The sequence below is a fragment of the Carcharhinus amblyrhynchos genome, chromosome 7 (assembly GCF_965287045.1).
Source record: "Carcharhinus amblyrhynchos chromosome 7, sCarAmb.v2.hapA, whole genome shotgun sequence".
Taxonomy (NCBI): Eukaryota; Metazoa; Chordata; class Chondrichthyes; order Carcharhiniformes; family Carcharhinidae; genus Carcharhinus; species Carcharhinus amblyrhynchos.
In genome coordinates this window covers 20,275,154-20,563,511 of record NC_137330.1, presented here as the reverse complement: position 1 = coordinate 20,563,511, position 288,358 = coordinate 20,275,154, and the positions used below count along the sequence as shown (strand labels likewise).

Genomic DNA, 288,358 nt, shown 5'->3' with positions numbered 1-288,358 from the left:
GGCCTGGTAGGTATGGATATGATAGGTGCAACTTGTGGGGCCGAAGAGCCTGCTTGTGCCGTAGTGTTCTATGTTCTATGACCACCATGTCACTTTCAAAAGTGTGTTAACCAGGGTTCAGGGTAAGCACATTCATCTTAGAGTGAGGGGCAAGGCTGGCAAAAGTAGGAAACCCTGGATGACTCAGGATATTGAGGCCCTGATCAAGAAGAAGAAGGAAGCACATGGCATGCATAGGCAGCAGGGATCAAGTGAATCTCTTGAAGAGTATAAGGGGTGTAGGAGTAGAGTTCAGAGAGAAATCAGGAGGGCAAAAAGGGGACAAGATTGTTTTGGCAGATAAGGCAAAGGAGAACCCAAAGAGCTTCCACAAACACACAAAGGCCAAAAGAGTAAGGACATGGAAGGATTAGAGAGACTGCAGAGGAGATTTACCAGGAGGTAAATGCTTCCACATCCTTCTTACAGTGAGGTGACCAGAACTGAACACTATATTCCAAATGTAGTCTCACCAATGTCCGGTATAGTTGCAGCATATCCCATGGCTCTTAAACTCAAACCCCCTGTTAATAAACGCTAACATATTATAAGCCTTCTTCATGGCTCTATCCACTTGAATGGCAACCTTCAGAGATCTGTGGATATGAACCCCAAGATCTCTCTGTTCCTCCACATTCTTCAGAACCCTGCCATTGACCCTGTGATCCACATTCAAGTTTGTCCTACCAAAATGAATCACCTTGCACTTTTCAGAGTTAAACTCCATCTTCTACTTTTCAGCCCAGTTCCGCATCCTATCAATGTCTCTTTGCAGCCTGCAAGAGCCCTCCACCTCATCCACTACTCTGCCACTTTTGGTGTCATCAGCAAATTTACTAACCCACCCTTTAGCCCCCTCTTCCAAGTCATTAATAAAATCCTGAATGGTTTGGAGGGTAGATCTTATGAGGAAAGGTTGCGGGAGCTGGAGCTTTTCTCTCTAGAGCAGAGGAGGATGAGGGGCAACTTAATAGAGGTTTATAAGATGATGAGGGAGATAGATAGAGTGGACGTGCAGAGACTATTTCCTCGGTGGATGTAGTTGTTACTAGGTGACATAACTATAAACGTTCATGGTGGGAGGTATAGGAGGAATGTCCAAGGTAGATTCTTCACTCAGAGAGTGGTGGGGGTGCCTACTGTGACAGTGGAGTCAGGCACTTTAGGAACTTTCAAGCGGTTTTGGATAGGCACATGGAGCACAACAGAATGATAGGGAGTGGGATAGCTTGATCTTGGGTTTGGACATAGCTCGGCACAACATTGAGGGCCGAAGGGCTGTACTGTGCTGTACTGTTCTATGGTCTATGCTCCCTGACACTTAGGGTCAATTTATCATGGCCAATCCACCTAACCCATTCATCTTTAGACTGTGGGTGAAAACCAGAGCACCCGGAGGAAATACACGAAGACACGGGGAGAATGTGCAAACTCCACACAGACAGTCACCCAAGGCTGGAATTGAACCCAGGTCCCTTGTGCTGTAAGGCAGCAATGCTAACCATTGTGCCACTGTATTGCCTGAATGCATTTAGAGGTCATAGGTCATAGAGGTTTACAGCGTGGAAACAGGCCCTTCAGCTCAACTTGTCCATGCCGACCCTTTTTTTATATAACCCCTAAGCTAATCCCAATTGCCCACATTTGGCCCATATCCCTCTATACCCATCGTACTACTACTTCTGGCAGCTTGTTCCAGACACTCACCACTCTCTGTGTGAAAAAATTGCCCCTCTGAACATTTTTGTATTTCTCCCTTCTCATCTTAAACCTTTGCCCTCTAGTTTTAGACTCCCCTACCTTTGGGAAAAATATTGACTATCTAGCTGATCTGTGCCCCATTTAGATGAGGAAAGATGGGACAAGGTTTGAGTGGAGCATTAACACAGATTGGTTGAGCTGAATGGTCTGTTTCTGTGCTATAAATTTCACTCCATCCCCAGCTCAGTCTCCATACTTTTGCTCATGGAATTATAAAAGCACAAAGCTCGGCAGAGCCCATTCAGCCCATTATGTCTGTACGAGCTCTCTGAAGGATTTAATCCAACTCGCCTAATTTTTTTCCACCTACCTTCACATTTCCCCTGTTTCAATTCCGATTTATTTTTGAAAGGTATTGTTGAATCTGCTTCCACTGTTGTTGCTGGAAGAAAACTGTGGTTGAAATGGAATGGATTCAAGATGTCTTTGTGTGTGAATCATGACCCTTTAACTCTAGTGAAGGTTGTAAATGTTACAAAAATGATAAATAACAAAGATGTAATTATCAGATTTACACAGAAGACATATACATATCAGAGCACTGACCACTGAAACTACCTTACAGGTAATGCAATCCAGACCATCACAATTTAATGCTTAAAAACAAATCTCTTAATTTCTTCCATTGAGCTTTTTTGTTAGTTAGTTCCAATTTGTGTCTTCTAATTACTAATCCATCTGCCAGTGGATACAATTTTTCCTTAGCTGCTTTATCAAAATCCCTCTTTACTGCCCATTAAACTTCTCCTTAATCTGCTCTGTTCCAAGAAGAACACCCCTCTAATTAGCTTTTCTAATGGTTGAAGTCCTTTATTCCTGCTATCTTCTTGGTAAATCTCCTCAGCACCCTCACCAAAACCTTGACAGCCTTCCTAAAGTGGAGTGCCCAGAATGTGACCCAGCACTCCAGCTGGAGCCTATCCAGAGAATTACAAATGATTTATTACAAGTTCTTATGAGACTTTTGGCAACGTCTTACTGAGTATTTGTCGTTACTCCCGCCATTAAGGGTATTTTAGGCTTAACATCAGTTTAAGTATTCCAAAACAGGTTTAATGCACAGGGGTTCAAAAATATTAAGGAGGGCAATTTTTGGATGCTCCTAACACCCTCACCTATGATGTAAGAAAGTTTATCAGTCAAGGTAGAGCAGACCAATCCACTGATTAATGTTGGCAGGGCCAGGAGGTAGCATCACTTATCCCTCGGCCAACACCAGAATAGATGAAATGGACATTTATTTCACTTCTCTTTGCAGGATCCTGCTGTGCCTAAGCTAGTCGCTCTTTTACCTAGATTACAATGGTGACTATACATTTCAACAGTAAAACTCCTCATGCTGTCCTGAGCTTGAGAAAGATGCTGCATAAAAGCAGTCTCTCTTGTTTAGCAGTCCCTCGCTCTGATAACAGTTTGCTGACTCCTGCTGCAAGGAGTTATTGGTGAACAGGATTGGCTATAATCCCCTTCCTTGTTCTGTGGCCAACTCCATTCCTTACAAGTTGAAACATCTGCCAGTGCTCAACTGTTAAATTTTGCAAGTTAAAATGACCCACTATAAAGTGGAAGTGCATCCCAGTAAGGAATCAATGCCTTTAGAAGAAGCAAGGAAGAAAACTGTTGAGCAGAAAACAAAAACATTTACCAATTTCAAAAAAAGGCAGGGTCTAACAGGTCCAATTAATGCAAGTACGCACATTTCCTGCATTTTAAAAGGCATATAACACCATCAATGGAAATCATATTCAGGCCAGATTACTGGAAAAGTGACATGCATTTGAAGCTTTTTCTCTTGCACTTATCAGAACAGATTTGCAAGAATACCAAATCTCAAAGGAAACAATAGTGCCTAGTCTACCCTGGATTGTCCTGGAAAGGTAAGGTATCTCAAACATTTGAGCAACATGTGAAACTAGACACTTCACATTGCTACAATTCAACAATAACATAAGTGGTATTCGCCAAGAAGAGAAGGCTGCCATCAAACCACAAGACATCATGCCTACCACGCAAGTGAGTAATGTAGTAAATGAATTTTAGTCCTAATGTGTTGCCAAGTATGTAAGTCTTATGTCCCAATGACTGGTGATCTTATCAAATAGCATATCCCTTCAGCTGTTCGCTACAGGCAAAGCATTTACTGCACCCACCCAGCCCATGCTTGCAAATCGCAGAACATAATCCCCAACATTAAATATGATTCCACAACTGGACAACACGGACTAAACAATTCTGAGTGGGCTAAGAATTATGCTAACAACAATCTAAGGTTATCAGTTGGGTTTGGAGCGTGGCTCACATGCATTCTAAAAGCTACATAGCTTCAAACACAGGAAACCTGCCCTTTGGTGACAGAAAGAACATGTCCACACATTGCACCTTTTTCAACTAAATGAAAGATTAGGAACAGTTCATTCCCCATGGCAATGCCTTGGCAAATCAGAGTCACCCACCTAGTCTGAATTTGAACAAAAGCCTTGCAGTTACCTGTTCCCTGCTACATTCTCTGTAGCAATACCTCTACCAATCAGGGTCCACGTGCCAACCAATCACCACCCTCTTCTCAAACAGTATAAACTGTTCTCTTTGAAATTTGGGCCAGAATTTTCTGGCCATTCATGGCCTGCCACCATTACAGGCGAGGGCGTAGAATTTGATGCTCAAATTTCCCTTCATTGAAACGGGACAAGGAAGTCCTGCTGATGTGAATAGCTGGAAAACTCCCCCTTTGGTATTCTTGCAAGCCCATCCTGATGAATGCAAGATGAAATGCCTCAACAGCATATCTCTCTTTTCAGTAATTCTCAAGTTCTATACCACCAAACAACTAAATTCTGGGGCACTCTGCAGCATTTAAATCGTTACTGAAATGTTCCTCCCACAGTTGCAGCAATGATTATGCTCTCTGAGGGGAAAGTATAATGAGGGCTACATTGAGGCAACAGGATTAGGCCACTCAGCTCCTTAAACCTGTTCCATCATTTAATTAGATCATGACTGATCTGTAACTTAACTCCATTTATTCACATTTGTCCCATATCCCTTATCCAACATAAATCTATCTCAGTTGTAAGTTTTTTCAGTTAACCTAGCCTCAAAGACTTTGAGGGGATTTGAACATATAAAAGAAGAAAAGAAGAAGGTTGTACCGGCCTTAAATGCGTTGCTAGCTTTATATAACAAGTAGCAGATACATTAATTTAATCTCATTTTTAACTCCCTCCATACAAAAATTGGTGACTTGCAGCATGGCTTGTCAACTTGATGTGTAGTAATACCCCTCATAGGTCAATTGTTGGTTTGATACAAAAAGAAATTGTTTGTTTCACAAACTTTTAGAAAAGGCCATTCTGCAGCTGCTTGAAACAGTTTTGTAGCTGGATAAGTACATCATTGAGCTTTCCAAAACCTTTCTTGGTTCAATGCTGGGACACAGTGCCACAAGATCTGCTCAGACACTAACACCACAGGATGTGGCAAGGACTTTAAGTTTTAAAACAGATTGACTCATTCAGCTATAATTGTTCCTGTTCCTTAAAAGGGTATATATTTAGCAATTGCAACAAATAGCAGTAATTTGGCCTGAGGATATCATGGCATTTAATGTCACAGCCAGTCACAAATTCTTAAAATGTTCACACCTGTTAAATGAACGGCTTTGGCTAAATGGAGAACGTGCAATTTGCTATGGCAGAATTTACTGTGGCTGGCATATAGCCTGTTACCTGCTACAAAATCTGGTACCACCCCTGCAAACCCAATCTCTAGTAACCCTGCTGGAACCAAGTTCCTTATTGGTTGTAGTAATCCTGCTCCTGCATCTCTTAGCTCCCCAGGGGTCATTTTATTGTTGGACATCACACCTCAGAGAACTGGCAGTCAGTGGACAGCAGCTCTTCAGTACCAGCAGCACCATTGGAAGTGGTGGCCACTGCTGGTATTGCAGTGGCACCTACCTGGGGAATCGCTGATGGAGCCTCCAGTGTTCAGTATATAAGGCAGGGCAGGGTTCCCAGGAAGGGGCTGCCAATTCTGCATATTGGCATGGAGCATACGAGGGACCGTGGGGTCATTGGATGGTCATAGGTTGGCATGGAGTGGATGAGGGACCAGAGGGGTCAGTGGGGTCTTGGATTGGCAAGGATATGACACAGATAGTGTCGGGGTGGGTGAGGTGGTGTGAAGGGTGAAGGCTAGAGAGATGTCTCCCACTGGTGACATAGATTTCTGATAGACAAGGGAATTAAGGGTTATGGGGAGCAGGTGGGAAAGTGGAACTGATCCACTTCAGATCAGCCATGATCTTATTGAATGGCGGGGCAGGCTTGAGGGGCTAGATGGCCTACTCCTGCTCTTATTTCTTATATTTACGTTCTTATGTGATGCAACAGGATTCCTGACATCGGGAATACAATTAAATATATTTAAATCTAATTATCAGGCCCTATTCCTAATAATCAGGGAACAGCGACAAGATTGAAATGCCAATGTAATGCCTAAGCCATCATAACTCCAGGACATTCTTGCATTCTTGTGCCCAAAATAAGACATTAGTGCCCATAGATGGGAGAATGAGGACCCCACAGATCCAAATGAATGGTGCCAAAATATTGTTAATGCTGCTCAGGCTTTGGCATTGATACTAAGACTGAAAAGACCAGGTGAGACCAGGCTTTAGATGTCCAAGGATCCTTCTCATGGTCTATGGCAACTATAGCCTACAAGAATGTTTTCTTAAAGCTGACGTTCATGCCATGACCTCCACCATTGTTCAGGTGTCAGGGTTATCTCCGATCTTGCTGCAGTATCAATGATGGAAGGTTCATTTTTTAATGTAGAGTAGGTCTCCAAATACTAGTGGTGATGGTCCTGCTGTTTCCAATTTAGAGTCATAAACACAACGTGGGCAGGAACAGATCACAGCAATACTTGCCCTGACCATACTAATTTAACACCCCCACCCTCTGCATGGGTTAAAAATCACCCTAGTCTCTCTCTCTGTTCACTCCTCCATTTGTAAGTTCACCATCCAAAAATTTTAAACAGGAGGTTGAATGTTAGTCAAGAGGTGGTTAACTTAAACAGCACTAATTTCTTCTCCCACCCCATTGGTAAACTGAAAGATGTGTTTGATTTGATTTGATTTTAATAAGCAGTGGCATATTTGTCAACACCTGAGTTTTGATGCAATCCCAAGTTCTATTAATAAATTCTATTAATATAGAATGAACCCAAAGGGTTAGTTTACTTGCACGCACTCAAAATGCAAAAAATAATTTGCAATGTCATTCTCATACTCAGATAATAAAGACAGAGATAGATAAAAGAAAGATTTACAGTACAGAGATCGCAGAGAAAAGAAATATTGTTTCACATGGGCTCCAGAGTCCAAAATCAAAATCGAATGAGGGATTCCTTCATGGAGGCTGATGAGCTGAAAACTAATGCTAAATAATTCACATTTCTGGTAGTATTAACTTCACATTATGAGATAGGCATGCAAAAATGAATCAGTCTTATAGGCAATGGTACAGGCTTCCAACAGAAACAGGGTAGATAGGGTCAAGTATCCAACCTGAGTCAGAGCCCCTTCAATGTAGTCTACTACTCAGATGCTAAACAGCTGTCTGATTTGGACATTTCAGCCAAGGCATATTCATGGGCCAGAGGGCCATGTCACATAACTCCTATCTCTCCACTATCATTGACAAAGGATTTGTATTCATTATCTGGATTCCAGTGACTGCTAAATCTCTGTGCCATTAGGAACTGAAAGGAAGGCTGTGTGGCCTTTGTCTTAGCAGATGATCCACATCCTCTCCTGCATGGGTTATTAAATGTAGAGGATCTTCACATAGCTTTCTTTGATGTTGGACTGTACAGCCCACAAGGGACAGTTAGTGGATCCTCAGAAATAACGGTGTGTGTTTTCCTAAAACTGCCAAGTTGCTTCATTTCTTCCAGGATTGCAGATAGACAAAGTTTCAGCCATTTCTAAAGGTCTTTGTTCAGTTGTTTAAAAGATTGAAATAGCAATGGTCATATCTATATATACTTCATAAAAAAGTTTGCAGTTTTAATCCCTTGCACTGGGTGTATCCTGAAGTGTAGTTGATCTATTATTATTGTAGTTGTGCAGCCTCTGAATTGTCTAATTATTGTTTTTCCAGCATTATTCCTCTTACATCACTTAACAAAGAGTTGAACTCACATCTCATTGAGGAGTCAATAATATGGTTGTAAGAGAAGTAGAAGGCAAAACAACAGGCATGGCAGCATTGTGGAGAGAGAAACAGAGTTAACCTTTTGTGTCCAATATGACCCAATATGAGTCATACTGGGCTAGAAATATTAACTCTGTTTCTCTCTCCACAGATGCTTCCAGATCTGCTGACTAGTTTTAACACTTTGTTTTTATTTCAGATTTCCAGCATTTACAGTATTTTATTTCTTTTGGGGATAGAAAGCGATTCTATCCCACTTTAACTGAAATCAACAAATAATTGAACAAAGTTTCAAAATTGCTCCTCATTAGCGGAAACAGAGTCAAAAATTGATTTGACGAAAATGAGAACGTTGATATTTTGGTCACATTAAAGGAAGGAATGTAATACTATTTTATATATAATGCCATCATTTCTGAACTGTCTACACCCAACTGAAATGATTAATGTATTATCATCAAAAGACTTTCCTTTCCTGTAGATTCTTAATATAAGTGACATTGCAGAGGTCACACTTTTTGAAGCTGCAAGCAAGTTTGTTGTACAGCCTAATCATCCCACAGAGAAACTTGAAATCTAGTAGCTCATTGAAGAATTATCATGCCACACAGCAAGGTGTTCCTTGCTTGCACCTGCTTTTGCTGCAAAGTAAGGTCAGTCTTTTATGTTTGCGCGGAAGGAGAAAATGATATAATAACACTCTAGTCCTTCTTGGGCATATTTTCTCCTGTGCTAATTTTGATAAAATCTCAGGCTAGTGTAAACCAGGAAGCAGGATCGGTGGAAATCAGTAACAGATTTTTCATGCTACTCAGAGTCTTGTGTCCATTCCAAAATGTGTTCAACAATTTATCAAAAGAAAACTTGCCTGTTAAAACCTATAAAGGACTTGTTCAAGGCTAATGAAGAGCAAATGAGAGCAGGAACATACAGGGGAAAAAGATTTGTGAGAGTTGCTCACTCCTCAGATCTCATGTCTAGGTGGCTACAAACTGAATCAATATCCACAGAATAATTTTGAAGCTTTGGGCAATGGACACAAGATACATGTTGCTTTAGTTATAATGGTGATAATCATATTCTAACTCAATGCACATGTTTACAATTGATTATAATCAATGATGCTTTACATTTATTTGGCCTTCAAGAAAATAAAACATCCCAGGGCACTTCACAAGAGTGTTAAACAAAATTTGACACTGAGCAACTTAGAAACACCAGGTGTCAAAAAACTTTGTGAATGAGGTAAATTTAGAAGACGGTCTTAAAGAAAAAGAGAGGCACTTAAGAAGAAATTCCACAGTTTATGGCACTACAGCTGAAGTCTGCAAATGGAGCAGTAAAATCAGTGATGTGAAAAGACCCCAGAATTAGTGGAGTTCAAAAATCTTGAGGGTTGTGAGGTTGGAGTAAGTTGGAGGTAGGGAGCAGTGAGGCCATGGAGGCATTTGAAAATAAGGATGAGTTAACTTAATCGTGGCCTCCTGAGTGTTTTATTTGCTCATTTGTGGAACTGGGGCACCCAAAGTCACTTTTCTGGTTCACACGTAAAGGATAGAGGAAATTGAAATGAAATTGTGTTCTGAATGTACCAAATCATAGAGTGATACAGATCATTTGACTCATCATGTCATTGTCAGGTCTTTGCTAAAGCTATCTAATTAGACTTATCCACCTGCTCTTTCTTGGTGGTTTATTGTTACCCTTCCAGCATATTTCTGGTTCCATTTTGAAAACAACTGACAGGAAGAAAGTTAATTTAAACAGCCCCGATTTATCTTCTTACCCATCCATTCATAAATAGAAAGGTGTTTTGATATTCCAATCCCTTAGTTGGAACTGTTCGTGATTCACTTTTGATTAATAACCCCACAGTAAACTCAAGACAGGCTGAACTCAGTAAGTTAGCACAGACTCAAATCACAGGAGGGGGTACCGCTACATAGCCCCCTGTGTGTTCATAACATAAACATAGATGGAGAAAGAAAGTTATGATGTGGAGATGCCGGTGTTGGACTGGGGTAAGCACAGTAAGAAGTCTCACAACACCAGATTAAAGCCCAAGAGGCTTGTTTGGCAGCACTAGCTTTCGGAGCCTCAAGCTCCTTCATCAGGTGAGTGAGGGCTTGTGTTTACAAACAGAGCATATAAAGACACAAACTCAACTTACAAGATAATGGTTGGAATGCGAGTCTTTACAGGTAATCAAGTCTTAAAGGTACAGACAATGTGAGACACACAGTCCAGTTTTAAAGCTTTAGAAAATTGTTATGAGAATTTTTTAATAAAAATATAGGGCGGAATTTTATGGCTTAACCCAACCCAAGACTTGAAAATCCCACCCGAGATCAATGAAGCTTCCAATTGTCCACCCCTCTGATTCCCATGGTAGGCGGGGTGTGGTGGTAGAATTCCGGCAATAGTGTGAAATCTTAGCTCACTACCGTTACTATTTAATCTGCTTATACTCCCCTTTCATGCAGTGATCCCAAATCATAACTTTAATAATAAAAACATCATGTATCTTTTGGCTATTTTGATAATTTTCTTTAACTCTGTGTTCTCTGGTCACTCATTCTTCAACCCTTCAAGATTTTGAATGCCTCTAATGATTTTCCTCTTCAGCTTTCTATGCTCCAAGAGGTACAATCCCAACTTCTCCAGTCTCTCCATATAGAACCATAGTATTGAACCATAAAATCCCTACAGTACAGAAAGAGACTATTCAGCCCATAGAGTCTGAACTGACTCTCTGAAAGGGCATCCCCTCCAAACCTGTCCATCCATCCTATCCCCGTGACCTGGAATCTGCCATGGCTAATCCATCTAATCTACACATTTTTTGGACACTGAGGGTCGATTTAGATAGCCAATCCACCTAATCTGCACATTTTTGGACTGTGGAATTAAATAGGAACACCCTGAGGAAACCCATGCAGACACAGAGAGAACATGCAAACTCCGCACAGACAGTTATCCAAGAATTGAACCCAGGTAACTGGCAGTGACCACTGTGCCACAACACGCCTGAAATTTTAATGCATCTGAAGTTTCTCATAACCAATACCATTCTAAGTCACTTTTGCACCCTATCCAATGGTTGTTCATCCTTCTTAAAACTAGTTCCCAGAACCAAACAATACTCCAGCTGAGGCCTAACCAGTATTTTGTAAAGGTTTAGTGTAACTTCTGTGCCTTTGTACTTTATTCCTCTCTTAACAAAGCCAAAGACCCCATATGCTTTTTAAACTGTCTTCCAATCCTTTTCATACAACCCTGTCTCTGTTCTAGCACCCAGGATGCATCCATGATAAAACTGTACCATTTCATTTATATTGCCTCTCTCTTCACTTTTCCTATCAAAACATGTTACATTTCACCATATTAAATTTAATTTGACCCTTCTCTGGCATATCTGGACTTCATTCCTGCTGTCACTTTTCATCATTGAAAATCTCCCACCGTTTAGATTTTGTTTAGCCCATTGAGAGTCCAACCTTGAATAGTTGAAGTTACGATGCAACCAGATCAATCTCCATACATGTTTTACACATGCAAACATTCAGCAACCGGAGTTTCCAATGCAAGTTCAAATATACATAACTAAACTTCAATAGGACTGGTATCAAGTCAGGAATATAATTAGTAGTCTGCATTATAAGAACATAAGTGGTAGCTGGAGTAGACCATTGCTCCCTCAAGTAATAATGTCATGGCTAGTCTACACCTTCCCATACCTACAGCTACACCTTCCCACAATATCCCCAGGTTCCTTGCCTTCTTTAGTATCCACAAATCTATTGATCTCAAACTTGAATATACCGAACAATGACTGCACTTTGGAGTAGGGAATTTCACAAGTTTGCAAACATTTGAAGTGAAGAAATTTCTTCTTATCTCAGCCCTAAATATCTCCAGCCTTTTACTGAGAGTCCATTCTTATTCTAGACAACTCATCCAGGAGAAACCTCCTCTCAGCATCTACCTTCTCAGCTTCTTAAAAAATTTTGTTTCGGTGAGATCACTCTCATTCATCTAAACTTCAGGGTACTTAGGCGTGGTTAATTCAGTCTCTCCTCATAGGACAATGATCCCAGGAGCCATCAAGTGAACATTTATATTTCCTAATGAACTGAAATCTGTAAACTAGTTCTAAATAAAGTTACTTGAATTAAAACCACAAATGCAATCTACTCCTCTCTGTAGTAAATTCTTGTTTTTTTTGTATTATTTATCTCCCAGGCAATTTGATCAGTTCCTGGAAGTGATTTGCTTTATCAGAAATCATCTCCTAAGAAGCATAGTTCTTGCTGGGACCATCACCCTAAGCTAAAATATAGGGCTGAATTTTAAGGGGAGAAGGCACATTGCTCACAGCCCCGGAAGTAATGTCAGCCAGCAGCCAATCCATAAGAAACCCGATCCCACAGCAATAACATAATGCCAGTGGACCTAAGCAGGTGAGAGTAGGAATCCCACCCCTCACTTGAGGAAATCCGAGCCTTCAGAACTACCGGTCTATAAGATTGGTTGGCAGCTCTAGAAATTCCAGCAGTACCTGAGCACAGTAGTGGGTGCTGCCAGGACTCTGAGGAGGAGCACGAAGAAGAGAGACGGCTGCTCGAATGTAAGAAGAATGGACAATAAATCCCAGCCTTGCCAGTGATCCTCGCATCCAAACTGAGTTTTAAGAAATTAGCTATATTTTATGAAGCTGTGTGCCAACAAAAAGCCATTCAAAACCCTCTTACTTAACATGCAAACTTCGCATGATTACTAAACATTTGATAATGCATTTCTCTGAGCAGCACACCTTTCCAGTCCAGGGTCTCCATTATAAAAGGATAGACAGATAACCGAGCACAAAATACAGAGGCAAGGATGATAAAATAAGGTGGATGTCACTGAGAGGCTGATTTTTATGATCTAGAAATTTCACAGGGGTTTGCTCCTGCCAGCAACACTGGAATTATGCCAGCCACAGAACTCGATTACTTATCCTGAAGTTGGTAGGGTCAGGGGTAAGGCTTCAGTGGATTTTCAGTGTATGCTTAAGGGGCATCTGTGGCCACTCCACCCCCAAAACTGAACAGCCTGGAAATCCTGACAGTAGTTGCCTGCACATGGCAACAGGATGCCTATATAATGGGAAGTTTGGATGTCATTGTGATTTTTCCGCATCCCCTGCCCCCATTTCCTTGGCTTTTGATCTTCAGTGGTCTAGGTTCTGAACATTGCCTGGATCAGCCCCATTTCCGCCAAATTCAGGCAAGTTTCCTTGATGAGACAGATTGTACATGTACAAATCATGTGACAGATTTCAACTAATCCCAAGAGTAAATACTCCTGACTTTGGAAGTCCTTTGCCTGTTTGTGTGTTTATTTTCTATCTTCTCACACTTTCCTTTGGAGCGTAGTGTGGAGCATTGAAAGGAATTGCAAGCTGATGAACAACATGATAAGCCATGTTGTGAATGTTTTTTCCTGGATCACCAAGTCTTGAAGTGGACTTGAACCCTGAACCAGCTAGCTCCAAGTCAGGAATGCTACTTCCTGAACCAGAAGACGTATGACCTTCTGGTGGAGGCTCTGCTCCCAGAAAACCATTCCACTAAGTAGCACACAATTGCAATCTGGCATATCTGGACTTCAGCTGAAATTGTTGACAGGGCCAGTATAATTAAAATTGATTGGTTGCTCTCTCATCATTTTGAAACTGACAAAACAAGTCGGGTCTCCAAATGAAGAAATCTGCTAATTTCTCAACCGGTACTCCCCAGGGGTTGACATTAGAACTCATGTTTTATGTACTAATCACCTAGTCTTGTGTATACGGGACATAATTTTGAAGTTTGCAGTTGACACAAACCTTATTACTGTTAGCTATAGTGCAGTGAGAAAGATATTTCAAAACAGTATGATCATATCAGTTTTATAAATGGAGGTTAATTTAAAATTGTAAACAAAATCCTGTGTATAATATTCTTTGTACAATATAATTTTTCTCTTTCCTTCGGGTAAAAACATTATTAGTAGACTAATGTATTGCATTGTGATATGTAATTGCCTGCTTTAAGAATTATCAGTGTGCTTAAAATAAATAAGTAAATGTCTCTTAAAATAATGAATAAATTAACTCCATATAAAAGGGTTAATGTCTGCACCATTCTGAAAACTACTGAGGAATCAAAGCAGAAAGAGGCCAGTAGACAGGAATGACTTTAATGCTCACTAAACAAGATAGTGCAAGTAATGTGAGTAGCCGACAAGAAGAGAGAAAGAAATGGGAGAAAACAAGAAAGCAAAAAATAAATCACAGGAGAGATCACAAAAACCCTACAGTACCGAAAGAGGCCATTCGGCCCATCGAGTCTGCACCGAACGCAATCCCACCCAGGCCCTACCCCCATATCCCTACATATTTACCCACTAATCCCTCTAACCCATGCATCTCAGGACCCTAAGAGGCAATTATAGCATGGCCAATCAACCTAACCCGCACATCTCTGGACTGTGGGAGGAAACCGGAACATCCAGAGGAAACCCACGCAGACATCAGGAGAATGTGCAAACTCCACACAGACAGTGACCCAAGCCAGGAATCGAACCCAAGGTCCCTGGAGCTGTGAAGCAGCAGTGCTAATCATGCTGCCTGCATTAACTGAGGTAGCATGGTGTTTCTCCAGGAACTTCACAAACCATTGCTTTTCGAAAAATGGAATGATTATTACAGTAACCAGATTCAATACGAAAGCCATAGATTGAAACATTGTTAACTCTGCTTCCTTCTCCACAGGTGCTACCAAATCTGCCAAGTATTTCTAGCAATTTCTGCTTCTGTTTAAGATTTCCGGTTTGGTTTTTGAGTCAGTCAATTATTTAATGATTCATAAAAGTGAATGTCACTTCTATGAACTAGCAATTAGTTTCTTGGAATGGGAGGGGGAGTGGGGAGATTAGTAGATAATTTCTTCATGAAAGTGTTTCAAAATAAAAGGAGCAAAGAAATAGGAAGCTGATAAATGTTTGGGAAGTAAGAATGTTGGTTTTAGTTATATCTTTATTGATCTTGTTGGGAATGCACTTACTTCCATTGGCTCAGTCATAACTAATAAGATGCTTCTTTTCTTTAATGTGGTTATGAACTGACATGAAGGCAACGTGGGATGTATTAAAAACACCGTGCAAGTGATTATTAATGATATAACAGGGAATCTAATTCTATACGATTGGAATGTGTTCATAATATCAAACAGAACACAGGACTGTGGAGTGTTAGAACTGATCATGCAGAGCATTAGGCCACAGGAATGCAAACCATCTACTGAGCCAAAAGCAGAAACTAGCAGGTGGCCCTGCCCCAGTCATCTGATGTCAATAAATACCCTTCTCAGTTTTAGCCATCAGCACATCTGGCAAGACTGATTGCTATTTTCAATTAAATGAAACATAGGCACTCGATGGTTTTCTATTCAATGAAACCACACGGTTTAAAAAATAAAATGGAATATTATGTGCAAATATCCTACAATCTGTTGCAGCACAGCAACAGACGGTCCTCCAATTTTAATGAAAAAGGTTTATTTTTCTGTTCTGCAAACATGCTTGCCACATAAATTATAGTTTTTTTTGGAGTTGAGCACCACATGTGCTTCCCATTGAACTAATGATAGTATTAAAAGATGGCAGAAGGAAAACGGTTTAACTTTACAATCCATTAAAATGCACAAATATACACATGGGCACCAGCACAGGGAGTCAAACTCAGTCGAGCAGTTCCTAATGAATATCACTTAAACCTTAAAGTGAGGTTAACTCTTATTGTAGCAGCTGTTTATACTGTGCACCATACACTATTCTGATCTTGAAAGTTTTAAACAAAGAAAAGGATTTGCTAATGTGCACCACTTGAGGTTGTATAGCTGACAAGTTTGAGTACCATCAGGTAAATGTGAAAAACAGCTGAAAGAAGGGATCATCCACAGAACAGTGTAATACCAGGAAAGTACTGTCACATCATTCATAGATTTATTTAAGCCAATGATTTATGAAGTAGTTATGCAGTTAATATATTTTATAGATTTGATTTGCAATCCAGATACATGGCCTAAAATTTCATTCCAAAACCATCCGCACAGGCTCCTGCCCACTGGATCTCAGGCAGCCATTAACTTCATCCTGGGGCCACCTCCACCTACTGCTTCAGTACTCAATATTCCCCCGCTGCCCAACTTCTCTTTACTCTCCAGTAATCACTCCTCCAAACTTCACTGCATCTTTCTATCCTCATCAACACACACACTTACCATTATTGCAACCATTCCTTCCCCACACTTCACAGCTTACACACTCCATATCAACTATTCTTCCATGAAGGGCACATTCTCCACACACCTCACAGGTATGTCATTCACACAAGACACAAGGCTGCCAGCAGAGAAAGCCAACCTGTTCTCCAACTCATGAGAAAAGATATACTGCCATCAAGAACTGGCAGTAAATGTAAAGTTGCCACAGTTCCAGGTGACCATAGGCTACTTTCTCCTTTGATGGGGAGAGCTGGCTTGTGATGATTTAACCTGAGGATCGCCATACCTCAGGCAAGAGACAAGTTTGAGAAGGCAAGCCTTCATGTATAACCTCAGCTAGTTCAGGAATTACACCCAATCTGTTGGCATCGCTCTGCATCACTATTGATGCTGTAATAAAAGCAGAACATTGCAAAAAGGAACATAGGGTTTAGGAGCAAGAATAGGCCATTAAGACCATCTTATCTGCTCCACCACTCTGTGAGACCATAGCTGATCTGACTGTGGCTTCAACTCCGCTCTGCCATTTGTCCTTCCCATAACCCATGACTTCCTTCTCTAACAACAATCTGTCTAATTGCCTCAAATATATTCAATGACCTACTCACCATTGCTTTCTCAGAAAGAGAATTCCACAGATTAATGACTCTCAGAAAACAAATTCTCCTCGTCTCTGTTTTAAACAGTAGACCTCTTATTCTTAAACTGTGACTTCTGGTTCTAGTCTCACCCACAAGTGGAAATGTCCTCTCTGTATTCACTGTACCAAATCCGTTCAAGATCTTAAATGTTTCAATAAGATTACTTCTCATTCTTCTAAACTCCAATAAGTGTAGGCCCAACTTGTTCAATAGAGATCTGAAATGAAATGCTGGATGAACTCAGCAGGTCAGGCAGCATCAGTGGAGAATGAAGCAGAGTTGTGAGTTCAATATTACTCTACGTTAGCATTGAAGAGAAGAAAAATGTGATTGGTTTTATGCTGTTGGAAAAGCGGAGAGTGTTGGGCAGAGCAAAAGGAACAGTCAGGGATGGTAAGGCAGTGGCAGAGAAGATTTCAGGGAATGGAAGTCAAATGGAGTGGTAATGATTGTAATAAAGAAACAAAGCATAGGTTGACACGATTGTGTGAGAAGGAATAAGATGGCTCCCTTTGTTTCCAACCTCCTCAGTTAGTTGCAACAAAGATTTGTTTAAAATCGTTTCCCCATGAAATGGCTTTTCCCAACCTAAATGTATTTACTTTTTATAAGAAGACAACTTAACCAGGTTTTCTTGAGTCAAACAAAAATGTTTATTAGTCACTAAAATCCAAGGAAAAATAATACAGTTGCACCCACACACGCAAACACAGAGGTCAAAAATGAAAAGTTAAGAGATCAGATAAAAGTTTGAAGAAAATATACAAATCAGTTCCTGGTTTTTCCAAGAAGTGTAGATGCTGATACATTGTGGGATTTAAGTTGGGTGATTTTGGTAGAGCTAACTTTGGCAGATTCACAGTCTGTAGGCTTGTCAGAGGGAGAGATGAATTGGGTGTCTCTGCAGGGGCTGTCCTGTTTCGTTCTGTTTGTGCCTTCTAGACAATTTCCTTCTAGCAAGAGGTAGAGAGGTAGGGAGATGGCCCATTGTTCTTGCTTCTTTGTTCATCTGTTTCTGGAAAGATATCAAAATGGAGGACAAAGTTCATAGTCTGAAGTTGAGTTCCAAAGGTTATAAAGTGCCCAATCAAGAAGAAAATTAGGCACTGTTTCTCCAGCTTCACTGAGCTTCACTGTAACATTGTAGCAAGCCAAGGATGAAAATGTGAGCATGAGAGCAAAATGGTAAATTGGAATTGACAAGCAACAGGAAAGTCAGGGTCATGCTTGCAGGCTGAGCAGAGATGTTCCACAGAGTGGTCACCCAGACTGCGTTTGTTCTCCCAATTGTAGAGAAGACTGCATTGTGAGCAGTGAATACAGTACACTAAATTGAAAAATATTAAAGTAAATCACTGCTTCACTTGGAAGGAGTTTGGGCCCTTGGACAGTGAGAAGGGAGAAGGTAAAGAGTTACAACTTCTATAATTTCATGGGAAGGTTCCATGGGAAGAGGATGGGGTGATAGCAGAGTGGACCTTATGGATGATATGATTGCAGTAGTCTCTTCTGAATGCTGACAAGGGAGGGACAGGGAAAGTGAGCTTGGTAGCGTTAGAATAGAGCTAACGTTTCAAGTCTGGATGACTCTTCTTCAGAGCTTCTGACTCTAAGGGTCATCCAGATTTAAAATGTTAATTGTATTTTCTTTCCACAGGTGATGTCAGACCTGCTGAGATTTTCCGGCATTTTCTGTTTTTGCTTCAGATTTCAACATCCACAGTAATTTGCTTTTATCTTAGTCATTTACAGTTATTTATCTTTACACTACTAAATACAGATGGAACGTAGTATGTTTATAAATTTGCTTATCATCCTGGATTAATCTATAGTATTTACAGTAAAATGAGGATTCATTAGGATGGAATGAAGTTAGGAGGATGACGGCATTAAAGATAATGGTGTTAAGAATTGCCAGACCCTATATTCAGGGAAGACGAGGAAGGATGCTTAATATGAAGCACTCTTGGTTGTGGTATTCTTAGAATTCAGGTTGTACTGCTCACTGATGGGGAACTCAGGTGTTATTGTAAAATATGTAAAGCTCTCTGACTTGGTTCTATTTTGTTTTTTGGTGCTTCGCCACTAGCTCCAACCCCCATCCACCCCAACAAATCACACTCAGAAATTCACCCACGCCTGAGAAATGTTAACAAATCAGTTAAATAACACATATTGGGATCCAGGGTTTTAGACATAGAAGCATGGAGTACAAAGTGCAGGCAGTTAAGTTAAACCAACCACCGGGATTCTCTGGCCTCCTAATAACATCTTTCTTGGCAGCAGGAGATAGCGCGCCATTGGCCAATGACGAGATCTCCTAGTCCTGCCACTGGCAATGGGATTTCTGATTGGTTCCACCCCACACCTCATCACCAGGAAATGCACAATGCACAATGGTGGGGGGCCACCCCACACCACACCACCAGGAAATGCACAATGCACAATGGTGGGGGGGGCGGGAGGAGTGTGGCATTGGTGGGACCAAGAGATCCCACTGGTGTAAAGAGCCAGAAGATCGTGCCCTATGTGAGACATTAGTTCAGTACCAACATTGCGCCCAATTCCAGATATCACATTTTAGGAAGGATCTCAAGACTTCGGAGAGGGTCCGATCCACTGAATAACTCCAGGAATCAGAGATCACAATTACTTGAAAGGACTGCATCAGGTTCTTCTCCTGACAGCAGGGCAGGTTATGAGAAGATAGAGGTGTTTAAAATGGTGAACAGTGTACGTGGAGTAAATAAAGAGATGTTGCTTCCAATGCTGGGAGGATCCTGAATGAGAGGCCTCGGGTTAAGGTAATCAACAAAAAAACAGATGCAACATAAACAACAACTCTTTCATGCAACAAGTGGTTTTGCACTGCACTGCCTGATTGGGCGATGTGTCTGGATCCAAAAAGGGAAGACCTGAGGGAGTGCTAAATGGATAACTTTTCATAGAACCACTGATTTCAAGAAGTTGAAACCAATCTCCTTTCAAAAGGATAATTTAGAAATAAGATCAATTTATGGCAATACCGACCCCCAACCTACCAACATGAAAGCTGTATTTTCAAAATTGGAAAGGGCTTGTGTAGAGAATGAAAATGCTTATAAACCAACATCAAGATGCAGGTCAATTAAGACATACCTGGGCAGAGCTAAACATACACCGGTCAAACATTGCTACCTATACATTTGCCTTGAACACAAAAACACACCAAAGAGCAGAGCATATAAACACGTGTCCCTTGCTTGAGCTTAAACAAAAACACAAGTAAAAGCAGCTGGAACATTCCACACTGTCTGACTGGCAACAGCAAAGCTCTCTAACAAAACAACAAATCATATCTTTCCACTCAAGGACAAAAAGAATAAAAATTAATTGATATGTGCACAATGGCAAATCATCCCTAGGCTGGAATTGGGAGTACCGAGTTGGGGGAGGTGAGTCCTGAATCCAGGACTCCTGACCCCATTCCAAGACTGTCTTATTTTTGGGAGTGTCATTGAAGGATGGTGCCTGTCAGGAGCCCAAATCGTAGCACTTCCAACCTGGGGGGGGGGGTTCCATTGCGGATATAGGCATGTCCTGCAATTTGCAATTTGGCTAGGTTTTTAAAGAGTTGGGGTTCACTGCCCCTCCAAGGAGTCATGAACATCAATGTGCATAACGGGACCTTTTAAAAGATAAAAGGTCCTATTCATGCCCCTTATGACAAGCTTTACCGTTCTGTCATCCCAATAGCCCCTCATGGCATGAGGCATTGTAGGGGATAGTGAAAAAACAGAATTGGACATAGGGAACATGAGAGTCCATGGGTGTTGGCATGGAAGAATCATGGAGATTGTTTGAAGTGTGAGCAGTAAGAATGCAGGGTCTTTATGTTTTTATTTTAACCGAGACAAAGTCCCATGGCACCAAGGTAGGTTTTTTAACAGCCCACTTCCACATCTGGAAACCTCTGTTCTGTAACCAACCTCTGTTATATGTTGACTGGCTGACTCCAGCCTGTTCTCACCCTCAGCAAATCCTATCATTGTAGGCAGGTGGGTAGGCTGAGCCTGGAATTTTCCCAATTCCTGCTACCGGTCTCGAAGAGGAATTTTCCAGATCTTTATTTTTAAACACTGTTGAGATGTTCAAAATTGAAATAGAAAAGGCACATATTTACTCAACATATACTTAGACAGCATTTCATTAATATTGCCAAAATTCATCATCAATGATCAGCTAAAAAGATTAGCCCTCCTCTCGATGGCATTCAAGAGACTTGGAAGAAACAGTTTTAAACCTGATTCCAAACTTAGAGTCATAGAGGTTTACAGCATGGAAACAGGCCCTACAGGCCAACTTGTCCATGCTGCCTTTTTTTTAAAACCCCCCTAAGCTAATCCCAATTGACCACATTTGGCCCATATCCCTCTATGCCCATCTTATCCATGTAACTTTTTAAAAGACAAAATTGTACCCCCCTCTACTACCACCTCTGGCAGCTTATTCCAGACACTCACCATTCTCTGTGAAAAAATTGCCCCTCTGGACGCTTTTGTATCTCTCCCCTCTCACCTTAAACCTATGCCCTCTTGTTTTAGACTCCCCTATCTTTGGGAAAAGATATTGACTATCTAACTGATCTGTGATCCTCATTATTTTGTAGACCTCTATAAGATCACCTCTCAGCCCCCTACATTCAAGAGAAAAAAGCCCCAATCTATCAAGCCTCTCCTTATAACTCAAACTTTCAAGTCCCAGTAGCATCCTAGTAAATCTTTACTGCACTCTTTCTAGTTTAATAATATCTTTTCTATAACAGGGTGACCAGAATTGCACATAGTATTCCAAATCTGGCCTTACCAATGTCTTGTACAAATTCAACAAGACGTCCCAACTCTGTATTCAATGTTCTGACCGATGAAACCAAGCATGCGGAATGCCTTCTTCACTATTCTGTCCACCTGTGAATCCACTTTCAAAGAGTTATGTACATGTACCCCTAGATCTCTTTACTCTGTAACTCTCCCCAACGTCCTATCATTAACTGAGTAAGTCTTGCCCTGGTTCAATCTACCTAAATGCAACACCTCGCATTTATCTAAATTAAACTCCATCTGCCATTTTTGAATCCACTGGCCCAACTGATCAACATCCTGTTACAATTGGAAATAACTTTCATCACTGTCCACTATGCTACGAATCTTGGTGTCATCTGCAAATTTACTAATCATGCCTCCCATATTCTCATACAAACCATTAATATAACTGACAAACAACAGTGGATCCCTGAGGCACACCGCTAGTCACAGGCCTCCAGTTTGAAAAACAACCCTCTACAACCACCCTCTGGCTACTGCCAAGAAGCCAATTTTGTATCCATTTAGATACCTCACCCTGGATCCTGTGAGATTTAACCTAATGCAACAACCTACCATGCAGTATCTTGTCATATTCCAACATTCTCACCAGTTCTCAGAGTCATGCTTCTTTCTCCATGTCCAAGCTACTTCAGAGCAAAACTGTCTTTTCAAAGCGTGCAAAATAAGAGGATTATAAAAAAATACATTTTTGTCTCGCAAAACTCCTAATAGTTGTTACCTAATCACGGTATGCAAAAGTATGAACTTCATAGAGACTAAAAAATCCCCTTGCCAAGTTAACTGATCTCAGTTGGGGTGCTCCAATCAGTTTCTACACTCCTGGGTTAATGAGCAAAAGAATTAATCAGCACTCCTACTCATGTTTCCATTAACCCATCTGGAATGTGTCAATGCAAGGACATCAGGAGACAACATGATCAAGTTAGGCTGCGATCTCTTTTTATCATTAGGGCTACTGGTCTTCTCTCTTCAGGTTTGTGTGTAAAGAATGGTTTCTAGCTTGGATTATGTACCAAAGAATGCATAAAAGCTAAAGATCAAAATCCAAGTTCAACTGAACAGTTGGGATCAAGGGAGGTATGGAGTGAAGAAAATTTTAAAAAGAAATGTGTAGTCGTTTTAACTAGTTTGAGAATCTAACTGACTGGGTGGCACAGGGACCTGGGTTCAATTCCTGGCTTGGGTCACTGGCTATGGAGTTTGCACGTTCTTTCTGTGTCTACATGGGTTTCTTCTGGGTGCTCTGGTTTCCTCCCACACTCCAAAAAGTGCAGGTTAGGTATTTTGGAAATGCTAAATTGCCCCTTAGTGTCAGAAGGACTAAGGTAAATTTATAGGGATAGGGCCTGGGTGAGGTTGTGGTCAATGCAGACTCAATGGGCTGAATGGCCTCCTTCTGTACTATAGGGATTCTATGATTCATTAAACACTGAATTTACTTTAACTGCCAAATGAAGACAGCTATGGATGTTGGTATAATTGTGTAAGCTCCATGTGAACAAACACATCCAAAGCACTTTGTGCTATTCCTTTCCCCAATGCTCTTCAGACATTTCAATGGTAGCAATCATTTTGCAACTTTACACCAGAACGAACAGAATTTGATTTGCATACTTAGGATCCATGCAATGCAAACACCAAATGTCCTAAGAGAAAAGCAATAACATATTCTCACTGTAAGTGATTTCAATGCCATATTGTGCCTCTACCATATCACTCATTAATTATCTGGTAGGTTTTTAAAATGTTGTTTGGCTGATTGTCAGCTGGGTTTATTTTAACCAGAACATTAATCACAGGGAGCGAATGTTAAAAAATATCTTTAACAGGAACAAAGTAGTTCCAAAGTGAAGCAGAAATGAGCTCCAACAGGCAATTAAACTGGATACACAAATGAAAATAGAGAGATAACTAGAGTAACATTATTTAATATTTAATAAATGACTTTATTTTCCAATTGACTTGCGTATGCCCAGTTGGGAAAATAAATTTTCTGTTTGACAAATGTTGCTGCCGTATATAAGAGGGCGAAGGGCCTGTTTGTGCTGTAGTGTTCTAAGAGGGCATTTTGTTTATGGCCAAAGTGAAGCTCAATCTAACCATTCATTGATATTTTGGTGGGACTAATTATGTACCCATTAGAAATGAAGAGCTGAAATTTTTTTTGACAGGTTGTCACAATTTTACCAAGAATTGCTCTTTTTCAGCAGTTAAATCGCTTATTATTCTGGTAGCACAACACATTGAACATTTTTACCATAGTCACCATAATGCAGAAGGATGCCATTCAGCCCATTGAGCCTGCGCCGACCACAGTAATTAGCACTGCTTTGAGGCAGCAGTGCCAACCACTGTGCCACCATCCCACCACTACATTAAAGCAGGGTAAGCAACAGTATTGCTCTCAAAGACCAAGCTAAGTCCATAGTGTAGAAGGAGGCCATTCGGCCTATTGAGCCTGCACCAGCAACAGTGGTTAACACTGCTTTGAGGCAGCAGTGCTAACCACTGTGCCACCATCCTGCCACTAAAGCAGGGTAAGCAACACTATTGCTCTCAAAGACCAAGTTAAGTCTATTAAAAGTACAATAGTGACTCGATTAACAGTTTTAGTAAATGGAACTCTAGTAGTCTTGTGTATGTTTTCATCTGTCTGTGCACTTAATTGCCAATACAAATGACAGTATGTTCAAATCCAGATAATTCCATTCCAATTGCGAGCTTCAAATTGCTCCTCAGCCTTTTGGCTAAGATCAAGCCCAAGATCAGGCAAAATGCCTTTTCGTCAGCTTGGGATATTGAATGTCTCTCTTGTGGGTACCATGAATTGGATTCAATCTGAATTGGTTTTTGCAGCAAGCAAGGAGATGCTTTTGAACTTGACCTGTCCACTTTGCACAAACTGAGTAATTTCAAAAAAGATACTAATGCTTAAAGTTCAAACATTGTGATTAATTTACATCAATACGACAGTGTGAAACTCAAATCAAGAAGTCTGTTGTTTGTGCCCTTCAGTTGCCACTTAGCATCTTAGAATCCCTACAGTGCAGAAGGAGGCCATTTAGCCCATCAAGTTTGCACTGTCAACAATCCCATCCAGGCACTAACTCCATAACCCCACGTATTTACCCTGTGGACAGAGTACTCTGCGTTGTCCAATACTTCCCTGGAGTGGAGAAGCTACGACATCTTCTCCGGAGCCTTCAACATGTCATCGCTGAAGACAAGCATCTCGCCAAGGCCATCCCCGCACCCCATTTCTTGCCTTCAGACAGCCGAACAACCTCAAACAGATCACTGTCCACAGCAAACTACCCAGCCTTCAGGAGAACAGTGACCATGATACCACACAACCCTGCCACAGCAACCTCTGCAAGACATGCCAGATCATCGACACAGATACCATCATTTCACGTGCGAACACCATCCATCAGGTACACGGTATACACTCTTGCAACTCGGTCAACGTTGTCTATCTGACACGCTGCAAGAAAGGACGTCCCAAGGCATGGTACACCGATGAATGAACACCATTCAACAATCATCAGACAAGACTGTTTTCTTCCAGTCGGGGAACACTTCAGCCGTCACAGGCATTCCGCCTCTGATCTTCAGGTAAGCATTCTCCAAGGTGGCCTTCACGACACACGACAATACAGAATCGCTGAGCAAAAACTGATAGCCACATGACGAAGGCCTCAATCGGGATCTTGGGTTCATGTCACACTATCTGTAACTGCCATGACTTGCCTGGGCTTGCAAAATCTCACTAACTGTCCTGGCTGGAGACAATAAACCTGTAAGCCACATATCAACGTTACACAAATTTCATATCCTACCGGATATTCAAGCATGATTGGTACATCACTCATATAGATATCACCATCCTCACTGACATACGTCACTTTCTAGTGCAGAACAATGCGATATATAACTAGAGGCAGTGGGAGTAAAGCAAAGGAGGATGGGTGTTTCTACCATTAGCATTAGAACATGCTCATTTACCCATCCTCCTTTGCTTCGCTCCTACTGCCTCTAGTTATATATCGCATTGTTCTGCATTAGAAAGTGACGTATGTCAGTGAGGATGGTGATATCTGTATGACTGATGCACCGATCATGCTTGAATATCTGGCAGGATATGAAATTTGTGAATGTTGGTGTGTGGCTTACAACAGGGCAAAGTGTGAGGGTGAGGTGAAACTAGGAATGTGAGGTATGAGACTTGATTGACAGAGATTGCTGGTAGGTGGTAAGTGATGGGGATGTGATGATTGGAGCGGTGTCTTAGATTACTGGTTCAGTTGGGAGGGACATGGCATTTGACATTAACTGAACTTTACTGCTTATAGGAGGTCATTGAATTTCTTGTACAGAGATCCTCAGGGCTTGAATTCTGGCATTGTATTCTCAGCTAACTAATCCCACTGCTTTCCAACCTGCAAATGCACAACATCTCTCCTACATTTGAACTTTTACCAAAGCCTGAATGTAGCCCCTAGAGAGAGGCTGTACTCTTCCAGGTGGTTCCTTTCGTCAAGGGTTCCCAGTCAGATTTCCTTCCAGTTCAATGGCCAAAACCTGCTCTAATACTATATTACAAGTCCTCTTTAAAAGAGTCAGATTGGCTTTAGGCAATGCAGGTTAGCTTTAGCAGATGCTAACTATTCATGATATTGGCCCCTTGCTCAGGCACCCAGCCAATCGAGAGAACAGCGAGTGCTGGCTGGATGCTGAAATCATTTAAAACAGCATGTGGCATAAAGTTGGCATGCTGCCCAACATGCAGTCAATGGGTGCAGCTTAATCGCTCATCACAATCCCTGCACCTGTTTTTGAGAACTATTGAATTGAAGCCCTCACCTCCTCTATGTTTTTGAAGTGCAAGATTAAATAAAAACATGTGCTTTGATTTCAGTCTCTTTAAACACAAACGTTACAATACTGATTGCATTTGTATAAAACTCATCTGTTTCTTTTCAATCTGTGAATGTTCATTAAGATAGTGGCACAGGAATTTCTTATCAAGGTATTAAATAATTATACATTAACATTCTAATGATTCCATGTTTCATGAGTTAGATTCATCCATCTCCATTGAGAGTGAATACAAAAGCTTTCTTCCTAAAGTTATGGGGCTCAATGTAACAATTACATATATTGTAATTACATGCACAGCATTCGATGGTGGGGGTGAGGAGGGTCGATCAGTCTAACCGGGGGCCTTGGATGACCATGGGGCCCCACAGTAGCGGGAGTGGGGTTGTGGGTGCCAGGTTTGGTCCATGGAGGCCAGCTACAGCGGCAGAGGCTGTGTGGCTGTGTGCTCACAGAGCAGAGACCTGCACAAGTGCAATGGCATCCTCTGCTGCTATCAGCCAGTTTTTGGTGAAACTCTCCTGCTTTTATGCTTGGTGTAGACTTAGAATTTTTTTGTCAGATTGCCCCTATGGGGCAATCTTACACATCTCCCACTCTCCTACCCCTCCCTGTGGTGTATTTCTGAATCTTCCAGACCCACTGACGTGCATGTGCCTGGATTACCCGTGTTGCTGCTCAGGTACCTGCAGAGAGGGGAGGGGTGGGGACGAGTGGTCACCTTTGACAGGACTGGAAGATCTCGCTAGCAGGAAGGACTGGAAAATCCCATCCATAACCTCGACATTTTATAAAGGACTCTAGTCCATGTCACAATCTACTTCAAAAATAGGGGTCTAATGACATTGAGCTGACATGCTTGACGGAGAGGTAAAACCAGAAACATGCCTCCACTCCTGATTTAATTCCTGGCGCTACCACTCAGTTACCACTCTCTCAATGGAGAAAGTTGTCCGTTCAGAGTTCTGGGTTAATGTAATGCTCATTGTCTGCATGGACTCCTCCAGTACAAATATCATGACATGCAGGCACTCAGGGATCTCTGCCAGATCTTTACATGCATACTGCTGAACATCCAGCATCTACCACTGCACACACAATTCCAGAGGCTCATCATCTACTTGAGGCTCAATACATCATCCTGGTCTCCAAATGAGCAGTGGGATTTGTAAAAAATACTCTCACCCCAGGCCCCAGCCTTCCCTACACTTACCACCTTGTGGCAACAGTATATCTTTTCGATCATTGACAGCAATTATTAGAACGCGCAGCACTCAGAGAAGTGGAGGTGGCCATGAGGGGGCCTGCTTGGCTTCAACATTTCCATTCTGTTTGACTTCCTGCTCCCAAAGTCATTGCTATCCTCCAGACACGATTTCCTCCTCAATTTCAGACTTCAGTTTTCAAGTCACTTTTAAATTCCAGAAAATTCCTTCTTGGTGTTCTTCCTCACATAAATGCCTTTATGACTCTTCTGCCCATCATGCCTATACTGCCCCTTCCTCCAAATTCAATAGCGCTGACTTCCTCTCTCAGTATGGGTTTTGTACATGCTGTGTGTTAATTGTCCAGCTAGTGTGTGATTACTTTCTGTTGTCGATAGCGAGCTGGAAACAATTTCACATTTACTTCCAGTCCTGCCAATTACGCTCATCTGACAAGCCAAAAATTCAAACCAAGGTCTTTTTTGGAACTCACATTGTGTTATTACTTGTGGATGAATATAATCAATTGAACTGCTTTTTTACATCTATGAATATAATCCTTTTCTGGACTGGCCTGATTCCCATACCATGCACCTAGAAGAACTGTTCCTCCTTCAGTGAATATGAATGAGGTCTCTAAATGGTCAAATAGTTCATTGTCAAACAATTAAGAATCAAACGTAAAACATTTCCTGTCCAGCTAGCATGTTACCAATATAAACTGGTAAAAGGTACCTCATTTCAATTTCAGCCATTGTTTCCCCATTGCACATTTCTAGTTCCTCAGCAAGTTGCCTTTGCTCCTGCCTGCAACAGAAACACGAGATTCAATTGTGACGTTAATCTCACACCTACATATTCTCTGGTATGTTGCTTTTCTAAGGCACAAACTGACAGAGGTTCGCTAGTTAGGAGCGCAAGTCAAGAGCTGGTTCGCACATTTTAATTGATGGAAAATCATTGGCCTGTGATTTTCAGACTCCTGTTTTCAGCAGACATGGCTGAAAATCAACCCTTGAGTAATTCTACATCTGAGTTATAGCAGAAAGTTTCCTCTGGTACAAAGTTGACAGGTGCTGTCCATCAACACAAACTGTAGAATTGACCTGCCAAGTTCATGGCTTGAGCCAAATTGTGTAATAATATTGCACTAGTAAACGTACCAGGTGAGGAGTGTAGTATATAACCATCATTCCTCTGGCTTGAGATTGCTGCCTGCTGAGTTAATAGGCATATTAAAACTATTTTTAACATGTGAATACCCTGGCTGTGTAAAGATTCTAATAGTGTGATAATTTGCTTTATTATACCCTTAGGCTTCATTATTAAATTCAATTGGCTAAAATTAAAAACACACATTTTGCCCATCAGCCTAAGAGGAATATAATTATATTCTTTACCTGTGAGGTTATACATGGATATCTGAAAAGAGATAAAGTATTCTGTAATAGGACATCATACTTACTGTCAGTCTCTGAGAGAGCAACATCTTTCTTAGTGCACAGTCAGGGCATTAAATTAAAACATTGCTGACTATCCAATCTCTTGGTCAATGGTTCACATCAAGAAGGAATTCATTGGGTTCATGACCCTACGATAAGAATGGTTGTCTTCTTGGCCTTCCAGCTAAGATCAAGCCTGAGTTGGGTTGCAACGCTTTATCTTATCAGCTTGGATCTTGTTTGTCACTCTTGCAGCAGCCATGAATTGGATCCAATTTGAATTTGGCTTTTGGAGCTAGTAAGAAGATGGATTCAGGCTTGTCTGGTCCACTCTGTGCATTAACTTTGTAACTTTAAGACTTGAGTAAAATGTTTTAAAATCAAAATAAAATGGTCATCTTGCTGATCCTAATGATTATTTTAGTATACCTACAGCATACCTTCCATATCCATACTGTTTTGTTTAACCCTTTGGGGAGTAGTGGGGGAAGTGGTGGAAGGATTTCTGAGCTGATCATCGGTCCTTTGAACCACATTGAATGCTTCCATGGCCAACAGGTTCTGGAGTTGGACTCATAGAATCATACAGGACAGAAGAGACCCCTTGGCCCATCAAGTCCGCACCGACACATTAGAAACACCTGAACCCCTACCTAATCCCATCTGCCAGCACTTGCCTCCTAGCCCTGAATGTTATGATGTGCCAAGTGCTTATCTAGGTACTTTTTAAAGGATATGAAGCAACCTGCCTCCATCATCCTCCCAGGCAGCACATTCCAGATCATCACAGATGTGGAAGGTATGCTGTAGGTTTACTAAAATAAACATTAGGATCAGCAAGGTGGCCATTTTATTTTGATTTTAAAACTTTTTACTCAAGTTTTAAAGTTATAAAGCTAATACACAGAGTGGACCAGACAAGCCTGAATCCATCTTCTTGCTTGCTCCAAAAGCCAAATTCAAACTGAATCCAATTCATGGATAAAAAAGTTTTTCTCACATCCCCCCTAAACCCCATGCCCCTTACCTTGAATTTATGTCACCTTGTAACTGACCCTTCAACTAATGGGAAGAGCTGCTCCTTTTCCACTTTATCCCTATCTCATAACATTGTATGCCTCGATCAGGTCGCCTCCAGTCTTCTGACTCAAACCCAGACATTCTGGTCCAGCAGTAGGGATCCTACCATTACATCACAAGGCCTCCTCTGCTGATCCTGTGACATGAAGCAACATAGCATTAATCTCCCCTGGCACTTTGTCCCTTGTTCCTCCTCAATTTTTGAATGAGAGAGTTTGGGCATTAAGCATAAGACCCATTGTAGACATCCCTACCTTTTGGCCTAAATCAAATGACTTAATAGAACAGCCTGAGAGTAACAGCCTGCTCCACCATTGAGGTATTCTCAGACATATGTCACTAACATCTCTTCCAGGCATAATGAATATCATAGAATCCCTACAGTGCATCAAGCCTACACCAAATATAATTCTACCCTATCCCCATAACCCACTGTATTCCCCTGACACTGGGGGGCAATATAGTATGGCCAATCAACCTAACCCACACATGGTTGGACTGTGGGAGGAAACCAGAGTACCCAGAGGAAACCCATGCAGACACGGGAGGACTGTGCAAATTCCACACCATCACCCAAAGGCCAGAATTGAACCCAGATTCCCAGTGATGTGAGACAGCAGTGCTAACTGCGCCACCTCCCTCTATATGACAGTTTACACATGCAACACTTGGACTATCACTGAGGAAATTGACTAGGTCAATACTTAGCTTGAGCTAGTTCTCAATATCATAGCATCTTAGAAAAGTATAGCACGGAAGGAGACTCTTTGACTCATCGTACACTATACTGGTCCCAAGAACAGCAGTGTTTCATCCCTGTGTTTTGTCTGTAACTCTGCAAGTTCCTCATCCTCAAACACCTGTCCAATTCCTTTTTGCCTTTTTTCCTGCCAGCAACTTTTCAGGTTGAGTGTTCTCTATTCCAATTACTCAGTGAGTGTGAAGTCTCATCTTCTCTCTGTGGCAAACGATGTTCCGTTTAGATGACAGTGGTGTCATGCATGTTGGTAAGACTATCACCGAAAACACAAACCATCCACAGGGAACAATACTGATAGAGGTTAAGAGAGAAAAATACTTTTTCTTTGCACAGATCACTGGAAATTCATTGACAATGTAGAGAATATTTAATTAAACTAACATGGCTTGCATTAATGTAACAAAGTATAAATCAAAAGACACCACACTGTTACTTCAAGAATCATAGGATGCTACAGTGCAGATAGAGGCCCTTCGGCCCATCGAGTCTGCACCGACCACAATCCCACCCAGGCCCTAACCCCCATATCCCTACATATTTTACCCACTAATCCCTCTAACCTACGCATCTCAGGGCATTGTACAGGTGACAAGTCAGATTATATCAGTGTTCAGTTTTGGTTCTCCCACATGGTAGGTTACATAGTGCTTTGGAAATGTTCCGGTCGAGAGCTACCAAGCTTCTCAGCTTGAAGGCCTCAGCTAATCAAGCTTCACTTACTTTCGATCAGCATAGATTTCGACATGGATAGACATTTACAGAAGGGCTAGATAAAATCTTTGCTGATAGTTTATGCAGTTTAACAGACTGGGGAGGGCCAGAGGCTAGTAGCTTATCCTCAAAGTTGGAATACACCAGCAGTTAGGTCGTTCTTTTTCTTCAGAGAGCAACTGGTCTGCAAATTACGTTGACAGCTAGTGTGGAATCATATGGAAATTTACAGCATAGAATGAAGCCATACAGCTTGTATCAGTGTTGTTTCTTAGAAAGTGCAATCGCTGCTTTTGCTCATAACGCTGTAAATGCATCATAGATAGTATCCTTTCTCATTGTATTTCAGCTTTATATGGCTCCCGCTCAGATCAAGACTGCAAGAAACTACAAAACGTCATGAATGAAACCCTGTCCATCATGCAAACCAGCCTCCCATCCATTTGTTCCATCTCGGAAAAGCACCAGCATAATCAAAGACTCCACACACACCAGACATACTCTCTTCCACCTTCTTCCATCAGGAAAAAAATGCAAAAGTCTGAGCTCACATACCAATCAAATCAAGAACAACTTCTTCCCTGCTGCCACCAGACCTTTGAATAGATCTACCATATAGATCCTATAGTGATATAGGATCAGAAAGCATCAAATCTCTGTGGGTAGAGTTGAGGAATCGCAAACGCAAAAAGACCCTGTAGGCTGGCTCCATGGCTTAGCAGTTACAGCACTGGTCTTGTTCTTACGATGAGAATTATGTAAAGGCTCCCTAGCAGTAGTCAGGTTGTGGGGCAGGAAATAAATCAGGAGATAAAAAAGGTATATAAAAAAGGCAATATTACAATAATCATGGGGGACTTCAATATGCTGGGAAAATCAGGTAGGTAGTGGATCCCAAGAAAAGGAATTTGTGGAATGTCTGAGAGCTGTTTTTTTGGAGCAGCTTGTAACAGAACCTACTAGGGAACAGGCAATTCTGGACTTAGTGATGTGCAATAAGGCAAACTTGATTAGGGAACTTAAGGTGAAGGAACCCTTCAGGAGCAGTGAGTGCAATATTACCCTGCAGTTTGAGAAGGAGAAGCTGGAATTATATGTAACAGTATTACAATTAAATAAAGGTAACTACAAAGATGAGGGAGGAGTTGGCCAGAGTTGATTGGAAAGGGAGCCTAGCAGGGAAGAACAGTGGAACAACAATGGCAGGAGTTTTGGGGGTTATATGGGGGGCACAATGAGAAATTCATCCCAGGGAAGAGGAAACATGCAAAAGGAAGGATGAGGCATCCATGGCTGATGAGGGAAGTCAAGGGCAACATAAAAGCAAGAGAAAAAGCACACAATGTGGTGAGGATTAGTGGGAAGCCAGAGGATTGGGACGCCTTTAAAAGCAAGCAGAGGACAAATAAAAAAAGCAATAAAGGGGACAAGATGAAATATGAGTGTAAGCTAGCTAGTAATATAAAAGAAGATAGGAAAAACTTTTTTCAATATACAAGAGGTAAGAGAGAGGCAAAAATAGACATTGGGCTACTGGAAAATGAAGCTGGAGAAGTAATAATAGGAAACAAAGAAATGGCAGAGGAACTGAATAGTTACTTTACATCAGCGTTCATGGTGGAAGAGACAAGTGCAATGCCAGAGCTCCAGAGATGAGGAGGAATTTCTTCAGCTGGAGACTGGTGAATCTGTGGAACTCTTTGCCACAGAAGGCTGTGGAGGCCAGGTCACTGAGTGTCTTTAAGACAGAGACAGATAGGTTCTTGATTAATAAGGGGATGAGAGGTTGTGGGGAAAAGGCAGGAGAATGGGATAAGAAAAATATTAGCCATGATTGAATGGTGGTGCAGACTTGATGGACCGAGCAGCCTAATTCTGCTCCTATGTCTTATGGACTTATGTTAAGCTGATCTTTATCGACACCTTAGCTATGACTGTAACATGATGTTATGCACTCTCTCCTTTCCTTCTCTATGAATGAACAAAGAAAAAAGAACAACACAGCAAGGGAAACAGGCCCTTCGGCCCACGAGCCCGCGCCACCATTTTAACATTGTGAGTTCCCTCTTCCACCCGTGACTTTTGTCTACGCTTATGGCATTCCACATTGGAATCCAGGTTGAGGGGAGACTAATTTAGGGACAATTTGTTACACCAGTCAGCCTAAGAGCACATCTTTGGGGTGCAGGAGGAAACTGGAGCACCCAGAGAAAACCCACGCAAGCACGGGGAGAATGCACAAACTCCCACAGACACTGGCCCAAATTCATGTGTCTGCACAGCAAACAACGATAGTCACTGAGCTGTCGTGTTGCCCATCAGCTGGTCCAGTTTAAGCATACACTAACGACGTGAAGCACTAGGCTACCCTCGAAACATCCAAGAGCAGCCCTCGCACAACCCACCGCGTGTATGCCCCTTGTTGGACAACAAGGCGGACCAAAGCACCTGTGGATTAGTACCTGTGGCATGGTATGCTTTTTCTGTATAGCATGCAGGAAACAATATTTTTCACTGTTTACTAATATATGTAATGATAACAAAGCAAATTAGAAATTCCTCATTTTCAAATATCTGCCCAACTCCCTTTTACAATTGCTTACGCAATCACCTTCTGAAACAGTTTGGGGAAGTATACTGTCCAGGGTGATAAAACACAGGGGCAGCACGGTGGCACGCTGCATCACAGCGCCAGGGACCTGGGTTCAATTCCAGCCTTGGGTGACTATCAGGCATGTTCTCCCTGTGTCTGCATGGGTTTCCTCTGGGTGCTCCGGTTTCCTCCCACAGTCCGAAAGATGTGCAGGATACCTGGATTGGCTATGTTCAATTGACCCTAGTGTCAGGAGGATTTGCAGGGCAAATATGTGAGGTTACAGGAATAGAGTCTGGGTGGGATTGTGGTCAGTGCAGGCTCGATGGTCCAAATGGCCTCTTTCTGCACTGTCGGGATTCTTTTCTATGAAACAGACCAAGGCCTATTCAGAGGTTAATAAACAGCCTAAAACAATAAACCAGCAGCTAGCCTGAAAGACCCGCATGATGCCTTTCTAAAGCAATGTGAGTAATCCTGTTGGAGCAGACCAAAATGACAAAAAGCTCCCACAAGAAGCTTTGCAACTTTTTATATAATTCTGACATGCTTATCTACTGCAAAAGGAGTTGTCTGTGCAATATGCAATATGGACATTTCTGGCACATAATGAGTACGCTTGTTGCTCACAAAGTCTGATGAGCACCAGAAAAATGAGCACTGGTCAGTCAAATGTCTGTTTACCATAGCATACAATACTACGGATCAACTGCTGGAAAATGGGATGAAAATAGATAGGCGCTTGATGATCAGTACAGACACAATGGATCAAAGGGCCTCTCTCTGTGCTGTAAAATTCTAACTCTAAAATCTGAAAGCCCAAATCCAATTTCCTAAGTGCTCAAACTCTGGGGATTAAGCTGAAAACATGATTGACACATCAATATTTATCTGGATTACCAATATTATGGCAAGGTTGAATGGCATCAGTTTTTCATTTATGAATTAGAAGAATGAAAAATCATGACCTTGAGTCATGGTGCACATTCCTATCTGAGCAAGTAATGGTTCACAATCTGCTGAGTTACTTGAAGGTGTCTGACTTGTCCAGTATCAGTCACTTTGTCAGTTCCAAGTATTCCTGAAAGGGTCATGATGGTCTATTCCATCATATCTTCCTGTGTGTTAGGGTCATTAAAGCACAGAGACAGGAAATGGAACTGGAATAAAATTGCATATCGTGTAGACCATTGTACAACAGGTACACAATAAAGCCATAGTTGTAAGGCTATAGTTCAGGAACAAGATAAGATTGCAAATGGGTACAATAATACATACAAGTTGGATTTATCTAGCATCTGAACCAAGGCACAGAAATGTAATCAAACTAAATTTGAAACCAAGCCAAAGGAGATATTAAGACAGATGTCTGAAAGTCTGGTCAAAGAGATAGGTTTCCAAGGAAGGGAGGAAGGTAACAAGGTATCCCCATTTATAGACATACAAATACCTATCACATATTTAGCAATGTCATTGCTATTAAACCTTAACAATGTAATTAATAAGACATTGACAACCACCCCACCCTGCCTAGCCTCCATTAATACAGTGGTACCCCATTTCATTGGTGTTCAAATATTCTTCTCCACTGGGGCATACAGACTCGTATGCTTTTGTCAGTCATGTTAGGCATGCTAAAAAGTTGAAGAGCCATATAAGTTTATTGCTTCTGAGATGATCTTTTCTGTAAAAAGAGGAGCCAGTGTCCAGGTGGAGACATTATTTGCAGCTGGCTGACTTAAACAAATAGATCGGCCCCTGAAAACCTCCAATACAGTACAGATAGGATGGCATGGTGATTTTCGTTGATACAGAAGTGGTTTTGGGGCCAGGTTCCAGCACAAGAACTAAGTTAATGAAATCCCCACTGATCCTCATTTCTCCTTTAAGGTCTGGGAATGTTTATTGGGATTTATAAACTTGCTCATCTGGATGTCTCAAAATTCTCATCCTCTGGTTCTGTCACAGAGCCAAAAAAAAAACTTCCCAACCATTCATTTTCAGACAGCACACCATGCACACAGGCACAATTCCTTTAATGCTTACTATATCAAACAGAAGTATTCTTAGCAATAGCAAAGTTTGCCCATCTCAACATTGGTATGCTGGGTCTTGTAGCACTCAAAACATCCTGGCCTGAATTTTCAATCCTACTTGCACCACTTCTCCAAGATTTCTCCCTGGAGTTACAGCAGGAGATCAGGAGAACCCAGTGGGCAACTTACACAATTAGAAAACAAAGTTGGTTCATCTGTAATCATGATATCAAAAACATAATGGGGGTGATCTTGAGCTCACACTCACCATCCATGCGAATACCGGTGATCAGGAAGTCGTAGATCTTGATGGGAGATTGCGATTTTGGATCTTCCCTGCCGCTCACCAGTGACATCATCAGGCCTGAGTGGGATTGTAGTCAGTGCAGGCTCGATGGCCCAAATGGCCTCTTTCTGCTCTGTAGGGATTCTATTCTATGAAACAGACCAAGGCCTATCCAGAGGTTAATAAACAGGCTAAAGCAATAAACCAGCAGCTAGCCTTGCTAAAGCAATGTGAGTAATCCTGTTGGAGCAGACCAAAATGACAAGAAGCTTCCACAAGAAGCTTTGCAACTTTTTATATAATTCTGACATGCTTATCTACTGCAAAAGGAGTTGTCTGTACCAATATGTAATATGGACATTTCTGGCACATAATGAGCTCACAAAGTCTGAAGAGCACCGGAAAAATGAGCACTGGTCAGTCAAATGTTTGTTTACCATAGCATACAATACTAGTGCTGGAAAATGGGATGAGAATTGAACCTGCTTTTCAAGCATTTCAATAAATTTTAATATCATTAACCTGCCCCATCACCATATAGTGACATTTCCCCAAAGTGACTCATGTCGGTGCACTTTATAACAGGTTCACCAAGAGATGAATCTGTTGTGGGGCTCCCCAGGGCCATAAAGATAAACGTAGCCCCTGAGGGAAGAGGAACGTGGCCAGGCAGTGGTGATAAAGCCCCCAGCATGGCCCTTTTGCACAGGTTGGTAGTGCCAAGTTGGCATCGGATCCATGCCATCCTGACAGTACCAACCTGTGCCAAGGAGTGAGCTCCAGTGGGAGCCTGATTGGGAGGTGGGGGATTAGTTTGTATGTGGTGGTGGCTGGGAACAGCAGATGTCAGCACAATGGCTGTTGTGGGGGTGTGTAGAGATGGAGGAGGTGGATGCAGGCTCCGGCTTTCGGGAGAGTGGGGAGAAGGGGTGCAGGGCAGTGCTGACAACAATCAGAGGTGGGAAGGGGACCTCTACAGCCTCCGTGGTGGGTTCACAGGAAGTCAACTCCAAAGGAGTGGAGTGTTACAAGCTCATATTTCCATGCATGTGCTTCCTGTTGAGAGAGTTGTGGGGCTCCCCAGGGCCATAAAGATCAACATAGCCCCTGAGGGAAGAAGGACATGGCCAGGCGGTGGCCTGATAAAGCTCTTTTCTTCAGTGTTCACTAAGGAGGGGGGGGGCCATGTTTTTGAGGATGAGAGTGTGATACAGGCTGATAGGGCGGAGGAGGTAGATGTTCTGAGGGAAGATGTATTAGCGATTTTGAAAATCCTGAGGGCGGATAAGTCCCCTGGGCCAGATGGGATACATCCTAGGATACTTGGGAGGCAAGGGATGAGATTGTGGAGCCTTTAGCTTTGATCTCTGGGTCCTCACTGTCCACAGGGATAGTGCCAGAGGACTGGAGAGTGCCAAATGTTGTTCCTATTTTCAAGAAAGGAAATAGAAATGACCCTGGTAATTATAGGCCAGTTAGTCTTACTTCGGTGGTCGTTAAGTTAATGGAAAGAGTCCTGAGAGATAGGATTTATGACCATTTGGAAAGATTCAGTTTAATCCGGGATAGTCAGCACGGTTTCGTGAGGGGTAAGTCCTGCCTCACAAATTTGATTGAATTCTTTGAGGAGGTAACTAAGTGTGTAGACGAATATAGAACAGTTGATGTTGAATACATGGATTTTAGTAAGGCGTTTGATAAGGTTCCCCATGGTAGGCTTATGAAGAAGATAAGGAGGTGTGGGATAGAAGGAAATTTAGCCAAATGGATAAGTAACTGGCTGTATCATAGAAAACAGAGGGTGGTGGTGGAGGGAAAATTTTCAGACTAGAGACCACTGACATGGCTCAGTGCTGGGTCCTCTGCTTTTTATGATTTTTATCAATGACTTGGAAGAAGGGGCTTAAGGGTGGGTTAGTAAATTTGCTGATGACACCAAAATTGGTAGAGTAGTGGATGAGGTGGAGGGCTCTTGCAGGCTGCAAAGTGACATTGATAGGATGCAGAGCTAGGCCAAAAAGTGGCAGATGGAGTTTAACCTTGTTAAGTGTGAGGTGATTCATTTTGGCAGGACAAACTTGAATGCAGATTACAGGGTCAACGGCAGGGTTCTAAGGAATGTGGAGGAACAGAGAGATCTTGGGGTTCATATCCACAGATCTCTGAAGATTGCCACTCAAGGGGATAGAGCCGTGAAGAAGGCTTACAGTGTGTTAGCATTTATTAACAGGGGTTTGAGTTTAAGAGCCATGGGGTTATGCTGCAACTGTACCAGACATTGGTGAGACCACATTTGGAATATTGTGTTCAGTTCTGGGTAGGTCTTATGAGGAAAGGTTGAGGGAGCTGGGGCTTTTCTCTTTGGAGCGGAGGAGGATGAGAGGTGGCTTGATAGAGGTTTATAAGATGATGAGAGGGATTGACAGAGTGGACATACAGAGACTGTTTCCTCGGGTGGATGTAGCTGTTACTAGGGGACATAACTATGAAGTTCATGATGGGAGATATAGGAGGGATGCCCGATGTAGGTTCTTTACTCAGAGCAGTTGGGGTGTGGAATAGACTGCCTGCTGTGATAATGGAGTTGGACACTTTAGGAACTTTCAAGCGGTTATTGGATAGGCACATGGAGCACTCCAGAATTATAGGGAGGGATAGCTTGATCTTGGGATTGGACATAGCTCGGCACAACATTGAGGGCTGAAGGGCCTGTGCTGTGCTGTAATGTTCTATGCTTCTATGTTTCTCGAGTTTGGGAATATTACATCCATGAAATTTCCTATCCAGTAAATTGCTCCTAATGCCAGTAATCAGAAGTTCTGGTGTACATGATAATGTATAGCAGTCAAATCTTACAGGAAAATCAAAAGCATAATATCTCTAAACCGTTACCATGTTGTGAAGTTGAGTTTGTAAAGATATCAAGAATGTTTATAAAGATGTAAAAGAATTGTAAAAACTGTTTGTAAAAGAAAGTGTATGGTCCTTTTAAAAACTGTTTCTTGTGTTCATTGCTGGAATGTTTACAATACAGGTATACAGAGTACACAAATGGCATTATTTGTTTCAGAGACCAAAAACATCAGGGTTGCCTTGGTAACCGGCTCTGCAGGTTTTTGCATTTTTGTTAGCCCATGAATTTAAAGAAGACACTCAGCTAACAGCCTTTGAGTTTAAAGAAAATACTTAGATAAAAGGAACTTACCAGATTTGAATTGCGCTGTTGTTGTCAACCTCAGGCCAATCCAAGTACAGAAATGTTGATAAGTCAACTGCCTTGAGTTCAGTTCCACCAGGGTTGAGCCAGGAGTTCAACCAGAAGCAGGGCCAGACTACATGAAGCAGGTAAAGGCAATTAAGAGCAGTTAGATCAACTAGAGTTGTCCATTCTTAACTCTGCCAGCTTCAGATAGGTCTTAAAATAATTCATGCTCTAACCAACGAAAGCTTCAAAATCCAATAGCACTTGCAGAAAGCGGACAACTATAGAATCATAGAAACCCTACAGTGCAGGATGAGGCCATTCGGCCCATTGAGTTTGCACTGACCACAATCCCACCCAGGCCCTTACCCACATATCCCTCCATATTTACCCACTAATTCCTCTAACCTACACACCTCAGGACACTAAGGGGCAATTTTAGCATGGCCAATCAGCCTAACCCATACATCTTTGGACTATGGGAGGAAACCGGAGCACCTGGAAGAAACCCACACAGACACGAGGAGAATGTGCAAACTCCACACAGACCGTGACCCGAGCCGGGAATCGAACCCAGGTCCCTGGAGCTGTGAAGCAGCACTGCTAACCACTGTGCTACCATGCTGCCCAACCACTGTCCTACTGTGTCACTTTATAGAAGAACTCCAAAAAGCTTCCCAATTGCATCAAGTCTGGTTGTATCATTTCTTTGACAGTGATTAGAATTCCATTATTTCTGTTTTGGGTAATGAATGTTCCTTGTATTATCCAAACAACATTTCAGTTCAGTACTTTAGTTAATTTGTTACTTGTTTAGTTAAAGTTCCTGATTATTTAAATAAACTACCTTGTTAATTCTTCACTTAAAGCAAATGTCAGGCTTTATGTTAACAAATCTCTAAACATTAATTAAGAACAGATAACACCTTCCCAAATAATTAAGAAGATTATGACACAAGGTAAAAGGGGATTAACCTCTGTGCCGTAAGAACTGCAGCGTATATCATGTAGTGATGATAAAAGATATGCTCTGTGTTGCAAATTGGCAGAACCAGCTGGCCTATACACATCACTTCATTATTTGCCTTACACACCCAGCATCTTACCCTTAGCCTCCCTGGAATTTCACACTAATTCAACACTAAACACACTACAGAAAGTTAGGGCTGGAACTTAACAGCTTAAGCACCATTTTATCAATATGCTTATTGTTAAATCTCTCCAGCATTTGCAACTTTATGATTTAAACTGCGCAGCCCCAGTCCTTCAAGGTGCTAAATAGTTCTTGGAGATTCTGAGCTTAATTTTTTATATTTTTTTCTTACTTTTCTTGCTGTGATTTTTATGATCACAATCCATTATTCTTTCTTTCCCTTTTTTTCTCTTTTTTTGCGTCTGATTTCACTCATCCGCACTAATTCTCCCTCTTTCTCAGTTCTTCCATTTTCAATCATCCAATCTTACAACTTTGTTCAGACCCACACACCCACTGAGGTCTCGGAAGTTGTTTAACCTCATTGCCAGTTCACACTTCCAGCCAGTCACAGTGAATAGGCGTTTTGAGCTGAAAGAAGCAATTATGCCCAACTAACAGGAATATGCCGCAGGATTCCCCCACTCCAGCAGGACGCAGCCCATTGGATTTAGCAATGGAGCCAGATTTTGGAAGGGCTGTGTAGATGCAGATCGACAGCCTGACAATTTCCCATCACAGGTTGGCCATTAGCTGGCACACTGTGACCTTAGAGTCATTTTCAAAGAAGTTATTTGGGCTGAGGTCTACTCAATATTATGCAGCACTAATTATGATTTAACCTCCAACTGGAATATTTCAGTCACCAGTTGGGTCCCCGCTCTGGCCAATAAATGAAAAAAGCCTTCCAGCACCAGAGTTGGTGGCATGTGGATTTGGGATGGAGGGGTTTGTTGGGGCAAAGCATTTCATCTAATGTTTCGAGCACTCCGCCACCTCCACTCCCTTGGCCATGATAACAGGATGGCCTCTGCTGCAGCCACAATGACAATCTGGCAGCCGTAGGCTCTTTTTACATTTCAGCTTTTACAAAGTCTTCAGAGGGTCTCACCATCTTGAAGCACCCTCACCATCTTGAGGCACCCTCTCTTTCTCCAATCTACATCACCAATGCCGACCTCAGACAGTGGGGGCTGCTGAAGCTGGAGAGCCTCCTCCTGGCCCCCCAACCTTGAACTCACCATCCTTAATTGGACAGTGAGCTCTCTGACCAAAAGAACTATCCACCATCCTGCCATTAATTGATCAGCTCATCAAAAACAATTCAGGCAGCAAGTTCTAATGGCACACGAGGTTAGGACTTTCTCCTACTAGGTCTAAAGTGTAGAAGTCACATTTTGGACACTGTACCAGTGAAAATCAGATTGACATGAGGCTGCTGTACTTCAATATGTGTAGCTACCTTTGTGAACTACAGATGTGCACATTATAATCCATTCCCCCTACCCCAACCCCTCACATAAAAGGTTAAGACAGCTGGAGTACTGTGTGCAATTCTGGCCTGACAAAGGGGCAAACCCCGAAAGCTAGTGGGTTTACTATCAAATAAACTTGTTGGACTTTATCCTGGTGTTGTGAGACTTCTTACTGTGTTTACCCCAGTCCAACACCAGCATTTCCACATCATGCAATTCTGGCCGCCATATTAACACCTTGGTTGCACTGGAGGGGATGCAGAGGAGATTCACCAGGATGCTACCTGGAATGAACATTTAAGTCAGGAAGAGAGGCTGGACAGGCTTGGATTGTATTTGTTGAACCAGAAAAGACTGAGAGATGATCTGATCAAGGTATATACATTATGAGGGACAAGGACAGAGTGGATAAGGAGCAGCTGTTCCTCTTAGTTGAAGGGTCAGTAACAAGGGGACATAGTTTCAAGTTGGGGGACAGGAAGTTTAGGGGGGATGTGAGGAAAAACTTATTAACCCAGAGGATGGTGAGACTCTGGAATGTGCTGCCTGGGAGGGTGGTAGAAGCGAGTTACCTCATGTCCTTTAAGAAGTATCTGGATGAGCACTTGGCACATCATAACATTCAAGGCCAAGTGCTTGTAAATGGGATTAGGTGGGAGGCCAGTGTTTCACACGTCAGTGCAGGCTCAATGGGCTGAACAGCCTTTTCTGCATTGTATGATTCTATTGTCCAGATCTGAGCTTCTGGAGCCATTTTTGTATTTATATGGAGCGGGCTCTTCGCATTTACAATTCAGGTCCAAATGTTTGAGATCAGGAAATGAACAGTAACTTTAAGCAATCCTGTTTTTCTTCTCTGGAGCGTAGGAGGCTGCGGGGTGATCTTATAGAGGTCGATAAAATAAGGGACACAGATCAGCCAGATAGTCAATATCTTTTCCCAAAGGTAAGGGAGTCTAAAACTAGAGTGCTTTGGTTTAAGGTGAGAGGGGAGAGATACAAAAGTGTCCAGAGGGGCAATTTTTTCACACAGACGGTGGTGAATATACGGAACAAGCTGCCAGAGGTGGTAGTAGAGGGTTAAAATTTTGTCTTTTAAAAAGCATTTAGATAGTTGCATGGGTCAGATGTGTGGGTCAAATGCAGGCAATTGGGATTAGCTTAGCGGTTTAAAAAAAAGCAGCATAGACAAGTTGGACTGAAGGGCCTGTTTCCATGCTGTAAACCTCTATGACTCTATGATGAGCTGAATATTTTATAATTTAGGAATAAAGAATTTTGATTTTATTGACGTGCCATAATCAAGGAAACAAGTGTCAATTCTCTTTAGGGAGTAGAATTCATTTGTTGAAACCTATAAGAAAATCACCATGTGGTCTTTTTGTTCTTAAAGAAAGAGATGTTGACAACAATACAAAAACATGTACCACAATATTAGTGCAGGATAAAATCTCTTGTCAATTACTTTCCACTCAGACTATGGCAAGTCAGACTCTCCCAGTTGGTTTTTTAACAGAACCCCTGAGGCAGAATTAATTTATATGATAAATTTGTTCGTTGAAATGCAACAGAGATTCCCATCTCGCCAAAATGTATCAGCAGCTTTTCCACACACATTAGCATCCGCTTACTAAAGGAAATATCTCGTACCAAGATAAATATTGAGTTTTACCACAGATATTATTTGCATGTTGGATAAAAATAAACTTGTGTTTATGACCATTTAAACCACAGGATTGTACTACATCCTTGAGTATAGCTGTCTCTTGTGTGTGTGTCAAAATAATTTGTTATCTGCACCTTCCTCCCTGTCATATTGAATTATACGAGGTGGCCATTTCGTCCTTCACGCATATGCTGTCTCTCTGAAAGAGCAATCTATGTAGTTCCATTCCCCTGCCCTTGGCCTAGACATTTTTACATTTTTCTTCTTTGATATGTTTATCCATTTCAGTTTTAGAGGCAATTATGGAATGTGCTTTCACCAACTAATAGGACTTTTCATGTTCTAATAATCACTTGTACAAAAATATTAACCTTTCCCTTCCTTCTTTTTGTGATGAACTTAAACATTGACCTCCAGTCGTTATGTCACCGACCAGAGGAACTATTCACACTATGTGCATAGTGAGACATCCCTGGTTGTATTTGCTGCGGAGACAAACACAAGAACATAAGGGAGAGTGCGAGTGGTTTGTGAATGGTTCATAGTTTTCCACATTTATTCTAATATGTTCTGATGAAGTGTCATTGACCTGAAACATTAACTCAGTGTCTCTGGCTTCAGATGCTGCCAGATCTGTTAAGTATTTCCAGCATTTCCTGTTTTTATTTCAGATTTCCAGGATTTGTTTTTTACATTCATTGTTAGGTTCGTGAAGGTATTGCTATAAGTCCTGTAAATGAATCCAGGAAAGGTTCATGCAATGTGACAACTGCAGCCTCTGCAACTCCTTGTGATGAATTTTCCTGAACCTCCTCTCCGCTACTGCCATTTGCACTTTGTATCTGGTCTTTATCAGTTTATTGTTGGCTCTCAGGCTGCATTCTTTTTTCAGTGGCAATGTTGTGAAGCATGTAACTAATAATAATAATCTAGGAGACAATTACAAACTGCAGACATTGCCATAGGCAGAAATTTTGCTTCAAAATGTTGGTGGTGTTCTTTCTGAAGCCCCTTACGGAAATATGTGCATTATCCTCTCTCGCTGGTGTGCTAGGATGACAAAAGGGAGTTAGTGGCAATGATTGTAAAGGAGGCAAAATATTTACCTCAGAATGAATGCACCATGATAGCTGTTGGATATCTGAAACACTTGTATTATGCAATGGTGACTTAGCAGCATCGTAGCAGTATCTTCATTAGCTTAACAATGAACATGAAAAACAAATTCAAAATACTACAAATGCTAGAAATCAGAAATAAAAACAGAAAATGCCGGAAATACTCAACAGGTCTGACATCATCTGTAGCCAGGAGACTTAGGTAGTCCAGAAAAATCTCATTACATGATTCCAAGAGCCCTAGTCTGTGTATCTCTAATCTTCATCAGAAACATTCTGATGAGAAATTAAACTGAAAAGTTCAATGTGACCTGTGGTGCATATACGCTCATTCCAAACCAGGACTATGTTGCATATTGAATGGATGCCCTGTAGTCAGATCAGCCTTAGGCCCATCGTCTATGCAAATCAGGAGATTTGTTTTAAAGTCTTTTCCATGTTGCACTCTGTCAGGCCGTAGCAGCCAATGTCCATGCAGGAATCAGTTTTCATGAGTGGATAACTGTCGTTAACTGAGAAATGGAGGCTGCCACCAAAAGACTGGGTGAATAGCGTTTTGGTTTGTTAAATGTAGAATCACAAACGGCAGGAGTACTTCACATAATGCAATTAAAGCCACGCATCGAAGTTCGCTTCCTCAGACGCACTCGAAGCCCCACCCTGCCGATTCCCTACACTGCCAGCTTTCTCTCCCCTGTCCCCATGTAGGCAATTCCACCAGCCAGGTTCTGTCTTCTAGATGGTCAACAGATTAGCCCTTGGGCTGAAACTCACATCTCCAGCATGCTTGTCACAGCCTAATGAAGCCAGTAGACCAATTTTGTGTGACCTTTTTGCCCTGCAGCTACCGCAAAGGGCACCACTCCCATATCCTGAGGAGATTGAAAAATCCTGGCCAGAGCCTCTGCTGTGTTCACAATTACTTCGCTCAACAAATTAGGATGCGTCCCACCCAGCTGACTTTTCTGCTTTGAGCACTGCCAATCTTTTAAGCAACAATATCAGACATCTGCCAATTTTTATTTCTACTTATTTCTTGATCAATTGAAGTGAAACATCTGTCACTTGTTTAATGGGCTGTGAATTAATGACAGACATATTTTTAAAGTGCTGCCTTGCCATGCTGAAGTGATCACAGTGCAAAGATAATTTTTACTACTACAGGGAGGGCTCTTCGAACCACGCACTGAGGCTGAAAGTTGTCCTGCAGCTTTCTCTTGCTAGCTCTTTGGTAAAATACAGACTTTGAATGTTTCTCAGTTGGGTCTGAAAATATTCCATGTGTTTCAAAAATCATTGGTGTACTGTTAATAATAGATTACCTTTGTGAAATCTAAACATACTTCTTAACAGTCATTGTATCCCTTCAAATAAATGAGTGAAGGGAAGTTTAAAATTAAAATATGAGGGCAGGTTGCATAAAGTAGGCTAGTAGTCCCTTGAGTATAGAAGATTAAGGACTGATCTAACTGAGGGTGATTAAAGGATTAAAGAGGAATACACAGAAAATATTGCCTCTGGCGTGAAGTCCAGAACCTTAAAGCTAAAGTTAAGCAGTTCACAGGTAATGTCAGCAAGAACGTACTCATACAGAGGGTAGTAGAAATCTGATACCCTCTCCCCCACAAAAGTGGTGAATCCAAGGGACAACTGAAAGTTTCAAAACCGAAATTGATCGATTTTTCTTAAAACAATGGGATTAAGGATTTTGGCACCATGACAGATAAATAGAGCTAAGATACAAATTAGTCATGATCTAACTGAATGGCAAAGCAGGCTTGAGGAACAGCATCGCCATCTCCCAGTCCTATGTTTCCATGTTGAAGAGAATCTCTTAGGTCAGTCTGCAAGCTTTTCAAAGAGAGTTTCTCAAATCTTCTGGCTGCCCCTGATCAGCAGAGGTTCAGGAAAAATGGCCATGGGAAGAAACAACACCAGAAATAGGGCTCCTACTTTCATCCCATTTATACTTGTGTGCCTATCTCATGCAGGCAGGAAAACTGATCCTAACAGGCTCTGCCTGATCTCCATCTTATGTTGCACCCTCACAATGCAGTTGGGGAGAAGGTGGAGGAGTCTTGCTTCTAGCGGGAAGTCCTGAACCTTAGCTTTAGAGCTATGCTGTTCAGGGCTAACTTCAAAAAGAACTTCTTCATACAAAACTCAGTAGAAATCTGAAACGCTCTTCCCCACAAAACTGGTGAGGTTAGTGGTCAACTGCATTGCATCGACTTCTTGGTCATGAAACGATAGCCAAATGTTTTGATTTTCTGAGGCTATTTGCTCATGTAAGCAAACCTCAACTATAACTGGTGCCATATTGGCTTGACTGATATCAGTGGACCAACGTAAATTGGCATTAGACCCCTTGTACGTACTAATGAGAAACCTATCACCTGTTTCAGAACCCCAGTTGGAAATTTGTCAGCACTTAGCCTGCTCTGCTGAATTTTCTTTTAGTCTTTATTGCAGTCTATACGCCACACCATAGATTGTTTTACTGCATTCTCATCCCCGTCTCCCAGGACTCTCCTGAAGCCCACTGTTGCCATGCTAGTTAACCTGAACTCAAACTCCAGAAACGAGAGGCAGACAAACAAAAAGGTTAACTGACCAAGGCTCACTGGATGAGCTTTGGGCCTCCATCCTGAAATGTTTCTCCCCCACATGCAAATGGTATCGGCTGAGTATGTCCAGGTGAGCAACAGGAATATTTGCCCAATTATTATTTCATCCTTCTTCAGGCAATGCCCGACTTGCTTCAAAATTTCGGGTTTCATTTGGGCATTCCAGCTTCTTCTTTCTACCAGCAACAAATCAAGTCCTGTGGTGAAATGTTCCTCAGAAAGGGGAACAGCTAATGTTTGTGAGTTTGTTCAAATAATAGAGCGCAGCATTTCTCTGTGCTGTGTGCTTTACCCACCACTATGATGTATATATAAAAAAAGTAGCAACAGTCATAAAAGTGAACATTGAGGGAAGTCAATACAAAGAGCACACTGTAAAATGTGGCAATGAGAAACACATTTTATGCTCTATCTGGTAAATACACTGAAACCCAATTTACTGCTTCATTTCTCAAACCAGAAACATTACGCTAATTCAACAGGATGCTGTGGTCAAGAGTATCAAAAGCTTTACTTACATCAAGGAAAAGGGCCTCAGTTGGAAGATAGGTATTCATAGCTTTAGAAAAACTGGTGTGGTGCGATATAGAAAGGATCTCAAACTCCAGTGCCATGGATTAGGAAAACATCTGAAATTAAAACCATGAAAATAAAACTCAAGCTGTATGTTTGCACTGCTAGATGGCTTTTGGAGATTAGCAGGTAATGATTGAGCACTTGAACTTTGCAATTTAGTTCACAGCAGTGATAAGCTTTTCATTCCAAGTCAAATTCCAGAATCACAACTAAACCTCTTCCCTCCTATTCTTGCCAAAAAATAACTCTTTAAATTATTTCAAAGCCACATTGCCTCCAGAAAAAATACTTTGAGCTATGTTATAAAAGAACAGTTCTATATGCTTCTAATATCATGAGAAATACGTAAAAATCTAGCCTGTGACCAGAGTTCAATCCAGACAAATATGAATTGCTTTTCTCTGTATCAAGTTCCAATTGACCATGACTACATATCGCAAAATAGTGCTGATTTTAGATTAGTTTAGCACTTTATTGGCCATCTCATTCAGAGGAGCTGTACAATGGTTACTGTGGGAAATAGCAGAACAAGAAAACCTGGAAAATAAATTTTAAACTTACCTTCTGGGCCTCTTCCTGCTCCTGGCAGCTTTTGTCAAACTGGGAAACCAATACTGTCCCTTTGCTTGCTCAGATGTCTGGCTGATATTGCAGATAGGGTATTGATGACATCATTAAATCCCATCTCCATACACAAAACAGCAGCGGCTTACTACTCAGGCCAGGTTAATTCATGGAAAAATTGGAAAGGAAGCAGGGTCAGTGTGGCTGAGTGAAATCGTTTAATTCATCTGTCTCCTCTCTGGATGCCAGTTGGGGACAGTTAAAATTTGGACCAATTACTCACAAGTGTAGTTAGTGTTGTTGTGTAGGTGAGTGTAGCTGCTGCTTTATGCACAACAAGATTACACAAACAACAGTGAGATGAATAACCAATAATTAACTGGTATCTGTTCTCAGAATGTCCTTTTGTCTGAGGACACTAGACGTGGTATTTTGTTGGTGTGTTTCAAAAATATTTTCTTGTCCCCTAATTCAATTAAAGTTATTGAATTTGCATTTTTACTGTATTGAAAGCATTTCAGGTCTCCTGCTGGGTTTTAGGCCACAATACAAGCATCTCAAAATGACTGCAAGTATGCAGTTTCACACACATACATTTTGTCCAATTTTGCAGGCTTTGTGGGTGGGCTGCTGCCTGTGAACCTACCCAATCAATGGAGTTATGTGAAGCCTTGGAAATTATAGACAAATTAAAATCTCAAAGTTTGGCCTGCCTTGCACACTAGATCATTTGATCCAGAGCAAAATCAGCTTAGTTCTGCAGAAAGTTGGAGACTTTTTCATCCCAAGCACCGACAGCTAAATGACCATAGATTAGTTCATCCTTCAAAGTCCCATATCCTCAAGACCTCCATCAATTAGAGATGATTCTATCAATTCCTCACATCCATAAATGTTAACTCACTTCCATTTACAAAGTGATATGTGGAACAATCAAAAAAAATCCATGTTCCTTATTCACTCTCACCTATCCTTGCAGCCTCAATCTATCTATCTACCTAAAATGGACTCCCTCTATTACTAAGTTTCACTTCAAGCTAAAATAGGTGTCAAAAGCTATGAGTATGGTCTCAGAGTCCACAATCAACTTCTTTACATCCTGCCTTAAGAGAACATTATGCTGGTAGGTCCAGTGGCAGACAAAGAAGAACTGAATTGATACTTCTGCTGTTTAGAATGAAAGCCTGCTGCTGCTTGGTACCAGAGAAAATGGCATTTCTGTAACCCCTACTGTTGGCCTCTTTGCGGATTCGAGGCAGACAAATGAGTGAGACAAGGGCAGGGATTACTGTTACAGTCATTGTTGCCTCTTTCTAATATACCTCCTGCTTCCATTGATTTATGACAAGCTGCTATCAACATTTTCTTCTATGTTTGCTTCAATAACACCAATCTATTTTTACATCAATGTCTCCATCACTGTCACCTTATTCTAAGATGATCCTTCTATCTTGGACTCTAAGTATGGAACTTGGTTAGTAGGCACATGACAATTATACTCTCGTATCTGACTGACACTTGTTTTTTATTATTATTATTACTAAACAAGGTAGAGTTGGCCTTTGCTCCTAGGCACGGTGTTCAATCCTTTCTTTCTCTCAGAGAGAGTCTAACACATGACTTACAGACGTCAGTGTACATTATCATCAAAATCATGCATCAGCATATCCCATCTATTTAATCCTTTTTCCTATGGTATCGAAAAAAAAGGCTTTTATGATAAAGTTACTGACAAGAAAATTCACCCCAAATTTTATAGGAATATCTGTATGTTCATTGTACTGCTCTATACTTCATTATGAACGGTTATTTGCACTATTCCTGTCATTCTATTCAATGCAGTGCTCATGGATTAACATTATAAAAAGAACAGTGGTACAGATGTAGCAAATCAAATGAAACACAAATTACAAAATAACTTAAAGTCATAAAAATCATGGAATCCCTATAGTGCAGAAAGAGGTCATTTAGCCTATCGAGCCTGCACTGACCACAATCTCACCCAGGCCCTATTCCCGTAAACCCACATACCCTGCAAGTCTCCTTGACGCTCGGGTCAATTTAGTATGACCAATCAATCTAACCCACACATCTTTTGAATAAGGTTTTGAAAGTTTGAGTGGAGCAATTTGAATGGGAATGTTACATTATGACAGACCATAAGAGCGTAACACACGAACTTATGAAATGGAAAATGAAGGAAACATTTTATCTTTTCTTCATTCTTGAGATATAGGTGTCACTGACATGGCCAACATTTGTTGTCCATTCCTAATTGCCCTTGAGGGGGTGGTACTGAGCAGCCTTCTCGAGCTGCTGCAATCCATGTGGTGTAGGTATATCCATACTGCTGTTAAGGAGCGAAATCCAGGATTTTGACTTAGCCACAGTGAAGGAATGGTGATTCTTTTCCAAGTCAGGACGGCAAATATCTTGGGGGAGTGATAGATTTGCAGGTGGTGGTGGTGGTGTTTCCATGAGATCTGCTGCCCCAGTTCTTCAAAATCAAGGTTATCTAATCTATCTGACTGGGTGACCACACTTCAATATTTTCCTCAGTCCATGGGTCAATGAGCCAATTTCAGAAAAATAAAGGTCAGTACAACATTACACATCATTTAAAAAAAAATATGAAAAGATACAACTTGTTGGGCAAAAAACTCATAAATAAAGATGAGAATTAGAGTGCAATCAGATGAGATATCACATGAGACTCACTACCAGTCTCATGTGTTCACTCCATCACCCTCGCACATGATGAGAGTGGATGAGAGTGCATGATGGTATGTGTGTGTGTGTGTGTAGGTGTGTGTGTGTGTAAGTGAGAGTGAATAAGAACTCTGGTACTGGCAGCGAGCTGGACTGATGGACACACTCTCCACCTGACATCCTCTTCCCCCCTCCCTCACACCTTCTCCCTTTCCTCCCCACACAGTCTATCCTCCCTTACACCCTCTCCTATCTCAGAATCTGTCTCTCTGCCCTCTCCCTCCCTCCTAAACTGAATGTTAATTTTCTATTAATTATTTCCAACGCCTCCTCGCTCCCTCTGACTGTTCAGGCTCTCACCCTTTAAAAATTGTTCAGTTTTTCTATTTTTTCATCTCATAGGGGTTTACAGCATGGAAACAGGCCCTTCAAGCCAACTTGTCCATGCTGCAAGTGGAAAACTCTAAAGTGGAAACTTCCACATTCCTGAACAAAGAAAAACAAAGAACAAAGAACAGTACAGCACAGGAAACAGACCCTTCGGCCCTCCAAGCCTGTGCCACTCATTGGTCCAACTAGACCATTCGTTTGTATCCCTCCATTCTCAGTCTGCTCATGACCATTCATTTAACTTGTCCATATTCCTCTGGAGCCTCATTGAGTCTTCCCACAGTTTAATTTTCTAACTAACTCTGTATCATTAACAAAAGTGCATATGTCTGAGTAATTGATATAGATTGTAAGAAGCTGATGCCCAAATACTAACCTTTCCAATGTCTCACTGCCTGTCAACCTGAAAATAGCCAGATCATTCCTCCTCTCTGTTTTCTATCCATTGACTAATTTTTCGTCCATGTTAACTTAGTGACCCAAATTATCTGAGTCAAATTTTGTGAAATAATCTCTTATGCAACATTTTGTCAAATGCAAAATCCAAATATACCACATCTTATAGCTCTCCCTCGTCTACACCGCAATCACTATCACAAAAAACTCTAATGCATCTGTCAAAGCTTATTTTTCTTTCATAAATCCATGTTGACTCAAATCTCAACAAATTTTCTCACATGACCATTTTCATTCAAAAGCCATGAATAGCATATTTTTCTTTTTTTTTCGCAAGCTTCCACCGACACAGTGGGCTGCCTGTGTGAGCATGTGTGCAGCTGCCAAGTATTTTGTAGCAAAGGTACAGCCTGGGTCAAAATTTTGGGTGCAATGTGAAGCAGGAAGCAACTGACAAGTTTATACACTGTCTATTTTCTGACATCCACTCACTGGGGAAAGCACTTTTGCTGGTCAGAATTTCCACCCATTTAACTCACAAGAACAAATGGGATGAGACAAAATCAGCTCAACTGTATGACTGGAATCAGAGGTGAGAGTTACAAAGATTGCATCAAAGTTACAGCACGGTGACAGATCTTTCAGTCCAATTGTTTATGATTAGCATTTAAAATCCAAACAAGACGTTTCTATCCATCTTCATTTAGCACTCCTGCTCCCATTTCTTTCTTAGAAACATATCCTTCTACCCCATTTTCATTCTTTAGCCTTCCTCTTAAACACATCAATGCTATCTAGCCATAGATAAAAATGTTTGTCACGAATTCCATATTGGGTTTTTGAGTGAGTCTTACACTTATGGCTTCTACTTTTGGCTTTCCTCACTAGTGAATCATTGGCCAAAAATCTCCTGTCTCTCCCACCACAGGAATCGTAGCAGATGAGACAGAAAATTCGTGGGCCATTTAAAGGTCCATGGACCTCAGATAGGAATATCTGGTCTTGGGGCATGCACGGGAGGAAAATCCTGTCTATCTTCTCCAAATCTACCCTGTCAAATCATGTCCTAATTCACCTAGTCACCCCATCAACTTTCTGTTTTCTCTTTTGAAGAGAATTATCATAGCCTTATCCCTGACTCACAGCTTACTTTTCCAGGCATACAAATTTACTGCATTTACCCTTCAATAAGCAACTAATACCATCATTTCATTATAATCGAAAAATCGTAGAAATATAGAACCTCCAAACTTGCATAATTCCCAATATATAAGTGGAAATCTTTGCAACCAAATTAAATTTTATCCTGGTGATAAAGTGGAAATATGGCAATGCTGGCCATCTGAAATCAGAACTGAACAGAAAAGGTACAGCAAGTCAAGCAACATCTGAAGGGTGTGGTGACCTTTACCAATATGGTGGAAGACAGCCAGCTCAGTTCCTGCATATCAAAGCAAGGAAGGGTCATTGAAAGAAAGAATAAATAAAAATAGAAGAGAATATTGTTCACTGAAATAAAGAAAAGCTTCTGTGAGTTAAATTGGGTCACACAGTGCCCAATCTTCAGGTAGTGTACTACCAAAAGTGGCAGACAGAAAGCAGCCCCTGGTCTCCTTGTAAACTGAAGTTTTGAGCCTTCGGATGGCTTACTGGATAGCCCCTTTTGTCACCATAGGGGTGTCCCCTACGGAATTGTTGATGGGCAAGTGCCTTCAGATATGCTGGATCTCTTGGCAGGAAGGATGGAGGACCTGTTCAGGTAATATCAGGAACAAGGAACCAAATTAAAGAACAGGCTCAAAATCGCTAGATTATTACCCAAGCCATGTGTGAATTGGCAAAGGGAGAAGAAGATTAAGGTGGTAAACACGTGCTAAAGGAGAGGTATTGGAAAGAGGGGTTCCATTTCGCGAGGCACTGGCATCAGTATTGGAACAGGAGAGAATTGTACCAATGGGACGAGCTCCACCTGAACCTATCTGGGACCAGAACCCTAACGGAAAGGCCGAATGGGGAAATCACAAGGTCTTTACATTAGTTAATTGGGTGGGGTGGTGGGGTGGGGGGACAGGGCTCACTAGAAGTTAGTAAAGTTTCCAAAAATACTCATAGAGAGCATGGAAATTGGTAGAAATAAAACTTCAGGCACAGCAGTTGAAGGGACAATGATGGGAAGTGGGGCGGTCAACGCAGCACTGAGGGTGCTGTACCTAAATGCACACGGTATATGGAAAAAAGTAAATGAGCTGGAAGCACACACTGTAGTTGGAGGGTGTAATTTTGTGGGCATCACAGTGACGTAACTACAAGAAGATCAGAGGCGGGATCCGGATATCCAAAGACATGTGTCTTATCGAAAGGACAGACAGATGGGTAGAGTGGGTTGGGTTACCTTGTTAGTAAGAAACAAAATTAAATCATTAGCAAGAAGTGATGTAGAGTTGGAAGGCAGAGAAACTATGTGGTAGAGTTGAGGAATCCCAAAGGGAAAATTATCCTGATGAGAGTTATGTACAGGCACCCTAGCAGTAATCAGGATGTCGGACAGAAAATAAATTAGGAGATAGAAAAGGCATGTAAAAAAGGCAATATTACAGTAATCATGGGGGATTTCAGACTGGATCCCAAGATAAAGATTTTGTGGAATGTCTAAGAGATGGCTTTTTGGAGCAGCTTGTGCTAGACCCAAAATCCCCCTTCTAGCACACTCCGTAATCTGTGCAATCTCTGTGGCATTGGCCAATGTAACATCTATTTCAACCAGCAACTTTTTCTGAATGGTCAAATTGTTCGCCCCATAGATTAATCGTTCTCTGAGCATATTTTGATGCATAGTTCCAAAACTGCACTGTTCAACCAGCTGTCTCAATCTGGCCACAATCTGGCTGTCCCAGATTCCTGCTAGTTGAATTAAATTTATACTGCTGCAAGTTTACAGACAGTTTGGGGTGGAGGTTCATAGAAAATGATCTGCAAGCAGGGACAGAATGTAACATAGCAGAATTTGCAGATGATACAAAAATAGGTGAGAAAGCAGGCAGTGAAGAGGATATAAAGATTTTACAGATGGATATGATCAAGAAGGCAAATGGTATGCTGGCCTTTATAGCGAGGGGGATAGAATATAAAAGTAGGGAGGTCTTGCTGCAACTGCACAGGGTACTGGTGAGGCCGCAGCTGGAGTACTGTGTGCAGTTTTGGTCACCCCACTTGCGCAAGTATATTTTGGCCTTGGAGGGAGTGCAGAGGAGGTTCACTAGGCTGATACCAGAGATGAGGGGGTTAGACTATGAAAAGGGACTAAGTAGACTGGGTCTGTACTCATTGGAGTTTAGAAGGATGAGGGGGGATCTTATAGAGACATATAAGATAATGAAAGGGATGGATAGGGTAGTGGTAGAGAGATTCTTCCCGCTTAGAAAGGATAGGAGGTCTAGAGGGCACAGCCTCAAGATAAGGGAGGGGGTGCAGTTTAGATCAGAGTTGAGCAGGAACTTCTTCACTCAAAGAGTGGTGAATCTCTGGAATTCTCTGCCCGTTGAAGTGGTGGAGGCTACCTCGCTAAATATATTTAAGTCACAGGTAGATAGGTTTTTGACAGACAAGGGAATTAAGGGTTATGGGGAGAGAGCAGGAAAGTGGAACTGATCCACTTCAGATCAGCCATGATCTTATTGAATGGCGGGGCAGGCTCGAAGGGCTAGATGGCCTACTCCTGCTCCTATTTCTTATGTTCTTGTGTTCTTATATAAATAGGCTAGGAGAATAGGCCAGAATCTGGCACTTGGAATTTAAGTGTGAGGTTATCCGTTTTGGCAGAAAAAAATAGAAAGGCAGATTATTACATAAATGGAAAGCAGATTTAACATGTGTCCAGGCAGAGGGATCTGAGTGTCTATTTTCATGAATCGTAGAATGTCAGTATGCAGGTGCAACATATAGGAAAAATGCAAATGAGATGTTGGCATATATTGCAAAGGGACTGGAGTATAAAAATAGAGAAATGTTACTGCAATTGTATAGGGAGTTGGTGAGACCATATCTGGAGTATTGTGTCTTTGTATTTGGACTCCTTAGTTGAGGAAGGATGTAGTGGTATTGGAGGCAGTTCAGAGGACGTTCACCAGATTGATTCTAGGGATGAAAGTGTTGACGTATGAGGGGAGATTAAACAGATTGGACTCATGCTCACTAGAGTTTAGAACAATGATCGAGCTATATAAAATTTTAAAAGCGTGTGATAAATTAAATGTAGACCAAATGTTTCCTCTTATGGGGCAATCTAGAACAAGAGGTCACAGGTATAGATTGAGAGGTGATAGATTTAAAACAGATGAAGAGAAACTAGTTCTTGCTGAGGCTGGTGAATTTGTGGAACTTGCTGCCCATAGCACGTTGGAGTCTGAATTGTTGAATAGTTTCAAAATAGGAAATAGATATATTTCTAATATAAAAATTGATAAAGGGATATGGGGAACAAGTGGAAAGGTGGAATTGAGACCAGGGAGCGATCAGCCATGATCTGTTTGAATGGCAGAGTAGGCTCAAAAGGCTGAATTTGCCTAATTCTGCTCCTAATTCCTGTAGCGTCGCAGAGTCATAGAGGTTTGTAGCATGGAAACAGGCCCTTCTGCCCAATTTGTCCATGCTGTCCCTTTTTTAACCACTGAGCTAGTCCCAATGGCCTGTGTTTAGCCCATATACCTCTATACCTCAGGATAGAGTTTTTTTTATCAAGATGGAGAGTGAAGTAGTTGATTCAGAGATTAGGGTGCTGAATCTTAATAAAAGAAACTGTGAGAATGTAAGGCGTGAGTTGGCCTTGATAGATTGGGGAGAGTTACTTAAAGATCTAACAGGTGGATAGATAATGGCAAACATTCAAGGAACACATGGGGGAACTGCAAATATTGTTTATTCCTGTCTGGCACAAAAGCAAAATGGGTAAGAGGGCTAATCCATGGCTTACAAAGGAAATTAGAGTCTACAGATTGACCAAGAAAACAATATATATCTAAGGATTTGATCAGTTTAGAATTCTTCAAAGAAGGACCAAAGGATTGATTAAGAAGGGGAAAATACAATACAAAAGTAAGCTTGCAGGGAACATAGAGACTGACACCAAGAGTTTCTTTAGATACGTGAACAGAAAGAGGTTGGTGAAGGTAAATGTAGGTCCCCTACAGACAGCAGCAGGGGAATGTATAATAGGGGAGGTTGGTGAAGACAAATGTAGGTCACCTACAGACAAAACAAGGGAAAGTATAATAGGTGATAAAGAAATGGCCGAGCAACTGAATACATATTTTTGTTCTGTCTTCACAAATGAGGACACAAATCAAATGCCAGAAATGTTGAAGAATGCAAGATTTAGTGAGCTGGAAGAACTGAGGGAGACCAATATTAGTACAGAAATTATGCTGGGAAAATTGATGGCATTGAAGGCAGATAACTCCCCAGGGCTTGATAATCTACATTCCAGAATACTGAAGGAAGTGGCTCTAGAAATAGTCATCTTCCAGGATTCTATAGACTCAACAGTCCTTGCAGATTGGAGGGTCGATAATGTCATTCTAATATTCAAAAAAGGAGGTAGAGAGAAAGCAGGGAATTATAGGCCAGCAAGCTTAACATCGGCAATGGGGAAAATTCTCAAATCCATTATTAAGGATTTCATAGCAGATCTTTTAGAAAGCAGTGGCAGGATCAGACAGAGGCAGCATGGATTTATAAAGGGGAAATCATACTTGATGAATCTGTTGGAATTCTTTGAAGATGTAACTAGTAAAGTTGACAAGGAGGAACCAGAAGATGTGGCTTATTTGAACTTTCAAGAAGCGTTTGACAAAGTCCCGCATGAAAGATTATCGTGCAAGATTAAAGTGCATGGAATCAGAGAAAGTGTACTGAGATAAATAGAAAACTGCTTGACAGAGAGAAGACAAATAGTAGGAATTAATGGGTGATTTTCAAGTTAGCAGGCAATAGCTAGTGGGGTATCACAGGAATCGGTGCTGGGACCCCAACTATTCACAATATATATTAATGATTTGGATGAGGGATCAAAATGTAACATCTCAAAGTTTGCAGACTTTGAGTCACCCAAGTTGGGTGGGAGGGTGAACTGTGATGAGGATGATCCTTCAGAATGATGTGGACAGGTTGAGTGAGTTGGCCAATCAATGACAGATGCAGTGTAATTTGGATAAATGTGAGGTTTATTCACTTTGGAATCAAAAACCTGAATGGCTGTAAACTGGGAAAGGGGAGTGTGCAGTGGGACCTGGGTGTCCTTGTGCACCAGCCACTAAAGGTAAGCATGCAGGTGCAACAGGCCATAAAGAAAGCAAATGGCATGTTTGTCTTCATTGCAAGAGGTTTCAATTACAGGAGCAGAGATGTGTTGTTGCAATTATGTAGGGCATTGGTGAGGTCACACCTAGAGTATTGTGTGCAGTTTTCTGAGGAAGGATGTTCTTGCTCTCAAGGGAGTGCAGTGAAGGTTTACCAGGCTGATTTACCAGGGATGGCAGGACTGATGTACAAGGAGGGGTTGACTAGGTTAGGATTGTTTTTGCTGGACTTCAGACGAATGAGGGGGGATCTCATAGAGACTTATAAAATTCTACCCGGACTAGGGAGGATATTCCCGAAGATGGGAGAGTCCAGAACCAGGGGTCACAGTTTGAGGATTCAGAGTAGACCATTTAGGACAGAGGTGAGGAGACATTTCTTCACCCAAAGAGTAGGATGCATTACCACAGGAAGTAGTTGATGCCAAAACATTGAATGTATTCAAGAGGCAGTTGGATATAGCACTTTGAGTGAATGGGATCAAAGGTTATGGGGGAAAAAGCAGGATTAGGCTCTTGAGTTCAACGATCAGCTCTGATAGTAATGAAAGGTGGAGCAGACTTGAAGGGCCAAATGGCATCCTTCTGCTCCTATCTTCTTTGTTTCCGTGTTTCCATACCCATCTCACCCATGTAACTGTCTAAATGCTTTTAAAAGATAGCATTGTACTGGCCTCATCTACTACCTCTGGCAGCTCATTCCAGAGACTCGCCACCCTCTGTATGAAAAAAATTGACCCTCTGGACGCTTTTGTATCTCTCGCCTCTCACCTTAAACCTATGCCCTATACTTTTGGATTGCCCTACCTTTGGGAAAAGATACTGACCACCTAACTTATCTGTGCCCCTCATTATCTTATAGATTTCTATGAGATCACCCCTAAGTCTCCTATGCTCCAGGGTAAAAAGTCCCAGTCTATCCAATTTATAACTCAAACTATCAAGTCTCAATAGAATCTTGGTAAATCTTTTCTGTGTTCCTGTATGCTCCTTTACTAATGTCACCAGCTGCTCAAAAGATCTAATAAGACGGCCTCTGGAAAAGTTAAACTTCAAATCAAGTTGTAAATTTGGGCTAACAACAGTATAATCCATTGTTTCTCCTCTCCTTCTATTCCATTGGCTTTAAAGAATAACTAAAGACACTAGATATATTGACCCCACAGTTCCTTAATAGGATCAAATGCTTCAGGTTCCCCAAAGAGTTACACGTTTAACTCACATTTTCTTGTTATGGTCTAGATCTAGTAGATGCCTCATCTTGAATTGCAGCTGGCCACAAATGTCTTCCAATTTACTAATTCACCTCATTGCCAATGACGTGTTGTGGGGTAAGACTCAAAATCTATTCAGTTGACTAACAAAGGCTTGTTAACAACAACTATACACATTACAGAACAAGGGGAAAGGTCTTAAAATCCAAAATTGTGACTAACTGGGGCAAGTCCCGCTGAGTCCTCTACTCAACTCCCTATTAGGCCAGAAGGTCACATGACCCTTTCAGGGACTCACCCCTTAAAGGGCTACAACACCGCAAGCCCCAAAAGGATTTGGTTATCAAAAAAGTAAAATCCAACCAAAGGCTGGTTGAACCCATTGATTCCTTTATTAATGATTCATATTAATACCTGCAGATTACATAGCCTTAAAATATTAATTGATTAGAGACCTCATCATAATTGGCATGCTTTCAGATTTGTTGCAATTCAAAACATGTTTGAGAAGGCCCAATAGAGGGTGAGGCAGGCTCAGTTACGACACCAGAATTGGAATGTAATTTGGGCATTACGGCTCCAGAAGGTTTGGTCCCAGGTTGAACCCACCAAAAAGTTTACTAAAATAACATCTATAGATGCAATTTTAATCTCATTTTCAAAAAGTTCAATCAGATTTATCAAGCATGATCGATCCAATTCTTTTGTAGTGCTGGATCATCAGAGAAGCCAAGCCATACCCTGTTTTTACAACACTAGCTGCCGTGTAAGCAGAGAGTTGAATGTCCCAAAGCCACTTTTAGAAGCTATGGGGAGAAGGTTAAGTGTGAAAGGCGGGTGAGGGGCGTAAAGTTAGTTCAGGTCGGGTTCTGGTGGATCTAAAGGATTGTGGGGAAGCGGGTGCAGTTGAGAGGGCAAATGGCAGGGGGGAGTCAGAAGGGAGTTGGGTAGTTTGGTGAGGGGAAGGTGCGACGGTTTCATTGAGTGGTTTGGGTTGGGAGGCATTAGTCAGGGGTGGGTTGTAGAGGATGTGAGGGTTTTGAGTGGGTCGTCAGTTTAGGGGTAGTAGTTGAGAGTTAGGGAAATCCCTAATATTTATGTATATTTAGACAGAAATTAAAACAGGTTTAATTCCTTCTAACCTTTCTTGGGTAACTGATCTATGTGAGTTGGAACCATCCAATGTCCCTGACTCTAATTCAGAGTTTTAAAAGGTTCCAGAAACTGGGGAACTGCCCATTGGAAGTTGAAACTTCTGACTTCAGAGTTTGCACATTCTCCTCGTGTCTGCGTGGGTTTCCTCCCACAGTCCAAAGATGTGTGGGTTAGGTTGATTGGTCATGTTAAAAATTGCCCTTTGAGTCAGGAGATGTGTAGGTTAGAGGAATTAGTGGGTTAATATGTAGGGATATCGGGTTGGGCCTGGGTGGGCTTGTGGTCGGTGTGGACTCGATGAGCCGAATGGCCTCTTTCTGTACTGTAGGGTTTCTATGATTTCTATGAATTCCATCAAGTTATTGAAGATATGGTTAAGGGGCTATAGCTGGCTTTGGATGCTTCTCCTATTTTTCAATGTGATTGGTTTCAAAAACCTTTTCGTATTCTCAGTTCATTAGACTCAATAATATGATCACATTTGTGTTTCCCATTATCCACATGATTGAGTAGATTTTAGCTTGTAGACTTCGGGTCATTTTCTTTAAATTTGGGAGAATTTGATGACCCATAGATTATCAGGCAGACTTTGAACACAAACAACTATCAAGATCCTACATTATCAGTATCCTATCTCATTCTTTAAAGTTGTCATTCTTGTAGATACTGGGCAACAGTCTTATTCTGTGCCTCTCAACTGGAATAGCTTTCAGGCGCTTAATAAAGGTAGAAACGTCCACTTCCTGTTTATTGGGTTAAGATGTTTTTATCCTGTGTCAAACATTAAAGTAAGGCCAGCTTTATTTACCCATATCACTACAATTTATCTTATCAATTATTCTTGCATTATTCATCCTGAAGTCATCCTTTGACTTCAGTGAAAAAAATTACTAAAAAGACCAAACTGTTTGCCAGCAAGCAAGAAGGGCGAATGTGTGGCAAAGGTACTGAGCTCAAAGGTTTTTACAGTTGCATTTGGCCTGTCTGAATTGGGAATTTTTGATGCCAACAATAACAAAAGCAGCTCACTTGATCCTTGCATCAGTAAGCATTACACTTATCCAAGCAATTTACTGCTTGAAGGGAATGTATGAGTTAAATCTTTCATCTACATCAATCTTTGCAGTAATGTGAGAGTGATTTGTACTTGATTTGGTATTGGGTAATGAACCTAGACAGGTGTCAGATCTCTCAGTGGGAGAGCATTTTGGGGATGGCGATCATAACTCTATCTGCTTTATGCTAGCATTGGAGAGAGATAGGACCAGGCGAGCGAGGAAAGTGTTTATCTGGAGTAATGGGAATTATGAAGCCATCAGGCAGGAAATTAGAGGTATATATTGGAAGGAGGCTTTCTCAGGGAAACGTACCGAAGTAATGTGGCAGATTTTCAAAGAATGTTTGTCTGGAGTTCTGCACGACAACGTCCGATGAGACAGTGAAGTTTTGGTAGGGTACAGGAACTGAGGTGCGCGAAAGTTGTAATGAATCTAGTCAAAAAGAAAAGAAAAGCATATAAAAGGTTCAGGGAGCTCGGTAATGTTAGGGATCTAGAGGAGTATATCACTTGTAGGAAGGAACTTAAGAAGGAAATTAGGAGAGCCAAAAGGGGTAATGAGAAGGCCTTGGCAGGTAAGATTAAGGAAAACCCTAAGGTGTTCTACAAGTATGGAAAGAGCAAAAGGATGAGATGTGAAGGAATAGGACCTATAAAATGTGATGGTGGGAAAGCTTGTATAGAACCGGCAGAAATAGCATAGGTGCTCAATGATTACTTTACTTTGGTAATCATGGTAGAAAAGGATCTTGGTGGTTATAGTGCAGGTGTGCGGTGGACTGAAAAGCTTGAGTGTGTGGACATTAAGGGGATGTGTTGGAGTTTTTGAATAGCATCAAGATAGATAAGTCGCCAGAACCAGATGGGATGTATCCCAGGTTACCGTGGGAGGCGAGGGAAGAGATTGCAGAGCCTCTGGAGATGATCTTTGCATCATCGATGGAGATGGGAGAGGTTCCGGAGGATTGGAGGATTGCGGATGTGGTTCCTATATTCAAGAAAGGGAATAGGGATAGCCCAGGAAATTATCGACCGGTGAGTCTAACCTCAGTGGTTGGTAAGTTGATGGAGAAGATCCTGAGATAAGATTTATGAATATTTAGAGAAGTATAGTATGATCAAAAGCAGTTAGCATGGTTTTGTCAAAGGCAGATCATGCATTACGAGACTGGTTGAGTTTTTTGAAGATGTGACTTAACACATTGATGAAGGAAAAGCGGTGGATGTGGTTTATATGGACTTCAGCAAGGCATTCGATAAGGTCCCCCATGCAAGGCTTATTGAGAAAGTGAGGGGGCATGGGATCCAAGGGGACATAGTTTTGTGGATCCAGAACTGGCTTGCCCACAGAAGGCAGAGAGTGGTTGTAGATAGGTCTTTTTCTACACGAAGGTCAGTCACCAGTGGAGTGCCCCAGGGATCTGTTCTGGGACCCTTGCTGTTTATGATTTTTACAAATGACCTGGCTGAGGAAGTGGAGGGATGTGTTGGTAAGTTTGCCGATGACACGAAGGTCGAAGGTGTTGGGGATAGTTTGGAGGGATGTCAGAAGTTGCAGCGTGACATAGATAGGATGCAAGACTGGGCGGAGAAGTGGCAGATGGACTTCAACCCGGATAAGTGTGTGGTGGTTCATTTTGGCAGGTCAAATGGAATGAAGGAGTATAATATCAAGGGTAAGATTTTTAGCAGTATGGGAGATCTGAAGGATCTTGGGGTCTGGGTTCATAGGATTCTCAAATCAGCTTCGCAGGTAGGGGATGTGGTTAAGAAGGCGTCTGGTGTAATGGCCTTCATCAATCGAGGAATTGAGTTTAGGAGTTGGGAGATAATGCTGCAGCTGTATGAGACCCTGGTCAGACCCCGCTTGGAGTACTGTGCTCAGTTCTTGTCGCCTCATTACAGGAAGGATGTGGAAGCCATTGAAAGGGTGCAGAGAAGATTTATAAGGATGTTGCCTGGATTGGGAGGCATGCCTTATGAGGATAGGTTGAGCGAACTCAGTCTTTTCTCCTTGGATAGATGAAGGACGAGAGGTGACCTGATAGAGGTGTATAAGATGTTCAGAGGTATTGATTGGGCAGATTCTCAGAGGCTTTTCCCCAGGGCTGAAATGGCTGCCACAAGAGGACACAAGTTTAGGGTGATGGGGAGTAGGTACAGAGGAGATATCAGGGGTAAGTTTTTCACTCAGAGGGTGGTGGGTGAGTGGAATCGGCTGCCGTCGGTGGTGGAGGAGGCAGATTTGATAAGGTCGTTTAAGAGAGTGGATGAGTACGTGGGACTTAGTAGGATTGAGGGTTATAGGTAAGCCTAGTAGGTAGGGCCTGTTTGTGCTGTAGTTTTTCTATGTTCTATCTTCTATGTTCTCTGGGTGGCTCTGCATAATCTAACACTGTAATGGTGACACACTCGTATTATCCATCCCAGTCAATAAAAGCATGAATTATAAAGCACCCAAGCAGAGAACAACAAAAATTCAGATTTATACATTGTGTGTTGGGAAAATCATGGTCAGAATTTTAAGTTGCTGGGGCACAAATGTGCCCGACTCAGAAGCGTGTAAAACCATGCAAGAAGACATGGGGTGCGTGCCCCAATATCAGCACCACTCATACAATATTTCATTCAATGAGTGCATGCAAGAGTTTTAAGCATGACCACTTACATTCAAGCAGGCAATTTAGCCCATGAAGGGGCCAGTTGGAAGCAATTTTACGTGGCCTGCCTGCTTTTACAGTTGGCAAGCGAGCCGACTGGCCAGGCAGCATTTATCATTTCAGCGGCAACCTCAGTCCAGGATGGGATGAATGGTCAGGCTGAAATAAAATTTAAGAAGTTATCTGGGGTTTGGATGTGCTGCCTGGACACAGCTGCATTTTATTTTGTACAGGTCTCCAGCTTCCCGAGACAGCTGCACGGTGGCTGTGCCCATTAGAAGTGCCAGTCCATACCCTCACTTTTCTCAGCACCACTCTCCATGGCAGCATTGAGCCTTTCCCAGCATGTATTACACTGGCTCCCGTTAATTGGCCAGCCAGTGTGAAATCACATTCTGGGATCAATCGTGGCTGTAAGTGCATTTCTGACCAGCCGACCAACAGGCCTGGTGGGAGAAAAATTCAGGCCTCTTTCTTTCAAAACTATGGGGCGATTCTCCAAAAAACATTCCAAGTGCCAAATTCACATAAAAACTGGAGTAATTCCTGATGATTTTTTTAGCGGGATTTTAAAAATTAATCTCCCACACTCCTGAGCACTGCAGAGTGCTTTAGAAAGATTCATGCTGAAAATCAGGGGACGGAGCCTATTCCCACCCAAGAGACTGGCAGTATAGCGCTGAGTGAGCCACTGCACATGTGCCAATCTATCAGACCAGAGATCAGCGCGTGTGCAATAGCCTCACACTACCAATCTCCCAATTGCTGGCCAGCACATCAACCCTGTATCGCAGTCCCACCGACTATCTCCCCCAGTCACTGCCCACCTGGACTTCTCTGAGCCAGCCTTGGTGATCCCAACCATCCCCCGCCCCACCCGGATGGCCAGTCCCAATCACCATTCACCCTCCTCTGCCACCAATCCCTCTGCAGGCTGGCAGCGGGACTCTCCTCCAATAGACCCTGTCCCCTTGACACTGCCTGTACCTAGTGGCACGGCCAAGGTGCCCCTTGGGCAGTGCCAGGGTGCTAGGCTGGAAATGCCCCGGTGGTACCCCTGCCTTACTCCTGACCTCCTGAGGGGGCCTTCCTGGCCTCTGTTCCCTCCAGCAGGTTGGCCACCAGTTCGCCATTTTCTGGGGTGGAGCTGCTTACGCTCAAAATCCTGGCCTTGGAGACGCGCGGAGTCCAAGTATCCAGCTGATGTCTCCTACCTAGAGCAGCACAGTGGGCTGAGAGAATTGCCCCCCTATATTTTTCTTTTAAAATATGGAAAGACACTGCATTATCTGGACACTTGGATGCTGACGTGGAGTTTTTATTTAAAGAAGGGTCCCAATTTCACCTTTGGATTGGAAGCAGCCTGCCTTTTTCTAAGAAATCAGTTAACCAGTGTGGTACTTGAGAAGGAAGAGCTGTTTGTATGTTTTTAACTGCAATCAGTTTAATTGATGGAGAAAAACTGACAAAGGCTAATGTTTTACTGGAACGCTCACAGCAAGCTTTAAGTTGTGGATCTGTGTAAGACCTCCTCCATGCAACTGCAGATTTGTGGTAATATTGTTGGAATTTTTATAGATTTAAATCTATGAGCGCTGTTGTCTAAAAGGATGCTAAATTCTAAGTTATTTAAGCAAAAAATCCTTTGGGAAATGTGTGCAGAAATACTGTTAACTCAGTAAATGATGTGGAGATGCTGGTGTTGGACTTGGGTAGGCACAGTAAGGAGTCTCACAACACCGGGTTATAGTCTGACAGGTTTATTTGGTAGCACAAGCTTTTGGAGCGCTGCTCCTTCATCAGGTAAGTGGACAAAGGAAGGGCCGCTGTCATACTGAACAGAATGGATTACTGCAAAGAGGTGTATCGATGACTGAACAATGAGGAACACTACAGACAGTTACCTGCTGATCCGACCAAAGAACACACCTGTCAACTCAATAGACTGGTCAAGACCTTTGATCTGGACCTTCAGAGCATCCTCCATGCTCTCATCCCACTTACTCCCTGTGTTGGGGATCTCTACTGCCTCCTGAAGGTGCACAAGGCCAACATACCTGGCCATCCTATCGTATCAGGGAGTGGGACCCTGTGTGAGAACTTCTCCAACTACGTCAAGGGCATCCTGAAACCCATCATACAAAGAACTCCCAGCTTCTATCACAACACCATGGACTTCTTACAGAAACTCAGCACACATGGAGCAGTTGAATCAGAAACACTCCTCATCACAATAGATGTCTTGGCACTCTATATCAGCATCCCCCATGACGACAGCATTGCTCAACTGCCTCAATACCGACAACTGCCAATCTCCAGAGGCAATTCTACAATTCATCCGCTTCATCCTGGACCACAATGTCTTCACCTTCAACAACCAGTTTTTCAACAAAAAAAAGCACTCACCTGATGAAGGAGAAGCTCTCTGAAAGCTTGTGCTTCCAAATAAACCTGTTGGACTTTAGCCTGGTTTTGTGAGATTCTTACTGAACTCTGTAAATGTAATATTGTGGCCTTCTTTCCTTTGTTTTAATAGATGCTTAAACTTAGTTTTTAAATCTTCACTACTGGATGGAAGTTCTGTCTCCTGACTTCAGATACCTTCCTATAAAATACAAATTTCAAATTCTCATGATAGCTTGTTCAAGTTTACCTTTGGATTTGACACGTACCACCTGCCATCTCATAACAGTATCATAGAAGTTGTTATTAAATTGGCAGTGTTTAAAACTATTGAATAATGCCAGATTCTATTTCCCAATAGTTAAGGTAGAAATCCCTCAAATTTAAAATTCTTACCCTTGTTTTCAATCCTCACACAGACTTGCTCCTTTCTATCTCCATAATTTCCTCCAGCTCTAAAATCCTCGAAGGTCTCTGCATGCCTCCAATTTTAGCTTCTTGTACACTCCCAGTTTTATAATAGTCATAAAGTCACAGAGATTTACAGCATGGAAGCAGGACCTTTGGCCTAACTTGTCCATGTCATCCTTTTTTTTAAAGCCCTAAGCGAGTGCCAATTGCCTGCATTTGACCCATATCCTTCTATACCCATCTTACCCATGTAGCTATCTAAATGCTTTTTAAAAGGCAAAATTGTACCCCTCTCTACTATTATCTCTGGCAGCTTGTTCCAGACACTCTTCTGTGCGAAAAAATTGCCCCTCTGGACACTTTTGTATTTCTCCCCTCTCACCTTAAACCTATGCAACATTGTGGGCCGAAGGGCCTGTTCTGCGCTGTAATGTTCTATGTTCTATGTTCTATGTTCTATGCCTTCTGGTTTTAGACTCCCCTTTCTTTGGGAAAGGATATTGACTTTCTAACTGACCCATGCCCCTCATTACTTTATTGACATCATAAAATAACCACTCAGCCCTCTATGCTCCAGAGGAAAAAGTCCCAGTCTATTCAGCCTCTCCTTATAACTCAAACCATCAAGTCTCGGTAGCATCCTCGTAAATTTCTTCTGCACTCTTTCTAGTACAATAATATCCTTTCTATGATAGGGTGACCAGAACTGTACACAGTATTCCAAATGTGGCCTTATCAATGTCTTGTACAACTTCAACAAGTGAAACCAAACATGCTGAATGCCTTTTTCACCATTCTGTCCAACTGTGACTCCACTTTCAAGGAGCTATGAACCTGTACCGTAGATCTCTTTGTTCTGTAATTCTCCCCAACACCCTACCATTAACTGAGTAAGTCTTCGGCTGTTTCAACTTACCAAAATGCATTACCTCGCATTTATCTAAATTAAACTCCATCTGCCATTCATCAGCCCACAGACCCCAATTGATCAAGATCCCATTGCAATCCGAGATAACCTTCTTTGCAATCCACTATGCCACTAATCTTGGTGTCATCTGCAAACTTAATAACTATGCCTTTTACATTCTCATCCACATCATTAATATAAATGACAAATAACAGTGGACTCAGCACCAATCCCTGAGGCACACCATTGGTCATAGGTCTCCAATTTGAAAAACAACCCTCTACACTATTGGTGGCTGCACCTCGCCGTTTAGGATCTAAGCTCTAGCTTTCCCAGGGTGGCCCGGTAGCACAGTGGTCAGCACTGCTGCTTTACAGCTCCAGGGTCCTGGGTTCAATTCCTGGCTCAGATCATTGTCTGTGTGGAGTTTGCACATTCTCTTCACATCTGTGCAGGCTTCCTCTGGGTACTCTGGTTTCCTCCCACAGTCCAAAGCTGTGCAGGTTAGGTTAATTGGCCATGCTAAGAAATTGCCCCTTAGTGTCCAGGGGTGCGTAGGTTCAAGGGATTAGTGGATATAGGATATGGCGATAGGGCCTGGGTGGAATTGTGGTCTTTCCCTGAACCTTTGCAACTTACTATCCTTCTCTCCCCTGAAAAGATACTCATCAAATCTTTGCTCTTTGACAAAGATTTTGGATACCTGTCCTGATATTTCCATAAGAGAGTGTTGGTGTCAACTGGAAAGATGGTAGTATAGTGATAATGTATAGTAATCCAAAGGCCCAGGCTAATTTTCTGGGTCATGGGTTCAAATCTCACCACAGCAGCTGATGGAGCTTTAATTAATAAAAAATCTGGAATTGAAAAGCTAGTCTCCGTAATGGTGACTGCAATCCCATCATTGATTGTTGTAAAAGACCATCTAGTGTGCCTTTAGGGAAGGAAACTGCCATCCTTATCCAGTCTGGTCTGTATGTTACTGTAGATGCACAACTATGTGGTCTCATAACCGCCTCTGAAATGGCTGAGAAAGCCACTCAGTTCAAGGACAATTGGGAATGGGCAACAAATGCTGGTTGAGCCAACTACTCCCACAGCCCACAAAAGAATAAAGCAATAATTTGTTTTGGAAATTGCTCTTGTGAAGTGCCTTGAGACATTTTACTACATTAAATACATATTATAAATGCAAATTGTTGTGGTAGTGGCTGGTTAGAGAAGCAAGGTGATGACGATAAGGGGAAGTAAACATTATACTGTAACTTTGTGCTGCGTTTCATGTTTCAGTTCTCTGTCAGACAGAGTTGCTGAGTGGGTAGGTTAACTGCTTTGGTGTCCTCAGCCAAATCAGGTATGTTCTGTGTTAAAAATGGTATCGGCAAACCTGAGAAAACTGCTGATAAATCAGTGAAAGCCCAGAAAGGCTCAAATTAAATGCAGAAAAAAAACCAAGATAACCAGTACTTGGAGAGAAAATCTTAATTTTGTATCTGAAAATTATTTATGAATAATTTACCAACAGGATATGCTCCCACGCAGTAAAGAAGTGGCATTGTGATACAATGGTTTGCATTGCTGCCTCACAACCCCAGGGACACAGGTTTGATTCCAGCCTTGGGTGACCGTCTGTGTGGAGTTTGCATGTTCTCCCCATGTCTGCGTGGCTTTTCCTCTGGCTACTTTTAGTTTAGGCAGGCATCATGATCAGCACAGGCTTGGAGGGCTGAAGGGCCTTTTTCTCTGCTGGACTGTTCTTTCTTTTTTCTTTGCTCCAGTTCCCTCCCACAATCCAAAGATGTGCAGCTCAGTAGATGGGCCATGCTAAATTGTCCTTTAGTGAACCAAGATGTGTAGGTTAGATGGATTTGCCAAGCAATTGAGCTTGAAAGATTAGTTGGCCTGCAATTCATCACCAGTGTTTTATGTACATGAATTTTCTGACAACACTTCTTGAATATCTTCTGACAACATTTCTTGGTGTGGTACAGTGGCACAATGGATGGGGTGGCACAGTGGATGGGGCAACACAATAGCAGAGTGGTTCGCACTGCTACTTCACAGCACCAGGACCCGGGTTTGATTCCAGCCTCAGTCACTGTCTGTGTGGTATTTGCACATTCTCCTCATGTCTTCATGGGTTTCCTCTGGATGCTCCGGTTTCCTCCCACAATCCAAAAATGTGTGGTTAGGTGGATTGGCTACGCTAAATTGCGCCTTATGTCAGGAGGACTAACTGGAGTAAATAATGGGGATAGGGCCTGGGTGGGATTGTGGTCGGTGCAGATTTGATGGACCGAATGGCCTCCTTCTGCACTGTAAGGATTCTATGATTCTCTGAATGTCCACATGTGACCACACAATGAGTTATTCAGGGGATTACGGCTTTGGGTATCTAATCATCTGTTCAAAAATATTTAAGATGCCGTGAAGTTGCTTTGTCAAAATTTCACAATTTTTTGTTGTTTTTTTTCCTGTGTGTATATATATATATTTCCAACCCACTTGTGATTTTGTTATTGAAGGGCAAACTAGATCCAGAAGCATACATTTGCATAATAATTTTTTTATGATTTTCATTCTTCTGACGTATTCCTGGCTCAGCATCAGTGTATACTGAAAATACAGCATACAGTTCCAACCAGGAGAACAATTTGGCAAAATAATTCTTTTGTGTTCACTCTCGTTACAACCAAATCATGCAAATAAGATTCAATTTATTTACATTTTTCTCTATGATATTCACCTCTACCCTCTTGTCACTACTTTTTTGTTCTAACCTATTTCAATGAACACTTCCTTTGTTTCCCTGTTCCCAAGGCATCAAAGATGCTGTCACTTTTTTTTAAGAAATTCTGGGTGATTCTCCTGCCCAATGAGTAGCTAACACTACGAAGAGTTATTAATTAGTCACTCACCTTAGCCTTGATTGTGGGTCCTAGTTGTATTCAATTTGGCTGCCATGCTTGTCTGCACAAGAATAATAACCATGGGTTCTTAAAAATAAATAACTGGCTTTGATTTGCATTAATTTCTTCGGGTGGGAGGGTGAACTGCGATGAGGATGCAGAGATCCTTCAGAATGATCTGGACAGATTGGGTGACTGGGCAAATCAATGGCAGATTATAATTTGGATAAATGTCAGATTATTCACTTTGGAAACAAAAGCAAGAAAGCAGATTACTAATTGAATGGCTGTAAATTGGGAAAGGGGAGTATGCAGCAGGACCTAGCTGCCCTTGTGCACCAGTCACTGAAGATAAACATGTAGGTGCAGAGGCCGTAAAGAAGGCAAATGGCATTTTGTCCTTTATTGCGAGAGGTTTCGAGTACAGGAGCAGAGATAGGTTTTATAATTATACAGGGTGAGGCCACACCAAGAGTATTGTGCGCAGTTTTGGTCTCCTTTTCTGAGAAAAGATGTTCTTGCTTATGAGGGAGTGCAGCAAAGACTTACCAGGCTGATTCTGGGGATGGCAGGACTGATGTACAAGGAGAGATTGACTAGGTTAGGATTGTTTTCGCTGGACTTCAGACGAATGAGGGGAGGATCTCATAGAGACTTATAAGATTCTAACGAAACTAGACAGAGTAGGTGCAAGGAGGATGTTCCCAATGGTGGGGGAGTCCAAAACCAGAGGTCACTGTCTGAGGATTCAGGGTAGATCATTTAGGACAGACACGAGGAGACATTTCTTCACCCAAAGAGTGATGAGCCAATGGAATTCATTACTACAGGAAGTAGTTGATGCCAAAACATTGAATATATTCAAGAGGTGGACAGCACTTTGGGCGAATGGGGTCAAAGGTTATGGGGAAAAGACTATAAGCTATAGAGTTGAATGATCAGCCATGATCTTAATGAATGGCAGAGCAGGCTCGAAGAGCCAAGTGGCCTCCTCCTGTTCCTATCTTCTATGTTTCTATGTTTCTGGTGTTTTGGTGGAGGTTCCTGGGCTAGATTTCACTATTCAGCTTTGCAAACACTACGGAAGCCAGGCAGCAGCCACGAACGCCAAATTGAGCTCCCAAATTTCAGTAAAGAGCCTGATTTAAGTATGTTAATAAGCATCCAATCAGCGGGACATACCAACAGAGATGGTGGCATTATGTATATTGCCATTGTATACTAACTCTAAAAGTGATCAACATTGACTCAGTCCTCATGATAGCTTATGGCATCAGGTCAAACATAGGCAAGGAAACCCCCTGCTGATTATCACCTACCACACCATGCCACCCTCCATTCCCTTCACCACCTCACCCCTCCCCCCCTCAGCTGATATTAGCACCTCTCATGTTAAAAACTACCAGAAGAACTGAAAGTAACAAAGGCACGGAATGTGCTCTGAGTACAATGTCCATCCCCTGGAGAGTTTCAGTACCACCAGCCTGAGTTGCTGAGTCCTTAAGTGTCTAACTTCCGGAATAGGCCAATGGCAAGTGGTGAGGGAACCAACAAGAGGATCTAAATATAGACCTTGTCCTCTTCAATCTACCTGTTATAGATTCTGTTCTCCATGGACTGTGGGAGGAAACCGGAGCACCCGGAGGAAAACCATGCAGAAATGGGGAGAATGTGCAAACTCCACACAGACAGTGACCCAAGAGGGGAATTGACCCTGGGTCCCTGGCACTGTGAGGCAGCAGTGCTAACCACTGTGCTGCCATGCATTGTCCCACAACCCAAAGATGATATCAATTCAGGATCCAAGTTTCTGCTACATGGTTGAAAAGGCTGATCCTCAACCTGCAGATCTTTGAGCCTTGATCTTGGGTAGGATTTCCCACTATTCAGACTGCAGGATTTGTTTCCTTTCCTTTCCTTCTCAGCCATTGCTCTGCCTCATCATTAAGATATTGTGACTCAACGCATGAGGTAGCTCAATGGACAAGCTGTTATTATTTTGAATGATCAATAGGAAGTTTCTCAGAGTCATTAATGTCAGTGCTGCCCTGCTTCCAGGAAAGCTTCAAAGTGTCTTTGAAGCATTTGAAGTGGTTATTCACCTCATCAAAGACCAGATACCCCACCCCGGTCTCAGCAATAAATAGATGGAAAGCTCTTTAACCTCAGTCATCTCCGAGCCAAAACCAAACTGACCACCATGGATGTATGTGATCTGCAGTTTGCAGATGACTGTAGGGTTGTTGCCCACTTTGCACCAAATTTACAAACCACTCGCAATCTCCACAATTGTACATACAAGAAACTCAGCCTGTCCTTGAATGTTGCCAAAACTAAATTCATATCAACCCACGTCTGTTCACCCAAATATTCCACCTCTCATGTTGAAGAAGTGACTCTGGAATATGTTATGTGGCACTACCACCAAGCTAAATGAGACAGATTTAGAACAGATCTAATAGCTCAACACTAGGCTCTCATGAAGTGCAATGGGCCACCAATAGCAGCACAATTATATTCAACCACAATCTGCAACCTCATAATCCAGGATATCTCTTTCTACTTTTAACCAGCAAACCAAGGGATCAACCCTGGTTCAATGAGGAATGTAGGACAGCCTGTCTGGAGCAGCCTAATCAAATCAGTCCCAGAACATCACTGCAGGTTTCCACAGAGCAGTGTCATTGGTCAAAGCATTTTCATCAATGGCCTCCCTCCGTCACGAGGTCAGAGTTGAGGATGTCTGCTGATGATCGCACAGTATTCAGTTCCATTCACAGGTCCTCGGATAATAATGCAGTCCACGCTCCCATGCAATAGAAACTCAACAACATTCAGACTTAAGCTGATAAATGATAAGTAATATTAGTGCCAGCAAATGACCATCTCCAACCATCGTTCGGAGCAAAGGAACAACTTAGTCATAGAGGTTTACAGCATGGAAACAGGCCCTTTGGCCCAACTTGTCCATGTCGCCCCTTTTTTTAAATCCTTAAGCTAATTCTAATTGCCGGCATTTGGACCATATCCCTCTATACCTATCTTATCCATGTAACTATCTAAATGCTTTTTAAAAGACAAAATTGTACCCGCCTCTATTACTACGTCTGGCAGCTTATTCCAGACACTCACCACTCTCTGTGTGAAAAAATTGCCCCTCTGGACACTTTTGTATCTCTCCCCTCTCACCTTAAACCTATGCCCTCTAGTTTTAGACTCCCCTACCTTTGGGAAAATATATTGACTATCTAGCTGATCTGTGCCCGTCATTATTTTATAGACCTCTATAAGATCACCCCTCAGCCTTCCACACTCCAGAGAAAAATGTCCCAGTCTACCCAGCTTCTCCTTATAACCCAAACCATCAAGTCCCGGAAGCATCCTAGTAAATCTTTTCTGCACTTTTTCTAATTTAATATTCTTTCTATAATAGGGTGACCAGGACTACACACAGTATTCTAAGTGTGGCCTTACCAATGTCGTGCACAACTTCAACAAGACGTTCCAACTTCTGTATTCAAACTTGAGTGACACCTCATTCTCTACCTTAAACATTCACTCCCTCCATCACTGGCACATAGTAGCAACAATACGTACCACCCATAAGGTGCACCAGGCCGAACACCAAGTTTCCTTCGGTACCTTCCAAATCCACAGTCTCTACTATGCCTACAGCATAGCCTAAGGAGGTGAATTTAATTGACAGCTGCGTCTGAGACTTTTGAGCCAGGGTCAGAACCACTGGGAGCAACAGATGCTTAGGAACAACAAGTCACACATCACCCTCAATTGGAAACTGGGTCAACATTCAGTCACTGTCAGTGGGACAAAATCCTGGTATTCCCTCCCCAACATCACTTTGGCAGTACCTACACTGCATGAAGTGCAGGGGTTCAAGCCACGGATCATAGAATCAGTGAGGCTTGAGGTTGCAGAATGACAGCTGTGTCTGAGACCTTTTAAGACAGGGTCAGAGCCATTGATTGATTCTATTCCTCTTTGATGGACAGCTAGGTGGCCAGGGGGTCTTCAATTATGGATTTATATTTGTGTGTGTAATGCAAAAGTCAGCTTGTCAGTCAGGCAGCCACCAGCTTTTTGCTTTTTTGAATTTTGTGGCAACTTAGCAGGTAAGTTCAAGCCAATGAAATTACAGTGACAAAGCTTTTGGTGTTTAAAACATCAGTCACCAGTTTATAAACACTGATTAAAGTTTTGTGCAAATAAAGTGCCAGAGGATTTAAAACAGTGAAAAGTCGTTTTTAAAAGAAAAATTTCAAAACATAATTTGCTGAGATTTGATTATCTTTTTCTTCCCTGCTTAGCAGTGTAGAAGGTGACCCATTTCTGCCATTGCTTTTACATCCAGGAGTTCATACTCTGGGTTGCCTCCGTAACAAAGACGGGTTGCTCATCTGACTCAGAACTCGAGAGCCCGATAATCGGCTGGATGAGTTAAGGGGACACAATCCTGCTCCAATCGGATGCTCCCCGATACTCGTGACCAGAACTCTCCTTCCTGCTGGCCAGGATGACTAACATTGTATCTGGTGTGAAACTAAATAAGTGCAAATTCACACCAGACGGACTGAAATTCATTTTACCCAGCTTCGCAGAAGAGCTGCAAATGCATATTTTGTATTGATCCAAAGCCACTTTTAGTGATGCAAAATATATGGTAGAAACTAGATTATTAACCATTTATTTTGTATCCAGGCATACAGGCATTATTAATATAAAGGCTTTTTCTTTGGGTCTTTTTTTATGTGAAGTGGCAATGAAACCACTGAGCATTCAGACCCACTGTACATCCTCCGCCTTTCTTTCATCAAAGCAGCAAGAAGGCAGTGGATAAATAAAACTATTCATCACGCATTCTTTTTTTATTAAAAAAAAGCATAAGCTATCCTTAATTATCTGATATTGTACAATGCTGACCTTTGAATTGTGTGGGAGCAGCTTTCAACAGGAAGGCAGCGGGACCAGAGAAGATGCATTTTGTTAACGTAAGGGTTTGCCATCTGTAGAAAGCACCCCCGCTGTCTGTGACAAGAAGGGAGATAGTAATCAAAAATCCCAGTGTGATCTGATAAAAAGGAGAAGCCTTTTTTTATTATTTCGGAAGATCTGAGGGCATAAATGCCACAAAGCAAAGGAATGTAACTTGACCTGTTATCTGTAAATCACAGGTGATGAGGGAAAAGAAAGTGGAGGGTTGCTGAACAAAAACAGCTTTAAACTGACCGCATTCACCCATGTAAATTTAGCTTGCTGAGAACCTTCCCCATACTGCAATATGCATTCAGCTTTCTTTTTAACAAAGCTCCAAACTAGTTCTTTTTCAGAACTGTGGCTTGGAGTTGTTCAAAACTTTTAAGTGTGAACCATGCATGAATCTAACTTGATGAAGTGAAAATTTGAATCAAGGTGTAGCTGAAACACACTCAATGTTTCCCTCTAATTTGACAGTAATTAGTGGTATTTTTGCTTTGTTAGTGAATTTATTGGCTTTAAGTAAACTGCATGATAATAACAACGTGAGAACACTATCCACCAGGTGCACAGTACATACTCTTGCAACTTGGCCAATGTTGTCTACCTGATACGTTGCAAGAAGGGATGTTCTGAAGCATGGTACATTGGGGAGACCATGCAGGCGCAATGACAACAGATGAATGAACACCACTCGACAATCACCAGGCAAGAATGTTCTCTTCCTGTTGGGGAACACTTCAGCGGTCACGGGCATTCAGCCTCTGATCTTCGGGTAAGCATTCTCCAAGGCGGCCTTCACGACACACAACAGAGTCGCTAAACAGAGACTGATAGCCAAGCTCTGCATACATGTGGATGGCCTCAACTGGGATCTTAGGTTCATGTTACACTATCTGTAATCTCCACGACTTGTCTGGGCTTCAAAATCTCACTAACTCTCCTGTCTGGAGACAATACACATTTCTTTAACTTGTGTTAACCCTCTCTCCACTCACATTGTCTGTACCTTTAAGACTTGATTATCTGTAAGGACTCGCATTCCAACCATTATTTTGTAAATTGAGTTTATGTCTTTGTATACCGTTTATGAACAGAACTCCCACTTGCCTGATGAAGGAGCGGCACTCCGAAAGCTAGTGGCTTTTACTACCAAATAAACCTGTAATCTGGTGTTGTGAGACTTCTTACTGTGATAATAACAACACCAGAGTTACAGGTTGTAAGTTCAATTTGCGGCTTTTGTAGATTTAGTGGGTGTACAAATTTTCTAATATGTGAGAGTAATAAGAACATAAGAACCAGGAACAGGAGTAGACTATTTAGCCCCTTGAGCCTGCTCCACCATTCAATAAGATCATGGCTGATTTTTTTGTGGACTCAGCTCCACTTACCCGCTTGCTCACCATAACCCTTAATTCCGTTACTGTTCAAACATTTATCTATCGTTGCCTTAAAAATGATAATGATAATGAGAAGGACATTCTTGCAAACTGGGTGTATTTTATCCACAAGATATTTCAGGCAGAAAAAAAGGAAAAGTAGACAAAAGGATAATTGTTGCCCAATTGGCCAAACAAGAACTACTAATGCAAGTATTGTGAGAGGCATATTAACCCAATAGTTAAATTAACACTGCACAACTTTTAAAAATACAGAACTTCAATGAGAATTGTGCAATTAATGACCCCCACCCCACCCCCATCCCCACCCCCACCCCACTTATTTCCCAAAGATCCTGGAAGCAGTATCTCAATTTAAGATTAGTACGGAGAATTGCAATATAAATTATTCTTCACCAATATTACATTCTGTTTCCTTTTCTAGATGCCGATTCGCTGAATTTTGCCTCAAATTCACAGCATGCTTTCAGTGTGTTCTTACCTCTTTTTCTTCAAGAGACCTAACTGAGTCACTGTAGCCTCGATGTCCAGATCAGTGCTGTTCAACATACGCCCGTCAATCGAGACGACCTAACTGGAAATGTGGGTGGAGAACCATCACACCTGATCATCCCCGTTTATTCATCGCAAGACCCTGCCTACAGTAAATGACTGAATTTTTTTTTCAAATGGGCGATGCAGGAATATTAACCAGGAAATTCCAGGGTCTTCTTTGAATAAAAAGAGTCTTTTATGTCCACTGTAAGCAGATTGTACATGTGACAGCATCTCCAAAAATGGACGTCTCACTTAACAACACTGAAGTTGAGCCCAGGTTTCTATTGATCTGTTTGGCTTTAATCGAACAACATTCTGGCTCACAAATGGAGTGCAACCAAATGATCCACATAGAAGAATTTGCGGCTCTGAAAAATTATCCCATACATATGGCTTGATTAGGAGGACAATTATTTCTATTGAGATTTATTCCTTCCAGCCATTTCCTCATCTTTACTTTGCATAAAGTCACATGCATTTCCCGAGAGAAGTAAAGCACTCCTCCTTTGAGAAAATCTTGATTTGGTCACTATTCAACTTTATTAGGCCTTCAACTTTAGCAACTTGCATACACACCTGTTAATATTGGGGACAGGGGAATTATGAGCTCAAGTTATTAAATTACGGTCAGACAAGATGTTGAATCAAAGTTTTTCACTGGCAAGATGAAAATACCTAAGGCTTTTCATTCAACGTGTAAGGGGTAATGCCAAATTAACATAACATCTCAGGTGGTATCGGATGGAAACTCCATTTCACACCGCTCCAGATTCACAGAAATGTATTTAGTGCTATTCTGTTCAGAAGAACGAAGAACAGTACAGCATAAGAACAAGCCCTTCAGCTCACCAAGTCTGTACCAACACAGAAGTCTGTCTAATCTAATATTTTCTTGCCATTACATGGTCCATTTCCCTCTATTACCTGTCTATTCATGTTATCTATCCATTTGCCTCTTGAATATTGTCATAGAATCACTTCCTCCAGCAGTGCGTTCCAGGTATTCACCACCCTCTGTGTGAAAAACTTGTCCCTTACATCTCTTTTAACTTTCCTCCTCTCACTTTCAACCCATGCCCCCGAGTAGTTGACCTTTCGACCCTAGGAAAAAGATTCTGACTATCCACTCTATCCAAGCCTGTCACAATCTTGTAAACCTCTATCAGGTCTCTCTTAATCCTCAAATGCCTTAATAAAAACAATCCAAGTTTGTTCAACATTTCTTCTTAATCCATATCCTCCAAACTAGGCAACATCCTTGTAAATCCCTTCTGCATCCTTTCCATTGCATCAACATCCTTCTGGAATTGTACACAATACTCCAAATGCAGCCTAACAAATGTCTTGTACAGTTTCAACATGATTTTCCAATTCCTGTACTCAATGCTTCGACCGATGAAGGCGAGCATGCCATACACCTTCTTGCCCTATCTCATCACTCCTGGCTGCAGTTTTCAAGCTGTGGCAACTTTCTTTTAAACCTCCTCTGCATTCTTTCCAGAGCAGTTATGTTTGTCCGTAATGGGGGTCACCGGAACTTTACACAAAATTCCAGCTATTGCCCAGCCAACATTTTATACAGTTACATTATTGCATCCTGCTTTTGTATTCAATACCTTGGCCAATAAAGGAAAGCATTCCAAATGCTTTCCTGACCACCTTGTCCTCTTGTCCTGTCACCTTCAAGGACCTATGGACATTCACTCCAGGACTCTTATTCCCTCAAACCCTCTCAATAGCTTCCTGTTTATTGAATATTCCTTGGCTTTGTTTGCCCTCCCCAGTGCAGATCAAATTTCATTTGCTACTTCTCTGCCCACTGAACTAAACTATTGATATCATTCTGAAATTGACTGCTATCCTTTCCACTATCAACTATACGACCAATTTTTTTATGTTATCTGTAGATTTCCCAAACATGCCACCCATATTAAATTTAAATCATTAATATACACAACAAGCAGCAAGGGCCCAAACACTGAGCCCTGTAGAACACCATTGGAAAGTGTTTTCCATTCGCAAAAATATCCATCAACCATGGCTCTTTGTTTGCCGTCACTGTGTCAATTTTGGATCCAACCTGTCACCTTCCCCTATATCCCATGAGATCTCACTTTTCTGACCAGTCTGCCATGGGGAATTTTGATGACTGACTTACTGAAATCCATGTGCACAATATTCACTGCAGTGGCCTCATCAATTCTCCTTATTAATTCCATAAAGCTAGTAAGATATAATCTTCCCCAGGCTGACTATCCCTGATCACTCTGTGCCTTTCCAAATGACCATTTATCCTCCCTCTCAGAATTGTTTCCAGTAATTTGCCTGCCACTGCAGTCAGACTGACCAGCTGACTTTTCAAATAATAGTACAACATTTGCAGATCTCCAATTCTCCAGTACCTCACCTGTACCTAGTGAGGATTGAAAAATGATCCTCAGAGCACCTGTTATTTCCCCTTGGCTTCCTTTGACAGCCTGGGATACCGTCAGTAATGTTAGTCCGTCCAGTATTTCCTCTCTCACTATGCCTATTGTATCTAATATTTCACACTCCTCCTCTTTAAACCGGAATGACTGAATCATGTTAGCAGTTCAGTGCCAGAGCATCAGGGACCTGGCTTCAATTCCAGCCTTAGATGACTGTGTGGAGTTTGCATGTTCTCCCCATGACTATGTGCATTTCCTCTGCATGCTCCAACTTCCTCCCACACACCAAAGTTGTATGGGTGAGGTTGATTGACTGTGCTAAATTTCCCTTTAGTACTGGGGGAATTGCAGGGTAACTATATGAGGTTATGGGGATAGTGCCTGGGTGGAATTCTTGTTGGTGCAACCTTGATGGGCTGAATGGCCTCCTTCTGCACTGTAGTGATTCTATGATTCTATCGTCCCTCTCCTTAGTGAGGAGGGAGGCAAAATATTCATTGAGAACCCTGCACACATTTCATGAATCAACCCACAAATTACCATGTACAACGCTAAGCCCTACCTTTAGTTATTCTCCTGCACTTAATGTATTGGTAAAGTATCTTAGAATTTTCTTTGATTTTACCTGCCAATATGATCCTCTCTTTGCTTTCTTAAGTTCTATTTTTACTTCACCCCTGTACTTTCTCCAGTATTATGTCTTTTATGACTGTCATAAGCTTTCTTTTTCTGCTTTATCTTGGCCTGTATGCATCTGGATAGTAAGAAGTCTCACAACACCATACCTCACAACACAACATCATGCATCTGGATCACCAGGGGGGCACGATACTGTCTTTTTTCTTTATGTGGACATGTCTGCACTCTGCCCATGGAATTTCACCTTTGAATGCTTCCCGCTGCTTTGATGCAATTTTTCCTTCTAATAGCTGTATCCAGTCCACTCTTGCCAGCTCCTCTCTCAGCTTTGTAAAGCTTGTTTCCCCCAGTTCAGAAATTTTACTCTTGTTCTATCATTGTCCTTTTCCATAATGATGCTAAATCTAACTATATTATTGTTAAATTTGCTACCACTAAACTGTATCCCCAAGAACTTACTCCACAGACATTGGGGACTGCAGATATTTATTGCAAGTCTTACTCACTCCACACCCCAAACTACAACTGCCCTCCCAGGGCGGTCCCCAGGCAGATCACCCCATACCCAGGGTCACCAGATCCATTCCCTTAATGGAATTATGCCCCAACATACATAACAATTATGGTCACCATCTCCATATTGGTCTCCTACTGCTATTTCATCGACTTGTCCAACTTCTTTCCTAAGACTAAAGCCAGAATTCTCCAGCTGTTCATGCCAATGGGATCTTCTGGTCCCGCCGGCAGTGTACCCCCATTATGGGTTTCCCGGCAGCGTGGGGGCAGTCAATGGGGGCAGTCAATGGGAAACTGCACTGATAGCGGAACCAGACAATCCCATCACCAGCGTGCCACCTCCTGCCATGAGAAACAAAGAATTCCCCCAAAATCTAGAATTGCAACCCACCTCGTTGGACATGTTACATGATAGAACATAGAACATTACAGCGCAGAACAGGCCCTTCGGCCCACGATGTTGCACCGACCAGTTAAAATAAAAAAAACAATGACCCACTAACCTAAACCAATCCCTTTTCATCCATAAACCTATCCACGGATCTCTTAAACGCCCCCAACCTAGGTGCATTTACAACCGCAGCAGGCAGGGCATTCCAATCCCTCACCACCCTCTGGGTAAAGAACCTACCCCTGACATCCGTCCTATAACTACCCCCCCTTAATTTAAAGCCATGCCCCCTCGTGCTAGCTTTCTCCATCCGAGGAAAAAGGCTATCACTGTCCACCCTATCTAAACCTCTAATCGTCTTATATGTTTCAATAAGATCCCCTCTTAGCCGCCTTCTTTCCAGCGAAAACAACCCCAAATCCCTCAGTCTCTCCTCATAGGACCTCCCCTCCATACCAGGCAACATCCTGGTAAACATCCTCTGCACCCTCTCCAAAGCCTCCACATCCTTCCTGTAATGTGGGGACCAGAACTGCACACAGTACTCCAAGTGCGGCCGCACCAGAGTTGTGTACAGTTGCAACATGACGCTGCGACTCCTAAATTCAATCCCCCTACCAATAAACGCCAAGACACCGTATGCCTTCTTAACAGCCCTATCTACTTGATTCCCAACTTTCAGGGATCTATGTACACATACACCTAGATCCCTCTGTTCATCCACACTATTCAAAGTCCTCCCGTTAGCCCTATACTTGACACATCTGTTATTCCTACCAAAGTGAATTACCTCACACTTCTCCGCATTAAACTCCATCCGCCACCTCTCGGCCCAGCTCTGCAACCTGTCCAAGTCTTCCTGCAAACTATGACACCCTTCCTCACAATCTACCACACCTCCGACTTTGGTGTCATCAGCAAATTTACTAATCCACCCAACTATACCCTCATCCAGATCATTAATAAAAATTACAAACAGCAGTGGCCCCAAAACAGATCCCTGAGGCACACCACTCGTAACCGAACTCCATGACGAATATTTACCATCAACCACCACCCTCTGTCTCCTATCTGCTAGCCAATTCCTGATCCAATTTCCTAGATTACCCTCAATCCCATACATCTGCATGGCAGTTCAAGAATTTTGCACCTTCTGTGCCCTGCACACTGCTTATATTCAAATTGATATTTGGGTTGTTGGAGGCCCTAATGACTGATGCTCTATTATTTTTGCACATCTGTTTACATGTTCATTCCTCTAACTGTTAGGGAGGTCTATATATAGCCCTAACTGCCCCTTTTTCTATATCTGAGCCTAACCCATGTGGCCTCATATAATGCTTCATTCAGTATATCATTCTTCCTTGCAGCTGCAGTCTATCCTTTAACCAATAATGCTACATCCCCACATTTTATTAATCCCCCTCCCTATCTGTCTGAAAAACTCACTATTCAGGGATGTTGAGCTGCCATTTTTGCCATACCAGATTTGACCCAAATTCACTGTCTCTTTTGCGATCCTTAGACCTCATTGGTCAAGGAGATAAACTGTTTGTATCATCATTTCCTAACCTCCCAAAAGACTCATTTTCAGCTCACACATCCAGCAAGTTACAGCACAAATTATTTCTAATATGAACATACTGCTCCAGTAAAATTTAGCCCATTCTCACTATTTTTAATACCAGCACATTCCCAAAATATATACAAATGAAAGATGCTCGCCGAAATTTTAGCACCCCGCCAGCCACGGAAATCGGAGTGGGCGAGGGGGTGAACAATGGGAAAGTCTGTTTTCCTTGAGCGGGATTTTACAGTTTTGGGATAAGCGAGGCCATAAAATTCCTCCCACAATCTATTCTGTTATAGGTCTTGTTATATATGAGGGATTAGTGGGAGGCCAGAGGATTGGGAAGCCTTTAAAAGCAAACAGAGGACAACTAAAAAATCAATAAGGGAGAGAAGATGAATTATGAGTGTAAGCTAGCTAGTAATATAAAAGATAGGAAGACTTTTTTTTCAAATATATAAAAGGTAAGAGAGAGTCAAAAACAGCCATTGGACCACTGGAAAATGAGGCTGAATAATAGGAAACAAAACAATAGCAGAGGAACTGAATAGTCACTTTGTATCAGTCTTCACATGGAAGACATCAGTGGAATATCAGAGCTCCAGGAGAGTCAGGGGGCACAGGTGAGTGTATTAGCCATCACTAAGGAGAAGGTTCTGAGGAAACTGAAAGGTCTGAAAGTGGATATATCACCTGCACTGGATGGACTACACCCAGGGTTCTAAAAGAGACAGCTGAGAAAATTGTGGAGGCATTGGTGATGATCTTTCAGGAATTACTGGAGGCATGGAGAATACCAGAGGACTGCAAAGTAACTAATGAAACACCACTGTTTAAAAAGGGAGGGAGGCAGCAGATGGGAAATTATATGCTGGTTATCCTGACTTCGGTCATTGGCAAAATTTTAGAGCCCATTATTAAAGATCAGATCACAAAGTGCTTGGAAATACATGATAAAGTAGGACTGAGTCAGCACAGCTTTGTCAAGGGTAGGTCATGTCTGTCAAATCTGGAGAGCCAATGGGTGTGGTTTATTTAGATTTCCAGAAGGCCTTTGGCAAGGTGCCGCATTGGAGACTGTTAAATAAGTTAAGTGCCCATGGTGTTAAGGGTAAGGTCCTGGCATAGATAGAGGATTGGCTGACTGGCAAAGGTAGAGAGTGGGGATAAAGGAGTCTTTTTCAGAATGGCAGCCGGTGACTAGCAGTGTGCCTCAGGGGTCAGTGCTGGGACCACAACTTTTTACAATATACATTAACAATTTGGTGGAAGGAACTGAAGGCACTGTTGCTAAGTTTGCAGATAATACAAAGATATGTAATGGGACAAGTAGTATTGAGGAAGCAGGGGAACTGCAGAAGGACTTGGGACAGGTTAGAAGAGTGGGCAAAGAAGTGGCAGATGGAATATAATGTGGAAAAGTGTGAGGTTATGCACTTTGGAAGGAGGAATGGAGGCATAGACTATTTTCTAAATGGGAAAATACTTAGGAATTCAGGAACACAAAAGGACTTGGGAGTCATTGTTCAAGATTCTCTTAAGATTAATGTGTACGTTCAGTCAGCAGTTAGGAAGGCAAATGCAATGTTAGCACTAGAATACAAGAGGATGGATGTACTTCTGAGGCTGTATAAGGTTCTGGTCAGACCCATTTGGAGTATTGTGAGCAGTTTTGGGCCCCATATCTAAGGAAGGATATGCTGGCCTTGGAAAAGGCCCAGAGGACGTTCACAAGAATGATCCCTGGAATGAAGAGTTTGTCATATGAAGAAGAGGTGAGGACTCTGGGTCTGTACTCGTTGGAGTTTAGAAGGATGAAGCGGGATCTTACTGAAACTTACAGGACACTGCATACAGTGAATGTGGAGAGGATGTTTCCACTAGTAGGAAAAACTAGAACCAAAGGTCACTGTCGGCACAACCTCAGGCTAAAGGGATGATCTTTTAAACAAAGATGAGGAGCAATTTCTTCAGCCAGAGAGTGGTGAATCTGTGGAACTCTTTGTTACGGAAGGCTGTGGAGGCCACGTCATTGAGTGTCTTTAAAACAGAGATATATAGGTTCTTGATTAATACGGGGATCGGGGTTATGGGGAAAAGGCAGGAGAATGGGAATGAGAAAATTATCACCCATGATTGAATGGCAGAGCAGATTTGATGGGTCAAGTGGCCCAATTCTGTTCTTATGTCTTATGATAGGTTGAGGCTGTATTCTGTCCCTTTAAGAGTGCTGGTCAGGTGATCCAGTGACTAGCTCCACCCAGGGTGGGGTCTGGATCATTCAGTAAATTTAGTTTTTTTATTTATGGATCCTCACTGGGATCATGACACTGAATTCAAAACAATTAAGTATGAAGGCCTGAGCACAGTGTTAGATCCTGGGAGACAAAATCATATTATGTTGCTGAGAATTAAAGAGCCACAAGGGTAACTGCTGTAGAAAGATGAATTAAGAGTGAAGCATTAAGCTGCAGACAATGTGAAAGGGAAAGATATCTCAGGCTGAAAAACATTGATTCTATTTCCACTAACCATAGTAAACCTAGAAAGGCAATAGCTTATTTAGGCATCCACTATTATCTACATGCATTAGTGTTCAGTTAATGTGTGACAAATTTGGTGACAATGCCGTCGACAAATCCTCTCCTAGCAGGACAGGAAAATTCATTTCACTGACCTAACTTCCTGTGATGACCTGCCACCAGCCTTGGAACACCAAAGTAATTAGAAAAACAATTTCAAATTAGATTAGTTTTTTCAGTTCCAGAACCGTTCAACAGCTGGAAACACATATTCCTGCCTTCTGACTGGAATGTTTCTCTCAGGAATTGATATTGCTACCATCAATTTTATCAATAGCCAAACACTGGGCTGGATTTTATGGTCCCAAAGGGTGGGTTGGCTTGTAGGGGAAGGCTTGTCAAATAAAAATTGGGTGCAGTGCTTTAGGTGCTTAATTATACCAGCAAACAGGGGTGGGTGTAAAGGGAGGAGGTGTTGGGAGGGCTGCCTACTCATGCGCCAACTCCCACTGCTACTATGATTCTACCCAAGGTGGAAGAGTCCCACGCCAAGTGTGCAGTTTGGCAATTTTCACTGGTTGCTTCAGTGGCCAGAGGAGCAGGTGTGTCTCTCAGGGGCTCTCTTCGGTTTCTCTGTCTCCACCCCAGCTGCACCCCCCTTCCCCCCCCCCCCCATTAAATTTTAAGTCATAGCAACATCCTTGTAAATCTCCTTTGCACTCCTCTCCAGAGCAATTATGTGCTTCCCCCATTTTTTTGCAGGTGGTTGCAGGCGATTGAGGGATAGAATGGAGCAAGATCACTGAAAACAAGAATGGGGATTTTAAAATCACTTTTCTTGAGTGGCAGCCAATGTAAGTCAGCAAGCACAGGGAAATGGTGATGTAACTCAGGTAGAATAGACAGTCCTAATGATGCTGTGAAAGATTGAAAGCTCAACTTGGGGTCAAAAGTTACACTGAGTTTGTGAACAAATGCGCTCAATCTCAGATTGTTGCCAGGGTGATGGATGGAATCAGTAGCTAGGGAACAGAGTTTGGAGTGATCACCAAAAACAATGGTCTCAATCTTCCCAATATTCAACTGGAGGAAATTGGATAAACAGTGCATAAATAATACCACCATACAGCATTCCTCTGTCTGCTATTTTAACTGAAGCATTAAACAAGATTTATATCTCCCTTAAATTAGAAGGCTGAGCAATGTCTCGCAAGGCTTCGTCTGTTAACATTGTTAATAGTTACATCTATCCACTATTCAATTAATGGCTGCCATAAATTCTTTAAGTAACTAGTTTAATAGTTTAATTCTCCAAAGATGTGGGTTAGGTGGATTGACCGTGCTAAATTGACCCTTAGTGTCAGAGGATTAGCAGGGTAAATATGTGGAGTTACAGAGATGGGGCCTGGGTTAGAATGTTGTCAGTGTAGGCTTGATGGGCCGAATGGCCTCCTGCATTGATGGGATTCTATGGATTCCCACTATTGCCAGTCATTATGACAATTAGGAGACATGTTTATTTGTCCTCCTACAATTAAAACACTGTCATATGAATACAGTATGTGGCTATCATAGATTATCCCACAAAGATTAATTAACAGTTGAAGCAGGGTGAAATGGGCAAGCAGGGTGAAATTTTATCCTTGAGCAAGAATGTGGTACTTCATCTTAACAGTGTGGCTAAAATCTAACTTAAGCCCCACATCAGAAACAAAGACAGCCCTGAGGCTTGACAATGTAGCCTTCCAATTCGAAGGCAAATACTCAATGTTTGAACTAAATGACAACATACCATCTCACTATCTGACTGCCCTTACGCTGGATCATTATCTGAAGAGAGAAAATATACCAAGTTACGGGGATAAGGCAAGGGAGTGGAATTAGGTGGCACGCTCTTTCAGTGAGCCAGTGCAGGTTCAATGGGCCAGATGCCCTCCTTCTCTACATCACTTCTGTAATGTTTAACATGTCTGTTCGTCAGCTATGTGTCATTTGAAATATTTAGAGCCCAAGCCATAACTAAATATGTTGATCAAGAAATAAGGTTAAATGAAGAAAACAAGTTCCATTCCTTAGTTGTTCAACCAGCATAACTTAATAGGGTAGGACAATTATACAGGTCTTTTGAAACCCCCCAAAAAGATTGCGATGGTATACATTATAGAAAGCAGATGTGTGTACATATGTTCCTAACCTGAAATAAGGTCACAAGTAGCACAAGTTTCAAGCTTGCAGTTTAGAACATCATCAGAAAGCCACAACTGCCCGACAGCCATGTAACCAGGGATGAGTTATTGATCAGGAACAATGGAGGCAATTCTCCCAAAAAAATTCCAAGTGTTAAATTCGTGGGAAAACTGGAGTAATTCACTCTATTTTTATCAGTGGGAGTTCAGAGAAGAACCTCCCACACCCTGCAACGCAGAGACCACCAGCATGAATATCATTACATTTCAAGGGGTGGGGTTTATTTACTCTGGAGAGGCTTAAACCAGCGGCCTATGGCATGTCCAGTGGCCCCGAAGTGTCAGTCTCTCACTGGTGGCCAGCTCGGGACACCTGTGATGCCGTCACCCCACCCCCCACCCCATCCCCAAGCCCCCCATGGCCCAATCACATCCCTTCTGACCATTCCCGGGCCAGCCCCAACCCCATCCCGTCCTGGATCGCCCCGATCTCCAGCCATTCCCCCCCATCCCCCAGCAGTACCAATCCCAGCCTCCCCCAGTCCCCAGCCTCCCTCCAGCCCCGACCAAATCCCAATGCAGAGTGGCAGTTGGAACCCCCCCGACCCCAACCGATCACCCCCTAGACCCTACCCCCAATAGGCCCAATATGCCTTCTGGGCCTGGGCACTTTGCCTTTAAGCAGTGCCAGGGCACAGACTGGCACCTGAGTGCCCACACACAAGGGGCAGCACTTCCCATCGACCGATCCTCTGGGGGCACCAACTGTGGGGCGGAAGGTGCTAGCGGGCCTGGAGAATTTAATCCGGGCTCGCAATTAGCATTTAAATGATCTGTAAAATATAATTTAAATGTTAGCCCTGTCTCCCAGCCAATTTCCAGCACCGGGAAATCCAGGCTGGGAGACGCAAGCATGGTACAAACGCTGAGAACCCTGGGAACCCTGAGAATCAACCGATGCATGACTCTTCTGCCTGCTGTGCTAATTTTTTCGCAAAGCAGGATGGGAGAATTGCCCCCAATAGCTCTCACCTTGGAACAGTAATAGTAGTTGCAACCCGTTAAAAAAAATACTATTCGGCTATTGATTCTTAGACATCTTTATTCTAGAAAATATATTCCTGTATAACATACATACAATACTCGTATACAACTTTCTTACAAAACAGTGTTCCAAAATATTTTGCTATTTAATTGTCATTTTGCACAAGGATGCTGCTAAAGTAGCTAGAATGCTAAGATTAAAGTTTCAGAAGTTCCCTGATATTAAAAAAGCACAACCAGTGAAAAAAAATCTTCCTCTGTATCTTTCAAACAGGGCCATATGTTCTTCAAACTCTACAGACAGCAATGTCTATAGGTGATGTAGCTGAAGTATTGCCTTTGAGTCAGAAGATTGTGGATTCAAGTTCCACTCCAGAGACTTGTACAGAGAATCTAAGCTATTCCTCCAGTGCAGTACTGTCAGAGGTGCCACCTTTCAGATTAAACATTAAATGTAAAAAAAAGATCAATTGGCACGATTGCAGAGAAGAGCAAGGGAATTATGCTTAGTGTCCTGGCCAATGTTTATCCCTTAACCCACTCCTAAAAACAGATGACTTGATTATTGTTACATTATTGCGTGTAGGAGCTTAATGCTCGCAAATTGGCTGTTAAGCACCTCGAGATGTCACAAGGGTAGCATATAAAAGCAAATTTTTTTTATTCTTCTTTTAACTACAAAGGTTTAAAAAAATAGATATGTCTGCCTAAATAAGTTATCTGAAGGAAATGTAGCTTATATGATAAATTCTGAAATAACTGCCTTACCAGAAGAACATAATGTGACCTAAACTGATCATATATTGAATGCCACAATTTTGGCATTTTTCTGGAATGTGTACCTCAGTCAGGTATCAAACAACATGGTAAAGAAATAACTCAACACCTGTCTTAAATATAGAAACCAATTATGAAAAGCAATGTTCTTATTCTTCTTTATATAAAATCAAAAAGCAGATTAAAATATTTTTTTAAAAATCATGAACACTTTATCCAGTGCCAAATAATCTTAGCATTCATGTTAAAGACTAGTTATATTGAACAAATAAATAAGCAGCAATACAAATTTGATCATGTGACAAGGCAAACCTAATCTATTGAAAAAAAATTGTAATTCTGGGACCCTCGCTTAAGGAAGGCCTTGGATAGAGAGGAGAGGAAGTTAATTTGTAGAGAGTCATGGAGCCATAAAGCCACTCAGCATGGAAAGAGGACCTTTAGCCCAACGGGTCCATGCTGGCTTTGATGCCCTCCCAGTAGTCCCAATTGCTCACGTTTGGCCCATATCCTTTTAATCCTTTCCAATCCATGAACTTATTCAAATACTTCTTAAATGTTGCTATTGTACCCGCCTCAACCACTTTCTCTGGCAGCTCATTTCATATACACAGTACACTCTGCATAAAGTTGTTGCCCCTCAGGACCCTTTTAGAAGATTCAAGGGACATTTAATGAAAATGGTCAATATTTACCAGGTATCATTAAGAGGAAATAAAGATAAAGCTGTTTTCATTGTCAAAAGAGTCGATTAACAAAGAACACAATGAGATAATTGGGCAAAAGTACTGAGCAGAAAGGATGATAATCTTTACCTTTATACAGTAAATTGGCTTAATCTGGAATGCATCCCACCTGCTTGAAAGGGCATGGAAGCAGATGCAATATTAATTTTACAGGGATATTTTGATATACATATTTGAAAAGGAAATATTTGCAGGGTAATGGAGAATACTAATTGGGCAGCACAGATATGATAGGCCAAATGATCTCTTTCTGCACTATATGAGGCAGAGATGTTGAGGTGATAAAGCCCCCTTTTTGAAAGAAGGCACCTATGATCTCTGCTGTGCATCTTCCTACATTATTTGCATTGAACTTAAGAATTTTGTCTAAACTACGGAGAGGGGGAGCAGAGGGTGTTTGATTTACATGCCTCCGTACTACTGAATTAAAGGTCTGTGTTTCAGCACGTTATTTTCTTTTAAATGGAGCCATTTAGATTTTCAGTAAGATGAATAATGTTGATGGATAGTATGCAATGACTGAACAGTGTACATAAATATTCCTTATCAAGCACGTGAAACTTTACTCCATTAATTTTAAACAAATTAATTACTGCACTACTAGAAGAGAAAGGAAGATCAGCATCATGTGTTCATATCCGACTAACCTGCAAAGGGTCAGAACTACAGTACATTTCCAGTAAGAAGCTTAAGGTGTCAGAATATTTTATGTTAAAAAAAATCTGGAATACAGAATCAAAAATCTGTTTAACAATGTAGGAGTCATTAAATTTTCTTGAAAGGAGACTGAAAGGAAATGTTTCATAACAAAAAATATTGCTTTTAACTTTCTAGTCAGCTTCAGACAGGTATCAAATGATTTGGGACATACCTGATAGCTTTAGTATCATGGTTACTTAGCCCTGGGAAAACAGGCCAGGACAGCCAATTTCAGTCATGCCAGAAAACCCCAGCCAAACTGGGACACGTGGTCAAAGGAACACAAGAGCAAACGCAGGCCGTTCAGTCCCTGAAGCCTATTCTGCCATTCACTTAAATAATAGTTGGCCAGCACTCAATCACATTTGCCTGCCTTTGGTCCCTTGATTCTCTTGCCCAACATCTATCAACCCAAATTTCAAATGATACACTTTTACTCAGGTAATACTTTGGTAACATCACCTCCAAGGTTAATGTACCTTACCTGAGGAGTAGTGCCCAAAAATGAACACAGTCCCAGGTGTGGTATGACCAAGGTTATGTACAACTGAAGCATCAATTGCTCTCCTTTGTATTCTAGGTTATTGATAATGTCTAATTTCACAGTGAGGAAGCTTTATAGTGGAGTGTAAAACTTGTGGCTTGTCAACGTACATGCTCATTGCACTCACTGGAATAAAACCACAATGTCCATTCATCTGTCCATTACAGGAATTTTACTTTCTTTGGAGTGAAGGAAGTATTGTTACAAATGTAACATTTTGAATTACTGGATTGATGGACATCAATAACTAATTAGAACAGTACTGAGCTTAAGAATTCATCATGAGGAGATTTGTATTGTATTTCATTTAATGGCCAGCAAGTTTGTAGATACACAGTACATCTTGGCTAGGAAAATTAGACAACTTTTTAATCTCCAATATTTTATTTAGTACAGTTTAAGAAAGAGATGAAGTGTGTAAAAATATTTTTAAATCCCTCTGTTTAACAAAAATATATATAGCAGGAAATCAGATAAGTTAATAAACCATTTACCACCTTCGCAATGTTTGTATCATAAAGAAAAGCTTTGTCTAAAAATGTACCAATTTTTAGCTCTATTGAATAAATATTTAGTCAACCACAGTTGTTTTTGTGTACTACCAGAAAGGACTGAGAACATCTGTTTTAGTTTTTCTGTAGTAAAGTAGTTAAATTGAAAGAAATAAATTATAGGCACAATGCGTACTATATACATAATACTGTACATAAAGCACCTTCAAACCCAATTTGGAATCACTTAGTAAAAGTTTAGGGGTGATTTAAAGATTGCATTTTTAATTGGGTCCCCTTTCTCTTTGAATTTCCAGGCTAGTGGCAGCCACATGATCTTACCACCATGTTCCTATACTTCTTTAATATCACATTTGAACTATCGTCAAAGTACAGCACAGAGATTGCATTTAGCTTAGTTGGTGCACAGCAAGGTTTGGGGACGTTGTCAGGGAACATCAAGTGAACCTGCAAATGGAAACAAAATTCTAAAATAAACAGCCATGTTCCAAACAAGCATCGGAGAGAAAAATAAAAAGTTACTGAACTGTTTAATGATAGATTGATTCACACAGCAAACCCTTAGTCCCTAAAGCTAATAAAAAGCACGGCTAATTTGCCTAATGCTAAACAAAATATGTAGGACCAGAAGCAGGCCATTCAGCCCCTAACTCGTGGCTCACCATTCAATTAGATCATGGTCAACTAGTATCATTTCAAGGACTGATGTGCCACACAAATGACAACACAGATGTTTTAACTATTCATTTATGGGATGTGGGCACAAGAGTTGATTATGCATTGATTTTATTTTTGGACACAATCATAATCATGAAGAATGAAACCATCATAGTACTGGGGTTTCTTTAATTATGTTTTAATCTTTGCATATCCTAAATTCTTTACTATACCATTCCAAATAAATGTATGTAAAAGTTTGTCTCAAATATCTTCACTTTCAGGGATAATTGGTCAGTCAAACTATACAAAGGAAAGGAGTTACTCAAACCTAAACTATCACTGCTGCACAATTTTCAGTAAAGTTTACAACTTGTTCATTAAACTTTACCCAATTCAATGAAATATGGTTTTCTAGAACTTCTCCCTGAGGGCTCATATATTCATCCAACTACATTCAAATCGTGGAAATTTGCTTTAGCAGGTCTGAAAGGCTTTGTGAATCTCCATTTTAACACAACTATATGTTTATATAAGAATTCTGCAGATTATTGCACATACCAGTGTTTGCACGATTGCATGGTTTGTAGCGTTCATGTGAGCGTTGAGTGGAAAAGAACACTCTCCATCACAGTAGAATGCAGCATAGCCCTCTGGTGCTATGATCCAATCCTAGATACACACAGTTTCGGCAAGTTACATTGTGACTCTTTTAAAATGGTAAAAATGATTACATTTTCTTGCTGAAAAATCCATTAAATCCATTTTACGTAATACAAACACTGCTTTCCTGGATTGAATCAATTAAAATTAAGCATCTTGCATGTTATTTTTAAAATGTGCAGTGATATTTTACATATGCGGAAAACTTTTGGGAAAATTTTCAATGAGCAACATGAAATGGATAGCTCTTGATGTCCGTATCACCAGTATATTAATTTAAAAATACTTTCTAGTGCTCTGTAACCTCCCAGCTTGAAAATCTATTGCTGAAAAAAGTTGTGTATTGAGCAGAGCTCAGCATCATTTTAGTATAGTGTTGAGGGAGAGGAAAGATACTTCCACTTAACTGCCTACTGACAGTTAAGCTCATTGAAGGACTTGTTAAAGATAGGTTCCAGAGGATAACTGGGATTTATCCAGTCAGCCTTCGGTTCCTGATCCAATGGATGAGAGAAAAAATCAATTGCCTTCGGTGGATACAAACTGGGTTGTCAGAACTCCAAGCAGGCTTTTTAAAAATGTATTCATTCATGGCATGTGGGCATCGTTGGCTCGGCCGCATTTATTACCCATCCCTATTTGCCCTTCAGAAGGTGGTGTAGGTATACCCATAGTGCTGTTAGGGAAGGAATTCCAGGATTATGACCCAGTGACAGTGAAGGAACAGTGACAGAATCCCAAGTCAGGATGGTGTGTGTCTTAGAGCCGAACTTCCAGGTGGTGGTGTTCCTGTATGCTTGTTGCCCTTGTCCATCGAGATGATAGCAGTTGTGGGTTTGAAAGGTGCTGTCCAAGGAGGCTTGGGGTGTTCTTGTAATACATCTTGTAGATAATACACACTGCTGCCACTGTACATCAGTGGTGAAGGCAGTGAATGTTTAAGATGGCAGATAAGATGCACATCAAGTGGGTTGCTTTATCCTGGATGGTGTTGAGCCTCAGTGCTGTCAGATCTTCACTCATCCAAACAAGTGGGGAGCATTCCACCACACTCCTGACTTGTGCCTTGTAATTGATGGACAGGCTTTGGAGAGTCAGGAGGTGAGTTGCTCACTGCAGGATTCAGATACTTCCTGCCTTGGTAGGGGTGCAGCCAAGGGCCAGACTATAAAGTTTATTTTCCACCAACCCCTGCCCACACCCTCCAAACAGTGATAGCTTGTCTTTTTTTGTGTTTTTTAAATTTATTATAGTTTTCAAAAAGCAGCTGAGTGGGTGGCTTCTTGTTGAAGCATTGGATGTGATTTAGCTCGTACTGCAGCCAGCTGGAAGGCCTTTGATTGGTCCTCCAGCTTTGAGAGCCTGCCCACTGCTCTCAGTCAGACCCTGCTAAATAAGGTCTCATCCCAGGAGAACCTTTTCTTCAAGCAGCTTCTCACCCAAGGCAAGTTCAAAACCTGAAAACATCTGTTCTTGACCCAACTGGGGGGAATTCAGCCCCAGCCTCCAGCATTTTTAAGAACTAAAAAAAAATTTTCAAAGAAATTAAACAAAATGAACGGTTCCTTGAATGCCCCAATCCTTCCTCCCTGAGCTGAAATCCGAATCTATCTCACCACCTCTTTCCTGTATTCCCAGTTTTCTCCCTCCATATCCTCTAAGATCCTGTCTGGTTTCAGCTCTCCTGCTCCTGCCTGCAGACTGACAATAAAATCAATGGATCTTATTGGGGGTTGGTTGAAGGATGTGCACGTGGAAGAGGTAAAGGCCTAGACTATGGTGCAGATTTTATGCCCTGTCTGCAAACTCAAACAAAAGCTTCTCTCTGTTGCTAGGCACTTAAACAGATCAAAATTCCAGTCAAATTAAAAAGGGAAAATGTTGAGCTCTGAAAATATTTATAATTGGATGAGGATGTGGAGCACATTTAGGCTTGGGAGCAAGAGCATGTGAAGCAAACAGAGGGTCTAGAAATGTGACCCTAAAAGTGTAAATTTCCTGCGATGAACATTTGCAACTTTTGGCAACGGCAGTAACACACCCCAAAGAAAGAGGGAATATTCTACATTAAAAATGCTCTTCTGTTTATAAGCATTAACAGTAAAGACCCAAAATGTTTTTGAGCCTCTGGTATTTGAACTATTTTTAAGACATCTGCCCTTAATGATGCCAGATCCACTGAGTTCTGTAATATGGAAAAATGTTGAAATATGAGAAGTAGGTTTTTGAAGCAAGTACTCCACACAATTCTCAAATCATGAAGACACTGCAGGGGTGACTTTCTGTCTGGTGTAATTGGTACCATGATGTGGGTATGCCGGCGTTGGACTGGCGTAAACAGAGTAAAAAGTCTGACAACACCAGGTTTTAGTCCAACCGATTTATTTGATAATAGACTCACAAGCTTTCGGGGTTAGTCCCTTCGTCAGGTGAATGGAGAGTTCTCCATTCACCTGACGAAGGGACATTCACCTGACGAAGGGACTAACCCCGAAAGCTTGTGAGTCTATTATCAAATAAATCGGTTGGACTAAAACCTGGTGTTGTCAGACTTTTTACTGTAATTGGTACCATCAGCAGTATTCGGACAGCGGTGAACAGGAAATTGGGTTACAAGCCCTTCCACCTGGTTCCACCTGTTGACATGCCTCTAGGTGACCTGTTTGCATTTATACACTGTGTTCATTTGCATAGCTCATTCTGAGTTGAAGTGTAATAGTTACAGTGTGCCAATGCAGGCTTTTAGCAGACTTTGAGACTTGGGCAAATATCCTCCCAACATTTGTCCCTAAATTAGTTTCCCTCAATGTGGATTGCCATAGAAACAATAGATAAGGGTCATGGGTGGAGGGGGGGACTGGTAATATTAAAATGGCGGCGTGGGCTCGTTGGGCTGAAGGGCCTGTTTCCCAGGCTGTTTTTGTTCTTTGTTCTTTGTTCTAACACTGGATTGTTCATTGGTAGATTTGATAGTTTGATAAACCTGATGTTGTGAGACTTCTTATTGTGTTTACTCCAGTCCAACGCCAGCATCTCCACATCATGTTGGTCATTGGTCCCAGTTTTAAGGGATCAGAGGATAAAATTTGAAATATTTTTAAAGTGTATTTTGTTAATCAACCAATGGGGGATTGATGGTTTATGTCTAATTTTGCACATATTCCCTTGGTCTTTTATAACAGACCATTTCTTTCATAAAGTGAGTTGAATACTAGAGTAGGGTAGTTATCTCCCACCCCATCCTATGGAATGGACATGAGTGTGGAAGGGAATTAAAAGTTTAGTAATTGGAAATTCAACCAATGCCACATTTTTGGTTTTAACAGAGAGTGGTTGGAGATTGAGTGACTTACCTTCTTATTTAATTCAGGCAGGTCCCTAATTTTACCGAGGTTGCATGATTCATATTCTATCTGTTTAACTTTAGTACCAATCAGTTTCCCTCAGCTCGAGAAACAGCAACTGAAACGGGCGAGACAAAATAAATCCAGCTGAGAAGTACATTTCCAGCACTGCTTGTGGGCCAGGCAGAGAAGGAGTGTTTTCCCCAGGTCCAGAAAGCTAACCTACAAACCATCCCTGTGATCTATCTGAACCACCATGTAATCTCCCATCTGATGGCTTCATCCTTCCTGGCAACACTGTCCTCCCCACCATCGCCCTAGATATTTCCACAACTACAGTCAATTCTCTCTCTAACCCCGTCCCATCCTCCAACCCCTCGATCTCTATGTCCATCTGACCGACTTCTACCATAGAGGATATCTCTACTTCTTTCCATCCCAATCTCTCCACCAGATACTGGTCTGTGTGACCCCCCCCAAAATCTCATCAGCTTCTCCCTCCAATCTCTCACCCCGATCTCCCCACCCTTTCTCAGTGATTTAATACAGACTCTCTCCGCCAATTTTTAAAGACATTCCTCCCCAAATCTCTCTGTATCCTCCCCACTTCCCCACTTCAAACCCTCAACCAATCTTTGAGCTTTACCCCTCTTGGGTTCCCCATTGTCTTTACCCAACATTTCCAGCCCTCAAGAGGATCTGTCCATGTTGCCACTGATGGATCTTTATCAGAGCAGTGTTTATTATGAACATAGCAAAAACTTACACTTCATGATGTACATTTCTCTATTCTTACCTCGCTCTTCCCTATCTACAGTATCAAGCCCAATATCTGAACATATTCAATTATCAGTCAAGCATAGGTCAATTCTGCCAAGTCAGCACTGAACCAAAGTGATGAACGAGAAGCCTTTTGCATTTGGTCCTGACATCTTAAAGAAGTGACCAGAACATTTCCTCTGAAAAAAATTCTGAACCGTCACAAAAAAAATGACAAAAAAACACCATTTTACCTGCCACCCCAAGTCCCGAAAACTCACGTATAGTTCATGCTTCTTGCAAGCTTGCTTCTGCTCACTGCTGTTGTAATCTGTTAAATGAAAGATCAACATCAGTTTCCGTCCAAATAAAACATGTGCATGGTGTTAGCAGCTTTTACAATTCATCTAGCAGGGGGTTGCAGATCTTTAATGCTCACATTTTTGGGAAGTTATTTAAACAGGCAGATTCCGAAATTCCATGTGATGCCTTAGTCGGTTAACCAGCAGCTCTGAAATGGGGGCAAAGGTCCTGCTGACATGCTTAGGGCAACCTTGTCAAATAGAGATAAGTTCATCACACCCCCTCCCTCTCCAGCTTGCCCCAAATTAAATTTAGCTGGAAGCTGGGGTGACCGCCTTGAATAAAATTTAGCCAAATGACTTAAAAATTGGATCAAGTAGAGTCTATCTTTCTGGCACTAAGTTGCCTATGTTCCCAGAATGCTGTGCAGAAAGCTTGCTACTGGTTAGAAAGATGCCACCTGCTATAAGCACTTAAAGGAGCTCAAGCCAACAGCACTCTAAATTGAACGTCAATGTCTGCAAAAAATGGTGTCACACTTCCTAAAGTACCTACATTCCATCTTAAATCAGCCAACTGCCTCACTTGCTGCATGCTGACCTTGTTCAGCACAACTAAATGACATCAAGCCCTCTCATCAACCTTACTGAAAGAATAACAGTGATTAATTGTCGGTTTGCTATTTCTATTGTTTGACCTTTGTTTCTGCTGTACTCTGGCCCTCTGGAAAGTTCACTTCAGTGCACAGAGGGCAGGATTGTAGTTTTCACACTGCCATGGTTCTTTGCCTGAAGGAAAAATTGGGCTCCAACATGGATAGTCGGTTCAGGCCTCCTGGTGGAAATAAAGAATGATTGGGAATAATAAGGACTACATCATGAGATGGTGAAGCTGCCAGAAGAGGGATGAGGATGAGACGTCAGAATTATCATAAGATGTTCCATGATGGTAAGTTCTGTTGTGGTGTTGCTGATCATTCAGTCCATAACAGTATGTGAATTAGGAGCAGCACGAGGCTATTTAGCCCTTCAAACCTGCTGCACTATCCAACATGGTTCATCTTCTGTCTCAATTCCACCATCACATCATCTTCCTACCATTTAATTATCTTTTTACCCAAAAGTCTATGCACCTCTTATCTTGAATATACTTAACAACTGATCATCCACAGCTCACTGGTGTACAGAACTCCAAAATTTCACAATTTCTTCAAATGAAGAAATTTCTCCTCATTTCAGTCCTAAATGGCCAAACACTCATTCTGAGACCGTGACCCCATTCTAGATTCCCCAGGTTTGGAAAACAATTCTCAGCATCTACCCTCTTAAACCTTTTAACATTATTAAATGTTTCTATTAGATAACCTCTTATTCACCTAAATTCCAGGATATACAGACTTAATGTACTTAATCTCACCTCAGACACCGATGTCAGACTCACAGTTATTGACAACAACTCAGCCTCCAATACCATTATTCCTAAGAAACTCATGTCCAAACTCCGTGGCCTGGGCCTCAGCTTCTCCCTCTGCAACTGAATCCTGAACTCCCTAATCCATGGACCAGAATCAGTTAGGATAGGCAACAACACCTCCTCCACAATCATCCTCAACACCAAAGCCCCACAAGGCTGTGTTCTCAGCCCCCTACTATACTCCTTATACATTTATGACCGAGTGGCCAAATTCCCCTCCAGCTCGATTTTCGAGTTTGCTGACGGCACCATCATGGGGACTTCATCTCAAACAATGACGAGACAGAGTACAGGAATGAGATAAAGAATTGGGTGAACTGGTGCGGCGACAATAATCTCTCCCTCATTATAATCTTTCCCTCATTGTCAACAAAACGAAGGAGGTTGTCATCAACTTCAGAAAGCGTCATGGAGAACATGTCTAAATTAGTGGGGACAAAGTAGAAAGAGTCAAGAGCTTCAAGTTTTCAGGTGTCCAGATCACCAACAACCTGTCCTGGTCCCCTCATGCTGACATTATAGTTAAGAAAGCCCATCAACACTGCTACTTTCTCCGAAGACTAAGGAAATTTGACATGTCAGCTACGACTCTCATCAACTTTTACAGATGCACCATAGACAGCATTCTTTCTGGTTATATCACAGCTTGGTATGGCTCCTGCTCTGCCCAAGGCTGCAAAAAACTACAAAAGGTTGTGAATGTAGCCCAATCCATCACACACACCAGCCGCCCGTCCATTGACTTTGTTTACACTTCCCACTGCCTCAGCAAAGTGGTCAACATAATTAAGGACCCCACATAACCTGGACATTCTTTCTTCCACCTTTTTTCAGGAAAAAGATACAGAAGTCTGAGGTCACATACCAACCAACTCAAGAACAGCTTCTTCCCTGCTGCCGTCACTTTTGTATGGACCTACCTTGCATTAAGTTGATCTTCCTCTATACCCTAGCAATGACTGTAACACTACGTTCTGCACTCTCTTTTCCTTCTCCATGAACAGTATGCTGTCTGTATAATGCGCAAGAATCAATACTTTTCACTGTATGCTAATACATGTGACAATAATAAATCAATGCCCATGTCCCAAGAATGAGTTTTAAAAAATCAAATTTGTTTGACCTGGCCAATTTTGCTCCTAGCCTTATTCCACTCTTCGCTTTCCCTCTAGCTGAGTACCTCACGTGCCAGTCACATAAAATGACCTCAACGCAGATTCACTTTCCAGTTCAGATCCTTCATAATAGCCTGATGTAAACTTGGCCTAGTGACTGCAGCCTCTACTCCAAGTCATAGTGCAAATATTTGCGTTCCACACGGTTCATTTGGGCAATTAGACAAGAATGATCTATTTGCAGCCAGCCAAAAAGATTCATACATAAAAACAGTTTGGTATAGATGGTGAAAAACATTAAATGATTTTTTTTTTAGCTTTTCATATATTTTAAAGGACTAAATAAATATGTGAATAAGGGAAGCTAATTGGGATGAAGTTTATCATTTAAACTAATTTTTGTACTAGGTCTGAAGGGGAATCAGTAGATGTGTTGTGTATGGACTTCCAGAAAGTGTTCAACAAGGCATCTCACAAAAGATTAAGTCATAAGATAAGAGCGCATGGTGTTGGAGGTAGTATGTTGGCGTGGATAAAAAAGAAGCTAATGAGAAGAAACTGCAAGGATTCATTTTCAGGTTGGTGGCTTGTAAGCAGTGGGGTTCCACAGGGATCGGTGCTGGGACCACAACTGTTTATAATATATATTAACAATATATTAACATCAGCATGGTTTGGTCGGTGGGAGGTCATGCCTAATAAATTTGATTGAATTTTTTGAGCGTGTAAAGAAGTGTGTGGATAAGGGTAGTGCAGTTTTTGTATTTACATGGATTTCAGCAAAGCCTTTGACAAAGTCCCACATGGGAGACTTATCAAGAAGGCTAATGCACACGGGGTACAGAGTAATCTGACAAGGTGGATTCATAACTGGCTTAGCAGTAGGAGAAAGCCTGATGACAGACAGCTGCTTCAGTGACTGGAGGCGAGTGATGTACCACAGGAACCTGTGCAGGGCCCCATACAGTTCATCATTTATATAAATGGCATAGATGACTATGTGGAGGCTAGGATTAGTAAGTTTGCTGATGACACAAAGATTGGCTGTGTGGTTAACAGTGAGGTTGAGTGACTTGGGTTACAGGAAGATATAGGTCACCCTATTATAAAAAGGACATTATTAAACAGAAAAGATTTACTAGGATGCTACCAGGACTTGACGGTTTGAGTTATAAAGAGAGGCTGGATAGACTAGGATTTCTTTTCTCTGGAGCATAGAAGTGAGGAGTGATCTTAGAGAGGTCTATAAAATAAGGAGGGGCATAGATCAGCTAGATAGTCAATATCTTTTCCCAAAGGTAGGGGAGTCTAAAATTAGAGGGCATAGGTTTAAATTGAGAGGGGAGAGATACAAAAGTGTCCAGAGAATTTTTTCATACAGATGGTGGTGAGTGTCTGGAACAAACTGCCAAAGGTAGTAGTAGAGGCAGGTACAATTTTGTCTTTTATAAAGCATTTAGACAGTTACATGGGTAGGATAGGTATAGAGGGATATGGGCCAAATGTGGGCAATTGGGATTAGTTTAGGAGATTTAAAAATAAGTGGCATTGAAAAGATGAGCCGAAGGGCCTGTTTCTGTGCTGTAAACCTCTATGACTATGAGAGGAATGGAGAGTGTGGATAGGGAGCAGCTGTCCCCCTTAGTTGAAGAGTCAGTTATGAGAGGACACAAGCTAAAAGTGAGGGGTGGGAGGTTTAAGGGGGGATTTGAGGAAAAACCTTTTTTCTCAGAGGGTGGTGATGGTCTAGAATGTACCGCCTGGGAGGGTGGTGGAGGTGGGATGCTTTACATCCTTTAAGAAGTACCTGGATGAGTATTTGGCACGTCATAACATTCAAGGCTTCAAGGCCATGTGCTGATAAGTGGATTAGGTGGGCAGTCAGGGCATTTCATGCATCAGTGCAGACTCGATAGACCGAAGGGCCCTTTCTGCACTGTAGTATTGTGTGTTTCTGTGAAAGGGACTTGGGGGCACTTGCGCACGATGCACAGAAAGCTAGCACACAGATGTAGCAGGTAATTAGGAAGATTAATGGAATGTTAGCCCTTATTTCAAAAGAGGCTGCAGTATAAGAGTTAGGAAGTCTTGATGCATTGGTACAAGATACTGGTGAGACCACATCTGGAGTACTGTGAGCAGTTTTGGTCCCCTTATTTAAGAAACGATATAGGCTGGAATTTTCCTGCCATTCATATCCCGCTGCCCATGCAAGCAAGGTCGCAGAATTTGGAGCTCAGACAAATCTCCCTTTACTGCAGCAAAGAATCCCACTGGCGTGAACAAACGCAAAATTCCACTCATTGGGAGGCAGTTCAGAGAAGGTTCACTAAGATGATCCCTGGTTTGGAGAGACTGCCTTCTGAAAAAATGTTGAAAAGGTTGGGGCTCCATACATTCGAATTCAGAAAAATGAGAGGCGATCGCATTGAAACATGTATGATTCTTAAAGGGCTTGACAGGCTAAATGCTGAGAGGATGTTTCCCTTTGTAGGAGAGTTAAGGATCAGATTGCATAATCTTAGAATAAAGAGGCCTCAGTTAAAGACGAGGAGGAATTTCTTCTTTCAGAGGTGAGAGTGTCTTTGGAACTCCTTACCATGGAGAACGTGGGGACAGAGTCCTTGTTTATATTTAAGGCTGAGGTAGATAGATTTTTGATCAGTAAGGCAATCAGGGTTACAGGGAAAGGGCAGGAAAGTAGGGTGCAGAGGGACCTCGGGGTCCTTGTGCATGAGTCGCAAAAACCCAGCTTGCAGGTGCAGCAGGTGGTCAGGAAGGCGAATGGGATGCTGGCCTTCATAGCGAGGGGGATTGAATATAAAAGTAGGGAGGTCTTGCTGCAGCTGTATAGGGCATTGGTGAGGCCGCAGCTGGAGTACTGTGTGCAGTTTTGGGCGCCGCACCTGCGCAAGGATATTTTGGCCTTGGAGGGAGTGCAGAGGAGGTTTACTAGGCTGATACCAGAGTTGAGGGGGTTGAGCTATGAGGAGAGGCTGAATAAACTAGGCTTGTACTCGTTAGAGTTCAGAAGAATGAGGGGAGATCTCATTGAGACGTATAAGATGATGAATGGGATGGATAGGATAGAGGTGGAGAGACTCTTCCCGCTCAAAAAAGACAGTACGACTAGGGGGCACAGCCTCAAGATAAAGGGGAGGCAGTTTAGAACGGAGTTGAGGAGGAACTTCTTCACTCAAAGGGTGGTGAATCTCTGGAATTCTCTGCCCGTTGAAGTGGTGGAGGCTGCCTCGCTAAATATTTTTAAGAAACGGGTTGATGGGTTCTTGATAAGAGAGGGGATTAAGGGTTATGGGGAGAGGGCGGGAATGTGGAACTGAGCCACGACAGATCAGCCATGATCTTATTGAATGGCGGGGCAGGCTCGAAGGGCTAGATGGCCTACTCCTGCTCCTATTTCTTATGTTCTTATGTTCTTAATATAGAATCAACCATGAACCTACTGAATGGCGAAGCAGGCTCAAAGACTAAGAAACAGCCTACTCCTGTTCAAAGAAACATGGAAAATAGATGCAGGAGTAGGCCATTCGGCTTTTTGAGCCTGCACCACCACTCAATATGATCATGGTTGATCATGTACTTTCAGTATCCTACTCCCGCTTTCTCTCCATACCCCTTGATCCATTTAGCCACAGGTCCATGTCCAGCTCCTGAACGTACCTAACGAACTGGCCCCAACAGCTTTCTGTGGTGGAGAATTTCACAGGTTCACAACTCTCTGAGTGAATTCTTCTTCATCTCAGTCCTGAGTGGCTTACCCCCTATTCTTAAACTGTCTCCCCTTAGCTCTGCACTTCTCCAACATTGGGAACATTCTTCCCATATCTAACCTGTCCAGTCCCATCAGGATTTTATATGTTTCTATGAGATCCCCTCCCATTCTTCTAAATTCCAAGAAGGACAAGCCTAGTCGATCCAGTCTCTCTTCATACGAGTGTCCTGCCATTCCAGGAATCAGTCTGGTGAACTCTCACAACAGCAAGAATGCCTTTCCTCAGACTAGGATACCAAAACTGCACACAAGACTCAAGGTGTGGCTTCACCAAGGCCCTACATAATTGCAGCAAGACGTCCTTACTCCTACCCTCAAATCCTCTTGCTGTGAAGGCCAGCATGCCATTAGCTTTCCTCACCACCTTCTGTGCCTGCATGCCAACTTCAGCGACTGTCCCACCATGATACCCAGGTCACGTTACCCTTTTCCTAAACTGCCACCATCCAGATAATAACCTTGCTTCCAATTTTTGCCACCAAAATGGATAACCTCACATTTATCCACATTACACTGTATTTGTCAATTTGTATACTCAGCCAGCCTGTTCAAGTCACACTGCAGCCACAGTATCCTCCTCACAGCACACACTGCCACACAGCTTAGTGTCTGCAACCTATTTCTGGAAGGTTATTTGTGTCCTCCTTAGTGAAGCCAGATTGAAAGTATTTGTTCAGCTAGTCTGCCATCTCTTTGTTGCCCATTATAAATGACCTAGATGTGGGTGTAGAAGGATGGATTAGTAAATTTGCTGACGACACCAAGGTCAGAGGAGTTGTAGACAGTGAGGATGGATGTTACAGTTTGCAGAGGGACATAGATAAGCTGCAGAGCTGGGCCGAGATGTGGCAGATGGAGTTTAATATGGAAAAGTGTGAGGTGATTCGCTTTGGTAAGAATAACAGGAGTACAGAATATAGGGCTAATGGAAAGACTCTTAGTAGTGTGGACGAGCAGAGGGACCTTGGGGTACATGTGCATAGCTCCCTAAAAGTTGGCACCCAGGTTGATAAGGTTGTTAAGAAGGCATACGGTGTGTTGGCTTTTATTGGTAGAGGGATTGAATTTCGGAGCCGTGAGGTTATGTTACAACTGCACAAAACTCTGGTGCAGCCGCACTTGGAGTATTGTGTACAGTTCTGGTCGCCGCATTATAAGAAAGATGTGGAGGCATCGGAAAGGGCGCGGAGGAGGTTTACCAGGATGTTGCCTGGTGTGGTGGGAAGGTCTTATGAGGAAAGGCGGAGGGACTTGAAGTTATTTTCATTGGAGAGAAGAAGGTTACAAGGTGACCTGATTGAGGCATACAAGATGATCAATGGATTGGATAGGGTGGACAGTGAGAGCCTTTTACCTCGGATGGAGATGGCTAACACAAGGGGACATAGCTTTAAATTAAGGGGTGGTAATTATAGAACGGATGTCAGAGGTAGGTTCTTTACTCAGAGGGTGGTAAGGTCGTGGAATGCCCTGCCTGCAGCAGTTGTGAACTCACCAACTTTAAGGGCGTTCAAATGGTCTGTGGATAGGCATATGGATAGCATTGGAATAGTTTAGGTTAGAAGGTCATTAGATTGGTTCCACTGGTCGGCACAACATCGAGAGCCGAAGGGCCTGCACTGCGTTGTAATGTTCTATGTTCTATGTATTATGAATTCATCTGATTCTAACTGGAAGGGACCTACATTTATCTTCACCAATTCTTTTCTCTTCACATATCCAATACATGAATATCCAACAGAAAATATCCAATATTCACATATCCAATATCCAATATTGTGAGCCTAGTCAGAGAAAAAGGAAGCATTTATCAAAGCTAGGAGGCCAGGAACACACAAAGCAAGTGTAGAATAGAAGGAAAATAGAAAGAAACTTAAGCAATGAGTAAGGAGGGGCTAAAAGGGGTCACGAGAAAGCATTGGCCAACAGGATTAAGAAAAATTATATACATATATAAAGAGTAAGAGGGTAGCCAGGGAGAGGGTTGGCCCATTCAAAGACAAGGGAGGGAATCTACGTGTGGAGCCAGAGGAACTGTGTGAGGTATTAAATGAGTACTTTGTGTTAGTATTCACCAACGAGAAGGACTTGGTGGATGATGAGTCTGGGGAAGGATGTGTAGATAGTTTGTGTCATGTTGAGATCAAAAAGGATGTGGTACTGGAGTTATTGAGAAACATTAAGATAGACAAGTCCCCAGGGCTTAATAGGATATACTCCAGAATACTGAGAGAGGCAAGGGAGGAAATTGCTGGGGCCTTGAGAGAAATCTTTGTATCCTCACTGGCTACAGGGGAGGTCATGATGTGGGTATGCCGGCGTTGGACTGGCGTAAACACAGTAAAAAGTCTGACAACACCAGGTTTTAGTCCAACCTATTTATTTGATAATATTCTCACAAGCTTTCGAGGGGTTACCCTCTTCGTCAGGTGAATGGAGAGTTCTGGCCTCAGACAGAGCATATAAAGCACAGACAGTTTAGAGATTACTGATTAAAATGCGAATCCTTACACCTAACCTGCTGTTCAAGACCTGAAGTGGCTGACAATGTGAGTGGTAAGAGCACTGATCACAGTTTAAAGAGATGTGTATTGTCTCCAGACAGTACAGTAAGTGAGGTTTTGCAAACCCAGGCAAGTCACGGGGGTTACAGATAGTGCGACATGAACCCAAGATCCCTGTTGAGACCGTCCTCATGTGTGCGGAACTTGGCTATCAGTCTCTGCTCAGCGACTCTGCGCTGTCGTGTGTTGTGAAGGCCGCCTTGGAGAATGCTTACCCGAAGGTCAGAGGCTGAATGCCCGTGACCACTGAAGTGTTCGCCAACAGGAAGGGAACAGTCTTGCCTGGTGACTGTCGAGCGATGTTCATTCATCCGTTGTCGTAGCGTCTGCATGGTCTCCCCAATGTACCATGCTTCGGGACATCCTTTCTTGCATCGCTCGACAGTCACCAGGCAAGACTGTTCCCTTCCTGTTGGCGAACACTTCAGTGGTCACGGGCATTCAGCCTCTGACCTTCGGGTAAGCATTCTCCAAGGCGGCCTTCACAACACACGACAGCGCAGAGTCGCTGAGCAGAGACTGATAGCCAAGTTCCGCACACATGAGGACGGTCTCAACAGGGATCTTGGGTTCATGTCGCACTATCTGTAACCCCCGTGACTTGCCTGGGTTTGCAAAACCTCACTTACTGTACTGTCTGGAGACAATACACATCTCTTTAAACTGTGATCAGTGCTCCTACCACTCACATTGTCAGCCACTTCAGGTCTTGAACAGCAGGTTAGGTGTAAGGATTCGCATTTTAATCAGTAATCTCTAAACTGTCTGTGCTTTATATGCTCTGTCTGAGGCCAGAACTCTCCATTCACCTGACGAAGAGGGTAACCCCTCGAAAGCTTGTGAGAATATTATCAAATAAATAGGTTGGACTAAAAACTGGTGTTGTCAGACTTTTTACAGGGGAGGTCCCAGAGGATTGGAGAATAGCCAATGTTGTTCCTCTGTTTAAAAAGGGTAGCAAGAATAATCCAGGTAATTATAGGACGGTGAGCCTTACATCAGTGGTAGGGAACTTATTAGAGAGGATTTTTCGAGACAGGATTTATTCCCACTTGGAAATAAGTGGGCGTATTAATGAGAGGCAACATGGTTTTTGATGGGGAGGTCACGTCTCATGAACTTGATTGAATTTTTTGAGAAAGTAACAAAGATGATTGATGAGGGTAGTCAGTGGATGTTGTCTACATGGACTTCAGTAAGGCCTTTGACAAGGTCCCTTATGGCAGACTGGCGCAGAAGGTGAAGTCTCATAAAATCAGAGGTGAGCTGGCAAGGTGGATACAAAATTGGCTCGACCAAAGAACATAGTAAGAAGTCTCACAACACCAGGTTAGAGAAATTGTGTATGACTTTATATGCCCTTCTCTGATCAGAACCTTCCACATACCTGACGAAGGAACACCGTTTCCGAAAGCTTGTAAGATTACCATCAAATAAACTGGTTGGACTCTAACCTGGTGTTGTGAGACTTCTTACTGTCTTTACCCCAGTCCAACAGCGGCATCTCTACATCGTGACTACCGTCGGTCAAAGAAGACAGAGGGTAGCAGTGGAAGAGTGCATTTCTGAATGAACGACTGTGACAAGTGGCGTTCCTCAGGGATCAGTGCTGGGACCTTTGCTGTTTGTAATGTATATAAATGATTTGGAGGAAAATGTAGTTGGATTCATTAGTAAGTTTGCAGATGACACAAAGGTTGGTGGATTTGCGAAAAGCGATGAGAGCCATCAGAGGATACAGCACGATATAGATCAGTTGGACACTTGGGCGGAGAGATGGCAGGTGGAGTTAATCCAGACAAATGTGAGGTAATGCATTTTGGAAGGTCTAATACAGATAGGAAATACATAGTAAATGGCAGAACTCTTAACAGTATTGATAGGCAAAGGGATCTGGGTCTATAGATACACAGGTCACTGAAAGGTGACAATGCAGGTGGAGAAGGTAGTCAAGAAGGCATACGGCATGCTTGCCTTCATCAGCAGGGGCATTGAGTTTAAAATTGGTAAGTCACGTTTCAGCCTTATAGAGCTATAGTTAGGCTGCACTTGGAATATAGAGTTCAATTCTGGTCGCCACACTACCAGAAGGATGTGGAGGCTTTGCAGAGGGTACAGAAAATATGTGCCTAGTATGGAGGGTATTCGTTATGAAGAGAGGTTGGAGAAACTTGGTTTGTTCTCACTGGAACGATGGAGGTTGGGGGTGACCTGACAGAAGTCTACAAGAGTATGACAGGCATGGATAGAATGGATAGTGAGAAGCTTTCTCCCAGGGTGGAAGAGTCAATTAGTAGCAGGTACAAGTTTAAGGTGCAAGGGGCAAGGTTTAAAGGAGATGTACAAGGCAGAATTTTTACATAGACAATAATGTGTGCCTGGAACTCATTGCCAGGGGAGGTAGTGGAAGCAGGTACGGTCGGGACTTCTAAGACGCACCTTGACAAATACATGAATAGGATGGGAATAGAGAGATATGGTCCCTGAAAGGGTAGGAGGTTTTAGTTAAGTTGGGCAGCATAGTCGGTGCAAGCTTGGAGGGCCGAAGGGTCTGTTCCTGTGCTGTAATTTTCTTTGTTCTTTGTTCAAAGAAGCTTGTGCAGTCAGTCTTTATGTTTTCTGCAAGCCTACTCTCATATTCTATTTTCCCCTTCCGAATTAAACCCTTTGGAGATATTGCATTCAATTCCTTCATCCAAATCATTAATGTATATTGTGAATAGCAGGGTCCCAGTATTGAACGCTGTAATACCCCATTAGTCACTGCCTGCAACTCTGAAGAGGACCAATTTATTCCCACTCGCTGCTTCCTGCCTGCCAACGAGTTCTCTATCCACGTCAATATATTACACCCAATTCCATAAGCTTTAATTTTGCTCACTAATCTCTTGTGTGGGACCTTGTCAAAAGCCTTTGCGAAGTCCAGATACACAACTTCAACTGGTTTACCCATGTTCACTCCACTGGTCACGCACTCAAAAAATTCAAGAAAAATTCAAGCATGATTTCAGTTTTGTGAATCCATGCTGACTTGGACTGATCCTGTCACTGGTTTCCATATGCCAGTTGTTACATCCTTAATAACTGACTCCAGTATTTCCCCCACCACTGATGTCAGGCTAACTAGTTTATAATTCTCCGTTCTCACTCTCTCCCTTCTTTTTTCAAAAAGTGGGGCTATGTTATCTCCTGTCCAATCTACTGGAACTCTTAAAGAGTCTATAGAATGCTGGAAAATGATCACCAATGCATCCAATATTTCTAGGGCCACTTCGTTGAGTATTCTGGGATGCAGAACATCAGGCCTGGGGACTTATTGGGTTTTAATCCCAGCAATTTTCCCAATACAATTTTCTGACTAATAGGGATTTCCTTCAGTTCCTCCTTCATGCTGGACCCGCTGTATTTGTGCACTCTTAGTGAAGACAGGTCCAAAGTATTTTTCAGCTGGCTTACCATCTCCGTGTTGCCCAATATGAATTCACCATATTTCCAAAATGGTCATAAATCCTATCCCTAGGACCTTTTCCATTAACTTACCAACTACCTGAGTAGGACTATAATTACCAGGGTCATTCCTATTTCCTTTCTTGAACAGAGGAAGGACATTCTTTACTCTCCAGTCCTCTGGCACTATCCCATTGGACAGTGAGGACCAAAGGTCAAAGCCAAAGGCTCTGCAATCTCCTCCCTTGCTTCCCAAAGAATCTTAGGATATATCCCATCTGGGCCAGGGGATTTATCAATCCTCAGGTTTTTCAAAATTGCGAATACATCTTCCCTCAGAACATCTAGCTCCTCCAGCCTATCAGCCTGTATCACACTCTCATCCTCAAAAACATAGCCAATCGCATTGGTGAACACTGAAGAAAATATTCATTCATATTCCTATCTCTTCTGATTCCATGCAGAAGTTCCCACTACTATCCTTGACTGGCCCTAACCTCACCCTGGTCATTCTTTTATTTCTCACATAAGAGTAAAAAGCCTTGGGGCTTTCCTTGACCTGACCCACCAAGGATATCTCATGCCCCCTCCTAGCTCTCCTAAGCTCTTTTTTTAGCTCATTCCTTGCTATCTTGTAACCCTTAAGCCACCCAACTGAACCTTGTTTTCTCATCCTTGCATGCGCTTCCTTTTCCCTCTTGACAAGACATTCAACCTCTTTTATGAACCAAGGTTCCCTCACTCAGTCATTTCCTCCCTGCCTGACAGGGACATACTTATCAAGGACTTGCAGTATTTGTTCCTTGAACAAGCTCCACTTTTCATTTGTGCCCATACCTGACAGTTTTTGTTCCCATCTTATGCTCCCTAATTCTTGTCTAATTGCATCATAATTACCCCACCCCCAATTATAAACCTTGCCCTGCCATGTGACCTTATCCCTCTCCATTGCAATAATGAAAGACACTGAATTGTGGTCACTATCTCCAAAGTGCTCTCCCACAAACAAATCTAACACTTGGCCCGGTTCATTATCCAGTACCAAGTCCAATGTGGCCCCACCTCTTGTTGGCCTAACCACATACTGTGTCAGGAAACCCTCCTGCACACACTGTACAAAAAGTGCCCCATCCAAACTATTCGACCTATAAAGGTTCCAATCAATATTTGGAACGTTAAAGTCACCCATGAGAACTACCCTGTGACCTCCAAACCTATCCATAATTTGCTTTGCAATTTCTCCCTCCACATCTCTATCTCTATTTGGGGGCCTATAGAAAACTCCTAATAACGTGACCGCTCTTTTCCTATTTCTAACTTCAGCCCATATTACCTCAGTAGGCAGATCCCCCTCAAACTGTCTTTCTGTAGCCATTAATCTATCCTTGATTAACAATGCTCTTCCTCCACCTCTTTTACCACCTTCCTTACTCTTAGAGAAACATTTATACCCTGGAACTTCCAACAACCACTCCTGTCCCTGTTCTAACCACGTCTCCGTAATGGCCACAACATCTTAGTCCCAGGTACCAATCCACGCTCCAAGTTCATCTACCTTATTCCGGATGCTCCTTTCATTGAAGTAGACACACTTCAACCCACCTTCCTGTCGGCCGATACACTCCTACGACCTTGATCCCCTCCTCAGTATCTCTACACTCAACACTGGCTTCTGGACTGCAGCTCATTTTCCCACCCCCCTGACAAATTAGTTTAACCACCCCCCCCCCTCCCCCCGCCTCCAAAGAGCCGTAGCAAATTTCCCTCCTGGGACATTGGTGCACCTCTGGTTCAGGTGCAAACTGTCCTGTTTGCACAGGTCCCACTTTCTCCACAATGTGCTCCAATTATCCATGTAACTGAAACCCTCCCTCCTACACCATCCCTGCAGCCACATGTTTATCTGCACTCTCCCCCTGTTCCTCACCTCGCTAGCATAGGGAAGGTGCTTCCATCCAAATGAGTTCTCAATAATACATTTGGAAGAAAAACCTGGAGATGATCGTGTGATGGTCGCCAATTTTATGCCGGTGATTTGTCTTCACTGCACAGCTATGACAGGAAAACTGAAAATTACAGCACACCACTGAAGTCTTACCCTTGCCTTGAAATAAAGGGTATGTGTTAGGTTGGTTCTTTTAAATGTGGTTTTAATTATCACAATTAAAAATGACATTTTTGTCATACTGTTTCAAATTGAGCCTTAAGAACAATATTTAAGGCATTCAAAATCAGTTTTGTCAAACATAATCACACTCATTATCTAGAAACAGATGTCATTAGCATTTAGGCGAACAGAAATGAAAACAAAATGGAGCATTGAGTAATGCATGTGTGGTGTGGAGAATTAAGCGCAGCACTGAAGTTCCTTGGCAATCTTCAAGGCTTCAATGCTGCAGCTGCCTGCATAGGTTTTTGAACCCTGAATAAATAAACAGAAAAAATGTTTTTTTCAACAGCCACACGTATCATGTTTGTAAACTACTGGATGGATTAACCACTAGACTTCAATATTGCATTAAATATGTTTGATACAGTTATTTTTCAATCCCTAAAAGCTAATCCTTAGTTGCTGAATGTATCTAAATGATTTTGTAAAACAGACAAGGGTTTGGTTCTCAAAGTCAGCAGGATTCAATTCATCATTCTAAACAGAGTGATCTGATAACCAGCTGTGCCCTGAGGGGTTGATAGGATAAAATACCAGCAAACCAGACCATAAATATATACTCACACAGGCAGGAAGTAAGAAGTCATTCTTGTTGTCATCTAGCTCTTTAATTATGTTTTTTAAACCCTCTGGTTAAAAGACTACTGATTAAAACCCTCTTTTAAAAATACCTAAATAAGTGACAGTGTGGCCACATCATGGTTTTAATATAACAGGCAGGAATTGGAGTGTCCACAGTCCACACTGAGAAATTAAGGATGACAGAACTATCAGAGGGAGAAGGTTCTGGAAGATCAAAGCTTTCTGCATGACTTAACATCCTGTAAAATAGGGAGCTGCTTTAATTGAAGATAAACTGGGTCACAAGTTAGGGAATGGAGGCAGGAGCAACTTTCAGGAAGATAGATGAGCAATTTCCTTATCAAACTCTTATTGGCACTAATTTCAATGAAAAAGCAACAACGATTATGACACGATTGAGTCAAGCAGATGCATGCAGAAAGATAAGAACAAGTCCCAGTTTACTTTAATCAGGATATTTCAGAAAGAAAGCATGAAAATTCTTTTAAGGATGAGTTTTCTCTGCAGGCTATGCGTAGCAAAGTTGTAAAGACAATAAGAAGGAAATACAGCCCATTAACTACATTGCAGCAAACAGAGACATTTTTAACCATCATTTAAGACACAGAACTATATTTTCATACCTCCAGGACTGGATAACCTTGAGGAGTCTTGAGAGCTGCTGGATTTATTTCGGTTTTGGTTTTTCCGTTTACTATTGGCAGCCCTCACAGAGCGTAAGAGCACCTCACTGGCTTTGAAGAAGGCCACCATGAAAGGCTGCTTGGATTGTGGTCCATGTCTTCCTATTAAACCGGCTGATCTAATATTAATGGTGCGACCTGAAATCAATTCAAAGTGAATATTTGAGCGTTCACAAATCTTAAGCGTTTCTTTCTACATGGAAATAAATATAAAGGATCTTGCACTCAGATTCAAATGAATAAATCTCACACCTCTAAGCTTCCTACTCTTTAGATTACAATACCATTTTCGTGTCAATGTGAAGCAGTTTTGGATGTGTGTAGGTGCAGAAATCAGGATAACAGGAAACATGGTGTTCTGACACCCAACCACACAAGGGAAGTGAGGTGCAATTGAGGCCATCTCCAGGAAGTATTCACACACTAGTGGGGAATCTCACTAGATGCAGTTGTTTTCACTCCACTGTTGAAAGCTTAACTTGCTTCTTGATGGTGGATTTTTTTATACGTCAGTAGAGAGCCATCATCTAGATCACTTTGTCCTAAGCTTCAAATCTGAAAGTCACCATAGTCCCAGATAACCATAGGCTGCTGTCCTTTTGAGAGAGAGAGCTAACCAGTGATGCGTTAACCTGAGGGTCAGCACACTTCAAACAAGGGGTAAGGTTGAGAAAGCAAGGCCTTTCCTGAGAACCTCAGCTGGTATGGGAATTGAACCAATGCTGTTGGCGTCGCTCCACTTCATGAGCCAGCTGTCCAAGCCACCTGAGCTAATCAACCCCCTTCCTCAAAAATAATGGCAACAAGCTCAACTTTGTAATTCTGTAGACTGGTCACATGGACTAGAAATGTTAATTCCATTTCTCTCTCCAAAGAAAATGCCGGAGCTGAGTTTATCCAGCATTTTCTATTTTTATTTCAAATTTCCAGCAGCTGCAGTATTTTGCTTTTATTCAGCTTCGTAATTCCTCATTTTCAGGAATGTACAGTGTACTATTGTCAGTAAAAGGCGGCAACCTGTTTCTGCGATCTGCCAGCTTCACATGACATTCGTGCAGGCCCAGGGCTCTGAGTTCTGCCATAGTTACAAAATACTCAGCTTACAGCCAGTTAGGATACTCTCAAGATGAAACTGCTCAAAAGTTGCATAGAATTTACCCAGGACTTACTGGGTTAGATTTCTTAAGATTGCTTCAGAAACTAGGGGATGGCAAGTTGCTCCATTTTAAATTCCATTACATCCCTGGGTAGCTGTGATTTAGTAATATTATTTTAATGACAAGTGTACCAGTTCTATCTGTAGACATTTATTCTGGCAGAGTAAACAGTTTATGTTGTAAAATGTAAAGCACTCTTGGTGACAAATGAAGACCTGTCAAAAGAAACAGTACAGCTGCTCACACCAATTGCTTTCCAAGCTTGAATCAAGGGCTAACTCCTTGAACTTGTGCATACTGAAATCAGCTTCTGAACTTTCTCCATCTATTTTTTTCCCCTTTTAGTTATCAGCACTGCATGATCAAATGGTTTACTTTATGACACAACATAATTGCCTGCAACGCAATGTCCACAAAACAGCTTTGCAAAATCGAACAATTCTGAAGAGGGGGCAGTAAAAGCCTCTGCCTCCCAAATGTGCAATCCAATTAATCTTTCTTTTGACTTATTGAAAGAACTTGAATCTATTCATCCGACTTAAACAAAAATCTGTTAAAGTACTTTTAAAGGGAATGCCTAAAGTGGCAAAAAGCCAAGGTCTGTATTTTGCAAGAAATGTTTCTATCCTGGCACAAATGAATGGAGCAGTTTAATTTGTGGCCTCAGCCATTTCCATTCTATCTCCAGTGTAACAAACATATTAATTCCGATTGAACTTCCTCTCCCTGGCAGTCTGTTTGTTGTAAAAGAGAAATCACAAATTCCATCTAAATATCATACCTTGAAATGGCCCACTTCAATACATAAACACTTTTACAACATGTTGACTCAGGTGTTTGACTTTAAATTAGCTTAAGATGTTTCCAATGAAAAGAAGCACAGCTAAAGCTAAAAAAAAGCGAACACTTTAATGAATATACACAGCTGTATCACTCGCATCCGCACCAAACTACTATTAGAGAAAGTCAAATTACATAACAAAATGTCTTTGCAAGTTACAGTCGACACTTTCCAATTAGATGTTTTAGCAAATTTGAAGTATGGATTTTGAAAAGTAATTTGGTTTTTTTCATTTAATTCTACTTGATCCAACAAATGACTGAATGCATCTTAAAATAAATTTACAGCCTTTCTTTTTTGTCTGTTTAAAGGGTCTATCCGTTGGACTTAATAAGAGTTTAATATTTTAATAGAACATGAATTCATAACTATTGGTGAAAATGATTTTTAAGATTGCCAACATTTTAGATCTTTGCTCACAGACAGGAACAATTGCATAAAATATCCAAGTATTTGCTCCCTTCCCCAGCAGAGTGTTTTTCCGGCAGTGGAGATGGCTCACAATTAGATGCCAATGGAATTTTCCAGTCCTGCTGTGGTTTGTGATGTTTTGTGTGGCTCACCCACCCCACCACCAGGGGTCCTACCACACAGAAGGGATGGGAAGATACCATCAGAGGCAAGAGTCAGACCCAGTTTTTAAAGGATGTTTTCTTGCCTGATTTTTCCTTTGCCCCACTGAGAACGCCCTTGTTCTCTGTACACTGACCACCTATCTGCTTCCTGGCATAATCATCAGCACTCTGGGTAAAGTTTTAACCCTCACAAAGCCTGTTCAGTGAATTAAAATGAAGGATGAGTCTTGGCAGTGAGTATTGACATGGAATTTGAACCATAAGACACACCAAATGACCTCAATTATGACCTCAGCCAATATTCACATAAATATTCTAAGTGGGAAATCACTGAAAAAAAGTTAAGGGATTTTTATATTGGCTAATTTATATTCTTTAAGTCAGGAGGATTGCAGCCAGCAATTGTACTCCTACTGTTGTCTTGGCTACAATGAGATGATTAAACTTTGACCTGAGGTTGTGGCTGAAAGCTTCCTGGTCTGCTACTGATCCAACACTGATGCTATCACTGGCACAAGGTAGATTAGACTGGGATCAGAAAACAGCTGTCGTTTTTCTCTACCTAAGAGTGAGTCTTCCTTTCAAGCCACCAAATAATGTTAATGACCTCACTACAGAGCTGTGATTATTGAGGTCAAGTGTCGACCTTTCCTATGATTTGAACCCTAGAATAAGAGGATAAAAGGTCAACCTGCCACATGTTTTGGATCTGTGTTGTCAAATCTTTAAATAATTAACTCTTGCAATGATCAGCCTTTTCAATTCTCAAGCAACATACCAATCCAAGGGCCTGGGCCTGAATTTGTGGGATGGCTCATGTTTGCGAAGAATTGGTGAGGAACACATCCCATCCAATTTACACTCCAGGCAGGCCCTCCACCCTTCATGCGAGAGGAAGGCCCACCTTAAAGAGCTGCCAGCCACTCTGATTGGCCCACAGCTCTCCGATCCCTGCCAGCCACTCTGATTGGCCATCAGCTACAACACAGGACTACTTACATATTGGACACCATAAGCAGCTAGTAATAGATAGAACGGAGTGATCCTACAACCAATGGATCAGACCTAAGCTCTGCATTCCTGTCGCATCCAGTCATGAATGGTGGACAATTAAACAACTCACTGGAGGAGGCGGCTCCACAAATATCCACATCCTGAATGATGGTGGAGCCCAGCACATCAGTGCACAAGACAAGACTGAAGCAATTTCAACGATCTTCAACCAGAAGTGCCAATTGGATGATCCCTTTTGGCCTCCTCTGGAAGTCCCTAGTTGTTAGTTTTCAACCAATCCAATTCACTCCACATGATATCAAGAAATGGCTAAAGGCACTGGATACTTAAAAGGCTATGGGCCGGGACAATTTTTCAGCAATAGTACTGAAGACCTGTGCTCCAGAACATGCTGTTCCAATACAATTACATCCCTGGCATTCCCTGATAATGTGGAAAATTGCCCAGGTAGGTCCTGTACACGAAAAGGAAAAATTCATCCCAGCCAAATAACATCCCATCAGTTAACATCAGTAAAGTGATAGAAGGACCATTAACAGTGTTATCAAGCAATATTTGCTTAGTAATAACCTGTTCACGGATGCTCAGTCTGGGTTCTGCCAGGGTCACTCAGTTCCTGATTTCAAAGAAAGGAAAAAGAACAAAGAAAATTACAGCACAGGAACAGGCCCTTTGGCCCTCCAAGCCTGCACCAACCATGCTACTCGACTTAACTAAAACCTCTTACCCTTCTGGGAACCATATCCCTCTATTCCCATCCTATTCATGTATTCTGGACACCCCTTAAAACTCACTATCGTATCTGCTTCCACCAACTCCCCTGACAAAGAGTTTCAGGCACCCACCACCCACTGTGTAAAAAATCTGCCTCGTACATCTCCTTTAAACATTACCCCTCACATCTTAAACCTATGCCCCCTAGTAATTGACTCTTCCACCTTGGGAAAAAGCTTCTGACTATTCATTCTGTCTACGCTTCTCATAATCTTCTAGTCTTCTATCAGGTCACCCCTCAACTTCCGTCATTCCAGAGAGAACAAACAAAGTTTTCCCAACCTCTCCTCATGGCTGATGCCCTCCATATCAAACAATTTCTTTGTAAATCTTTTCTGTACCCTCTCCAAAGCCCCCACGTCCTTCTGGTAGTGTGGCAACCAGAATTGAACACGATATTCCAAGTGCGGCTTAACTAAGGTTGTATAAAGCTGCAACATGACTTGCCAATTTTTAAACTCAATGCCCCGGCCGATGAAGGCAAGCATGCCTTATGCCTTCTTGACTACCTTAACCATCTGCACTGCCACTTTCACAGACTTGTGTTCCCTGCACATCCAGATCCCTCTGCCAATCAATACTCTTAAAGGTTTTGCCATTATTGTATATTTCCTATTTGCATTAGACCTTCCAAAATGCACTACCTCACATTTGTCTGAATTAAACTCCATCTGCCACCTCTCCACCCAAGTCTCCCACTGACCTATATCCTGCTGGATCCTCTGATGGTCCCCATCACTACCTGCAAATCCACCAACCTTGTGTCGTCCGCAAACTTACTAATCAATCCAGTTACATTTTCCTCCAAATCATTTATTTAACAAACAGCAAAGATCCCAGCACTGATCTCTGAGGAACACCATTTGTCACAGCATTACAATCATTACACTTCACTACAGTCTTGGTTCAAATATGGATAATGAGCTGAAGGCCAGAGTGATCTAAGAATGACTGCCCTTGACATCGATGCAGCATTTGACGGAGTATGACATCAAGCAGCCTTAGCAAACTAGAATAAATGGGAATTGGGAGGGGGAAAACACTCCAGCGGTTGGAGTTAACTCAAATAAAGACGGTTGTGGCAGTTGGACGGTTGTGACTTCAGCTGCTTCATCAGTGACCTGACTGCAAGTTTGAACAGAGTGTGGAGGTTTGGTGAGAAGGGACATTGTAAATATTTATTTTAAAGATCTAATATTGTTTGTAAATCTAATACTGTTTGTATTTCTGTTTAACATCTAACTGCAAATATCTTTTACTTCTAAATCTCATCCAGAGGTCTACGTGCTAGGATAGAAGCCATCCACTGACAGCAGCTGTAAGAATTAAGTTAGGAATCTGGCTTGAATTCTCCTGGTGTACCTGAACATCTTGGGACTCTTGCTCCCTTTAGCGCTGCTGGACTCCTTCTCCCCCTCAGCTCCTGCCTCACTCTGTGCCTGGCCCTGACCCCCTTCAACCCCTCAGCCCTGCCTGGAGCCCTCCTCCCCCTCTTTCCTGCCCAGAGTCCTACTCCCCCTGTGTCTTCCCTGGACCCCTCCTCCTCCTCCTCCCCCTTAGCCATGCTCAGACCTCTTCCCCCAACCCTTTTCATTGCCCAGACTTCTTAACCCCTCTCTTCCATGCCTGGATTTCTCCTCTTCTTCCCTGCTGCTGGTCCCCTCCTGCCCCTCTACCCAGCCTGGACCTGACCACTCGCCCTTAGGTCTGACACTGCTACCACCACTGCATCCAACTTCAGACACCGCTCTCCCACCCTGGGTCAGGCCTTGTATGCCACTCAATGTTAAATCAGGGGTAGGCAAGCTCATGGTGAGCTCGGGGTCAACTTTCCCATTTTCTAAAACTTAACCCTCCTGAGCCGACCTGCCCCTAAGCCTGGGACTAAAAATCCTCCCACTGATTCTTAAAAAGCTGCAAATTTTTCAGCGTTTCCAACCTCTACCAAGACAGTGACCAATGTGAAACATTAACCCCACCTGGTACTGGTGCCTACTTTGCCAATATTTGCTGCCAGTGCAGGACAACTCATAGAGATATCAGGCTCATTGCCACACAGGAGACCATTTGAGAGTACAGAATGTAGTGTTACAGTCATAGCTAGGGTGTAGAGGGAGATCAACTTAATGTAAAGTAGGTCTATTCAAAAGTGATGGCAGCAGGCAAGAAGCTGTTCTTGAGTTGGTTCATATGTGACCTGAGACTTTTTTTTATCTTTTTCCAATGGAAGGTGGGAGAGAGAATGTCCAATGTGTGTGGGGTCCTTAATTATGCTGGCTGCTTTGCCAAGGCAGCAGGAAGTGTAGACAGAGTTAATGGATGGGAGGCTGGTTTGTGTGATGGATTGGGCTACATTCACGAGCTTTTGTAGTTCCCTGTGGTCTTGGGCACAGCAAGAGCCATACCAAGCTGTGATACAACCAGAAGGAATGCTTTCTATGGTGCATCTGTAAAAGTTGATGAGTCCCAGCTGACATGCCAAATTTCCTTAGTCTTCTGAGAAAGTAGAGGCACTGGTGGACTTTCTTAACAATAGATCGGCATGGGGGGACCAGGACAGATTGTTGGTCTCCACGCTTTCTACTTCATCTCCATTATGACCTTTACTTTTCATTTTGCTTATGGGCAATGAGCCGGGTCAGGTGGTTGAGGTTGCAGTAGGCAAACATGTGGCTAATAGTGACTACAACGAATGGAAAAAGATGAGAGTTGTCCTAAGAGGAGGATGTTAAATTGGGGGAAAGCTAGATACAGCCGGATTAGGCAGGAGCTTAGGGATACAGACTGGAATAGGCTGTTGGAAGGCAAGACCACGTTAGGCATGTGGGAGTCTTTCAAGGGAAAACTGCAATGGGTGCAGGAAAGGCATGTGCCGGTTAGGAGAAAGGATGGGAAAGGTAGGATTAGAGAGCCATGGATTACTGGAGATATAGAAGACCTGGTTAGAAAGAAACGAGAGGCGTATGTCAAGTCTAAGCAGCTGGGAATGGAGAGAGCGTTGGAGGAATACAGAGAGAGTAGGAGGGATCTCAAACGGGGAGTTAGGAGAGCAAAGAAGGGGCATGAGATGGCTTTGGCAGGTAGGGTTAAGGAGAATCCAAAGGCGTTTTACTCCTATCTTAAGAGCAAATGGGTGGCTAGGGGTAAAATTGGTCCTCCCAGGGACGGATGTGGGGAATTGTGCTTAGAGGCAGAGGGAATGGGGGAGATCCTGAATGAATACTTTGCGTCGGTGTTCACGAAGGAGAGGGGCTTGATGTCTGGTACGGTCATCGAGGGAGGGGTAAACCAATTGAAAGATCTATCGATTACGAGGGAAGTAGTGTTAGGGCTTCTAGGTAGCATTAAAACCGATAAATCTCCGGGGCCCGATGGCATTTATCCTAGGCTGCTTAGGGAGGCGAGGGATGAGATTGCTGGGCCTCTGACGCAAATCTTTGTCTCTTCTTTGGACACAGGTGAGGTCCCAGAGGACTGGAGGATAGCGAACGTGGTACCATTGTTTAAAAAGGGTAGGAGGGATAGCCCGGGTAACTATAGGCCGGTGAGTTTGATGTCAGTGGTAGGCAAGTTGATGGAGAGGATTCTTAGGGATAGGATGTATGAGCACTTAGAGCGTTGTGATCTGATTAAGGATACGCAGCATGGCTTTGTAAAGGGGAAGTCTTGCTTTACGAATCTGGTAGAATTCTTTGAGGAGGTGACAAAAACGGTTGATGAAGGACGAGCCGTTGATGTCGTCTATATGGATTTCAGTGAGGCGTTTGACAAAGTCCCTCATGGTAGGTTGGTAGAGAAGATTAAAGCTCATGGGATACGTGGCCAGGTATCTAGATGGGTAGAGAACTGGCTTGCAAAGAGGAGTAAAAAGTCTGACAACACCAGATAGTAACCCCCGTGACTTGCCTGGGTTTGCAAAACCTCACTCACTGTGCTGTCTGGAGACAATACACATCTCTTTAACCTGTGATCAGTGCTCCTTCCACACACATTGTCAGCCACTTTAGGACTTGAACAGCAGGTTAGGTGTAAAGATTCGCATTCTAATCAGTAATCTCTAAACTGTCTGTGCTTTATATGCTCTGTCCGAGGCCAGAACTCTCCATTCACCTGACGAAGAGAGAGTCCCCTCGAAAGCTTGTGAGTTTACTATCAAATAAATCGGTTGGACTAAAACCTGGTGTTGTCAGACTTTTTACTGTGTTTACCCCAGTCCAACGCCGGCACATCCACATCATTGCAAAGAGGAGTCAGAGAGTAGTAGTGGAGGGGTCCTTTTCTAGCTGGAGGTCTGTCACTAGTGGTGTGCCGCAGGGCTCAGTACTGGGACCCCTTCTCTTTGTATTGTATATAAATGGTTTGGAAGAGGGAGTAGGTGGTGTGATCAGCAAATTTGCTGATGACATCAAGATGGCTGGATTGGCGGGCAGTGAGGAGCAGTGTCTGGCAATACAACAAGATATTGATAGTCTGGTTGATTGGGCAGATACGTGGCAAATGGAGTTTAATCCGGATAAATGTGAGGTGATGCATTTTGGCCGGAATAATGTAGGGGGGAGTTATATGATGAAGGGTAAGCCCATAAGGAGTATAGAATCACAGCGAGACCTGGGGGTGCAAGTGCACAAGTCTTTGAAGGTGGCAGTGCAAGTGGAGAGTGTGGTGAAGAAAGCCTATGGTATGTTAGCTTTTATAGGAAGGGGTATAGAATATAAGAGCTGGAGACAAATGTTGCAGTTGTACAGAACGTTGGTTAGGCTGCATTTAGAGTACTGCGTCCAGTTCTGGTCGCCTTACTACCGGAAGGACGTGGAGACTCTGGAGAGAATGCAGAGGAGGTTTACCAGGATGTTGCCTGGTATGGAAGGATTGGGGTATGAGGAAAGATTGAAGAAATTGGGGCTCTTTTCCCTTGAAAGACGCCGACTGAGGGGGGATCTAATAGAGGTATATAAGATTATGAAGGGTATAGATAGAGTAAACAGAGGTAAGCTATTTCCTATGATAGAGACACGTAGGAAAAGGGGCCATGGACTTAAGGTGAGGGGGGAGAGGTATAACACAGATATTAGAGGGAGGTTTTTCACACAGAGGGTAGTGGGGGTATGGAATGCTCTGCCAAGTAAGGTGGTGGAGGCAAACACGCTAGAGTCATTTAAGAGTAACTTAGACAGGCACATGAGTGGGTTGGAGATGGGTGGATATAGGAGATTGTTTTAAATAAGGGTCATTAGCATTGGGGCGTCCCTGGGAAGGTAAATGGATATGGTACAATAATAATGTTTTTTTTCCTTTTCATTCACAGGTTTTAAGTCAGTCCGCCTTGTGTCCAACGAGGGGCATACACGCGATGGGTCGTACTGGGGCTGCTCTTGGTTGTTCGAGATTGGCCTAGTGCTTCATGTCGTTAGTGTGTGCCTAAACTGGACAAGATACTGGGCAAGACGACAGCCCAGTGACTATCGCTGATTGCTGTGCAGACACATGGATTTGGGCCGGTGTCTGTGGGAGTTTGCACATTCTCCCCGTGCTTGTGTGGGTTTTCTCCGGGTGCTCCGGTTTCCTCCCACACCCCAAAGATGTGCTGTTAGGCTGATTGGCAGTAATAAATTGTCCCTAAATCAGTTTCCCTCAATCTGGATGGCCATAAAACATTAGACAGGGGTCGTGGGTGGAGAGGGGGACTGGTGGTGTTGAGATGGCGGCGTGGGCTCGTTGGGCCGAAGGGCCTGTTTCCCGGGCTGTTTTTGTTCTTTGTTCTTTATTTACATTCATTGGAGACAAACATTTCCCACTCCTATTGGGCCTCAAAGACTGATTTACAGCAGGCCCATGTTGTGAGGCCTGTACACATTTAATTCAGGAAAAGATGGAGGGAAAATGACCTCTGACACTATTGGCAGAATACTAAATACATTTGGAATCAGTTCCTGTCTGCTGATGGAGTGAAATTGTGAATGTAACTTCATAGAGAAAGTTTACAACTTTTTGTAGAAAACAGGACACAATAACAGAGTAGTGGGAATAGTTTTACATTCAGAATTAATAACCAGGTCTGATTCACACTTTTTGCCTCCATTTCCTGACTGCCAGGCAATTGAACTTCAGCACCATACTTCACTGTGGGAGCAGAGAGCAGGAGGGACAGGAAAGGCTAAGGGTGAGGTTGGATCAGAAGCCATAGATGGTTCAGATCAGAGTCCAATAACAGGATTGAGGTATCAGGGTCGCAGGGGGGTAGGGGTTGTGTGGGATGATCAGAAGGCTCAGGTTGCGTGAGATTGGTGGCTCGGAGGAGGAAGAATCGATGGATGGGTGAGGGAGGGATTGTAAGTATCTGGGGTAGGTTGGAAGATTGTGGGGAGAGATCAGAGGTCTCAGCCAATGAGCACCTTGAAGGGAGAGATCAGAAAGGCTGGGATCAGAAAATCTGAGTCGGGGGATGTTGTTTCAAGGGGAGACCTGACTGAAGCGGTCACTGGGGTCAGTGGCTAACTGCAGAGTGGGAAGCAGACTATCTAGTTGGGCTGAGGGGAGACACTCCTGTTTCTCATTGCCCACAAGTAGTCTCAGAAAGACAATTAATGGCAATCCCAACCTGTCTTCAGCTGCCTGGTTTCTCAAAACCCTGAATATTCGGCTGGCCAGCAAAATATTTTGATGAGGGAGGTGGACAGGTACGAGGTGGGTTGAGATTTTTTAAACATTATAACACCCCACTTAACCCAACCCACCTGGCCCTGGGTTTGAAACCCTTCCACCTACCAGTCTCAAACAATTCTACTATAAACACAAAGAAAATGCTGCCTTGAATATGGCGACATTTTAAAAAGGCTTCACATTGGAGATGAAAATAAATGTAGATGCTCTTTTAATATTTCAGAGACAAAACATGGAAAATGAAATACTGAGCTTAATTGACCAATTATTGACTACAATCTTTGACTTTATTGTTAATGCATCAGGGTAGAAAATGTGGAAGAATTCAAGAGCAGTTCAAGCGGTTTCTATAAGTCAGAATTTACACCATGGTCCGAATGTTATGCTCCCCCCTTTGGTGGGTTTTTAGGTGGGAGATTGGGGGTGGGGAGTGTATGATGAGATGTCGCTGGCTGGCCAGCATTTTTTGCCCATTCCATGTTGCCCTTGAGAAGGTGGGGGTGAGCTCCATTCTTGAATAACTGTAATCCATGTAATGTAGGCATGCCCACAGTTCTGTTAGGGAGAGTATTCGAGGATTTTGGTGGAATGGCAATACAGGCTGCGATTCTCCCATCGTGACCCGCAACTTTTCTAGCAGGTTGTGCCGGGAACATATGCGCATTTCCCAGAGCCAACAAACAGACTACACTGGAAACCGGCGGGAAGGCAGGCAAGTAATTTGAACCTGTTTCATTATACTTTAAATATATTTTCAATATAGTCATCGGGAACTTATTGGTCCCAACTGAATCCCCCAACTGCCAGTACTTCATTCCGGTGGGGTTCAGACGAGCTCCCCACATTCAAGAATGACCGGGAGAGCCCACTGGAAGGAAAGGAGGGGACAATCAGGGCTGCCTGGGGGTTGGGCGGGGGGCGGGTGTTGGGCGGGGGGCGGGTGTTGCCCCCTGAACATGGGCACCCTGCCAGCCTGTGCCTCCTGGCTCTGCCCAAGAGGCAGAGTGCCCCTGCCCAGGGGGCACCTTGGCATTGCCACCAGGTATTTATTTCTCTTCGGTGTTCACGCAAGGGGACATGAATGTAGCTGAGGAGGACACTGGGGTGCAGGGGTGTAAAATAGATAGTATTGCAGTTGATACGGGGGATGTGCTGGATATTCTAGAGGGTTTGAAAATAGATAAGTCCCCTGGTCCGGATGGGATTTACCCTAGGATTCTCTGGGAGGCAAGAGAGGTGATTGCGGAGCCTCTGGCTCTGATCTTCAGGTCGTCGTTGGTCTCTGGTATAGTACCGGAAGATTGGAGGACAGCGAATGTTGTCCCATTGTTTAAGAAGGGGAGCAGAGACTTCCCTGGGAATTATAGACCGGTGAGTCTTACTTCTGTGGTGGGTAAGGTTTTGGAAAGGATTATTAGAGACAGGATTTATAGTTATTTGGAGAGTAATGAATTGATTAGAGACAGTCAGCATGGTTTTGTAGCGGGTAGGTCGTGCCTTACAAACCTTATCGAGTTCTTTGAGAAAGTGACCAAAGAGGTGGATAGGGGTAAGGCAGTTGACGTGGTGTATATGGATTTTAGTAAGGCGTTTGATAAGGTTCACCATGGTAGGCTTCTGCAGAAAATGCAGATGTATGGGATTGGGGGTGATCTAGGTAATTGGATCAGGAATTGGCTAGCAGATAGGAGACAGAGGGTGGTGGTTGATGGTAAATATTCGTCATGGAGTTCGGTTACGAGTGGTGTGCCTCAGGGATCTGTTTTGGGGCCACTGCTGTTTGTAATTTTTATTAATGATCTGGATGAGGGTATAGTTGGGTGGATTAGTAAGTTTGCTGATGACACCAAAGTCGGAGGTGTGGTAGATTGTGAGGAAGGGTGTCATAGTTTGCAGGGTGACTTAGAAAGGTTGCAGAGCTGGGCCGCGAGGTGGCGGATGGAGTTTAATGTGGAGAAGTGTGAGGTAATTCATTTCGGTAGGAATAACAGATGTGTTGAGTATAGGGCTAACGGGAGGACTTTGAATAGTGTGGATGAACAGAGGGATCTGGGTGTATGTATACATAGATCCCTGAAAGTTGGGAATCAAGTAGATAAGGTTGTTAAGAAGGCATACGGTGTCTTGGCGTTTATTGGTAGGGGGATTGAATTTAGGAGTCGCAGCGTCATGATGCAACTGTACACAACTCTGGTGCGGCCGCACTTGGAGTATTGTGTGCAGTTCTGGTCCCCACATTACAGGAAGGATGTAGAGGCTTTGGAGAGGGTGCAGAGGAGGTTTACCAGGATGTTGCCTGGTATGGAGGGGAGATCCTATGAGGAGAGACTGAGAGATTTGGGGTTGTTTTCGCTGGAAAGAAGGCGGCTAAGAGGGGACCTTATTGAAACATATAAGATGATTAGAGGTTTAGACAGGGTGGATAGTGATAGCCTTTTTCCTAGGATGGAGAAAGCTAGCACGAGGGGGCACGGCTTTAAATTAAGGGGGGGTAGTTATAGGACTGATGTCAGGGGTAGGTTCTTTACCCAGAGGGTGGTGAGGGACTGGAATGCCCTGCCAGCTGCAGTTGTAAATGCGCCTAGTTTGGGGGCGTTTAAGAGATCTGTGGATAGGTTTATGGACGAAATGGGATTGGTTTAGATTAGTGGGTTAGTGTTGTTTTTTTTTAAAAGCTGGTCGGCGCAACATCGTGGGCCGAAGGGCCTGTTCTGCGCTGTAATGTTCTATGTCCTATGTTCTATGTATCGGGCAGAGCCGACTGTGAGCAGGGCCTGTAGGGCGATGGGTGGGGTGGGGGGTCCTGCCGCCACCCTGCAGACAGAATCTGTCTGGGATGGAGAGAGGGCAGCAATTGGGGCCGGTTGAGGGGTGGAGGCGGAGAAGGAGAGTGGTCTGCCAGGGTGAGAGGTGTGGGCTGGATATTGGGGCGCTCCAGGACCAGGAAGGGGAGTGGGGGGAGGAGGGGGCCTGGGAATTGCTCTGGGGGCCACGATCAGGCCGGGGGGTGGGGTTGGTGCTGGAGGGGCAGCATGGCAGGGGTCCCAGGCTGGCCAGCAAATGGGGAGTCTGACAGATCAGGACCACTGTGCATGCACAGAGTTCCAGAACTGGAAATCTCCAGCACAAATAGGCCCCGCCCTGTCCCCCTGGGTTTTTAATGGTATTCACAACTGGGAGCTCTGCAGTGCACAGACTGGGGAGATTCAGGTGAGAAGCTAAACTGACAAAACGGTCAGGGTCTGGAATGGTTCTCCCGCCAATTAAGCGCTTTTAGGAGAATTGCGGCCATAGTTCCAAGTTGTGAAGCTGTGTGTTTTAGAGGAGGAATAGACCATAAGATATAGGAGCAGGAACAGGCCCTTTGGCCCATCGAGTCTGCCCTGCCATTCACTGAGATTATGTCTGATTTGATATGATAATTCGCAACTCCACTTTCCCGTCTTATCCCCATAAACCTGGATTCTCTTAATGATTAAATATCTATCTCTATGTCTAGCCTTGAAAATACTTAACAACCCTATCTCTACAGCCTTCTGCAGTAAAGAATTCTACAGATTCACTAACCTCTGAGGCAAGAAATCCCTCCTCATTTTGGTCTTAAATGGGTAACCTCTCAATCTGAGATTGTGCCATCTGTTCTTGAACTCTCCTATAAGGGGAAATAACCTCTCAGCATATACCCTGTCAAGCCACCTGAGAATCTTATATGTCTCAATAAGGTTGCCTCTCATTCTTCTGAACTCCAATGAGTACTGATCCAACCTACTCACCCTTTCTTCAGAAGAAAATCCCTCCATACCTGTAAACCACTTAATGAATCTTCTCTGGACTGCCTCTAATGTCAGTATATCTTTCCTTCAATAAGGAGGCCAAACCTGTTCACAGTATTCCAGGTGTGGTCTAACTAGTGCTTTGTATAGTTTTAGTAAGACTTCCCTATTTTTATACTCCACTCCCTTTGAAATAAAGGCCAACATTTCATTTACCTTCCCAATTATCTGCTGAACTTGAATGATAGGTTTTTGTGATGTATGCACGATAACCCCCAGATTCCTCTGTGCTGCAGTTTTCTGCAGCCGTTCCTCATTTAAATAGCGGTCAACTCCTTTAGTCTTCCTACCAAAGTGTAAAACTGTAATAACTCCATGGAGGCAAAAGTCCCGTCACCCAGTTACTTTATTTACACCCTACATCTGTACACAGCCAGCTCTCCGGTTGCTCCCTGCTGAATGCAGACTGGGAATCTGACACACGTGCTTTAAATAGGGAGCAGGAGGCTCCCTGATTTAACCATCAATTAGGACTCATCAGATATACACCCCAATCCCTGCGGTGCCCAGCGAGCACGGAATAGGACTCATCAGGTAGTTCTTACGAGCTAAACAAGTAAAAACCAACTCGAATTAACTTAGGGACAAATTAAGAGGGGCAGCCCACCAAAAAGGAAGGAGGGGAGGGCCCAAACAGAAACCAAAGTCCAAAGGAAACTTAAAACATTAAATCAAAATGTGATTATCAGGGTCTATAACACACCCCAGCCCCTGCGGTGCCCAGCGGGCACGGAAAGCGTTAACTGCCCCTGTGGACACCGCATGCTCCCTCTCCAGGGACACCTGGCCACGAATACAGCCGCATAGAGGGACAGTCAGGATGGACAACCCAGTCGATCGCCCACTGCCTGGAGCTATTGATGACGCAGGAGCAGGTTCACGAGAAGGTCGCCCTCCCAACCACTCCTCAACCATCCCAAGGTCTTGGATGATTTTGGCTCAGTCAGCACGTGGGGACTCATCCAGCATGTTCCTGATCCTGGTCACCCCAGCGTCCACGAACCTCCTCTCCGCCAGCCACCTGAAGTTATATGGCTGAAGGAGTGGATTGCTGAGCAGTGACTCTCGCATGGGGGCCAGCTGCGTCACGTGGCAACCATGTTCTAGACTATGAGAAGATCCTGGTATAAGATGGGCTATGGCTGCAGGGAGGTTGGAATGCACCCCAGATTGATATGCAGGAGCTGCACATCATAATTCAGGACATGCAACTGACAGAAGAAATACGTCACCAGGGCACACGATGTAAAAGCATCTCTGCATGGTCTGGATGCAGAAGGTCGCTACCTGTGTGCTGGTACACCAGGCCTTGATCACTCTCTCTAAGTGGGAGATGCAGAACCTCGACAAAGACCCAGAAGAACCGCAAGAGGGTTTTCTGGATATTGGTGACAAAGCCGGGGGTGGGGTCAAAGTGACCAGCATGGAGGCAAGAAGCTGGTTTATGATGAGAACTCACGGCGTGTAGGACAGCACTTGGAGCAGTCCTGTCCAGCGACTCAGGCAGATGGAGACTTTGGCCTCCAACTCCTCAGCTGGGCAGAGATGGACCCCCAAGTACAGGAGGTTGGTCCTACTCCAGGTGAAAGGCCTGAACTCCTCCGGAAGGGCGTCTGGCTCCCACGGACTGACCAGGAATCCGGAGCACTTGGTCCAGTTGAGTCTGGCGGAGGACGCAGCCTCGCATCCTCTGCAGGTCAGCCGGATCCGTGAACATGAAGAGCACGTCATCAGCGTAAGCCAACAGGACCACCCCTACATTCAAGCCGCGCAGAGCCAAACCACACAACCTCCTACACAAGAGGCGCAGAATGATTCCACGCAAATAGAATACAGTTGGCTGGACAAGGGGCAGCTCTGCCGTACTCCTCTCCCAAAGCGAAGGGGCAAAGTCAGGGACTCGTTAATCTTAAGAACATAAGAAATAGGAGCAGGAGTAGGCCAACTAGCCCTTCGAGCCTGCCCCGCCATTCAATAAGATCATGGCTGATCTGTCGTGGCTCAGTTCCACATTCCCGCCCTCTCCCCATAACCCTTAATCCCCTCTCTTATCAAAAACCCATCAACCCGCGTCTTAAAAATATTTAGCGAGGCAGCCTCCACCACTTCAACGGGCAGAGAATTCCAGAGATTCACCACCCTTTGAGTGAAGAAGTTCCTCCTCAACTCCGTTCTAAACCGCCCCCCCTTTATCTTGAGGCTATGCCCCCTAGTCCTACTATCCTTTCTGAGCGGGAAGAGTCTCTCCACCTCTATCCTATCCATCCCATTCATCATCTTATACGTCTCAATGAGATCTCCCCTCATTCTTCTAAACTCTAACGAGTACAAGCCTAATCTATTCAGCCTCTCCTCATAGCTCAACCCCCTCAACTCTGGCATCAGCCTAGTAAACCTCCTCTGCACTCCCTCCAAGGCTAAAATATCCTTGCGTAAGTACGGCGCCCAAAACCGCACACAGTACTCCAGCTGCGGCCTCACCAATGCCCTATACAGCCGCAGCAAGACCTCCCTACTTTTATATTCAATCCCCCTCGCTATGAAGGCCAGCATCCCATTCGCCTTCCTGACCACCTGCTGCACCTGCAAGCTGGGTTTTTGCGACTCATGCACAAGGACCCCGAGGTCCCTCTGCACCGTCGCCTGCTGCAGTTTTTCTCCACGTAAGTAATAATCCTTCCTACCATTATTCCTACCAAAGTGGACCACCTCGCACTTGCCAACATTAAATTCCATTTGCCATTTCCTGGCCCATTCGCCCAGCCTATCTAGATCCTTCTGCAGACTCTCCCCACCCTCCGCACAATTTGCCTTTCCACCAATTTTGGTGTCATCAGCAAATTTCGACACCCTACAATCGGTTCCCTCCTCCAGATCATCTATATAAATGGTAAATAGCTGAGGCCCCAGCACCGACCCCTGGGGCACCCCACTAGTCACCATCCGCCAATCCGAATAGCACCCATTGACCCCCACTCTCTGCCTCCTATTTGACAGAGATTAATTAAACACTTAATTAATTAATTAATCTTAATTAAACACTCTGCGGCAGAGTACAGTAATCGGATCCAGGCGACAAAATTCATCCCGAACCTAAATGCCTACTGAGTTCCAAGTAAACACTTGTGCTCCACCCTGTCGAGCGCCTTCTCCTGATTGAGAGACAAGGTGATGCTCGACAGACCAGCCCTCTGGGAATGGTGGGTAAGGTCCCGGACGAGATGAAAATTGTCGTGAATCGACCTGCCCAGGACCGCGTAGGACTGGTCAGGGTGGATCATGTGGTCCAACACGGAGCCAAGGCGTGAAGCCATAGCCCTGGCAAAGATTTTATAGTCCATGCTGAGGAGGGAGGCCGGGCACCAGTCTGAGGCACTGGAGATCCCCCTTCTTCGGCAGCAAGGCAATGATTGCCGTTGGCCACAAAAGGGGCATCTCCCCGGTGGCATCTCCCCCAGGACACCCGTGTAGTCATTCCCCAGGACATCCCAGAGTGCCCTGAAGAATTCAACGGTCAGCCCGTCCACCCCAGTGCCTTGCCCTGTTGGAGGCTGTCGAGGGTGCCGGTCAGCTCAGCCAGACTGACTGGGGCCTCAAGCCTGCCGACACCCTTCGGGCTGATCTGCGGCAGGTCCTCCCATAAAACTCTGCAGGCATCCTCGCTGGATTGATCCGGAGATAAGAGGGCGGTATAATTATCCTGGGCAATGGCCCGGATGCTCTCTGGATCCAAAACGGGGGAACCGTCATTGGCCAGCAGAGTGAGGAGCTGCTGATGGTTAGCCCGCCCTTTATCCAGCGAGCGGAAAAATGGAGAGCCACGGTCCCAGTCCAATTGGAACTGGAGCCGCGACCTCACGTACGCACCATGGAACCCGACAAGTTGCAGGTCCCGCAACGTGCCCTTCTTCTCCCTATACTCCAGCCGCGGGGCCTTGTCCGCATTGGGATGACTGAGGCATGCCTCCAGGTCGAACGCCTCCTTCTCCAACTCTTCGAACCTGGGTTTCCACCCCTTTGTCGACCCCCTCATGTACTCCTGATAGAAGGAACGGATGTCAGTCATGCCCACATCCCACCATAGCCTCAAGGAGGGGAAGCCTCCTGCTTCCTTCTCCAGCCGGTCCAGAATTGACAAAACGAGTCCAGGAAGCACTCGTCTTCCCACAGCATGTTGTTAAAGTGCCAGTATGCGGACCCTCCCAGGATTTGAAATGAAACAAACTCCGCCCACACCAGGTGGTGGTCTGTGCACAGCACCTGCCACATGGGGGCCGACGGGACGCTGGACAAGTATGCCCTCGAAATATAAAGGCAGTCAAGTCTGGACGCTCCACCTGCCCAGAAGTGTGGTTGAAGGGGATTCATTGCTAAATTTCAAAAAGTGGATAAATATTTAAAAAGTCAAATTTGCTGGACTGCGTGGAAGAGCAGGCTATGATTCTAATTATATACCTGCTTCAAAGAGGTGGCACAGGCCTCTTACTGTGTTACATTTTTTCTTTAAATCCAGTCTTTTTGAAGGGATGAATCCCATTGCTTGAGAAGTCAGTTCCATAATGATACAACGCCAAATAACATTCTTCTCACCACTCTCTCATGGTAAATTTGTCCTCTCATTATATTTTCATAGTTCGATTCAATTAATACTGAAATCTACTTACTTTTGCCTCTCATCATGCTAAAGGTGAGAATCACCCACTTTAATTATCTACTCCCCAATGAAAATTAATTATTTTCATACACTGAAGCCCAGAATCATCCTTCTTGTTTGTCTCAAATCAGTTAATCCATCAGTGGCCTTTTGCAGGAAACGGCACCTATTTGAATGACCTGTGTAAGAGTTGAATAACTTGTTTTGATGTTTTCTCAAATGTCCTTGAAATTTGTACGAGATTTCTTCAAGAAGATGCTGATGAAAACATCTTTACATTGATTCAAAACCTTCGACAGATTGTCAGTCTGACCCCAATCTCTGAATTAAAGACTGTGACTAGGATTTTACAGTCCCATCAGCAGTGGGCATAGTTGCAGGCGGCACAGAAAAGTTTGGGGAGTGGCCAAAAACCAATTGACTTTGGCCACTCTCCAAATTTACTTGTACCACCCATGATAATGCTCACTTCTGGCAGGAGTGGACAATCCCACCATGTGGTTTTAAACCCTATTCCAGAACTTCAAGCTCATATCTGGAGTGAGATCCAAGCATCGTACAAAGGGAATGCTGCATTGATATTAGTGCTACTATCCTTTGAATGAAACATTAAACTGCCGGCCCGTTAATATGGAGATTTGAAGAAGAAGACAGGGCACTGGGCCAACTGTAAAGAAGTTAATTTGTCATTCCTATCAATAGTATTTCATGGACCTTGCAATGTAAGATATGCAAAGTAGCTATTATGTTTACCTGTGTAACAAGACAGTGCAAATCATTACAAATGAAGAGTCCTAACATAGTTCTGAAACAGAACTTTGTAAATATGCCTCACTTTATCTGAGATTGAACCCACTGGGCATAGAAACAAAATGCTTATCCTTTACCTTCACCTTTGTGAATCCTGAAATTGCCCTTTCATTAGTCCATCATGTCCTCGATTAGTTCAGTCGCTTTACATTTATCACATAGCCCATGGTTACAAGCGCTTGTAATATTACAAGCAATGCTACATTCCTGTCAGTTGTGAGAGAAACAAAATGATGGATATAACCGAGACCAGTGCCAAAAACCACCCACAATTCTTTCTGCTGCTTCTGCTTCAACTCTTGCATCGCACTGTGTCCCTCAGGCTGAATCTCAGCATAAACAAGTTTAACTAAAGATATACTGTCACAATCATTTACAAACAAGACTGAATTGCTAGTCAAGGACTGTATCACAGTGTCGGAGAGAAAGTTTGATGAGGACTTGTCAGTTGAGGTAGTATGGGCAGAGATTAGAAATAGGAGAGGAGAGGTCACCCTGTTGGGAGTCTTTTATAGACCTCCTAAAAGTTCTAGAGAGGTTGAGGAAAGGATTGCAGAGACAATCCTGGTTAGGAGTGAAAGTAATAGGGTAATTGTTATGGGGGACTTTAACTTTACGAATATTGATTGGAGTTGCTATAGTTCTAGCTCGCTAGAGGGGTCAGTGTTTGTACAAAGCGTGCAGGAAGGTTTTTTGTCTCAGTATGTAGACAGGCCAACTAGAGGTGAGGCTATATTGGATTTGGTGCTGGGAAATGAGCCAGACCAGGTTCTAGACTTGGAAGTTGGTGTGCATTTTGGTGATAGTGACCACAATTCGGTTACGTTCACCTTAGTGATGGGAAGAGATAGGCATGAACCTCGGGTCAGCAATTTTAGCTGGGGTAAGGGCGATTATGAGGCTATCAGGAGTTGTCCCATTGTTTAAGAAGGGGAACAGAGACTTTGCCGGGAATTATAGACCGGTGAGTCTTACTTCTGTTGTGGGCAAGGTTTTAGAAAAAATTATTAGGGATAGGATTTATAGTTATTTGGAGTGTAATGAATTGATTAGAAATAGTCAGCATGGTTTTGTAGCGGGTAGGTCGTGCCTTACTAACCTTATTGAGTTTTTTGAGAAGGTGACCAAAGAGGTGGATGGGGGTAAGGCAGTTGACGTGGTATACATGGATTTTAGTAAGGCGTTCGATAAGGTTCACCATGGTAGGCTTCTGCAGAAAATGCAGATGTATGGGATTGTGGGTAATCTAGGAAGTTGGATCAGGAATTGGCTATCAGATAGGAGACAGAGGGTGGTGGTGGATGGTAAATATTCATCATGGAGTGCAGTTACGAGTGGTGTGCCTCAGGGATCTGTTTTGGGGCCACTGTTGTTTGTAATTTTTATTAATGATCTGGATGAGGGTATAGTTGGGTGGATTAGTAAATTTGCTGATGACACCAAAGTTGGAGGTGTGGTAGATTGTGAGGAAGGGTGTCATAGTCTGCAGGGAGACTTAGATAGGTTGCAGAGCTGGGCCGAGAGGTGGCGGATGGAATTTAATGCGGAGAAGTGTGAGGTAATTCACTTTGGTAGGAGCAACAGATGTGTCGAGTATAGGGCTAATGGGAGGACTTTGAATAGTGTGGATGAACAGAGGGATCTAGGTGTGTGTGTACATAGATCCCTGAAAGTTGGGAATCAAGTAGATAAGGTTGTCAAGAAGGCGTACGGTGTCTTGGCGTTTATTGGTAGGGGGATTGAATTTAGGAGTCGCAGTGTAATGTTGCAACTGTACACTACTCTAGTGCGGCCGTACTTGGAGTACTGTGTGCAGTTCTGGTCCCCGCATTACAAGAAGGATGTGGAGGCGTTGGAGAGGGTGCAGAGGAGGTTTACTAGGATGTTGCCTGGTATGGTGGGGAGGTCCTATGAGGAGAGACTGAGGGATCTAGGGTTGTTTTCGTTGGAAAGAAGGCGGCTAAGAGGGGATCTTATTGAAACATATAAGATAATTAGAGGTTTAGATAGGGTGGATAGTGATAGCCTTTTTCCTCGGATGGAGAAAGCTAGCACGAGGGGGCATGGCTTTAAATTAAGGGGGGGTAGCTACAGGACGGATGTCAGGGGTAGGTTCTTTACCCAGCGGGTGGTGAGGGATTGGAATGCCCTGCCTGCTGCAGTTGTAAATGCGTCTAGTTTGGGGGCGTTTAAGAGATCTCTGGATAGGTTTATGGACGAAAAGGGATTGGTATAGGCTAGTGGGTCATTGTTTTTGTAACTGGTCGGCGCAACATCGTGGGCCGAAGGGCCTGTTCTGCGCTGTAATGTTCTATGTTCTATGTTCTATGTTCTATGAAGGAAATTGTTGACAGTTTGTATACATAGCTGATAATATGAACAAGATAAGAACAAAGAAAATTACAGCACAGGAACAGGCCCTTTGGCCCTCCAAACCTGCACTGACCATGCTGCCCAACTCAACTAAAACCCCCGGCCCTTCCAGGGACCATATACTTCTATTCCCATCCTATTCATGTATTGTCAAGATGCCCCTTAAAAGTCACTACCGTATCTGCTTCCACTACCTCCCTGGCAATGAATTCCAAGCATCCACTACTCTCCGTATAAAACATTTGCCTCGTCCATCTCTTTTAAACCTTGCCTCTCTCACCTTAAAGCTATGCCTCCTGTAATTGACTTTTCCAGAGACAGAGCTCCCCAGGTCAAAGTACCCAGAGACAGCGAAATAATTGCTTCACTGAATGTTGCTACATCCAATTCTTTGGATATCGCCTAAAATGCCATTGACGTCTGTCAAGTGACAAAAAAAAGTCCAGTGATCAAAACAAAAACTCAGCAGAGGCACAATTGTATAAAAAGAGTTCAGGAAATGGTTTAGGATGTAGACCTGAGTGGAAAGCAGGTCATAATCCTAGACAATGGTGCTTGGGGTGAGAGGAGGAGCACTTATCCTTCACTCTGTCCCCCTCTGATGATTTAATAGATTTAGGAATGATCCCTTTAAATGATGCCCATTGAAGTCTTAAAATTGTTCCAGATCAATTAAAATGCAATCCATGAAAACATATAAATGTGAAACATACATTGTAAAATACTCAGAAGAATTGTTTGATTTTAAAATCAATGGGTAAATTTAGTGTTTTAAAACATGCGCCAATGCCAAATTTGACTGCATAAATTTTTATTCCAACCCACTACCTGCCCGAAAACCACTCCAGTTCAAATCCTCTTCAGTGACTGTATTATAATTCCCATCCAACACGCCCACCCATACCCTGCAAGAGGCCCCACCTATTTTGAAAGCCTTGATTTATCCAAAGGAACAGGCAGAACCTCCATTAATACTTCACCCCGGTGACATTCTGAAGCACTCCTCACGCTTAAGCTCTACACATATGGACTTTGCCATCAAGTATCCTTGGTAATGAATGGGAGTGAGAACTTTTAACTGTCTTTTCCTTCTATAACTACTCAGTTGTAGAAATGGTTCCTGTCCAAATAAAGAATGCACCAGCTAACATATGGCTCAATCAGAGGCAGACTTAGAATGTAATACACAGTACTACAGCAAGGAGGCCCTGACCAAGAGGTAGCCTGGGAGCACCAAATAGAGCCTGGTAGGTGCCGGTGTGGTTTTCAGGGAGAAGCGGGATAACTCAACCAGACAGCAGAGACTGAGAGGTCTAAGCTGCAGCCAGACCAATATGGGGGTAAGGCCACTGAGCAAGGATGAGAGCAGAGGCCAGATAAAGCCAGCAACAGCAGCTAGGCAGACAGCCAGGAGCACAGTCAGTCATCAAGGCTTGAGGCCCATCCACTTGAATGAGAGGTGAGCACTGAGCAGTCAGGAGGTGTAAAGGCCAGGCAGGCGCAGGTGGAGCAACTCTACCAGAGCTGGGAGTGAGGAGAGCTGGGCAAGCAGACCAGTGTTTCCCCCACCCCACCTGATTTTTCACCCATCGTGCAATCTTACCCTGCCCATCAGCCAGTGAGACAATAACGTAAGATCACTCCTCAAGATCCTTTGACACCATTGTGGGAGGAGAGAAAGGACAGCATTTTATCAAGGAGAGATCCCTAGAGAGATCTGTTTTGCCGTGGTCCCCAAGTCATATATTTAAATACTAGGGCAAAAAGGGGACACGAAATATCCTTGGAAGACAGGATTAAGGAGAATCCTAAGGCATTTTATATTTACGTCAGGAACAAGAGGAAAGAATCGGACTTCTCAGGGACAAAGGAGGGGAATTATGCTTAGAACTCAAGGAGGTAGGTGAGATTCTAATTGAATACTTCGCATCAGTGTTCACAAAGGAGAAGGACATGTTGACTGGTACTGTCTCAGAGGGACGTGTTGACCTGTTAGAAAAAAATCTCAATTATAAGGGAGGAAGTGTTAGGTTTTTTAGGAAACATTAAGACAGACAAATCCCCAGGGCCTGATGGCATCTATCCTAGACTGCTCAGGGAGATAGGAGATGAAATTGCTGGGCCTCTAACAGAAATATTTGTCTCTTTGCTGGACACAGGTGAGGTCCCAGAGGATGGGAGGATAGCAAATGTGGTCCCGTTATTTAAGAAGGGTAGCAAGGATAACCCGGGTAATCATAGGCCAGTGAGCTTGACGTCCGTGGTAGGGAAATTGTTGGAGAAGATTATTAGAGACAGGATATATGCACATTTAGAACTGAATAATCTCATTAGTGATAGAAAGCATGGTTTTGTACAAGGGAGGCCATGCCTCACAAATTTAGTTGAGTTTTTTGAGGAGGTAACAAAAACGATTGACGAGGGAAGAGCCGTGGATGTTGTCTATGTGGATTTTAGTAAAGCGCTTGACAAGGTCCCTTATGGCATGCTGGTGCAAAAGGTTAAATCTCACGGGATAAAAGGTGAGCTAGCTAGATGGGTGGAGAACTGCCTTGGCCATAGGAGACAGAGGGTAGCAGTGGAGGGGTCTTTTTCCGGTTGGAGGTCTGTGACTAGTAGTGTTCGGCAGGGCTCTGTACTGGGACCTCTGTTGTTTGTGATATATATAAATGATTTGGAAGAAGATGTAGCTGGTGTGATCAGTAAGTTTGCGGATGACACAAAGATTGCTGGAGTTGCAGATAGTGATGAAGATTGTCAGAGAATTCAGCAGGATATAGATAGGCTGGAAAATTGGGCGGAGAAATGGCAGATGGAATTTAATCCAGATAAATGCAAAGTGATGCATTTCGGTAGATCTAATGTAGGGGGGGGGGAGCTATACAATAAATGCCAGAAGCATCAGGAGTATGGACACACAGAGGGATGTGGACGTGCAAGTCCACAGATCCTTAAAGGCGGCAGCACAGGTGGAGAAGGTGGTGAAGAAGGCATATGGCATGCTTGCCTTTATCGGACGGGGCATAGAGTATAAAAGTTAGCATATGATGTTGCAGCTATCTAGAACGTTGGTTAGGCCACATTTGGAATATTGCATCCAATTCTGGTCGCCACACTACCAGAAGGATGTGGAGGCTTTGGAGATAGTACAGAAAAGGTTTACCAGGATGTTGCCTGGTATGGAGCTATGAGGGGAGATTGGGTAGACTGGGGTTGTTCTCCCTGGAAAGGAGGATGAGGGGCAACCTAATAGAGGTATATAAAATTATAAAGGGCGTAGATAGAGTGAACAGTGGGAAGCTTTTTCCCAGGTTGGAGTTGACGAACACAAGGCGTCACAAGTTCAACGTGAAGGGGGGCAAGGTTCAACACAGATGTCAGGGGAACATATTTTACACAGAGGGTGGTGGAGGCCTGGAATGCACTGCCAAGCAAGGTGGATGAGGCAGACACGCTGGAATCATTTAAGACTCATGTAGATAGCCACATGAACAGATTGGGAACAGAGAGATACAAACGAATGGTCTAGTTGGGCTCATGAGTGGCGCAGGCTTGGAGGGCCGAAGGGTTTGTTCCTGTGCTGTATTGTTTTCTGTTCTAGAGAGGTTATTAGCCCGTTATTATCACTACTATTGGATGAGTATTTCAGAGAATCAGACCATGGCTGGTTGAGAAGTTGAATTCAAATATAAATAAATTGAAACATGGAAGTAAAAAAAATCATCAGTAAAATGTGACTGTAACACTTAAAAATGAGACTTTAGGGAAAGAAAATTGGTGTTCTCTTCCAGCATGGCCTATGAGCCAGTGACTTGTAAGAAACTGAGTAGAAGCCTATTTACTGAGGGGAAGGAGGAAATAGTGGCACAATGGTAAAGTCACTGGACTAACAATACAGAGGCTCAGGCTAATTTTCTTTGGACATGGGTTCAAATTCCAAAACAGCAGCTGCTGGAACTTATATTTAAATTAATGAATTTTTTACAAACCTGGAATAAAAAGCTGGGCCAGAATCCACCCTCCACCCCCTCCGTCCCCCCTGCCCATCCCCCCCATCTAGCGGTCTATCATCAATTGCCGTAAAACCCCATGTGGTTCACTGGAGTCCTTCAGGGGTAGTTTTGCCACATTCACTCCAGATGTACTGGAATGTGGTTGACACTTGATCGATCTCAAAGGCCATTGATGCCAGTGATGCCCACATAAAAAAAATCCTAGCCACGTGGAGTGGTTTTGATAAGTAGCATAGATGTGTTTAAACAGAAGCTAAGTAAGTGCATGAGGGACAAAGGAATAGAAGAATAAATCCAAAGGTTTAGATTAAATGAAGTGGAAGGATATTGTGTGGGGCAAAAGCATTGAATGACCTGTTTCTGTGCTGTCAAATTCTATGTCAATGTGACTCCAGTTCTACAGTAGTGTGGTTGACTCTTAATTAACTGTCCTGTGAAGTAGCCTAGAAAGCTACTCAGAAGAATCAAACTGTTAGAAAGGAGTGAAAGAACAAAACTGAATCACTTGAATTAGTCACTACAGTCAACCCTGCAAAGTGCTACTCAGGGACTGCTGATAGCAAACCTGTTTGAAAGCGAACAGTTGTCTCATGGATTAATCAACCAAAAGGCCAAGGTTGTCATAATCATAGAACTATGGAGCCAACATCTAGACCTCACAATCACCATCCATGGGCGCATACAGTATTTCTCTATGTTGAGCAATACTTGAGGAAACACTGAGGTTAGCAAGGCACAGAATGTACATTGGGGGGATTGTCCATCACCAATTGCATCTTGGTTATACTGTTATTGATTAAGCTGGTGGAGTGTAATGGATGTATTTGCCAGATTGGATTTGCAGCAGAAAGTGAGAGAACAAACACAAGGGAACAACCTACTCGATGTTTTCCTCGCCGATCTACCTTTCTCATCTCTCCACGACAGTATGGTAGGAGTGATTACCACACAATCCTCATGGAGACCAAATCTCATCATCATACTGAGACTGTACTCCGTTGCATCATGTGGCACTACCACCATATTCAATAAGCTCATTTAAGAACAGCTGAAGCTGCTCAAAACTGGGCACTGATGAGGCACTGTGGGCCATATTCCAGCACAACCTGTAATCTAATGACCTGGCACATTCCTCCACTACCATCCTGCCAGGGCACGAAACCAGGTTCCATGAACAGCACCAGGCATACCTAAAAATGAGATGTCAACCTGGTGAAGGTACAACACAGGTCAACATGCAAGCTAAATGTAGAAATAATTAAGCTACAGCCAGAAATAAAAACAACCTGGAAATATACAGCAAGTCTGGCAGCACCTGCAGAGAGAGAAATAGTTAACATTTCTAGTCAGTGATCTTTCATTACAATTATGTTTTTTACATTTATTTATGGGATGTTGGCATCACTGGCTTGGCCTACATTTATTGTCCATTCCTAGTTGCCCTTGAGCATAGCTTAGATTGAGCTAAGGGATCCTACAATGAATGGGTCTGATCAAACTCTATGTTCTGCCACACCTGATCATGAAGAGTGTTTCAGAATGAACAAACAAACAGGATGAGGAGGCTCAATATACATCCACACCCTCGCCAATGGGTGAACCCAGCAGGCGACTGACAAGAATTATGTACTTTCAATTACTTCCAACCTGAAGGGCCAAGTAGATGATCTGCCTCGGCCTCCTCTGAGGTCCCCATCATCACAGATATCAGTCTTCAGCCAATTTCTCCATGTGAAATCAAGAGAGGGATGAGTGCACTAGATGCAGCTAAGGATATGGATCCTGATAACATTACAGCAGTCTTCTGCTTCAAAACTAGCCATGTCACTAGTCAAGCTGCTCCACTACATTTAGAGCACTGGCATTTACTGAGCTACATGAAAATTGCCAAAACATGGCTGTGCACAAAAAAGCAGGTCAAATCCAATCAGGCCATAGTCTCCAACATCAAAGTGATTGAAGGTGTCATCAACACAACTATTAGGAGGCTTTTACTCAGTAATTATCTGCTAACTAATGCCCAATTTGGCTACGGACCTCATTACAGCCTTCACTCAAACATGGATGAAAGAGCTGAATTCCAGAGGTAAAGTTGACATTAAGGCAATATTTGACCAAGTATGGCATCAGGCCATTATTTATGAACTCAAACAACAATTGAGTTCAAAGGAGATCAGGGGGAAAACTCTCCACTGAGTGGAGTCATACCTCACATGAATGGTTGTAGTTGTGAGAGCCAAAAGGGCGAGGCTAATCCACTTAACCAACACATCTTTGGACTGTGAGAGGAAACCAGGGCACGCGGAAGAAACCCACACAGACAAGGGGAGAAGGTGCAAACTCCATACAGACAGTGACCCAAGCCAGGAATCGAACCCAAGTCCTGGTGCTGTGAGGCAGCAGTGCTAACCACTGTGTCATCGTGCCGCCCCATTTGGCCCATCAAGCCTCCACTGACAATAATCCCACTGAGGCCCTATCCCTGTAACTCCACACATTTGCCCTGCAACCTATCCAACACATCTCTGGAACGTGGGAGAAAACTGGAGAACCCAGAGGAAAAAAACTGGATAGAGCCGTGAAGAAGGCTTATAGTGCATTAGTGTTTATTAACAGGGGGTTTGAGTTTAAGAGCAGTGGAGTTATGCTGCAACTGTACAGGACCTTGCTGAGACCACATTTGGAATATTGTGTGCAGTTCTGGTCACCTCACTATAAGAAGGATGTGGAAGCATTGGAGAGAGTGCAGAGGAGATTTACCAGGATGCTGCTTGGTTTGGAGGGTAAGTCTTATGAGGAAAGGTTGAGGGAGCTGGGGCTTTTCTCTTTGGAGCGGAGGAGGATGAGAGACAACTTAATAGAAGTTTATAAGATGATGAGGGGGATAGATAGAGTGGACGTTCAGAGACTATTTCGTCGGGGGGACGTAGCTATTACTAAGGGGCATAACTGTAATGGATGCTAGAGGGAGGTTTTTCACACAGAGGGTCATGGGGGTATGGAACGCACTACCAAATAAGGTGGTGGAGGCAGGCTCGCTGGACTTGTTTAAGGTTTACTTAGATAGACACATGAGCGAAACAGGGATGGAGGGTTATAGGAGACGGTTTTAAATAAGGGTCAGGGCCTCGGGACGTTCCTGGAAATCTAATGCTACATGTGTTGATGTTTTGTCTCTTTTACTCCGCAGGTGTGTCGGTCCACCTTGTTGTTTAACGAGGGGCATCCACACGGTGGGTCGTGCATGGGCTGCTCTTGAATGTTTCGAGAGTGGCCTAGTACTTCGCGTCATTTGAGTATGCTTAAAACTGGACCTGCGGATAGTCACTGAGCTGTTGTGGTGCCCATCACTGCTAGCTGCGCAGATACATGGATTTGGGCCAGTGTCTGTAGGAGTTTGCGCATTCTCCCTGTGGTTGTGTGGGTTTCCTCCAGGTGCTCCTGTTTCCTCCCACACCCCAAAGATGTGCTCTTAGGCTGACTGGTGTAACAAATTGTCCCTAAATTAATCTGGTTTCCAATGGGGGTACCATAAGCATGGACACGGGTCAACGGAGGTGTGGAAAAAATACATTGTTAAGATGGCGGCGCGGGCTCGTTGGGATGTCTAAGATAGGTTCTTTACTCAGAGTGGTTGGGGTGTGGAATGCACTGCCTGCTATGATAGTGGAGTTGGACACTTTAGGAACTTTCAAGCAGTTATTGGATAGGCACATGGAACATACCAGAATGATAGGGAGTGGGATAGCTTGATCTTGGGTTTGGACATAGCTCGGAACAACATCGAGGGCCTGTACTGCGCTGTACTGTTCTATGTTCTATGAAAACCATGCAGACACAGGAAGAATGTATAAACTCCATACAGTCAGTTACCCATGGCTGGAATTGAACCCGGGTCCCTGGCGCTGTGAGGCAGCACTGCTAACGGCTGTGCCACCGTGCGATTTGGAGCTGAAATGATTTGTTCCCCCCTTTTTCAGCCAATTTATTTTCTCTGTGAAAAGAGTTGCATTCACATTGAACCTATTGTGGACACCAAACATCCCAAAGCTATTTACAACCAAATAAATATTTTTGAAGTGTAATCACTGTAGGAAATCCATTTGCACACAGCAAGTTCCCACAAACAGCAGTATGATGATCAGCAGATTACATTTTTAGCCATTAGCAGACAGAGCAAATATTGCTCAGGATACCAGAAATACAATTCATGCAAGGCATTTAAAAATAGTCCCAATATAAAATGGGAACACACAGTTCCCAAGCTGACCTTTCCAATTATTTTAATGGGTTACAGCAATCAAATAACCTACCGTCCATTATTTCCACACATAGTTGCAAACCCAAATTATGTTGTGGATTTACTACCCAGTGATTGCTGGTAGCAGTGATATCAAAGACAAGCCATCCTCCATCCGACGCTCGGATCTTCTTGCCATCCAGCCGAAAGAGATCAGCATCCCTAGTTAATAGAAATATAGCCGGTAATGAGTTCTAATGCAAACTAATAAATCACAAGAAGAATCGCCACACATTTCACTTCTTCAGTACTGTTTTGTTGGCAAACATGGCAATGAGTAAAGATAATAAGGGCAGCGCGGTGGCACAGCGGTCAGCATTGCTGCTTCACAGTGTCAGGGATGCGAGTTCAATTCCCGCCCGTGAGAAGTATGCACGCAATCCCCATGTCTGCATAGGTTTCTTCTGGGTGCTCCGGTTTCCTCCCACAGTCCAAAGATGTGCAGGTTAGGTGGATGGGCCATGCTAAATTGCCCCTCAGTGTCAAGGGGACTAGCTACGGTAAATGCATGGGGTTATGGGAATAGGACCTGAGTGGGATTGTGGTGGGTGCAGATTTGATGGGCCAAATGGCCTCCTTCTGCACTGTAGGGTTCTATAATTTCTATAAACTGTTTGCTATTAAAAAGAGAGAAGAAAAAGGTAGAGAGAAAACAGGGAATTATAGATCAGTGAGCCTAACATCAACCACAAGAGAAAATGCTGGAAAATCTCAGCAGGTCTGGTAGCATCTGCAAGGAGAGAAAACAGCTGATATTTCGAGTCCAGGCAATCCTTTGTCAAAGCTGATTTTTGAGCCTAACATCAATACTGGGGGAGTTGCTAGAGTCCATTATCAAGGATTTCATAGCTCAGCATTTGGAAAGTCATTTACTTTCTTGTCCGACGAATCGATTGGAATTCTTTGAGGACATAACTAGTAGAGTTGACCAAGGAGAACCAGTGGATGTGCTTTATTTAGACTTTCAGAAGGCTTTTGCCAAGTCTCACATAACAGATTAAAATGGACTTGTAGGTAATGTCTTGAGATGGAAAGAAATTTGGTTAGCAGGTAGGAAGCAAAGAGTTGGCATAAATGGGTCTTTTTCTGATTGGCAGGCATGAATAGTGGGGTTCTGCAGGGACCTGCGCTAGGACCCCAAATGTTCACAATATATATTAATGATTTAGATGAGGGAACTAAATGTATTATCTCCAAATCTGCAGATGATACCAAGTTGGGTGGGAGGGTAAGCTGTGAGGAGGACGCAGAGATGCTTCAGCATGATTTGGACAGGCTGAGTGAGTGGACATATGCATGGCAGATGCAGTATAATGTGGGTAAATGTGAGGTTACCCACTTATGGCTGAAATGGCTGCCACAAGAGGACACAGGTTTAGGGTGCTGGGGAGTAGGTACAGAGGAGATGTCAGGGGTAAGTTTTTCACTCAGAGGGTGGTGGGTGCATGGAATCGGCTGCCAGCGGTGGTGGTGGAGGCGGATTCGATAGGGTCTTTTAAGAGACTTCTGGATGAGTACATGGGACTTAGGATTGAGGGTTATAGGTAAGCCTAGTAGGTAGAGATGTTCGGCGCAACTTGTGGGCTGAAGGGCCTGTTTGTGCTATAGTTTTTCTATGTTCTGTGTTCCAGTAGGAAGGATTATTACTTGAATGGTTGTTAACTGAAAGAGGTGAATACTCAGTGAGACCGTGGCATCCTTATGCATCAATCACTGAAAGTAAGTACGCAGGTACAGCAGGCAGTAAGGAAGGCAAATGGCATGTTAGCCTTCATAACAGAGGATTTGCTGAGTATAGGGTTAGGAATGTTTTTCTGCAATTGTATTGGGTGTTGGGGAGGCCACACCTAAAGTATTGTGTGCAGTTCTGATGTCCTTCCTTATCTGCGGAAGGATGTCCTTGCTTTAGAGGGAGTACAACAAAGGTTTTCTAGGCTGATTTCTGGAATTACAGCTCTGTCATATGAGGACAGACTAAATCAGTTAGGATTATATTCACTGGAGTTTAGAAGAGTGAGAGGGGATCTCATAGAAATGTATAAAATTCGAACGGGTTTAGACAGGTAGATTCCTAAAGAATGTTCCCAATACTGGGGAGTCCAGAACTAAGGGTCATAGTTTGAGGATAAGGGTAAATCTTTTAGAACTGAGGTGAGGAGAAATTTCTTCACCCAAGGGGGTGAATGTATGGAATTCACTACCACAGGAAGTAGTTGAGGCTAAAACATTGTATAATTTCAGGAATAACTTAAATATAGCTCTTGGAGCTAAAGAGATCAACGGATATGGGGGGAGGGAAATCAGGATATTGAACTCGATGATAAGCCATGATCAAAATGAATGGCGGAGCAGGCTTGAAGGGCCTACTCCTGCTTCTAGTTTCTATGGACAATTTTGGTTAAGGAATAAACTTTTACCAGGACATCAGAATAACTTCAAATATAATGCCATGGAATCTTTTTCGTCTACTGGAATGGACACATTGTACTCAGTTTTTACTTCTTATTTAAAACAGCTGCTACATTTATATTGGCCTTGATTGTAGGAGTGATGTTCAAATCCATTACTTTCTGTCTCAGGAGAAGACCATTCATACTTAGCCAAGCTAATACAGCAAAGAAGCATCCATGCAAAATACATGGTGGAAAGCATAGTGCATGGATCATTTCATCATCAAATTATTTCTGATAAGCTTATAAAGATGATGCAATTTTGGGGTAGGCCAGCAACACCCAAATATACATATTCCCCTACAACAACCTACATTGTCTGGAAGGGCATGCAGAAGACCTGTTTGTTCCCCTATCAGAACTTACAATGTGTTGTAAGTGGGGCATAAACTAGACAGGCCAGTTCTGCTCTCCAGTTCTTCCCCAGGGGAGACCTGAGTAATTTGTTCACTTCAGCTTCCAATAAATGCAGGTCCCACATTTCTACATGAAAGTGCACAAAGCACTAACAGCAAACATGCTGGAAGTGCATATATATATCGTGAGAAATTTGCAGTACATCCTCTCCTACCTTCCCCTCTCCCATTCCTCTTCCCCACCCCCATCCCCTGAGGATTAGGGCATAGCACAGTCTTGTAAAGGTAAACAGTTGATAACTACCTCAGTCCTGGTATTGCTCTGTCAGGCAGCTAATGTGATTGCTGTGCAGCTTCAATCCTCATCACTCTGTAATTCTGTAATGCTACAAATGCTGGAATGACCACACAAGGAGAACATTTCTCTCTTCCCATGGGTACTTCTGAGATGGCAACATTCATATAATTGCCGTGGCCTTGACCTATCTCTCCAGGGCTGGTCAAATGAAAAGGTACCAATACCTAATAAATTGTATTTAGAAACTCTTTTGGAGTTTGAAATGTGAAATCTCTGACTAATGGCTGGTATGTTCTTTGAACTGCTCGAAAGGTTATAACTAATTAGATATGCTTCTGATGATGGCTCTTTAAAAGCAACCACTTAAAATAAACATTTCCAATCCTCTGTGATTAATGTTCAGTTCAGTGTACACGTTTTGATTTTACTGTTACCTGTCAACCTGTGAACAGCAAAGCTCAGGCAACAGAAATGTCAAAAACCTTGAACTTTTGTAACTTAAAATGTGGCAAATGGATTTGCTGTTGCATTGTCACATTCTTTGGTTCTACTATATTTTGTCATTTTTTTCCCTCAATATCGCACCATTAACAGGAGGTAAAAAATTAAAATAGAAGACTGTTTGGTGAAAAATTGGAGATAGATTTGCTTATTGAGGCTATTTAATTGAAACAGAAACAACCGACTATTGCAGACACACCAGTGCCTTGAAGAGCAACCTGTTTGAATGCCTGTGGCGGAAACTGATTCAGATTATTCATTCTTAACATGAGAAGCTTCAGCTCTGGATGTTCCAGTGTACACCCCTTGGTTTTGAATCATTTTTTGTTCAATAATGAGTACCAAGTTCAGACTATTATCTGAAAAATGCTTTGATACCAATTAGAAATTTCATTTGGAGAAGTGACAAGAATGTTTGGTGTCGAGAGTGGAAATGCTCACACTGGTCAAGTTGGGCTACTCTTCAGTCTGTTGGCATACCACATGACTGGGGGAAATTTGTATCTGACTGCTGCCTTTGAGCGCGGTATGTCTGCTATTAACGCTGAGTGAACAAAAAATGGTTGGGGACAGTTCTGCTGCCATCGTCATTTTGATGCAGAGCAGTCTTGGATACACATTGACATGAGAGTAAGTTTAGCTTTGGAGTCAGGTACTGGTCTGACTCCCAAGTGGGCTGAACTCAAAAAGCGTGGAACAAAAGAAGAGCAGGTGAGTCAATCCAGGCTGCTCTTTTGTGTCTGTGGAGCTAGTTTCAGAGACAAAAGATCGATCAGGCTTGAGAGGAAGTCGTTCCCCTAAACTGGGATGATACGGGAGGGGGAGAAATCTAAAAGTGAGAGGAAAATAATTTTTGTACAAAAACAAACCATACTGAAGCAAAAAGTAGGCATAAATGAACACTCGGTAATAAGTCATAGTATCACATGGTGGGTACCAAGTCATTGAACGAATGGGGAGAATTTTATGGCACGCACAAGAGCAGGAAACATCATTAGGCAGAATGTGAAGTTTCGATTTCCCAGTTGCAGTATTTGCAGTATGTGTAAGTTAGGTGGGCCTGTGGTTACACATGTATGCCACAAATCCTCATTAACATGAAAAAGTTTTCAATAAAGTCCAACTTTTAAGGTAAAGTCAGCAGTGCACCAGAATTTCATGGCAATGAATCAGCTTGGTGCAGTTTTGTCTTAGGTTTTCTTTTTTAACTCTATAGCACAAGGGAGGGGAAGAGAAGAATGGCAGCTTATATGGAGACTTGGGATAGGCAAGGGCGAGTCAGTGGTGAGGGGGTTTATGGAGCGTGGTGAGGGGCAATCCAGGAGATGACAGATGGTAGGGTCAGAGGCATGGAGGAATGAAGTAGGAAGGGTCTGGTGTCTGAAGTGTAGTGGTAGGGATGAGGGGGTGGGGGGGGTGGAAGTCCGTTAAGTTAAGAAAATAGGAGGCCTAAGTTCAGTGTCACCAAAAGGGCAGTGTCAGCACTATCCACATGTGTCCATCTCAGGGTCTTACTTGGCTGAGTCCTTACAGATCTTTTGAGTTCACCTACAACATTTCAATTCTCCCTACTGAGAGCGACCTGTGATAATGTTCTTTACAGTGTACAGAGGGCAGTGCCAGCTGAGCCTGCAAGTTGAGCCAATTTTCAGAAGAGTGGTGCGTACAATACGGGACAGTAAAATGAACATTCAATAAAGAGTGGACAAAAAACATAACATCGTTTCTTCCACAATAAAGGAAATGTTCCTAAGGCTCCTGCAACCATCTATCCATTAAAACCATGAGGTGTGCCAGTACATAGTGCTCTCTGGCAAAGCTAGTCTCAACAAATAATGATAATGGACATACAAATAAAGTGAAACCAACATAATGTGAAATATAACTTTGAAAAACACCCATGCCACCCTTGTACTCTCGAATGTCATGTTGATGGCAGTGGAGTTGGGCAGGAAAGTTATGCCTGTGATGCAGATGCTCCCTGTTTGAAAAAACGGGCTCATTAATAGGCTGCCTGGAAATGAAGCATAGTCAGCTGAACATGCATTTCACCAATAAACAGTTCCCCAGTCGCTAAGTTGCACGTATTTAGCATGCATGCCACTGGCACTTAGGACTTTAAGTATAATCGCGAGGGAAAAGTCAAAAAAACAAATGGAAGTGATGCACAACTCTGGTTACATAATTGAAATAAAGTCTTAGCCAAGGCTTTTCAATGTAATTATTAGTATTGTTGACACAGACAGTAAATTATCAAAATAATGATCCTTATAAAATGCGCTGACATCTTGAGAAAAATTTTAATCTCCAAAAAAGGTGGGCTTAGACCAGGTGTGAATTTAACCTGTTGAAAATCTGGATCCTGAGACCTCACTCCACCCACAGCTGGGCCCTTTTATGTAGATAGGATGGGGGTGGGGTGCAGGTGATGCCACTCCAAACAGTCGGTTGGCGTTGCATCCCTTAAATTTATCACCATTCCAATTTATTTCAGAGCCTTGGGAAATCCAGCACCCATAAAGTGGTGAGACTGTCAGAGCCAAGTGCCTTTCCATTGACCTATTGGACTCAGCATACCTGCCTCAAATGCCTAGAACCGGAATCTGCCTTCCCACTCTTTAGACTTTTCTCCCCCTCCACCTACCACACCTCAGACCCCTTCCCCAGCCTCTCCACCCTGAGATCTCCAAACTCCATAGCTATCCCCACAAGGTCTCCGCTTCCCTAATGTTCTGACCAATCTCAGCACAGAATCAGAACCTGCCCCATCCCACGAATTGGAGCCCCCGCTCTAGGATCAGATGCCACACCTGGCCCCTCTTCAGCCCCCACCCCCCCACTTCAGACACCCCTTCCCCCAGAAAAACATGCGATTTTCAATGTTCAAACATGACTTAGTTAATTAAAGATGATTAATTTGAGGAAGCATGTTACTTTCCTCTATGATGATTTCAATTCCACAGAGATCTTGTATCTTATGTGTATTGAGATTAAAAAAGACTCGAGTCTTTCTAGAGTCGCAACTCCCTTAAGGTTACACTGACAGAATAGTTGGCAGCGTGAGACATCTTTTTGGAAAGCCTGCTGTACTTGGTATTCCCAAGCGGTCTCCCAGCCAAGTTCTAACGAGGCCCGAGTCTGCTTAGTTTCTGAGATTAGATAAGATCGGGCGTTTTCAGACTAATAGGCTCAGCAGACTAAGGCAGGTGACCTTTCGAAAACTATGGCACAATAGGAGTAACAACATATATTAAATAGCAAAGAAAAGTAAAAAGCAAGAAACCTTTTCATGGGCACTAATAATGCTTAAAAGCTGCAAGGGATATGACAGCAATTCTGCGATGCACCTCCAGAGGCGAGAGCCTCAATGGAAGGAAATGCAAGTCAGAGCTATGGCAATAACACTGATTTGTCAGCTAGATTTAGTTCACTCACCAATTATCCCTTAAATACACAAATGAACTGATAACAATCAGATAATGAAAGCCATTAACTCATTATTGTGGAACTGTTAAAATGGCTACTTAGATTTCTAAGCATTTAATTTTTTAATAGTAATAGGTGGATTCATTTTATCATTCTGTTTGGGTAACTCAAACTATTTAAGATGCAAATGCAAAAAAAATTCTTCAAAGATACAATGTTACACATGCTTACAAAGTTATTTCAAGAAAACATTAATTTTTGGTACATCCCTTCTCCAGTTTCTCTTTCAATTACTATACTGTAATAAAGCTAATTTCCGCTGTTGCAAGAGCTATTACAAATTAACTCAGTTGCCAACATATTCCTCTTTACTGTTTGGTAAACATGCAACTATTTTGTCCTCATTCATCACACACTTGGAGGACACGTTTTGCAAGAATGGAAATTACTTTTTTGTTAATCTTCCAAGATTAAATAACAATCATTCAAATAAACCAATGGCTATCATTTGAATCCACTCTTAAAAAATGTTGCTATGTTCCTTCAAATTGTTAACATAACATTATGTTATGAACTTTAAAACATTATGAACTTTAAAAATTGTATTGCAGTTGGTTGAATGCCAACGATTTTCAAATTAACACCATTTTTATTTAATCTTATGAGTACATACTAACAGAGCACAGGAGGAGGCCATTCGACCCATTCTGTCTCTATAAACTCTTTGAGAGGACGATCCAATTAATCTCACTCCCTTGCATTTTCCCCATTGGTGTGCAATCTTCGCTTATATCATAACAACACAGAACATGACATCTTAATAACATTTTAGTTAATTGAATACTTACCTATTAGAATATTCTTTAAGAACCTGGTATATAGTTATCCTAAAGGTGTCATTTTCGTATCTACTGTTGCTTCGATCTTTGTAAATTCGGAATTCTGCTGCTGTTACTGCCTCTCCTTCAGGAATCTGTGTGAGATCAAATCGGAATTCCTTGTAGTGCCTTCGCTGGTGAGAAAAATACTTGTCTCTTTCAACTAAGATCAGGAATAAGAAGAAAAAGAATAAAAAAAGGTATCACTTATGGCCTTTCTACTGCTATGCTTCATTTCTAACTCCATCCAAGTTATTTTGTCATTTGAGAGAAGTCTGCCAAGCATAGCTAAACAAAAGGGCAAAAAAAAATCAAATGGAGAAGGATAATATGCTGTGCTCTCAATACATTTCCTTTTGAATGATAGTTAATATGATAATGAAGTGAAACAGACTTCTGTCATGTTCAAGCTTTTTGTCACTTTATAAAGTACTTACAGTCAACATTAGTGGCAATTTTTAATATACAGAGCGAAAGATCACCATCCAACTACAACATTTGCCTTTGCTTTCCAGGATCCACAGAAGATTTTTCAATAAAAGTGACTTAATTAGACTAATCTGTGGATAGGACTAACAGATAATGAATGCAATGAGCAAATCACAAAATCGCCCAGTGCTATTCAATTAATTTATTTTAAAAGGAAGGTGCAATCATAAGAGTGGTCATATTAATTGGCTTTGCATGAAGTCATGTAATTTGAAATAAATGTGTTAATTTTTTCCAGGGTAACAATGGAGAGATGAATGACAGTTCTCAATTATCACTGTTTTAAGGTGTATTAGCCAGACCCAAACGCACAACATCATTCCAAAAAACAAAGAAAATTACAGCACTGGAACAGGCCCTTTGGCCATCCATGCCTGCACTGACCATGCTGCCCAACTTAACTAAAACCCCCGGCCCTTCTGGGGATCACATCTCTCTATTAATGTATTTGTCCAGATGCCCCTTCAAAGTCGTTATCGTATCTGCTTTCACTACCTCCCCCAGCAGCAAGTTCCAGGCACCTGGCATCTTCTATGTAAAAAGCTTGCCTCATAGATCTCCTTTAAACCTTATCCCTCGCACCTTAAACCTCCTAGTAATTGACTCTTCTACACTGGGAAAAAGCTTCTGACTTTAGGAGGCACGGTGGCACAGGGGTTTGCACTGCTGCAGGGACCCAGATTCAATTCCTACCTACAGTCACAATCTGTGTGGAGTTTGCACACTCTCCCAGTGTCCACGTGGGCTTCCTCTGGGTGCTCTTGTTTCCTCCCACATTCCAAACATATGAGGGTTAGGCTGATTGGCCATGCAAAATTGACCCTAGTGTCAGGGGCATTAGCAGGGTAAATATGTGGGCTTACAGGAAAAGGGCCCGAGTGAGATTGTGATCGGTCCAAACTCAATGGGCCAACTGGCCTCTTCTCGTACTGTAGGGATTCTATGGATTCAATGGACTAACCACTATGTCCAACCCCTCATAATCTTGTAGACTTCTATCAGGTCACTCTTCAACCTCCGTTGTTCCAGTGAAAACAAGCCAAGTTTCTCCAACCTTCTCCCATACCAGGCAACATCCTGGTAAATCTTTTCTGTTCCCTCTCCAAAGTCTCCACATCCTCAGGTAGTGTGGCGACCAGAATCAAACACTATATTCCAGTGCGACAGAAAAAAAGTTCTATAAAGCTGCAACACGACTTGCCAATTTTTAAACTCAATGCCCCAGTCGATGAAGGCAAGCATGCCCTATGCCTTCTTGACTACCTTCTCCACCTGCATTGCCACTTTCAGTGATTTGTGTACCTGTACACTCAGATCCCTTTGCCTATCAATACTCTTAAGGGTTCTGCTATTTATTGTATATTTCCTATCTTTATTAGACCTTCCAAAATGCATTACCTCACATTTGTCGGGATTAAACTCAATCTACCATCTCTCCACCCAAGTCTCCAACCAATCTATCATTATCTGCAAATCCACTAACCTTTGTGTCATCCGCAAACTTACTAATCAATCCAGTTACGTGTCCCTCCAAATCATTTATATATATTACAAACAGCAAAGGTCCAGCACTGATCCCTGGGGAATGCCACTCGTCACAGCCCTCCATTCAGAATGCAGCCTTCCACTGCTATCCTCTGTCTTCCATGACCAAGCCAGTTCTGTATCCAGCTTGCGAGCTCACCTCTGATCCTGTGTGACTTCACCTTCTGGACCAGTCTGTCCATGAGGGACCTTGTCAAAGACCTTACCGAAGTCAATGTAGACAACAACAACTGCCCTACCCTCATCAGTCATCTTCGTCATTTCCTCAAAAAACTTGATGAAGTTAGTGAGACACAATCTCCCCTTCACAAATGTAACCTTCACAAAATGATGTTGCCTCTCACTACTATGTCCACTTATTTCCAAGTGGGAGTAAATCCTGTCTCGAAGAATCCTCTCCAACAATTTCTCTACCACTGATGAAAGGTTCACCGGCCTATAATTACCTGGATTATTCTTGCTACCCTTCTTAAACAAAGGAACAACATTGGCTATTCTCCAATCCTCTGGGACCCGCCCCCCCTTGTAGACAATGAGGATGCAAAGATTTCTCTCAAGGCCCCAGCAATTTCCTCCTTTGCCTCTCTCAGTATTCTGGGGTATATCCCATCAGGCCCTGGGGGCTTGTCTACCTTAACGTTTCTCATGATCCCCAATACCTCTTTCTTTTTGATCTCTGTGTTGGATAGGTATTTACATTCATACTCTCAAACTATCTATACATTCTTTCCCAGACTCACCATCTACCAAGTCCTTCTCTTTGGTGAATACAGATGCAAAGTATTCATTTAATACCTCGCCCATTTCCTCTGGCTCCACGCATAGATTCCCTCCCTGTCCCTGAAGGCCTATGATAGGGTGGAAGGGAGGAGTAATTAAATGACAAAAAGAATGATAGCACAACACAAAATGAGGCAGTCATGAGACAACTAAAGAAAGAGATAGGTCCAAAGAAGCCATGGATGACAACAGAAACATGACAGAAGATAGAGGACAGAGGGGACAGGTCAGAGTGCAAGTGGGATGGCAAATTACTCACTTGTGCCTGAATAGATATATTCAGCAAAATGATCAATCTGTATTTGGTCCCCATATCCCAGGACACTGCCTTGATTGTGACACCACTGAATGTGGGAGTTTGCACTTTTAATGCCTTTGTACTTTAAGATAAATGTAAATACCTATCCAGCACAGAGCGACAGGACTCCTCCAGAGTGGATCAGACAACTAAAGTTTTTTATAAACGCTCTATTAAATAACATATCTAGCATACCTACTAGTAGCCAGGCTCTCAAAAGGGGAAATTCTCAGAGTAGTTGCAGACCTTGGCCCCTTAATTTCAGCTCAGCAAGGACAGCATTGCAGTCTGAACCCCCAAACCCAGCATCACCACTACCCCACCATCTCAACAAAGTGTACAGCACATAGCCAAAACCCCCAAGCCCCTGCAACACCACATCCTCCAGTCACCTCAACACAGTGTACAACCTGCAGCCAGAACCCCCAAACCCAGCATCATCACCACCCCACCATCTCAACAAAGTGTACAGCACATAGCCAAAACCCCCAACCCCTGCTTCACCACAACCTTCCACCATATCAGCACAGTGTACAGCATGCAATCAGAACATCTGACCCCTGCATCACCACAACCCTCCACCATCTTGACATAATGTACACCAACAGGAACCCCCAACCCATCACCGCAAACTCCACCATCTCAATAGTGTACAGCATGCAGCAGGAACCCGGATTCCAGCATCTTTAAACAAGCATTACTGATAAAGTAATTCAATTTGTGTAAAGAATCATGGCAAGACACAACAGAAAAGGCCATTTGGCCTACCATGTCCACACCAGTTCTTTGAAAGAACCATCTAATTCTCCCCCCTCTCCTGCTCCATCCTAATTTTCTCCTTCTCAAGTATTTACCAAATTCTCTTTTTCAGTTTCTTTTGAACCCTTCATCCTGTTCGACAGAGCATTCCAAATCTGGCAAAAGTACTTTAAGCTCTTAAGTAACACTTTTGGTATTACTTTTCATTTAGTCTATTTAAAAATAATTCAGCACTCTGATTACTAAAAGCTTGGAAATCATAGTAAATTATGCTATCGTGCATTTCATATCAAGTTCCCATTTGTTATTTTAATGTAGGTGATAAACTCTTTAAAGTAAACAGGTTACTCAAAACAGAGAGAGCAGAACTTGCTAAGCATTCAGTATTCCAGATTCTTGGAAGTTACTTGTTAACTTTAATGAAAACACCACTGTGCTTTTTTTTAATTAAAAAGTGGTTTATGGTTACACCCATGTGTGGTTTCAAGCCTGCTCATTTTTTGAAAGGAACAGAATGGACTGAGAACTAGGACCTCCAAAAGTGTGGTGGGTTTGCTCAATACATATTGCTGAACTGATGAATTGTTGCCTGTCAGTGCTCACATACACTGATGGCTCTCAACATACATTTTGGAAAAGAACATAAGGATGGTGGCAGGAAATCATCTTCACTCATGGTCAAGATCCAACTATTAAGCAATATGCGATCTCTCTGAATTCACTTAATCTGAGAGAATGGCATATCTTCCATCTGCAGTGTAATTAACTCAGCATCCAGGACTTTTGTGCCACCTTCCACGATGGTCAGGCTTGATAGCACACTTCCTGCTGCCATATCCAGGTGCTATATTTAAAAGGTGCCTGACATCACTGACCCACTGTTGAAGAAACCAGATGGATCTTCAGGGATGCTCTGAGGCTGGACGATGGACATACTCAATGACACTGAATCTGAAAATCCATTTCATAGATGCTCCACTCACCCACAGCTTTGGTGTTCTGGCAACAGGGGTCACTAACAAGCTCATCCCTAAACTCGAGGCAGCCCCTTGCTTTCTTCAGGCAAGTCCCAACTTTTGCACACCACATTGGCCCAAATGTGTTCTGGACCGATGTTTTATCGCTGACGTCACGGAGAATCAGGCATGGGAGAGATTCAAGTCTGGCCTTCACTGTATCCCATAAGCAGGATACAAATCAATTTCATGTCAGCCTCCGATGGGATTCCCAATCTGCTATGGCAGGCTGCATTGAAAAGCCCCGCTATCATTTTATATCAGTGTGAAACTGATTTTTTGGCCTGCAACCGAATTTTCCCTTCACCCCCTACCATTGATTCTGCCTGCGTGGGGGAATTCTGCTCAACTTGTCGGTGGCTCCTACCAAATTCCTTTTGAATATTCCAAGTGATTATTCAAAATATTTATCTAATGTCACATGCAAAACTCTTTCTCTTCAAATTCACTTGAGTTCTTGCAGCTTATTTTCAAGAGCTTCCCCAATTGGAATGGATGTGAAGAAAAACACTGGGCAGAATTTTATAGCCCCTCCCATCAGCAGGATTCTCCAGTCCCATCAAAGTCAATGGATTTTTGAATGCGTTTTCTAGCCCTGTCCCCATCATGACATGTCTCAGTGTCATGGTAGCACAGTGCTGAGCACTGCTGCTTCACAGCTCCAGAGTCCTGGGTTCGATTCCCGGCTCGGGTCACTGTCTGTGTGGAGTTTGCACATTCTCCTTGTGTCTGCGTGGGTTTCCTCCGGGTACTCCGGTTTCCTCCCACAGTCCAAAGATGTGCGGGTTAGGTTGATTGGCCATGCTAAGAAATTGCCCCTTAGTGTCCAGGGATGTGTAGGTTAGAGGGAATTAGTGGGTATGATATGGGGGTAGGGCCTGGGTGGGATTGTGTTCGGTGTAGACTCAATGGGCCAAAGGGCCTCTTTCTGCACTGTAGGGTTCTATGATCTATGATGGTCTGTCAAACTCCACCTAATACTTTCCTCGGTGTCATGGCCTTGAAAACCCTGGTCTTCAGGCATTTTGTCATTGTAGCTTCTTTCTCGTGTAACAGAGCAAGATGAGAATTGAGTGCTGATTTTCTCTGCATCACAAGAGTAACATGGGGTTAATTACTCAGCAAAGGATTCTGTGGAAGAGCAGTGATACAACAAGTGTCAGAGGAATCTGTATTCTCACACATTAATTCATAATAAATCAATAAATCAAGTCCACAATGTAGTTTTGGACATTTGCAAATGGTTTGAGAAGAACAAACACACAGCCCTAATGACTCCATTTCATTTCACATCAGTCACACTTATATTTCATATTTTTGACGGGAAAAAAGGGGAATTTCGTTTTGACAAGTATGAACCACTTATTGTTCAATGAATAGTTTTTAGTTTTTTTGATATTTTTATTCCAGCATTAATTGTCTTATATTGCAGACTTAGCTATCACCATTACAAGCAGCACAAGTACATTGAGATACCAAAAGAATGTCTTGCCAAAATGTTTATTTTTTTATAACAATTACATTTTTAATAAGCTCAGCAATGTCTCACTGAAATATGTACAAAGTTGTTTGCTCACTTTCTGATCGCTGTCATTGATTTTCATGTATAGTGCTAGTGTTAACATAAAGCCATCATGAATTGAGCAAAATTTCATTCCCCTGCCACTGTGTTGATCTATTAACACATTCAACTTTGTGGTCAGAACAGAAGGAAGAACAAAAATATGGAAGGATTTGGAAATGCAGAATGTGCAATAATATCCTTTTATATAAGGATTAATAGGGCATAAAGAGGCAATTAGTTTAAGGCAGTGTCTATCTTTGGCCTCCCTGTGGATTCGGCCAATCTTTTTAGCTTTTACTTGAGGGTGAACGGGACAGTCCAAATATAATATCAAGGGTAGGACTCTTAACAGTGTAGAGGATCTGAAGGACCTTGGGGTCCGGGTCCATAGGACTCTTAAATCGGCCTCGCAGGTAGAGGATGTGGTCAAGAAGGCGTATGGTGTACTAGCCTTCATTAATCGAGGGACTGAGTTTAGGAGTCGGGAGTTAATGCTGCAACTTTATAAGACCCTTGTCAGACCCCACCTGGAGTAGTGTGTGCAGTTCTGGTCGCCTCACTACAAGAAAGATGTGGAAGCTATTGAAAGGGTGCAGAGGAGATTTACAAGGACGTTGCCTGGATTGGGTGGCATGCCTTATGAGGATAGGTTAAGGGAGCTAGGTCTCTTCTCCCTGGAGAGACAAAGGATGAGAGGCGACCTGATAGAGGTTTATAAGATGTTGCAAGGTGTAGATCAGGTGGATTCTCGGAGGCTATTTCCCAGGGCTGAAATGGTTGCTACGAGAGGACACAGGTTTAAGGTGCTGGGGAGTAGGGAGATGTCAGGGGTAAGTTTTTCACTCAGAGGGTGGTGAGTGAATGGAATCGGCTGCCATCGTTGGTGGTAGAGGCGAACTCGCTGGGGTCTATTAAGAGACTTCTGGATGAGTACATGGGATTTAATGGGATTGAGGGTTATCGATAGGTCTGGTAGGTAGGGACATGATCAGCACAACTTGTGGACCGAAGGGCCTGTTTGTGCTGTAGTGTTCTATATTCTATGTTCTACGTTCTAAATCTTGCTATATAATCACATTTTTCAGCCACTATCTGACAGAGTACAAATTCTTCTGTCCTGCTGATGCACACTCTGTCCACCACTGATCAGAGTTAACAGTGGATTGAGAGATGCACTGAATTTCAAACCTTGCTACTCTATTCATTCCAGTGTGTCACTTTATTCATGTGAAAGATCTCTTGCTCTTAGCCTCCCTGTTATTTTTAGGAATCTTCTGGATATGCACCTTAATTGTCAATTAAACTAACTACAGAAATGTTAGGGCAGGTGATATAATGTCGACTTCTGTGTTTCAGAAATGGAACAACTTAAACACTTCAAGCTCATTACTGAATGAAGTTGAGGTGACAATTTAAAACAAACTACGGTTCCATCTCCTCCCAAACCCATGACCTCTACCATCTAAAGGGGCAAGAGCAGCAGATACCTGGGAACATCACCACCCGGGAAGTTCCCCTCCAAGCTACTCACCATCCTGCAGTGGTTCAAGAAGGCAGCTTACCACCATCTTCTCAAGGGCAGTTAGGAATGGGCAATAAATGTTAGCCTAGCCAGTGATACCCATGTCCTATGAAAGAATAAAATAAATGTCCCTATTACCATCTCTCACTCCTGGCAAGTTACAGCACAACAGTTTTTCAGGCTGAAGGATGCAGCAGAAAATCCAACAAATGGAATATGGCGTGAAATGCCCTCCATTAGCAAGACTTAGCCCAATTACTCTATCTATAATAATCAAGATATGTGTGATCACAGCTATGCATATAGATCCAATTACACACAGCTACATTCCTATTAGTTTATACTAATATTTTGGGGGTCGAACCCAAAATAAGTGATCCCTATCAAACCACGCAGGCATGTTAAACTGATCAAGCAAGTTGCTATTCCAGGTGAAGGATCAGGAAAAGTGTTGTTAATAATTTGACCATTTTCTAATCTCTTCCCCAGTTATTGAGAACAGCAGGAGGATATGGGAACAGCAAGAGGAACGAGGAAAGCAAGGGAGGCCATACCCTCAACACTGGATCGACAGCCAAAGACAGAGCTACCTGGAAATAATTGAGACTCAGTGCTTCAGGAGACTGCAACCCTCCAGGCACAAGGTCACAGATGTTTGTGTCCTCATCACCAAAGACCTCACACCATTCACTGCTGATGACCAAAGTCACTGCTGCCTGGAATATCTTTGCTTCCAGTTCCTTTCAAGAATCAACTGTGGACTTTACTGCCATCGCAAAAATGACTGCACAACACTGCATCTCACTGGTCACTGATGCCTCCTTTACCAGAACTGGGTAAACATATGCATTTAACAGTCCCAACATCATAGGGACAGAGGGCACTAGATTTTTCCATCACTGGATTCCCCTGGTGCAGAGCATCATTGATTGCCCCGTGTTATCATCAAGACACCCATGATCAGTCAGCGAGATCCACCAACAGGAGACTCTTCCAATCCCTCAATGTTCAACTAGTCCAAAACCACAATAAGATCTTCATCCATGCATGCTCTTGCTATATTGATGAAGCTACCCTCCACCGGTCCATCCCCTCAGATCTTCACTTCAAACTCAAAACGTGTGCATGCATTCTACAGGACAAGGGATATCCCTTCAAGGGGTCACTATTGACCAATCTACCAGAGTCCCAGACAGAGGTGCAAAAATGCTACGATGTCAGCTGCTCAGCAGGATAAATATTGAGCAGTCTATTGGGCTTCTGAAGATGCCATTCCAATGCCTTCATCAGTCAGCTGCTACTTTCCAGTAGCCTCCTTCAGGATCTCAGCCATTGTGGTGCTCTGCTGCACTTTCCATAACATAGTTCTCCAAAGATAAAGAAGACAATATGACCCTAGAAGAAGACAGCTCATCAAGGGAGGAGAAGGAACAGGAGATAAGAGGAGGAAGAGGAATTGGAGACTAAGGAAAATGAACAAAAAGGTTTCCTCTTTCAGCCACCTTCCTGGAAGAGGACTTCCTTCCTCTCCCTCACCACCAAAAGGATTAGATCCAGGTTGGCATCTGATGAAGCAAGGGATTATCCTGCCCCAGGTGACAAATTCCAGCTCCCCTGTAACATCTAGTTTCCATGGGGTGAAGTAAAAGATTTGGGTGCAATCAATGGGTTTCTCCCTCAAGACAACCAACAGCCTCTGTGATGGCCGCCATGGGGAGTCCCACATTTCACCTCCATTCTCACCATCTCTTGTCTTTATATCAATGAAGGACAAGATAGGAATCTTGTCTTTATATCAATTAAGGGCTCACCCCTTGAAAATCTGAACTCTAATCAGATTCCTTAAAGAGGAAGTTTCTGACCTAAGCACAGACCTGGCTCCTGATACTCTCTTCTTGTGGCAACTATTCAACCTTTTTTCCTGCAAACCATGTCAATGCTTCCCCATCCGTTTCTCTATCCTTCTCTATAATCACATAGCCTATAACAGTTAACTTCTGACTAGAGTTCAAAGCTAATTCCACTCTTTTGCTGGTAACCTCAGAAGAAGTGCAAAGGGTACATAAATAGGATTTCTACCATGCTTGCAGCAAAATATGGGTGCTGGAGTGAAACCAGCTTTCAGAAAATGCTTAGCCTCTATCTCATGAATGTAACAAACTAACCACTAACTTTCCTAACTGCAACAATGGTTAGCTGACTTCAGGGGCGTGGCCAGGTTATAAAGTTAGGGGGAGCAAGCACATAAAAAAAGCGCCACAATTCTAATGATACACAGTATTGAATGAATGGTGACTAAAACTATAAATTTCGCGCCGAATATTTTCACTAAACCATTCCTGCGATATTATGCTCTTGTTCTTGATCTTTGCTGTGTACTTAAATGAGCCGGTTTATTTAAATTAAAGCTGCCAGTGTTGGACTCTATAGTGGTTTAAATTCTTCAAGTGATAATCACTAAATCTATTTACTTAACATAAGAACATAAGAAATAGGAGCAGGAGTAGGCCATCTAGCCCTTCGAGCCTGCCCCGCCATTCAGTAAGATCATGGCTGATCTGTCGTGGCTCAGTTTCACATTCCCGCCCTCTCCCCATAACCCTTAATCCCCTTGCCTATCAAAAACCTATCAACCCGCGTCTTAAAAATATTTAGCGAGGCAGCCTCCACCACTTCAATGGGCAGAGAATTCCAGAGATTCACCACCCTTTGAGTGAAGAAGTTCCTCCTCAACTCCGTTCTAAACCGCCCCCTTTATCCTGAGGCTGTGCCCTCTAGTCCTACTGTCCTTTCTGAGCGGGAAGAGTCTCTCCACCTCTATCCTATCCATCCCATTCAACATCTTATACGTCTCAATGAGATCTCCCCTCATTCTTCTAAACTCTAATGAGTACAAGCCTAGTTTATTCAGCCTCTCCTCATAGTTCAACCCCCTCAACTCCGGTATCAGCCTAGTAAACCTCCTCTGCACTCCCTCCAAGGCCAAAATATCCTTGCGTAAGTGTGGCAATCAAAACTGCACACAGTACTCCAGCTGCGGCCTCACCAGTGCCCTATACAGCCGCAGCAAGACCTCCCTACTTTTATATTCAATCCCCCTCGGATTGAATATAAAAGTAGGCTGGTGATGTCTGACGGCTGGTGATGTCCGACGGCGAGGGATGCTTGGTCTTGACTACCCGTTCGTCACGGTGGCTGCGTAATTATGTCCTTCGCAGACTCTGCAATTATCCTCATGATTGCATGTCCTTTCGGGAGATCGGCATGCCTTCATCGCTGCCTGAAGTCCCCGCGTCCTTATCACATCTCACGATTGCAGTACACGGATCGAGGACTTCAGATCTTGGGAAGAGATCCGAGGGGCCCATGAGGAACACCCCATTCAGAAGGCGCCACTTTTGAAGAATGTGCTCGGGGGGGGGGGGGGGGGCGGGATCGCTTCCCCTCCTCCCCCTCTTGCTACGCCACTGGCTGACTTCAATATTCACCTGTCCTTTTTTCTTAAGAAATCTGAAGCAGCACCATGAGCTAGGAATCCTGTCAGAATGGACTCAAGCAGCACACAATTATGGTGTTATACAATCATTTTAAAATCAAGCCCACTGAGGCAATCAGGATTGTCTGGACAGCAAAGCCTGTGATGCCAGATAGAGTCAGGTATAAGATACACTCAAGCTGCATGCACCAAGGTAAAGATTTGCAAGCAGTGAAATGGTTGAACTACATCCTTTTTTTTATTCTCCCTCTTCCTTCTACATTGTTACCAGAATTACTCAGATTCTCAATCCACTCATGTTTGTGTCAGGTTTCTGCAGTCACATAGAAACATAGAACAGTACAGCACAGTACAGGCCGTTCAGCCCTCAATATTGTGCCGAGCTATGTCCAATCCCAAGATCAAGCTATCCCACTCCCTATCATTCTGGTGTGCTCCATGTGCCTATCCAATAACCAATAGCTCGACAGACTGGAGGGACTGATTGTGGACAAGTCCCCAGGACCGGATGGAATGCATCCGAGGGTTCTGAAAGAAATGGCGGAGGTGATAGTGGATGCCTGGGTGGTTATTTTCCAAACATCGCTGGATTCCGGGGAAGTGCCGGAAGATTGGAAAACGGCTAATGTTACGCCGTTGTTTAAGAAGGGTGGCAGGCAAAAGGTGGGGAATTATAGGCCAGTTAGTTTAACGCCTGTTGTAGATAAAATGTTAGAATCCGTCATCAAGGAGGAAATAGCGAGGCATCGTGAGGGGAATTGCTTGATAGAACAGACGCAGCACGGTTTCGTTAAGGGGAAGTCGTGTCTGACAAATTTATTGGAGTTCTATGAGGATGTGTCTAGGGCGGTGGATAGAGGAGAGCCAGTGGATGTGGTCTTTCTTGATTTTCAGAAGGCGTTTGACAAGGTACCTCACAAGAGGTTATTGCAGAAGGTAAGGGGGCATGGAGTTGGGGGTAGGGTGTTAGCATGGATAGAGGATTGGCTGTCAAATAGGAGGCAGAGAGTGGGGGTTAATGGGTGCTATTCGGATTGGCGGATGGTGACTAGTGGAGTACCCCAGGGGTCAGTGCTGGGGCCTCAGCTATTTACCATTTATATAGATGATCTGGAGGAGGGAACCGAGTGTATGGTGTCGAAATTTGCTGACGACACCAAGATTGGTGGAACGGCAAATTGCGCGGAGGGTGTGGAGAGTCTGCAGAAGGATCTAGATAGGCTGGGCGAATGGGCCAGGAACTGTCAAATGGAATTTAATGTTGGCAAGTGCGAGGTGGTCCACTTTGGTAGGAATAATGGTAGGAAGGACTATTACTTACGTGGCGAAAAACTGCAGCAGGCGACGGTGCAGAGGGACCTCGGGGTCCTTGTACATGAGTCGCAAAAACCCAGCCTGCAGGTGCAGCAGGTGGTCAGGAAGGCTAGTGGGATGCTGGCCTTCATAGCGAGGGGGATTGAATATAATAGTAGGGAGGTCGTGCTGCAGCTGTATAGGGCATTGGTGAGGCCGCAGCTGGAGTACTGTGTGCAGTTTTGGTCGCCGCACTTACGCAAGGATATTTTGGCCTTGGAGGGAGTGCAGAGGAGGTTTACTAGGCTGATACCGGAGTTGAGGGGGTTAAGCTATGAGGAGGGGCTGAATAAACTAGGCTTGTACTTGTTAGAGTTTAGAAGAATGAGGGGAGATCTCATTGAGACGTATAAGATGAATGGGATGGATAGGATAGAGGTGGAGAGACTCTTCCCGCTCAGAAAGGACAGTAGGACTAGGGGGCACAACCTCAAGATAAAGGGGGGGCGGTTTAGAACGGAGTTGAGGAGGAACTTCTTCACTCAAAGGGTAGTGAATCTCTGGAATTCTCTGCCCATTGAAGTGGTGGAGGCTGCCTCGCTAAATATTTTTAAGACGCGGGTTGATGGGTTTTTGATAAGAGAGGGGATTAAGGGTTATGGGGAGAGGGCGGGAAAGTGGACTGAGCCACGACAGATCAGCCATGATCTTATTGAATGGCGGGGCAGGCTCGAAGGGCTAGATGGCCTACTCCTGCTCCTATTTCTTATGTTCTTATGTTCTTATTAACCGCTTAAAAGCTCCTAAAGTGTCCGACTCCACTATCACAGCAGGTAGTCTATTCTACACGCCAACCACTCTGAGTGAAGAATCTACCTTGGACATCCCTCCTATATCTCCCACCATGAACCTTTATAGTTATGCCCCCTAGTAACAGCTACATCCACCCAAAGAAATAATCTCTGCACATCTACTCTATCAATCCCTCTCATCATCTTATAAACCTTTATTAAGTTGTTACACCATTACATTAAGACCCCATGCAGCAACTCACACCTGCTGCCCATCAACTCAATTCAAGGATAGAGATAGAAACAAAGTGAGCTGGAGAAAAGGAACTTAAATCAAATTAATAACAGAAGAAAAAAATAAGGCGAGGGAAAATTTGAATTAAGAGAGTTTTAAAAAGAGAAACTGAAAGGAAAATGAACTTTAATTTTCAATAAAAGATAAATATTAAGAACATAAGAACATAAGAAATAGGAGCAGGAGTAGGCCATCTAGCCCTTCGAGCCTGCCCCGCCATTCAATAAGATCATGGCTGATCTGTCGTGGCTCAGTTCCACATTCCCGCCCTCTCCCCTTAATCCCCTCGCTTATCAAAAACCCATCAACCCGCGTCTTAAAAATATTTAGCGAGGCAGCCTCCACCACTTCAACGGGCAGAGAATTCCAGCGATTCACCATATTAATCTGAGATGAAATGCAAAAACATATTTGAAGAGCCTTTGTTAGATATCTGAAAAGGAAGAGATCAATGAAAATAACACTGGAACAAAACAGAGGCAGGCAATTATAATGGGGAATACGGAAATGATTGAGACATTAAAGAAATGTACTACAAAGTAGAAAACACAAAGAACATTTCAGGAATGGTGAGAAACCAGAGGTCTAATGAGAGTGAGGAAATTAAAGGAAATGAGCTCTGGAAAAATTAATAGACCTAAAAGCCAACTAATCCCCTGGATCTGATGCTCTCGATCCTAGTGTTTTGAAATCTATGGCTACAGAGTTAGTGGATGCATCGGTTTTGATCTTCCAGAATGTCCTCAAACCCGGAATAATCTCTGGGGATTAGAAGGTAGCACTGTTCAAGAAATGGGGAAGAGTGAAAGCAGTTAGTTGAGCATCAGTGGTGTGGAAATGCTGAAACCTATTATAAAGTATGTGATTACAGGATACCTGGGTAATCCTTATATGATAATGCAGAATCAACGCAATTTTATGAAAGAGAAATTATGTTTGGCAAACCTGTTAGAGTTTATTGGAAGATGAATTAGTCGGGTAGATAAGGAGGAACCAATAAAAGAAGTATATTTAGATTTTCACAAAGCATTTGATAAGATGTCATATAAGAAATTATTACATATGATTAAGGTACATGCAAGCATTTGGGTTGAGGATTGGCTAATGGACAGTAAACAAAGAGTAGGAATAAATGGAAATTTTTTGAGGCTTTGGCAAGTTGCAACTGGTGAGATGCCACAGGATTGGTGCATGTATTTCATCCATTTAAAATGTACCTTTTATTTAGATAAAGGAAGAAGTGTAATATGACAATGCAAAGCTGGGTGGGAAATTGTGAGGAGTATGCAAAAATATAGAGATAAACTGCTAAGTAATTGGAAAATACAGTGACAGATGGAATATAATGAAAGGAAATGTTTAGTAAGGAGAATTGAAAACCAGAATATCTTTTAAAGGGCTCCAGTAAATGGTGGTATTCAAAGGGACCTGGATATTCTTGTCAATGAATCATGTGAAAGTTAATATGGTTCAGCTTGCAATTAGCCTATAAATATAATAACAAATGGTCAGTTAGTCTTTATTGCAAGAGGATTGGAGAATAAGAGTAAGGAAACCTTTCTGCAATTATAGAGCAGTGAGACAGCATGAGAAACACTATGTACAGTTCTAGTCTTCTTAGTAAGGAACAATTTACTTGCCTTACAGGGAACTGTCAGCTTGACTCTAGAGAGGAGCGAATGTGTAAAGATTATGAATGAAGACTTGGAGAAAGTGACTAGTTTCAAGTATCTAGGTCATTAGAGGCAGAGGATGCAAGTATGGAAATGAAAGTTAAGCGACAGATTAGCTCTGGTTGGAGGAATTGGAAAATTGCAGTGGAGTTTTATCTGATAGAAAGGCAGCACTGAAACTGAAATTAAGAATCAACAAATCAGTGATATATTCTATAGAGGCATCATATGGACTCAAAATTGTTTATCTCTAATGGAAAATCATGTCTCGCAAATTTGATTGAAATTTTGAAGAGGTAACCAAGAAGGTGGATGAGAACAGTGCAGTTGATGTTGTCTACATGGACTTTTACAAGGCCTTTGACAAGGTACCACATGGGAAGTTGTTGCATAAGGTTAAATCTCACCGGATCCATGGTGAGGTAACTAAATGGATACAAAATTGGCTTGATGACATAAGCCAGAGGGTGGTTGTAGAGGATTATTTTTCAAACAGAAGACTTGTGACAAGCGGTGTGCCTCAGGAATCGGTGCTGGATCTGCTATTTGTCATTTATATTAATGATTTGGATGAGAATATAGGAGGCATGGTTAGTAAGTTTGCAGATGACACCAAAATTGGTGGCATAGTGGACAGTGAAGAAGGTTATCTCAGATTGCAATGGGATCTTGATCAATTGGGCCAATGGACTGATGAATGGCAGATGGAGTTTAATTTAGATAAATGCAAGATGATAATTTAGATAAATGTGAGGTGATGCATTTTGGTAGATGGAACGAGGGCAGGACTAATTCAGTTAATGGTCGGGTGTTGGGGAGAGTTACAGAACAAAGAGATCTAGCGGTACAGGTTCATAGCTCCTTGAAAGTGGAGTCACAGTTGGACAGAGTGGTGAAGAAGGCATTCAGCATGCTTGGTTTCATTGGTCAGAACAGTGAATACAGGAGTTTGGACGCCTTGTTGAAGTTGTTCAAGACATTGGTAAGACCACACTTGGAATACTGTGTACAGTTCTGGTCACCCTATAATAGAAAAGATATTATTAAATTAGAAAGAGTGCAGAAAAGATTTACTAGGATGCTACTGGGACTTGATGGTTTGGCTTATAAGGAGAGGTTGGATAGACTGGGACTTTTTTCTCTGGAGCATAGAAGGCTGAGAGGCAATCTTATAGAGGTTTATAAAATACTGAGGGGCATAGATCAGCTCGACAGTCAATACCTTTTCCCAAAAGTAGGGGAGTTTAAAACTAGAAGGCATAGGTTTAAGATGAGAAGGGAGAGATACAAAAGGGTGCAGAGGGGGAATTTTTTCTGGAACAAGCTGCTGGAACAAGTGTATGGAACAAGCTGCCAGAGGTAGTAGCAGAGGCGGGTACAATTTTGTCTTTTAAAAAGAGTTCAGATAGTTACATGGTTAGGATGAGTATAGAGGGATATGGGCCAAATGCGGGCAATTGGGATTAGCTTAGGGGTTTAAAAAATAGGGGCAGCATGGACTAGTTGGGCCAAAGGGCCTGCTTCCATGCTGTAAATCTCCATAACTCTATGAAATGTAAACTTTGATTCTCTGTTCACAAATGCTGTCAGACCTGCTGAGTGCATCCAGCATTTTCAGTTTTTATTTCAGATTTCCAGCACCCACAGTGTTTTTCTTTTATTTTTGTGAGTCCGTCCCTTGCCATATAGTGCAAAACCTTGGGCAATATCAAGAAGAGAGAAAGGATAACTGATTACTGATGAGATGTGGATGCTGAAAATGGGTGTGTGGAGTAAAGAGAAAGGGCAAAATCAGGAAGCAGCACATTGGGGGGGGCGGGCGGTCAGTGAAAATTACGTGAGCATCAAAGAAAGTTGCTGAGAAGAGGTTGAAATGGTATAGTCACCAACTGCAGAGCGAGAGGGAAAATGTGGTGAGATGAGTGATGGAGGTGGGACTGCCAGGAAGAAGCAGAAAAGGGAGGCCTAAGACCAGATGAAAAGATGTGGTGGCGAGAGATTTAAATGCAACAGGATTGGAAGAGGAATAGGTAGCTGACAGGAAGAAACAAAGACCCCAAGTAAAATGGGAAAAGGAAGGAGGAAGAATGAAGCTTATTCAAGGGCTTGATGGGTAGACACTGAGAGACTGTGGAGAAGTGTGAGGTAATTCACTTTGGTAGGAATAACAGATGTGTCGAGTATAGGGCTAACGGGAGGACTTTGAATAGTGTGGAGGAGCAGAGGGATCTAGGTGTATGTGTACATAGATCCCTGAAAGTTGGGAATCAAGTAGATAGGGTTGTTAAGAAGGCATACGGTGTCTTGGCGTTTATTGGTAGGGGGATTGAATTTAGGAGTCGCAGCGTCATGATGCAACTGTACACAACTCTGGTGCGGCCGCACTTGGAGTATTGTGTGCAGTTCTGGTCCCCACATTACAGGAAGGATGTAGAGGCTTTGGAGAGGGTGCAGAGGAGGTTTACCAGGATGTTGCCTGGTATGGAGGGGAGATCCTATGAGGAGAGACTGAGAGATTTGGGGTTGTTTTCGCTGGAAAGAAGGCGGCTAAGAGGGGACCTTATTGAAACATATAAGATGATTAGAGGTTTAGACAGGGTGGATAGTGATAGCCTTTTTCCTAGGATGGAGAAAGCTAGCACGAGGGGGCACGGCTTTAAATTAAGGGGGGGTAGTTATAGGACTGATGTCAGGGGTAGGTTCTTTACCCAGAGGGTGGTGAGGGACTGGAATGCCCTGCCAGCGGCAGTTGTAAATGCGCCTAGTTTGGGGGCGTTTAAGAGATCTGTGGATAGGTTTATGGACGAAATGGGATTGGTTTAGATTAGTGGGTTAGTGTTTTTTTTAAAAGCGGTCGGCGCAACATCGTGGGGCGAAGGGCCTGTTCTGCGCTGTAATGTTCTATGTTCTATGTTCTATGTTCTATGACTGTTTCCCCTGGATGGAGAGTCTGGTGCATGAGGTAAACAGGAGTTAAGACTGAGATGAGGCGAAATTTCTTCATTCAATGATGAATCCAGATTAACCTCCCCAGAGAGCTGTGGATGCTCAGTCAATGCGGATGTCAAATAAAATCAATAGCTATCTGGGCACTTAGGACATCAATGGATATGGTCATAGGGTGTGAAACTTGAGTTGAGATCAGAACAGAGCCATGGCCTTATTGAGTGGCAGAGCAGATTCAAGGGGTCATATTGCTTTTCTTTCTCTCATTTTCTATAGTCTTACAACATCATTAATAGCTTTCTTACACCATGAAATAGTAGCCCCAGCTTCTCGAGGCAAGTTGAATTATTATTTATGGTGCAATTTCTTGATACTTGTGGGGAAGTCATTGCAACCTTTTGCAAGTCTAGCGGCAGAACACTGCACAGTAATTTCTGTTGTTTCATTATTCATGCCATATCCCTCCCTTAGTGCAAAACACTGGATTTCTTATGCACTAATAATTAGCCACGCTCAGACTGAATGACGGAGGAGGCTCATTGGGTCACATGATCCACCCATTTCTATCTCTTGTGTGGGAAGCAACATAATCTCAGCACTTTTGTTTCCAGCAAGTCTGAACAAGTGCTTTTGCGAACGACTGAAGCCTTCAAGTAAAAACCAAAATACGGCCATTAAGTATCACAACAGATAACATAGCAGATAAAAAAAATCACTGCTTGTCAATTCAGAAAAAGCATTAAATTTGTTCTTGTGTTACTTCAAGCTTGTCTTTTTTTGTTTAAGCGAACACAAGCATGGTATTTGTTAAATTTCCTATAATTTACAGAAATGCAAAATGTGATATTTTAAGAGCATTTCAAATAATTTTTGAGATTTAAATTGTCAAATTCCACAATCAAAGGAAAACGCATTCTCACAAGAAAAGGGACGTAGAACTGCAGTTACGCAGAGAGACTAGACAAGCTGAGATAGTTCTCAGAGAAGGAAGAGTTAATAGTGAAGGGTCTTGACAAAGTAAAAAAGGAGAAACTATTCCCAGTGATGGGAGGATCAATAGCCTGAGGACACAAATTTAAGGTAATTTGCCAATGTACAAGAGGGCAGGTGAGGAGGTTATCTTTACTGAATGAGTCTTTATCAACTGGAATGCACTGCCTCAAAGGGCAGAGCGAGAACATTCAAATACTACCTTTCAAATTTGGAGTTGGATAAATACTTGGAAAAAAAATCCAGAGACACAGTCAGAAGATGCCCCTGTGCATGGTAAGTCATTTATCGTACTACACAATATTCTACACAATTTAATTGTTGGGAAGCCAGCCATCACATGGGACTAATCTAATTGAGATAGACAGTAAACAAGCATATGATATGCATGTCCATTCTCCAGGAAAGGATTCAGTTCTGCAAACTAAAGGTTGTTTCAGCAGATCTTTAAAAATAGCTGGACCAGGATATGGTATTTATGATCAATTAAATTTTTCAAACAAGGGACTAGGGGTTGGATATGAACCACAAAAGAGGGCATTCTCAACTAAGCAGAGCCATATTAACTCAGTGTTGAGTTCAAACACACCCCATTTTTGTGGTCACATAGGCTTTATGCCAATGTGGGAGTCACTAAGTTATGGAAAAAATGTAAACATTTTTGATGGGCGGATAACTTTGGTTTAAGTGTTGGGAGTTGATTCCTTTTTTTTAAATACCTTGCTCTTTATAAATTGTAAAATGAAATCTGACTACAGCTGTTCGTGATTGTTAAAAAAACACTAGGCTGGACTATCTGATTGGCTTCAATGAGTTATTTGCTGATATTATGAATACTTAGCTAAGTTTCAAAAGCAACAACTAACTTATCCAGAAGTTCTCAATTCACGGTTTGACTGACAGCTTAATGAGACTATTAAAGGATTAGGTATATGATAGAATTTTTTTATGAGCAGATAGCCCGATGAGGAGATTTTAAAACTGATATTTTCACAAATTGGAGATTTTTCACTATCAAGTCTGGATAATGAGAGCTTTTCAGAAATGTATTTTTTCCACTCCCACAAGGCTCCTGAAGCCTGCCCATCATTAATATTAGATGAATTGGCATTGACTTGGTATGGGGATAAGACAGGCCATTGCGTGGGCAGTGGAATGAGTTGGTATGGGAGCATAATGGTCAATTGGCGTGGGTGAGGGGAATGGATGGGTGAAAAGTGAGGGATGGAAGACCTCTGAGAATGAAGTGAGCCTTCTAACCAGCCTGCCTTGGTACTCACCCATTTAGTTCAAAAATCTGGTTCTCCAATTGATATGTCAAACTCCATTCCATAGTTGCCCCCATCCCCTGCCGCCCTTCCTGAATCAAGCTACCTGTTTCAGTACTCAGAATCTGGCCCTATATCTCCAGGTGATTTCAGGAATGTCAGGGAAACCTCTTACAATGACTCTTCAACATAGCACATCAGAGTCATTGATATCATTTATCTCACAGGAGGTGGCCATTTGGCCCATGAAGTACATAAAGCTCCTCAGGGGATTCCAATCAGCCCCACTCATCCTTTTAGTCCTTGTAAACCGACAAGTTGATTTTCTTCAAGTCTCCATCCGATTTCTTTCGAAATCATTGATTGTATTCACAACCATAAAATGGCTCCAGCCAATCTGCCCACTCATTAAATTTCAGCAATATAGAACATAAAACATAGAAAAACTACAGCACAAACAGGCCCTTCGGCCCACAAGTTGTGCCGATGATATCCCTACCTACTAGGCTTACCTATAACCCTCAAACCTATTGAGTCCCATGTACTCATCCAGAAGTCTCTTACAAGACCCTATCGAATTTGCCTCCACCACCACCGACGGCAGCCAATTCCACTCACCCACTACTCTCTGAGTGAAAAACTTACCCCTGACATCTCCTCTGTACCTGCTCCCCAGCACCTTAAACCTGTGTCCTCTCGTAGCAACCATTTCAGCCCTGGGAAAAAGCCTCTGGGAATCAACCCAATCTATACCTCTCAACATCTTATACACCTCTATCAGGTCATCTCTCATCCTTCGTCTCTCCGAGGAGAAAAGACCAAGCTCCCTCAATATGCTTTAGATATCAAAAAAAAATCAATTATTACATTCATCAAAATGTCTTCTCACACTACAAGGGTGCTCCACAAGTGCTGTAATGTGAACATTCCAGCTCCCTCTAGTGGGCCCCGTTCAGCTCAAGTAACTGGACCAACTAAGTTTCAGACTGAAGAAAACTTGTTCAGCTAAAAACTGGTTAACAGCTTCCCTCACTGAAGCAACAAAGCGGCATTGTAAATAATTAATATCAACATTGACGATTCTCACTAATGTATTCTTTATTAATCTCAATCGTGAAATATGGGGATCTTTGTAGTATCCCCTGTTTAATGGCCTGCTCTGCTAACGACTGCAGCGATGTGAAGCAGTTTTGACTGAAGATTGTAATTCAGATGCAAAAGTCATCAAAGTGCACTTCAGCAAGGGGTGTGAAAATAATACTACAAAACATCTTTAATGTCTTTAACATCTAACATGTTTAATGTTAGGAGAGCCAGAAGTGGTCATGAGAAGGCCTTGGCGGGTAAGATTAAAGGAGAACCCCAAGGCATTCTACAAATATGTGAAGAGTAAAAGGATGAGATGTGAAGGAATAGGACCTATAATAGGTGAAGGGGGAAAAGTTTGTGCGGAGCCGGTAGAAATGGCAGAGGTGCTTAATGAATACTTTACCTCGGTATTCACGGTGGAAAATGATCTGGGTGGTTGTACTGCAGGTTTGCCGAGGACTGAAAAGCTTGAGTATGTGGACGTTAAGAAAGAGGATGTGTTGGAACTTTTGAATTGCATCAAGATAGATAGGTCACCGGGACTGGATGGGATGTACCCCAGGTTACTGTGGGAGGCGAGGGAAGAGATTGCAGAGCCTCTGGCGACGATCTTTGCATCGTCGATGGAGACAGGAGAGGTTCTGGAGGATTGGAAGATTGTGGATATGGTTCCTATTTTCAAGAAAGGGAACAGGGATAGCGGAGGAAATTACCAACCAATGAGTCTAGCCTCAGTGGTTGGTAAGTTGATGGAGAGGATCCTGAGGGACAGGATTTATGAACATTTAGAAAAGTTTAGTATGATCAAAAGTAGTCAGCACAGCTCTGTCAAGGGAAGGTCGTGCCTTACAAGCCTGGTTAAGTTATTTGAAAATGTGACTGAACACATTGACGAAGGAAGAGCGGTGGATGTGGTTTATATGGACTTCAGCAAGGCGTTTGATAAGGTCCCCCATGCAAGACTTCTTGAGAAAGTGAGAGGGCATGGGAGCCAAGGGGCTGTGGCTTTGTGGATCCAGAATTGGCTTGCCCACAGAAGGCAGAGAATGGTTGTGGATGGGTCTTTTTCTGCATGGAGGTCAGTCACCAGTGGAGTGCCCAAGGGATCCATTCTACGACCCTTGCTGTTTGTCATTTTCATAAATGATCTGGATGAGAGAGTGGAGGGATAGGTTAGTACGTTTGCCAATGACACGAAGGTTGGTGATGTTGTGGATAGTCTGGAGGGATGTCAGAAGTTGCAGCGAGACATAAGTAGGATACAAGACTGGGCGGAGAAGTGGCAGATGGACTTCAACCCAAATAAATATGTAGTGGTCCATTTTGGAAGTTCCAATGGGATGAAGAGTATAATATCAAGGGTAGGACTCTTTGCAGTGTAGAGGATCAGAAGGACCTTGGGGTCCGGGTCCACAGGACTCTTAAATTGGCCTCGCAGGTAGAGGATGTGGTCAAGAAGGCGTGTGGTGTCCTAGCCTTCATTAATCGAGGGACTGAGTTTAGGAGTCAGGAGATAATGCTGCAACTTTATAAGACCCTTGTCAGACGCCACTTGGAGTACTGTGCGCAGTTTTGGTCGCCTCATTACAAGAAAGATGCGGAAGCTTTTGAGAGGGTGCAGAGGAGATTTACAAGGATGTTGCCTGGATTGGGTGGCATGCCTTATGAGGATAGGTTGAGGGAACTCGGTCTTTTCTCCCTGGAGAGACGAAGGATGAGAGGTGATCTGATAGAGGTTTATAAGATGTTGAGAGGTATAGCTAGTGTGGATTCTCAGAGGCTTTTTCCCAGGGCTGAAATGGTCGCTAAGAGAGGACACAGATTTAAGGTGCTGGGGAGTAGGTACAGAGGAGATGTCCGGGGTAAGTTTTTCACTCAGAGGGTGGTGGGTGAGTGGAAACGGCTGCCGTCGGTGGTGGTGGAGGCAAACTCGTTGGGGTCAATTAAGAGACTTCTGGATGAGTATATGTATTTAATAGGATTAAGGGTTATAGATAGTAGGTAGAGATATGATCAGTGCAATTTGTGGGCCAAAGGGCCTGTTTGTGCTGTAGTGTTCTGTGTTCTATGCCTCTTAATATCAAGAAAGCAGTGAAAATCAGAAGGTGGAGGAATGGTGTTAGACATACTGCTCTTCACAACTTTCACTAACAATTTGGGCTTTGGAACAAAATACACAGGCCAAATTTTCAAAGTCATCAAGACCATTATTGATAGAATCCATTTTTTCTAGTGAGGAAACTTAGTGCTGAATTCAAACAGACACCATTTTTGCTGTAGCAAGGACCTTAATCTGCAGTGTGGAGTTACAGATTTTTATAGTGATAAATGTTCTTGAAGGGTGGATAAAAGTATGTAGAGCTGTTCAGTTGTGCAGTTATCCAAATACCCAGCCCATTAAGAGTAAAAAATATGGACTGCTTCTGTCAGTGAGAAATAATAAAAAGTTGAAGTCGTGAAGTGATTTAAATCCTCAGCCCTGTAATTGAAAAAAATGATCTGCCTTGTGTCAGTAAAAGTTGAAAAATTCTGTTTTAGCAGTAACAATAACTGTTTAGTTAGGCTGCCCTCCACGCAATTCATTAGCAGAATTTTACAAGATCAATTCTAAATGTCTATCTAGAGTGAAAATGGGAGAATTGCAGATCCGCTTTTTGGTTGAATTTTTACCTCCAATCTTATGCACTTAGTGCAAGAAAAAATGGGCTAGGCTGTTTCTAGCAACTAAAGGCAGAGGGCAGGGCTTAACTCGCTAGCCAGCCTGATCAAGGTGCAAAGGGAGCCATTGTGCATGTGCAGACTTCTTGTGGCTGCACATGTGCAACAACAAAAGCAGAGACCTGACAGTGAGAGCTGTCAGGCCCCTGCTGCTGCAGCCAACCTCAACTCAGCCTCCCTTCTACAACCATTCACAAGCTCCACACTGCCTGAAAATATAGCATCATCGCCAGAACCAATCGCATCAACTGCGATGCAAAGCAGCAGCAGCCACTCCTCACCCACCCACCAAATGCGATGTAGAGAGGCAGCAAGCATCTCTCTCCTCCACCAATCGCAGGCAGAGTGCATTGTGGGTTTCCCTTGCACCCCTCCGCCACCATCAATTGTGAAGCAGAACATCAGCAACCCCTCCTCACCCACCCACCAATTGCAATGTACAGAGGCAGCAAGCCCCTCCCTCCCCCACCAATCACAGGCAGAGTGCATAGTGAGTTCCCCTTGCCCCCCATCCCCCCACCACCGATCATAGCTGCAGAGCAGCAGCTGCTGCCCCTCCTCTCCACTGATTGCAGGTAGAGCAGCAGCGGCGCTCTCCCTCCTTGATCAGGCCACCATGGCCTGACATCACCACAAGCCCCACACCTCTAAGCCCCATCCACTGGGCAGTGCCAAAGTACCTGGTGGGCATTGCCAAGGTGCCAGACTGGCATTGCCCAAGGGACATCCCCTTGCCCTCAAACTCCCTGGGGGCCTCAATGGCCACCGGTTCTACCAACAAGAGTAACATGATGGTTCCTCATTCATGAGGAGCAGGTGTTTTCCTCGCCAGAGAGAACCTTTTCTGGCGAAGTTGCAGAGGCAAGCGAGTCTGGACAATTGAGTGCCAGGGTCACTAAAAACATGCAAATTAATATTTCAATAAATTTAAATAATATTCAGCCTCTCGCTGGAAATGGGCAAGAGGCTTACCGTGCCAGAAATCCAGTGCCAATAAAATTGCAAGAGCCAAGAAATCAATCACCATCCTGATTTTACTGACTAGCCCCGCCCAGTAAAATCACAGCCATTATCTCAGTAAGGATGCTGAGTTCACAGTTTGATTGACAGCTCAGTGGCTATCTGTCTTTGATCTGGGCTTACATACATATGATCATACAAACATATGAATTAGTAACAAGAGTACCTCTTTATCTCATGAGCCTGCTCTGCTATTTGATAAGATCATTGATGATCTGATGGTGGTCCCATCAATACATTCTTGTCTATCCATAATAATAGGGCAGTGAATAGAAATCTGTTTTTTTTTAAATAAGGTATTAAGTTCACAAAGGGATTTAATTGTTTTGAACATACTTTTATGAATGGGGATATTTTTGTTTACTATACTAAAGGCTGTAATAGACTTTTAAACCTTTATTTTATTTCATTTTAACATGCCTCCTGTGATCTGTCCCTAATGGATACTGGATGAGATGGCTTGGAGGCTGTAATGGCAAAAGGTGGTGAGTGGAGGGCATGCACTGTGGGATCAAGTTGGGATCAAGTTGTAATGGAGGCTATAAAGGGCCACTGGGAGGCTGGAGGCATGAGTTGGTATTAAGTTGACATGTTAACATGGAGATGACAAGGAGTATGAAGTGGCATGGTGACACAGTGGTTAGCACTGCTGCCTCACAGCTCCAGAGACCATGGTTCGATTCCTGATTTAGGGCACTGTCTTGTGGAGTTTGCACATTCTCCCCGTGTCTGCGTGGGTTTCCTCCAGGTGCTCCAGTTTTCTCCCATAGTCCAAAGATGTGCGGGTTAGGTTGACTGGCCACACTAAATTGCCCATAGTGTCCAAGGATGTGTAGGTTAGAGGGATTAGCAGGATAAATGTGGGGTTATGGGGATAGGGCCTGGGGTGGGATTGTTGTCAGTGCAGGCTCGATGGGCTGAGTGGTCTCCTTCCACTCTGTAGAGTTTCTATGATTTCTATGATATGGGAGAAAGATGAAGGGGTGTGAGGAATGAGGGTTTGATGGCCTAAAATTTAGCAAAACAACTGGTATGAAATCCCAGAGAACTGAGTTATGATTTCAAAACAGCAATAGAACCAGAAAATGGGAGCAAGAGTAGGCCATTTGGCCCCTTAAAGAACAAAGAAAAGAACAAAGAACAATTCCTTCAGCCCTATAAGTCCATGCCAATCATGATGCACTAACGAAATTTTTAAAAAACTGCCACATCCCTTTATTCCCTCTCTTTTCATGTACCCATCCAGATGCCTCTCAAGTGTTGTAAATGTGCCTGCTTCCACCAATTCCTCTGGTAACATGTTCCAGGCACCCACCACTTTGTGTCAAAAGCTTCCCCGACACACCTCCCTTAAACTTTCTCACTCTCATCATGAACCTGTGCTCTCTTGTAATTGACACATCCACTCTAGGAAAATGCCTCTGACTATCCAGCCTGTCTCTGCTTCTTATAATTTTGTAGCCCTCTATCATTTTGGAAGGTCTAATACAGATAGGAAATGTACAGTAAATGGCAGAACCCTTAGCAGTATTGATAGGCAAAGGGGTCTGGATGTACAGGCACACAGGTCACTGAAAGTGACAATGCAGATGGAGAAGGTAGTCAAGAAAGCATAGGGCATGCTTGCCTTCATTGGCCGGGGTAATGAGTTTAAAAATTGGCAAGTCATGTTGACGCTTTATAGAACCTTAGTGAGGCCGCACTTGGAACACAGTGTTCAATTCTGGTCGTCACACTACCTGAAGGATGTTGAGGCTTTGGAGAGGCTGCAGAAAAGATTTACCAGGATGTTGCCTGGTATCGAGGGCATTAGCTTTGAGGAGAGGTTGAAGAAACTTGGTTTGTTCTCACTGGAGCGACATAGGTTGAGGGGAGACCTGATAGAAGTCTACAAGATTATGAGAGGCATGGGTAGATTGGATAGTTAGAAGCTTTTTCCCAGGGTGGAAGAATCAATTACTAGGGGGCACAGGTTTAAGGTGCGAGGGGCAAGTTTTAAAAGAGATGTATGAGGCGGATTTTTTACACAGAGAGTGGAGCGTGCCTGGAACTCGTTGCCAGGGGAGGTAGAGGAAGCGGATATGGTGGTGGCATTTAAGGGACTTCTTGACAAGTATATGAATAGGAAGGGAATAGAGGGATATGGTCCCCAGAAGCGTAGGGGGTTTTAGTTAAGTCAGGCAGCATGGTCGGTGCAGGCTTGGAGGGCCTGTTACTGTGCTGTAATTTTCTTTGTTCAGACCTCTCCTCAGCCTCTGTCTTTCCAGCGAAAACAATCCTAGTTTATTCGACCACTCCTCATAGCCAACACCCCCGAGACCAGGTAACATCCAGGGGAACATTCTTTGCACTCTCTCCAAAGCATCCGTGTCTTTCTGGTATGTAGCGACCAGAACTGCGCACAATTTTCCAAATGCGGCCTAACCAAGGTTTTATACAGCTGCAACACGATTTGCCAACTCTTGTACTCAATGTCCTGGCCAATGAAGGCAAGCATGCCATATGCCTTCTTAATCACCTTGGCCACTTTTATTACCACTTTTAGGGAACTCTGGGCCTGCATGCCCAGGTCCCTCTGATTTTAATGTTCCTAAGGGTTCTGACATTTACAATATAATTCACACCTAGATTTGACCTTCCAAAATGCATCACTTCACATTTGTCTGGATTAAACCCTGTCTGCCACTTCTGTGCCAAAGTTTCCAATCTATCTATATATTGTTGTATCCTCAGACAATCCTCACAAACATACTAATCGGACTACCCACATTTTCCTCCAGATCACTTATATATAGTGCAAACAACAAAGGTCCCAGCACTGATCCCCGCGGAGAACCACTAGGTATAGATCTCTATTCTGAAAAACACCCATTCACCATTAGTTTCTGTATCCATCTAGCCAGCCCACCCCAAATCCCATGTAATTTTAGTTTTTGTATTAGTCTGCCATGTGGGACATTGTATAACACGTTACTAAAGTCCATATGAACTGCATCCACAGCCCTTCCCTCAACAATTATACTTCTAGACATGAAATGTAGAAATTGTAGAGCTGCTCAAATGCTTCCAAACTGGACTAACTGTCATAAATCCACTCATGGCCTTTGTGACAATGAGAAATGATTTGACGGGCTAATTCACAACATGTCCCACATTCTTGAACTGTGCCATTAATTTGTCCTGTGGCCTGTGCATCACTGTTAAAGTAATGTCCTAAAGTGACCGGAATTAACAATCTTAGGATTCAACCCTCTACAATAGCAAAGATAATAAAAGTGCTGGGGGAGCAGTGAATTTGTTTCTTATTCTACCAGTCTCCCAATGCCTGAAGAAGAAGGAAGAAAGGTGGAATGAAAGTTTTTACGGCAGTGGCCCTACGGTTTGACATTAAATCAATTCAGAGAATAATCCTGCTCGATAGTTGGTTTGTCAGCTTCCTTTGTGCTGTAAAGAACATAGGTTCAGCCTTTCCCAGTACAAATAATATCCAGTCAGGAAGTATCAAAAGGATTTAACTCAGTCACTTAAGTGGGAATAAAGCACACATTAATTTTAACCCAAGTAGAGTGCTCTTGACATTCTACATAGAATCGTAGAATAGTTCAGCAAAGGAGGCCGCCATTTGGTCCACTGGCTCTGTCAAACAGTAATCCAATTGATCACACTTCTCCACTCTTGCCACATATTCCAGCAATTGTTTCTCCAAGTATTTGTCGAATTCTATTTCGAAACCTACTATTGAACCAAAGTCCAGTACCCTATTAGGCAGTGAGTTCTATAACCTAGCCACTGGTTGGATAAAAAGGATTTTTCCTCCTGCCATCAGTTCTTTTGTCTGTCGCCTTACATTGGTGGCCTCTGGTTCTCAACCCACTGCCACGGGAAACTTTCTCTTCATTTAAGAAACCTTCCATGATTTGAAAGACTCCAATCAAATCTTAGCATGCTCTGCTGGAAGGAAAATATCCACAGCTTCTTCAGTCTACCCACATAATTGTAATACTTCATTCTTGGAACCATTCTAGTAAATCTCTTCCGTACCTTCTCCATAGCCTTCCTAAAATGTGGTTTTCAGATTTGGACACAATATTCTTGCTGGAGCCACAATAATGTTTGACATAGGTTTAGTATAATTTTCAGGTTTTTATACTTAATGGCTCTTTTGTAAAGCTGGGAATATCACATGCTTTATTAATCTCTCCTGCCGCCTATATAGATTTGTGCGCAAATACACACAGATCCTTCTCTTCTTATTCTTCCTTTAAAATTGTATCATCATTGTCTCTTCTGATTCTTCCTACCAAATTATATAACCTCACTTTTCAGAATTGAATTTTATCTACATGCTTGCCATTCCAGCAGCCTGTCTTCTTTAAGTCAATTAGTTTCTTCCTCACTGTTTACTGCATTTCCAAGTTTCGTGTCATCTGCAAATTTCAAAATTGTGGTCTGTACCCACAATTCCAAATCACAAACATCTATCAAAAACAGCAGTGGTGCTGGTACTGAACTTAGAGAATATTTACTTTATACTTCTCTCCAGTCTAAAAAAAAGCCATAACTCTCAATTCTATCCCCTAATCAATTTTGTATTCAAGCTGCTCCTTCTCCTTTTATTCCAAGAGCTTCTGTTCTGTTAACAAGCATGTAAGATGGGATGGTTGATCAAACACCTTTTGAAAGTTGTTGGAATTGCACAACAAGAGTTGTTAAAATCTTAAAGGGTCTATATCTCAGAATAAATTATAGATGCTATAAACACGTGCGCTGGTGTTATTCAGGCCATCAAACACAACCACTATGAAATGGTGGGAAGTTGGATACGTTGCAGAGTTTGAATATATTGCTACCAGTATAGAAGAATTGGTGGTGGGCAATCTTGTGATAGACTCATAGAGGTTTACAGCATGGAAATGGGCCTTTTGGCCCAATTTGTCCATGCCACCCTTTTTTTAAATAAACTATTAAATGAGTCTCAATTGCCCACGTTTGGCCCATATCCCTCTCTACCCATTTTACTCGTGTAACTATCTAAATGCTTTTTAAAAGACAAAATTGAACCCGCCTCAATTACTACCTCTGACAGCTTGTTCCAGACACTCCCCACCCTTTTGAGTGAAAAAATTGCCCCTCTGGACACTTTTGTGTATCTCCCCGCTCACCTTAAACCTATGCCCTCTAGTTTTAGACTCCCTACCTTTGGGAAAAGATATTGACTATCTAGCTGATCTATGCCCTTCATTATTTTGTAGGCCTCTTTAAGATCGCCTTTCAGCCTATCTGGCCTCTGCTTCTAACTCAAACCATCAAGACCTGGTAGCATCCTAGTAAATCTTTTCTGCACTCTTTCTAGTTTAATACAATCCTTTCTATAATAGTGACCAGAACTGTACACAGTGTGGCCTTACCAGTGTGGCCAAGTGTGGCCTTACCAATGTCTTGTACAACTTCAACAAGACATCCAACTCCTGCATTCAGTGTTCTGACCAATTAAACCAAGCATGCCAAATGCCTTCTTCATCACCCTGTCCACCTGTGACTCCACTTTCAAGGAGCTATGAACATGTACCCTTAGATCTCTTTGTTCTTTAATTCTCCCCAACACCTGACTGAGTTAAGTCCTGCCCTGGTTCGATCTACCAAAATGCATCACTTCGCATTTATCTAAATTAAACTCCATCTGCCATTCATCAGCCCACTGGTCCAATTGATCAAGATCTCATTGCAATCTGAGATAACCTTCTTCACTGTCCACTATGTCACCAATCTTGGTGTCATCTGCAAACTTACTAACCATGCCTCCTAATTTTAATCAAAATTATTCTTTATCAAAAAAATAAGCAGTCTTTTCCAGTAGTACACCTTAGTATGCTTGCAGGCTGCAATTACACAGTTTTTATTCAAACATTTCTTTGTACAATCCAAAAAAAAAGTACTATGACAGTGATAGAATCAGTAAAAAGTCTGACAACACCAGGCTTAATTCCAACTGATTTATTTGATAGTAAACTCACTAGCTTTCAAGGTTTCCCTCTTCTTCAGGTGAATAGAGAGTCTCCATTCATTGTCAGACTTTTTACTGTGTTTACCCCAGTCCAACGCCGGCATATCCACATCAGTGATAGAATCATTAACCAACAATTGCTTCTTATGGAATTCTGGTTCTTCTGCTACACAAGTCAAAAATGGGTCAATGTAGTACCTTTCTTGACTTGTCTAATGGAAAACTATATAAATTAGTGTGGAAGGTAGTTTTATTTTCATTTTTCTCTCTCTTTCCTTTCTCAGTCTGATCCCTCCCCTGCAATGTTTCAATTTCTTGTCAATCATATATGTCATGTCATTACACTTCAATTCCAATACATTGGTGTTTGTACCAACTTGTTCTGCGTGCAAAGAATAAGTCCAATGCTTTTACAAATTCTATATTTGAATGCAGAAAAATATAATGTAAAAATTCAAAGGTCGATTTGCATTAACTTCGACCAAATTCTCTGAATCTCATTTGAGTAACAAACTGATCCCAATTTTCATAAATGGAGCACTTTGTGGGAGTGTAGATTATTAAATGCAATATTGCTGAAAACTATTTCCTTGCTTCTCTTCAACCCTAATCTGCTCCTTAGAAGATAAAATTTGTAATTTCCTGTTTCTCACTCATGCCATCTTTCCTTTTAAATCCATTGGCAGCATGGATGTCACCTCCAACAAGTTATTTCAATATTGCAGTGTTACCTCTGATTATTTTCCTGTGATAACTGTTCACTTTCTGTCCAGAGGGAGAAAGGGATCATCTCATGCTTAGTTGGAATTGTTCCATTTTTGTACTTCCACTGTGCCAACATGCTTACTAATTATGTGTCCCTGACACAGCCCACTCATTTTTCACGGTCTCTTAAGACTGATCTTGCACCCATTACAGTCAACCACAAAAAAATGCATACCAGATCCAAGCTTGGAACTTCAATGCACAAAACACTTCCCATTCAGCCCCATTGTAAGGGTGGTCTGATCCAAGCATAATATTTAAAAATAACATCTTGATCCAAGAAAAAAAGTTCCTCAATGAATTGGTTTACAATGGTCAGTACATTAAATAAAGCTAATTCACTGCTAGAGTTTCATCAACAGCAAATTTTTGTCAATCTGATCACTTTTGTACAAGATGTGTTTTTGTGAAGTGTTTTCCAGTGAGTTTATTTTCATTAAGTTGCTGATTGAATGATTAAGTGGGCTATGATATAAAGATTTTCAAACTGGTCATTGTTATCTGCAGCTTAGGACAGTACAATCCAAGCATAGCATTTCTTGGCAGATGAGTTACACTTCCAGAATTTGGCCACAGGTTTCAAAATTCAAATGTTTTGGCATATCTTGGCCTAAAGGACAGGGAGATCAGCAGTTGAGTTGGTGCTATTATCAAACCACGTGTAGATATGCTGTCTCAGTCTAATGGATAGAAATGAATTCAGCCTTTCATAAATGTCACTCCTACTTCTTTTATGGCGTATGCTACCTTGCTTATCACCTTTAAACCATTCTAAATCAAGCTTGACAGCTTGCATTTCTGAAGTGAAGACAGCATCAATGAACCTCACATGTTCCACAATAAAATATTCAAACCCAAAATTGTGTTAGAAAATCCACCTGCTTGCCATATTGCAATTTCATTTCACTTCCTTATGAGTTGGAAAGTCACTGAAATTCATTCAATCATCATGCAGCACATTCCAATATTATTATAATCAAAGTTAGGTGCTGAAGACTGCAGAACAGCATCCATCTCATTAATAATTTTAAGAAATGAGTTTTCACTCTATTTGGTCTTCTGGTTCATTTTGTTTGCTCCCAGAAGTTCAGGGAGAAGTCACCACGACTGAACGGTTGGTAGCGGAAAAAAACCTCGATGATAAACAGGAGGAAGAGCAGTTTTACCAGATCTCCCCTAACATGATCCCTTGTTGCCACTATTTAGTTTACAGCCCTCTCTGCAGCCTTTGTTATACGATTCGCCAAAACAGTGGCCCCAGCATGATTCAGATGAAGACCGTCTCAATGGTCCAGCTCCACTTTCCCAAGTACAGTGCCAGTGCTACATGAATCAAAATTCATTTATTCCTACATCACTCTTTGAGCCACATATTCAACTCTCTATTCTATTTTCCCACTGCCAATTCACTCTTGGTTTAGGTAGTAATACAGAGAATATCATCTTTGAAGTTCTATGTTTCAAGTCAGCCCCCGGCTGCTCATACTTTCTAAGCAGAATTTCTTTCCTAGTCCTAGCTATGCCATTAGTATCTACACAGATCACAACAGCTGGATCCTCTCCCTCCCACTGCAAGTTCCTCTCCAGCCCACAGAAGATGTCCTGAATCCATGCACTGACAGGCAACATATGCTGTCAGCTGCAAAGAACTGTCTCTCTCCACCATGCTCCCCATGACTATACTACCATTTACTACCACTATATTCCTATTTACTTCCCCCACTTGAATGGCTCCCTGCACCAGTGCCATGGTCAGTTTGTTCACCCATCTTCGATCTCCCGTCTCAGCCATGAAAGCTGCAAGAAGCTCAAACCGATTAGGCAATTGTAAGGCTGAGGCTTCATAGAAATGTCCTCATAGAAATCCTACCGTACAGAAAGAGGCCATTTGGCCCATCAAGTCTGCACTGACCACAATCCCAGCCAGGCCCTACCCCCATATCGCTACATATTTACCCTCTAACCCATGCATCTCAGGACACAAAGGATCAATTTAGCATGGCCAATCAACCTAACCCGCACATCTTTGGACCACCTTTAGCTTCTCCACCTTTACTTTCTCAATTCCCATTGTTGCTTTGCACACAGTCATATCCTCCTGTTCCTGATCACAGATCAAAATCAGAAGACCCTGATCTACACCAGTTGTGAGATCGTTTTCTGGAGCAAAGTATCTCAATAACTTTCCACCTCACTGATCCATCACCGTATCCAAAGCTTGGCTCCAGCTCATGAAGTCTGAGCCTGTGTCAAAGACAGTAAGAAGTCTCACAACACCAGGTTAAAGTCCAACAGGTTTATTTGGTAGCACAAGCCACAAGCTTTCAGAACACTGCCCCTTCATCAGGTGAGTGAGAGTTCTGTTCACAAACAGGGCATATAAAGACACAAGCTTACCCCAGTCCAAGGCTGGTATCTCCAAACCTGTGTCAAGGTGCAGGCACTTATTACAGATGCGGTTGCTGTGGATCACACTGGTGTCTATCAGCTCCCACATACTACAGCAATAATGCATCAATTGCCCTGCCTTTCTTATTATGTTTTAATTGACTAGTTAATTATTTTAATTAAATTTTAATTAAATGTATCTAGTTCTGCTTGTGCTGACATTCTTAGTATTTCAGTTAATTGTTATATTTACCCCAATTAAAATTTCATTGCTTTGTCCTTGCTCTCCATCTCCTGCCTTCAACTCCTGTCAATTAAATGACTTGACTTGGGTGAATGGAGCACAATGTTGCTATTTGCAAATGATTCACAGTGAGGAATCTACTAACAGGTTCCAAGAGAATAGCAACAGGCTGGTGGAATGCACAGACACAGGGCAGATCAGAGGGGATACATTTCACTGGGTAAATGAGGTGAAGCAATGCAAGATAAACGGTCAAATTTTACAGGGGGTGAAAGAGGAGAAATCTGGGGGTTTGGCGCACAAAACCTTTTGTGCGGCAGACAGGTTAAAAAAAGTGAAAATACTATGTGGGATCCTCAGATTATACTTCAAAAAAAGCAAAGCAAGTGACTTTCACCAAATATTTTACGTGCTGAAGAGGTGGCTAAGTCATGAAATATCAGCTTAAACAGAGTAAGAAGTCTCACAACACCAAGTTAAAGTCCAAAAGGTTTATTTGGGAGCAAAAGCCACTAGCTTTCGCAGTGCTGCTTCTTCGTCAGGCAAGTGGGAGTTTTGTTCACAAACAGGACATATAAAGACACAAACTCAGTTTACAAAATAATGGTTGGAATGTGAGTCTTTACACGTAATCAAGTAGTCTTAAAGGTACAGATAATGTGAGTGTAGAGAGCATCAAGCACAGGTTAAAGAGATGTGTATTGTCTCCAGCCAGGACAGCTAGTGAGATTTTGCAAGACCAGGCAAGTCATGGGGGTTACAGATAGCGTGACATGAATCCAAAATAGCAGTTGAGGCTGTCCTCATGTGCGGAACTTGGCTATCAGGCTCTGCTCAGCAACTTTGCATTGTCGCGTGTCGTGAATGCCGCCTTGGAGAACGTTTACCTGAAGATCAGAGGAAAATGCCCGTGACCACTGAAATGTTCCCCAACAGGAAGAGAACACTTTTGCCTCGTGATCATTGAGTGGTGTTCATTCATCCGTTGTCATAGCGTCTGCATGGTCTCCCCAGTGTACCATGCCTCGGGCCATCCTTTTCTGCAGTGTATCAGGTAGACAACGTTGGCTGAGTTGCAAGAGTATGTACTGTGTACCTGGTGGATGGTGTTCTCATGTGAGATGATGGCATCTGGGTCGATGATCTGGCACATCTTGCAGAGGTTGCTGTGGCAAGGTTTTGTGGTGTCGTGGTCACTGTTCTCCTGAAGGCTGGATAGTTTGCTGTGGTTAATGGTCTGTTTGAGGTTGTGAGATTGTTTGAAGACAAGAAGTGGCAAGAAGCACTGACCTCTTCAAAAAGACAAACATGACACACGGCGGACAGAGTACCCTTCGTCGTCCAGTACTTCCCCGGAGCGGAGAAGCTAGATATCTTCTCCGGAGCCTTCAATATGTCATTGATGAAGACGAACATCTCGTCAAGACGATCTCCACGCCCCCAATTCTTGCCATCAAACAACCGCACAACCTCAAACACTCATTTTCTGCAGCAAACTAGCTAGCCTTCAGGAGAACAGTGACCACAACATCACACAACCCTGCCACAACAACCTCTGTAAGACGCGCTGGATCATTGATACAGATGCCATCATCTCACATGAGAACACCATCTACCAGGTACACGGTACATATTCTTGCAACCCGGCCAACATTGTCTCCCTGATACACTGCAGGGAAGGATGTCCCGAGCCATGGTACATTGAGGAGACCATGCAGACGCTATGACAACAGATGAATGAACATCACTCGACAATCACCAAGCAAAAGTGTTCTCTTCCTGTTGGGGAACACTTCAGTGGTTACGGGCATTCGGCCCCTGATCTTTGGGTAAGCGTCCTCCAAGGCGGCCTTCACGACACACAACAACACAGAGCAGAGACTGATAGCCAAGTTCCGCACACATAAGGACAGCCTCAACCGGGATCTTGGATTCATGTCACACTATCTGTCTCACCATGACTTGCCTGGGCTTGCAAAATCTCACTAGCTGTCTCAGCTGGACACAATACACTTCTCTTTAACCTGTGCTTTACGGTCTCTCCAATCACATTGTCTGTACCTTTAAGACTTGACTACCTGTAAAGCCTCACATTCTAACCAATATTTTGTAAATTGAGTGTGTGTCTTTATATGCCCTGTTTGTGAACAGAACTCCCACTTACCTGACGAAGGAGCAGCGCTCCGAAAGCTCAAAGCTTTTGCTACCAAATAAACCTACTGGACTTTAACCTGGTGTTGTGAGACTTCGTGCGGTGTTTACTCCAGTCCCACACTGGCATCTCCACATCATATCAGCTTAATACAGGGCCCAATTTTGGGGAAGGACTGAAGTCCGCAACAGGAATGGCTGCCTGGTGATTACTTAAAACAACTAATTGCCACTTAAAATGCCTGTTAGCAATCACTAAAGAGGCTACAGAGCACTTTTGTGGCTAGCACATCAATTAACGTCATCTCCTGACAGTGACCAAATATTTGGGAATAAACAAAGGAACATACAAATTAGGAACATGTGTAGGCCATTCAGCCCTTGCAGCCTGCTCCACCATTCAATTAGATCATGGCTGATCGCGTTGTGGTCTCAACTCCACTTTTGCGTCTGCTCCCCATAACCCTTGACTCTCTTGTCAATCAAAATGTGTCTAACTCAGCCTTAAATAAATTAAATATCAGTCTCCACTGTTTTCTAGGTAAGAGAATTCCACAGGCTAACAACTTTCTGAGAGAAAACATTTTCCCCTCCTGAATTCCATTTCAAAAAGGAGACTGCTTATTCTGGGTCCTTCTTAAACTGGGTCCCCTAAATCTAGTCTCCCTCCAGAAGTGGGAATATCCTCCAGGTATCACTCTCATCAAATCCTCTCAGGATCTTATATGCAACAATAAGAAATTGATGTTATTGTTAAGTGCTACTTAAAGATTGCATTTATAGGCCACACCAGGAAAATGGGAATTCTTGGTCATTGGCATTCTGTGAGCGTTTCCATAGGGATGTGGATGAGTAGTAGAGGAGGACAAGGAGGTCAAGCACAGCAACACCAGCTGATGTAGGAGAAGCAGGAAAGGTGCCCCCTTTCCCACTGCATGTGCAAGGCACTTCCCCCTCATCCTCCTCTGGACCTCTTCCACCAGAACCTCCATCATCACATTTAAAAACTTTTGTTCAATTTACTCAGTGCCTGAACCACCTGTAACAGCCAGATCACTCACTGAAAGTGGGCGTGAAGAGCTCACATATCCCCATTCCCGAAAATTGGGTGTAATCAACATTTGAGTGCTGGTTTCTGCTCAGTAACTCCAAACATGTTTAAGTAATGATAATCAGTAAATAAACCCAAAGCCTTTTGCTAAATACAGATATTCAAACAAGATCATTACATTAGCTCAATTTCCATTTAGTGCCTGTTTTTCACCCTTTTGTCAAAGTAACCCCAGTAAAGTTCAAAAGACAGCAAGTTATGCTCCAGTCAAATAAAACAGTATTTTGGTCACCACAGTATTGTGTTCAATTCCAGGCAGAATAGGATATGAAGGCTTTTATAAGGGGGTGAAAGAAGTTTACCAAAATGGTTGCAGGGTGTAGATAGAGTGGAGAAGCTGAGGTTGTTCTCATTGTAGCAGAGAAGATTTGATAGTGGGGTTTACAATCATGAAGGGTTCAGATAGAGAGAAATAGCTTCCAATGGCTGAAAGGTTAATAACTGGAAGATATAAATGGAACAGCTAGAGTTGACCTGAAGGATTTTTTTTAATGTTAGTAAGTGGTTAGTTATGATTTGGAATGTACTGCCTGTTAAGATGCAAGATATAGGTTCAATAGTAGCATACAAATTTGCTGTTGGCATTAAGCTCATTCCTTCTTCAGATTGAATCATAAAATCCCTACAGTTCTGAAGGAGGCCATTCGACCCATCAAGCCTACACCAACAATAATCCTTCCAGGCCCTATCTCCGTAACCCCATGCATTTACTCTGCTAGTCCTCTTGACATAAAGGGGCAATTTAGCATGGCCAATCAACCGAACTCACACATCCTTGGAGTATGGGAGAAAACTCACACAGTGGGGGAACGTGCAAACTCCACACAGACAGTGACTCGAGGCCAGAATTGAACCCGGGTCTCTGGCACTATGAGGCGGCAGTGCTAACCACTATGCCACCTATGTATCGTGTCATGCATCATATCAAACTCACTCCCTTTGTAATCTACATACCAGTTGCCATCTCAATCTGACCCTCTCCATTCACCAAATTCCAGATGAAGCTCGCATTGTACCTGGATCCTGCTGCCAGTGGTGAGAGTTTTACCCCCTCCATCTATTCCCACATAGATTGGAAAGAGCAGAGTATCTCCAGTCTGTTCTTATTTCAGATTTCCTTTGATTTGCTGGATGGTTACTTTGCGTCACTGCAGGAAGTGGATAACATATCTGACATTCCCAGGAAATTAGTCATGGATCAAGGACTTGAATTCAGTAAAGTTAATGGAAGCATGAAAACAGTATAAGAAAAACATGGCACTAAAGAATGACAATTCCCAGGGCCTGACTGCTTTCACCTGAGGGAGTAGGTGATGAAATTGCAGATATTTTAGCCATAATCTTCCAAAGCTTTCTCAATTCAGGAATTGTCCTTTCAGCTTGGAAAATCGTGAATTTAACTGTTATTTAAGTAAAGTGAGAGAAAGAAATCCTTATTATAGGCCTGTTAGTCTACCATCTGTTGTGGGGAACTTATTGTAAGCTATAATTAAGGACAGAGTCCTTGAACACTGAGAAATTTCAGCTGATTACAGAGAGCCAGCACAGATCTGTAACAGATATCTCTAATAAGTCAAACTGAATTTTATGAGGGCAGTGAGGTAATTGAAAACTATTTCAAAGAATCACTACAGAAACGAAGGGCTGAATGACTGTTTCATTCTATTATTTATGCTGTTCTATTATGCTGTTTCATTCTATTATTCTATGATCTCACTCTCTCCAGACATAAAGTTTACTCCTACCACAGATCAAACGCTAACTGTTTGTTCAAGCTTAATCAATCCACTGATAATGGAACAACCACCTTATCAATCTATGCAGCAACTACCATATCAATCGCACTCTGTCTATGTGCCAATGCCTTGTCACACTAACTCTCTCTCACTACTTGTATATGCACAAACTAACATATCAATCTCACTGTCTCCCTCTACCTACAACTTTATCAAGCTCGCTCACTCAAATTTTCACCTTCCTTATTAAAGTATCTGTGCAGCTGACACTCTAAGAAGTCTCACAACACCAGGTTAAAGTCCAGCAGGTTTATTTCGTAGCAAAAGCCAGTAGCTTTCGGAGCGCTGCTCCTTTGTCAGGTAAGTGGGAGTTCTGTTCACAAAGACACAAACTCAATTTACAAAGTAATAGTTGGAATGCGAGTTTTTACAGGTAATCAAGTCTTAAAGGTATAGACAATGTACAACTTGTAAAGACTCACATTCCAACCATTATTTTGTAAAATGTGTTTGTATCTTTATATGCCCTGTTTGTGAACAGAACTCCCACTTTCTTGACAAAGGAACAGCGCTCCGAAAGCTAGTGGCTTTTGCTACCAAATAAACCTGTTGGACTTTAACCTGGTGTTGAGAGACTTCTTACTGTGTACCCCAGTCCAACGCTGACATCTCCACATCACAGCTGACACTCCACAGACCTTACTGCTGCCGTGCAAAATGAAGCTTGTTTGCTTCAACAACCAAATGCCAGCCACTATATCAAGCTCACATTGTAAACATTAACAATTCTCACTCCCTTCATGCACCAGCTAGCTAACTGCTCACAAAACAGCAACACCACCACCTATATTCAATTTCTCTCCAGGCCGCATCAAAATCTCTCCCTTCATAAACCAAAGTGAATAATGTATGTAAAGGATGTCAGTTTGATAAGTAAACATTTAAACCTCTGAAGAAAAGAAAGCTGTAGACTGCAGCAAAATATCAATTAATTGGTGAGCTGGGTAAAACAGCAGAAAATGGGACTCAATCTGGTGAAGTGCGAGGCAATGCATTTGGGAAGGTGAAATAAGGCAATGGAATAAATGGTAGGATACTAAGATGTATAGAGGAACAGAGGGACCTTTGAGTGCATGCCTATGGATCTCTGAAAGCAGTAGGACAGGTAGATAAGGTGGTTAAATGGCATACATGATGCCTTCCTATATTAGCCAAGGCAAAGGTAAAAGATCAGGGAAGTTATACTAGAAATGTATGAAAAACTAGTTAGGCCACAGCTAGGAATACTGCATACAGTTCAAGTCACTACATTACAGGTAGTATGAGATCAGCCTAGAGAAGGACAGAGCAAAGGTACAAGAATGCATGGAAGGATACAATAGATGGAACCAGAGGAAATGAGTGAGATACGAAATGAATATTTTGCCTCAGTATTCACCAAAAAGAAGATTTGATGGATGAGGAGCCTACAGTAGGCCGTGTAGATATTCTGGGTTATGTCAATATCGAAAAGGAGGTGGTATTGGGCATCTTAGAAAGCATTAAAGTAGGTAAGTCCCAGGGCCTGATGGGATCTACCCCAGAATACTGAGGGAGGCAAGGGCGGAAATAGCTGGGGCCTTGACAGAATTCTTTGTATCCTCAGTGGCTACAGGAAAAGTTTCCTCTGGTTACAGGCTAAATGGTAGGACTCTGAAGAGTGCAGTTGAACAGAAGGATCTGAGAATACAGGTACAGAATTCCCTAAAAGTGGCGTCACAGGTGGATAGGGTTGTAAAGAATGCTTTTGGTACATTGGCCTTTATAAATCGGAGTATCGAGTATAAAAGTTGGAGTGTTGTGGTAAGGTTATATAAGGCATTGGTGAGGCCAAATTTAGAGTATTGTGTACAGTTCTGGTCATCTAGTTACAGGAAGGATGTAGATAAGGTTGAAAGAGTGCAGAGAAGGTTCACAAGGATGTTGCTGGGACTTGAGAAGCTGAGTTACAGAGAGAGATTGAATAGGTTAGGACTTTATTCTCTGGAGCGTAGAAGAATGAGGGGAGATTTGATAGCGGTGTATAAGATTTTGATGGGTATGGATAGAGTGAATGCAAGCAGGCTTTTTCCACTGAGGCTAGGGGAGAAAAAAACCAGAGGGCATGGGTTAAAGAACAAAGAACAACCCAGCACGGGAAACAGGCCCTTCGGCCCAACAAGCCCACGCCGCCGCATCACCCTACACCTATTCTACCCTGCGTATCTACAAATAGAACCCCTGACTTAGCCAGGGTTAAGGGTGAAAGGAGAAAAGTTTAAAGGGAGTATTGGGGGGCTTTTTCACGCAGAGAGTGGTGGGTGTGCAGAATGAGCTGCCAGATAAAGTGGTAAATGTGGGGTCACTTTTAACATTTAAGAAAAACTTGGACGGGTTCATGGATGAGAGGGGTGTGGAGGGATATGGCCCAAGTGCAGGTCAGTGGGACTAGGCAAAAAATGGTTCAACACAGACAAGAAGGGCCAAAGGGCCTGTTTCTGAGCTGTAATTTTCTATGGTTCTATGGAGTGGAGGATAGCCAATGTTGTTTCATTGTTTAAGAAAGGCAAATTATAGACCAATGAGCCTTACGTTAGTGGTAGGAAAATTATTGGAAAAGATTCTTAGGGACAGGATTTACTCACATTTGGAAACAAATTGACTTATTAGTGATAGACACCATAGTTTTGTGAAGGGGAGATTGTGTCTCACTAGCTTGATCAAGTTTTTCGAGGAAGTGACGAACTTGATAGATGAGGGAAAATCAGTGAATCTTGTATATATGAACTTCAGTAAAGCTTTTGACAAGGTATTTCATGATAGACTGTTACAAAGGTGAAGTCACACCGAGTCAGAAAAGAGCTGGCAGAATGGATACAGAACTGGCTTGGCCAAAGAAGAGAGGGTAGCAGTAGAGGGGTGCTTTTCTGAATGGAAAGCTGTGACGAGCAGTGTTCCACAGGAATCAGTTCCGGGACCTTTGTTGTTCATAATATACATAAATGATTTGGACGGAAACGTAGCTGGTCTGATTAGCAAGTTTGAAGATGATACAAAAATTGGTGGAGTTGTGGATAGTGAAGAGGATTATCAGAGGATACAGCAATATCTAGGCCGGTTGGAGACTTGGGTGGAGAAATGGCAAATGGAGTTTAACCTGGGCAAGTGTGAGACAATGCATTTTGGAAGGTCCATTGCATGTAGGAATTGTAGAGTAAATGGTAGAACCCTTTGGAGTATTGACAGGCAGAGAGATCTGGGCAGACATGTCCACCAATCACTGAAAGTGGCAATGCAGATGGATAAGGTACTCAAGAAAGCATATGGCATGTTTGCCTTCATTGGTCGGGGCACTGAGTATAAAAATTGGCAGATCATGCTGCAGCTGTACAGAACTTTACTTAGGCCTCATTTAGAATATTGTGTTCAATTTTGGTCAAAACACTACCAGAAGTATGTGGATGCTTTGGAGAGGGTACAGAAGAGGTTTACTAGGATGGTATCTGGTCTGGAGAGTATTAGGTATGAGGAGAGGTTGGATGAACTCGGTTTGTTCTCACTGGAACAACGGAGATTAAGGGGTGACCTGATAGAAGTCTACAAGATTATGACTGGATAGTCAGATGCTCTCTCTAGGGTAAAAAAGTCAAGTACTACAGGACATAGGTTTAAGATGCATGGGGAAAAGTTTAGAAGAGATGTGCAAGGCAAGTTTTTTTACACAGAGGGTGGTTCACGCTGCCTGGGGAGGTGATGGAAGCAGGTACGATGATGGCATTTAAGGGACAACTAGACAAAAATAGGATGGGAATGGAAGAATACGAACTCCATAAGTGCATTCATTTTTAGTTTAGGCAGACATCATGATTGGCACAGGCTTGGAGGGCCAGAGGGCCTGTTCCTGTGCTGTACTTTTCTTTGTTCTTGATGTTGCCAGAAATCACGTATTTTCGCTCTGAGGAAAGATCAGGTAGACTGGGATTGACATCTTTACATAAGAAGAGACTGAGGGGATATTTAATTAAAGCTTATATGAATGGCTAGATGGACCTGTTTCCCTTAGCACAGAGTAACTCAGTGAGGGGGATGTGTATGGATGATACAGATCCAAAGTAACTGGTCAATGAATTAAAGGGGACTAAGGAGATATTTTTTTTTCTTTTTTACTGTGAGACTGGTGGGAATTTGGAACTCACTGCCAGAAAAGTTGATAAGGCCAATAATCCTCATTGCGTTTATTAATGGGAGGAGGAGAGATTTCATGAATATCACCATCCTCAATGGTGGTGGAGCTCAGTATAAGACTATGAAAGACAAGGCTGAAACATTTATAATTATTTTTAGGCATCAGTGTCAAGTGGATGATCCATCTTGGCCTCCTCGTGAGGTCCCCACTACCACAAATACCAGAGTTCAACAAATTCCATTTACTCTACATATGATATCAAGAAATTGCTGTATGTACTGAATATACCAATGATGTGGGCCCTAACAACATCCCAGCTGTAATAGCGCAGACTTGTGCTCCAGAACTAATGTGCCAATCAGCAAGCTGTTCCAGTACACCTATAACAACATTGGTAACTATCCAAAAAAGATGTTCTGTTCAAAAAAGCAGGTCAAATTCAACCTGATCAGTTATTGCTCTTTAGCAAAAATACCAGAATCTATATTAAAAGTATTGGTAGAAGAGCATCGAGAGAAAGAAAATAGAAATTTTAAAAATTGCATGCATTCTAAAACGCAAAGTCATGCTGCACTAGCCTGATGGATAAACGTGAAGAGGTAACAGAAGGAGTAGACAAGGCAATAAAACTCATATACTGTATTTGAAATTTCAAAAGGCCTTCGTGAAATCAGTATGGACAAATTTTCCACGGCTTGTGACAACTTTGGAATCACATTAAAAAGACTGAAGTCATGCACCAGCCTGCTCCTCATGCACCGTACACAGAACCCATAATCACAATCAAAGGGCAGAAACTGCAGACAGTGGACCAGTTCACTCTCCCAAGCAGTGACTATTGATACAGAAGTTAACTACAAAACAGCAAAGGCAAGTTCTGCTTTTGGTAGACTGAGGAAGGTTCATGATAAAAGGTTAGAGCATATGGAGTTAGGGGAACAAAAATCAATGAATGGATAGTAAATTATCTAAAAATATAAAGCAGAAAATTCAGGCTGAAGGGTAGTTGTTCTGACCGGAAAAATCTAGAAAGCAGTTTTTCACCAGAATCAGTGCTGGAACCAGTGTTCTTTATCATTTACATTAACGATTTGGACTGAAGGACAAGTAACTCAATAACAAACTTTGCAGATAATACCACACTAAGGCATGTAGCAAACACTGAGGAAGGAAATATTATACAAAAAGACATTAGAGAATTTGTAGCTTGGTAGTTACGTAACAAACGTAATTTTTACATGTTGTTTGTCCATCGTCGTCGATGAGGACTTTGACACAATTAGTCATTTTGAGGCAGTGTGTCCGAGGACAACTGATCAAACCAATTTGAGCACGGAATGTCCTGGCACATATTGGGCAGACTTGTGTCGACACTGTAGTTGTTATACACTGTAGTTGTGGCTCTGGACTTGCGCAGCTCGCACTAAGTTGTGCTTCAGCAATACACCTTGCTTCGTAAGCTTGACAGCCCTTGTGGATGAGGCAGCGCCAGGTAGGGCGGTTTTGTGCCAGCATTTCTCAGGTGGTCATATCTATATCAAGCGACTCCAGGAAGGCCTTGAGTATGTCTTTAATGTTTCTTCTGCCCTCCATGCAAGCGACTTCCAGCAGAGTTCCCCAAAAAGGAGCTGCTTGGGTATGCACTCATCTGACATGACCCTTGCCCACCGGGTCTGTGCTCTCATCAGCAGTGTGTGGACTGATGGTAAACTTGCTGTAGAGAGAACTTCAGTGTCTGGTACTTTGTCTTGCATCTGATGCGTAATATTCTGCAAAGACAAGTCATGTGGAAATGATTGAGCTGTCTTGCATGCCTTCGATACACAGTCCACGTTTCACAGGCATGCAGGAGGGTAGTGAGTACCACGGCACTGTAGACTTTCAATTTTGTTGCTGGGCTGATTCCTCAATGTTCCCATACAGTGGAGCGCAGTCTACCAAAAGCAGAACTTGCCTTTGTTATTCTGCAGTTAACGTCTGTATCAATAGTCACTGCTTGGAAGACGGCGCTGCCAAGATAAGTGAACTGGTCCACTGCCTGTGGTTTCTGCCCTTTGATTGTGATTATGGGTTCTGTGTACGGTGCATGAGGAGCTGGCTAGTGCATGACTTTGGTCTTTTTAATGTTGATGGTGAGTCCAAAGTTGTCACAAGCTGTGGAAAATTTGTCCATACTGACTTGTAACTCTGGCTTGGAGCAAGTACACAGGGCGCAGTTATCGGCAAAGAGGAAGTCTGTCAGAACAATCTCCTTCACTTTGGTAATAGCTTGAAGTCTCCTTTTTACAGAGGTAAGTGCAGACTTATGCACTATGGGCCAGGAAAACAGAACCCTTAACAATAGCTTAGAATTAAAAAAAGTGAGATAGAAGAGCAAAGGGATTATAATAATCCATGCTACAGACTTCGTCAGGAACACAAACGATACTTATTAACAAAGAAGCCTGTTGTAATCCCTCCATGTCTTCAGACGATCTTCTGCCTAAGAGATCATCCGACCCTTGAGATCATCACCCACTCTCAGTCCCAGTGGGACCCTCAAACCAAATGAGCCCTTCTGCTGTACTGCTCCTTAAAGGGACAATCACCATAATCACTACAGGGATTTAGCAATATCAGGATTTCGGGATACAGGAAAACAAAAATCAATAAAAGCAGCATCTCAGATTTGCAAAGTAATTTAAAAAACTAATGAAACACAGATTTATTTCTAACGATATAGAATTCCAAAGCAATGATGCTAAATTTGCAAAGGATGATCGGGTTACATTTAGCATTGTGTGTACAGTGTGGACTCCAAACTATTGAAAATATCATAGAAGCAAAGGAGGAGGTGCAAAAGATGTTTGCAAGAATGACACTGACTCCAGGAGTAAGCAGCCATCAATAAAGGTTGAACAAGTTGGTGCTTTTGTCTTCAGAAAAGACTTACACAAGCTCTAATAACGGCCTTCAAAGTTATTAATTGGCTGGACAGGGTGGATGTGGAAAATGCCTTATAAATCTCATCACTGCCTTATCAAGGAAACACTTTCCACCAGTCAGATCCTAACTAATTTAGTAATCTCACTCCATTCATGCTCTGACTACCTCGTCAAGTGAATTACCAATATGCCTTGGTTGGATTTTTGGAAACGTTATTCAATCAGTCCCACCCCTGTGATCGTTCCCTACTGTCCAATATTTTTAATTTCTTTACAGGTATGTCGTCAAATCCATTTGAAAGTTATTTTCAAATTATACCACCATCTTGTGAGGCTGTGCCTTTGGCACCATTTTCTTTACCTCATGTCACCTCTTGTTTTTCTGTCAATTATCTTGACCTTGTTTACTCCGGTTATTGACTTTTCTGCAACAGATTTTGAATCTTATTTGTTCTACCAAACCTCTTAACACCTCTATGAGGTTCTCTTAATCTTTCCTGCTCCAAGGGGAACAAACCCAGTTTCTCCAGTCTCTTGGCAACATTTCTGGAGAGAAAAATGCCTGACGCTCTGACAAATTTTGGGAACATCCAATTCCTTATATCTCTTTATGAGGCTCAGTGATGTTGTGGGAAAATTACCACCAGAGTCAGACTGGAGGTTCAATAATACAGCTTTATTTCGGACATGAAGCTTCAGGGAGAAAGCACTGGTACTCCGCAGTACTTGGCAGCTACCTTCTCAATAATATGATAGGAGTGGTTCATTTTTACACCTTGCAGACAATGGATAGTCCAGACATGAGCCATTTAACACATCGTTATAACTGAGTCGGACTGATAGTTTCCACATCATTACAGTCAGACATATACAGACATCGCATTGTTTCATAGAATGGATACATTTCCTCTATCAGTGACTATCAATGACTTAGTTTCGGTCTATACGTACAAATAATTGGTTTTCCTGCATTTATGTATTCCCGTTCCCATTTAAGACCTTTTTGTCCTGAGCCTGTCCTTATCTTTAAAGTGCCTCAAGCTCTTACTGGCTTCCTGCAGTATTTGTTTCCTGCATGTTTAACTTTAAATAACTCTCTGTGCTGTATGTTTTAATTTCAAGTAGCTATCTGCACTAAAGTCAGTGCCTGCTTAATGTCTCTTTCTCAGGTAACCATTTTATGTGCCAGGCCACCATTTTGTGTGTCAGATACCCACCTTTATGATTTTCCCCACTTTTGATCCGGATTATGACTTTAATAATCACTAGACCAACAATTACACATTCACATTTAGAGATCAATTTTCTTCTTTCCTTCTGACGTATTTGGGAATGTTCATCATGGGTTTTTCTGCGATGGATACACTGGCTCCTGGCACAATTCTCATTATGATGTGGAGATGCCGGCGTTGGACTTGGGTAAACACAGTAAGAAGTCAATGGGTTTACTATCAAATAAAGCGGTTGGACTTAAACCTGGTGTTGTCAGACTTCTTACTACAATTCCGGTTACCATAACCTTACAGCAGACTTTTAGGCATCCAAGCATTAAACAACAGACAATTACAATTGAAATAAGTATGACTAATCTATGTAATAAGTAAGATTACCAGGACCCCCCTACTAGCCATTCCAGCCAGTTACGTCCTTTCTTGGGTCCCTGTCTAAAGTTATCAAGTTGTTCTCTGATGTTATAGAACATAGAACTTAGAACACTACAGCACAAACAGGCCCTTCGGCCCACGAGTTGCGCCGATCACATCAACACCTACCAACCTACAGACCTATCTATAACCCTCAATCTCATTAAACCCCATATACTCATCCAGAAGTCTTTTAAAAGACCCCAGCGAGTTCGCCTCCACCACCACTGACGGCAGCCGATTCCATTCACTCACCACCCTCTGAGTGAAAAACTTACCCCTAACATCACTTCCGAACTTCCCTCCCTGCACCTTAAATCTGTGTCCTCTCGTAGCAACCATTTCAACCCGGGGAAATAGCCTCTGAGAGTCCACCCTATCTATTCCTCTCAACATTTTGTAAACTTCTATCAGGTCGCCTCTCAACCTTCGTCTCTCCAGGGAAAAGAGTCCCAGCTCCCTCAACCTAACTTCATAAGGCATGCCTCCCAGTCCAGGCAACATCCTTGTAAATTTCCTCTGTACCCTCTCAATAGCTTCTACATCTTTCCTATAGTGAGGCGACCAGAACTGCGCACAATACTCTAAATGAGGCCTGACAAGGGTCTTATAAAGTTCCAGCATTACCTCCCGACTCCTAAACTCAATCCCTCGATTAATGAAGGCCAGTACACCATACGCCTTCTTGACCACCTCCTCCACCTGCGAGGCCGATTTAAGAGTCCTGTGGACCCGGACCCCAAGATCCTTCTGCTCTTCAACACTACTCAGACTTCTGCCCTTGATAGTGTACTCGTTCATCCCGTTGGTTCTGCCAAAATGGACGACTACACATTTATCCGCGTTGAAGTCCATCTGCCACTTCTCCACCCAGTCCTGCATCCTATCTATGTCCTGCTGCAACTTTTGCCATCCTTCCAGATCATCCACAACACCACCGACCTTAGTGTCATCAGCGAACTTACTTACCCATCCCTCCACTTCCTCATCCAGGTCATTTATGAAAATGACAAACAACAAGGGTCCCAGAACAGATCCTTGAGGCACTCCGCTGGTGACTGACCTCCATTCAGAAAAAGCCCCATCCACAACCACTCTCTGCCTTCTGCAGGCAAGCCAGTTCTGAATCCACAAGGCCAAAGGCCCTTGGATCCCATGCCCTCTCACCTGCTCAAGAAGTCTTGCATGGGGGACCTTATCAAATGCCTTGCTGAAGTCCATGTACACTACGTCCACGGCACTTCCTTTGTCAATGTGTTCAGTCACATTATCGAAGAACTCAACTAGGCTTGTAAGGCACGACCTGCCCTTGACAAATCCATGCTGACTATTCCTGATCATGTCAAACCTCTCCAAATGTTCGTAAATCTTGTCCCTCAGAAGCCTCTCCATCAGCTTACCAACCACTGAGGTCAGACTCACCGGTCGGTAATTTCCCGGGCTATCTCTGTTCCCTTTCTTGAAAATAGGAACTACATCCGCAATCCTCCAATCCTCCGGAACCTCTCCCGTCTCCATTGACGACGCAAAGATCATCGCCAGGGGCTCTGCAATCTCTTCCCTCGCCTCCCACAGTATCCTGGGGTACATCCCATCTGGTCCAGGCGACTTATCTACCTTGATAGAATTCAAAAGTTCCAACACATCCTCCTCCTTAATATTCACGTACTCAATCTTTTCCATCTGCTGCAAATCCATAACAAAATCTCCCAGATCAGCTTCCACTGTGAATACTGAGGCGAAGTACTCGTTAAGCACCTCTGCCATTTCTTCTGGTTCCACACAAACCTTTCCCCCCTCACCTTTTATAGGTCCTATCCCTTCTCTTCTTATCCTTTTACCTTTCACATATTTATAGAAGGCCTTGGGATTCTCCTTAATCTTACCCGCCAAGGTCTTCTCATGACCCCTTCTGGCTCTCCTAATTTCCCTTTTAAGTTCCTTCCTACAGTCCTTATACTCCTCAATGTTATTGATGACTTGTGTAATGTTATAGGACTCGTCTGTGTCATGGGTTATGCATTTGTTGCCTATGATTGTACACACTTCCCCTTGTTGTGCTAACTGATAGTCCATTGCGTATCGTGTCAGCTGTGCATATAATCTCAGTTCAGCCATTTCTTGGTTAACAACCTCCAGTGCTTTTGAAGTGCTGTTTCCCAAGGCTGTTAGTCCACAAACAGTATGATTCCTATTCTTTGCACTAATCATTCCTGCTCCCCCTCCCAGAGATAGGGCTCAAAGGAACCCATATCCCAGTGAGGATTCCATTGTGCCCAGGGCTTCCCGGTCAGCGCGGAATTCTTTGCTGACGGTCCAGTTACTATTCTCCTCCGAATATGCCCATCCTGAGGGCATGGAACAGTGAGTGGTCCTATTGTCCCTACTGCAAAGAGATTTGGGAGGTTTGGTGTTTCTGTTCTGCAAGTACCATTAAAGAGGAATACATATCCCTTCTTAGCCCGGTAGCATTTAGTGTCTCGATTATGAGTTTGTTCATAGTGAAAATTGTTTGGTTTATTTGACTCTCTGTTTGACCCCACCACCTGGCAAGCATCAAATGGGTATGTCCATTTAGCTGAGCTTACGTGAGTTCCATTGCATTGTCCGCAAATGAGCTGTCTTCCCACGGTTATATTTAGACATTTGTGTTCATCACAAGTACAACTAAACTGTCCCTTATTAACCCGACAATGTTGATAGACACACTGCGTCTGCACGCAGGAATCATTCTTAGGGACCAAGGCATAGGCACATAAGAACATAAGAAATAGGAGCAGGAGTAGGCCATCTAGCCCTTCGAGCCTGCCCCGCCATTCAACAAGATCATGGCTGATCTGAAGTGGCTCAGTTCCACTTTCCCACTTTCTCCCCATAACCCTTAATTCCCTTGCCTACCAAAAACCTATCCACCCGTGTCTTAAATATATTTAGCGAGGTAGCCTCCACCACTTCAACGGGTAGAGAATTCCAGAGATTCACTACCCTTTGAGTGAAGAAGTTCCTCCTCAACTCCCAACTCACATCCTCATCCCTGTCCCATAAAACAAAGCTGATAGCTTGCAGTGTCTGAACAAGCCTTTCCTCCCACCTGTTGGAATCCCCTGCATGCAGAATTTGTGGGGTTTACAAGTCCCACACATCTCCCTGTATACCTCTTTTACATTTGCCAATTTGTCCTTTACAGGGTACATCTGAAGTATCTACTGTATATGTGTCATGAGGGGTCCACCCAGGGGTGGCTTCAAATAGGGCTTCTACCAATTGCACTAATGGGTAACATACAGTTCAATTCCCATGTAAATGTATGTGAGCTTTGTAAAATAGATTATTCTCCAATCCAGTCAAATTTACAGTCGTGACAATGCAAAGTAGTACAGATACGTATGCGATTACATACATATTTGCAACGATCAAGTATCAATTCTAATACTATAATTTATATAATCTCCAAAAGTTATACTATTAACCCGAACGTGCCAGTTACTCATGCTTGCAGTCTTTGCCTGTGTTGAGGATATCAGTCTGGTTAATTCAGTCAATCATTCATTCACTCATTTCTTTGTGTAGTTTCAGCTGGGTCCAATGTTTCCACATACCTTTCCCTCTTCTGTCTATACAGGCACAGATGTCTCCACTAATTATTACTTCATATGGCCCACTCCATTTTAGTGCAAACCCTGGTTTGTCAGGTGATGTTTTCACTCGGACGTGACTTTCCGCTGTTGGGATGTCAGGGAACATTTCAAGCTCTCTCTCTGTGTCTTTTATTTCCTGATTGTCTTTTACCAATTTGTGCATCCCTTTTAGTGGGTGCTTAGTTCCAAAACATATCTCCTGATTTTATCTTTTATGGACCTATATCGGTCCCACCTATTATGATGCTTTCTGGTAATTGCATCGCCCGTCCTGTAATTAGTTCGTAATCCGGTTGTCCGGTTTGTGGTAACTCTTAATCTCATTAGTACAATGGGCAATACCTTGGTCCACCTTTTTTCTGCTGTTTGTATGGCTTTAGCCAGTGCATTCTTAAGTGTTCTATTCATACGTTCCACCATTCCAGAACTCTGTGGGTGGTAAGGGATGTGAAATTTTTATTTTATCCCCATTAATTGGCACACTGTTTTTACCATCTTTCCAGTGAAGTGCATCCCTTGATCCAAATCGATTTGTAGGGATACTCCCCATCTAGGGATTACCTCTTCTGTCAATATTCTAGCCACCGTGGTAGCAGTACAATTTGTAGTAGGGAATGCTTCTACCCATCTGGTGAACTGGTCTATAATAACCAGACAATAGGTTTTGCCATGGGATTGTGGTAGTGGCCCTGTGAAATTTATCTGCAGATGTTTCCAGGCTCCCTTTGGTTAGGGCTGGTATCTCATCTTAATTTTTATGGGTCTACCAGGATAGTGTTGCGCACACGTCACACATCGGTGACAGTGTCGGGCTATGTCTTTTCCCATTCCTTTCCACCACTATTCCATTCCTATATTAGGTAACATGGCCTCTCTACCCATGTGAGAGTCCATGGTGTAGTTCCAATAGGGTGTTTTGTATGAACTCTGGTGCCTTATCCTCTCGTTTCCAAATGTTATCAGTCTCTTTGATCGCTCCTTGTGCTTCCCATTTCTCCCTTTCCTCTTTTGAGATATCCTCATGTAAGTCCCGAATATCTATTTCATCTACTGTCTGTTCTATCGCTGCTATTGGCAGCTTGCCAATTGTCTCCTGTTCTAAGGCTAACTGTGCCGCCCTATCTGCAGCTTGATTCCCTTTAAAATTTAACCAGTTCGGGTTATCTCTTCCTGGTTCTTTCTGGTGCACTTTAATTTTGATTACTGCGGCTTCCCTAGGTTTCTCACTAGCTTTCAACAATGCCTCAATTCTTTGCTAGTGCTTAATAGGGGCTCCTCCCGTGGATATGAATCCTCTTTTTCCCCATGCTAGCATGTAATCATGTATGACTCCAAATGCATAGCGACCATCTGTATAAAAATGTTCACCGTTTTACCTTCAGATAACTCTAGTGCCTGTGTGAGTGCCACTAGTTCTGCCACTTACGCGGATAGACTTCCGTTAATCCATTCTGACCTTACTGTCTCCAACTTGTCATTCACTACTGCCCACCCTGTCCGGGGTGATCCTTCCACATATTTGCGTGACCCATCTACAAAAAGGGTCTCCTCTGCTATTATTAAGGGTATATCCTTTATCCTACCCTTTCCCTCATACATATCTATATCCCCACAATTGTGTGGCTCTCCTTCATCTAAAATCCCTTCTGCTGGGTTATTCCCTGTATCCCTTATTATTATCACGAACGTGTTTGGAGGTAGGAGGATACCTTCCCACTTAGCCCTTCTCATGTTTGAGACTTTAGCTTTCCCGTGTTCAACATTTCCACCAGGTCTCCCACTGTAAAGGCAAATTTGTCTTGGGATTCGGGATCCAATGGTAAGGACCAGAATCCACTGGCTATGTCCAATACTGTGAATATTTTGTGCTCCTGTGACAGTCCATTTAGGGTTGTCGAAGGACTTGCTACAATGGGATGCAACTTGGATGTGACTTTATTGAGTCTGGTGTAATCTCTTGTGAGTCTATAGCTTCCGTCAGGTTTGTTCACTGACCAGGTTGGGGAGTTAGTGATGCTAGTGGTTTCTCTCAGAATCCCCCTTTCCACTAACCCTTTAACTATGTCCATTACAACTTTCTCTGCCTCTGGTTTTATTGGGTATTGTCGGTGTGGCTTATGCTCCGGTCCAGGTACATTTATTGGGTCCATTTTAATCAAAGTAGTATCTAACTTTGTTTTAGCACACACTCCGGGGACGGAAACACAGATGGCTCTGAACCCTCCTGTCTCTAATTTCCAATTTCTGGTGGTGACTGTGGCCACCTTAATGGCTTTGCGATGACTTGTGAGTTTCCCTATTCTAGTTTTCCAACCGTCCTGTCTTGGCCAGATTAATTCTCCCTTTCCACAGTCTATCAAAATCTCATACCCTTTCTTCAAATCATTTCCCATTATTGTACCCTCGTTATTCTTGCACACATGAAACCTCATTGGCATATACAGATTATTTATCTCTACTAATATGGTCTCGCTCAGGTCGGTGGGTGTTTTGTTCCCTCCTTTCCCGGTCAGGTAATTCATTTTATTTATATGGGCAAGGGTAGGTCGGTGACAGATATGGATGCTCCTGTGTCTTTAGCATCTCACATTGCCTGCCCCCCTACTAGTGCTGACACGCAAATCCTTCCCTCCTTCTTACCCTTGTGAATGGGAGCTACAGACCGTCAATCTTACTGATCCCGGAGGTCCTGTGGTTCCTTCGGTTCTGCTGTGGTCATGGATCGGGTCAGGGGTCTCCCATGTTTATTCCAACACACTGCTTCTGTGTGTCCATGTTTATTACAGTGGCTACAATGTTTCTTATTGATCCCACATCTGTTCCCTTTCCGTGGGGCCCCGCAATCCCTCGCCGTGTCCTTGCTGGCCACAATTCTGGCAAGTCAATTTAGACTTTTTCCATTCCCATTACTGTAGGCTGCTACTCTTTATAGCCTTGCTCTTGCCTGGGATTTCTCTTCTCCCAGTATACTGCTAGCCTACTCTACCAACTCATCGTAATCTTGGAACATAATCACTCCCATTTTTAGGATGACTTGGTGAGCGCTGGAGAGTCCATCCTTAAAAACCTGGATGAATGCTCAATCTCCTCGACCTGGGTTCCCTTGTCCTGAGCACCCATGGTATCCCTGGAACAATCGTTCCCTGTATTCAGAAGCTCCTTCCCCTTTTAACTGCTTTGTTGTGGTAATTCTGCTCCAGTTAATGGGAACATTTCCTAATACCCTCTGAATCTCTGCTTTAAACTGGGTGAAGGGTACCTATTGGGCATCTATCTCCAATGTTAGGGGGACTACATGTGTCCACCTTCCCCCACTACAATCCTGTGCTGGAGAAGCGGCAGGTCCCCTTGCTACCTGCCTCCACTTATCCTCTGGATAAGCTGCCCTGACCAGCTGGTGTGTGTCTCTCCGGTATAATTGGTGTCCTACCCAGATTGTGTCTAACTCTTTCAAAAATTTAGTGTTTGCACTTCTAGGTTGTAATTTACCCAGGGAAGCCATTATCTGCTGTCTCTTACCTGGGGTGAAGGGTTTATAATTTGCCTTTGGCTGCGCATCTGTTCCCCCTCAGGTTACTGGCACTAAGTTGTGTTCTAGTGCTTCCCACTCCTTTGGAGGAGCGGTTGATCCCTGCTGTGTGGACTCATAAGGAGGTAGAGGAACAGTTTCCCCTCTCCATTGCTTTTCTTCTAATACCTGGTTTTGTTTCTCCAGTTCCCTCATTTGGGATTCTAATTCTCTAATCTTTTCTGCATCTTCACTTCTTGGTAGAGGTGATTACTTGCTCAATTAGACCAGCTCACTGATGTATTCACAATAGTCCTATCTTCTTTGTCCGGTTTCTCTTTTCTTTGTTTATCCACTTTCCCTGCTGTTCTAAGGTCTGAGAAGCATCCCAGCAGTCCTTTTGCATCCTCTTTATTAATGCTTGCCTGTCATGTACACTTCAATGAGAGAACCTGCAGATCACCTCTTAACATCATTATCTGCCATTTCGCAGACTTCACTATCCCCAGTCACTATTGCCACCTTGGCAACGCTTTTTAAGCACTGTACGACCAAGATTACTCCCTAGTAAAGTATGTTCCCTACAGTAGGGACTTCACTACCCCCGGCCACTATTACTGCTCTAGCACAGTGTTTCACTACCATCTCAGGGTTTCAATTTATACTCACGGCTCCCACTATTACCACCTCAGCAACGTGCTTCCTCACTGAAGTCCGGCTCTAGGTCAGATTTGATCAAGCTCCTTTTCCACACTGTTTTTACAGCATTGACAGTCCAGTACCCAACTTTACAAACTTTCATGCAATCAGATGGCAAATCTGCACTTGTTCGCCACAATGTGGAGATGCTGGTGTTGGACTGGGGTAAACACAGTAAGAAGTTTCACAACACCAGATTAAAGTCCAATAGGTTTATTCGGCAGCAAAAGCCACTAGCTTTTGGGCCTCCAACCCTTCGATAGGTAAGTGGAGAGTTCAGAACTCGCCACTCATCTGACAAAGGGTCAGAGGCCCGAAAGCTAGTGGCTTTTGCTGCCAAATAAACCTGCTGGACTTTAATCTGGTGTTGTGAAACTTCTTACTTTGTTCGCCACTACAGAGTTTGATGTTAACCAACCTCTGCCATTTGTGCTTCACAATCCTAAGTACCCTTGTCTCTCAGCCCACTTCAATTCTTGACCTTCGCATGGGGGATTTCCCCTCTTAACAAGCAGTCTAAGGCTGAGCGTTTGAGACAGGCACTACCTTGTCCTCTTGTTAGTCAGCACAAGTAACAGTTACTTATCACTATGAGCAGTTGGTACTTATCACCACACCATGCATACTCAAGACTTGTTACTGCAAATACCCTTCAAGTTTAACCCCTTTCAAACTGTATTCTTGAACTTGTCTGACTCCCACAGATTCAGTGATCTCTAACCCGGCTTTCCGATCGTGGCCAATCGATCAAAACTTGCCACTAATAGGATCCTAGCCGATTACGCAAATTGTTGTAGGAAAATTATCACTGGAGTTAGAGTGGAGGTTCAATCAGCTTTATTTCAGACATGAAGCTTCGGGGAGAAAGCACTGGTATTCCGCAGTACTTGGCAGCTTCCTTCTCAATAATACGATAGGAATGTTTCATTTTTACACTTTGCAGACAACGGATAGTCCGGACATTAGCCAATTAACACATCATTATAGTTGAGTAGGATCGATAGTTAACACATCATTACAGTCAGACATATACAGACGTTGGCATTTAACATCACATTGTTTTATAGAGGAAATGTATCCATTCTATCGGTGACTATTAGTTTTGGTCTTTACATACAATAATTGGTTTTCCTGCATTTATGTATTCCCATTCCCATTTATGGCTAATTTCTTTATCAGACCTTATTGTCCTGAGTCTGTCCTCATCTTTAAAGTGCCTCAAACTCTTACAGGCTTCCTGCAGTATTTGTTTCCTGCATGTTTAACTTTAAATAACTGTCTGTGCTGCATGTTTTAATTTCAAGTAGCTGTCTGCACTAAAGTCAGTGCCAGATTAATGTCTCTTTCTCAGGTAGCTGTTATGTGTGCCAGGCCACCATTGTGTGTGTCAGGTACCCGTCTTTATGATTTTCCCCACTTCAGTGACATTCTTTGTATTGCCCCTGTGAAATGCCTCAAGAAGTTTCATTATATTAAAAACACTATATTAATGCAAGTTTTTGAGTGGGGTCCCAAGCTCCAATACGGAAAAGTTATCGGCCGTGAACTCTTCACAGGTCACAGCAGTGATCTTTTTCTGATGCACCAGGGATGATTGTACTGTGTTAGGAGTGCCAGAGGCCGGAAAATAATAGCTTTGTAGTTCACTGAGAGATAAGTAGATGGAAGCATTTAAAGATGTTTGGTCACTACCTATAATTTATTAACTCTCATGAAATTTATTATGTTGCATTCTGTATATCAGAACCAACTGGTATTTGTGAAACATTGGATGGATTGCTTCCAGAGCTACTTCTGGAAGTGAGACAAGGAGGGGGTGGGGGAGGAGACTGTTGTTTTACTTCAGGGTAAGTAATCAACTGAACCCCTGAACTATTGTAAATTCTGAACATCCCAAACAACAATATGACCATTTATATTGCAGCTCTGTATTTCCCACATACTTTAGTCCATATATCATTTTGATACTGTTGTATAATAGGCCCCCAAATAGTCAGCAGGAAATTGAGGAGCAAATATGTAAGGAGATTACAGACAGCTCCAAGAAAAATAGGGTGGTAAAAGTAGGGGATTTTAACTTTCCTAACATTGACTGGGACAGCCATAATATTAGACGGTTGGATGGAGAGAAATTTGTTGAGTGTGTTCAGGAGGAATTTCTCATTCAGTATGTGGAAGGCCTGACTAGAGAGGGGGCAAATCTTGACCTCCCCTTGGAAAATAAGGAAGGGCAGGTGACAGAAGTGTTAGTGAGGCATCACTTTGGGACCAGTAACCATAATTCTATAAGCTTTAAGATAGATTTGGAGAATGATAGGTCTGGCCTAAAATTTTAAATTGGGGCCAATTTTGATGGTATCAGGCAGGGACTTTAAAAAGTTAATTGGGGGAGTCTGTGGGAAGGCAAAGGAATGTCTGGTAAGTGGGAAGGTTTCAAAAGTGTGTCAACCAGGGTTCAGGGTAAGCACGTTCCTCTTAGAGTGAAAGGCAAGGCTGGCAGAAGTAGAACATAGAACATTACAGCGCAGTACAGGCCCTTCGGCACCCGATGTTGCACCGACCAGTGGAACCAATCTAATGGCCCTCTAACCTAAACTATTCCAATGTTATCCATATGCCTATCCACTGACCATTTGAACGCCCTTAAAGTTGGCGAGTACACAACTGCTGCAGGCAGGGCATTCCACGACCTCACCACCCTCTGAGTAAAGAACCTACCTCTGACATCCGTCCTATAATTACCACCCCTTAATTTAAAGCTACGTCCCCTTGTGTTAGCCATCACCATCTGAGGTAAAAGGCTTTCACTGTCCACCCTATCCAATCCTTTGATCATCTTGTATGCATGGGAACCATGGATAATTTGGAATACTGTTCAAGAAGTTGAAGGAGGCATGTGACATGCATAAGCAGCTGGGATCAAGTGAATCCCTTGACGGATATAGGGAGTGCAGGAGTAGAGTTAAGAGAGAAAAAAGGGACACACGATTGTTTTGGCAGATAAGGTAAAAGAGAATCCAAAGAACTTCTACAAATACATAAAGGGCAAAGAAGTAACAAGGGAGAGTAGGGTCTCTCCCTACAACAAGGTCATCAATGTGCAGATCCACAAGAGATGGGTGAAATCCTAAACGAATATTTCTCATCAGTACTTACTGTGGAGAACAGCATGGATGTTAGGGAACTGGGGAAATAAACAGTGATGTCTTGAGGAGTGTACACATTACAGAGGAGGTGGTGCTGGAAGTCTTGAAGTGCATTAAGATAAATCCCCGGGACCTGATGATGTATATCCCAAGGCATTGTGGGAGACCAGGGAGGAAATTGCGGGTCCCCTAGCAGAATCGTCGATAATCATGTGGTGAGGTGAGGTGCTTGAAGATTGGAGGGTGGCAAATGTTGTGCCTTTGTTTAAAAAGGGCTGGAGGGAAAAGCCTGGGAACTACAGACCAGTGATGAGAAAGTTGGTGGAAGGTTTTTTGAGAGACAGGATCTCCAGGCATTTAGAGACGCAAGGACTGATTGGACACAGTCAGCATGGCTTTGTGAATGGAAAATCATGTCTCACAAATTTGATCAAATTTTTTGAAGGGGTAACCAAGAAGGTAGATGAGGGCAGTGCAGCTGATGTTGCCTACATGAACTTTAACAAGGCTTTTGACAAGGTACCGTATGGTAGGCTGTTGCATAAGGTTAAATCTTACAGGATCCTGGATGAGGTATCTAAATGGAATCAAAATTGACTTCTTTACAGGAGCCAGAGGGTGGTTGCAAAGGGTTGTTTTTCAAACCGGAGGCCTGTAACCAGCGGTGTGCCTCAGGGATTGGTGCTGGATCCACTGTTATTTGTCATTTATATTAATGATTTGGATGAGAATATAGGAGGCATGGTTAGTAAGTTTTCAGATGATGCCAAGCTTGATGGCAGAGTGGACAGTGAAGAAAGTTATCTCGGATTGCAATGGGATCTTGATCAATTGGGCCAATGGGCTGACGAATGGCAGATGGAGTTCAATTTAGATAAATGCAAGGTGATGCATTTTGGTATATTGAACCAGAGCAGGATTTACTCAGTTAATGGTAGGGTGCTGGGGAGAGTTACAGAACAAAGAGATCCAGGGTACAGGTTCCTTGAGAGTGGAGTCATAGGTGGACAGAGTGGTGAAGACCACATTCAGCATACTTGGTTTCATAACGTTGAATACAAGAGTTGGGACGCCTTGCTGAAGTTGTACAAGACATGGGTAAGGCACACTTGGAATACTGTGTACAGTTCTGGTCACCCTATTATAGAAAATATATTATTAAACTAGAAAGAGTGCAGAAAAGATTTATTAGGATACTACCAGGACTTGATGCTTTGAGTTATTAGGAGAGGCTGAATAGACTGGGACTTCATTTCTCTGCAGCGCAGTAGGCTGAGGAATGATCTTATGGAGGTCTATAAAATAATAAGGGGCACAGTTCAGCTAGATAGTCAATATATTTTTCCAAAAGTAGGGGAGTCTAAAACTAGAGGGCAAAGGTTTAAGGTGAGGGGGAGAGGTACAAAAATGTCCAGAAGGGCAATTTTCTCACTCATAGGGTGGTGAGTGTCTGGAACAGGCTGCCAGAGGTAGTAGTAATAGAGGTGGGTACAATTTTGTCCTTTAAAAAGCACTTAGACAGTTACATGGGCAAGATGGGTATAGAGGGATTTGGGCCAAATGGGGGCGATTGGGATTAGCTAAGAGGTTTACAAACAAAAAGGGCAGCATGGACAAGTTGGGCCAAAGGGCCTGTTTCCATGCCGTAAATCTCTATGACTCTATGTACTGTACTATCAGATTGTCAGCCTGTAGTCTGAGCCTGTATTGACAGCGTTGTGAACACACATTGGTGCTCTTCTGCTGTGAATCTGTATGGCATTCTGTACTGTCCCTCTGTCCAGCATCTCTAATGTGGATCTTTCCTGACCTGCAAAATACAGCAACTGGCATGTTAATTAATTTTTTTTCCTTATTTCCAACCATTAGATTCTAGGTGGGAGTTTCTGGCAATCGGAGGCAGCTTGCTACTGCCTGCTGGCAGGATCTTCCAGTCCCACCAACAGCCACAGCTTTTTGTATGGCTAACAATCTGTTTCAGAGAGTCTGCCATGGGTGGAGGGGGATGTTTGACATCGATGGGACTGTAAGACTCCACTGGTGGGCACGTCCAGAAAATTCCGCCCTCTATTTTTGACCCCTCAAGAATCTTCCTCTTTCTGCAGTGTAATATTTTCATCAATGAAAACTGCAAACCTTCCTCCTTTTTCTCCTTTCCTGAATGCCTTGTACACAAGAACATTAAGTATACAATCCCCTCTTTGAGAGCAATGTTTCAGTTGTCACCACCATATCAGATTACCACCTGCAGCTCACTAACATTATTAACTATATTATGTCCATTTACACACCTGCACTCCAAACATAGCTTCAAATGTTTTATATTTTCTATGATCTCGCTTAAATCTGTACGATCTCTAAATCTATCTTTCCCAGGCCTCTGTACATCATGCTGCTAAATGACATCTTGGTGTCCAATGCTTTGCTCAATTCGTTTAAACCCTAAACACCAGCTCTAATTAACCTCCCTGCAAAGCTATTAGTCCCAGCTCTGTTTCAGTGCAATCCATCTATCTTGAACAGGTCCCTGGAAATGTGGTGACAGACGTGAAACACTGGGCAGAATTCTGTTGAGGCCTCAGGGGTCTCGCCTGCCAGCTGGAGAGCCTGTGAGAGACACACACTGCTCCACATTCTGGGACGGCTTGACAAACTAAAGACCACCAGCAGTGGCAATGCCATCAGTGGGTCTGTCCATGGTATCAAAACCTCAGGGGCGGAAATCTCACCGAGACTGTGGCCAGCAGCTCGTGCTCAGGAACACAACAGGGGAGGAAGTGGCTGCTGCAGGAAAAACACCCACCAGAATCACAGGATGTGGAATGACCCAGGGGAAAGTACATAATTCAAGGAGGGGTAAGGATCACAGGAAGAAGGGTACAGGGAGGTTGGTAGCAAGAGCACAGAGTGGCTCCCAGCAGGACCCTACTCCTTCCTGCTGTCCAATCCATCAATCAGGCACTGAGTGCTTTTGACCAAGGGTTCCCTTCTATGGAGATGAAAAGTTGGCCACACAGTTGTAGCTGTCATACAGACTGCACGGCAACAGCTGACCCACCTACTGCTGGCTCAGTACCAGGGGCAGTGAAATGAGGCCATTAATTGGCCCCTTAAGGGCCTCAACAGGCGACAGGGGAGAAAAGTCTACCCTGGGCCTTCACTGTCGCTGGGTCAAATCCTGGAAATCCCTCCCTAGCATCGCAACACTGAGTGTACCTATACCACACGGCTCAAGAAGATAGCTCACCACCACCTTCTAATGGGCAATTAGAAATAGGCAGTAAATGTTGGCCTAGCAAGCACTGCCTACATCCTGTGAAAGAATAAAAATCTCAACCTTTCCATATACTGATTACCACATCAAAATCACTTCCTCAATCCACTGTCAATTTACTGACTCCGAGATAAAGTTTATTCCTTCCAAGGACCACACAATAAGCACCATATATCAAGTTCATTCTCTCAACGATCTGAATGATCTCACTCTGTCCACTGAACCTTTACAGATGAAACTTACTCCCTCCACATATCATGTTCAGTCTTTTGAAGAATCACGTATCCACATTACTCAATTCATAGCCCATGCTCAAACCATCTTATCGAGCTCCCTGTGCATTATCAACCTCACATTCTCTATTTCTGTATACAAATTACACTCACTCAATGCACCATATCACGCCCTCCCTTTCCATGCACCAGCTACTTTAGCGATCACATTCTTCCTACTATCTTTTCAAGCTCACTCTCTCCACAGATCATAGACCAACTTCTTTATCAAACTATACCAACTACTATAACCACTGCACATCATCCTTCTCTGACGTAGTGCGCGGAGGCAAATTATTGCAACATTTCTCATTACTTTTCGAAGAGAAATCAAATAAAATGTAAGTATGGCTTTTGATGTTTAGCCATATTATTCACCACTTTGGTATTCCAGCATCAGCTTTTGTGAAACTCAAACCTTGAAACGAAATTGTGGGCTATAGTGTTGATGTCCCGAGATTAAGATACAAAAGCAAGAATCACCTACCTTCATTAATCACTTAATTCATAGCCCCACGCTCAATCCACTTTATCAAGCTCATTCTCTCTACGCACCAACTCATGTAATGTTCTGTGTTCTATGTTCTATGTAACTGTCATGTTTTGTTAATGGGAATAAAGCAAAAGGTAGATTTTCGATTTTTTACCTGGTGTATAATTGTCATTTCTCACAGGAACATCAGATTTTAATTTCTATATGGGGGGGCGGGGTGCGAACATTTTTCATTTTGGAGATTCTGTCCTGGTGGCAGGCAGGAAAGTTGACAATGATTACTGCTGCACCGCAAGATGGCTGAATACACTTGATCTTCTGCTGTTCAGCTCATGAATTATGCTTAGCTGGTGGAGACGGCAAGAAGTCATCCCCGTGCACTACCACCACATGAGGTGGGGGGCAGCAAAGATCCTGGTGGCATATTCAACATGCAGGCCAGCATTACCCCTCCAGTGTCCTCGGGGGCAATCTTACCATTGCGCCCTGCTGGCCGATGGGCCGAGCAAGCCGGTAAGATCACAAGAGAGCCGAGAAATCAGGTTCGCGCCCGATTTCTCGCCTTTCGCAATCTTACTGGAGCAGGGTTAATTATACTATTTAAGTCCTGATTTGAAAAGAATTAATGAGCCTGGGATAGAATCATCTGGGCTCACTTACCTCCGTGGCCCCGCCAGAGAAGGTTCTGTCTGGCGAGTGTCATGTATAGCCCCCATAGACAAGGACTAAACGTGATGGCCTCACTGGCAGAACCAGAGGCCATAGAGGTCTCCCTGCCCCCTGAGAAGTTGAAGCCCCTCCCACCCAGCCTGGCAATGCCCACCGGCTATTCTGGCACTGCCAACCTCGACATCGGTAGTGCCCTCCAGGCATTGACAGTGCCAAACCGGTGGGGCCAGACTAGGTGTGGACTGTTCAGTGAGAGCAGGGGTCACCACTGCCAATCTGTGATTCGTAATGATTAGTTGGGGAGAGGCATAGCTCTGGGCTGCTGGGGTGGGCTGGGGGGCAGGGGAGGGGGGTAGTTGGAGGCATGTCATCATGATTAGCCGCAGAACCCCAAATGGGTTCATCCAAAATGCTTCACCCAAAATGTTGTCAATGACATGGCCAGTTAATTCTGATGTGGGTATGCCGGCGTTGGACTGGCGTAAACACAGTAAAAAGTCTGACAACACCAGGTTTTAGTCCAACCGATTTATTTGATAATATACTCACAAGCTTTTGGGGTTAGCCCCTTCGTCAGGTGAATGGAGAGTTCTGGCCTCAGACAGAGCATATAAAGCACAGACAGTTTAGAGATTACTGATTAGATTACATTCTAATCAGTAATCTCTAAACTGTCTGTGCTTTATATGCTCTGAGGCCAGAACTCTCCATTCACCTGACGAAGGGGCTAACCCCAAAAGCTTGTGAGTATATTATCAAATAAATAGGTTGAACTAAAACCTGGTGTTGTCAGACTTTTTACTGCAGTTAATTCTGATCAGCTCTCACCAGTCAATGCCTCACTGATCCATAAGTCACAAATTATAACTTTCAGACTAAGAAGAGTACAAAGCTAAGGACCTATGTTCTTTTCTCACTTCCATTCTCAGTTGCATGCAAGTAACACCTTAATCTCAGTCCCTTCAGTAGACATGTAATATGACTATTTCTTTGTAACTTATAATTTGATGTAATTTTGATTTGATTTATTCTTATCGCATGTATTGAGATACAATGGATAGTATTGTTCTGTGCATGCTATACAGGCAAAACATACTGTTCATACAGTACGTAGGAGAGAAGGAAAGTAGAGGATGCAGAATATGGTGTTGCAGTTACCATTAGGTTGTAGAGAAAGATCAGCTTAAAATAGTAGGTCCATTCAAAATTCTGATGGCAGCAGGGAGAAATCTGTTCTTGAGTCTGTTGGTACGTGTTCTCAAGCTTTTGTAATTTTTCCCCCAATGGAAGAAGGTGGAAGAGAAGACGTCCAGGGTGTGTGGGGTCCTTAATTATGCTGGCTGCTTTTGCAAGGCAGTGGGAATTGCAAACAGAGTCAATGGACGGGAGGCTGCTGGCAGTGAGATCGGCTGCTGTCAGATTTATACACAACTCTGAAGAAATACAAAACTAAAATCTACACAAAGGTACTGTTGAATGGCCACAGGATGCACAGCGATGCCTGTAGATCATTCACTCCACTTACTGCAAATGATTCTTGTAGGCTACTATGCAGACAGCCATGACAATTTTAACTTGAATTGTTTAGTATTGAGGTAATAAATAATCTTTTCAATCACAGAACTGCTTCAAAAAAAAAACCATCCTGCTGTTAATAATTGTTATGATCCCCTTAGAGTCTGACAACCTTTAAAAGAAATATGAGTTTCCCAACAACCAATGGAAACATCAAGATTTTGCATTATAAAACAAAGTAAAATCAATAGTTTTGAAAAATTGCTTAGTAGTCAACTACTACACTAAACTAAAGGAATTTCCCTTTAAACGTACAAATTAGAAGCGGGAGTAGGCCTTTCATGATGATCATGACTGATCATCAAATTCAATATCCCGATACCCCCTTCCCCCATTTCCCTTGATCCCTTTAGCTGCAAGAGCTATATCTAATTTCTTCTTGAAGTCACACAACGTTTTGGCCTCAACTACTTCTGTGGTCGTGAATTACACACATTCCACTCTCTGGGTGAAGAAATCTTTCCTTGCCTCGGTTCTAAAAGATTTATCCCTTACCCTCAAATTATGACCCATAGTTCTCGACTCCCCCCACCATTGGGAACATTCTTTCTGAATTTACACTGTCTGACCCAGGTAGAATTTTGTATGTTTCCCATCTCACTCTTCTAAACTCCAATGAATACAATCCTAACCGATTTAGACTGTCATCCCAAGAATCAGCCTGGTAAACCTTTGAAATGGGGAAAATAAAGAAATGGTTACCTGGCACACAAAATGGTTGCCTGGCACACAAAATGATTACCTGGGAAGAGACATCAAACAGGCACTGGCTTTTAGCACAGACGGTCACTTAAAGTTAAAACATGCAGGAACTGAAATGCTGCAGAAAGCTAGTTAGAGCCTGAGGCACTTTAAGATAAGGGCAGACCCAGAACAATAGAGACCGATAATAGGATCAGCCCAAGATGGGAGCATGAATACATAAATGCAACAAAAACCAATCACTGAATGTATAGATCAAAACCAGTCATTGATAGAGGAAATGTATCCATTCTATGAACAACGCTATGTTAACTGCCCATGTCTGCACCTGTCGGATTGTAATGATGTATTAACTATCGATCACCACGATCTGTCTACTCAACTGTAACAATGTGTTAAACAGCTAATATCCCGACTACCTATTGTCTGAAAGGTATAAAAATGATCAACTGCTACTGTATGGTTGAGAAGGTAGCTGCCAAGTACTGTGCAGAACCAGTGCTTTCTCCTGACGCTTCGTATCCAAAATAAAACTGTGTTATCAAACCTCCAGTCAGACTCCGGTGCTAAATTTCCCACAACACCTTCGCTGTACTCTCTCTCTACACCAAGGACATCCTTCCTCAGATAAGGACACCAAAATGGCACACAATACTCCAGGTGAAGCCTCATCAACACCCTATACAATTACAATAAAACATCTCTATTCCTATACTCAAATCCTTTCACTATGAGGGCCAACATATCATTTACCTTCTTTACTGCCTGCTGTACCTACATGTTTACTTTCAGCGATTGATGCATGAGGCCAGCAAAGGTCTCACTGAGTATCCACCTCTCTCAATTTACACCTATTTAAGCAATAATCTTCCTATTTTTGCTTCCTATTACCTTCCTATTATTGCTACCAAAGTGGATAACCTCACATTTATCTACGTTACACTGCATCTGCTGTGAAAATGCCTACACACTCAGCCTCTCCAAATCACGCAAGCAACTTTGCATCCCCCTCATGACTCACCTTCCCAAAATCTGCAAATTTGGAGATAATACATTTAGTTCCCTCTTCTAAATCATTTCTATATAATGGGAACAATTGGGATCCTAGCACAGACCCCTGCAGCACCCCACCAGTCAATGACAGAAAAAAGACCCATTTATGCCAACTGTTTGCTATCTCTATCTGCTAACTAGCTTTCTATCCATCACAGGACACTACCTGCAATCCAATGCCCTTTAACTTTATATAATAATCTGCTATGTGAGGCCTTGTCAAAAGCCTCCGGAAGTCTAAATAAACCACATCCACACAATCTCCTCGGTCAACCCTACTAGTTACATCCTCAAAAGAATTCCAATAGATTTAACATCTTAATTCAACCAAAATGCCAGATGCATTTTCTTTGGGTTGGAGTGGCCTGCCTCACCATCTTCCTGTCCAATAGGTTTTGACCTAGGGCTGTGCCTCAATGGCAAGCAGGCCACATGAGTTTGGCTCTGAGCAATTTTGTAGGTGGTCACATTAGCTTCTCTAAATGATGCTTGTATTCTTGAATTAAAGGAGATAGTTTAAAAAATAGCCACATCGAGTGATCGTAAGAATATAAGAAAATAGGAGCAGGAGTAGACCATCTGGCCCCTCTGGCCTGCTCCGCTATTCAATAAGATCATGGCTGATCTTTTTGTGGACTCAGCTCCACTTACCCACCCGCTCTCCATAATCCTTAATTCCTTTACGGTTCAAAAATTTATCTATCTTGGCCTTAAAAGCATTCAATGAAGTGGTCTCAACTATTTCACTGGGCAGGGAATTCCACAGATTCACAACCCTTTGTGTGAAGTTCCTCCTCAACTCTATCTTAAATTTGCTTCTCCTTATTTTGAGGCTATGCCCCTCGTTCTAGTTTCACCCGCCAATGGAAACAACTTCCCTGCTTCTATCTTATATGTTTCTGTAAGATCTCTCCTCATTTTTCTGAATTCCAATGAGTATAGCTCCAGTCTACTCAGTCTCTTTTCATAAGCCAACCTTCTCAACTCCAGAATCAACCTAATGAATCTCCTCTGTACCCCCTCCAGTGTCAGTATATCCTTTCTCAAGCAAGGAGACCAAAACTGTACACAGTATTCCAGGTATGGCCTCATCAGCACTTTATACAGCTGCAACATAATGTCGCTGTCGTTAAACTCCATCCCTCTAGCAATGAAGGACAAAATTCCATTTGCCTTTTTAATTACCTGCTGCACCTGCAGACTAATTCCTTGAAATTCCTGCACAAGACACCCAGGTCCCTTTGCACAGCAGCATGCTGCAATTTTTTATCATTTAAATAACAGTCAATTTAGCTGTTATTCCTACCAAAATGGATGACTTCACACTTACCAACACTGTATTCTATCTGCCACTCACTTAGATTATCTATATCCTTTTGCAGATTTCAGCATCCTCTTACACTTTGCTCTACCACCCATCTTAGTGTCATCTGCGAATTTTGACACCCTACACTTGGTCCCCAACTCCAAATCATCTATGTAAATCGTGAACAATTGCAGTCCCAACACTGATCCCTGAGGCACACCACTAGTCACTGATCGCCAACCAAACACCCATTTATCCCACTCTTTGCTTTCTGTTAGTTAACCAATCCGCTATCCATGCTAAGACATTACCCGTAACATCATGCATCTTTATCTTATATAGCAGTCTTTGGTGTGGCATCTTGTCAAATGCCTTCTGGAAATCCAGATACACCACATCCACAGGTTCCCCATTGTCCACTGCACATGCAATGTTCTCAAAGAATTCTACCAAATTAATCAAACATGACCTTCCCTTCATGAACCCATGCTGTGTCTTACCAATGGGACAATTTATACCCAGATGTCTCACTGTTTCTTCCTTATGATAGATTCAAGCATTTTTCCTACTACAGAAGTTAAGCTAACCAGCCTACAGTTACCTGCTTTTTGTCTACCTCCTTTTTTAAACAGTGGCATGACATTTGCTGCTTTCCAATCTGCAGGAACCAAAGAGTCCAGCGAATTTTGCTAAATTACCATTAGTGCAATGCTATTTCTCCCGCCATCTCTTTTAGTACCCTAGGATGCCTTCCATTAGAACCAGGAGACTTTTCTACTTTTAGCCCCATTAACTTGCCCAACACTACCTCTTTTCACGATAATGATAATTTCTAAGTTCTCACTTGCCACAGCCTTCCTGTCATCAATTTTTGGCATGTTATTTGTGTCTTCCACTGTGAAGACCAACACAAAATACATGTTCGATGCCTCAGCCATTTTCTCATTTCTAGTTATTACATCCCCCTTCTCATCCTTTAAAAGGACCAATATTTAGCCACTCTTTTTCGTTTTATATATTTGTAGAAACTTTTGCTATCTATTTTTATATTCGGAGCTAGTTTACTCTCATAATCCATCTTACTTTTCTTTATAGCTTTTTTTGTGGCTTTCTGCTGACCTTTAAAGATTTCCCAATCCTCTAGGTTTCCACTAATCTTTGCCATTTTGTATGCATTTTCTTTCAATTTGATACTCTCCTTTATTTCCTTAGATATCCATGGCTGATTTGTCTCTTTTTCTACAGTTCTTCCTTATCACTGGTATATACTTTTGTTTAGCACTGTGAAAAATCACTTTGAACATCCTCCACTATTCCGCAATTGTCCCACCATAAAGTTTTTGCTCCCAGTCTACCTTAGCCAACTCCTCCCTCATCCCTTTGTAGTTTCTTTTGTTTAAGCACAAGACACTCGTATTGGATTTTAGCTTCTCACACTCCATCTGTATTTTAAATTCAACCATACTTCTTCCAAGAGGATCCCTAATTTCAAGATCATTAATTATTCCCATCTCACTACATGGGACCAGATCCAAGATAGCTCGCTCACTTGTCAGTTCCATTACGTACTGTTCACGGAAGCTATCGCGGATACATTGTATGAACTCCTCCTCAAGGCTGCCTTGACCAACTTGGTTTGACCAATTGATATATAGATTAAAATCCCTCATGATAATTGCTATACCATTTTTACATGCATCAGTTATTTCTTTGTTTATTTCTCACCCCACCATGATGTCATTATTTAGTGGCCTACAGACTACGCCTATCAGTGATGTTTTCTCCTTACTATTTCTAATTTCCACCCAACATGAAGCAGCCTTTTATGAACCTATATCATCTCTCACTACCACCCTGATGTCATCCTTAAATATCAGAGCTACATCACCTCCCTTACCTTCCTCTCACTCCCTCCAAACAGTTTGATACCCCTGGATATTCAACTCCCAGTCGTGACCATCCAGCAACCATGTCTCTGTAATGGCCACCAAATCATTCTCGTTCACAATGATTTGTGCTGTCAATTCATTTATCTTGTTTGGAGTGCTACACGCATTCATAAGTGCCCTTATGCTAGTTTTTGTATCTTCTTTTTGAATGCTAACACTTCCATTAACAGCATCTCCTGAGATTTTCCTTTTAACTTTTCCTGATTTTTGATATAGTTGGAACATTCTCCCCACATTTTGTCCTTGATCCTTCCTTCTCGGAATCCTTATATAGGTTCTCATCCCCTGGCATATATTATTTTAAATGTCATAAGAACAGGATATGATGCTCGACTCATCTATCGACAGTTCCGACGCGCCACAGCCAAAAACCACACCGACCTCCTCAGAAGACAAACACGGGACACGGTGGACAGAGTACCGTGCGTCGTCCAGTACTTCCCGGAACAGAGAAGCTACGACATCTTCTCCAGAGCCTTGAACATGTCATTGATGAAGATGAACATTTCACCAGGGCCATCTCCACACCCCCACTTCTTGCCTTCAAACAAGCGCGTAACTTCAAACAGACCACTGTCCGCAGCAAATTACCCAGCCTTCAGGAGAACAGTGACCACGACACCGTACAACCCTGCCATAGCAACCTCTGCAAGACATGCCAGATCATCGATATGGAGGCCATCATCTCATGTGAGAACACCATCCACCAGGTACACGGTACATACACTTGCAACTCAGCCAACCTTGTCTACCTGATACGCTGCAGGAAAGGATGTCCTGAGACATGATATATTGGGGAGAACATGCAGACATTATGACAACAGATGAATGAACACCGCTCGACAATCACCAGGCAAGAAAGTTCTCTTCCTGTTGGGGAACACTTCAGTGGTCACACGCATTCAGCCTCTGATCTTCAGGTAAGCTTACTCCAAGGCGGCCTTCACATAGAACATAGAACATTACAGCGCAGAACAGGCCCTTCGGCCCACGATGTTGCGCCGACCAGTTACAAAACAATGACCCACTAACCTAAACCAATCCCTTTTCGTCCATAAACCTATCCACGGATCTCTTAAACGCCCCCAAACTAGGCGCATTTACAACTGCAGCAGGCAGGGCATTCCAATTCCTCACCACCCTCTGGGTAAAGAACCTACCCCTGACATCCGTCCTATAACTACCACCCCTTAATTTAAAGCCATGCCCCCTCGTGCTAGATTTCTCCATCAGAGGAAAAAGGCTATTACTTTCCACCCTATCTAAACCTCTAATCATCTTATATGTTTCAATAAGATCCCCTCTTAGCCGCCTTCTTTCCAGCGAAAACAACCCCAAATCCCTCAGCCTCTTCACGACACACGACAGCGCAGAGTTGCTGAGCAGAGACTGATAGCCAAGTTCCGCACACATGAGGATGGCCTCAACCAGATCTTGGTTCATGTCACACTATCTATAACCTCCACAACTTGCCTGGGCTTGCAAAATCTCACTAACTGTCCTGGCTGGAGACAATACACATCCTCTTTAACCTGTGTTTAACCCTCCCTCCACTCACATTGTCTGTAGATTTGAAACGTGATTACCTGTAAAGACTCGCATTCCAACCATTATTTTGTAAATTGAGTTGTGAACCAAAATCCCACTCACCTGATGAAGGAGCAGCGCTTTGAAAGATAGTGGCTTTTGCTACCAAATAAACCCGTTGGACTTCAACCTGGTCTTGTGAGACTTCTTACTACTGTTATCGGACAACAAATTTTATGAAATTGGGCACACAATATGGAAGCAGACTAAAATTACACTCAGAGCCTCTCCACTAAAAATCACAAAGTAACAGACACAGATTAGCAGGCAAGAGCATGCTTTTAGAATGCAAATGAGGGCTAGCACACAAGGGAAGCTGGACAGGATGGCACCTATAGGAACTAAATTAAAAAACACATCCCCACCCCACCAAATCAGCACTTCTAAACCAGTCAAACAACCTATGGAGACACCTAAAGATTAGCATAGCTAAGGAAGCATCCCTGGCCCCTCAAATTTCCTGAGAATAATCACACACCCATTGTTCAAACCCCAGAGATTCTAGACCATTAATAACCAAATGAGACAAAAACGATTAATACACATTAAAACATCGAGACAGGATGACTAAAGTCGAATACTGTAAATAAAGTATTAGCATTTGAATCACATACTACACTGAAGTTCAGGTATAACTGTAGCCCGTTGCGGCGGGTCTTTGGAGTGCTTTCGGGACAGTTCGATTGTATGACCTGACTGCACCTCCGTCGATGTAAAAGAAAATAGAGCTGTGCCGTTATTGAACTACACCCTGGGTCCGTAGTGGTCGTTTTGCCCACTTGCGCTAACACTACATTAGTTTAAACCCTCCCCGACTGCACTAGCGAACACTCCCCCTAGAACATCAGTCCCAGTCCTGCCCAGGTGTAACCCGTCCAATTTGTACAGGTCCCACCTCCCCCGAACCAGTCCCAATGCCCCAGGAATCTGAAACCCTCCCTGTGACACCATCTCTTCAGCCATGTATTTATCTGATGTATCCTGTCATTTCTACTCTGACTAGCACATGGCACCAGAAATAACCCTGAGATCACTACCTTTGAGGTCCGATTTCTTACCTTTCTTCCCAGCTCCCTGTATTCTGCTTTTAGGACCTCATCCCTTCTTTTGACTTATATCATTTGTACCAATGTGTATTACGACAACTGGCTGCTCATCCTCAACCTTCAGAATATCCTGCAGCTGCTCCAAGACATCCTTGACCCTTTCACCAGGGAGGCAACATACCATCCCAGAGTCTCGTTTGCAGCCACAGAAAATGCCAGTCTATTCCTCTTATAATTGAACCCTTTATAACTATTGCACTGGCACACTTTTTACCCCTCCCTTCTGCAGCAGAACCAACTATGGTGCAACAAGTTTGGCTGCTGCTGCTTGTCTTAGAGAGGTCACTCCCCTCAACAGTATCCAAAGCAGTACGTCTGTTTTGTAGGGGAATGGTCACAGGAGATTCCTGCACTACCTGCCTATCTTTCTTGCTCTGTCCGGTGGTCACCCATTCTCTTCCTGCCTGCAGAGTCTGAGCCTGCGGTGTGACCATCTCTGTACGTGCTATCCATGATACTCTCTAACTCACAGATGCTCCATAGTGTCTCCATCCACCGCTCCAGCTCTGAAACTCGAGTTTCCAGGAGATGTAGCTGGAGACACTTCCCACACACATGCTGACCCAGAGAACTGGAACATGGAGCAAGACACACTGCTATGCTTTTTTGATGTCTTTAAACGAGAAATATAACCCTTGCTCCTTGCTTTGCAGAAGTTATTTACCTAAGCCAAGGTTTCATTTGATTTATTACTGTCACATGTGTTAGTATACATGCTTTGTCTGTTTTCATAGAGACAGAAAGGAGAGAGTGCAGAATGTAGTGTTACAGTCATAGCTAGGGTGTAGGGAAAGATCAACTTAATGCAAGGTAGGTCCATTCAAAAGTCTGGCAGCAGGGAAGAAGCTGTTCTTGAGTTAGAACATAGAACATAGAATATTACAGTGCAGTACACGCCCTCCAGCCCTCGATGTTGCGCCGACCAGTGGAACCAATCTAATGGCCCTCTAACCTAAACTATTCCAATGTTATCCATATGCCAGTTGGTACTTGCCCTCAAAGTTTTGTAAGTATTTTCCGATGGACGAAGGTGGAACAGAGTATGTCCTGATTGCGTGAGGTCCTTGATTATGCTGGCTGCTTTTCCGAGGCAGCGAGAGGTGTAGATAGATGGATGGATGGTAGGCTGGTTTGCGTGATAGACTGGGCTTCGTTCACGGCCCTTTGTAGTTTCTTGCGATCTTGGACAGAACAAGGGCCATACCGATCTGTGATACAACCAGAAGGGATGCTTTCCGTGGTGCATTTCTAAATTTGGAAAGAGTTGTAGCGGCTATGCCAAATTTCCTAAGCCTGCTGAGAAAGTAGAAGCTATGGTGGGCTTTCTTAGCTATGGCATTGGCATGGAGGGACTAGAACAGGTTGCTAGTGATCTGGACACCTAGGAACCTGAAGCTCTCGACCATTTCCATTTCATCCCCGTTGATGTAAACAGGGGCACATCTTCCACTACACTTCCAGAAGCTGATGACTATTTCCTTCATTTTGTTGACATTGAGAAAGAGAATATTGTTGTCGCATCAGATTCTCTATCATTTTCTCAGGTGGAAATATAGGGAATTCAGAGGGGAAGTGAAGAAGAAATTAAAAATAGCAAACAGGGAGTATAAAAAGGACACTGATAGCTAGCATAAGAGGGAAGCTCAAGGTCTCTAATAGGCAAGTAAATAGTAAAAGGTTGGTAAAAGTAGAGCAATTAGGGAAAAAAGGGGGTTTACATTTGGAGGCAGAGAGCATAGCTGAGATATTGAATATTTTACCAAGGAAGAAGATGCTACCCAGTTCATAGTAAGATGATTTGATTTATTATTGTCACATCTATTAACATACAGTGAAAAGCATTGTTTCTTGCGTGCTATACAGACAAAACATACTGTTCATGGAGAAGGAAACAAGAGAGTGCAGATTGTAGTATTACAGTCAAAGCTAGGGTGTAGAGAAAGATCAACTTAATGCAAGGTAAGTCCATTCAAAATTCTGACAGCAGCAGGAAAAGAAGCTGTTCTCAAGTGGGACTTTTATTTCTTTTTTCCCGAAGGAAGAAGGTGGAAGAGAGAATATCCGGGGTGCGTGGGGTCCTTAATTATTCTGGCTGCTTTGCCGAGGCAGCGCGAAATGTAGACAGAGTCAGTGGGTGGGAGGCTGGTTTGCATGATGGATTGGGCTGCAACCATAATCTTCTGTAATTCGTTGCAGTCTTGAGCAGAGCAGGAGCCACACCAAGCTGTGATATGACCAGAAAGAATGCTTTCTATGGTGCATCTGTAAAGATTGGACAGTGTCATAGCTGACATGCCAAATTTCCTTAGTCTTCTGAGAAAGTAGAGGCATTGGTGGGTTTTCTTAACTATAGTGTTGGCATGAGGGGGACCAGGACAGGTTGGTGGTGATCTGGGCACCTAAAAACTTGAAGCACTCAATCCTTTCTACTTCGTCCCCATTGATGCAGACAGGGACATGTTCTCCTTTATGCTTCCTGAAGTCGATGACAATCTCTTTGATTTTGTTGACATTCAGGGAGAGATTATTGTTGCTGCACCAGTTCATCAGATTCTCTATCTCATTTTGTACTTTGTCTCGTTTGAGATCTGAGCCACTACGATGGTGTCGTCAGCAAACTTGAAAACTGAATTGGAGGGGAATTTGGCCACAGTCATAGATGTATAAGGTGTATAGTAGGGGGCTGAGAACACAGCCTTGTGGGGCACAGGTGTTGAGAATGATCTTGGAGGTGTTATTGCCTCCCCTTACTGATTGTGGTCTGAGAGTTAGGAAATTCAGGATCCAGTTGCTGAGGGAGATGCCGAGACTCAGGCCATGGAGTTTGGAGATGAGTTTTGTGGGAATAATAGTGTTGAACGGTGAGCTATAGTCAATAAATAGGAATCTGACATTGGTGTCTATGTTAATTAGGTGTTCCAGGGTTGAGTGCAGGGCTAAGGAAATGGCGTCTGCTGTGGACCTGTTGCAGTGGTAGGCAAACAGTAGTGGATCCAGGTAATCCGGGAGGCTGGAATTGATTCGCGCCATGACTAAACTTTGAAGCACCTCATAATGATAGATGTCAGAGCCATCGGCCAATAGTCATTAAGGCACGCTGCTTGGTTTTTCTTAGGTACCGGGATGATGGTCGTCTTCTTGAAGCAGATCGGGACCTCAGATTGTTGTGAAGAGAAGTTGAAGATGTTTGCGAATACCCCCGGCAGGATCTGAGTGCACATCCGGGTACCCCATTCCGGCCAGTTGCTCTCCATGGGCTGACCTTCAAGAAAGCTGCTCTGACATCTGCAATGGTGACCCCAGATACAGGTTCATTCAGGGCTTCCTGGGTGGAGGGCATGCTGTTGCTGAGGTAATTCAGGATGAGGTATAAAACTTCCATGAAATCAAAAATAACGAGTTACTTTACCAGCTCATCTAGAAAGGTTAGATAAGTAAAAGCAATTGTTGGGCTAAAAGAAAGGAGACAAGCTATTTCCATCCTTGGTGTAGATACCATGATTTTAACTCAGGAAGGGAGAGATAAAGCTCATGTGACAGGACTCAGATGAATTCAGTGCCAGGCCTCATTTACTTACGCAGGATTTAACTTCAGCACAAAGTTGGGAGAAATCATTGACAGGCCAATATTTGAAAGGGATATTTGTGCAGCAAGAAGCTATGACAGGTGTGTTATCATGATGTGGAGATGCCGGCGTTGGACTGGGGTAAACACAAAAAGAAGTCTCACAACACCAGGTCAAAGTCCAACAGCTTTATTTATAGCAAACGCCACCCAATATACCAACGTCTTCATGCACAGGTTCAAACAAGACTTCTTCACCGCACAGGACCTTCAACCGATACTATACATTAGATACATCGATGACATTTTCTTCCTTTGGCCTCATGGTGAACAATCACTGAAACAGCTATACGATGGCATCAACAAGTTCCATCCCACCAGACTCACCACGGACTATTCTCCAGAATCGGTTACATTCTTGGACACGTGCATCTCCATTAAGGACAGTCACCTCAGCACCTCACTGTACTGCAAGCCCACGGATAACCTCACGATGCTCCACTTCTTCAGCTTCCACCCTAAGCATGTTAAGGAAACCATCCCCTACGGACAAGCTCTTCATCTGCTCAGATGAAGAGGATCATAATAAACACTCTCAGATGCTGAAAGATGCCCTCATAAGATCAGGATGACGCTCAACTCATCAATTGGCAGTTCCGACACACCACAATCAAAAACCACACCATCCTCCTCAGAAGACAAACACAGGACACGGTGGACAGAGTACCCTTCATTGTCCATTACTTCCCCGGAGTGGAGAGGTTACGACATCTGCTCCGGAGCCTTCAACATGTCTTTGATGAAGACGGACACCTCGCCAAGGCCATACCCACACCTCCATTTCCTGCCTTCAAAACAGCCACATAACCTCATACAGACCATTGTCTGCAGCAAACTACCCAGCCTTCAGGAGAACACTGACCACAGCATCACACAACCCTGCCACAGCAACCTCTGCAAGACAAGCTGGATCTTCGACATGGATACCATCATCTCATGTGAGAACACCAGCCACCTGGTGCACAGTACATACTCTTGCAACTCGGCCAACCTTGTCTACCTAATACGCTGCAGGAAAGGATGTCCCAAGGCATGGCACATTGGGGAGACCATGCAGATGCTACGACAACGGATGAATGAACACCGCTTGACAATCACCAGGCAAGAGTGTTCTTTTCCTGTTGGGGAACACTTCAGCGGTCACGGGCATTCAGCCTCTGATCAGGTAAGCATTCTCCAAGGCAGTCTTCACAACACACGACAGCGCAGAGTGGCTGAGCAGAGGCTGATAGCCAAGTTCCGCACGCATGAGTTTGGCCTCAACCAGGATCTTGAGTTCATGTCACACTATCTTTAACCCCTACAACTTGCCTGGACTTGCAAAATCTCACTAACTGTCCTGTCTGAAAACAATACACATCTCTTTAACCTGTGCTTAATGCTCTCTCCACTCACATTGTCTGTACCTTGAAGACTTGATTAGCTGTAAAGATTCACATTCCAATCATTATTCATGTAAATTGAGTTTGTGTCTTTATATGCCCTGTTTGTGATCAGAACTCCCACCCACCTGACAAAGGAACAGCCAGTTTCAAAAGCTAGTGGCGTTCGCTACAAATAAACCTGTTGGATTTTAATCTGGTGTTGTGAGACTTCTTAAACTGTTTATCAGGCATCAGGTTCTTCCTGTTCTTCTGTTCTTCCTGGCCCACAAAGAAATTGTATTCAAAAAAAACTGTACTTCACTGCACCTCCAGGAACTGACATGTCATCTGGGTTGGCAAGATTTGTTTTAAATTGTTGTCCAAATCCTCCTCTCCTTTGATTAAAAAAATGTTAACTGTGTTGTGGGGCTTCCCATTAGTGCTGGGGAAGGAATGGTACATTCCCTGTTGCATGACAGGGATGCTCATCTGACATTGGGAATTGTGCAGATATGTCAGGATTATCAGCTGCCAATCGAGCAGCTTCTCAAATTTAAGCTCCAGTTCAATGGGTTCGAGATCCTCCAAGGAGCAGCCCTCCCAGCACCTCAAATATTGATGAAGCAAAGAAGGAAATGGAGCAGGAGAGAAAATTCAACCAAGTTCAGACACCAAAATGGTGGTACAGAAATAGGGTGGGAAAGTGGCCAGTGAGATTTAACAGGGAATGGTGCTGAAACATTACATTTAATACACAGCAGATATATAGATAAAAGGGCATTAACAGGAATGGCGTGATGGATATTGCATACTATGAGGAGGGTAAAAAATATCCTTCTCAGCAACATTCTCTTCAATGGAGAAAAAAAGCTGCTTGAGCAGTTGCTCAGTCATTGCAGGAAACAGGTAGAAAAAATGTTTACTTACAATGTAAACAGGTTTGGTATACATGCTTAAAACTAGACATTCAGAAGTATCAACATTAGTAGATTTGGGACTTAATGCATAGAAATAAGCTGCACATCAATATAAATTATGATTGTTCGTGCAAGCTCATTACCCTAACAAAGCTTAGAATAAATGGTGTCATGATATCTTCTCAGAAACAATTAAAATGGACTCTTATTTTCTTGATTTATCACCCGGTTTTAAATAGGTCTGTAGCTTTATCCTCCAGAAGACTGAGGTATATTAGTGTGGAAATAAACTACCTTGATCAAAATTTCCAAAAGCAACCTCCTGCTTTATTTTAACCACAAACACTATGTTGAGTGCTGAAATCTCCAAAAGGGATCACTTTCCTTCAACTAAGAACCAATTCATATCTAAAGACGTGACTACATCGTTAGCTATCTCAACTCTGGCTTCAATAGGCTTCATAATGATGACTAGCTAGAATTACGAACTCGTGTGGAAAGATTTCATGGCCCGTTTAAATTAATTATCCAATTCCTCCATTTCTACCCTTATAAACTTTATGTTGGAACTAAGTCATTGTGCTAGTGGTGAAAGGCTGATGCCCTGTTTCAGTGCTAAGATACAGCAATTCCAATCGATCACATGCAAAAATAGGCATCATTTTATTTACGAGAACTCCCAACATGCATTGGGACAAGATTGAAAAATATTCATTGTTTTTAACCTATCCATTTTATCTCCATTCTCTTACCAACAGATTGATGAAGCTGTCTGCATGATCATAACATAGTGACAATTGATACATTTTAATTGGAGAATTCAATACTACTGAATCATCAGCCTCTCACTGCCTCCCAAACTTCACCCAAAAATAAACAAAAACGTCGGTATTGTTCCCAAAATGGGGATCAAAGGTCATGGGTTTTCTCCTGAAGTTACGACAGTTCCGGTAATGATCGTTAATTAGAACCATAAACCTAAAATATGAAGTGTGCTATGTGAAGATAAGCTACAGACAATTGTAGATGCCACACTGCAGGGCAATGATTGGTCAAAGGTCAAAAGGATCACTTATTATGTTACTGTGAAAAAACGCAGGCTGCCTCTGACTGCCAGGAATAAAATCTAATTGTCAAACCAAAAATCTTTTGTTTTCAAATATACCAGAACTTCAACCTACTTAAGAAAAAATCCCATGAAACATTGAGTAGGAGTTGTAATATCCTTAATATTAATTGCTGGAAAGACAATGTCAACCCCCCAAACAAACTTTAAAAATTACGGTAGATAATTTTAAATGCAAAGGACAGAATTTCATTGTTTGGAACTAATTATGAATCAAAAAGAATGCATATACCTTTTTGTTTTAAATTTGCCCATACTCTACAAAGTTACTATTCCAATTCAGCAGTATTTAAAGTCTATTTATAAGTCACAAGTAAGACTTACACTGTAACACTGCAGTGGAGTTACTGTGAAATTCCCCTAGTCGCCACATTCCGGCAGCTGTTCGGGTCACCGTACCTAACCAGCACGTCTTTCAGTCTGTGGGAAAAAACCAGAGCACCTGGAGGAAACCCATGCAGACACGGGGAGAACATGCAAATTCCACACAGACAATGACCCAAACCAGGAATCAAACCCAGGAGTCCCTGGTGCTGTGAGGCAGCAGTGCTAACCACTGTGCCACCATGCCACCCACAAGTCATCCTATCAAGCTGTTGGCAAGAAACTCATGGCCTTGTTTTTGTTGTCGATGTCCTTCTTAGGTCACAACACAAACTTTTTTCACAATTTTTCAGTTTCACTCACCATGAACAACGTATAAAGTTTTAATTATATTGAAACCTTCCCCCCGATCAACAGCATTGTGTATTGCTGTAATCACAACTGTATATCCTTAGAAGCATGAAGGAGTTTTAAAGAGCAATTGTAACAAACAATTACTGTGCAAACTAAAGTGAGTACTACAGGATTAGTAAAGAAGGTGAGTCTGAAAGGAAACAGTGCAACAGGTAAGAGTGAGTGGGCTAAGTGGCAAAGAGTTAGTGAGAATGATTAGTCGGAGTCAGAGGTACATCCAGAAATCTATGAAACTCAAATTGGTAACACTGCCACGGAGCCAGAGGATTGGTGGGGAACAGGTGTTAGTTTGCTCTATTAAACTGATCATATTTCAATGTTGAAATTTACTTGATGGTAGTTTCCATACAGTGGGATCTTCCTATCCTGCCCACCCAGGGATTGGAAATTTTCACGCAGGGTCAATGGACCTTTGAATAGTTTGTTAAATTATCTGTCCCGCCCAACTCAACGATTCCCACAGCAAGCGGGATTGGGGAATGTGTGTTTTGGATTCATAGATTTCCGGTGTCTTTTTACTATTTTTATTATTTTAGTCTTTCAGTGATGAGTTTCTTAGAATTTTACAGGTCAGTGTCTTTTTACAAGCATAACTTACATGGAGTTTTAGAGTTCAATGCTAAGTTTTCTAATTACAGTAAAAAGTCTGACAACACCAGGTTTTAGTCCAACCTATTTATTTGATAATATTCTCACAAGCTTTCGGGGTTAGTCCCTTCGTCAGGTGAATGGAGAGTTCTGGCCTCAGACAGAGCATATAAAGCACAGACAGTTTAAAGATTACTGATTAGAATGCGAATCCTTACACCTAACCTGCTGTTCAAGACCTGAAGTGGCTGATAATGTGAGTGGAAGGAGCACTGATCACAGTTTAAAGAGATCTCTTTAAACTCTGGCGTTGTCAGACTTTTTACTGTGTTTACGCCAGTCCAACGCCGGCATACCCACATCAAGTTTTCTAATTGTCAGGGTTCCAATTATCTAGAGCTGAATGGAATGGCTACCATGTTGGAATATGTTGCATATGCATCCTGTTCAACCTGGAAACTCCAGGACATTTAATGTGACATGGATAACCACACTATAGGAAGTTGCATAAACTCAAACTCTGAATTTCAAAGTTTGAGGAATATCTGGAGTCACTGCATTAAAGTTGAAAGAGTTTTGCAGAATTTACATTCTAGGAGCCTGTCACCCCTTAATGGTGCAAGAGGTACAAAGGAAGATACACGTAGTGCAGGTTTCCCCCCAAGCCAGTGGTACTTGCTCATCAGTTTTCAATTTTGAATACTGCAGACAGTGACAATTCCTTAGGGGAATGCAGTTGAGTCAAACACCTGGCATCCTGGTTAACTCTAACCAAGGGAAGAGCAGAAACGCAGTAACTGTTGGGGATTCGATACTTAGGGCTAGAGGCATGCATTTTTGTAAATATGAATGTGATTCCACAAGGTATGCTGCCTCCCTGCTGCCAAGGTAAAGGATATCATGAAGCAGGTACAGGATATTCTGTGCGGGGGTAGGGGAACAACCAGAAGTTGTGGCCCAAATGGAACCAACAACATACCTAAAAAAAGTGCGGACATACCTTTCACTCAGAGCATCTGGAGATAAGAAAAAGATTCCAGAACAGGATTAATTCCAGTTGCCACATGTTAGTGAATAGTGAACCAGGAAGAATTAGCACAAGTAAATGTACGGTTCTGGGAGAAGCAATACAAGATAAACTTATGGGACCTGAATAAAGCTGGAACAAGTTAGTAAGTGTTATGACTTTTAGCTTGAAACCATTCATTCTTCTTACAGGAGGACCCATCTCTGTTCATCAATCACCTCACACATTCTGCTTAGTATGGCTGTCTCTCCCTTGCATCGTTTTGACATTGTACTGCCTGCTTTATCCCATGCACCAACAAGGCAGTGAAAACCAAAGTTGTCTTCTGGAGCTGAAAAGTGGACTCCTAACGCAAATCTAATCCTCAACATGTATTTATTAGCTAAAAAAGTGGTTGGCTTACACTGAGTACAGGCCTAAACGTGCATTTTATACACTACGATTTACGGTTTCTCAAAAATTGCAGGAACAAGATTGAAGAAAATCTAAAAGGTAAAGGAAATACTAAATTCTATGCAATGAATGAGTTGAAGGCACAAGTTGGGATTACTGAATGCATTAACAGTTACTTGGGCCAAACTAGAGCAAAGAATTGAGGAATGATAAATAGGAACAAGAGGACATGGCAACATTGATTAAGGATGATGTTACAATTTTAACCAGGATTTACTGTATGGTTCTAGTCTGAATCTATTTGGCTTGAGGTACAGAAGGCAATCTGTTGGATTGTTGGGAGTTTTTTTTAAATAGAGATCCAAACAGTGAAAAGAAGGTAAATGAGCAAGTTTGTCTTCAAATTTCAAAGATTTGAAACAAAGATAAAATAGTAATATTGGGAGATTGTGATTACCCTAATACAAACTAAAATAAATATACTGCTGAGGATCTGGGAGAAAAGGAATTTCTGCTACATGGACATGGAGAATCAATGGTTTAATAAGGAAGGTTCTGGGAAATGAACTCAGGTAAATGGAATGGCCCAAATTTAACCACCCCACCCACCACGGGAATCAGAGCAGGCAAGGGGCGGACCATGGGACGTCCATCGGCCTTGAGTGGGATTTTATAGTTGCAGTACAAATGAGGCTGTAAAACCACACCCAGTGTCACAATAGAAAGTGACCTTGTGAACAAGGATCGCAGCATAATTCAATTTAACTAATTGTGCAAAGAGAGAAGAAAATACCAAAAGGTAAAATGCCTAACCAGGGAAAAGCTCATTTCAATGATTTAGGAAAGAAACTAGCCCAAGTATTTTGGGAAAATTGATTGCTGGATAAATCAGTAACAGAGCAACGGAGGCTTGTTCAGTTATAAACTAGGTATAGTCCTTTGAAGGGAAAAGGTATATAAAGCTAATACACCCTGTGTCTGTGATGATTGTCCCTTTAAGGATCAATATGCAGAGGGTCACATGACCAAGGGACCCAATTGGATGGGTGATAACCCTGATAAGCGCAATAGTTGATTGCAGCCATGAGGCTGCAAACTTCTGGATAATTTTAACCTGTAAATAAATGAGTTTGTTTTCTCTAAACTGGTGAGCAAGCATCTTAACAATGACAAAAAAAAGTTAAACTACAACAGAAAAGGGCAGCTTATGACAAATATTAATTCAGTTAATAATAATCAGGAAGATCAGAAAGTACAGGAGGACAAGTTAAAGCTATCGACCAAGGGAAATAGGATTAGCCATGGTAGTTTGTTTTGTTTTGTTTTGAGACAATGTAGCTTCCTTCTATGCTGTAAATTTCCAACGATTCTATATAAAGAATAAATAGTTCGATAGGAAATTTTGGGCCAGAAATTGCCCATAAAACTCCAGGAAAAGGGGTGATGGCACATATTATTTTGCCCGATGATTCTCAAAACTCTCCACGGTGCAGTTAAAAACTTTGAAGACTCATGGATGAAGGTGAAATTATCCAGAATGGCAGCTGTAAATTCTCTGCATTGTCAGTTTACGCTGTTGACAATTAACTGGTTGTAAACTAGTTAAGAGTATTTGTGGAAAAATAACATCACACACTAACTTTAACTTTCTGGCTAACGAACTTGATCAAGTTTTTTTGAGGAAGTGACGAAGATGATTGATGAGGGTAGGGCAGTGGATATTATTTACATGGACTGCAGTAAGGCCTTGACAAGGTCCCTCATGGCAGAATGGTGCAGAAGGTGAAGTCACATGGGATCAGAGGTGAGCTGGCAAGGTGGATACAAAATTGGCTCGGTCAAAGAAGACAGAGGGTAGCAGTGGAAGGGTGCATTTCTGAATGGAGGGCTGTGACAAATGGCGTTCGTTAGGGATCAGTGCTGGGACCTTTGCTGTTAGTTATATATAAATGATTTGGAGGAAAATGTAACTGAATTTATTAGTAAGTTTGCTGACGACAGAGGTTGGTGGATTTGCAGATAGTGATGAGGACCATCAGAGGATAAGCACAGTAAATGGCAGAACCCTTAGGAGTATTGATAGGCAGAGGGATCTGGTTGTACAGATACATAGGTCACTGAAAATGTCAATGCAGGTGGAGAACGTAGTCAAGAAAGTATACAGCATGCTTGCCTTCATCAGCTGGCGTATTGAGTTTAAAAATTGGCAAGTCATGTTGACGAGTTATAGAACCTTAGTGAGGCCACACTTGAAATATAATGTTCAATTTTGGTCACCACATTAACAGAAGGATGTGAAGGCTTTGGAGAGGTTACAGAAAAGATTTACCAGGATGTTGCCTGGTATGGAGGGCATTAGCTATGACAAGAGGTTGGAGAAACTTGGTTTGTTCTCACTGGAGCAATGGAGGTTGAGGAGAGACCTGATAGAAGTCTACAAGATTATGAGGGGCACGGACAGAGTGGATAGTCAGAAGCTTTTTCCCAGGGTGGAAGAGTCAATTACTAGGGGGCATATGTTTAAGATGCAAGGGGCAAGTTTTAAAAGAGATGTACAAGGCAGATTTCTTTTTACACACGGAGACTGGTGGGTGCCTGGAACTCGTTCCCAGGGGAGGTAGTGGAAGCGGATATGGTAGTGACTTTTAAGAGGCATCCTGACAAGTACATGAATGAGATGGGAATGGAGGGGTATGGTCCCCGGAAACGTAGGGGGTTTTAGTTGAGTCAGGCAGCATGGTCAGTGCAGGGCTGGAGGGCCAAAGGGACTGTTGCTGTGCTGTAATTTTCTTTGTTCTTTGTATGTGAAGCATTATTTTAGTCAGTTTCAGCTGAAACAAGACAAACCAAAATAGACAATCAAAATGAATAATGTTGTCCAGCATCATACACACCAAATAAATGTTAAGGTGGAGAGGGGATTTACGAGAATAATATCATTAATCATCAGAATTTCCCCTTTCTTCTAAATCTCTCCAACAACATGTTTGACATAACATAAATCGAATTTTCATTTTTGAACTTTCAAAGAGCCGACAAGAAATTTCCTTCAAACATTTTCTGATTTTTTGACCTTTCTCACAATGTAGGAGCAGGCAATCTAGACCTGAGATAGGATTAGGATTCCTGAGAGTACTGAGGATGAGATCCATTGGCTAAAGGATGCACCATGTAGCAACACTACTTCACCCTCTGGGCACAATCTTATCTGCCGTTCATGCTACACTCCAGCAGTAACAAAGTCAGAGAATTTGGCACCTGCAGTCATCAATGGCCATAACACTTCAGCATATGTGTTTGGAGGGTTGGGAATAATGCATTGCTTAACTTGCTCCCTTCTTATCGTGGCCAAAAATTCTGCAGTAATTCACATCCTGCCACCGTTGCCAGTGAGAATTGAGAATTTGGTGCCCAGGCAAATCTCCATTCACTGCAGCGGGACTGGAGAATCCCAGCTGTGGGTGAGACAAAAAATCCAGCTCTGTGTCACTTACTAACTAATTATGATGAAACACTCACCCATCCTTTCACAACTACAATACAATGGAAGTAGCAGAATGGCACAGAAGGGACAGCTTTTAAAAAAATCAAAAATAAAGAAATAAGAGAAAAAATGTTTAAATATGAATTTAAAAAAGGATATAGATAGATAGATAGATGAACAAATGTGTTGCAGCTTTGTATTTTCAATTGGACATAATGCTGTTGTATAATTAATACCAAACAACAACTTGTATTTATATTGCACTTTTAACATAGTAAAAAGTCGAGTGTTTCACACCATATTGCAAATAGTACATGATCAACTCTAGAATGATTCAAATAGTACATGATCAACTCTAGGCTGAAACTAAAACAGGCAAGTAACACTGAATTTCCCATTTTATTCCAAGTCGAATTCAGGATGTGATAATCTAAATATCTGATAAGACCACAAAATTTATAACAGTTAAAACACAATGAAGTTTAATTGCACTTTGCATACAGGCCAACTATAAGTCTGGTACAAACCAACCACAAAAGTCAGAATTCTCCAAATGGTGGATTTGGGAGTGCAGAAATCAGTTTCATGCCAGCATGAATTTCCTGTGGTATCTTCCACTGGTGCCCACGATGGCAGATTGGTAAACCTGCTGGAGTCTGATGTGAAACTAGTTTGCATCCTGTTAATGGGATGCAGGTGAAAGCATAACCAGAATCTTCCAACTGCATCCAATTCCCAGCGACTTCATCAAGAAAACACACTGAAATACACAGCAACAAATTGGCATGCAGATGTGGAAACTGGATTCTGGGGCTACGTCCACAGTTCAGAATAATGACAACCCCTGAATTCCAGAACACCATAGCAATGGGTAGATCTTCCAGATTCAATGTCACTGAGGATGTCCTTCTTCTAACCTCAGAATGTTTCCAGAAATCCATTTTCTTTCTCAGGAGGTTCATCTTCCAACCTCAGACTGTTTCCAGAATTGTATTTTCATTTTCAGGAGCACTCTCTGTAATGCTGGGCAATATTGTGCATTGTATGTGAGCAACATCAGGCCTGTCCCACCAAAGAATATAGCTCAAGACACCTTGTTGCATAATTAATGATGCTGGAGCTGGAAAATACAATGTGTTCTCTGCCAGCCTCCACAGCGGGAAACACTCCTCATTCCCACCCCTATCACAGTATTTATTAGCGTCATAGAGTTTACAGCATGGAAACAGGCCCTTCCACCCAACCTGTCCATGCCGCCCTTTTTATTTTGAAACGCCTAAGCTAATCCAATTGCCCACATTTGGCCCATATCCCTCTATACCCATCTTACCCATGTAACTATCTAAATGCTTTTTAAAAGATAAAATTGTATCCGCCTCTACTACTATCTCTGGCAGCTTGTTCCAGACACTCACAACCCTCTGTGAAAAAATTGCCCCTCTGGACACTTTTGTATCTCTCCCCTCTCACTTCAAACCTATGCCCTCTAGTTTTAGACTCCCCTACCTTTGGGAAAAGATAATGACTATCTACCTTGTCTATGCCCCTCATTATTTTATAGACCTCTATAAAGATTACCCCTCACCCTCTTACACTCCAGAGAAAAAAGTGCCAGTCTATTCAGCCTCTCCTTCTACCTCAATCCATCAAGTCCTGGTAGCATCCTCGTAAATCTTTTCTGCGCTCTTTCTAGTTTAAAAATATCCTTTCTATAATAGGGTGACCAGAATCACACACAGTATTCCAAGGGTGGCCTTACCAATGTCTTGTACAACTTCAACGAGACGTCCAAACTCCTGTATTCAATGTTCAATGAAACCAAGCATGCTGAATGCCTTCTTCACCACTCTGTTCACCTGTGACTCCACTTTCAAGGAGCTATGAACATATACCCCTAGATCTCTTTGTTCTGTAACTCTCCCCAACACCCTACCGTTATCTGAGTAAATCCTACCATGGTTCAATCTACCAAAGTGCATCATCTTGCATTTGTCTAAATTAAACTCCATCTGCTATTCATCAGCCCACTGGCCTAATTGATCAAAATCCCGTTTCAATTGGAGGTAACTTTCTTCACTGTCCACAATGCACCAATCTTGGTGTCATCTGCAAACTTATTAAGCATGTTCTCATCCGAATCATTAATATAAATGACAAATGACAGTGGGCCAGCACTGATCCCTGAGGCACACCGCAGGTCACAGGCCTCCAGTTTGAAAAACAACTCTCTATAACCATCCTCTGGCTTCTGTCAAGAAGCCAGTTTTGTATCCATTTAGATACCTCACCCTGGATCCCATAAGATTTAACTTTATACAACAAGATTTCAAGATGTCTAACAATAAAAAACATGTATTAAACATAAGCTGAATGACACATTAGAAGTTGAACTGAAAGTAGAGTGGGAGATGAGAATGTCATAACTGAAGATGTAGTTGTATTCAACATCGAAGGACAGAATATAGAAAGAAGCCATTCAGCCATAAAGTCTTCACCAGCTATTCCAAAAACTAGTCTATTTCGTCGCAAATTCCCATCATTTCCCAATGCCCTGAAATATTTTCTCCTTCAATTATTTATCCAATTCCATTTTGAAGGCTCCTATTGAATTTGTATCTATGACATCATGAGATAACAAACTCCAAATGTGACAAATTATTGGGTAACAGAAATTTAATGCGCATCTCCTCTAGTTCTTTGATCTGCGCCTTCTGATAATCAACCCCTCAGCCACTGGTAATAGCTCTCTATTTAACTCTATCTAAACTCTTCATGAATTTAAATACCTACCTCAAAGATTTCCTCTTAACCTTGAGCACTCTGAGGAAACCAACTCCAGCTTCTCCAATATATCTACATAACAGACGTCCCTCATCCTTGGAACCATTCTTATCAATCTCTACCAAACCTCTTCCAAAACCTTCTCAACTTCCCTGAAATGTAGTGTCCAGAATTGAGCTCAGTAGAACGAGTAATCATATGGGTTTAGCATAAATTTGTTGGCTTTTATTGTCGACGAATCTATTTATAAAGATAAGGATCCCATATTAACCCCTTTTAATGTGGCGGGGGGGGGTGGAGGAAATTCCTCAAGTACATAAAAGTACAATTTGCAGTAGTGATTAATATAAAAAATAATAAAGAGGGATGAATTTGATGAAGGTGACAGACTTATGCTCCAGACAAATCTGGACATGTCACTTATTCGAAAGATTATGTTTGCTCTTTGGAAGTTACCATTCTCTTCTACTAAAATAAATATTTATTGTTCTCTGCAATTATTGAAAAATTAAAGTTTACAAAAATATGGTTTCCGGAAACTATTATAGAGTTACTGACATAACGGACAATGTGACTCATATATAAACATGCTAGCAGTACACAACAGTAAAATCCAAAATGTGGGAACATCAATGTAAGTGTTCAAAATAATGGGTCACTGTCATTCTGATCATAAGGCAGAATGCAAGAGGGGTGACCAGGACAATTTGGTGGTGGTGGTAGGGGGAATGGAGGGGGTAACAATAGCTTTCTTCAGCTTTTCCCCTGCTCAGGTCTCGGGTGTCCCAGTGAAGGAGTCTCTTCAACAGTTGAGCTAAACAAGCAATGAAGATCCCGGCTTCAATCTTTTATCTGTCATACAAAGAACAAAGAAAATTCTAGCACAGGAACAGGCCCTTCGACCCTCCAAGCCTGCACTGACTATGCTGCCCGAATTAACTAAACCCCCTACCCTTCTGGTCACTGTATCCCTCTATTCCTATCTTACTTATGTATTTGTCAAGACGCCCCTTAAAAGTCACTAGCGTTGCTGCTTCCACTACCTCCCCCGTTAATGAGTTCCAGGCACCCACCTGCCTCCGTGTAAACAAAAAGTCTGCCTCGTACATCTCCTTTAAATCTGTGCCCTCTAGTAACTGACTCTTCCACCCTGGGAAAAAGCTTCCGATTATCCACTTTGTCCATGCCTCTCATCATCTTGTAGACTTCTATCAGGGCACCCTCAACCTCCATCGCTCCAGTGAGAACAAACCAAGTTTCTCCAACCTCTCCTCATAACTAATGCCCTCCATACCAGGCAACATGCTGGCAAATCTTTTCTGTACCCTCTTCAAAGAGGCTCCACATCCTTTGGGTAGTGTGACGAGCAGAATTGAACACTATATTCCAAGTGCAGCCTCACTAAGGTTCGATAAAGCTGTAACATGACTTGCCAATTTTTAAACTCAGTGCCACAGCTGATGAAGGCAAGGATGCCGTATGCCTTCTTGACTACCTTCTCCACCTGCATTGCCACTTTCAGTGACCTGTGTACCTGTATACCCAGATCCCTCTGCCCATCAATACTCTTAAGGGTTCTGTCATTTACTGTATATTTCCTATCTGTATTAGACCTTCCAAAATGCATTACCTCACATTTGTCATATTCAGCACTTTTTTCATAGCATCGTCAATTTGTCCCATCACCTAAGATTTCCCAGGTCTCTCTATCCCCCCACACTTTACAGTAATAATATTGCTGTAATATGAAAAATGAAAACCTCCAATGTTTTCTTATAATAAATATTAAGCAATATAGTTCATAGTTATGGATCTTTTAACGTATTCAACTTTAGCAAATGTAGAAGAGGATTAAATTGAAAACAGTTTCCAACTCCTAACTTTTGTTAATTATCTTAAATCTGGGTCATTTGGTTGCCAACCCTTCTGGCAGTGGAAACAGATACTTGATCGTGCCCTTCATGATTTAAACACCTCTGTTAAATTTCCCCTTAATCTTTTGTTTGGAGAAGAACAAATCCAATTTCTCCAATCTTCATATAACTGAAGTCCCTTCTGCATGGTATCTGTAGCAAATTTCCTCTGCTCATTATCCATGACTTTAACATCATTCCAAAAGTATGCTGCCAGAATTAAGCATAAAGCCCAAGACAAAGGTGGGATTTCCCAGGCCTTCCCATTGCCAGGATCTTCAAATCCAACAAAGGCTATCCTTCCCCCTGCGGCAGGGCAGGCAAACCATACAAAATGCAGACATCGGCTGGACTGGAAGATCTCGCTGGTGGGAAATGAGGCAGCTCGTCAGCTGCCAGGAAACATTTTGAGGGGGGGGGTGGTGGGCAGGAGGGGTTGTAGAAAATCTCAGGCAAAGTGTTCACTACGATTTACAACAACTACCTGTTTGAGCTCTGCCCCTCTATTTGTAAAGCTACGGCTATCATCTGCTCTTTAAACAGCATTTCAACTTGTTCCATCACCTTCAAAGATTTTTCGACACGTATGCCTAGGTCTGTCTCTCTGTCCCTTCACTCTTGTTAAAACTATCCAATTCCCTTCAATTTCAACTGCATGTTGTATTTTCAAAAACAAAACAATGATCTTTATCAGGGAATTCAGTGCCTCCAGAAAGCAGCTGCAGCTCGTTCTTGAGGAAAACGTGGCAGAAGCACGCCACAGACAATTCCACTGGGGGAAATGAAACATTCTTAAAAGTGGCATCTCAGCATACTTATTTGCTAAAAGCTACAGCTTTGGGAGAAACACCAAATTTAATTGCCTGGTCTTGAGAAGCTATCAGCATATCTCCAACTATTCGAATATAAAAACAAACAACTGTGGATGCTGGAATCTGAAACTAAAACAGAAAATGCTGGAAAATCTCAGCAGGTCTGATAGTATCTGTGGGGAGGGAACGTTTTGAGCCTGGATGGCCCTTCACCACAGCTGAAGAGAAAGAAAATAGGATGAGATTTACACTGCAAGCGTGAGGGGGAGGGGCAAGTCACAAAGCTGTTTTCGACAAAAAAAACAAAGAGAATGTAAATGGTGATGATGGTGATTAAGCAGGATGCTGATTGTGGCCATTAGGAGATCAGAATGTGCAAGTGGCAGAACAAAGGTAAGCAGAGGATCAAAGAACAACCGGAGGCATGTAACAGATAGTCCTAGCAGGGTGGGGGAAGGGTGGGAGAGGGAACAAGATGGAAAGCAAGATTTTAAAAAACGATGGAAGAAATGAAAATAATAAAAATATATATAAAATAACATAAATAAGATGCAATGAAAGAAAATAAAATGCATGGAAATGGAATGGAGGTGGTGGAGAGAGTTCATGCTCTGAAGTTGTTGAACTCAATATTCAGCCCAGAAGGCTGTGAAGGGCCTAAATCGGAAGATAAGGTCCAATTCCTCCAGTTCGCATTGAGCTTCATTGCAACAGGCCAAAGAAGGACATGTGGACATGAGAGCATGATGGTGTAATGAAATGGCAAGTGACGGGATGGCAAGGTTGCGGACAAACCGAAGATATTCTGCAGTCACTCAGCCTGTGTTTGATCTCTCCAATGTATAGCAGACCATGTTATGATCATGGTTGATCACCCAACTCAATAGTCTGATCCCACCTTTCCCCCATATCTTTTGATCCCCAAGAGCTACATCTAACTCCTTCTTGAAAACATACAATATTTTGGCCTCAACTGCTTTCTTTGGTCATGAATTCCACAGGCTTATCATTCTCTAGATGAAGAAATTTTTCCTCATCTCAGTCCTAAAAGATTTACCCCATATACGTAGACTATGAACCCTAATTCTGAACATCCTCATCATTGGAAACATCTTTCTTGCATCTACCCAGTCTAGTCCTGTTAGAATTTTATAGGTTTCTATGAGATCCCCTCATTCTTCTGAACTACAATGAATATAATCCTAACTAACTCACTCTCTCCTGATACATCAGTCCCACCAGCCCAACTGTCAATCAGGTAAACTTTTCTGCATCTCCTCTATAGCAAGAACATCCTTCCTCAGATAAGGAAACAAAAACTGTGCACAATATTCCAGTTGTGGCCTCACCAAGGCCCTGTATGATTGCAACAACACATTTTTGCCTTTATAGTCAAATCACTTCACTATCATTTGCTTTCTTTACTATCTGTTGCACCAGCATGCTTACTTTCAGTGACTGGTGTATGAGGATACCTAGATCTTGTTGCATAATCTCACTTCCTGTTTTTGCTACCAAAGTGGATAACCTCAAACTTATCCACATTATACTCCATTTGCCATGCATTGCCCACTTACTTAGCCTGTCCAAATCACACCGAAGCATCTCTGCATCCTCTTAACAGCTCCCCCTCCCACCCAGCTTTGTGTCATCTGCAAATCTGGAGATATTACATTTAGTTCCGTGATCTAAGTCATTAATGTATGTTGTGATCAGAATCCACGAACATTGAATGCGAATTAACAGGCAAATTACAATCGGTACAAATTATATATCTCACATAAAAACAGCAGACATAACAATAATTATCTCACTAGAGTACAAGCATTTGTGTAATTTTCTGTACAATTTCACAGTCTTTCCAACTTAGCTCCAGAACATAAGATCTCTCTTTTCTCACTCAATGGATTTGGCCTTCAAGTCATAGAACATAGAACACTACAACGCAGAACAGGCCCTTCGGCCCACGATGTTGCGCCGACCAGTTAAAAAACAATGACCCACTAACCTAAACCAATCCCTTTTCGTCCATAAACCTATCCACGGATCTCTTAAACGCCCCCAAACTAGGCACATTTACAACTGCAGCAGGCAGGGCATTCCAATCCCTCATCACCCTCTGGGTAAAGAACCTACCCCTGGCATCCGTCCTATAACTACCCCCCCTTAATTTAAAGCCATGCCCCCTCGTGCTAGCTTTTCTCCATCCATCATCTGCAATAGTAGCTCGACTCTGAGTCCCCCAGAGGCAAGTCGTCACCTGAACAGCACATTCTTGCAGAACCCCTTCAGCACAGATCCCCAAAGGCTTATTTATCTGATTCCTCTAATAAACCTTGTTAAACAGTCTGGTCATCCCTGGCAAAACTGTCAGTTTCATCTAATTGCAACGACCTTATAATTGTTTCATTCACGATCTACGTTCTAACCTTGCCTTCAGCTTTCTATCCTTTAACAGTAGGACGCACAAAACTCCTTGGAACTGTATTTTCTCCGTTTTCCCCTTGGTACAGTTCATCTTCACCTGCAGCTTTTCTTTATCTCTGCCCACATGACTTCTGTATCTCAACTTAATTCACACTTCTAGGTCAGGGATCACCAGGTCACATGGACTATTATTTCTTACAATTCGAAAAAATTACAATTTAACTTACCGTTAAAACCTTTTAATATTTATTTCCAAACATTCTTATGAACAATTATAGATTCTCTAGACATGTTAAAGCAACTAAAAAATTTACTTATTTCATTGCTTCCAGGTAAAAGGTGATCACACACCTTTACAGTCCTATCTGACTTTGAAATGAAATTCTGATCTAATAATGTCTCAAGCGCCAAGACTGCATTCTGCCCTGTGTTTATCAACTTTTGTTAACTCCCAAGTGGGTAACTTTTTAATTTTAAATTTCTTATCCATTCTTTCAAATTCCTCTAGGTAGCATTGCTCTATTTAATCTTTTCCAGTCCTACAATCCACATGGATTTCTGCATTCTCTCAGTTGTCACTATTTTGTGAATTCCGATTTTCCTTGAATTACTGTGTTTAGCTATCCAGTCCCTAAACTTTCAAAATTTCTTCCTAAACTTCCCATCCTCTGTACCTCTTTCACTTCCTTTGGGATTCTCCTTAGACAGAGTGACCATCCATCCCACAACCATCCTGTTTTGAAGTGGGTGTGCTATGTCCTGGGTTGTTTGTTCCTGCACACCAATTCCGATTTGAAAATTGCTTTGACTGTTATCCTTGCAAATTAACAGGCAACGTTTCAAAATTCTTGGATGCATTTCATAAAACGTACTTCGGCATTTACATTTTGCTTCTCTTGAAAATTACCAAGAGGAATTTGAAGTTAAGAAATACTTCAAATTCTCAAAATATTTTAATGTGTCTTACCATCAATTCTAACAAAACTACCAGTGCTTGGTCTTTTGAACAAATAACTTGAAAATGCAAAAAAGCAAAATATAATCGCAGATAAAAATTGATAAGTAGCGATTACTGGAAGGTATCTATGGCTTTCCTCAGCGGTGTTAAATTTTACATTGGGCTAAATTTAACCAGCCCACAGGAGGTAGAGGGAATAGTAAAATCATGGGGAGCCTGACCCTAGCCTGCCAGTGGGGAATCTTATACTTAACAATTACCTGATGCACATTCTACTACTTAATTGCCCTTATTATAATAGTATAAATTGCTATGTTTCTTCATAAGAAAATAAAAACTATAAAGAAAGATATATTAACTTATTCTTTCTACAGATTACTTTATCATAAACTCCGCACTGAATCTTTCTGAATGCCGAAAGTAGTCAAACCAATCCCTATCCTGACTATCCAAATTTCAGTAGCTGGCCTCTAAAACCTACGTAGCTTCCCTTGACCCCATCGTGTTTCAGTGAACACAGTGGGATTTAAAATAGTCTTTGGCACTAAGATGTGGTAATGAATCAGCAGCTGGTTTTGCACCTCAGTGGAAATAAATATTGTAGAAACAACTCCCTACCATGCATTCTGCATCATTGCTGATCTACCTAAAAGTGATTTCACCCCTACAATTGCTATCAATAGCATATCAATCTGATAATTAGGCACCTAAATTGGAATATCTGACATGCATTGTTCTCAATCTTTCTGCCTTTGGTTTTAAATCTCTGATCTGCTCTCCTATTGAATGACACTTTGCCATCAGTAAGGTCTTGCGATTCCAAGTCTGGCACTCATGAATAATAGCAAATCGGGAATATTCTTCCCATGATGGGGCTAGGAGTTTCAGTTACAATTGCGAGAGGAAAGTCTGTTGATCAAGGCAGAAGCTCTGACGTGTGGGAGCAGATCGCATCGGTGAGGCATAGGGCATTGGTGAGGCCGCAGCTGGAGTACTGTGTGCAGTTTTGGTCGCCACACTTACGCAAGGATATTTTGGCCTTGGAGGGAGTGCAGAGGAGGTTTACTAGGCTGATTCCAGAGTTGAGGGGGTTGAGCTATGAGGAGAGGCTGAATAAACTGGGCTTGTACTCGTTAGAGTTTAGAAGAATGAGGGGAGATCTCATTGAAACGTATAAGATGATGAATGGGATGGATAGGATAGAGGTGGAGAGGCTCTTCCCGCTCAGAAAGGACAGTAGGACTAGGGGGCACAGCCTCAAGATAAAGGGGGGGCGGTTTAGAACGGAGTTGAGGAGGAACTTCTTCACTCAAAGGGTGGTGAATCTCTGGAATTCTCTGCCCGTTGAAGTAGTGGAGGCTGCCTCGCTAAATATTTTTAAGACGCGGGTTGATGGGTTTTTGATAAGCGAGGGGATTAAGGCTTATAGGGAGAGGGCGGGAATGTGGAACTGAGACACGACAGATCAGCCATGATCTTATTGAATGGCGGGGCAGGCTCAAAGGGCTGGATGGCCTACTCCTGCTCCTATTTCTTATGTTCTTATGTTCTTAGATCGCCCATCTGCCCTTTCAATTGGCAACAAAGTGTGTGTGACACAAAGAGAAAAAGGAGAGGAAAAATAATAAAGAAAATATTCCTAAAAATACAGAGGGATTGTTAGACACATTTTATAAAGTTTCTAAGCTTGGGATTCAGATCACACTAACCCCAAACTGAAATCTACACTCATTTGAACAACCAATTGTGCTTAATATCTTTGTTTCCTTGCATGAATACACCAGGTTACTTGAACATGCCACAAGGACTTTTTTTTAAAAATTGAGTTACAATGTGCTGAAAGAAAGCAGATTTGTGCTTGGGTTCATCACCCTTTTATTAAAGCTTTGACTTCAGACAGCACAGATGGTACCAGATTCAAATAGTTTTTTTCAAAGGTCAGTTAGTTGCATAACCACTGAGTGAAAAGGTTTGTTATTCTGAACTGAATTTTAGCTGGAGAGTCATTCACAGTTTCAAGGGTGCATGCAAATGTTTGTGTGTATAAATAAAGATATGACCTGCACCATGCTTCAATTTCTGACTTTCACAGATTACAATGAAAGCTGCTAAGCCTGAGGCCAATATGATCAGGATTTCTGGGCTACCCAGCTATGCAACTGTTTCCTTAGGTTTAGGACAATAAATAGCCTGGTTTCTTCCTGTGCTTTTAGTAAAATGTATGGAAAAGACAAATTACTGATCAAATATTGGAGCTAATAAAATAATTTAGTTTTCCCTGAGTGGCAAAAGAAATTGGCTGCTTGATTCTTTTTACAAGCAGGTTCCAGGATTCAAACTCTCCCCACCAAGTTGAAGCTAGGAAGCCTTCACTTCTATCTTTTTTGCTGGAGGTAACGGCAACATTAAACCCTTGGAGAAAACTGCCTTAGTTATCTTTTAAAGCATAATGAGGAAATGTCCGTGGAATATTCTGCATCATAGATGAAGCACTGGCCAGCTACTAAACTGTAATTTAAACAACATCAAGCCAATCTTAGCCTCACAATTCAGAAATTCACGATTAAAGCAATAATGAATCTTTAATGGGATTTGTGGAGATTAGAGAAAACAAAAGGTGTCATTGCATCCCTACAGTATGGAAAGAGCCATTTGGCACATCAAGTCTGCACCAACTCTTCAACAGGGTATCTTACGTAGGCCCACCCTCTGGCCCTATCCCCATTACCCCACATATTTACCCCACTAGTTAACATAGAACACTACAGCACAAATAGGCCCTTCGGCCCACAAGTTGCGCCGATCACATCCATACCGACCAAGCCATAGAACTATCTGTAACTCTCAATCACATTAGATCCCATATACTCATCCAGAAATCTTTTAAAAGACCCCAGCGAGTTTACCTCGACCACCACCGACGGCAGCCGATTCCACTCACTCACCACCCTCTGAGTGAAAAACTTACCCCAAACATCTGTATTTGCTTCCCAGCACCTTAAACCTGTGTCCTCTCGTAGCCACCATTTCAGCCTTGGGAAATAGCCGAGAATCCACCCTATCTATTCCTCTCAACATTTTATAAACTTCTATCAGGTTCCCCAACAGGAAGAGAACACTCTTGCCTGGAGGGCATTAGCTATGAGGAGAGGTTGGAGAAACTTGGAACAACGGAGTTTGAGGGGCAACCTGATAGAAATCTACAAGATTATGAGAGGCATGGACAGAGTGGATAGTCAGAAGCTTTTTCCCAGGATGGAAAAGTCAATTACTAGGGGGCAGAGGTTTAAAGGAGTTCTATAAGGCAGGTTTTTTTTTTGGACACAGAGGGTGGTGGGTGCCTGGAACTCACTGCCGGGGGAGGTAGTGGAAGTGGATACGATAGTAACTTTTAAGGGGACTTGACAAATACATGAATAGGATGGGAATGGAGGGATATGGTCCCCAGAAGGGTAGGACATTTTAGTTAAGTCGGGCAGCATGGTCAGTGAAGGCTTGGAGGGCCAAAAGGTCTGTTCCTGTGCTGTCATTTTCTTTGTTCTTTGTTCTACACAGTCACCCAAGATCATAATCAAACCTGGGTCCCTGACACTGTGAGGCAGCAGTGCTAACCACAATAAGGGCTTGTCGGAACAATACTTTATTGGGGGAGGTGATGGCCTAGTGGTATTATCACTAGACTATTCATCCAGAAACTCAGCTAATGTTCTGGAGACCTGGGTTTGAATCCTGCCAAGGCAGATGGTGGAATTTGAATTCAATAAAAAAAAATCTGGAATTAAGAATCTACCAACGACCATGAAATCATTGTTGATTATTGGAAAAACTCATCAGGGTCACTAATGTCCTTTAAGGAAGGAAATCTGCTATCCTTACCCAGTCTGGCCTACATGTAACTCCAGAGCCACAGCAACGTGATTGACTTTCAATTGCCCTGGGGCAACTAAGGATGGGCAATAAATACTGGCCACCCAGCTACACCCATATTCCATGAATGAATTAAAAAAAACTAGCTAAGTTGCTACTCCATGCTTGTACTTTGCCCACACTCCTGAGAATGCCCGTACTCCTGACACATGACTCTTTTTGTAGCCATGTCATCACATGACCACTCAGTCTGCATCCAACAATACCAGTTGCTTCAATCTATTGTGTGAGGTCAGAGTCATCCTGGACGGGGCATGTAATCTGCTGGTCTGCTTATCCATCTGACAATTAACAATACAGTTAAAATACCAATCTGTAATTGTTTGGTGTCAAACCAAACCAAGTAATAGGATAGAGAGAAATGTGTCAGTCAGTGTTTGGCTGTAAGCATTTATTGAAATGCTGGGCACAGAAGTTAAATGGATAGAGATCACAGACTAACAGTCTTGTCCATCAGGCAAAGTGTGCTCAACTTTAAATGGGATATCCCTGTTAATTACTATGTACAACTATTATTTCCAGAAAGGTGGGGTGGAGTGTAGAGTGTAGATAAAGATGCACGTCCATCTTTCATAAAACATTTCATGCTCTGTTTTGAGATATGAGTATGTCTCGAAAGAAAGAGATGTCTGCATGTCCCAGCAGAGGAAGACAAAATAACTTGCACATATTTAGCGACCTTTTACATTATGAAGGTGTCACAAAGTGCTCAACATGGAATGAACCATTTTGAAAGGTACTATAGTTATGGAAGGACAAATGGAAGCCAATTTGTGCAACGACTCTCAAACAGCCACAAGATAAATAAACATTGCATCTCTTTGGTGGTCAGGTTGAGGCATTAAAAGTCAGATGAGATGCTGAAAACCTATCATTAAATAGAATCATTGAATCCCAACAGTGCAGAAGGAAGCCATTCAGTCCAGTGAGTCTGCACTGACTCTTTGACAAAGTATCTTACCCAGGCGCTCTCCCCACCTATCCCCACAACATTAAGTTCTCCTGTACCATCGTGTGTTTAAATCTCTGCAACAGACAATTCAGAGACTCTGAGTAAAGCCAATACTCAATACAAGTACCTTCCACTGTTCGATTAGCAGATTGAATGCCTGAAGGTTCAATGATGTAATATTAAGAGAACTTTTTGGTACAATAAAAGAATAGCAATTCAAGAGGAGTAGCCGAACGTGGTGATCACAGCTCACAATGTCAGAAAAATTAACATGACTAACATCAGAAAAATGGATTACTGTGTGTCACTACTCTTTCTTAAGCCCCTCCCTATTCCTTACCTCAAATCTTCCCCTTGGTGACAAATATGGCTCTGTATTTCGACCGGTGAAATGCAATTCTATCTGTGCCAAAGCTGTCAGGCACAATTCTTCCAAAAACATTCTAAGTATTGTAGTTGTGTCAAAACTGGAGTAATTCCAGTTTTAATGGCTATTAAAACTGGAGCCATTAAAACTGGAGGCTGCCTCGCTAAGTATTTTTAAGACGTGGGTTGATAGGTTTTTGATAAGCGAGGGGATTAAGGGTTATGGGGAGAGGGCGGGAATGTGGAACTGAGCCACGACAGATCAGCCATGATCATATTGAATGGCGGGGCAGGCTCGAAGGGCTAGACGGCCTACTCCTGCTCCTATTTCTTATGTTATGTTCTAATTCACGTTGTTCTTTCAGTGGGGGTTCAGACTGGAATCTCCCATACTCTGTGCACTGCAAAGGCCACCAGCATGAATATCATTAGATTTCAGGGGCAGAGCCTATTCAGGGTGGACAGACTGAAATCAGCGGGCCTCTGCACACGTTCAGTGACCCCAGAATGTCAGCCTCCCGTTTGCTGGTCAGTCCAGGACTCCTGCAGTGCTGCCCCTCCAGCTCCACCATCCGCGCCACCCCCCCCCCCCCCGCCCACCCCCACCCCCCCGCCCCCGCCAAGACCTTACAGCATGATCATGACCCCCCTGAGCATTCCCGGGCCAGCCCTAACCACCCCCCTCCCCACCGCAGTGTAGACCCCCCCTCAGGGAGGCAGACCCCCCCCCGCCCCCAGCCCGATTGCTGAGTCCTCCAGCCCCCATTGATCACAATGGCAGAGTGGGACACCCCTACCCTCGTCGATTGTCCCCTAGACCTTGCCCCCAGCAGACCCAGCCCCCGAGGCCTTGCTCTCAATAAGCCCCACCCCCTTGACACCACCACATGCTTGATGAGCAATCCCAAAGGCTGGACATGGGTATTTGCCCCTTGGGCAGGAGGCACAGGCTGGCATTGCCAGATGCCCATGCCTAGGGGGCACCACCCCCTGCCGCTTGACCTCCTGGGCGGCCCCAATTGTCCCCCTTCACTGCAGCGGGGTCATCCCTCTAATTCCCAGAAAGTAGGGAGCTAGCTGCTGGGTTAGTTTAATAGGTTTACTCAATTATATGTGACTTTACGGTGGCTAATGTTTGCTGAGCGTGTAAAATGTATTAGCATGATCTCTGTGTACCATCATCAGACTGGCTTCCCACCCAAGTTCTAGTTAAGGTTATGTGAGCAGATGCACTCATTGAGCTTTGTCCAATTAGCATTACAAGTAGAAGAACAAGAAAGTCATCTTTGGATTGAGTGCATGGTATGGGATTTATTTTTGACACTACATTTGCCTTTTTGACATCTGCCTAGTCTTCGCTGGTTATTAATGTATCTTTTAAATCTGTTTGAGTGTACATATATGTATATGCACCAGCACTAAAGCAACATGGCAGAATAAATTATCTTGAGGATCAAAATCTTTATAAGAAAAATTTTTTTTTAGAAAAGGGTGAATAGTGGGAAGCTTTTTCCCAGGTCGGAGGTGACAATCACAAGGGGTCACAGGCTCAAGGTGAGAGGGGCGAGGTATAACTCCAATATCAGAGGGGCATTTCTTAGGGTGGGGGCCTGGAACGTGCTGCCAATGTAGGGTGGTGAAGGCAGACACACTGGCATCATTTAAGAATTACCCGGATAGATACATAAGCAGCCTGAGAATGGAGGGATAGAAACGACTGGTCTAGTGGGACCAATGCACAGCACAGGCTTGGAGGGCCGAAGGGCCTGTTTCCTGTGCTGTACTGTTCTTTGTTCTTTGTCGTAGTCTGAACCCCACTGGAGTGGGATGGGAGATGCTAGCTGGGTGGGAAGTGCTAGCGGGCCCAGAGAATTCAGTCCTGGGTCTGATAATGACATTTAAGTAACATTAAAATTAGAATTAAATAACATACCACCAGTTTCCAGCGCCAATCAGAATGCACTGGCATTCTGGCAGTGAAAGATGCGGACACGGCAGGAACACGTGCGCGAATAGTGTGGAGGATCACCCCCTAAGTGTCCTGAGCACCTCTGGAAAATACCAGTGGGTTTCAATGGATAAATGTTATAAAAATGCAAATTAATTAACCTCCGAATTAGTCAATCGCATCCAAACCACGATGCAATGGTAGCCATTAAAAATACAGCATGAGCAGTGTGAAAAGAAGAATGATCATCCTGAATAATGAACAAAAGAAGTGGAGGACACTCAGAAGGAAGTCCAACTGAAGTCGATTAACCATAACAATCAAATTCATTTCGAAAGTGCTGATTGTTTGCTCCAGTACTATAAGCACAAAGGTACTCAATCTCCATTTGCCCATGTGCCAAGTCTGGCTCCCTGTCTCAAATCTCAGATGGTTGCATGGCCAGGGCAAATGTGTCACAAGACTGCATCAACATGACATCTGGAACCAGCAGCTGAAGTGTCAGCACTATTCCATTGATGGAGAGGAGAGTTGTAAAACCACAGCAAGAAACCTGAAAACCTGTCAGGTTTGCATGCGGGCTCCCTGGGGTGTCTCTCATTCAAGTTCACTCAGTACCTTATCCTCCCATTTCCCTTTGTTCTGATCTCCTCCCACTGGCCAGCAGCCTTTTCATTATGACCCCCCATCCTCCTTAATCACCCGTGCTTTAAAGATCTCTTAACTCTGGAGGGAGGGAGGGGGGGTGGGGGTGCAAATGAGCCAGGAAGTCCTAATCTGCAGGGAAGGCCTGCCTCTGGTCAGTTAAATGCTTAACGTGCTGTTAATTCTGTCAGGGCATCACCAATGGAAGCAATGTGAGGTTCTTGCTGGTTCTCCAAGTGACAGACAATACCACCTTCACCACACTAAATTCCCCTCTACCATGGTCATGCTCATACCACCAGTCCAGTGCTGACATCTCCTCATCATACTGTAAGCTGGCCATTGACAGATCTCGAGAACACCACACCATCTCTCTTCCAGGCTGCAGTTTGTTTAAGATAAAGAAGCTAACATTACTCTTCCCACTGTGTTGCAAGCAGGATGAGAGGCAATGTTTGGGGTGGGGCAGGGCTGCTCTTGGGCTCAGAAAACATGGCAATGGAGAACAGACCTGAGGAGTGGCCGTCTCCAAGGAGCTGGGGATAAATAAGTACAGGTCAGGGCTTAAAATCAGTCATGGTGGGAATCATACATACTGAGTTCATCAGCTATGGCAGATAAAAATAATCACACATTCCAATGAAGATAAACGGCTGCAGATCTTAGAGACATTTCAAAACAAAAATACAGGACATAAAAGCATCTGGTACTAGACAAGTTTCAAACCAGAATACTCCAGTATAACATGGCACCAATGACTATCCTCACTGTAGCAATGAATAAGCATCAAAATATTTATTGTATTTGACGTACTGGAGCTGACAGTCTCTTTTCAATCTTCCTGGGCTGCATTTTTCTGCACTATCACAGTGTGTTAATGCACACTGTTCCATTGTTAATGCACAAATTGGACAATAAATGTAGGGCGTTAAGAGATAAAGAATCTCTTAATTTGCAACTGTCCAGATCTTGCTGACTGACATATGTCTCTTTGTCACTTGCTACACATGCGATGGCATAAAATAGTTCACAAGGAAATGGCACAAGTCGGAGGAGATATTTTGTGTCTTCACCATAAAAGGCACAAAACCATCCCAACAATGCAAGAAAAGCAAGGGGAAAAATGGAAGGAGGAACCTAAATCAATCACAAGCACGATGGAAAAGGGATTGGGAAAACTATGTTGATAAGCACAGAAATTCGCCAGGATAAAAGTAGTTCAGATTCAAAACATTTGCTCTGTTCTTCCTCGATGGTAGCCATGATGTGGAGATGCCAGTGTTGGACTGGGGTAAACACGTTAAGAAGTCTCACAACACTAGGTTAAAGTCCAACAGGTAGCAAAAGCAACTAGCTTTCAGAGTGCTGTTCCTTCATCAGGTGAGTAGGATTTCAGATCACAAGCAGGGCCTATAAAGACACAAACTCAATTTACAAAATAATGGTTGGAATGCGAGTCTTTACAGGTAATCAAGTCTTGAAAGGTACAGGCAATGTGAGTGGAGAGAAGGTTAAGCACAAGTTAAAGAGATGTGTATTGTCTCCAGCCAGGACAGTTAGTGAGATTTTGCAAGCCCAGGCAAGTCATGGGGAGTTACAGATAGTGTGACATGAACCCAAGATCCCGGTTGAAGTCCTCATTTGTGCGGAACTTGGTTCTCAGTCTCTGCTCAGCGATTCTGAGCTGTCATGTGTCACAAGGCCGCCTTGAAGAATGCTTACCCAAAGATCAGAGGCCGAATGCCTGCGGCCACTGAAGTGTTCCACCATTCCAAGTAGATGGTGGATGGGGATACCTACACCATCCACAAGGTACACGGTACATATACTTGCAACTCAACCAACATTGTCTACCTGATACGCTACAGGAAAGGATGTTCTGAGACATGGTACATTGGGGAGACCATGCAGACGCTTCGACAACAGATGAATGAACATCACCGGGCAAGAGTATTCTCTTCCTGTTGGGGAACACTTCAGCCGTCACAGGCATTCGGCCTCTGATCTTCGGATAAGCATTCTCCAAGGTGGCCTTCACGACACACGACAGCGCAGAGTCACTGAGCAGAGACTGATAACTAAGTTCCGCACACAAGGATGGCTTCAACCAGGATCCTGGGTTCACGTCACACTATCTGTAACCCCCTCGACTTGCCTGAGCTTGCAAAATTTCACTAACGGTCCTGGCTGGAGACAATAACCTGTGCTTAACCCTCTCTCCACTCACATTGTCTGTACTGTTAAGACTTGATTACCTGTAAAGAATCGCATTCTAACCATTATTTTGTAAATTGAGTTTCTGTCTTTATATGCCCTGTTTGTGAACTGAAATCTCACTCAACTGATGAAGGAGCAGCACTCCGAAAACTAGTGGTTTTTGCTCCCAAATGAACCTGTTGGACTTTAACCTGGTGTTGTGAGACTTCTTACTATTCTCGCTCCACAGATAGTGTCAGACCAGCTGAGATTTTCCAACATTTTCTGTGTGTGTTACAGAAATTCGCCAAACTGTTCTGAAATGTAAATTTTTAAAAAACAACAGTGTCATATTTAAAATAGAGTAAAAGTAATACCTAAGCCTGGATTAGAAGTCAGGCTGGTCATTTCCAAAACAACTGCAGAGGCAACCAAGTGCAGAAGAGGTTGTACAAAAGCCCTGCCTCAGTGTCCCAGGACTTAGTTGAAGTTATTAAAAAAGTGAATAAAACTAAAAAGCAGCCCCCACAATCCGCATCACTCAAATGCTCTCCACCCGTATCCATGCCACTTCACACCCTCATGCCTCATCCATGCCACCTCACACCCCCTCACCACCCACACACCCCCATGCCTCATCCATGCCACCTCACACCCCCTCACCACCCACACACCCCCATGCCCCATTCATGCCATCTCACACCCACTCACCCCCACACTCTCCTCATGCCACGTCTATGCCAATTCATGCTACCAAACTGCCCCCCACTCAACTTTCATGGCCCCTCATATGTCCATGCCATCCTATTGCCCTCAGCTCACCCCATGAACCTTCACATCCTCCATGCCACTTTGGCCAGCCTCCATGTCCCTCAAACTTTCCATGTCACTCTGTATCCCTCCAACCAGATCCCATGGCTCTTCATACCCTATGCTTCTCTCCCCATCCACCCAGATAACTGCAGGCCCCTAAAGAAACCAACGGCAATATCTACGTAATCAGGTCCACCAGTCTCATTTGTGTATGTGTGGCTGATAAAGACTATCTATAACTCAAAGTGGCCTTTCACTGTGACTTATCACATAGATGTAAGTACCATTCTGTTTTAGTGCAAAACACAGTTTAAGTTGGATGGCCTGAGAGCATCATAAACTTCACAATTAATGTTAACATGGAGTGGCAAATACAGTGGGTCCTCTACTGACATAAAATTTCATTTAGTCAGCATTTGAATGTTGGTGGCCATAACTTTGAAGTCTATAACATACATCCACAAAAGTCTACAACATACATCCACAAAAGTCCAATTGCACTGAAGATGGAGTGATACAGTAGAACTACTTTGAAATGTTTACTCCTTGAAGACATTGGCCTGGGACCAATAATTGTCACACAACAGCATTCGAAAGTGATTGAACCAAGGTGCAAACAAAGCAGAAATGCTTGGTACCTGGAAGCACCTTGGTCGTAAAGTTGAAACAAAGAAATGATAGCACTCAAATTTTAAATAAAATTAGATAATACTGTCATTAAAATATCTATTGAGTTAAATGTTGACATGCATCTTTTCATTCTTATTCATGTTAATTTAACCAGAAGCAATGCAATGTTAGCAACTTAATTTTCATTTTCTGATAAATTGGGCAAAATGAGAAGTTGATTGTGGGGCATTAATACTAAACCAATTTTGTCCTGATCTGCAGAGTGACAACTACTAGCACCAAGAACAACAATTTGCTTTTAATAAAGGTTCTTCATAGCAAAACTTCCCAAGGAGTGGGAAAGTTCCCAAGCATAGTTTGTCATCAGCGGAACATGGAGGTCTAAGGATACAAGGCCAAAAATCTGGTCAAGAAGATGGGTTTTCAACAGCTTCTTAAAAAGGAGAGAGGTGTAGAAATGAGGAGGGATTTAGGGACGGGATTTCAGAGCTAAATAGGAGTGAAATCTGTGACATTGTTTTATAAGCCTAGGGATAATTGAAGGGCTGTGAATATTTCCCAGGCTAGATCAGTCTTTCTCAACCTTGATTTCAAATACTGCCATTGCCTTGCCCTCCCCATCTTTGTAATTTCCTTCAGAGCTATGTCTTTCGTCCATCTCTGGTATCTAAAGCATCCTTGATTTTAGTCGCTCCACCACTGTGGTATTACCTTCTGCTGCAGAGTCCCAAGGCTTTTATCTCTCTTCACCTCTCTATCTTTCTTTTATCTTTTAATGATGCATCTTAAGACCTACTTCTTTGATCAACTTTTCGGTTTTTGGCCATTACTCTTTTCATGGTTTGATGTGAAATTCTGTTGATAACACTCTTACGGTGCACTTTGGGATATCTGACCATGTTAAAAATGCAATATCAATCCAAATTACTGGTAATGTTTGTGTCAATCTGTATGTTTCAATATCAATAAATAAAACTGCTCTTGTGGCAGAAACAAGAAACTGTCTGGTTTGCCCTCCAATTAACAGCCGAATAATGAAATTGTATTCTTAAAAATCACTCGTTACTGATGCTCAAGTTTCAGTTTGGGGCTCAACATTTAGAGAGAAAAAAACTCCTTCTTCCATTTTTACTATAAGAATTTCACCTAAATTTCAGAATTTCAGTAATCCACTCTGTCCTATTGAAATTTACAAAAGCATTCTTTTTGGGTTATTCTGCTCACTATAGTGCTTCCAGCTGAAAAAGCTGCTTGGTGACAAGTTCCTCATTCTTTGCCAATATGCTTTGTGACTGGCCACCCAGGAGATATTGGAACAGTCCAGAAGTTCATTCTTCAACACCAGCTCCTTCCAATAACTTGAGAAATCACCATATACAGAGACTGCAGGTGCACACTAATTCCCCGTCACTTCATGATGCAGTACATGAATATAAAAAATAGTTAATTTATTAGTCATATATAAGGCTTACATTAACACTGCAATGAAATTATTGTGAAATTTCCCTAGTCGCCACAGACTGATGCCAGCTCGGGTCAATGCACCTAACCAGCACGTCTTTCAGAATGTGGGAGGAAACCAGAGCACCTGGAGGAAACCCAGGCACACACGAGGAGAATGTGCAAACTCCACACAGACAGTGATCCAAGCCGGGAATCAAACCCAGGTCCCTGGTGCTGTGAAATAGCAGTTCTAACCACTGTGCTACCGTGCTGTCTCGTCTGATACATCTGTTAGTATTTAGGACTTTCTTTCATGGCAAATGCTACAAAGAAAAATGTTTGTCCTGTAAACCTTAACTAGCTTTGTGGGAGGACTGCAAACTATTTGCTGCTCTTTTAGAAATGCAATACTGACACTGTCAAGACATACTACCTGTGGGATTTGATAATGTAAACTCCTGAGAAAATAAAGCTCCTATGTTCCTAAATCACACAGCACACCTCCCTTTTTCTTAAATTTACAACAGGAAGTAATTAAGTTCAATTACCAACAGGTCAAATGGTCATCTGATAAGAATAGCCAAGATCTAGTAGTCAGGAAGGTCAGTATTGCTGAGTTCATGTGATGTTAACCAAAGTAAATATGGAAGTTTCCAGCTGTCAAAAATCAGAAAACAGTGCTGACAGTGAATTTTAAAAATAGACTTTTCACCACAAAATATTCTGTAAAAAGTAACTGAACTACAAAAGTACTGAAAAAGATTTCTGGATGATGTTATATTTTTCCATCTTTAAAAGGTATTTAATGAAAAGAGAATAAAGAAGACATGAAAGTGAGTTACAAAGCTGTAATCTAACCAAAATGTACAGATGGCATCATAAATTTCAATGACAAAGCTTGAATAGTTTATTACCTTCATCTGTAAATCCTTAGGTTAGATTTCAACCTAACACTCACTCCCTCCATGTGTTTTTTTTTCTTTTCAGTATATGTAGTTTTAATCAGCTTTGTGGCATTCTTGTTTAATTAATGAGGCAGCACACATCATGCTTTTGACGGATGACACGATATTCACGAAAAGATATTAACCATTTTTAAACTGCTGTTGATTACAAGGATTTCAGTGACATTATCACCAATATAAAACCACTAAATTATAAACCAAAAAAAAGGGAAGTGAGATGATTCTTTTTAAAATATTGTGGAACAGACAATAAATGCCAAAACAAAAAAATATTTAGTATGTTAAACGAGTGTTTAAAAACAGAAAAATTGTCATTTCTTTTTAAGAACCACAAATGCTATGGTCAAAATATTATTTTTTTATTTCAAATTGGATCAAACTGTGTGCTTTTCCACTATTTGTTTTGACATTATCTAATGTACCTGCCTTGTTTTTTCTCCTCTGCTCCAGAAGATATTGACACACAGGCACGTTAGCAACATTTAAGAGGCATGTGGATGGGTACATGAATAGAGAGGGAATAGAGGGATATAGTCCAAGTAAGGGCAGAAGGTTTTTTTAGTTTAATTAGGGCATCATGATCGGCACGGGCTTGGAGGGCTAAAGGGCCTGTTCCTATACTGTACTTTTCTTTGTTTGGTGCAGAAGATGGTCATTTGGCTCAATATGTTTGCACCCATCTCCCTTTCTACTATGTCCAGACCCCTCATGATTTTGAATACCTCTACCAAATCTCTTCTCAACTTTCCCTTTTCCAAAGAGAACAGTCCCAACTCCTCCATTCTATTTTCATAACTGAAGTGCCTCATCCCAGGAAGCATTCTCATGATCACAGCTGGTGTGAAGAACAATTTCCCGAAGTCAATCATGAAACTCGTCTTTCATGTTTAACCCTTTGCCTTTTTCTCACAATATATTCTTTTAATTGCAACTTGCCAGTTGTAATTTATATTAAACATTTGGGTGAACATCATACAGGAACAACATTGCATTGTTATAGATAGTTTATTAATATTAATAAACAAATTAAATAAGACTTTAAAAAATTGTGATGTGAATTATAGTCTGCACTGAAAGTTAATCTATTCAATTTTCCAAATATTGAGTTCTAAATCAATACATTGCCATGTGGTTCTTTGCGGTTCCTGACTTTAAAACAGCCTTGGTCCAAACTTGAACAGAAGAGCTGAAGTCAAGATTTGATTTGATTTGATTTATTATTGTCACATGCATTGGGATGCTGTGTAAAGTATTGTTTCTCATGCACTATGCAGGCAAAACATACCATTCATAGAGTACATAGGGGAGAAGGAAAAGAGAAGGTGCAGAATATAGTGTTGCAGTTACAGATAAAGTATAAAGAAAGATCAGTTTAATCAGGATCATTCAAAAGTCTGATGGCAGCAGGGGAAAAGCTGTTCTAGAGTTGCTATGGAAGGTGAGGAAGATGGAATATGTGAGTGACTGCTCTTGACAGCAAGGCAGCATTTGACTTAGTGTGGCATCAAGGAGCCTGAGTAAATTGAAGTCAATGGGAATCAGGGGAAACTCTCCACAGGTTGGAGTCAGACCTAGCACAAAGAATGATGATTGTGGTTGTTGAAGGCCCAGTCACAGGATGCTGCTGCAGGGGTTCCTCAGGATAGTGCCCTACATCTACCATCTTCAATTACTTAGTCAATGACCTTTCTTCCATCATAAGGTTAACAGTGGAGATATTTGCTGATGATTGCACAATGTTCAGTGCCATTTGCACCATTTCAGACCCTGAAGCAATCCATCCCATATGCAGCAATGTGCCTTCAGGTTCTCCCCCTAGCCACACACCTTCCTGATTTTGAAACATATTGCTATGTCAAAATCCTGGAACTTCTTTCTTAAGACAATGTACTATGGGTGTACATACACAAAATGGACTGTAACAGTTCATGAAAGCGGCTCACCATGACCTTCTCAAGGCCAGTTAGGAATGGGTGATAAATCTGGCCTAGCCAACAATACCCACAACCCTGAATGCATTTTTAAGAAGTAATAACAGATTGGAATATTCTCCATTTTTGCCACGCAGTCAATCTATCCCAGATCGATAAAGTTCACCACTCTAACAACAACGGGATAATATTCCTCTGGTCAGTTAAAAGTGTTTACAGCGATTTCCTGTGCTGGGTGCTCTTACTGAGATTGTAATAAGAAGTCAATGGGAACTTTCCAGAACCTATTTATAATCTTGTTCCAAATAAAACAAAGAGGAACTCTTAACAAATAGACATACATAGTCACTGAGTACAGTGACCAGAGGAATACGTACTCTGTTGCACTTTAAAGCTACCAGGTGAGCATTCATAACTGGACCAACAGTGACATTTTCAGTTTATACACAAGTCACTCTTGCGCATGCTCAGGCGAGGAAAATGGAATATTTTCCACTTCTGGCTCCAGGTCAAACTATCCCAGGTCAGCAAAGCTCACTCTGAGCCAATAGAATAAACCTTGAATGGTTCTCTTTTTATTATGGACTTCTGCCACCAGGAACTGTGTAGCAATAGCCCAAACCCCTTACACTTTAGCCCCTATCTGCCAGCACAGAAAGAAACGCTCATTCTGTAAAGGTCCAAATTCAAGAAAGAGCAACTGAAAAAGTGATTCCATGTCTCCTGTGCCAAGCAGGTCAGTGAAGATTCATCTTTAGTTCATGAAATTGAATTATGTGTTTAGCAACTTATCAGCAGGATCACTCTAAGGGTTGCTACCTCCAAACTACAAAATTCTCAAGTGCATAAACAAGGTAAAAAGCAATTGTCATGAAAGAGATTACCTATTTCACGAAAAATAATGATACCATTTAAGAATTTTGTAGAATGTCTTAATTTACTCTTGCTTCTTTTCTCAAATCAGCGAAGTTGCTTGAATATTATGCATTGAAGTTTTTGAATATTTATAGCATTTTGTGATTGTGCAGCATGATCTATTTATGTCACCCCATAACTGAATTAAAATCTCTTAGGATAAAAAAGGAATTAATCCAAAGTATAAAATTTCTCTTGCAATTAATGGTGCAATTTTAGTTGGTTACCTGAGACTGCAGAAACAGCAACTCGTATTTTTAACATTGTACATAACTTTACAACTTCACACATAAACTGTAATATTTCAATGATCTTAATTCAGGCCAATAGCTAAAAGAACCAAGTTGACATCTCCCAAATACGAATATCAAACCTACGTACTTTGAATGGTCCAAAAGGATAAATGAAAACTTCTGAAAATTACTGTAGCCTTTATTATTTTTGCCTGCAGCAGATCATTTAAGGGAACCTAGATAGACATGCAAGGGAGAAGGATAGACTGATAGGGATGGATGAGATTCAAAAGGTGCATAAACACAAGCATAGATCCATTAAGACAAATGCTGTGCATCCAATGTAATGCTAAACATTATGATGTTTACCATTACTGTAAATGCAAGTCCCTAGCAAATGCTTGGACATCAGTTTACAAACTGAGAACAAGACAGGAATTAATTTTACATGAAACGCTGCAGATTAAAATTTTGCTGATGGTCTCAAAAAGTGTCACAAACAGCCTGGTATTAAAGTTAAACAATGCATTGATTGCATTTAGATCTGACCCAGTTGACATAGGTTGGACCTATATCCATTGGAGCTTATAAGAATGAGAAGTATTCTTATTGAAATGCAAAGAGTCTGAGGGGACTTGATGTGGTGAATGCTGAAGCAGCATTTTCCCTTGTGGGAGAGAACAGAACTTAGGGGTTTAAAAGTTTAACGGTTTAAAAATAAAAGGTGGTTGATTTAAGACAGATGAGAAAAAAATTCTGGGAGTGTCTTTGGAACTGTTTTCCTCAGAGAGAAGTGGAGGCCGGATCATTGAATATTTTAAAAGCAAAGATTCTTGTCTAACAAGAGAGTCCAAGGTACAGGAGTGGTAGGAACATGGAGTTGAGATTACTACCAGATTCATTGTGATCTTATTGAATGACAGAGCAAGCTTGAGGGCTGAATAGCCTCCTCCTGCTCCTAATTCATATGTTTATATATTCCAAGTGATCATTAATTTTGAGCTAAATTATTGTAATGTTTGCAGACATTGCAAGGAGAAAAGGACTGGCATAAACCTATGTGGGTATCAATATCCCTCTTTTTTAAGTTCTTGGAAGATTGCATTCAACGTTAAGAATCAAGTGTCAAAATGACGCTGTTTTAAAGCGAGAGCCAGCGAGAAAAGAAATTACTCAATGAACCAAAGGACCAGTGGGATGTTCAAGTTGGAAAAATGAACTGGCACTGAATGTTGAAAAATAAGATGATTGCCAAATTCAACAAATGATTGGAAGCTGAATGGAAAAGAAAACATGGAAGAAACTTCAAATGAAAGAAACAAAAACTAGCACGCTTAGGCCTAAAGCTTTCTCTCTGAACTATCCTCCCAGTCTCATTTAAATATGCTAGAGTTTAACAAGAGAGATAATTCTGAATCATATTGCAGCATGATTCAAAAGTAATTGAGAGAGATCTAATGGAGTCTTAAGGTGCAAGAGTGAAGGACTATAAAACTTGCAATTAATAATCTTTCTCCATCAGCGTGAGTCTGACGAGTGCAAAATCAGCAGTACCCAACTTTCTGTTCTACACTTTTGTTAATTCATTCACTGAAACTGCTCTCCTGAGAGTCTTGGCTGTTTCAAACTTCTCTCCTCTCACAAATGACTGATTGACCAGAGAAGACCAAAAAAAAACCATTTAACCTCTCAGATGAGGACTCACCAGGTGGAGGAAATGCAGAAATAGCTGAACTGCTCCTTGATGTCCAATCCCTTGTGATTGAAAAGGTGGCAAAGGCACTGAGGGCCATTGATATTTGTCCCAAGGTTAACCAGACCAGAGCTGGAATAGTAAGAAACTTGCAATGCCACGACTTTTTCGCATACCCAATGTGATGGCCACACTCAGGTTGAAGAAGCTGATCTCAGGGGGAGTAGCAGCAGACCCCACTTATGATCTTAGGCAGAGTGGCAGCAGATCTGCCCCCGCTTCTCCCCATCCCCCAATGATCTCAGGCAGAATGGCAGCAGACCTCTCTTCCCTAACCACACACACACACACCAGCCGCCCCCGCTTCTCCCCATCCCCCAAATGATCTCAGGCAGAGAGATCCTGCCTCCCCCCCTACAGATATCAGGCAGGGTGATCAGCCTCACCCCCCCTACCCCAGACCCTCCTGTACAAGGCCCCCATCTCCTCCCAACTGATGGCTGCGTGACACCTTCCTCTCATTAAGACATTAATCCACCACCTGTGCCCCTCCCCATCAGCACACCTGCAAGTGCTCACTTGTCTTCCCCTCAACGCTAACAAGCAAACTGTATGTAACTTGCCGGAATGTTCTGCCAAACTGCCTGCAGCTGTTCAACCCCAACGACAGGCAGTTGCATTGAAAACACAAGAATGGACAGGCAGACAGGCATTCCTGCACAAAATGTGGCACAACCAGCACACCCCCTCCCCAATTTTCTGAGGGCGACCTGTGGAGGGTACTGAATGTGGCAGAGGTGATACAGGACACCCTTTTCCAAACATAAGGGCGCAGACCCAGTAGGGGCTGATGGAAATGTGGCCTGGGAGAAAGTCACTGCCTTGGTCAGTGCCAAGGTACTGCTCCCTCCCCCCACCTCTCCGAACCGCAAAGCAGTGCTGGAAAAAGTCAATGACCTCATCCGTGCAGCTAGGATGAATGCTGAATCTCATCTTGCAACTTTCCCCAAATTACCCCCAGATGCTCCCATCCCCAGCACCTTGCATGCTTCCAGCTTCTGACTCCAAAGCACCTCCTTCCTATCCCCCAAGAACCCCACTGTACTTGCCCTTCAAGGACACCACCTGATATTTTGCAGGAGTCACACCATCATTTCTTTTATGACTCCTTGGAGAAGACCAAGCATAATAACTGTGAGAGGACAAAGACAGGGGTGTGTGAGCCACATCTCCAGGTCCTCACCCTCTTCAAGGAGCAGGCACTGGAACTGTCAAGGGAAGGTGAGATGTGGGCTGTCAGCAACAGCATAGTCGGGCTGCCATCAAGACATGAGCACCTGTCATTCCTCCACTCACTTTCAGACAACTTCGGCACAGTAGCACAGTGGTTAGCACTGCTGCTTCACAGCTCCAGGGTCCTGGGTTTGATTCCCAGCTCGGGTCACTGTCGGTGTGGAGTTTGCACATTCTCCTCATGTCTGTGTGGGTTTCCTCCCACAGTCCAAAGATGTGCGGATTAGGTTGATTGGCCAGGTTAAGAAATTGCCCCTTAGTGTCCAGGGATGCGTAGGTTAAAGGGATTAGTGGGTATAATATGTAGGGATATGGGAGTAGGGTCTGGGTTGGATTGTGATCGGTACAGACTCGATGAGCTGAAGGGCCTCTTTCTGCACTGTAGGGTTCTATGATTCTATGATTCTCGGTGGCACAAGTTTCAGGTACAAGGGGCAAGTTTATTTGCACAGAGAGTAGTGGGTGCCCAGAACTTGCCGCCAGGGGGAGTTCACAGATACGATAGTGACCTTTAAGGGGCATCTCTATAGCCACGTGAATGGAATGGGAATAAAGGCATATGGTCCCTGGAAGGGTAGGGGGTACCGGGGCGGCATGGTAGCACCGTGGTTAGCACTGCTGCTTCACAGCTCCAGGGACCTGGGTTCAAATCCCGGCTTGGGTCACTGTCTGTGTGGTGTTTGCACATTCTCCTCGTGTCTGCGTGGGTTTCCTCCAGGTGCTCCGGTTTCCTCCCACAGTCCAAAGATGTGCGGGTCAGGTTGATGGGCCATGCTAAAATTGCCCCTTAGTGTCCTGGGATGTGTAGGTTCGAAGGATTAGCGGGTAAATGTGTAGGGATAGGGGGATAGGGCCTGGGTGGGGTTGTGGTCGGTGCAGACTCGATAGGCCGAAGGGGCTGTTTCTGCACTGTAGGTTTCTATGATTCTAAGTAACAAATCAGATGGGTTTTGGCCGGAATAATGTAGGGGGAAGTTATATGATAAAGGGTAAGCCTATAAAGAGTATAGAAATGCAGCGAGACCTGGGGGTGCAAGTGCACAAGTCTTTGAAGGTGACAGTACAAGTGGAGAAGGTTGTGAAGAAAGCCTACGGTATGTTAGCCTTTATAGGAAGGGGTATAGAATATAAGAGCTGGAGTCTAATGTTGCAGTTGTATAGAACGTTGGTTAGGCCACATTTAGAGTACTGCATCCAGTTCTGGTCGCCATACTACCGGAAGGACGTGGAGACTCTGGAGAAAGTGCAGAGGAGGTTTACCAGGATGTTGCCTGGTATGGAAGGACTGGGTTATGAGGAAAGATTGAGCAAATTGGGGCTGTTTTCCCTTGAAAGACGGCGACTGAGGGGGGATCTAATAGAGGTATATAAGATTATGAAGGGTATAGATAGAGTAAACAGAGGTAAACTGTTTTCTATGTTAGAGACACACAGTACGAGGGGCCATGGGCTTAAGGTGAGAGGGGAGAGGTATAACACAGATATTAGAGGGAGGTTTTTCACACAGAGGGTAGTGGGGGTATGGAATGCTCTGCCAAGTAAGGTGGTGGAGGCAGGCACGCTGGAGTTGTTTAAGAGTAACTTAGACAGGCACATGAGTGGGTTGGAGATGGGAGGATATAGGAGATTGTTTTAAATAAGGTTCACTAGCATTGGGACGTCCCTGTTAATGTAAAAGGACGTGGTATGATAATAATGTTTTTCTCTTTTAATTCACAGGTTTTAAGTCGGTCTGCCTTGTTGTCCAACGAGGGGCACACACGCGATGGGTCGTACTTGGGCTGCTCTTGAATGTTCGAGCGTGGCCTAGTACTTCATGTCGTTAGTGTGTGCTTAAACTGGACCAGATACTGGGCAAGACGACAGCTCAGTGACTATCAATGACTGCTGTGCAGACACATGGATTTGGGCCGGTGTCTGTGGGAGTTTGCGCATTCTCCCCGTGCTTGTGTGGGTTTTCTCCGGGTGCTCCGGTTTCCTCCCACACCCCAAAGATGTGCTATTAGGCTGATTGGCAGTAATAAATTGCCCCTAAATTAGTTTCCCTCAATGTGGATTGCCATAAAACAGTAGATAAGGGTCATGGGTGGAGGGGAGGACTGGTAATGTTAAAATGGCGGCGCGGGCTCGTTGGGCCAAAGGGCCTGTTTCCCGGGCTGTTTTTGTTCTTTGGTAGCCTGGTTGCTACAGGGTTGGAGGGCCGAAGGGTCTGTTCCTGTGATATAATTTTTTGGTGCTTTGTTCAATGTTCGTTGGAGAAATGTGAATCACATGAATGAGATCCTGGATTCCTCTCCCTCCCTTGCACTTAACCTTGTGTCCTGTGTTGCAGGGACAGATCTGGAAGCCCCGGGCCTTCTGGACTCCAGGCCTTTATTGCAGCTCCCATCTATTCTGTCCAGAGAGCTTCAATGGGTCCTTGGAGGATATGGGTGAAGGGACCTCTGAAGGTGGCACAGTTTTGGCATCAGCTTTCACCTCACAACTCACCGTCACAGATACTGATATATGTTGGTGGGTCCAGTTAGTAGTGAGGATCCTGGGCACAGCGGGTGGAGGAGGGAACATCCGAGATCTCTGGCACGATGGAAGCAAGGACTCAGCTGGCCTCTGAGATCACTTCTCTGTCAGCTGCCTGAGATGCAATAATAGAGCAGGGAATGCAGGAGGGGCTGACGGCCACATAGGACAAATGGCGAAGTCCCAAAGTTTTCAGGCAGACTAACTATTGCCTGTCTATGAGCTTCCCAGGCCAACGCTGAAAATGTGGCGTCTTCAGTGGAAAGACTAGGGCAGAGGATCCTCACTATGAGTGGCAGGCTCCAAGCAATGGCCAAGTCACAGTAGGCCACAGCTGAGGGCCTGAACAGGCTTCTTGAGATTCTGCGGCCTCACTTGTCTTAGATTTGTCTCAAATAGGAATCCTCTTCCACTGATGATCACCAGAGGGAGATACTTCATGTTGATGTCAGTTGGGGAGGCCCCTCAGTGCTCTATCATTGAGAAAAGGAAACCAGTAGTTCCTCAACCTGAGCGATTCCTTCCCATCCCCCATTCCAGCGCCTTGTATGGGGGTTTCAGATCCCTTATCCATGACAAACATGGGCCCAGGTGCCTGCATGCATGCAGAGCTCAGGTAGGAGTCAGAATAGTTTGCACCAGGGCATCATCATAATGGTTCTTAGCGAGTCGTCATCATTCTCGTGCCTGCCAAAAAACTCGCTAACGTAGAGTACCCGGGCCCACCACTCTGGTGTGACAATGTTCCAGGATATAGAAGAAATTTTGGGGGTGGGGTGGGATGGAACCCAGACACAAATCCCTAGCGAGTGAACCGTCTGGTAATCAGGGTTTCCTTGCCACTCTCGCATGCCTCATTTGGGCTGCCAACTCTCCAGCATCTGGTTGGTGTTCCTTGGCATGCTCCTCCTCCTCCTCCTCCTCCAGCTGGTCATACTTCCCACAACACCCAGCTGGTCAGCCTCCTCCTCCTCCTCCTCTTCCTCCTCCAATAGGTCACCTCTGTGTAGAGCCAGATTGTGCAAGACACAGCACATGATCACTATGCGGGAAGGCATCACTGGACTGTATTGGATGGCCCTGCCAGATCCAGGCACCAGAATTGCATTTTGAGTAGCCCAGTTCACCTCTCCACAAACGTGCGGGCGGCTACATGGGCCTCATTATAGTGGGTCTCTGCCTCAGACACAGGCCTCTGCACAGGCGTCATCAGCCATGTCCAAAACGGGTAACCCATATCACCCATGAGTCATCCCGCAACCTGGGCTCCTCCTCAAATGCCTCCAGGATGTCTGAGTTCCTGACAATGAAGCTGTCGTGCACACTATCTGGATGACTTGCACAGACATGCATAATGTTCATGTTATGGTCGCACATTCAGTTGAACATTCAGTTGATGAATCTCCACAGATTCTGTAGGGGGGGCCTTGAGGGTGACATGTGTGCAGTTGATGGCCCCCTGTACATTAGGAATCCCCGCAATTGCTGCAAACCCTGCAGCCCAGGCTTCCTGATGAGGCTGGTCCAGGTTAAATTTGATGTAGTGCCCAGCTCGGCCAGACAGGGCTTCTGTGACCTACTGACACAAGTGTGCACGGGCTGACTGGGAGATGCCACAGACATCTCCACTGGGGATCCGGAAGGAGCCAGTCACATAGAAGTCCAGAGCAGGTGTCAATGTGACATCCACCAAGTGGGTGCCCCTCCACCGCACCCTCTCCCCACCTCTAGGTGTCAGGTCCTGCAACAGGTTGCACTGGTGTTGCACTTTCCCCTTTCAAAGGCGGAGATGTCAGTAGCACACGGTGTCCGACACCTGTTCAAATGACACTCATGCACGGAACTGCCAGGGTCTCTGCTCCCTCCTTCTCCCAGGTGAATGGCGGCCACCTCATGTCTCTGGTGGTCATCTCCCTCCACTCCTGAAAGTTTTAAGGCCCAGGCCTCCTGTGCCTGCAATTCTTCCTCCAGTTCCTCCTCCTCAGCTCCAACAGCAACCAAAAGTACAGCCAGATCAATTGGTTGCATCATAATAGCCATCTTGTCACTCTGAAGGTGGGGGTGATGGAGAGGAACATATGTAGGGGTTAAGGAATGCTGCTTGCCCCAGCGCATCAACAGTCACAGCCTCCCCCAATTCCCCCAGCAACATGCTCCCCATAATCACAGCTCCTCCAATTCCCCCAGCAACATGCTCCCCATAATCACAGCTCCTCCAATTCTTCCAGCCACATGCTCCCCATAATCACAGCTCCTCCAATTCCCCCAGCAACATGCTCCCCATAATCACAGCCCCCCCCACCCCCCACAATTCCCCCAGCAACATGCTCCAAACAATCACAGCCCCCCCCACCCCCCGCAATTCCCCCAGCAACATGCTCCAAACAATCACAGCGGTGCAGAGGGAGGGTAACATGGGGGGGTTGGGAATTGAGCCTTTGTAGATGGAGTTGAGGAATAGGAAGGGGGCCATTACTATGCTAGGAGTGTACTATAGGCCGCCCGATAGCCCTCGGGCAGTGGAAGACGGTATATGTAGGGACATTTTGGATAAGTGTAGGAAGAATAGGATTGTTGTAGTGGGAGATTTTAATCTCCCTAGGGTGGATTCGAAGGTGCCTAGAGCTGGGCGGGTCTGACGGGGAGGAATTCGTAAGATGTGTATTGGAAGGATCCAATATGTAGATAGCCCGACTAGAGAGGGGGCGATACTGGATTTAGTTCTGGGAAATGAGCCGGGTCAGGTGGTTGAGGTTGCGGTAGGTGAACATGTGGCTAATAGTGACCACAACTCTGTCTACTCTAGGATACGAATGGAAAAAGATGAGAGCTCTCCTAAGGGGAGGGTGCTAAACTGGGGGAAGGCTAGATACAGCCGGATTAGGCAGGAGCTTAGGGATACAGACTGGAATAGGCTATTGGAAGGCAAGACCACATTAGGCATGTGGGAGTCTTTCAAGGAAAAACTGCATAAGGTGCAGGAAAGGCATGTGCCGGTTAGGAGAAAGGATGGGAAAGGTAGGATTAGGGAACTGTGGATTACTAGAGATATAGAAGACCTGGTTAGGAAGAAACGAGAGGCGTTTGTCAGGTCTAAGCAGCTGGGAATGGAGAGAGCGTTGGAGGAATACAGAGAGAGTAGGAGGGATCTCAAACGGGGAGTTAGGAGAGCAAAGAGGGGACATGAGATGGCTTTGGCAGGTAGGGTTAAGGAGGATCCAAAGGTGTTTTACTCCTATCTAAAGAACAAAAGGGTGGCTAGGGGTAAAATTGGTCCCCTCAGGGACAAACGTGGGGAATTGTGCTTAGAGGAAGAGGGAATGGGGGAGATCCTGAATGAATACTTTGCGTCGGTATTCACGAAGGAGAGGGGCTTGATGTCTAGTACAGTCATTGAGGGAGCGGTAGACCGATTGAAAGATCTATTGATTACGAGAGAAGTGTTAGGGCTCTTAGAGGGCATTAAAACCAATAAATCTCCGGGGCCTGATTGCATTTATCCTAGGCTGCTTAGAGAGGCAAGGGATGAGATTGCTGGGCCTCTGACGCAAATCTTTGTCTCTTCTTTGGACACAGGTGAGGTCCCAGAGGACTGGCCTTCCGTGTCCGTTGGGCACCGCAGGGGCTGAGGTGCCTTATAGACCCCGATAATCACATTTTGATTTGACGTGTCTTAAGTTTCCTTTGTACTTTTTGTTTCTGTTTGGGCCGTTTCCCCCTCCTTTTGGGGAGCTGCCCCCTTTTTCTTCGTCCGAACATAATTTAAGTTTGTTTGCTTGGTTTGACCCACCCGACCGACCCACCCAAAAGACCGTCCCAGAGGACTGGAGGATAGCGAACGTGGTACCGTTGTTTAAAAAGGGTAGGAGGGATAGCCCGGGTAACTATAGGCCGGTGAGCTTAACGTCAGTGGTAGGTAAGTTGATAGAGAGGATTCTTAGGGATAGGATGTATGTGCACTTGGAGCGTTGCAATCTGATTAAGGATACGCAGCATGGTTTTGTCAAGGGGAAGTCTTGCCTTACAAATCTGGTAGAATTCTTTGAGGAGGTGACGAAAACGGTTGACGAAGGACAAGCCGTTTATGTCGTCTATACGGATTTCAGTAAGGCGTTTGACAAAGTCCCTCATGGTAGGTTGGTACAGAAGATTAAAGCTCATGGGATATGTGGTCAGGTATCTAGATGGGTAGAGAACTGGCTTGCAAAGAGAAGTCAGACAGTAGTTGTGGAGGGGTCTTTTTCTAGCTGGAGGTCTGTCACTAGTGGTGTGCCGCAGGGCTCAGTACTGGGACCTCTTCTCTTTGTAGTGTATATAAATGATTTGGAAGAGGGAGTAGGTGGTGTGATCAGCAAATTTGCTGATGACACCAAGATGGCTGGATTGGCGGGCAGTGAGGAGCAGTGTCTGGCAATACAGCAGGATATTGATAGGCTGGTTGATTGGGCAGATATGTGGCAAATGGAGTTTAATCCGGATAAATGTGAGGTGATGCATTTTGGCCGGAATAATGTAGGGGGAAGTTATATGATAAAGGGTAAGCCCGTAAGGAGTATAGAGTCGCAGCGAGACCTGGGGGTGCAAGTGCACAAGTCTTTGAAGGTGGCAGTGCAAGTGGAGAGTGTGGTGAAGAAAGCCTATGGTATGTTAGCCTTTATAGGAAGGGGTATAGAATATAAGAGCTGGAGTCTAATGTTGCAGTTGTACAGAACGTTGGTTCAGCTGCATTTGGAGTACTGCGTCCAGTTCTGGTCGCCTTACTACTGGAAGGACGTGGAGACTCTGGAGAGAGTGCAGAGGAGGTTTACCAGGATGTTGCCTGGTATGGAAGGACTGGGGTATGAGGAAAGATTGAAGAAATTGGGGCTCTTTTCCCTTGAAAGACGCCGACTGAGGGGGTTCTAATAGAGGTATATAAGATTATGAAGGGTATAGATAGAGTAAACAGAGGTAAGCTATTTCCTATAATAGAGACACGTAGGACAAGGGGCCATGGACTTAAGGTGAGGGGGGAGCGGTACAACACAGATATTAGAGGGAGGTTTTTCACACAGAGGGTAGTGGGGGTATGGAATGCTCTGCCAAGTAAGGTGGTGGGGCAAACACGCTAGAGTCCTTTAAGAGTAACTTAGACAGGCATATGACTGAGTTGGAGATGGGTGGATATAGGAGAACCTTTTAAATAAGGGTCATTAGCATTGGGGTGTCCCTGGTAATGTAAATGGGTATAGTATGATAATTTTTTTTTTCTCTTTCATTCACAGGTTTTAAGTCGGTCCACCTCGTGTCCAATGAGGGGCATACAGACGATGGGTCGTACTGGGGCCGCTCTTGGTTGTTCGAGATTGGCCTAGTGCTTCATGTCGTTAGTGTGTGCCTAAACTGGACAAGATACTGGGCAAGACGACAGCTCAGTGACTATCGCTGATTGCTGTGCAGACACATGGATTTGGGCCAGTGTCTGTGGGAGTTTGCACATTCTCCCTGTGCTTGTGTGGGTTTTCTCCGGGTGCTCCGGTTTCCTCCCACACCCCAAAGATGTGCTGTTAGGCTAATTGGCAGGAATAAATTGTCCCTAAATCAGTTTCCCTCAATCCGGATGGCCATAAAACATTAGATAGGGGTCATGAGTAGAGAGGTGGACTGGTGGTGTTGAGATGGCGGCGCGGGCTCGTTGGGCCGAAGGGCCTGTTTCCCGGGCTGATTTTGTTCTTTGTTCTTGCAGAGTTGAGAGACTGCAGCAGTGCAATTTGCAAGGGCTTTGTGCACATCCTTCAGCTGGAAGTGAGCTGAGTGCACTAGCACCCAGCAACCCACAAGACCCGAGTCCGTGCTGCAAATCAGACATTGGAGACCCTGCTGGGGCAGCTTGTCAAATGCTTTACTAAAGTCTATGTGATAACATCCACAGCCCTTCCCTTGTCATTTTGCCACCTCAAAAAACTCAATCAAGTTAATGAGACGTGATCTCTCTCGTACAAAACCAAGGTTTAAGCACCCTACCTCCACTGCCAAATATTCTTCCATCCTTCAAGGGAGAGTTAATATCACAATCAAAGCTGGCTTAATGATTACTAAATAAATATTAAATACTAAATCAATATAGGTTACTAAATCAATTCAAACTCTGTTATAGAAACATAATTTCTGTATATTCTGCCAATATAACAAAGTTTTCGTGACAAAGTAGACTCTCAGAATCAGCAATGTAGAAGTTGAATTCCTTGTATCTGCCTAATAATTATTTGGGTTTTTTCAGTAACTTCACCATATATATGCAAACAACTGCAAAAAGTTATAAACATTCAGACAGTTGTGATGATTACCCACTCTCCACTGTGGAAGATCCAGCTTAAGGATAATTTTTAATACTCAAATGCAACTATTTTACCAAATAATTGTTTCCTGATATTTACTGAGTTTGTAACAGCAAATAGCAATTTTCAATGTAATGATTCAGATGTTTTGAAGTAACAGTCCCAGTTAATTTTATTACTTACACAGGTATGTTTTCTGACAAGTTGCATGTTTTACTGCGTTAACAATTTATTTTATTTCATTAATATTCATTCAAATGCAAACCTTTAAAACTTTACATTTGGATTTGTAATTGAATGTATTATTAAATGAATCAGCTGTCTTGAAAGTGTTGCAATCTACATTTCAAACAAGTGTTTATTTTATGCCTCTAGTGATGAACTGGACACCAACGACATATCTTCCTTAAGTATTCAAAAGTGCATAGAACATAGAACACGACAGCACAAACAGGCCCTTCGGCCCCACAAGTTGCGCCAATCATATCCATACCTACAGGCCTATTTATAACTCTCAATCCCATTAAATCCCATGTACTCATCCAGAAGTCTCTTCAAAGACCCCAGCGAGTTCGCCTCTACCACCACCGACAGCAGCCGATTCCACTCACTCACCACCCTCTGAGTGAAAAACTTACCCCTGACATCTCCTCTGTACCTGCTCCCCAGCACCTTAAACCTGCGTCCTCTCACAGCGACCATTTCAGCCCTGGGAAACAGCCTCCAAGAATCCACTTATCTATACCGCTCAACATCTTATAAACCTGTATCAGGTCACCTCTCAACCTTCGTCTCTCCAGGGAGAAGAGACCTAGCTCCCTCAACCTATCCTTATAAGGCATGCCTCCCAATCCAGGCAACATCCTTGTAAATCTCCTCTGCACCCTCTCAATAGCTTCCACATCCTTCTTGTACTGAGGCAACCAGAACTGCGCACAGTACTCCAAGTGGGGTCTGACAAGGGTCTTATAAAGTTGCAGCATTACCTCCCGACTCCTAAACTCAATCCCTCAATTAATGAAGGCTAGCACACCATATGCCTTCTTCACCAGATCCTCCACCTGCGAGGCCGATTTAAGAGTCCTATGGACCCGGACCCCAAGGTTCTTCTGCTCCTCAACACTGCTAAAAGTCCTACCCTTGATATTGTACTCCTTCATCCCATTGGACCTGCCAAAATGGACCACTACACATTTATCCGCGTTGAAGTCCATCTGCCACTTCTCCGCCCAGTCTTGCATCCTATCTATGTCACGCTGCAACTTCTGACATCCCTCCAGACTATCCACAACACCTCCAACCTTCGTGTTGTTGGCAAACTTACCAACCCCTCCCCCCACTTCCTCATCCAGGTCATTTATGAAAATAACAAACAGCAAGGGTCCTAGAAGATCCCTGGGGCACTCCACTGGTGACCGACCTCCATGCAGAAAAAGACCCATCCACAACCACTTTCTGCCTTCCGCAGGCAAGCCAGTTCTGGATCCACAAAGCCACAGCCCCTTGGCTCCCGTGCCCTCTCACCTTTTCAAGAAGTCTTGCATGGGGGGCCTTAACAAACACCTTGCTGAAGTCCACGTAAACCACATCCACTGCTCTTCCTTCATCAATGTGTTCATTCACATTTTCAAAGAAGTCAACTAGGTTCGTAAGGCACGACCTGCCCTTGACAAAGCCATGCTGACTATTTCTGATCATACTAAACTTCTCTAAATGTTCATAACTCCTGTCCCTCAGTATCCTCTCCATCAACTTACCAACCACTGAGGTCAGACTCACCGGTCGGTAATTTCCCGGGCTATCCCTGTTCCCTTCCTTGAAAATAGGAACCACATCTGCAATCCTCCAATCCTCCGGAACCTCTCCCATCTCCATCAACGACACAAAGATCATCGCCAGGGGCTCTGCAATCTCTTCCCTCACCTCCCACAGTAACCTGAGGTACATCCCATCCGGTCCTGGTGACTTATCTATCTTGATAGAACTTAAAAGTTCCAACATATCCTCTTCCTCAACGTCCACGTACTCAATCTTTTTAGACCGCTGCAAACCTGCAGTACAACCATCCAGATCATCAGTTAATGATATCTAGAATGAGAGATCTTAACACCACACTTATTCAACTAAAAGTAATTTTAATTTTTGTCATGTGACTCAGAAGTTTAGTTTTCACTTAACTAATTTTCTACAGATTGCAAACATCATTAACACTTTGCAGAGATTGTGCCTGTCAATAATTTTGAAAAGGGGCTTGATGAAAGACACAATTGCTTGTGGGAAAGAGCAGAGCTAAAAAATAATTCAGAAGAAACCTATTTATCCAGAGTGGTGAGAATATGGAACTCACCAGCACAGGGATAACTTGGCATTGAAAGGATTGGTAGAAGCTAAATTCATATAGGGGGGAAGTGGGGTGGAGGTGCAAAATAGAAGGTTTTGCTACTGGGGTTTCATGAGGAAGATTACAAAGAGTAGAACAGAAAAAATGCCAGCATTGACTAGCTGAACTGATTATCCTGTTTCTGTATTGTACTTTTAATGCAAAAAAAAATTGCATTGGAACATAGAATCAGTACCGTGCAGGAGGGCATTCCGCCCATCGAGTCTGCCCCAAACTCTGAAAGAGGCCCATCCCTCCTGCCCCGTAACCCCATACATTTACAATGGCCAATCCACCTAACCCACACACCTTTGGACTGTGGGAGGAAACCGGAGCACCAGAGGAAAACCACAAAGTCACAGGGAGATTCCACATAAACAGACCTAAACACTCTCTCAACTTGTAGCTCCTTGATATTGTAAGGGAGATATGTCACTGGTGTTCAGTTTCATAATCCTTCAATAAATATTAAACTCAGCCCATACTTACTCGTGCTCGGTTTCAGAACTCTCAAATAATGATAGGTTTGTCTTCAATTTCCGTGAGAATTAGGAATGGCTGCAGAAACTTCAATATTCAGGGTTCTTATCAAGTGTCATTGAACTATTAGTCTTTGCAAAATCCGATACTCTCTGAGTTCTAAGGATTGACAATAAAGAATGCCTGATGCTCCTTACACCTGCAGAGGTACAAAGGCTAACCTCGTTCAGCTCCGGGGCAAATGAAACAGCAACAAAATTGAACTGCACTTTGCCTTTGCTGGCAGCGCCGGAGAATTCATGGGAAATAATTAGAAAGGATTGAAATAGTCAAAGAGTGCCTTGAAACCTCCCGGGGAGCCTTTATCCGTGCTCCATAATTGACACCTAGCAATTTAATTTTAATTTAAACTCATCTAACACCTTTAAAGGCCAAATTACCAAAGAATAGTTTACAAAACAAACTATAGTGCATTACAAGCTAGCATCTCACTGGCTTATCAATATAAACACACCGCTGCAGCCTAAACAGGTTATTTTCAGTTATTCCTAGGCAGCTGAGAGAAGTCATTCTGATGTAAAAAATAGTTTACCGAACAGTAAGTTTATAAAAATATTGCTGGTAGTGAACTTGCTAATTGAACTGGATTGTTTAGACAAGATAGTCCGACAGATGTTGCCACAGAAAATAGCGACTCCGTGCCAAGTTATTTCTGTAACATAATATACACACGAACTGGGAATGTACAGCCGGCTGCAGTAATGTAAAGACCGCCGTTTCAAAGAAAGCTAAAGATTAGATCAAACTTGATTTATGGCAACTTAACTCCAATTCATTAGTGCAGAGACAGACGCAGAAAAAGCTCCGAAGTTCCCAAAAGTAGACTTTCTCTCTGTTTCCGGGGTTGAATTATTCCTGCAACTTTTGTGAAGCTTACTGCGGGACTGACTGGTGGTGGTCGCGGCCATAAACTCGGAGCGGGGTGGGGGTCTGTGTTTCGTCTGACAGGCCGAAATGTAGAGGGAGAAAGGTCTGTTAAAGTGTTCGCTCTGGGATACAAATGGGAGGCTCTGCGGCACTCTGTTTGCCATCTACCAACCCGGTCCACAGCCATTCCTGCTACTTCCATCTCCTTTTTGAAACATGGAGAGGAGAAAATTTAAACATTGCACGATTACCCTGGTGCTGGAATAGTGATTTCGAAACTGTCAAGAGTCAAATGGCAGCACTCACGAGTTAACAAATAAAACAGGGATTCTTAAAAAATGAACGTTTTTCACATTTGAAGACATCTGTTCAGAAAGTTAGATCACCGTTATTACCACAATTTGCTTTGACAATAACTTTAGGCAGATCAATTCATTCTCGTGAGTGTATTTTTCTTTGTACAGATACACCCGCCACTCACTCTATTCATGTCAGACCTTTCATTTGCAAAGAGATTTGTCACAGTTTATCCTTCAATGCGACAATTTCTGCCGGGATTTTCCTCTCAACCTATTTTAAACACAGGATCATCCCATTGTTTTTGAGAGTCCTATTGTTTGATAACGCGATTCTTTCAAACATTAAAATACAGTGCAGATTTCCCATTTTATTGGATCCTCCTCTTTCCGTAACACTGTCGCTCCAAACTGTGCTTATTAAAAATGGAATTAGAAAACTGTTTGAAAGTCTGTTAAAAACATTTACTTAAACAATGAGAAAGTTTATGGATTCCCACAATAATCTGTGGCAAATCTTTACTGGGAGTTGCGGGGGGGCGGTTTGCTGGGGAGAGGGATATTTTGATGCAGTTTTCATAGTTGCTCGTAACCTCTGAAAGGAAACTCCCTTCCCAACGTACGTTGCCGACATGTACTTTGCGGGAATGTGGGTTCACTTTCCGGTGAACTTCGCAATCGGAAACTTTAGCGGAAATTGGGGCAATATTCCGCTTAATCGAACCTGTTCATGGATAGATCGATCGATAGATGTAAGTCGTTCATTACCTGAGGCACAGAACCGAATCTAAGTTTAAAACGTATATTGCATTAAAACAAAATAAAGTTGAGATTCTCATTTAACGCCTTAACACAGAATTGGCAGTTAGAAAGCCCAATGCATGTTGTAAGAATATACACGGAGCATTTGCAGTGCTGACCCTATCATCGGGACAGGAGTATCCATTCCAGTGGCTGCTTACCTAGGTTCACGAAGCTCATGACCATGTCGGCATCGTTGAGGAAGTTGGTGTCGTGCAGGCTGGCGAGAGGCGGACTCTGCGTAGTGAGGGTGGCTCGGTAAGGCAGCGAAACCCGGGCCGCTCCTCGCTCCGTCTCCTGCTCGTTGGACATGGCGTTATACAGGTCGAGCATGAACAGCGGGGCGGACGAGCTGTGCTTCCCCACCGAGAAGGGCCTGGGCCGGTGAGGCAGCCCTAAGATGGACAGGATCTCCCTCTGTATCTCCCTCCTCTCGTGGTTCCGCAGTCGCCTGTAGATAAAGCTGGAGTGGACGTGGTGGTCGGCAAAATTTCCCTCGGCGCTTCCCAGGAACACGCAGCACATCCAGAGCAGTCCAGCGGGGGCTTTAGAGAAAGCGTTTAGTTTGTTCATTGCAGTTGTCTCTTTGCGTTTAATGAATGCGTTTTTGGTTTTTTTTAGGACTTTGTTCTTGTCACCAGTTGCCCCTTTTCTTTCATGAAGTAACAGAAGTTAGCTGTCAGCAGCACCACCAGGTACGTAATGTGTTCATTTTGTTCCTGCTGAGATCTCCTTTTTGATGGGATTTTGATTTAGTTAAAGCTTTAGCAACAACCCCGGCAGCTTTTACTTTGCCCTCTTACTCCTTCCACAGAAAAGAAGCGGCGAGCGCTTTCTTTTGGTCTGCCAGTGTGTAAAAGTCGAGCAGCAATAATGAATGTGCTGCTGCCGCTGTGTGTGAGAGATACTGAGTGTAAACTTCTCCCTCTCTTTGACTGCACTCCCTGCACCGGCTTTACTCTGTCTCTAGCTGGCGCTCTCTCCACCTCCTCTACAATTCTCAACCACATTAGCCCTGACTGATCTCTGCCCATTTCAAGTGTCAACTTTCCTCTTTTATTTCACACGCCAGCCCGCTTGTAACGTTCAAACGACTCTGTTTACTGCTTTGATGGCACAGTGGTTAGCACTGCTGCCTCACAGCGCTACGGATCTGGGTTCGATTCCCGCCTCCGGTTACTGTGTGGCGTTTGCACATTTTCCCCGTGTCTGCGTGGGTTTCCTCCCACCGTCCAAAGATGTGCAGGTTAGGTGGATTGGCCATAATAATTGTCCCTTACTGTCCAAAAATGATGGATTAGCCATGGCAAATTGGCCATTAGTGTCAGGGAGATTATCAGGGTAAATAGTTGGGGTTACGGAGTAACCTGGGTGGGACTGTTGTACTGTACCAGTAAATGACAATCCGGTATTTCAGTTTGCTCAGACGTTGACTGAGACATTCTGCTCACACAGGGCAGTTTATACACGAGGTATTCTCTGGTAATCCCAAGCCAGTGTGACATTGCACTCAGAGCCCATGCTCTACACGCTGTGCTGTGCCCTCGCTGTGTCCCTCATTGTCAGACTTGCTGCTTCGGGAGCCATGTGAATGGTGTCTTTGGAGCACACTGCCTAGCGCTGAAACTGTACACAGCACCCCCACATCCGCCCACATCATTCAACACCGCTGCGAGAAGATGTGTTCATTCATTCCAATGCTGCCCAATTTTTTTCGCAATCACTCCACCGCCCCACCCCGCAACTAGTTAACGCACATCGAAAGGTGACCCTTATCCCAGTAGCTCGCCAATATCGCTGTGACACCTGGACCACAGCTCACCGATAACCTATTGAGTAGAGTGGGCAATTGTCTGGATGGACAGGTGAGGGCAGCCTTCGAAATTGTGCCCCCCACCCCCCTCCGGCCGTCCCCATAAACCCTGAAAGAAGTATACAATTCCATTATTTGGCGGACTTACGTACTTAAATTAATTACTCAGACCAGAAATAGAAGGACAAGTTAAACTGAATGGTGCTTTGAACCACAGTTCGTGAACATAGGTTGGATTCTCGGGTGGCATCGCACCTTTTATAGTTTTTTTTATAGTTTTATAGCGACCCAAACGCATCGGCGATCTGTGGGACACCAGACAAGGCGGCAGGAGCCGGCAGGAGGTTAAAAAAACGGACAGAGGTTGTGCTGAGGGCGAGTTATGTGATGCATCAGCGGAATCTCATAATTCATTGATGTTTGTTATTCAACTTCTGAGACGGTAAACAATAAAATGCAAAGGCAGCTGTATTTATAAAACTGCACCATAGAGCCATAGACGTTTACAGCATGGAAACAGGCCCTTCTACCCAACTTGTCCACGCCATGTAGGTTTCACCATTACGCTAGTCCCAATTGCTGGTGTTTGGCCCATATCCCTCTATACCAATCTTTCCCATGTAACTGTTTAAATGCTTTTTAAAAGACAAAACTGTACCCATCTCTACTACTATATCATAGAAACCCTACAGTGCAGAGAGGCCCATCGAGCCTGCACCAATCCCACCCAGGCCCTACCCCCATATCCCTACACATTTACTCTCTAATCCCTCCAACCTACACATCCCAGAACACCAAGGGGCAATTTTAGCATAGCCAATCAACCTAACCTGCACATCTTTGGACTGTGGGAGGAAACCAGAGCACCCAGAGGAAACTCACGCAGACACAAGGAGAATGTGCAAACTCCACACAGACAGTGACCCAAGCTGGGAATCGAACCCAGGTCCCTGGAGCTATGAAGCAGCAGTGCTAACCACTGTGCTACCGTGCCACCCACGGTATACCTGGCAGCTCATTCCAGACACTTACCACCCTCTGTGAGAAAAAATTGCCCCTCTATATCCCTTTGTATCTCTGCCCCCTAGTTTTAGATTCCTACCTTTGGGATACCATATTGACTTATCTATGCCCCTCATTATTTTATAGACCTCTGTAAGATCTCTAAGTTTCCTATACTCCAAGGAAAAAGTTTCCTATCCAGCCTCTCCTTATAATTCAAAGCATCAAGTCCTGATAGCAACCTAGTAAATCTTTTCTGCACTTTTAGTTTAATGATATCCTTTCTATAATAGTGACCAGAACTGTACACAGTATTCCAATTGTAGCCTTAACAATGTTTTGTACAACCAGGTTACCACTCATACATACAAGGGATAGTTTTTTTAATGGGAAAAGAAAATACTGATCTGGTTAAACTGGTTCATTGAAGATTTTACATTTGCAAATATACTTTGCTGGAAACTTGAATGACAACCAAACCAGCACAATTTGGATTTTCCATTTGCACCCAAAATATAAATTTCAACCCCAGTATATTGTCTGAATTTTATGATGGGAGCACAGAGAGAACTACACGAGGCCTGAATGTAACCAGGAATTAGTGCTAACTTGGGAATTTGGTACAGGTGGGATAGTTTTACACATGGTAAAACTAGTAAGTTTTACACATGCTGAAATTTAGATTAATGACCAAGAACTTTAAAACTGCAGAATAGTTTAAAAAAAACAGTTTAACAGAAATTGCCTGACAGTGGCAGTTATCTGTAAATCAATTGAAATTACTTGCCTGAATAGATGTTAATTACTATAACAGGAAGCTGACTTAATGGTTGCAATTTGGGTGTGTCATCTTCCCTCTATAAAAGCGGACAAATTTTGCCACCGCTTAGAATGGAAATTGTAGTATAATGAGTTAATAGATGAAATGTGTTAATATATGATGTAGCCAATCTGAGCAATAACGGCTCACAGTAATTTTTGAGACATGTATATAATTTTAAGTTTTGAAATGTTATGACTGTAATTTGTATAGAACTGTAAAAAGTTTTAATTCTGCACTGTTTGCAATTCAAAGACATGTAGATTTGCAATGGTTTATTCGAGGTTTTTATGGGTAAAGTATATTTTTGGAAAAAAGGTAGTTCAGGAAACGTCACACTATAAGGCCTTTTAACGGAGGCAGACCAAGGGCCTGGGAACTACAGAACACCCTCGACCTGCGTAACTGTGTGTCAATCTGAGAAATAACGGCACATAGTAATTTTTGAGGCATGTATATAGTTTTAAGGTTTGAAATGTTATGACTGTAATTTGTACAAAACTGTAAAAAGTTTTAATTCTGCACTGTTTGCAATTCAAAGACATGTAGATTTGCAATGGTTTATTTGAGATTTTTATGAATAAAGTATACTTTTGGAAAAAAAAATGTTAATACATGATGTAGATGACAATGTACTACATCAGTCAGTCATTTGTGAAACTCTCAAGAGAGAGGTTGGAATCATGCTTACAAGTTATGTGCCAACTCAGTAAATAAGAGACTGTTGAACCAAAAATAGACTATGTCTACAGTCTAAGAACCACATCTAGTCCAAGGTAGAAGGACCTAATCTCAGAGCATAGTGGCAGCAATGGGAACATTGATGTAAGAGACACATTGGTGTACCAAAGGAACCAGACTGAAAAAACCTTTCATTACAGCTCAAGAAATTTTGCTGGAAGTAGAAGGCAAACCAGAGAGAGGTAATGATGACCATTTCTAGGGAGCAGTTCCTGCCCATTTGACTGCCTCAAGAGCTTGCAGGGAGGCCAGCAGTGGGAGTTATGAAAACACCACTTTCCCCAGCACCAAGCAGCATCGGGTCTTCATAAAATGGAACCAAAGCTTCAAGTTAGTTCCATATGTTAAACAATATGTCCAGTAACAGACAACATTTTCCTAAGGCAGGGTGTTTGGGAGTCCATCACAGATTTTGGTTCTATTATTTAGCGAGAAGCATAATTTAGTAATCGAGTGAGTAAATTTTAACCAGCACTTGCAATGATCTTGGAAATCGATTTAATTATTCCAAACCAACGTTGATCATCTAGCTAGCTTTTGTAGATACGGGATGCTGAAGTTATCTGCATTGTCATAGTTGTTGGTGATTGGGATGCAAAAGCCTCTGATTTTCTGTCGACCAAAGATAAAGTTACTTTGAATCAAGCAGTCCTGTATTTGAGGCAGCCAAGCTTGGGGCATTTAATTGTGCCATAATTCAGAGCAACAGATAGGCTTTACATGAATGTGTAGATTTGGTAGGTCCATGTGCAGCACATCACCTATATTAAAGCCCACAAAAACAAGTGAAAGAGCCTCAAACTCCACGCTGGCAGCCATTTAGGGTGCTTATGTTGTTGCATGAAAAACCGCATAGATGCCGAGACTGCCTAACAGTATGCAAAACTGGAC

The 288,358-nt window shown here is 42.9% G+C and overlaps 1 protein-coding gene across 4 annotated transcripts; it reads right to left on the bottom strand.

The window, feature by feature from the left end:
- Nucleotides 1-89,864: 89,864 nt before the first annotated feature.
- Nucleotides 89,865-283,717, bottom strand: bmp5 (bone morphogenetic protein 5). Of its 4 annotated transcripts, none has more exons than XM_080192011.1 (8): nt 283,253-283,717; nt 156,343-156,450; nt 153,539-153,731; nt 145,673-145,821; nt 114,596-114,793; nt 98,780-98,856; nt 94,321-94,431; nt 89,865-93,549 (listed from the first exon to the last, which is right to left on the bottom strand). In XM_080192011.1, the coding sequence occupies exons 1-8, from the start codon at nt 283,662-283,664 to the stop codon at nt 93,400-93,402; spliced, it is 1,398 nt and encodes a 465-aa protein (XP_080048137.1). In that variant the 5' UTR covers nt 283,665-283,717; the 3' UTR covers nt 89,865-93,399. The 4 variants fall into 4 exon arrangements, with proteins under 4 accessions (XP_080048137.1, XP_080048138.1, XP_080048139.1 ...); XM_080192012.1 differs by having other exon boundaries at nt 98,807-98,856; XM_080192013.1 differs by lacking the exon at nt 156,343-156,450.
- Between the last annotated feature and the right edge of the window lie 4,641 nt (nt 283,718-288,358).

Coding starts and splice junctions, on each gene's coding strand:
- bmp5 (XM_080192011.1), bottom strand. CDS start 283,664: ATGAACAAACTAAACGCTTTCTCTAAAGCCCCCGCTGGACTGCTCTGG. Junction 94,432..98,779: donor TTCGGGACTTGGGGTGGCAG/GTAAAATGGTGT, acceptor GTGTGTATCTAG/GATTGGATCATAGCACCAGA. Junction 93,550..94,320: donor ATGCAATCGTGCAAACACTG/GTATGTGCAATA, acceptor TTCCATTTGCAG/GTTCACTTGATGTTCCCTGA.